The 288358-nt window shown below is 46.7% G+C and overlaps 1 protein-coding gene and 1 long non-coding RNA gene across 2 annotated transcripts; both read left to right on the top strand.

The window, feature by feature from the left end:
* Positions 1-75227: 75227 nt before the first annotated feature.
* Positions 75228-204933, top strand: LOC138265045 (serine/arginine repetitive matrix protein 5-like). The gene is made up of 2 exons (XM_069212592.1): positions 75228-75254; positions 203885-204933. Exon 2 carries the CDS (start codon positions 203920-203922, stop codon positions 204931-204933), a length of 1014 nt encoding a protein of 337 aa, XP_069068693.1. The 5' UTR covers positions 75228-75254; positions 203885-203919.
* Positions 204934-257429: 52496 nt separating this feature from the next.
* On the top strand, positions 257430-258454 carry LOC138266533 (uncharacterized). Its single transcript, XR_011199533.1, has 2 exons — positions 257430-257814; positions 258265-258454. It is a non-coding gene; the product is annotated as an uncharacterized lncRNA (long non-coding RNA).
* Positions 258455-288358: the final 29904 nt, after the last annotated feature.

Below are 288358 nucleotides of genomic sequence, written 5' to 3'. Positions count from 1 at the left end.
GAGGGTGCACCAAGGTATAGGTTGTTGACATAGTCAAGATTGGAAATTATGAGTGTTAGACTGGCCTGCAGTTTCTGTTGGTGTACTAGGCATAGGGAGAAGAGACATAGGTCTGATTTAGAAGTCGGCGGACAGGTTGCTCCGTCACGACGGTGATGGATATCCCATCCGCCGAAATATAAATCTCATTATATTCTATGGGATTTAGATTTTGGCGGACAGGATAATCTGTCACCGTCGTGATGGAGTAACCCATCCGCGGACTTCTAAATAAGGCCCATAGTGTTTGCGATGGGTAGAAGGCCTTCTGAGTAACATTGTTAGGAAGTGGTATTAAGTATAGGTCTGAATCCATGGCTACCCCTAAGGTTTTTACTTCTCTTGATATTGCTGGAGAAGTCTTGTTTTCCTTTAGCCATATGATAGTAGACTGGTATTTTTGTCTCTGTCTCCAGGTCATAATTTTTTCCTTTGCTGTATTTAGGTTCAGATAGTTATTCATCATCCATGTGTTTATGGCCTGAACTCAGTCATCAAGATTTCAATTGTAGAGATCTTCTCTTCCAGGGGATCCTCATCAATAGTCATAAACATTGAATATTCCTGCCTTTCTGCGGGGACCCCAGAGCATATATAAAATACACACATATAAAGTATGAAATATGCACGAAAAATATATGTACTATTTTTAGTAGACAAATTTTCATACTAAACTCATATATACATGTGTAAAACAGCAGTGCAGGCTATAATCATAAACAGGCAAAAATGCTTTATTTCTATGGAGTTTTTTTTTTTTTTTAACATTCATTACAAAATTACAATAAGAGAAAAAATATTTCAACCAAAGCCCCAAAACTGGGCCTAGGGAAATAAGCAGTAGTAATCATCAGAGAAAAAAGAGAAAAAACTACATTGAAAAACAATGGAGCATTCTTAGCCAATAGGCTGCATGCAGGTTAACACAGGAGAACCATAAAAACTTTGGCACCGTGCCTTTAAGACCCTGAGCACCTCCAGTATCCCACCATGCCTCAGGGGTGAAGGAGAGGGGACAGTTGGTTCACAGTTAGGTCAGTTCTTTTTTCCGGCTTCTTCTGAGAGGATTCTGGAGCTTTGAGCTCTCAGGGCCATATTTATACTTTTCGACGCACAACTGCACCAACGCAGTTGTGCGTCAAAAAATCTAACGCCGGCTAACGCCATTCTGAAGCGCCATGCGGGCGCCGTATTTATTCAATGACGTTAGCCGGCGTTAGCCGGCGGAGCTGCCTGGTGTGCGTAAAAAAAATGACGTACACCAGGCAGCGCCGGCGTAGGGGAATATGGAGCTTGGGCGCCAAAAAATGGGGCAAGTCAGGCTGAGGCAAAATTTTCGCCTCAACCCGATTTGCGCCATTTTTTTTTACTCCCAACCCCCATTGAAATGACTCCTGTCTTAGCAAAGACAGGAGTCATGCCCCCTTGCCCAATGGCCATGCCCAGGGGACTTCTGTCCCCTGGGCATGGTCATTGGGCATAGTGGCATGTAGGGGGGCACAAATCAGGCCCCCCTATGCCACTAAAAAAAAAATAATAATTACTTACCTGAACTTACCTTATGTTCCCTGGGATGGGTCCCTCCATCCTTAGGCGTCCTCCTGGGGTGGGCAAGGGTGACAGGGGGGGTCCCTGGGGGCATGGGAGGGCACCTCTGGGCTCCTTCCGAGCCCACAGGTCCCTTAACGCCTGCCCTGACAAGGCGCTAAAAAACGACGCAAAATCGGCTGGACGTCATTTTTTTTTACCCGCCCACTCCCGGGCGTCATTTTTGCCCGGGAGTGTAAATACGGCGCACATGCCTCGGAGTCAATTTTTTAGACGGGAACGCCTACCTTGCATATCATTAACGCAAAGTAGGTGTCCACGCTAAAAAATTACGCAAACTCCATGGACTTTGGCGCTAGACGCGTCTAACGCCAGAGTAAAAATATGGAGTTCGTTTTGCGTCGAATTTGGTTAAAAAAAAACGACGCTAATCCGGCGCAAACGGAGTATAAATATGGCCCTCAGTTTTTCTGAGTTTTTCTTAGAAAAATACTTTAGAACAGCGTTTTTTCCTACTTTACTTGACATCTAACATCATTGTCTGTGTCTGGAAGGTTTTTCCTGATTGAAAAATGCCTTCACTTTTTGTGAAATGCCCTTCCTGTGTGAAGAAGAAGGCCCAGTCAGATCCACACACTCTGCATTGTGTGCTTGCCTCAGAGTCACTGCCCGGACACTTGCAAACACTGCAAGAACATGTCAAAGAGGACTCTGAAGGACAGGGAGAAGATCAGGCTTCATGGGCTTCAAGAGAGGCAGAAAACATCATCCTCTTTGCTTCCCAGGCAGCCAACAAGCCACTCTCAGGAGAGACAGGCTAGATCGACGTCAGCAGGTAGGAAGATACCTGTTTGCTCCCCGTCTACGTCGTCGCTGCCACCATCACACCGCCATAGATCGCCGTCGACAGCGACCCGACCGATGTCGAAGGATACGGCGTCGAGGGAACATGGCCACCGCAGGGGTAGATCTCCATCGACGGCAACCCGCCGATCGACGTCGAGCCATCACCGGCGTGCCCATTCACCGCCGAAGGCCTCGCACCACTCGACGTCAAGAAAGACGATGTCAAAATCGCCCCAACGGCGAGAGCGAGGACATCCGCCGTCGGCTGCCCACCGCTCGACGTTGAGGCACACGACGTGAGCAGGTCGCGGTCCAGAGATCGCCGTTCGACGTCAAGACACTCAACGTCGAGACACTCAACGTCGAGACAAGAACAAACGGCGGCGCCCCCTTCAACGTCATTACCGCTGTTGACGTCGACGCAGGTTTTACCTGTCTTGCAGGGGGCAGAGCATCGGCTTCCACCAAAAGATAAGACCACTCCATCTCTAGTGGTCTCCATTAGAAGTGGTTCATCTCGGTCGAGAGCGGCATCGTCGGGGCATGTCTCGCCCATCAATCTGTCACCAAGATGGTTGGAGAGCCTCAATAGACCAAAGGCCTCCCCGGACTCGCAGTATTCAAGGATGTACTCTCCTACTGCCTCTCTCCCGAGAACACCATCACCGACAGCGCGGGCAGGACGGGCTCGTTCTGCTTCTCGCCAGCCGACCACGAGGCCTGGGCGCTCTGCTACAGCATCTCGCAGCAGGTCATGTTCCCAGCGACGATCTAGGTCACGATCAAGACACAGAAGGTCGCCCTCTTGATCTTCGTCAGGGTCATCCGTCAGACGATACTCCCCCACCTTAACAGGTTCTCCACCAGCTAGGGTTTCACCGGTGGACGACATCACTACTTTTAATGAGGTGCTTGTCAGGGGAGCACAGAAGCTAAACATAGAGGTTCCAGAACCATCAACCTCCTCATCCGTCATTTTTGAGACTCTACAACATAGAGCGGTTTCGAAAAAGCTACTGCCGCTAGTGCCTGGCCTGTTGCAACCAACCATGGACACCTTTTTAGCGCCAGCCACCCTCAAATCGGCTCCTGCTAGGATTTTGAAAAAATATAAAGCACCTGAAGAAGATCCTTTATTTCTCAGAACGGATCCGCCGCCGGACTCAGTCATATTGGCCGCAGCCCGAAAAACTCACTCAGTGGCATCATCCTCCACGGTTCCACCGGACAAGGAGAGCAGACATCTAGACTCTCTGGGGAGAAAAATGCGCGGCACAGTGGCATCTTTGATGAAGGTCTCCAGCGCGTCTGCACTCCTAGGCAGATATGACCGTTCACTGTGGGACTCTCTGAACAGGTTCACAGAAAAATTACCTAGAGAGGACAGGCAGGACTTCCAAGAGATCCTTCAAGAGGGATTTCTGGTCTCCAACCAGGTCATCAGCGGCAGATGGGGCAGACTTAGCTGCACATGGATACGCACATGGGAATGGGATTTGTGCAAGAAGGTCTTCCTGGTTGAGACTGACTGGATTAAAACAGGAAGCACAACAGTGTATCCTAAATCTTCCGTTCAATGGGAACTCGCTGTTTGGTACCCATACGGACAAAGAAATGGTGCGCATGAAGACAGAAGTGGACACCATGAGGGCAGTAGGCCTGGAGAGGAAGAAGGACTTCAGGCGAAGGTATAGGCCTTATGACAGGCGCCCTTTCCAGCAGAGGGTTCAAACCCCTCACTGGTCCCAGAGGCCACAGCAGAGGAAAGGACGCCCGCTTTTTCAGTCTTGTAAGGCCACGAGGGAACGAGGGTCAAGTAGACCACAACAGTCCACACCCAAAGCGCCGGCCAAACAATGAGGACTCACTTCCCTTAACACTCTGCACCACTCCGGTGGGGGGAAGTATCACAGACTTTATTCACGTGCTATAACAAAAGACAAATGGGTGCTCAATATTGTCGAGAATGGCTACTCTCTTCTTTTCCGGCAACCTCCACCGCACTTGCCACCAGCCAAATGCAATCCGTCTCACGTCAGCCTATTGCGCAAAGAGGCTCTCGCCCTTTTACGATAGAAGGCAATAGAAAAGGTTCCACTCGCGCACAGAGGGAAGGGGGTTTACTCCCGTTATTTGCTGGTAGCGAAAAAAGGCAGAGAGGGCGTTTTCAGACCAATTCTGGACTTGCGGCTACTGAACAAGTACATAAAAAAGCAAAAGTTCAGGATGCTGGCTCTTCACCAGATTTTCCCTCAGCTACATCTGTTACGGTTTTCAATGGGCTTACCGTCGAAGTTGAGAAGAGTTGGTGAACGACCCCGGTTCCGGCAGGTTCTGCTCTGGCCGAGGTAGGGGCGACCCCTTCCGGTAGCCACGGTGCTGTTTGACAATAGCAAGCCACTACAGTCCGTGCCCTCCAGAAGGAGTCCCAGAGGAAAAACCCCAGTAGGGTAAAAAACCTCCAACGGGAACTCCCTGAAACAAAAGGAGGACACCAAGGCGTTAGAGATGAAGATCCGGAGTGCAGGAAGACTGGAAACGAAGACAGGTCAGGAAAATACTGGATTCGCAGGAAGTAACCAGTCAGAGCGTGACTATCACCAAGGAGTGTTGCAACGCAATGAACAAGCAGCTGGATTCCCCTTATATACCTCTAGGCAGGAAGTACGAAACAGGAAGTAGAAACACCACCATCATGGATTGGGGAAAAGAGTATAATAGTGAATCAGGTACATGCGTCCAAACAAAGAAGGGAATGCCGCGCTGCGGCGACCCGAGCCCGTGGCCGCGGCTGCTGTAGGAGCCACGGCGGCCGCGGCGTGACAGTATGCCCCCCCCGAGGCCCCAGGTTTGTGAGGGAAGAGTCGAAAAAAGCGACGGACCAAAAGAGGGGCATGAACTGAAGGGGCATCCTCCCAGGAACACTCACTCATAGGGTAACCTTTCCAATGAATAAGATACTGGAGGCGCCCATGGAAAAGCCGAGAGTCACAGATTTCCTGGACCTCGTACTCGGGCACATTATCAACCAACAGAGGAGGGGGACAGGAAAATTGTCTGTGAAAAGGATCAGGAAGGTAAGGTTTAAGTTGAGAGACATGGAATACAGGGTGAATCTTCCACGTCCGAGGCAGGCGAAGACGCACAGACACTGGGTTAATCTTTTTGAGAATTAGGAAGGGACCATAAAAGCGGGGTTTGAATTTGTTCTGAGTGAGTCGGAGAGGTAGGAATCTAGAGGAGAGCCAGACTTTATCCTGGACCTGATATTGAGGAGCCGCACAGCGTCTCCTATCCGCTATCCTTTTCATGCGGGACTTAGTGGCCACAAGGTTGGACTGGATAACACGTTGGATACCTCGTAGCTGTCGGATATAGGAGGAGATGGCAGGAAGATTGGAATTCTCTCTCAGGGGAGATGGAAAGGCCTTGGGATGGAAACCGTAGGAGCCATAGAAGGGAGAGACCTTTGAGGCGCTGTGTATGGAGTTTGTTATAGGAGAATTCTGCAAGCGGTAAATAGGTAGCCCAATTACTCTGCGTAGCATTGCAGAAGCTACGTAAGTATTGTTCGAGACCTTGATTGAGTCGTTCCGTTTGTCCATTGGTTTGAGGGTGGAACCCAGATGATAAGGCCACTTTGATTCCCAATGTCTTACAGAATTGATTCCAGAATCGGGAGATATATTGAGGACCCCTATCTGATATAATGACCTGAGGTAATCCATGAAGCCGAAAGATCTCTTGTGTAAAGATTTGACCGAATTCTTTTGCCGTTGGTAACTTTCTTAAGGCCGTGAAGTGAGCCATTTTGGTGAAGGAGTCTACGGTTACCATTATTACGTGATTTCCCATTGAAGAGGGTAATGCGCACATGAAATCTGTGGAGATAGTGTGCCAGGGGCCTGGGGGAACTGATAGTGGGCGGAGTAATCCTACTGGTTTGGTACGGGGTGTCTTGCCTTGAGCACATATAGGACAAGATGATACATAGTCCTCAATATCTGTCTTGAGTGTTGGCCACCAGAAGGAGCAAAGCAGAAGTTCTTGAGTAGCTTTTATTCCTCGATGACCCGCAATAGGGGAATCATGGCACATACGTAAGGCTTCAGTCTGTACTGTTTTAGTGGGTAAGAATAGGGCCTTATCATGATAATAATAGCCTTGATCTAAATGCAGTTGCGGATGCAACTTATTCAGCTCTGTCTCTTCTAGACTGGCATATTCGGACTTGACTTGGTCTAAAAGAGTCTGTACCACCCCAATGATCTTATTATCGTCAAATAGGTTCTGTACAGTAGAATCGTTACACTCAGGGTAACGTCGGGACAAGGCATCCGCCAGGATGTTCTGAGAACCAGGGATGTAAGTGATATAGAAGTCATATTGGCTGAAAAAGAAAGCCCATCGAGCCTGTCGGCTATTTTGACACTGAAAGTTTCTTAAACACTGTAGATTTCTGTGGTCTGTCCGGGCTTCAAAAGGTTCTTTTGAGCCCATCAAAAAGTGTCTCCATTCTGTGCAAGCGGTTTTTAAGGCGAGTAATTCACGTTCTAACACGGAATAGTTCCGCTCCGAATCGGATAAAATGTGTGACAGGTAGAATACAGGGTGTTCTAAATCATCATCGTCTTGTCTTTGCAATAAGGCAGCCCCAATGGCTCTTTCTGAGGCGTCTGCGACAACAATGAACTGTTTGCTGGTGTCTGGGTGTCGTAGAATAGGGGCTTGAATAAAGGCTTTCTTTAAATCCTGAAAGGCCGACTCTGCGTCTTGTGTCCAACAAAAGCCCTTCTTTAGATGTTCTTTTTTAAGGGTTTGAGTAATGTAGCTGGTTCTCTGGGCAAAGTCTGCTATGAATTGGCGATAGAAGTTGGCTAATCCCAAAAAACACTGAGTCTCCTTGATGGAAGACGGAGATGGCCAATTCAATATAGCTTGCACCTTGTCTGAATCCATGGCTACTCCAGTTTGGTTTATGCAATACCCCAAGTATTTTACTTCCGACTGATCAAACTCGCACTTTTCAGGTTTACAGAATAAATGGTGTTGTCGGAGTCTCTCTAAAACTTGGCGAACATGCTTAGAGTGTTCCTCTGGATGCACAGAAAAGATTAAAATGTCGTCGAGATACACCACTACTGTTTGTTGCAAAAGATCAGAAAAGATAGAATCCATGAACCTTTGAAAAATGGAAGGGGCATTGGTGAGTCCGAATGGCATTAACTCTATATTCATAGTGACCAAAGGGTGTTCTAAAAGCGGTTTTCCACTCATCACCCTCTTTAATTCTTAGAAGATGGTAGGCTCCTCGAAGATCCAGTTTGGTGAATCTCTTTGCCCCTCTGACTGCTTCCAGGATGTCCTTTATGAGGGGTAGCGGGTACCGATCTTTAATAGTGATCTTGTTTAATCCTCTGAAATCAATACAGGGACGCAAATCTTTAGTTTTCTTAGGCACAAAGAGGAGAGGAGCCCCCGCAGGTGAAGAAGAAGGAATAATCAACCCGCTTTGTAGGTTCTCATCAAGGTATTCTTTAAGAATCTGCTTCTCCGGTTCTTTGAGAGAGTACATTCGCCCGAAAGGAACCACTGTATCTGGTTCTAAAGGGATGGCGCAATCGTATTCTCTATGGGGTGGCAGTTCAGGTTTTTCTGGCTTCTGGAATACATCAGCATATTCCTGATAATGCCTGGGAACTCCCTGTAGGACGCTAATAGAGCATCCCACCTTAGGGGGTGCTGCTAAGAGACTTTTTGGAGACCAATAATCCCCTGCGGGATAGCAGTGGTGTTGGCAAAAGTGAGAGGATAAGGAAATAGTTCTTGTTTCCCAGTTGATGTAAGGGTTGTGCCGTGTGAGCCATGGAATTCCCAGGATCATGACGTGGTGTGGTGATGAAATTAAATCAAACGAAAGATTTTCTTGGTGTTTCCCAAACTGTAGACAGAAGGTAGGGGTGGTATATTGTACGGGTCCTGAGGCCAAGAGTGATCCATCCACTGTGTGTACCTGTTCTGGTACTTCCTTAGGTATTTGTGCTATCTGTCGTTTCTTGGCCCAGGCTTCATCTAAATAGATGCCACTGGCTCTGCAGTCCAATAAGGCCAAGGTTCTTTCTTCCCGGCCATCAGTTAAATGAAGGATAACTGGTAAAAGAAAAAGAGCAGTTCCTTCCTCCCTGGAAGAACAAATGGAAGGTATTTCACGATATCCCGTCCTCACCCTTCTCACTGAGGACGGGAGTTGGCGTTTCCCAAGGGTTTGGTTGGACGAATGGGGCAGGTGCGAATGAGGTGACCAGCTGTACCACAATATAGACAAAGCCCCTTTCTTCGTCTATGTTCTCTTTCACTAGCTGATAAAGGTCCTCGAGCCGTGTCAATTTGCATTGGCTCTTCCTCGGTACGATGAGAGAAGGTGCGAGACGTCACTGAGTGAGATGGCAAACGACTCTTCTTTTTCTCCATTCTTCGTTCGTTCAACCGATATTCTATCGTCAGAGTCTGATCCATCAATCCTTTAAGGTTCTCTATTCTAGCAGAGTGCACCAATTCGTCCTTAATGTCCTCTCTGAGTCCTCTACGGAACAGTGTCACCAAAGTACGTTCCACCCAGGATGTTTCTGCTGCTAATTGCCTGAAACGGGTGATGTATTGTAATACATCTTGATTCCCTTGTTGGATTTCGCAAAGAGCTTCTTCTGCAGATGCCTCGAGTCCAGGGCGTTCAAACATCTGTTTAAAAGCAGTGATAAAGGTGGAATAATTAGATAGGCAAGGATCATTTCTTGTCACTAAAGGAGTGGCCCAAGCCAATGCTGGCCCCGATAAGGCGCTAATGAAATACCCCAGCTTGGTCTTGTCTTGAACGAATTGCGAGGGGCGAAAGGCAAAATAAACCGTTAAGGCATCCAGGAATTCTTTTAATCTGTTAGGATCCGGGGAGAAATGGGGTGTAGTGGCAGCTACTGAGGGTACATCTGTGGTCCTGGATGCAAAGGCTTGTCGATAGACGGCATTTTCAGTACGTAGCTGTTGGAGTTCTTGAGCCTGTTGTTATATCATCATAAGCAGGGTCTGGCTCGTAGGTTCTGTATTTGCCACTGGATTATCCATGGTTCCGGACTGCAACTGGATTTGTGGGCGTTGCAATCTGTCACGGTTTTCAATGGGCTTACCGTCGAAGTTGAGAAGAGTTGGGGAACGACCCCGGTTCCGGCAGGTTCTGCTCTGGCCGAGGTAGGGGCGACCCCTTCCGGTAGCCACGGTGCTGTTTGACAATAGCAAGCCACTACAGTCCGTGCCCTCCAGAAGGAGTCCCAGAGGAAAAACCCCAGTAGGGTAAAAAACCTCCAACGGGAACTCCCTGAAACAAAAGGAGGACACCAAGGCGTTAGAGATGAAGATCCGGAGTGCAGGAAGACTGGAAACGAAGACAGGTCAGGAAAATACTGGATTCGCAGGAAGAAACCAGTCAGAGCGTGACTACCACCAAGGAGTGTTGCAACGCAATGAACAAGCAGCTGGATTCCCCTTATATACCTCTAGGCAGGAAGTAGGAAACAGGAAGTAGAAACACCACCATCATGGATTGGGGAAAAGAGTATAATAGTGAATCAGGTACATGCGTCCAAACAAAGAAAAACAATGCATGCTGGGAAGAGAGGAAGTGGGCAGCATGCTGGGAAAGGAAAAGGCAGGCATAAAAACACCACCATGTGCAAGGGTTCGGCTTTTGCCTGGAGACATTGGTAAGTGCCCAAAGTACATGCTGTAAGAAATGTAAAGCGCATTAATGCGCTGTGCGCGACAGGATCAAGACCTAACTCGAGGTCTTTCTCCCGCCGCGTTTGTCTTTCCAATAGAGACAAAAGAAGGGGGCGTGGCGAGTGCCGCGACCCCTGAACGAACTCGCAGCTTTCCCTGCGGTCTGTACGCAAGCCGCGGCTTCTCCCGAGGCTTGCACACAGACCGCGGCATGAAGGGAATGCCGCGCTGCGGCGACCCGAGCCCGCGGCCGCGGCTGCCGTAGGAGCTGCGGCGGCCGCGGCGTGACAACATCAGGGAGACTGGATGTGCTCCATCGACCTGCAGGATGAATACTTTCACATCCTGATAGTTCCCAAGCATCGGAAATTCCTGCGATTCCAGATAGCCTCACAGCACTATCAGTTCAAGGTGCTACCATTCGGCCTGAAATCTGCCCCCAGCGTTTTCTCGAAATGCTTGGCAGTGGTAGCGGCACATCTACGAAAACAAAAAATCTTCATTTACCCATACCTAGACGACTGGCTACTGAAAGCCTCCTCTCCGGAGCAGGCGAGAACCCATAGGGACATTGTGCTCAGGGTTTTCGAGTCTTTAGGTCTTCAAGTCAACTACCAAAAGTCCACCTTGATTCCAACGCAGAACCTCCACTACCTGGGAGCAATACTAGACACAGAGCTCCAAAGAGTGTATCCTTCGGAGGAACGACTATTATCAATAAAGAAAAAGTGCCAAGACCTGTTAAAATCCGACGCACCTACGGCCCGTCAGGTGACATCTCTACTGGGCTCCATGGCATCATGCATTTTCATTGTCCCGAATGCCAGGCTACATATGAGGCCCCTCAAGAGGCGTTGGAAAACAATTGGAACCAAAGGACAGGTCGCTGGGAGGACAGAGTGCGGCTGCCGATAGCAGCACGTCAGTCATTACAATGGTGGATGCACATTCCTCACCTGTCAGTAGGAGCTCCGTTTCACTAGGTAATTCCATCCCACACTCTGGTAACGGATGCGTCTCTTCAGGGATGGGGGGCTCATCTAGGTCCTTTTCAAGCTCAGGGCCTGTGGTCCGACAATGAAAGGAAGTACCACATCAATCTGCTGGAGCCCAGAGCGGTCCATCTGGCTCTCAAGTCTTTTGCTCCATCGATTCAGGGGAAATCTCTCCTAATACAAACGGACAATACAACCACAATGTATTATTTGAACAGACAAGGGGGAACGAGATCCCTACCCCTATCTCGGGAGTCCCAAACAATCTGGCATTGGCTCCTAGCGAGAGGAATGCCGCTTACAGCGGTTCACCTACCAGATCAACAAAACGTGGAAGCAGATTTCCTGAGCAGACACCTAGAGGATGCCCACGATTGGGTCCTGAACGACGAAGTCGTCGAAGACATCTTCGCTCAATGGGGTCAGCCTCAACTGGATCTCTTCGCAGACGAGGTAAACAGGAAATGCCCAGACTTCGCGTCCAGGTTCTACCGTCCAGGATCTCGAGGGAATGCCCTGTTGATCGACTGGTCAGGGATATTTCTCGACGCTTTTCCACCGATCCCCCTCATACTGGCAGTGATCAACAAACTTTACAGATCCAGCACCAGAATGATTCTCATAGCTCCGCAATGGCTCCGTCAGTTCTGGTACACAGATCTCCTCAACCTATCGGAACAACCTCACAGGAGGCTGCCGTGCAGACCGGATCTTCTGAGCAGGATGGAGGGCAGGGTACTGCACCCCAACCTACCCTCTCTGAGCTTGACAGCATGGCTCCTGAATTCTTGCAGTATGGGCACTTAGGGCTCTCGCAAGAGTGCATGAACATCTTGAAGGAGTCCAGACGACCTTCCACGCGGCGTTCTTACGTGTTCAAGTGGAAGAGGTTCTACATATGGTGCTGTCAGCAAGGTCAGAATCCCATACGGGCTCAGGAGGAGGTCATACTGTCGTACTTACTCCATTTATCAAAATCCGGTCTACAGGTATCATCTATTAAGGTACATTTATCTGCCATTACAGCTTATCGTAAGTCACCTTCTCAGGAATCCTTCTTTACGAAACCAGTAGTCAAGGATTTCTTAGAAGGTTTGAAAAAAGTTTTTCCGCCCATTCGGAAGCCCTCCCCTCCATGGGAGCTGAACATAGTACTATCAAAACTTATGGGCCCTCCTTTCGAACCTATACACAAAGCCTCTTTGCAATACCTTACGTGGAAGACAGCTTTTTTGGTAGCCATTACTTCTGCAAGGAGGTTCAGTGAAATTCAGGCTTTGTCCTCCAAAGAACCGTACACAGTCTTCCAAGACAATAGAGTAGTTCTGCGAACTCACCCATCATTCCTACCGAAGGTGGTATCAGAATTCCACATCAATCAGACTATTTCTCTACCAACTTTTTTCCCCAATCCGGAGACTCCGGCGGAAAAAGCGTTGCACTCCCTAGATCTGAAAAGAGTGCTAAAATGTTATTTGGATAAAACTAAGCTGATTAGACATTCCAACCACTTGTTTATAAATTATGGTCATTTGAGAACAGGAGAGGCAGCATCTAAACGGACCATATCAAGATGGATAGTTTCTTGTATTGTTAATGCATACCAGTTGGCTAACAAACAACTACTTGCTAGACCTAAAGCGCATTCCACTAGAGGAAAGGCGGCTACTGCTGCCCTCCTTAATAATGTTCCAATCTCTGAAATCTGTAAGGCTGCTACATGGAAGTCTGTACATACATTTACTAGACATTACTGTTTGGACTCAGATGCAAGAGCAGACGCCCAAGTTGGGCAGGCCTCTCTGAGAAATTTGTTTGCATGATGCATATCTATTCCTGCACTTCTATTAGACAGTCCGCAGAGTCAAGGGATGGGCTTGCTAATCTATTGAATGTTTATGACTATTAATGAGGATCCCCTGGAAGAGAAGGATAAGTTACTTACCTGTAAATCCTACTTCTCTTCCAGGGGTATCCTCATCAAAGTCATAAACAACCCACCCTCCTCCCCGGACGCACGTCTCCTAGAAGTGCAGGACAGACTATCTTTTGAATCGGCTACACAGATTGTCACCATAAAAAAGTACTGACCTAACTGTGAACCAACTGTCACCTCTCCTTCACCCCTGAGGCATGGTCGGATACTGGAGGTGCTCAGGGTCTTAAAGGCACGGTGCCAAAGTTTTTATGGTTCTCCTGTGTTAACCTGCACGCAGCCTATTGGCTAAGAATGCTCCATTGTTTTTCAATGTAGTTTTTTCTCTTTTTCTCTGATGATTACTACTGCTTATTTCCCTAGGCCAAGTTGTGGGGCTTTGGTTGAAATATTTTTTATCTTATTGTAATTTTGTAATGAATTAAAAAAAAAAAAACTCCATAGAAATAAAGCATTTTAGCCTGTTTATGATTATAGCCTGCATTGCTGTTTTACACATGTATATATGAGTTTAGTATGAAAATTTGTCTACTAAAAATGCTATATATATTTGTCGTGCATATTTCATACTTTATATGTGTGTATTTTATATATGCTCCTGGGTCCCCGCACAAAGGCGGGAATATTCAATGTTTATGACTTTGATGAGGATACCCCTGGACGAGAACTAGGATTTACAGGTAAGTAACTTATCCTTCCAGAACTTTACTTTTTTTAATGATTTTTTGCATCATCTGCATGGTTATAACAGACGAGGTTGAGTGAAGTAATCAGGTTTGGTTAAGGGGGTTCGTTAGATGTTGAACAACAGAGGGAATATGATGCACCTCTGTGGGACGCTAAGGTGTTGTATGTGAGGAGCTGATATGAAAAGTGCCAACACTAGTTCCTGGTCACAGCTGAGAGGCCAAAAAGTAAATTGGCATTAGCCGAACTCCCTTCCTACCTTTTACATAAGGTATGCAAAACAAGAATTTGCTGTTAAAAGGTTGCTCAACTGTGCAGAACATTGAGTCATGTTGTTCTTAAGCAAGCAACTTTCATGACCTTCCTATTCCAGGTACACTGGCATAGCTGCAGCCTCCTCTGGTCTGTGGTGAAATATATCCTGGTGAGATAACGTATCTGCTCTAGAGGTCTTCTTTACAGGAGCCATATCATTTTCCAGGTTAATCGTCCTGCTGCAAAGGGCTCCAAATATCCTATTTAGCAGTAGTGTGAATCTGAAATGATTCAATATATCCTTCAATGTCACAAAGGGCTGCTATAACAAACTATCTATCTTTCCAAAATGACTTCCTCAATAATCTGCCAGGATCCACATGCTGAGCGTTTATCTCCTTGAACTGAGTACTGTGGAAACCGTAATCAGGGCATCTGAGTCTGAAACATTCATATTATATTTGCACTCTCTAGATATCGCCACACAACATTGACTAACATTTTCTGATTTTTATATATTGTAATCTTAGATCTGTTTAGTCCGAATCTGCCCTTTCTTAAATGTATTGAATCCTTTGAAATTCTGCTATATCTTTATCTCATTTATAGGTATCACACATAAATAAATTGCTGTTATGAGGTCTTATGTAATAATGTACTAAATGCAATAGAGTTAGTGAATATTTTGGGTGCCATTTTTATTTAGAGAAATATGGAAACACTGAGTGGTAGGATTTTATGGAGGGAAAGGGGATAGGTAGAGAAATGCATCAGCAAACAGGGGTAGCGCGGAACAGGGTTGGAGAGGCACTGGGGACCGAGATTAGGAGATGAGGGGAGAAGAAAGTGACACAGAGTCCAAGGAGCAAAATGAAAGCTAGATGCACAGGGAGAAAGGGTGAGTGGAAATTTTAAGTGGAAGTTTTGTCTAGTCCTGTTATTGCCAAAACAGCTGGCCCTATATGACTTAATTGCACAAATTTGTGCTTACTAGATACAAATTATCTTAGTTTAAGGGCTGAATCACCTAAAATTGTCATAATTAAAATTCTATTAAGGTTTACCATTGTGACTTGATCCACACTGCTTTTTACAAATTGCTTAACAATGACACCCCTTTTTTATTTGTTACTATATGCTCTTGGTGAGAATTGCTTACATTTTCCCTGTCAATGAATAGCCGCCAAGTCTACATTTGCTGGTGTAGTCGCTGGAAAGTCCAACGTATTCGCTGAGAAGTCCAAGTTCAATTATGCAGGTGATTAGGCTTTCTAGTGTACATGGAGATATGACAGTCTCTTAACTGTTTCATAATATGACGCTTGACATTTATCTGCACCTGTAGTAATATCAAGCAATCCACTGCAAGTAAATATTTTCCATTTCTAGTACACATGCCATCCCTCCAAGCTTTCTACAATTGCGATTCATAAAACTGAATGCTCATCCAAGCAATGTTAGGCACATTGAGGAGTCCACCATGAGGATTCCATGCAAGAACCCTACTGCAGGTGAAAGGGAGGAGCATGTCCATAATTCTGGAAGTGGAGAACTTTACTGGATCCAGGTGGCAGGTACCATGCAATCAGCATCAAAGAACATCCAATTAGACCAACAATAATACAAAAAAATGCATTGTGTTCTTTAAAATCTTGCATACTGTACATTTAGGAAATAGAAATGCCCTTATAGTGCACAACTTTCATGTTTGGACATAGCTGAGAGCCATGCCCCCTAAAAATATACTTCTGGCTACGTTTTACTAACTGTAGGTGTGGGGCTGAGAGCCGGGGCCCACACACCTATGCTGATTTGATGTCCAATGGTGGTTTCTAAGGGGCAGAAGTGAACAGCAACACAGACCTGATCTGACTTTAGCCTCACATGACCTCCAGTCGCGTTGTTGGGAATGTACTGGCATTGGGTGACTGCCTCTCTTCCTCCGGTGAGCGGGTGGGGCACTGACCTCACCTCCACGCGCCACATTCATGGAAAATATCCACCCGCGAGGACAGTTTATTCTGCTACAGAATGGACCTTTTCACAGAGATAATCCCGCTGGCCTCTCTATTTGCATTGTGCCAAGAGTGATGACAGCACAGTGTGGCACCCTGTACCCAGGTCAACATCAGCAGGGCAGGCAGCATGCCAACCTCAAGCGTGATGGGAGGGCCCTTCCTAATGGTGCCCTCTCCCTAGGCAGAGAAAGTAAACCATCTCACCATGTTCTCAAAACACTGGTGTTTTGCTGACTAATACTGAGATGACCTGCAGCTGTGGTAGGTAAACAGTAACAGTGAACGCGCCCTTAGTGACTGGAAGTGAAACCAGGCCTAGTCAACAAAGTAACTTTTGATCTGACAGGGCCAGGACTCTGTGCACTGAGGCATGAAATTCACCCTGCAAGGGCCAGGTTAGGACTTGGTGACTGCTTTATGGGGAATGACTTGCTAGGACCAGTCCAGGGCTTGGTGCGCCACGGCTCCAGGATCTCCCACTAAGGCTAGGCCAGGAGTCAATGCACTTCATCGTGGGGATCATCCCAGTAGAGCCAGGCCAGGGCTTGGTGCACTGAGGTATGAAATTCATCCCACTATGGTCAAGTCAGCATGAGGATCACCCCGCTAGGGCCAGACTAGGCCTTAGGACACTGCAGCTCTAGGATCGCCCACTAAGGCTAGGCTAGGCTCGACGTACTACATTGTGAGGTTCATCCCATTAGTGTCAGACCAGGACTAAGTGCATTGCAAATCAAGGATCGCGCTCTAGGGCCAGGCCAGAACTTGGTATACAGCAGCATGAGGACTGCTTGCTAGGGCCAGGGCAGGACCCGGCACACTGAAGAGTGAGGATCACCCTGCTAAGGCCTGCTTAGGTCTCTGTCCTCTGTAGCATAAGGATCAGTCAGCTAGGGTCAGGCCTGGACTTGGTGCACTGCAGCGTGAAGATTGTCTTGCTAGTGTCAGGTCTGGACTTGGTGCACTGCAGCATGTTGATCGCCCATTAAGGCTAGGACAGGAATCAATGCCCTGAAGTGTGAGAATCTCTTGCAAGGGCCAGGACATTGTGCACTCCATCATGAGGTTTATCCCACTAGGATCTGGCCAAGATGAAGTTTCATCTGGTGACTAGGGGCATGTCAATACTTGGTCCACTGGATTGTGAAGATCGCCTCACCATGGCCAGGCTAGTCTTGCTAGGGTCAGGCCTGGACTTGGTGCACTCAATTGTGAAGATTGTCTTGCTAAGGTCAGGCCATGGCTTGGTGCACTGCACTGTGTAGATTGTCTTGCTAGGGTCAGGCCTGGATGTGGTGCACTGCACTGTGAAGATTGTCTTGCTAGGGTCAGGCCATGGCTTGGTGCACTGCCTTGTGAAGATTGTGTTGCTAGGGTCAGGCCTGGACTTGGTGCACTGCATTGTGAAGATTGTCTTGCTAGTGTCAGGTCTGGACTTGGTGCACTTCAGCATGTTGATCGCCCATTAAGGCTAGGCCAGGAATCAATGCCTTGAAGTGTGAGAATCTCTTGCAAGGGCCAGGACATTGTGCACTCATTCATGAGGTTTATCCCACTAGGATCTGGCCAAGATGAAGTTTCATCTGGTGACTAGGGGCATGTCAATACTTGGTCCACTGGATTGTGAACATCGCCTCACCATGGCCAGGCTAGTCTTGCTAGGGTCAGGCCTGGACTTGGTGCACTCAATTGTGAAGATTGTCTTGCTAAGGTCAGGCCATGGCTTGGTGCACTGCACTGTGTAGATTGTCTTGCTAGGGTCAGGCCTGGATGTGGTGCACTGCACTGTGAAGATTGTCTTGCTAGGGTCAGGCCATGGCTTGGTGCACTGCCTTGTGAAGATTGTCTTGCTAGGGTCAGGCCTAGACTTGGTGCACTGCATTGTGAAGACTGTCTTGCTAGTGTCAGGTCTGGACTTGGTGCACTGCAGCATGTTGATCGCCCATTAAGGCTAGGCCAGGAATCAATGCCCTGAAGTGTGAGAATCTTGTGTAAGGGCCAGGACATTGTGCACTCCATCATAAGGTTTATCCCACTAGGATCTGGCCAAGATGAAGTTTCATCTGGTGACTAGGGGCATGTCAATACTTGGTCCACTGGATTGTGAAGATCGCCTCACCATGGCCAGGCTAGGACTCTAAAAACTGTGGCATGAGGATCATCCCACTAAGGTCAAGCCTGGACATGGTGTACTGTGGCATGAGAATCACCCCACTGAGGACTGGCCAAGACATGGTACAAAAAAGCATGAAATTCGCCATGCTAGGGCCAGGTGAGGACTAGGCACTGTGAGGTATGGAAACTCCCACTAGGGCCGTATAGCACTGGAGCGTGATGATCACCCCACGAGAGGCTCAGTGTATTAGGGCATGAAAATCAGCCCACTATGGCCAGGTAAGGAGTCTTAGAACTGAGGCAGGAGGATCGCCCCTCTAGGACTCAGTGCACTCCATCACAAAGATTGCCCCTTTATGTTCTAAACTCCATATGCAGGGGTATGGAAGTCACCCCACTAGAGTCAGGCAAGGGGTTGGCGCACTCTGGCATGAGAAGCCAGCCAGCAGGATCTGGACTCAGTACACCAAGGCATGAAACTTATTCCACTAGGGGTCATGTCAGTACTCGAGGTACTGTGTTGTAAAGTTCACCTCCCTAGGGCCAACATAGGACTTAGGGCCTAATTTGGAGTTTGGCAGAGAGGTTACTCTGTCACAAATGTGATGGATATCCCGTCCACCAAGTTACATTGTTCATAGGACATAATGGAATCGTAATATGGTGAATGTGATATCCATCATATTTCTGGCGGAGTAACCCCATCTGCCACACTCTAAATTAGGCCCGTAGTGTACTGCACCATAAGGATTGCTCTGCTGGGGACAAGAAAGAATTTGATGAACGGCTACATGAGGACCGACCTTCTAGGGAGAGGCCAGAACTCGGTGCACCTCAGGTGAGGATCACATCACCAAGCAAGGTAAGGACTCGGTGGAGTTCTTCATGAGAACTGTTCCGCTATGGCAATGCCGGGACTCGGTACACTGAGGCATGAAAATAGCCCCCCTAGCACATGCTAAGGTCTCAGTGCACTTCATGGTGTGCTTCATTCAGTGACTTCACTAGGGTTATCTCAGGATTCAATGCATCGTAACATGAGGATGGCCCTGCTAGGGCCAAAACAGGAGCCAGTTCACTGAGTGTCCTGATCTTTTCACTGATCTTTTCTGAAACTTACACGGACAGCGACACAAAGTTATTTTGGACACGGATGCACTACTGATTGAAACAAGGAACGCACAACCATAAATTAAGATATATGAAAAATGTTGGATTTGACACAAAAGAAACCCCATTTGTAACCACATCAAAGGCAAGATGTTCGGCTGTGATACTTTGGAGCACTTCAGGAATAAGTACATGATGACATTTTAGAGCCCATACTTCTTCACCAAAGAGAACGGTGTCTCACCACCGTGTCCTGAAGAAGACCCACACAAGGAAGAAGTTTCAGGTTGACCATATGGGGTCGAAACGTTGACAATGAAAACATTGATGTTGGCTGGTGCAAAAATGATGGACACTAGTACTAACAAGTTCCAGCTGAACCATATCCAGAGGTGGACAGACCCTATAAATGAATGAGACTGAGCATTACCTTTGCTATTATTTTACCTCACTAATGTATGTTATTTCATGAGTATTTTTACGCACTGCGCACAGAACACCTTGGTATGTGATATTGCCTCTTTAGTGGAATGAACTGCTAAGAGACAATATACCATCGACAAGGACTATAATTTTTTAAATGTCTAGGTGCATAATTCATTGCTCTTGTCATGAGTAGATTGCTGAGAGTATCTCAGATTTTGGACGATCTTAAATAACATTGAAGTTTTGCAACAGATCCATGCTCCTACTATAGATTATGCCACTAAGGGCAGCATAAGCTCTCGTTGTGCGCCGGAATGGCCACATGGAAATCACAAGACCGCCTGGAACCAAAAACAGTAAAATCTGGTTCTTATGGATGCTCGCATATGGGAAAGCAAGGTACAAACTGGAAATGTTGATCTGCTCATGAATTCCCACAGACTCAAAAGAACTTGAAGACCAATATCTGTTGAACACTTCTAGCTTGAAGCATAATAGTGATCACCATCTCACACTCCTAGCTCAGAATGCCTCAGTGTGATCCTGGCCAATTGTTCTGGGTGATTTTGAATTATTATAGCAATGCTGCTACTAAAGCCAAGAGTTTAACCTCTTAGCTGCTGGGCCTCCCCTGTGCTGAGCCCTTTTTGGCTATTTGGGGTGGTTCGCACTTAGGCCTTCATAACTTTTTGTCCACATAAGCTATCCACGCCAAATTTGCGTCCTTTTTTTCCAACATCCTAGGGATTCTAATGGTACCCAGAGTTTGTGGTTTCCCCTGGAGGAGACCAAGAAATTAGCCAAAATACAGTGAATATTTTATTTTTTCCAAAGGAATGGGAGAATGGGAAAAAGGGGCTGCCGAAGAAGGCTTGTGTTTTTTCCCCTGAAAATGGCATCAACAAAGGGTTTCTGGTGCTAAAATCACCATCTTCCCACCTTTCAGGAACGGGCAGACTTGAATCAGAAAACCACATTTTTCAACACAAATTTGACATTTTACTGGGACATACCCCATTTTTACTATTTTTGGTGATTTCAGCCTCCTTCCAGTTAGTGACAGGAATGGGTGTGAAACCAATGCTGGATCCTGGAAAGCTAAACATTTCTGAAAACTAGACAAAATTCAGAATTCAGCAAGGGCTCATTTGTGTAGATCCTACAAGGTTTTCCTACAGAAAATAACAGCTGAAATAAAAAAAATATTGAAATTGAGCTGAAAACAACAGCCATTTTTCTTTATGTTTTACTCTGTAACTTTTTCCTGCGATGTCAGATTTTTGAAAGCAATATACCGTTATGTCTGCTGGACTCTTCTGGTTGCGGGGATACAAAGGGCTTGTGGGTTCATCAAGAACCCTAGGTACCCAGAGCCAATAAATGAGCTGCACCCTACAGTTGGTTTTCATTCTATACTGGGTATACAGCAATTCATTTGCTGAAATATGAAGAGTGAAAAATAGGTATCAAGAAAACCTTTGCATTTCCAAAATGGGCTCAAGATAAGGTTTTGAGGAGCAGTGGTTATTTGCACATCTCTGAATTCCGGGGTGCCCATATTAGCATGTGAATTGCAGGGCATTTCTCAAATAGACATCTTTTATACACACTCTCTTATATTTGGAAGGAAAAAATGTAGAGAAAGATAAGGGGCAATAACACTTGTTTTGCTATTCTATGTTCCCCCAAGTCTCCTGATAAAAATGATACCTCACTTGTGTGGGTAGGCCTAGCGCCCGCTACAGGAAATGCCCCAAAACACAACGTGGACACATCCCATTTTTTGACAGAAAACAGAGCTGTTTTTTGCAAAGTGCCTACCTGTAGTTTTTGGCCTCTAGCTCAGCCGGCACCTAGGAAAACCTACCAACCCTGTGCATTTTTGAAAACTAGAGACCTAGGGGAATCCAAGATGGGGTGACTTGTGGGGCTCTGACCAGGTTCTGTTACCCAGAATCCTTTGCAAACCTAAAAATGTGGCTAAAAAACACGTTTTCCTCACATTTCGGTAACAGAAAGTTCTGGAATCTGAGAGGAGCCACACATTTCCTTCCACACAGTGTTCCCCCAAGTCTCCCGATAAAAATGATACCTCACTTGTGTGGGTAGGCCTAGCGCCCGTGACAGGAAATGCCCCAAAACACAACATGGACACATCCCATTTTTTGACAGAAAACAGAGCTGTTTTTTGCAAAGTGCCTACCTGTAGATTTTGGCCTCTAGCTCAGCCGGCACCTAGGGACACCTACCAACCCTGTGCATTTTTGAAAACTAGAGATCTAGGGGAATACAGGATGGGGTGACTTGTGGGGCTCTGACCAGGTTCTGTTACCCAGAATCCTTTGCATACCTACAAATGTGGCTAAAAAAACACGTTTTCTCCACATTTCGGTGACAGAAAGCTCTGGAATCTGAGAGGAGCCACACATTTCCTTCCACCCAGCGTTCCCCCAAATCTCCCGATAAAAATGATACCTCACTTGTGTGGGTAGGCCTAGCGCCCGCGACAGGAAATGCCCCAAAACACAACATGGACACATCCCATTTTTTGACAGAAAACAGAGCTGTTTTTTGCAAAGTGCCTACCTGTAGATTTTGGCCTCTAGCTCAGCCGGCACCTAGGGAAACCTACCAAACCTGTGCATTTTTGAAAACTACAGACCTAGGGGAATCCAAGATGGGGTGACTTGTGGGGCTCTGACCAGGTTCTGTTACCCAGAATCCTTTGCAAACCTCAAAATGTAGCTAAAATAACACGTTTTCCTCAAATTTCGGTGACAGAAAGTTCTGGAATCTGAGAAGAGCCACAAATGTCCTTCCACCCAGCGTTCCCCCAAGTCTCCCGATAAAAATGATACCTCACTTGTGTGGGTAGGCCTAGCGCCCGTGACAGGAAATGCCCCAAAACACAACGTGGACACATCACATTTTTTCATAGAAAACAGTGCCTACCTGTGGATTTTGGCCTCTAGCTCAGCCGGCACCTAGGGAAACCTACCAAACCTATGCATTTATGAAACCTAGAGACCTAGGGGAATCCAAGATGGAGTGACTTGTGGGGCTCTGACCAGGTTCTGTTACCCAGAATCCTTTGCAAACCTCAAAATGTGGCTAAAATAACACATTTTCCTCACATTTCGGTGACAGAAAGTTCAGGAATCTGAGAGGAGCCACAAATGTCCTTCTACCCAGCGTTCCCCCAAGTTTCCCAATAAAAATAATACCTCACTTGTGTGGGTAGGCCTAGCGCCCGCTACAGGAAATGCCCCAAAACACAACGTGGACACACCCCATTTTTTGACAGAAAACAGAGCTGTTTTTTGCAAAGTGCCTACCTGTAGATTTTGGCCTCTAGCTCAGCCGGCACCTAGGGAAACATACCAACCCTGTGCATTTTTTAAAACTAGAGACCTAGGGGAATCCAAGATGGGGTGACTTGTGGGGCTCTGACCAGGTTCTGTTACCCAGAATCGTTTGCAAACCTAAAAATGTGGCTAAAAAAACAAGTTTTCCTCACATTTCGGTAACAGAAAGTTCTGGAATCTGAGAGGAGCCACACATTTCCTTCCACCCAGCGTTCCCCCAAATCTCCCGATAAAAATGATACCTCACTTGTGTGGGTAGGCCTAGCGCCCGCGACAGGAAATGCCCCAAAACACAACATGGACACATCCCATTTTTTGACAGAAAACAGAGCTGTTTTTTGCAAAGTGCCTACCTGTAGATTTTGGCCTCTAGCTCAGCTGGCACCTAGGGAAACCTACCAAACCTGTGCATTTGTGAAAACTAGAGACCTAGGGGAATCCAAGATGGGGTGACTTGTGGAGCTCTGACCAGGTTCTGTTACCCAGAATCCTTTGCAAACCTCAAAATGTGGCTAAAATAACACATTTTCCACACATTTCGGTGACAGAAAGTTCTGGAATCTGAGAGGAGCCACAACTTTCCTTCCACCCAGCGTTCCCCCAAATCTCCCGATAAAAATGATACCTCACTTGTGTGGGTAGGCCTAGCGCCCGCGACAGGAAATGCCCCAAAACACAACATGGACACATCCCATTTTTTGACAGAAAACAGAGCTGTTTTTTGCAAAGTGCCTACCTGTAGATTTTGGCCTCTAGCTCAGCCGGCACCTAGGGAAACCTACCAAACCTGTGCATTTTTGAAAACTACAGACCTACGGGAATCCAAGATGGGGTGACTTGTGGGGCTCTGACCAGGTTCTGTTACCCAGAATCCTTTGCAAACCTCAAAATGTGGCTAAAATAACACGTTTTCCTCAAATTTCGGTGACAGAAAGTTCTGGAATCTGAGAGGAGCCACAAATGTCCTTCCACCCAGCGTTCCCCCAAGTCTCCCGATAAAAATGATACCTCACTTGTGTGGGTAGGCCTAGCGCCCATGACAGGAAATGCCCCAAAACACAACGTGGACACATCACATTTTTTCATAGAAAACAGTGCCTATCTATGGATTTTGGCCTCTATGTGAGCCGGCACCTGGGGAAACCTAGCAAACCAGCGCATTTTTTAAAACTAGAAACCCAGGGGAATCCAAGATGGGGTGACTTTTTGTGCTCTGACCAGGTTCTGTTACCCAGAATCCTTTTCAAACATCAAAATGTGGCCAAAAAAAACACTTTTTCCTCTCATTTCGGTGACAGAAAGTTTTGGAATCTGAGAGGAGCCACAAATTTCCTTCCACCCAGCATTCCCTCAAGTCTCCCAATATAAATGGTACCTCACTTGTGTGGGTAGGCCTGGTGTCCGCGAGAGGAATAGATCACACAATGGTCAACGTTGGTCCTTACATGAGGCAGTTGTTGACCCTGGGGTGATCCATTCCTGACGCAGGCACTAGGTGAAGGCACTCAAGTGGGGTAGTGTTTTTATCAGGACAGGTGAGGAATCACTGGGTGGTAGGAATTTTGTGGATCCCAGCATATTCCTGTAGTTTGTGTGACAGAAATGCGAGAAAAATAGAGTTTTTATTCAACATTTCAGCTTTGCAGGGTATTCTGGGTAAGAAAACTTTGAGGAATTCTCACAAGTCACACTTCTGTGGACTCCCCCGAATGTCTAGTTTCCAGAAATGTTTGGGTTTAGTGTGTTTCTCTATATGGCCGCCGAACCCAGGACCAAAAACACAGGTGCCTGCCTTACAAAACCAGTTTGTTTTGCGATAGATAATTTTGATGTCTCCACAATACGATTTGGGCGGTGGAATTTGGTTCTGAACTAAATTGGGGAGCTCCCAAGAGAGCACTCTCTCTCTCTCTCTGCTTGCCGCCGCATTCACCTGCTCTGTGGGTTGGGCTAACCCACTATTACCCAGTTGCACATACTGCTTGCGAAGGGACAGCAGGACTCTCCTCATCACCTCCCTCATATTGTACTGGAAGAGGAGTTATCGAATGGGACTCCTCCGACTGAAAAATCACTCCCAGAGTCTGCGCCATTGTCCTATCCCTCAGATGCTGTCTCAGTATCTGATGTCTCAGTCTCTGGTCCTATGTCAGAGCTGTCCTCTATAACCCGAGTGACGCAGCAGTCATCCATCAAGATGCCATCACTGCTATTGGCTAAACTGTTACTCTAAAACACTAGCCTACGTAGACAGTCACAAAATCGATGGTGTGTGTGAGATATGTGCAACAGTAGAGGCCACCTTACCTGCGCTTCTTCCCTCAATCAGCACATTCTTTCAAGACACTCAAAAAACACCTTGTCACATACCATTCATCACAGTCTTTTAGCACCACCTGTGCCCAGTCCAACAATCATTATTGGTGCTCCCTCCTCCTCGGATTCCCTCATTACCACCCAGCAAAAGTGCCCTTCATCTCTCCATAGCCGCCCTCCACCCCGCACATACATTTCATTTGTATTATAGCGCAGGTAATGGCTGACTTTACTAATGTACTCAGCTATTTACATAAAATACAGATTTGTTCTTTGCAGTAGGCATATAAACCTTCTGCGCTTCTTTATGGCACTAAAACTGCCACTAGACAAGTCTGACCCTTTTGTAGCAGAAACATAATCACAGTACTTACTTGACTTGTTTTATTGCTGCCTAAAAGCTACAGTTGAAAAGCGTCAGTTGAAGAATGTGCATTGCTTTGAAGACGCAAGCTGCAACTGCAAGACAACTGGTGGCAAATATATATATATATATATATATATATATATATCACTTTTATATGTGGGTCTGGTTTTCCTGGGGGCCGATCGTAGCCCCCAGGGAAACCACACACGTATTGACAAAAGTGATATATATATATATATATATATATACACATATATATATATATATAATTCTTCAACAGATGGACTGATGGCCATCAGACGGCTGCACCGATCCCATCGGATATATCCCAAAAATTCAATACGCTCGTATTCAGTTCAAAGATTTATTTGCTTCCACAGGTAACACAGAGTCCTGAAATGCAGTGTCTGTCAACGCGTTTTGGCAAAACGCCTTCTACTGGACCACACAACAACTACAAATATATATATATATATATATATATATATATATATATATATATATATATATATATATAGATCTAGATAGATATATCTATGTAGATATATCTATCTACATGGATATATCTATAGATAGATCTATAGATATATGTATATATATCTATAGATCTATCTCTATATATATATATCTATAGATCGGGCCAGGAAATACTTTCAGAAGGCCTCGTAAGAAAGGGGAGACTCTCCCCTTTCTTACGAGGCCTTTCTGAAACTGTTCGCACAGCTGCGATCGGGGGCCAGGAAACACTTGCAACAGTAAAGGCTACCTTACCTGCGCTTCTTCCCTTAATCAGCATGTTCTTTCAAGACACTCAAAAAACACCTTGTCACATACCATTCGTCACAGTCTTTTAGCACCACCTGCACCCAGTCCAACAGTCATTATTGGTGCTCCCACTCACTCCTCCTTGGATTACCTCATTACCACCCAGCAAAAGTGCCCTTCATCTCTCCATAGCCGCCCTCCACCCTGCACATACATTTCAGGTACTCTCCCCTTTCTTACGAGGCCTTCCCGAACGTGGGTAAGGCCATTTTCCCCATCGAAGCAGGAAGTGGCCGCAAGGCTGCTTCCTGCTCCGATGGGGAAATCAACATTGTTACGTCAGCGCGCCGGACGTCACAAAGGGGCGGGTCGGGGCGGGGGAGACACGGAAGAGCTTCTGTGTCTCCCAGGGACAAAAAAAAAATAATCCTCGGGTGCGACGCGAAGAAAGTGAAAAAATTGATAATTTCAGCCGCATCTTGAAACTAGTGCCAACAAGACAAAAATGGAAAAGGAACTGTAGATGGCATATTTAATTGTCAATGCACAGTTGGAGTATTACAGTACTTTTTTGCATATATTTGTCACCCACCCTGGAAAGAAGAGCTCCTGCAGTCACAAAGTGAGGTATTTGGAGCAGTCTGAACTCACTACCCCACATCTGTGGTATGAAGCATGGAGTTCCTTCTTATGCCTCACATGCCTTCTTCCCTGTGCCTGTCTCTAGCCTGCCCTGTGGCAGACCACCAGGCACAGAGGACCTGTCCCGTAACTCCCTCCAGTACTTTTGATTCCACCAGCAGGGTTCATGTTTATCATCTCTTCTGCTATATTAGTGCCGGGCAATGACAGGCGCTCTAATATTGCACTGGGGCTAAATGAACAGATACGTTTTAGAACAGTGCTTCCTAAACTTTTTAGAACCGCAAGCCCCTTCTTAGAGCAGCAAACGTTTGCAAGCCACCTACCTTTAATGGACATGAGACGGATGATTTTTTAATGTAACCAAAGCTAGAGTTTTGTCATTTACAAGCAGCACATTTCCCATTGACATGGTCGCCAAATGTTCACAAATATTCACGTTTACTGATAAAACTATACTGTGGAAATGGGGTTTGTGTGAATATTTACCATTTGTGCATCAGCAAGTACATTTCTTGATTTGTTCAGATCCTACTAAAACCTTTGGTTCCATCACACTTCAGAATTAGAAAACATGTGCTTCATTTTGGTTTCCTAACTGCTGAATGTGTCCAGTTCATTTACAGGTATTTACATTTTGTTGTGAGTTTGGAGAAAAGGACACCCTCCAGCTGTCCTTTCACGCTCCCTGTGCCCCAGCAGGATTGTCACATAATTCACTTTATTCTTTCTCTGACTGCAACCAAGGAGGAGTTGTAAACACCAGTCTCTGTTGCAAAATAATCAGCAGAAAACATAGCCTGACATTTTGACCTCTGTCATTGAAACCCAGCAAATGTGACAAGATAAATGCAGGACTTTGGCGACCCACCAACAATCGGCTCCCAACAACCACAGTTTGGGAACCACTGTTCTAAAAGATACTCTTCAGAACTGTGCAATGTGGTGGGCGCCAATCATGTCTTGTTTAAGGGTGATAGTCAGTCCACCCTAATTCTCTTCTAACTTCCGGAGGAAACACTAGATTGTTACATTGTTATATTTTACAGTGTTACAATTGTTACACAGCAGGGCTTTCCATCTACGCATCTAGGATCTGGAAAAACATCACCATATCCATAGGGACTACTCAAACGCTTCCCCGGTGTAGTAAAGAGTTGACTTGTCTGTTTAAGTAATACTACATAACATTGTAGTAATGGCCACGTTTGTTCCCAGAACCCAGCAGCTCTCCAAATGACATGTTGACTTTATGCTTGCCTGTGACCCTATACAGCGTTCCACTGGAATTTTGGGTAAGTTTGCAGTATACAAATGTCAGATACATTCATGCAGGCAGTGATATATCTCTAATCCAGACCAGACCTTAACAGATTTAGCGGCCTCTCTCCCAGATATAAGTTATAATGCATTCAGGCTAACCCCTTTCACCAGCACTCACAATGGAGATCTTGTTGCTACATTAGTACCGAACAATCAGCCAGTTTCTACGTTTCTTCCCCATCCCTGCTGCTTTTTCTAAGATACCATAGCATAGGGACAGGACAGGACAGATCTAGATCTTTGCGAATTAACCCACCATAAACCCTGTTCACCAGGATTGGTGGGTGATTTTAGGGAGAAATGACCAGCGGATGTTCCTGGGGCATTGCATATTTGCAGAAGTCACCCCTAAAGTTTCACAGTGGGATTTACGAAGATCACAGGGGCCTAGGTGGCGAGTAGCTAGAGAAGCAAAGAAAGGTTTGATGCTCGTTGATCAGTCCATTGACATTTCATGAGTTGCATCTGGAACAATGTTGGGCTGCAACCGAGTGCTGTTGTTACGGAAGAATTCTAGTTGCACATTCACCCTGGGTTTGCTTGGAGACTTGGAGCTAGAGGCTCACAGAGGAAAAAGTCATTAAAGACGGAGAAGTTTTTTTCTCGAAAATTTGTGGGGAGAATATAGTTCCTATGAGTACAGGAAGGGCATTCCAGACCTTAGCAGCCATGTAGGGTTATAATCTACATTCCATGGCAATGCTTTGTGAACCCTTAGGACTTCTAGGAAAAAACATTAGTTGATGTGAGATTTCTCAATGGCATGGAGGGGTAGATGCTCTAAATGATGCTGGTTAGCAGAATAAATTGACCTATAAAAAGCACATAAGGCTTTGAAATGGACTCTTGAAGTAATATGGAGCTGATGAGATGACTTAGCATAAGAATTAATCTTGAAAAATGGTGAGTTGAGAGGACAAACTAGATGTTGCGGGCACTGAAGGCGATGCATGTGGGGCTTGAACAAGCCGAGACAGATGTGATTTGGAATAGCCCACTCTGGAGTGAGGGCTCTGCCCTCTGCCTCTGGACCTTCTTGCGAAAGGAAGGGTACCCATTGGTGGACCTTACAGAGCTAGAAGATGCCACTTGGTATGCCGTTGCTGTGTCGTGCCCATCTTACCACCTGGCTTACCTGTTGAATTGAGGTAACATTGGCTGTGTGACAGAGATAATTTATTCATAATGCATAGACAGGGGAGGAAGATAGGCCAAGCAGGTAACTGAGTTTTAATCCTGAAATCATGTAATTCTGGGAACAACACAGAACATCCTTGTACCTCAAATTATAAATATGAATATTCAGTGACATCTTAAGGATTTGGGGAGACCTGGGGCCAAACATATTTTGGGGCCCCTGTTCGGAACATTTTTGTATTTATGATCCAATTTAATTTCTTTTATGGTCTTTTTGACCAAGCCATTGACAGGACCAACACACTGGTGCAAACTGTAAATGTGTTTACATCTAATATTCAGGGATAGTGACGTGTGTTTTCAATATTGTAACAGAGCATCAGCTCACTAATTGTACTGCAAATAATCTCTGTGACCCCCCCTCCCATTTCATATGTGAGCTCCTATTTGAATCTAGAAGAATGTTTTTATGAATATATTGCGTAACATAAACCTACCATTCCTCTGCAAATGTCTGTAAAAGACTCTCGCACATCACCCACATTAAGAATAAAATAAAATAAAGGAAAACGTTATTTAAAACAATCTGGTTAAGAATTATTCAGGGTCATCAGGGCAAGATTCTGCAGAACAGAGCTGGGTCTATTAGGGGCCCCCTAAAGGGCTGGGGCCCTTGACCAGAGCCCACTTTGCCCATGACTTAAAACGTCTTAGTGTATATTCTAAAACTCTAGGGGTGTAGCTATCCGCAGTGCAGCAGATGCAGTTGCACCAGCATCCAAATCTAGATTCTCCAAACTAGGGTTTGTGGGGGCATTTTCTTTGCAGAGCCCACACGTCCAAGGCTATGCCACTAAAATGTGTAATGCAAGGATGTAAACCCCCACATGATGTATGCGAGTTTCAATCATCTGAGATGTGTGGTGTAGTAACACAAACACATCCTTGCAGAGCTTGGAAGCCTCCAAGAAGTGGCTTCTAGGAGTGTTCGTATATGCTGGCTCTCCACAGCCGCAGTGTTTACATACCTAATGCAAAACGATGGAGCACCCTGCAGAATGCGGTGAAGGCCCCCGGGGTCTCGAATATATGAACTTATGAAGTGAAAGCTGGAGGTTTTCACCTGGCCCCTGTGGGCACAGCTGCACATTGTACACATCTGCATTTCTTGGCCATGCTGTGGGCTTTGAAGCAGAACTGGGTCCGTCTTGGTTCTCTCGGTGAAACTTGCTGTGACATTCAGCTGGCACCAGGAGGGGAAGTGAGAGTCTGCCTACAGAGAAGGGCTCCAGCATAAAAAGGTTTCCACCACCAACTCCGCTCCAGGGTTTGGTCGCAGGTATCTGGAAGAGTGTATGCCCATTGTCCACCACTGCTGGATTGTAAACCATAACACTCTTGATGGCTACACAAAGACAGACAAGAGCCAAGCTTTAAACCAGAACCACTGGGCTGGAAACTGCATGGCACACAGAAAGATTTCACAGAACTACGTTGCTGCTCTGTAGGCCTGTAATTTGTGCCCTCTCCATGCACTGCGAATCACCCCAGATATCACATCACTCATGACATCTTCTGTGACAATATTGATAATATCACTGTAACATTTGCAGCATAACTATTGATGAGAAAACTGTGCCTGGTGGGGGCTCGAGTTATAGTTACCTTAGGGCACGAGTTATAGTTACTCGAGATAACTAAAACAGCTGAACTTCTGTGTTTTTGTGTGTATAAAATCTGAACCTAACTACAACGTTCCTGTAACCTTTGTTTATATATATATATATATATATATATATATATATATATATATATATTTGTATATTGCCTTATGCTTCCTCACAAGCCTCACTTTTGCAGACAAACCACTTTTTCCCACCAGCAATAGAAAGACAACAGCACACCTTCTTGGCAAATCAATTTTGTTTATTTTTTATTATTCTTCCATCATAAGTGCAGCAGTGCAAATCAAGACCAACGCGTTTCGGCTGTACCCTTTACTAGATCATATGAGTGCAAATATATATGGATAAATATATATATCTTCCTCTCTCTCTCTCTCTCACTCTCTCTCTCTTCCCCCCTTTTTCTTTCCCCCTTCCTCTATCCTTCTCTAGAAATATGTTACTCTAATAGGCAGGGATGGGGAACTCCCAACTTTGCTGAACAGGCTAGAAGACATTCTTCACTTGAAGACCAGAATATCTGCTGATCCTGGGTCTCATCAGTGAATCATCAGAGCTGAGGTAACCTCTTTAAATAACCTCTTTAAGCCAAGATCCAATGCCATTTACTTTTGACTTGATATAAAACTAAGCAGGGATTCAGTTTTCGTTTCTGAACAGAGCTCTCTTTGTGCAGAAAAAGTTTCATGCAGATAAATGTTGTCTGATATGTGCCCAGGGCAAGGGAGACTGGCCTAGGGTAATCCCTTCTATTTCCTTCAAGCTATGTGACCTTGTACACATTTAATGCCTGTGTTAATCTCAGACTGAATCTGAAAAATAAATTGTGGGTTTAAGTGTCAAGAGAGAAGGATGCGAGTATTTAATTTGGCAAAGGTTTCCCAAACACTCTCAGCTTTGGTTACATTCCTGAGAGAAGGGATCCACATGCTTCCCCAGATGCTCAAAGCTGGTTCACACAATCTTAATAATGGTCAGACTGCCAAGGGATTGAATGGATAGTTGTATCTATCTAATTAACCATCTAACTTGCACTCATAACATAATAGCTTGTTCAGTATTAGTTTGTTTTTAAATTAAAGAACTGTGCATACATGGATGTCAAATTTATCATGGGACAACAAACAATGTGGATCAAAGGAACTGCTTGATGTATTCAGGTGTTTGCTCAAGGTGGGCACCGGCACAAGTTTCTGAGGCATACAGTTTAATTTGCCTCATCAAACTTTGCCCTGGAACAAGGGAGAGAAGGACAGAAAAGGAAAAAAAGAAGAACATAGAGAAAGATAGGAAAACAGTGACAAATAGAGAAGACTGAGTGAATAACAACCAGAAAGAGAGAGATAAAGAGACAGGGAGTGTCTGGCGGTGGAAGGAAGAGGCATGAGATGGAATCAAGACAATGCAGGCTTGGTGTTCATGGGATCAACATGCAGGAACTGTAGGATGGTGGAAGAATGAGACCTGAAATTTGGTGGACCAAAAAAAATGGTAGATTCTGGGGCAAACCAATAGGCTCATTTCTAAGACACGATTTCTGATGAAAGAAGCCTACTCCTTCACACCAACTGGCGAATGCGTTACTTTAAGGTACAATCTGAATCAGAATGTGGATTGAGAAGAGTTAAGTTGGCGTTAGATCACTTACGGCCCTGTTAAATGAAGTGGCCGAGGATAATATATGTAGAGAGGAAATGAGAGCTGGCATTTTATATCCCCAGAGGATCTATACATTTGAGATGTTTCCGAAAAATAAAACACACAACTCAAGTTTCTTTGGCATCTTACTTTAAAAAAACGTATTATAATCTATAGGCTAAAATCCTACCAAATTTAAAATAACATCTTACATTAAACTATTGAGAGACAACAAATAAAATATATTAAATCAAACAATTGAATGATAAAAAATAAAATAATACATTTAAAACATTAAACCCGAAATTTCAATGTTAAAGAAGTTTCAGAAGTGCAAACTATTACAGAGGTGGCAGTTGACTGAATGCGATCACGCATCCAAATACAGTAACATAGTTTACAAATACTAAAGACAATATATATAGAAACAAGTGACCAGGGGTTCCAGCATGAGATGGTGGGAGACACCTCAAAGCAAGGAGTAAAATTACCACTATGATGGAAGGACGCACATACATGGACAGGCACTCACCTGCATTGAACGGCCAGCGAGTGGTAGGTACTTCAAGGATGTAGTTCAGATGCGGACATTAGACGAAGTTAGAGCTGTGTATCATCCGAGCAGTGCTCGGAGGAGGTTCATCAATGTGCAGAATACATAGTGTCAGAGCCACGTGTCATCTGTACTTTAACTGGCAGTAACTCCTTGTCTGTCCAGCAGTGCACTGAGGAGGCCCTTCGGAAGTGGAGCATTAATGGAGCTAGAGCTGTGTACCATCCATGTATTAATGGACAGCAATGACGGTTTAGGACAGCAGTACACTGAGGAGGTCCAACAGATGTGGAGGATCAATGGAGCTAGAGCTGCGCATCATTTGCCCATTAATGGACATCAGTGGCTTGTTTTTCCAGCAATCCACTGAGGAGGCTCTTCAGATGCTTATAATACATATATAGAGATATATATATTAACTCTCTCGCTCTCACTCTCCCTTTCTTGTTCTCTCTCCCCCCCACCCCTCTCTCTCACTCTCTCTCTCTCTCTCTCCCTCTCTCCCTTTCTCAGGTCTGAACCTAAAATATGTTTCTCTAATAGCCAGGGATGGCACCTTGTTTGTCCAGCAGTACACAAAGGAGGTCTATCAGATGTGCAGAATGCATAGAGCTAGAGCTGCGTATCATCCGTATATAATTAAACGCCAGTGCCTTGTTTGTCCAGCAGTACACTGAGGAGGTCTGTCAGGCGTGAAGAATATATTGAGCTAGCGCTCGTATCATCCACATATTAATGGACAGCAATGCCTTTTTAGGACAGCAGTACACCGAGGAGGTCCATCAGATGTGGGGAATTAATGGAGCTAGAGCTGAGTATCATCCACACATTAATTGACAGTAATGCCTTTTTAGCACAGCAGTACACAGGGGAGGTCCATCAGATGTGGAGCATTTAATGGTGTTAGAGCTGCTTATCATCTATATAGTAATGGAGAACAATGCCTTGTTAGGACAGCAGTACACTGAGCAGGTCCATCAGATGTGGAGCATTAATGGAGCTAGAGCTGCGTATCATCTGTATATTAATGGAGAGCAATGCCTTGTTAGGACAGCAGTACAGCGAGGAGTTCCATCAGATGTGGAGCATTAATGGAGCTAGAGCTGAGAATCATCCGTATATTAATGGACAGAAGTGTCTTCTTATTTCAGCAGTACAACAAGGAGTTCCATCAGATGTGGAGCATTAATGGAGCTAGAGCTGGGTATCACCCTTATAATAATGGGCAGAAGTGTCTTCTTATGTCAGCAGTACACCAAGGAGGTACATCAGATGTGGAAAATGCATTGAGCTGGAGTTGCGTATCATCTGTATATTAGTGGACATCAGAGCACCAAGGAGCTCTATCAGGCGTGAAGAATACATTGAGCTAGAGCTCGTGTAATCTGCAAGATAATGGCAGCAATGCCTTTTTTGGACAGCAGTACACCGAGAAGGTCCATCAGATGTGGGATATTAATGGAGCGAGATTTGAGTATCATCCACACATTAATGGACAGTAATGCCTTTTTAGCACAGCAGTACAGAGGGTAGGACCATCAGATGTGGAGCATTAATGGAGCTAGAGCAGCATATATCCGTATATAAATGAACAGAAGTGTCCTCTTATGTCAGCAGTACACAGGAGAGGTCCATCAGATGTGGGGCATTAATGGAGCTAGAGCTGAGTATAATCCACACATTAATGGACAATAATGCCTTTTCAGCACAGCTGTACACAGGGGAGGCCCATCAGATGTGGAGCATTAATGGAGCTAGAGCAGCTTATCATCTGTATATTAATGAAGAGCAATGCCTTATTAGGACAGCAGTACACTGAGGAGGTCCTTTCAGATGTGGAGCATTAATGGAGCTAGAGCTGCGTATCATTCGTATAATAATGGACAGAAGTGTCTTCTTATGTCAGCAGTACACCAAAGAGGTCCATCGGATGTGGAAAATGCATTGAGCTGGAGTTGTGTATCATCTGTATATTCGTGGATGTCAGTGCCTTGTTTGTTTAGCCTTACACCAAGGAGGTCTGTCAGGAGTGAAGAATACATTGAGCTAGAGCTCGTATCATCTGCATAATAATGGAAAGCAATTACTTTTTAGGATAGCAGTACACCGAGGAGGTCCATCAGATGTGGGATATTAATGGAGTGAGACTTGAATATCATCCACCCGTTAATGGACAGTAATGCCTTTTTAGCACAGCAGTACACAGGGGAGGTCCATCAGATGTGGAGCATTAATGGAGCTAGAGCTGCGTATCATCTGTATATAAATGGACAGAAGTGTCTTCTTATGTCAGCAGCACACCGAGGAGGTCCATCAGATGTGGAGAACTAATGGAGCTAGCGCTGAGTATCATCCACACGTTAATAGACAGTAATGCCTTTTTAGCACAGCAGTACACAGGGGAGGTCCATCAGATGTGAAGCATTAATGGAGCTAGAGCTGCACATCATCCGTATATTAATGGACATAAGTGGTCTTCTTATGTCAGCAGTACACCAAGGAGGTCCATCAGAAGAGGAGCATTAATGGAGCTAGAGCTGCGTATCATCCATATATTAATGGACAGAAGTGTCTTCTTATGTCAGCAGTACACCAAGGAGGTCCATCAGATGTGGAAAATGCATCTAGAGTTGTGTATCATCTGTATATTAGTAGAAGTCAGTGCCTTGTTTGTCCAGCAGTACACCAAGGAGGTCTATCAGGCGTGAAGAATAAATTGAGCTAGAGCTCGTATCATCTGCATAATAATGGACAGCAATGCCTTTTTAGGACAGCAGTATACAGAAGAGGTCCATCAGATGTGGGGCATTAATGGAGCTAGAGCTGAGTATCATCCACACATTAATGGACACTAATGCCTTTTTAGCACAGCAGTACACACGGAGGTACATCAGATGTGGAGCATTAATGGAGCTAGAGCTGCTTATCATCTATATATTAATGAAGAGCAATGCCTTATTAGGACAGCAGCACACCAAGGAGGTTAATGAGTATCACCTGTATATTAATGGGCAGAAGTGTCTTCTTATGTCAGCAGTACACTGAGGAGGTCCATCAAATGTGGAGCATTAATGGAGCTAGAGCTGTTTATCATCTGTGTATAAATGGACAGAAGTGTCTTCTTATGTCAGCAGTACACAGGACAGGTCCATCAGATGTGGAGCATTAATGGAGTTAGAGCTGCGCATCATCCATATATTAATGGACAGAAGTGTCTTCTTATGTCAGCAGTACACTGAGGAGGTCCTTTCAGATGTGGAGCATTAATGGAGCTAGAGCTACGTATCATCCATATATTAATGGACAGAAGTGTCTTCTTTTGTCAGCAGTACACCGAGGAGGTCCATCAGATATGGGGCATTAATGTAGCTAGGGCTGTATATCATCCGTATATTAATGGACATAAGTGGTCTTCTTATGTCAGCAGTACACCGAGGAGGTCCATCAGTTGTGGAAAATGCTTCAAACTGGAGTTGTGTATCATCTGAATATTAATGGACGTCAGTGCCTTGTTTGTCCAGCAGTGCACCAAGGAGGTCTATCAGCCATGAAGAAAACATTGAGCTAGAGCTCGTATCATCTGCATAATAACGGACAGCAATGCCTTTTTAGGACAGCAGTACACCGAGGAGGTCCATCAGATGTGGGGCATTAATGGGGCGAGAGCTGCATATCATTTGTAAATTAATGGACAGCGGTGTTTTCTTCTGTCAACAGTAGACCAAGGAGGTCCATCAGATGTGGAAAATACATTAAGCTGGAGCTGCTTATCATCTGTATGTTAATGGACGGCAGGGCCTTGTTAGTACGGCAATGAACTGAGTAGGTTCATCAGTTGTAGAGAATACATAGTGCTAGCACCACATATCACCAGTAATTAATGACAAAGCCTTATTTGTCCAGCAGTACACAGATGTGGCTTGTTGTCCAGTAGTACACCAAGGAGCTCCATCAGACGTATAGAATAGATAGAGCTACAGCTGTGTATCATTCGGACAAAAATGAACATCAGTACCTTGTTTGTCCAGCAGTGCACTGAGGATGGCCACGGAAAGGTTAAGCAGCACAGGATCAAGCATGGAGTCCTGAACGATTGGTAAGAAATTATTCAGTGATTCAGGATATACTGATGTGTGTTGTCTAGGAATGAGTGGAATCAATTAAGTACACTTTTTGTGATACCTATTCCTGGTGAGAGTTTGTTGAGGACTCCTAGATTGACAGAGTTAACAGTCACTGAAAGATTGGGTAGGACCAGAAGAATATGGCTAACGTTGTCAGCAGTCTGTGGGGCATCAGCTTGCAGGGTTGCTGCTATGGTACTTCAGTGGGAGGCGGAAGCCTAATTGCATGTACATTCATTAGAGGTAGACAGGTAGCAACCACCACCTCTGAAACTCCCTTCTGTGCCACTGGATCAGCACCCCCTGGTATCCAGATATTCTGAAGGCAGAGGAAGGAGCAGAATTTAAAAGGGTCTCTTTAAGTCACATGTACTTTCTGTGGATTCCACTCTATGCCTGTCCTCTAGCCCTCAGCACCAAGTAGGAGGCTTTGTGGGGCTAAGTTTGTGAAAAGGGAATAAACATTTGATGGTGCCTTGTGGTCAAAGGTTGAGTGATGGCCATTCAGCTACCCTTGGCACTTTGGTCAATTGACCTCCATATCTGATTGGCAGGGTGTCAACAGGTTGTAAAGATCAACATAACTTCAGTCAGCTGCTCTTTTGAGTCCTTGCTGAGGACAGGGAGGTGAGTGATTGCAGATGAGTCCACTAGAGCATGGAGTCCAGGTTAGGTTTTTGGAGCAAGACAAGGATGTGGATGAGTTTGAGATAAGGTGAGTATTGGGGGCTTGTTTGGGGGATTCATTGATGATGGTGTGATGAAGCAGAGGGGTGCATTCAAACTTTGTGATTGGAGTGAAAGATGTTGCTTTGTTTTGCTAAGATGTTCCTTTGTGTTTTTCTTTACTTTTCCATCTGTTTTATAGGTATACGTTATGAGGGTTGACTGTATTTTTGTTCTTACTCACTGTGTAAAAGTACTGCATTCTTGCCTATGTTGCAAAACTGCCGAGGGCGATTGTTAATATTTGTATTGTAAATGATGTTTACGTATTTTGAGAACTCTGGCAGGTTGGCATTCTGTAGGAACATATTTGGAAGTCCAACCAAACTAAAGCTATTGTTCCTTGAGCACACCCTAATAGGGTGTAACTAAACCTGACACTACATTATATTTATAGGTGTTACTAAAACATAAATATTGCTGGCAGTTAGCTTGGGGCAATGTGTGTATAGACTAGGATTGTGTATTTATTATGTGATGTTAAATAAGGGATAAAGTACTCCCTGCCATACATTAAAAGGATATTGCAAGTCATTGAGAAGTTTCGGAACCATACAGAGGAATGAGCCTGAAGGCCGAGTTTCTTTATAAGGTTACGAGACTGCAAAGTGACTTGCAATATCCTTATCATATGTGCAACGGGGTACTTTATTTCATATAATATATAGTCATGCCATCACCTTTACCTGAAACCACTTTAAAACTTGGTGTGTAGCTCTTTCATATGAAAGAGTGAGAATGTTTGCAAACATGAAGAATAAAAAGAACACGCAGTGCAAAATTAAACATGTAAAAACAGTCTGATATTTTTGCAAGCAGCTATTAGAAACAGTTCAAAACATGTGAGTTAACACGCAGAAAGATTCTAGCTTTTCTCTATATAAGGAGTGCAAAAAATAAACATGCTGCGTCTGCTTGGCATTTTAGGCTAAAAAATTGAGCAGAAGAAAAAAAAACAAGATTCAGTTTTTAGGTCGAGCATAGCAGTGCGCTTTTAACCATCACTATCACTCGTTCATGGGCTTGCCCTACAAAAATCCTTTATTTTCATTGGTAAATGCTTTACGTTTGTCCCTCCTTAGGGCGGTTTAGTTACTGCCATGGACATTGCCCCTGTTACATGGCTAATTGCACTTTTGCCGATTCGTTTGACTCCTAGCCAACTTCTTTTTCCTTTTGTATTTCTCCTTCCCAATCACGGCAGCCATTGCGATCTGAATCGGCTCACTTGTGCCAACTGTTTTGCTTTTCATTTTCAAATTATGTGGCAAGAAAAGTCCGGTTAGGAGTTTACAACGCTAATAGCTCTAACTCAAGCAAACGCCAGACCCATTACATTGAAATGCTTGTTTAAACAGCAGCTTCATGTAGGCTCCGTGATCTGGCCTGCCTTTCAGGGTGGCTGCTGCCAGCAGGCACTGTGTCGTTAGAACTCAACTCAACCTCTTTCCTTTATAGTCGGCCACTGGGTGCATCACAATTTGATGATTATAAAGAAATAAGAGACAGGCAAATATACAGGGATTACTGGATCGCATGTATTGTATAAAGCATAAAGTCCTCCAACTACGCATTAGAAGGCTGGTACAAAGGGCCAAGGAGGTCTGCGACCATGTAGGTGTGCAAGGCTGCAGATGAGTGGTTCGTAAGGTTGTAAATCTCTGATGTGACTTTGAATAAACTTTAATACTATCCTTCAAAAATAGTATAATAATATTACAACAGTTAAATTGTGAAGGTAACTAACTATGCATAGTTATATGTTTGTTAAACACATCTGTAGGTACCTACATCGTCAATGTACATAGATGCAAAGTTAAGGATTCTACGTCTATACAGAATGTTGTGGCCCACCAGCCCTCATTCCTTTAGGACTGGCATTTAATTTTCCGCATCCAACATCTCCCAAGTGCAAGAGAGGGAAAACACACAACAGCCAAAGAATCACGAAGGTAACGATGGAAAAACCATCATGAAGGGAGAAAGCAGGAACGTGCAGGAGAGAGATGAAGGCGCAGGGAGTGTCTGGAAGTTGGGTACAGAGGCTCGAGGTTGATTCCAGAGTAGGCAGCCTTGGTTTCCATGCGTCGGTGCTAGCCGCAGGCTTCTGAGCAACCCTTTGGGGACCGGCACTTATTCTTCAGCAAATTAAGCACTGGAAATCCATAACTTGCTTCACTTTCCTCGCCCCTCTCCCTTTTCTAGAGATTTCCTGCTCAATCACCCTCCATAAAGTTGCTTTGCCTAAATCTGTGAACAATATCCTAGTCCCTCTCTTACCTCAACGCATTGATTATCCTCCACCCTGCCGTCTCTTCCCCACTATTCCCTTTTCCCAAATGCTCCCAGGGCAGTCACGCGGCACCCGTTGATGTGTGACATCTCCAGCCAGACCTGGCTTCGTAAAATGAAGGACCTTACATGCTCTTAACTCTAAGCCAAGCCACTCTGCATGGACCCTAAAACCCTTCCCGTCTTTGGGCGCCCATTGTGACTGGCACTTTTTTATTTGCCCAGCGCAGTCTTTTGCTTATTCACAGCTGTCGAAACTAAAAGAGCAGGTGCCCATGTCCTCCAAGATGGCACCGGTTCAAAAATGTACAAAGCTGGCGGAGGATGAACAGCGCCATCTCGTTTTACCTGCACGGTACAATGCGGAGCCCAACCACCTCCCAAGGCCTGTTGTCGTTCGGTGGATGCCAGCCGTGGGCACGACTGACATTTTTAATATCCTTTCAGTCATTGTTCTGGCCCCACCCTTTCTTTCTCTCTCGGTTGAATGCAAAACAAGGGGGAACTTTATACATGCTGAGAAGGCTTGAGGCGAAAAACACCTTCTGCATGGTAGTTCCTCAGCGTTAAAAGGAGAAAGCCGAATTCCCCAGGATCACATGACAGAGGTGGGATGTCCACCCCCTACAGAATGTGAGAAAGGAAGCCAGGTCCAGAGCAAAAGCAAAATCAGACCAGGAAAGCGTGTGGAGACCTGCAGGAGGGCGCGACTAGAGTGGGCATCCATGGTTGGGTGACAGTAGACTATGGGCTCTGAGGGCAGCCCCTACTAAAGTGCTCCAGAGGCAGCACAAGGACAGGTTATTCTGAGACAAGGGGCGAGTGTACATGGGTGTCCGCCTGTGCACAGGAGGCAGAGCAGGGACTTAGGGTTCACAAATCTGCCCTTAATGACAGCCTCGAATAAGAATAAGGTGACTGGAAGCATAGTGCAGAAGTGTCGCCCACCCAGAAGGCTCCAATGCAGGTCTGAACACAGCAGTAACTGAGCACATATAACTCCAGTGAAGCCGAGGCTTTCTGCCCCTTTGCTTACAAAAGACCAGGGCCACTGAAAGAACGGGAATCCATTTGGGTTTTACAAGAGGATTTGCCTGGTTTCGCGATACACACCCGATAAATAATTATTGTCAGATACTATCGCGCAGATTCTAGTTTTAGAGGGAAAAAATCTAGAACAAGCCTCCCAGTCTCCAATCCGAGAGTGTTTTCCTTTCAAAACCGTGTTTACTGCTAAAGAGAAACCTCTAAGACAAATAGGTCATGTCTTAAAAAGTTATAACATTTGTGATAGCGGAAAGCCATAAGATATGATGACCTCTGAAGGGTCACTTAAGACGAGGCACGAAGACATATGTTTACAGACCACAGCTGTGTCCTCCCTTCAGCGTCCGCAGCTACCTGAACACACAGAGGAGGACATTCACCCGAACCAGCTGAGCAAACATTGACATTTGCTCTGTTTAAAATTAAATTATTGTTTTCAAAAGTATTCCACTATTTATTCCTGTTTTATATTAAGGCTCCAAGCAATCACCGTTTTATTGGGCGGTAGCACAGACAATATAGAGTGAGTTTGTGTTATGTTCTGTACATAATTTGTTTTAAATAGACAAACCTCTACGCTCAATATACAGTAAAAAAATATATGAATTTGTGAAATGAAAGGTAGATCAAGGGCAGTTGATGCAAATTCAATAGTGTGTAGTGCATTATGGGTGAAAAGCATTGGAAGAGGAATGCAAGTGGTTGCACAGGGTGTTTATTTTACAGGGATTTGTAGGCGTTCATTGCTTCCTCAGGTTCTGAAATCTCAAGCAAGAACCAAAGTCAACCCTATGTTAAAAGACATTCTTGACCAGTTGCATATATGGCTTTTTTCTGTCAGGTTCTATAGAGGTGTTCTTTTAACCCTACAGCCTCCCCTTAGGGTGTGATCTCTTGTGCTTGCATTGGGTTTCAGTGGGATTTCACCTGTAAGCAGAAGGAACATAAATTTTTACCACTAAGATGGATTTCTGTGGGTTAGTAGGTGAGGCAACCTTGCAGGAACAACCCAAGTACTCCTATTTTAGAGCCCAATGAATGTCTTCTTTATCACTGTATATTTCCGGGGTGCGTGCAGAGCCCAGGGATTCTGGGAGTCAAACTGTGATGGCGGGGGCAACCGCACCATCCCATCTTGTGAGACCCTGAACAACAGTGCAAGGGCTGATGATTGATGCAACCTGATCTTCCCTTTGTTAGAGACATAACTCGAGGCAATGGGAATGTGATTGCAGGACGAGGCACTTGCATAACATGGTGCCCTGACAGTAGCACAGCTGCAAGAAATCCTGCATTAAATGGGACGTTGAGGAAAGCCTCATGTCCTGCTTATAGAATGAAGGTCAGAGAGATGAGTTTCCATAAGTTGGAGAATATTTAAGAAATTACTGATATCCTCATTTGATTATCTTCAGATCTGCGACTGTCCAGTTAAGGGGGGTGTGAGCGAATCTGGTCGCTTTCCCTTGGCGTGAAGCAATCAGTCTCCCTGTTACAGTTGGTTGTCTTGAGGAAGACCACGGACAGCCAAGTGACTTCAATCCTTGCCTTAAAACCCATCTATTCCATTGTGACTGGATTAGTCAATGCAATGTCCCTTACTCCATGTCAATGCGAGAGCTGTACGTCCATGGACATATGTCTTTTCCAATAATCTATAAAGTGTACACTAGTGACATACTGGGCGGAGTCTGTAACCATCTAGGAAAACACAAGGAAAATAAGCTCCTCCTTGTGCAATACTTAATAAACATTTTATCTGAACTTTGACTATTCTATCAACATTTAAACTTACACTACAGGACATGCCCATGAAGTGCTTATTTCATTTGAATACAGAGCTAATATAGTCTACCCTGAGAGGGAGCGGAGACACGTGAGACCACAGATGTTGTTTCTCCCTCTTCCCATTCTCAGCTGGAGCACTACTGGTTGGCAGGTGGACCCTAAGGTGAGAAGTGTCCTGATGACCACGTGGGCTATTTAACCTTGGCAGCAGTAGCATATTTGAGTTTGTATTCCCTGATATAACAGACAACGCGAAGGCAGAAATAAGAGAAACTGAAGAATGGCTGATCTATATGGGAGAGTGTTTACGCACTGCCACAATAATTGCATAGTCCATCAGAGTGTGATAGTAGGAAAGTACTCAGCACTCATACGTTAGTAGAAAAAACTATCACTAAAGAAGGGAGGTTGGTCACCAGAAAATAATTACTTCTGTTCGACAAGGAGGAGTTAAGCAGAGGCGTGAGGAATTACATTATAATTTTGATTATCATATTGAGGCAGTAGGCGATTATATCGCTCTACAAAGGTGTTTAGTTCCTGGTAGGGGTGAACAAAGAATTTTGCTCCACTGGTGGAGTTCGCAGAGTTTTGCCCACTCTGCACAGTGCACTGACAGCAGAGTTCTAAAAAACTCTGCGAAGTGTGGCGGAGTACAGTTTTTTTTTCTCACGCAAACAAGATTTCTGAACGGGACCAGTTGTGGAAGGCCGCGACCGCTTGCGATGAGTAAGCTGCCGCTCGCTTTGAGGAAGCTGCTGCTCGAGCAGAAAATCTACTCGAGCAGCAGAAAGAAGTTAGCACTCTGTGATGCTCTGCGTGATGATTGTTGTGCTGATTTCACAGTACGAGAGAGACTCCTGGCACTGAAAATCAGCACAAACAGCATAACTTACCCAAACTCTGTTGCTCGCAGAACTCCATGTAGCGCAGCAGAATTTCTGTGTCACTTTGTGGAGCTCCGTATAGCAGAACTCCGCTCAGGCCTAGTTCCTGTGAGAGGTAATGTATTATAAGTGCTGTAAGTTGGGTTGTTTAAATGAACAGTCATGTTTTCTGAAAATATGGGAAAAGCTTCTAAAGTGCTCAGTGTTATATTATTCCAAGAGGTAAAAAATGGTCTTGGTCAATCTGGTTTCTCATTTACCAGCACCCTAGTATGCTAGAGGCTGCAGGGATTAAATAACACAAAGAACTTAATTAGTTATCACCCACAGTTAATGAATAATGATATCCTAATAGGGATTCGCAAAATCTTTACAAACAACATATAGGGGGTCATTCCAACCCTGGCGGTCGGTGTTAAAGCGGCGGCCAACCCGCAAACAGGCAGGCGGCCAAAAAATTGAATTCCGACCCTGGCGGGAACCGCCAACACAGCCCGCCACTTTAACACTCCGACCGCCACAGCGGTACAGACAAGCAGCGCGGCGGTCACCGCCAACAGACAGGCAGCAGACAATGTACCGCCCACCCTATCACAACTCACCAATCCGCCACCTTTTCCGGGGCGGGAGCCCCGCCGATAAAAACACGGCGGAAACAGACTACGAACAGGAAAACGCTCACCTCTACACACTCCACGAGGAATCTGGACAGCATGGAACCAGAACTACACATCCTACCAGCTATTGTCTACCTGCTCCTCTACCAGGAGCACGAACGCCGGCGCAGAAGACAACGGTGAGTACTGCACCTACGACACGCGGGAGGGGAGAGGAGAAAAGATTACGGGCACACACATACGCGACCCCCACCCCCCCCAACTACCTACACACCAATGCAGAGCAACAAATCAGAGTGACACCCCCCAAACCCCCCGGAAGAATGCAAAGACAAAATAATAAGTAATTGTAATACAAATATATTGTAAGGCAAAGTAAATAAGTAAGACGAACATCCCATAACTATATACACATATGTATATTGTCCCGTCAGAATTGGCTTCCTGTCATTGTACGTGGGCCAATGGTCCTCAACACATGGGCAAAGCCCACACATGAGACCCGAATCCATTGGAGAGAACACTGCAGGGGCATCAGATAGGAAAACTACAGGCACCTCAGGGGGAAGGGGGGCCACCTCAGCCACATGAGTCCACGACGCCAGATCCACGAGGGGCCTCCACGGCCAATGTTCAATCCTGGGGAGTGCAAAGGCACAGTCTCTCAAGTCTCTACAGTGGGTGGGTTGCCCACTGTGCCATCCTGGGGAGTGCAAAGCCACAGTCTCTCAAGTCTCTACAGTGGGTGGGTTGCCCATTGTGCCATCCTGGGGAGTGCAAAGCCACAGTCTCTCAAGTCTCTACAGTGGGTTGGTTGCCGACTGTGCCATCCTGGGGAGTGCAAAGCCACAGTCTCACAAGTGGATGACAGACTCCAGCGGTACTGGAGGACTCTTGGTGCCCAGAGTGTATCGTACAGCCCTGTCCGACACTGATCCGGGCCTGCCCCTTCTGCCAATGTGTCAGCGGTGCTTGAGATGAAGGCCCCAGCGGAGCGGTGCTTGAGATGAAGGGCCATGCGGAGCGGTGCAGAGACGGCGGTGCCCAGCGGAGCGGTGCTTGAGATGAAGGGCCCAGCGGAGCAGTGCTTGAGATGAAGGGCCCAGCGGAGCGGTGCTTGAGATGAAGGGCCCAGCGGAGTGGTGCAGAGACGGCCATGCCCAGCGGAGCGGTGCAGAGACGGCGGTGCCCAGCGGAGCGGTGCTTGAGATGAAGGGCCCAGCGGAGCGGTTGTTGAGATGAAGGCCCCAGCGGAGCGGTGCTTGAGATGAAGGGCCAAGCGGAGCGGTGCAGAGACGGCGGTGACCAGCGGAGCGGTGCAGAGACGGCGGTGCCCAGCGGAGCAGTGCTTGAGATGAAGGGCCCAGCGGAGCGGTGCTTGAGATGAAGGGCCAAGCGGAGCGGTGCAGAGACGGCGGTGCCCAGCGGAGCGGTGCAGAGACGGCGGTGCCCAGCGGAGCGGTGCTTGAGATGAAGGGCCCAGCAGAGCGGTGCTTGAGATGAAGGCCCCAGCGGAGCGGTGCTTGAGATGAAGGGCCAAGCGGAGCGGTGCAGAGACGGCGGTGCCCAGCGGAGCGGTGCTTGAGATGAAGGGCCCAGCGGAGCGGTGCTTGAGATGAAGGGCCAAGCGGAGCGGTGCAGAGACGGCGGTGCCCAGCGGAGCGGTGCTTGAGATGAAGGGCCCAGCGGAGCGGTGCTTGAGATGAAGGGCCCAGCGGAGCAGTGCTTGAGATGAAGGGCCCAGCAGAGCGGTGCTTGAGATGAAGGGCCAAGCGGAGCGGTGCAGAGACGGCGGTGCCCAGCGGAGCGGTGCTTGAGATGAAGGGCCAAGCGGAGCGGTGCAGAGACGGCGGTGCCCAGGGGAGCGGTGCTTGAGATGAAGGGCCCAGCAGAGCGGTGCTTGAGATGAAGGGCCCAGCGGAGCGGTGCTTGAGATGAAGGGCCAAGCGGAGCGGTGCAGAGACGGCGGTGCCCTGTTCAGCGATGCCTGTCTTGAAGGGCCCTGTTCAGCGGTTCTTGAGACGGCGGTGCCCTGTTCAGCGGTGCCTGTCTTGAAGGGCCCTGTTCAGCGGTACTTGACACGGCGGTGCCCTGTTCAGCAGTGCTTGTCTTGAAGGGCCCTGTTCAGCGGTTCTTGACACGGCGGTGCCCTGTTCAGCGGTGCCTGTCTTGAAGGGCCCTGTTCAGCGGTGCTTGACACGGCGGTGCCCTGTTCAGCGGTGCTTGTCTTGAAGGGCCCTGTTCAGCGATGCCTGTCTTGAAGGGCCCTGTTCAGCGGTTCTTGAGACGGCGGTGCCCTGTTCAGCGGTGCCTGTCTTGAAGGGCCCTGTTCAGCGGTGCTTGACACGGCGGTGCCCTGTTCAGCGGTGCTTGTCTTGAAGGGCCCTGTTCAGCGGTGCCTGTCTTGAAGGGCCCTGTTCAGCGGTTCTTGAGACGGCAGTGCCCTGTTCAGCGGTGCCTGTCTTGAAGGGCCCTGTTCAGCGGTGCCTGTCTTGAAGGGCCCTGTTCAGCGGTTCTTGAGACGGCGGTGCCCTGTTCAGCGGTGCTTGTCTTGAAGGGCCCTGTTCAGCGGTGCTTGTCTTGAAGGGCCCTGTTCAGCGGTTCTTGACACGGCGGTGCCCTGTTCAGCGGTGCTTGTCTTGAAGGGCCCTGTTCAGCGGTGCTTCACATGTGTCTCCAGGGCACCAGATCCGGCCAATAGATGGTGTTCACTCGCCATCCGACTTCTCGCTTGCTGGGCCCTCCTGTGCTGGTGGCCCGTGCCCGTGGGTGTCCTCCTTCACCCCCGGAATGGGGCTGGTGGGGCCCTCCTGGGCAGCTCGCCTGCTGCCGGACTTGTCGGCCGTGCTGCCCTTGCCATCCTTGCCTGATCCTCTGTGGCCCTTGCCTCCCTTTGGAGATGTGCCAGGTGGCACCCCACTCCCTGACGGTGCCAGGGTGGTGCCTGTGGAGGCTGCCATCTCTGTTTTCTCGCGCCGGCCCTTGGCTTTTTTTGTTTTTTTCCCAGGGGGTGGGCTGGCTGTCCCTTTGCTGCTGGCCGATGTGGCTGCCCTCGAAGGTGGGGGACTCCAATATCCCTGGACTATGGTCCTTGTAGGTCCAGGGGTTGTGGTGGCTGAGGTGCAGATTGGACTTTTACGAGATGGAGGGGGTGGGTCAGGGGATGTAAAGAGGTTAATTTTGGAGAGGAAAAACTTTTTGGGAGCAATGGGAAGGGTAGGTGCAGTGGGTATGGGAGTGGAGGAAGAGGATGTGGTTGTAGGAGAGTCAAGTGTGCTGTCTATGGGTGCAGGTGCTTGTGACGGAGGCTGTTGTGAGGTGGATGGCTGTTGGGTGGGTGGCTGCCTGCGTTTGTGTGGTTTGGAAGAGGGGGTGACAGACACACTGGGAGAGGACACAGGGGACGTGTAAATGGCAGTGGGGGTGGTGACTGCACGTGTGCAGAGTGTTCTGGTGGGTGTGCTGGTGATGGTCGTAGTGGCTGATGAAGTGGTGCATGCAAGTGTGAGTTGGGACGTCACAGGGAGGGAGGAGGGAGACGAGGAGGAGGGGGACACAGAGGAGGCAGTGGCTGTTGGCATGTCTGCATGTGGATGTTGCTTGTGTGAATGCTTCTGTGATGTGTGGTGCTTATGTTTGGATGAGCTGACCTTGGGTGTTGAGGTGTGTGCAGGCTGGTCTGTAGGTGTGTCTGGGATAGGCAGAGGAACAGGGGAGTGGGACTGGGTGGAGGGAGTTGGAGGAGGGAGGCAGGAGACAGGGACAATGGCTGCCGTCAGTGTTGAGGCCAGAGCGTTGAACGATCGCTGATGGGCAGCCTGACCCGAATGAATGCCCTCCAGGTATGCATTGCTCTGATGCACCTCCCTTTCCACCCCCTGGATGGCATTCAAAAGGGTAGACTGCCCAACAATGAGCGTGCGGAGGAGGTCGATGACCTCCTCACTGAGGGCAGCAGGGATAACTGGGGCAGGGCCTGAGGTGCCTGGGGCGAAGGAGATGCCTGCCTTGGTGTTCGAGCGGGCACGGGGCGAACGCTGAGGGGCTGCTGGGAGGGCGGAGCTGGTGCGCTGGGTGGCGGCTGTACCTGTTGTTGCGGTGGGCACGGATGTTGCCGCCACCACAAGGGAGCTCCCTTCCGAGGACGTGTCGGTGTCGCTGATGTCTCCACGTGTCCCCGTTGTGGAGCACCCCTCGCCCTCCGTCTCACTGGTCAAATCAGAGTCCGTTGCATGGCCCTCCGGGGCCATGTGAGATGCAGCTCCCTCGTGCTCCAATGCCACTTCTCCTCCGCCAGATGATGCTAATGCACACATGAACAGGAATAGCAGACAAAAAAAGGGGGGGGGAGAATAAAGACATGTTGAGTGTATGCATTGGCAACACAGTTGGAGGAGAGGACAGACACAGAAGCCCCCTGCACTACGCTGCGCACTTGGGGTCCACTACTCAATCAGTGGGACATGGCCTACAAGCCTATGGACGACAACTGCACACATAGGTGACACAGGGCCATGGATAGCTGTACTTGGCACCCTACAGAGGTGGGGGGCAGGGGCACAGGGCCATGCCTTACGGAGGGGCCTAGCCTACAGAAATCGCCCTGGCCTAGGGATACCCACAGCCCTCCTCCCCCACCCAGACACCTCCACTGTGCGCATAGTCAGCAGAATGAGAGTGTACTCACCCCCTTGTGTCTGCTGTGATGTCCTCACGCGCTCATCCAAATCTGGGTAGGCCACCGCCAGGATCCGAGACATCAGAGGGGTCAATTGACGCGTGGCACCCCTCCTCGGTTGGGAGGCCATCCCCAGCAGAGCCTCCGCGGTCTTTCTGCTCCCGCGGCGGATGTCCTCCCACCTCTTGCGGCAGTGGGTGCCCCGTCTGTTGTGGACCCCCAGGGTCCGGACGTCCTTGGCGATGGCACACCAAATGTCGACTTTCTGATGGGCGCTGACCTATGTGACACATACAGGGAGAGAAAATACAATATCAGAATTTTCTGCATGCTCGATGTGAGTGTCCCCCCATCCCCACACTTGCCATGTGGCACATGCTCTCATCTGTCGTTTGATGCATGCCTCATACGCTCCCCTCCGCACCATCGTTCATTCACCCCACTCAACCCAGGCATTGCCCACAAAGCATGGTCCAAGTGTACTTACCTGAGTAGCGCATACTGGTGGAGGACCCCATCAACAAGTTTCTCCAATTCCTCAGATGTGAAGGCAGGGGCCCTTTCCCCAGTCGCAGCAGCCATTGTCTCTTCCAGACCGAGGTCACAGCAGCACTTGCAGTATAGGTCCTCTCCTGTGGATGATCAGGTCTCGAGTGATTAAGCAGATAGAAAATGGCAGTCACGCCCGCGGCGGTGCGTACCGCGGCGGTGCGTACCGCGACCGCCGGCGCACATCGTCATTGGCTCCTGAGACCCATAGGGTTCAATGTTAACCAATGCTGCTTTGCGCCGCGGTCTTCGACCGCCTACCGCCACGGTGTGCCACGCCAGCGCATTAACCTCACATCCCATTGTCACACTTCACAGGTCAGGCAGCCGCCATTTCAAGGGCCCACATGGCTTAATTTCTACTGCGTCACACAGGCCTAGGCGTTGCATTGCCACTCATACAAGCCATTCAATGCATAGCGAATCGTGTTCTATGCAAGCTGTGGTTACGTACCTGTGGGTTGCTTGACTCTGTGCTCCATGTTGTCCTTCCTAGGCACCGTCCGCTGGGACTTGCGAGGAGATGGAGGAATGTTCCCGTGTACAGACCGCTGGTGGACCTGTCGACAATGGAAGAAAGACATGTCATACTGACATAAAGACTTGACCGAGCCACTATACAGGAACTGTGTGCCCAGCTGGAGCCAGACCTGATGTCCCCCATTCGCCAACCCACAGGGATTCCCCCTCTGGTGCAGGTGCTGTCAGTACTCCATTTTTTGGCAAGTGGATCATTCCAAACAACAGTGGCCATATCATCAGGGATGTCTCAGCCTATGTGTTCTAAGGTTTTGTCCAGAGTGTTGTCTGCCCTGATGAAATACATGCAGAGCTACATTGTTTTCCCTGAGGTGGGCGATTTGGCTACAGTGAAGGGTGATTTCTATGCCCTTGGACATATCCCCAACATCATTGGTGCCATTGATGGGACCCATGTGGCTTTGGTTCCCCCCAGTGAAAGTGAGCAGGTGTACAGGAACAGAAAAAGTTATCATTCGATGAATGTCCAGGTGGTCTGTTTGGCTGACCAGTACATATCCCATGTAAATGCCAAGTTCCCTGGGTCAGTGCATGACGCGTACATCATGCGAAATAGCAACATCCCTTATGTGATGGAACAGCTACAGAGACACCGTGTGTGGCTAATTGGTGACTCTGGTTACCCCAACCTGTCGTGGCTACTGACCCCAGTGAGGAATCCCCGGACCAGGGCAGAGGAACGGTACAATGAGGCCCATGGGCGGACTAGGAGGGTGATCGAGCGGACCTTCGGCCTTCTGAAGGCCAGGTTTAGGTGCCTGCATATGACAGGTGGATCCCTAATGTACTCACCAAAGAAGGTGTGCCATATCATTGTGGCCTGCTGTATGCTTCACAACCTGGCTTTGCGACGCCAGGTGCCTTTCCTGCAGGAGGATGGTCCAGATGGTGGTGTTGTAGCAGCTGTGGAGCCTGTGGAGAGTGAAGAGGAGGAAGACGACGGGGACGACACAGACAACAGGGACACAGTGATACAACAGTATTTTCAGTAGCACACAGGTACGAATCAACCCTGCCATTTTACATTTACTTAAAGTCTCCTGCCTCTCTACTGTCTGTGTTTCCCCCCAGTTCCTGTTAACTGAGTTGTGACTTTCCCTTCCGTTTTCAGAGCTGTGGGCCCCACTGCGTGACCTCTGCTTTGTTTGCCCATGGACTACAGCTGTGTGACAGTGGTATGTTGTCATCACAATGTAACTGAACATTTTGGCACCGTTATGTCTAATACATTTGTTCAAAATACAAGCAGACTCCATATTTTTTAAGTGCAATAAGTGATTTTATTAAAGTGCTAAATTTAGGGACATGATTGAAAAACGGTGATGGGTGATGGTGGAGTAATGTCCATGGCAGAGTCCATTTTCAGTCTCACAGGTGCATTGTCCATATGCCTGTGGAAGGATGGAGCAGGGGCAGTTTAAGTTTGGACAGGGTGACAATGTGGGACAGTGGGATGACATCAGGGGGTATCCTTTGCTGGCGGGGGTCTTGGCATCCTACTCTGTCTTCTTCTGAGATCTCAGGTACCACTTGCGGGTGGTTCTTCTTCTGCAGGAGGTGGGGTTCTGGTGGCCTGTCGTTCTGTGGGGGCCTCCTGTCCACTAGCGCCGGCGGAGGTGGTAGCCTGGTCTGGGTCCATGCTAGTGACAGGGGCCCTTTGTAGTGCCACATGGTCCCGCAATGTGGTGACTATCTGGTTAAGAGCCACGACGATGGTCCCCATTGCGGAACTAATGTTTCTCAGTTCCTCTCTGAACCTCATGTACTGTTCCTCCTGCAGTACCTGGATCTCCTGGAACCTGGCCAGTACCATAGCCATCGTCTCCTGGGAGCGGTGGTATGCTCCCATGATGGAGGAGAGGGCCTCTTGGAGAGTCGGTTCCCTGGGCCTGTCCCCCCCGTCGCACAGCAGCCCTCCCAGTTCCCCTGTTTCCCTGGGCCTCTGTCCCCTGGACCGTGTGCCCACTACCACTGCCCCCAGGTCCCTGTTGTTGTTGGGGTGGTGGGTCAACCTGGGTGCCCTGTAGTGGTGGACACACCACTGATTGACGTGTCCTGGAGACAGAGGCATGGGCCCGCTGGGTGGGAGCTGTGCTGGTGTTCCCAGAAGGGGTTAGGTCTGCTGTAGCCTGTGGCTGTCTGTGGGGAACCGACTGTCCCGAGGTCCCCGATGGGCCGGGCTGGTCATCTGGGTCCAGGGAGACAGAGCTGCTGTCATCACTGGGGGCCTCTTCTGGTATGGTTATTGCTTCTGTGTGTGCCATTTCGTGTAATGGGTGGGTGGCTGTGTACCCCAGTGCTGGCATTCCCTTGTGGGGGCTTTTGAGACGGTGGCTTGTGGGGGAGATGGGTATGTGCAGTGGGCATGCTTTGGTGATGGGTGTCCATGCTTTGGGGACGCATGCAGGGCTAGGTTTTGGGATGGGTGGGTTGTGATGGTGAGCCATTTGCAAGGAGTTGGTGTGATGGGGGTGGGGGTATGATTTGGCATGCAGGTGGGGTGGGGGGAATGAAGTAGTGAAGATTTGACTTACCAGAGTCCATTCCTCCGCCTACTCCTGCGAGGCCCTCAGGATGCAGGATGTGCAAGACTTCCTCCTCCCATGCTGTGAATTCTGGGGGAGTAGGTGGGGGTCCGCCGCCAGTCTTCTGCACCGCGATGTTGTGCCTTGATACCATGGAACGCACCTTCCCCTGTAGGTCGTTCCACCGCTTCGTGATGTCGTCCCGATTTTGTGGATGCTGTCCCACAGCGTTGACCCTGTCCACTATTCTTTGCCATAGCTCCATCTTCCTGGCAATGGTGGTGTGCTGCACCTGTGTCCCGAAGAGCTGGGGCTCTTCCCAAACTATTTCCTCCACCATGACCCTGAGTTCTGCGTCAGAGAACCTGGGGTGTCTTTGGGGTGCCATGGGGTGGTGTGGATGAGGTGAGGGGTGGTGTATGTGTGGTGAGTGTGGTGGTGTATGGTGTTTTGTGCGTGGATATTGTGTGGGTGATGTTGTGATTTGCCTCTGTGTGATGGTCTACTCTATTCTGTGCTGTCTCTCTCTGTCCTTCAGTCGCAATTGTGGTCATAAGGGTTTGTGGGTGATGTGGGTGTGTGTTTTATATTGTATTGGGTGTGTGGGAGTGGTGTGTGTATGTGTCTCAGGTGTGTGTATTTTGAATTGTCCAATGTGGTAGTGTTTTGTAAAGGTGTGTGTATTTTGACCGCAGCGGTGTGTACCGCCAATGGAATACCGCGGTTGAAAGACCGCTGCAGGGATTTGTGGGTCGGAATGGCAGGGGCGTATTTCTGTTGGCGTGACAGTGGAGGTTTGGTCATCGACAGTTTTTCGCTGCCCGTTGCTGTGGCGGAATTTTGTTGATGTCGGGTTTTTGGCGGTTTGCCAGTTGCGGGTCAGAATGACCATGGCGGTTTACTGGGACCGCGGCGGTGTTATGGCGGTCTTCTGACCGGCGGTAAGCGCCTTTTACCGCCGAGGTCAGAATGACCCCCATAATTTTTTAGATTTCTGAAAGACCATGGTTAAAATCATGTAAAAATGGCCCAACACATTATTATAAAACAGATAAGACAACATAATTTGGCTGCTTACTCATACAGTGCCTGAAACCTACCTGATTAGGTAAAATATATACACAATTATACAATATTAGTGTACAGTCACAAAAGATTTTTAAAATATTTCGTTTACCACTGAGGGTATTTTGTGGGTCACCCTGTACTGTTTAAGTGATATCAGGGATAGCCAGATTTGTACATGAGTCCTTGGGTATGTGAGTTGTTTCTCGATGTAAAGAGTCAACCAACTCAGTAATTTAATCAGCGCCCATAAGAAATTTTATGCAATAAATTCAAATCTGTGATATAATGGCATATGGTTTTGTCTCAACCCAGCAATCACCTGAGAAAACGCCCACTATTACCAATCTAGCAGTAGAAGGAACAACTTGTTGATAAGAGTTAGTTTTGTTTTGGTTGTTTGTTTAGTGGTTGGGAGCTAGTGGTCGTTGTTGACTGTGGTGCAATGTTTTGACAGGTCTAGAACCCAGAAGGACAGCGGGGGTGCTTGACGTAGGAATCCATGTGAAGGAACACAGCTGCTCTCCACTGGAAGAAACATGAAGGTCTGTAGATTACCAATGGGAATGACATATGTAGGAAATGATGTGCAAAGCTTGGCTATGCCTGATGTCCCTAGAAGACTGTTCCCAGTGGAGCAGGACCAAGGTTGATCTGCATTGGGCAGCGAGTTATCTCAGGTGGCATGGGTGGGATAAGGAATAATGGATTGGGAGGCAAGCCTGATAGAATACCTGTGGCTGGGAATAGCTCAAGCGTTCCTCCTGTCTTTTTTCTCTTCTTCAGCGCAGCATTTCTAAGAGGAGGTATGAACTGCAAGGCCCAGAAGCAGAGATTGTGTGTGTAAAGGACAGGTGTGCACTGCTCATTACACTCCTTTCTGTTGCCAGAAAACTCAGGAACAAATTTGTAGTGTAAATTCGTTCACCTTTCACTTTCATCTATTCCCGCTGTTGTTCAACACAACCTGTCCATCGCATGGACCATTAGGCCCAGCACCTTAGTCCAAGTTGATGAGCGAGATGCTGTGTCTCTGGTTCATCTGGTGGGGTTCAGGCACTGTTCCAGCTTTCACTGTCTCCCTAAATTAGTGCAACATTCATATTAAAATGCTAAGGAGCGTTCTCACCGGCTGCCTCCTCCTCAAGGACAGGTCTGCACCGGAAACAACCTAGACATGTCATCCCTGCTCCTACAGAGGTTATAAATATGGGGCCCACTTACACTGGAGCTAGGTAAACTGGGACACATTTCTTCTCCCTACGTTAGAAGCCAGTGGCCAAAGAGTTTCAAATGAGGGCGTGACGCATCCTACGCAGCACTTATTATCTACACCAGTGCATCTTAACCTTTTTACTTCTGTGGACCCCCACTTAAGCCTTAGCAGAATCCGGGGACCCCCACTGAATAATGACTGGAATCAATGCACCCCTTCCCACCCCCTCAACTCGAGACTTAAGCTGCAGACTCTGACCTAAGCAATGTTGATGATTTTAACTCCAAAACAATACACAACAAAATCAGAAACAAGCATTCATCAAACAAATGCACGAATGATGAAATATTTGATTTAATTTACATACAAATTTAACAAAGTTGAAACATTTTAATAGGGAAGGTGGAGCTTTATTCTAAAATTCAATTGAGGCTACCCATCAGCCCTATGACATTCTGTTTTAACAGCATTTTTAGTCTATAATATCAAATTCCTTCACACTTACAGAATATTTTTAATTTTACATTTTGCTTCTCTATTTACATTTGATTCATTACTCTGTTACTATTCTTTATTTTTTAAGCAGTTCTGGAGCCCTCGAGCAGGCCTTGCAGACCCCCACGGGTCCCCTGGATCACAGGTTAAGAACAACTGATTTACACTATCCACCTATTTTCATCTACAAATATTCTTCTAGTACTCTCTACTGGACACTTTGTCCTGATGAGGAGATGCTGTGGAGGGATCTACATAGAGCGGTGTCAGTGTTAGCATCCCAAAAACAGTGTGAATCTCTGCGCCTGCCATTGGAGGGGGCTGTGTTCCACCTAGGGTAACAGCTTGTTCTTCCTTCAGGTGATGCTGTAAGACCCTGATTTAGGTTCTAGAAACTTGTGTCTGCCCTGAGGCTGTGTTGATGGTAGGCCTGCATACTACAAATCCATATGATATAACCCTACCTTCGAAAGTACTAGCAATGCTGTACTAATATCTGTCAATTACTGAACTAGTGATTTCTTGAGAACTGGGTAATGGCGCCATCAACACGGACACTTCGCACCATGCATACCTTCTGCAGGGCGTAGAGCATCTGCGCCTTTGAGTCTATCAGTAAATACAGGTGTAAAATAGGGTGAGATGAGGGGAAGCAGGTGAGAGTGTGGCTGTTATGCAAATACGTAGGTAGGCATGGATCATGAAATAACCACAATTCTTTGGTGCAAAGTAAAATTTATATTCAAGATTCTAAATTTTCTTATCAGTATTTAAAGGGATTTTTTATGTTCTCTTGAATCTTGAATAACCCATAGACTACTGAAAGATCATTGTTCTCACTTGGTACAGCAGCTAACAAGGGTTCAGTAACCCACAGATCGCTTTCTCAAAGCGCGGTTCTATAATTGTTTAGGTACATGTGACGCCAAGTGTTTAACCATGACTTTGACAGGGGCAGTTGGGCCCACACTGTTTGGACTTCTTTGGTTTACTCCGACACCCTTGCTTGACAACATGTGACATTGACATTTAGCCCTTACTTGACAACAGTTATCCTCAAGTGACATTGACATGTAACCCTTGCTTTTACTCCATCTTGTGTCAGGTATATCAACATGTTAATTAAGATATTCTAACTTCACTTTCATTGATTTTGTTAATGCAGTTGCTTCTTTATAAGCACTTGGGTTCCCTTGCATTGTATAATGTAAAGTGCTAGGATGCCTTGGGACTAGTTTTCCACCTACTGTAAAACACATCAATATATAGATCTTGAGAAGTGGAGACAACAGGGCAAGAGTTTGGCTGGGGTCAATCTGGAGTCTGCCTCTGTGCTCCTGTTACTGTTGGAAGGTGTCTTCACCACACCAACTCCCCAGACCTCACACACACTGCACCACCATATGTCATGGTAGGCCTAAATACAGAAGTAGGCCCTCTTCTGTAATTTACTGCAGGTTTGACTCTCTGTAGGGTCACCTGGGTGCCTTTCATAGCTCCTAGAAGTGTAACAGAGTACGTAATGTGTCCACATTCACTCCGATTTAGCCCTTCCCATTCTAGTAATCCTGAAGAAAGCAAAAGTACCAGGATGCAATCTTAAAAATCTAAAGTTGGTAAATACTCACTCGAGTCATGAGACAGCTTGAGACCTCTGTGTCAAGTGTTGGTGACCAGCTCTTCTGCTGTAGTCTTCTCCCTTGACCTCTGACCAACATACAAATCTGCATCTGTAGGAAACCTGAGCCATAAGCACAGAAGAGATATTAAACTATCCCTGTCTGGAAGGAGCGTCAAATCCTGCCAAATATACAAAATTGTGATTGACATTATGATTTAAACTTGGCACGGACATCTTGTGATCGGTCTGTGTGGAGGTCTGAGTATGTCCTGTTTTAGGAAGGGCTCCTTCATCCTCTGAAACATAGTGCTTAATTTTAGGAGGTTTTTGCCAGGGCTCAGAACCTGGCCTCATTTTAGAGCAGCAGAGCTTAATTGAAAAGTTTTTACTAAAGAATATACTGACTGTGCAGTTATCAAGAAAGTTGTATATTTAACACACAGGACCCAGTGGTGCTGCATCACTGCAAACTGTGAGGTCCATGCATACATATTTATTTCAAGAATGCACTGTTAACCAGGACAAAGGGTCGGTGACGCATGTGGCACACAAGGCGTTTCCTAGGTCACGCCTTACCTCCAAGCACGAAGTACCACTGGCTTGCCCTCCATTGGCTGATTAGTGCCATGTGGCCCCGGCTATCGCCAGTGTTCCTGCTTGCCGCAGGTGACCCATCAAACATTGTGGTCTGGCATCCAGCTTAAACAATTAGGAGCTTTCAGGTTGGCACATGGAAGCCATGCAACATATCAAACCGTTTTATTTTCATTGGCATCTGGTCCATTTTGGATGATAAATGCTGAAACTCAAGTATGAAAAAAGCACCAGCAAAGCTATTCATACCCAGCAGACCAGAAGCAGAATACTGCGTATTGATACCATTGGCACGAAGAAGACTGGCCATGGGTATTTGTGTAGGGTTGTGGGAATCGGTAAAGGAATGATAGTAACTTCCTCAGGTTCACCCCCATTACTTGAATACACTACGTAAAGATCAGTGGCGCTACGTCATAATTAGCAGTAATCAGGATGCCACTACATGGAATAATTTAAATGTAAGAACACTTCATTTCGAGGCAATTTAGGTAGGGTTACATTAATCCGAATTAGTGGGAATTCATTGTTATCATTTATAGAGGTGGAGGGCGATGATAGATTAAATTTTATTTAATTGAAGTAAAGAATATTGCACAATAGGATTATGGTTATCATCAGGGCTAGAGGAAGATTATTTGGTTAAATCTAAATTTGGTGCCAGTTGCTTCCGTGGTGGCCAAGTTGGATTTATTTTGACTGTCTTAAAAACCAAGGGGGCATATCTACGTGCCCTCAGCGCCTCCAGGGCATACCTTTTGTGATGCACCCGCGGCGCATAGCGCAGGCCCTTATATACGAGGTGATGCAAAGCCACTTTACGTGGCTTTTCATGGCCTCCTAGATACGGAATAAGGCAACGCAACACAACTCGCTGTGTTGCCTTAGTTTGCGCAAGGGAGGCAGTTGTGGTGGGTTTTCCCTATGGGTTTTGATGCATTCCCACATTCACAAGGCTCTGTAAGTCTGGGAATGCATCAAAACCGTACACCTCCCCTGGAGAGGTGTAACGAGGAGAAATATCTTTATTTTTCCTCTTTCCATGTGTGCTGAATTCTTCAGCAGACATAGAAAGAGAAAAACGCCTCTGGATTGTTTTTGTGCAGGAAGGTGTCCCTTTCTGTACAATAACAATCCTGCAGGCAACACAGCAGCATTGCACCATGGCGCAAGGGTGCCTCTGTTGTCGCTAGGCAGCTAAAAGGGCGCCAGTTAAGGGGGAGAGGACAGAAAGGCACTGTATTTCGTAAAGACGGTGCATTTTTGCTCTAACCCTGTGGGACAGGGCAGCGCAGCAAGGAGACTTTCTTATAAATATACCCGTAATTGTGGTGAAACAGGAGTCAGGCCATGCACTAGTCCTCATCTGGTACGCACCTGCGGATGTGATCACTAGTGCAGTAGTGATGCCTACGCTCTGACCAGAACACAAAGTAGTCCTAATTCAGACAGTAACGTTGGTGAAAGAAGGGAGGATATGAACATCTCTAATTTCAGGTTGGTGTAATCAAATAGGTATCTGGTTTTTATCAATGACTCCATTACTTCTTATGATCCATGATTTTGCAAGGTTTGGTTGTGGAATTACCCACCTCCTTCCTAACACCAAAGGTCTTAGGCTCCATAACCCGCCCCACCATGGCTTAAGGCTGACAGGGCTCAACAGAAAACCTCAGGCAGTAAGGCTGACCTAGAGTGGTTTACAGGATTTGTTGTTAGAATTACAGCAGTCTAGAGAGAGACACTGGACAATAATACCAGTGAATCACAGGGAAGGTGAAAGTAGCTTTATTCCACTTTTGTTGATTCTGTGAATTACAGACTTTAGAACCTTGGGCGTGTACACAAAACTCAATCTTTTTCAGCTGCAAAGTAGCCCAAATAAGGATAAAGACTGTGACATTAGTCTTAGCTTAGAGCTGATTTTCCTAACGTGTACTTGCCCATTCTGCAATCATTCAATCAGACCACATTTAAATAACTTCAAGTTTAATCCTTGCACAATCAAGATCCTTACAAAACGTTTTAGACGTTCTTTGTTCAGCATTGTTGCATACTATGATTGCATAGATGAAATGAAAAGTTGTTCCAGCAGGACTGAATTCTGCTCTAGTAACTCCTTAAAAAGCTTGCTTGGTCCGCATGATCCAATAAATTATTGCGTGAGTTAGCTGTGGTCATTACCAGTAAAGTCTTAAAGACAGCCACCTTTCAGATTCTTTGTGGAGTCAGGACCATTTTCACTCTGCTGACTAAGGCATTATCAGAGAAACAAGAGGTTTGTTCCTTTTCAGTGCTGGACCCAATTTTTTAGAAGTTGCTGCCGACGGGGTGTAGAGTGAACCAGTTTGTGTGCCTTTATGTAAGGTTTGAAAATGTTAATTTTCTATGTTAAATCACCTCCAGTATGTGTCCAGTGAGTCACCAATCTTCGCGTGTCCTGGTAGGTAATTTGTACCTGCCTGGATTGCAATCTGACAAAGTGCTAAAGCACATATCTTTTCGGTTCTATACATATTTATTCACAAATTAAATTCTATGGTATTAAATTCATCCTACTCAAGTTGTAAAATGAATTTCAGAAGTTTCATTCTTCTTCAGTGGTAATATCTGTACAAAAACATATCACATATAACCTTAATTACTAATACTGAACACACTAATATGTTAATAATTGTTTTATAAATCACTGCATTTTGCATTAATCATACCCATAAATGTCCAACTTTATAATTTGCAATTACTGCCTCCTTTCCTGGAGATCAATAAGACATTATCCAGACAGTTTCCAGCTGCATCTTTCACTACTTCCAGTTACCCCTGTTTTCCACAACCTGAATTTCAAGTCTTTTATTCATTTCCATTGTTAATCACATAACTACCAGCATCCATTGCAAAAGTCTGTCTTCAGTATCTACTGTAGCTCATGTTGGCAGCTTTTCAAGTATTTATGCAATGTATCCACTATCCCTGTCCTCATGTTATCTTTATGGTGAGATAGTATCCAATTTGGGCATCAATCATATTTTTCAGCTCAACAAATATTTCACTTGCCCACCTCCTTTCTGTCTATTACAGCTTGCAACGCCTGAAGTTTATCTGAGGTATAGTGTTTGTAGTTATGTAAAATCCTACAATGGGAGGTTTCGAGTTTTTATTTGTTGATTGTCATTTAAGTTCTCTGAAATGTTATTTTGTTATTTTCCTAGTCTGCTGGGGTTCCTGAAACATACCGAACCACAGGTATTTGATACAATGTATATCACTAATGCTGTCAAGTGCTGATGTGATATTGTGTCCAACTCGTGAGATTGTTGTAATGGATACAATGTAGCCAGTGAAAGGTTCCTTTTTAGTCGCTTGTAACACTTGTTGCTGCTCTGTTCACTGAAGTTTGTTTTTACTGTTATGATGCTTCGTGTGGTATCTGCTGGTTGAGAGGTACATGTTGTTTGTCTGTAAACATTCACGAGAGCCTCTTATCATCTGTAGCATTGCCCAATGTGTCATTAACATTTATCTTATCTCCACCCGTGAACACTTCCTCCCGGGTCAGGTCTCCTTCGGTTTCCTTCTATCATTTCTCACAACGGTTCACCGGCCTCATCCGCTGCCGATGAGAAAGCGTTAGAGGACTGCGGCTGTCGGATGATTTGTAATATCTGGATCCTGCCGCGAGATCTAACTGTCAGATGTTTTAATGGCAATACGATGATGATGATGAGAATAGCAGCAATAATAATAGAAGTGACAATAATAATAATAATAACAATAGTAATAATAGTCATGACAAAAGGACAACAACATTCCAACAACAATACCAATAATAACGATAATAATAACAATAATAGTCATAATAATAGTACTCATAGTAATATTCATAATAATAGTATCTTTTTTACTATTAATAATAATAATACAAATAATAATAATAATAATAATAACAACAACAAAGGGACAATAACATTCCAACAACAATAGTAATAATCAAAATAATAATAGTAATAATATCAATACTCTTACTACTAAAAATATTAATAATAATGATAATGATAACAGTAATAATTATCATAATAACAATAGGACAACATTCTAATAATAATAATAATAATAATAATAATAATAATAATAATAGTGGTAGTAATAATAATAACACTGATTATAATGAAAATAATAATGCTAATATTAATAATAGTATTACTAATAATAAAAATAATAACAGCAATGATAATAATAAAGCATCATTATTATTATTGTTATTATTATTAATAATAATAACAACAACAACAACAACAATAATAATAATAATACTGTTATTATTACGATGTGCCACCGAGAAGACAACAAAAATGATGGTACTTACCCGGTACGAGCCCGGGGAGAGCGCTTCTAGCGCTGATTTTCCAATGAACCTCTGGGTGACATAAACCTGATCAGGATCCGTTGTCTTTTGATCTGTTCCGGTGAATGTGCACTTCTCTGCTCTTTATGAATACAGTGAGACTCACAGGCAGAGACGCCGAGGTCCTCATTACGAGTCCTTAATATAAGAGTGGCAATCTTACGGCCACCACACTTGCGGTGGCGGTCTGGACAGCCGCCAATGTGACGGTCTGACCACCACATTAAAAAACCTGGCAAGTCGGACCACAAGTGAACTACCAACTCTGCCAGGATCTTGGTTCCTGGTGGTCTGGTGGTGGCAGAGGTCCTAATCCGACAGGGCAGAGCTGCAAGCAGCACTGCCATGGGGATTACGACATTGTTCTCTGCCAGTGTATTCATGCCAGTAACACCGCCATGAAAAGGCTGGCAGAGAAGAGAAGAGGTGCAGGGGGCCCCTGTAATGTGTATGCACTTGGCATGGGAAGTGCATGCCCCACCACCGCCCAGCGCCATCACAGTGTTCACTGTCTGCTTTGCATTAGAAGGGTGCTGGTTCCCCCTGCGGGTGGCAGGATTGCCACTTGCTCGAGCCGGTGGCAATGCTGTAGCATGATACCTGCTAGGCTATCAGATGGAAATCTTGGTTGCTGCCTGCCAGCCTAGCTGAAAACTCTTAATGGTGCCAGTGGGGAGATAGCCTGTGTGGCGGCAACCTTCCAGTCTGAAGTTTGGTGGACAGTGAAAACCAGCCTTCAAACTTGTAATGACTCCTGAATGTTATGTGTATAAATGTATGTGGTATTTGGGCAGCTGACCTTAGCCAAAGACACACGGCAGCACTATAAAGTATAAAAGGCAAGATTACAGTTAATGAGTGATAGGAGACAAAGCTGGGGTAAGGACAGTTACTGCAGTCTGCCGTAGTGATCTTTAAAGAGGTGAGTCTTTAACTCTGTTCTAAACTGGAGCAGAGTCAGGACGATCCGGATGGATACAGGGATGTTATGCCACATTCTGGGCGCTTAGAATGAAAAGGCCTACTTACTTGTATATTTGTTCACTCTTTATAGCCTGCAGTGTGATGCTGTCCTCACTCCAGGTGTGCCGAGCACTGCCCATCCACGTCTTGTGAATGCACTTACAATGCTGATGCACTAACAGTCAATCACGTTGGATCTGAAGCCGTATGACAGCTACGAAAACCCATAATGTCAGGAGCAGCATCCTACCTGCTGCAGCTGTCTTGTTTTAATTGCAGCTTGGTCTTAGGCAATTGTGATATTTAAAAGCCATCTATTGATGTGGGGTTTTGTTGTATAAATGTGCTATCTATACCTCTGATTGTCTGACTATCTCCAATAGCAAGTCCAAGCAATGATCAAGGGCAAATAAACAAGAGTGGGAAAGAAAGTCATAAAGTTTGCAGCCGTCACAGTGACAGCATCAGGGCCTGGATCCCAAAAGAGCTTTAAGTTTGCTGCTTTGTATGATCCACTGGCACTAAGGGCCTGACTCGACTGACCGGTTACTCCATCACAATGGTGACGGATATCCTGTCTGCCAAAATCTAAATCCCATAGAATATAATGGGATTTAGATTTCTGCGGATGGGATATCATCACTGTTTTGACGGAGTAACCCGTCTGCTGAGTTCTAGATCAGGCCCTAAATGTGAGCAGCCCGTCCATGACGGCAGATGACCATCCTCAATATCAGGTGACACTGAAGGTAGCTCTCTTTAGCAAGCAGAACACAAGAACTCAAAGGATTGTTCGCAGTTACCACATCCACTGAGTTTCATTTCGGGGTACAGAGTAGGAAGCACAGAGGGCCTGGTTCCCAAAGCTAAGCTTACATTTTTGTGAAAGTTTCCCATTTTTTTGCAAACTCCGAGTTAATAGTAAGTTATTGACTGTGGAGACTCCGCAGTCGTAGTCTTGGAGATTGTGAATAGTAAAAGAATAGTAAAAACGTACACAAGAGTGTAAGCTCACGTTCGGGAATCAGGCCCAGAGAGTGTCAACAGGTATATCACATTTATTGCTAGTTAACTTCCAAGGTCAGCACCAGAGCCTCACTCAAAGCCTTCTCTTGCTATCAGGTGTCAGCCCTCCGCAGTGCAGAGTCAGCCCAGCTGTGCCCCCAGGAAGCCAGACGTAACAGAAGTCCATCTTTCTCTTTCTTGTCCATCTTCCCTTTGGTCCAGCATTAATCTACCACCTACGGGTGACTTCGGACATTGCCTACAACTCATGGCGCAGTCACCACTTCCCACTGACGTAAAGAAGCTTGGGGGGTGTCCCTGCAAAGGACATGGAGGGCCCCCTCCGGACTCACTCAGGTGCTCTCGTGCCATCTTACTATGCTGAGAGGGCCCCCTGGGGCTCTGGAACCCCCTTGCACCGCGGGGCTGCGGGGGCCTTTGTTACACGCCTGCGAGTTCCCTGTGCGCTGTCCCTTCACCCCCAAACGCAGGGACGTTGTGCTTCATCGCATGACTGTGTCAGCGACGCCGAGCGATTAATTCACCAAAGAAAGAAAAACTGAGAACGAATCATCCCGTGTGCTTTGCACAGTGGAAACAGCAACAGACCATCCACCTTTCAGGCCCACATTGCCCTGGCTGGCACAAGGTGCAAGTCTGTGCCTCAGCACCAAACTGCTGGGACCCTACTTTACTCACTATTACCTGGGTCACAAAGTCTCTGAACGGTCTCTTAACATCATTTTCATCGTAAAATTGAAGACATAATGTTAAATAAATTCTATTTTGAGGTACAGCCACATTGTGAATGGCACTTCTGTAGCAAATTCATGCATCTGTGTTTGAATAAAAGTGCACATGTACCGAGGGTAGTTCAGGTCAAAGTGCAAAGGTCACAAGTTCACTTAATTCATGCATGAATGGATGTTGCACCAGATGACACGCATGATCAATGTAATTCAATATGTGTCTTATGGTACGTGTCATAGCGGCTGTCACCTTTGCTACTTCAGGACTGGTGTGAACTTTCTTAGGTGTTGCGACATCTAGCAAAATGCAACAGGCAGTTTCCTCCATAGCCATAGTAGTGAAAACTAGTAGAAATGTATGTGTGGGAGATCTTACGTAATCATCTTGTACTGCACCCCACGTGCCACCAATCTGGCTATGCTGACCTTTGACATAATAACCAGAACATTTATGAACTTGTTGCCAAGTCTTGACTTGCAATATGTTTGGAATAATGCTCCTTTATGCAATGCTTATTTTGAGTCGGTGCTTGCCAGTGGGGCGGGGCACTGGCACTTATTTTGGGAACCAGCACTTATATTTAGATCCTTACCAAGAACAAGAGTGGGAAAAAACACACATCAAAAAGACGAAGGATGCGAAAAATGGGAAACCATCAAAAAGGGAGACTCGGGATCGTGCAAGAGTGAAATAAGTCGCAGGGAGTGTCTGGAAGTGCAATAAAGACACATGAGGTGGATTTAAGCCTATGCAGCCTTGGTATTCTGCCTTCTGAAGTTTAATTGCTCCGGTAGGTGCTTCTGAGCAACGTTTCGGGCACCGGCACTGTTCCTTTCACAAATTAAGCACTGTCTTAATGAGTCCTCTTGGGTGATAATAATCGTGGGCTGAGGAGGGGAGGGCGTGGCATGACCGGACACTCACACATAGATCCTCTAAAGGTAACTGTCAGCAGGCAGGAGTGACAGGTGAAGGCGTTGCCTTCATAACAAACACTTCCTTCAACTCTGAATACACCCACTATGCACGTTACAAGGAAAGACCTGTATTGCATTGCGAAACAAACTAAATAATTTCTTTAATTTTCAAGTGATCATTGTAACTCGTCCCGCCTCGTCATCTGGAAAAAAGACTACTATTTTGGCCATTCCCCATGATGGCGGGGTTTCTCCACCGTTCTGTACCTGGATAAAAAGCTCGAACATCAGTGGACGTAACAATATTTTAAAAGTTTTATAGAACTCTAACGGAATCGCATCAGGGCCAGAGGCTTTACCGGTGGCCAGTTCGCTTAATGGCTTGTCTATTTCTAGACTACCGATCTGTCCCTCCAGTTGCAAATAATCCTCTTCTGAAACTTTATTAAACCTGATGGGGCTGAGAAATTCCTGCATCTCTGTCAATAAAAATCCGGCTGTATCATTATAGAGGTCAGTATAAAATCCCTGAAACACCTTCCTAATTCCATCCGTATCTGTCACTATTTGTCCCTGTTGGTCTTGAGTCTCTCTAATGACCCCGCTGCTGCTTTATGGCTTGCCCTTACCGCCAACAAGTGACCAGTTCTTTCTCCAAACTCATACCTTTCAGAACGTTGCGCATGATATTTTCCCACTACTCTTTCTGCATTAACTTCATTTATTGCTGCCCTTGCTATAGCAATCCGCTCCTGGGTATTCTTTGTGTCTTTCCCCCTTTCTATGGCTGCAATCAGCTCCATTTCTAAATCTCTGAGCTTCAAATGTGAGTCTCTTATTTTTCTTTTAGCCCTTTTTTGTTTGTTCAGGCTAAAGCTCAGAGTTCCTCCCCGCACTCCAGCCTTCAGAGTATCCCAGACTATCTCTAAAGGGGCAGACCCTACGTTAATCTCGAAGAATTCCACTATCTAATTCCTCATGTAGTCACAGTATTCAAGGTCATTGAAAAGCCCTCTTTCAAAGGTCCACCTCCTGGTTTTGTACTCGAGACCATTTAGCTCCAAGTCCAATACCAATGGGTTATGATCAGACATAATACGTGGGTATAATTCCATGCTAGCCTGTGTTAACAATTCAGGAGATGTCAAGAAGAAATCTAATCGGGTCAGTTTCACATGAGGGGCAGAGAAATAAGTGTACCCATAATCTGAATCACATAGCTTAACCCAAGCATCCACCAGTCCTAACTCTTTCTGCAGACCTACCATTGCCTTGAATACATGAGGCTTCCGCCCCTGATATTTCTTTGCTGCGGGCGCTAAGAGATCCTGCAAGCCATCCCAAGAGCCATTAAAGTTAAAGTCCCTGCATCAAATATATGGGGAGGCCAGCCAGTTAGTTCTACAGCCATAGTATCCATTACACCTGGATCATCCGTTACTGCCCCATATACAGAACACAGCGTAAAGCTACCTCCCCCATAGAAACATTCTACAATAGCCCATCTCCCATTCCTGTCAGCCTTCTGCCTGGCAAATTTCACTCTATTGCTCCAGTCCAATATTGCCACCCCTTTAGTTTTCACCTCTTGTTTTGAGCATACTATCATCCTCTTGCCAAGCGACCCTAAGATTCCACGGTTTCCATATTCCACATGAGTTTCTTGTAAGCAGTAAATATCTGCCCTGAGGGTTTTTAAATCTTCCATGACGTTCCTTCTTTTTCGGGGGTCATTTAGACCACAGATGTTAATAGAAGCTATTCGGAGTCTAGTCATTTTTATCTCTTTTTACCCCTCCCCCCCCCTTCCAAGCCTCCCAGTCTTTTTGTTTGGTTTTCATCCTGGCTATATGCAATCTTACATAGGCTTCCCTTCCTCTCTCCTTCTCTAGTCCTTATATTCTGCTCCAATCTCTTTATCCCTTCCTTCCCCATTCCCCCCCCTTCCCTCTCTTCCACCCTCCCGACCATCCCCCTCCCCACACCACACCCGTCCGCCCCCCTCCCTCCCCTCAAGGGCTGGTTGGGGTCCCTTCCTCCCAGCCAGCCCCCCCCTTCTTGTAGAGCAATCGAACCACCTTTGGCCCGAATGTTGGCGTAACATAGATATAGGGTGCCCGCCCACCACCGACATCCTTGCCATCTGAAACCACGTCATTATTTTAGCCCCGTCAAATATTCCCTTGCTTGAATCTCTGACATAAACCATCTCACTTAGACGAGCGGGGGAAATCAAATAAGCTTCTCCTCCCTTGTCAAAAAATGGTTTGGTCAGCTGTCGGAGCCGCCATCTACGCTCCACAGTTGTATGACAAAAGTCTGGTCGAGTAAAAAATGTTACCCCTTCCAAATTGCGCGGAGCGTTAGGGCGAGATTTGTCAAAAATAGCCTGGTGCAGCAGATAATTACCAAAAAACACCAGAATAGCTCTAGGATATTTTGAGACAGCTGAGTGTACCCCCTCCCTCCTGGTTGGCGGAAATCTGTGGACACGCTGAATCTCGTTATCCCAGTCCCAATGGTTCAGTTCGGGAAATGCCCTCTGTAGTAACTTAATCATGTAAGTCCGGATGTCATTCCCTTCCAGCCCTTCCTCTATGCCCAAAAAGCATAGATTATTTCTTCTCTGCCGGTTCTCAAAGTCTTCCTGCTTACACATTATGTCAGTCAGTTGACCCTCCTGCATGGCATTCTGTTGCTTCAGCGTGTCGACATCCTCTTCAACTGCTACTATCCTCTCATCCATTGTGCCTAATTTGGTTTCTATCTCGGTACATGATTTTGCAACCTTACGCACTGTTCCTTGCAGCCGCTTTGTGGCTACCCTGGCTCGACGACTTTCAATCCGGGTTTCTGTTTGGAATTCTTTAATTTAATCAAATATTGATTGTAGCTTCCCAGAGTCAGTACTTGCTGCGCATGTGTAACTCTTCATACCCCCATTGTTTTCTTCCATGTCATTGTTCACCAACTGCTGACTGCCCATGGCAGATTTATCTGTTGTGCGTGTTATATCCGTTAAACTAATGCTGGAATAATCCCATTTTAAAGTCTTACTCCCGCTTGATGCAGAAAATTCGGTGCCCTCCTGTGATCCAGACCTTGTTTTTGTGCACTTGCGCTGCCGCCTCCTCTGCCGTACTGTGGGTTCGTTACTTGATGAAGCATTTCCCCTCTCGGAGGATATGCTACTACCAGATTTGCTAGGGCTATGCTCGTCAGCACTACTGAAATCCGATTCCTCTGTCAATGAGTAGAATTTGTCCCCAGTATCTTTCGCCCAGTCCAAGATTTTCATCTCTTTTTTCATTTTCCTTATCACCCCCTCCTGGGCTCTGCAAAATATTTTGCACATCTACGATATCCCGTGTGGGTTTTATATTACATAAGTCTTCTCTTTGTGTTGCGGTTGCATGCTGCTGTGCAGGGGGACACTCCTGACTAATGGGAGGATCCTTTTCCTTCCTTCTTACCATTGCGCAACTGTCTGAGCCCACTAATCCCCCACCGCCGGGTTGGGGTGCTGCTTCCTTAAAAGTCTTTTCACTGGAGGCCCCCCCGAGTGAGCTTTCTGCGGCAGTCTGACCTTCTCCCGAAGTGGGGGTTATAAGCGTAGTTCCACTTTCTTGTGTCCCTCCTGCAAGGGAAGACGTGATGGTAGCCTGGGTTTTACTTTTCCCCCTATTTTCCGGGAGAGGGGTTATGTTATCGTCCACCTTTACATCTTTACCTTGGCTAGTTATGTTTCTCCCGGTTTGTCTACCCATTGTCGAAACAGGCCGTCTGTTTGCCCCGGCTGGGTCCCCTTTATCCTTTCCTGACCGCAGCATTTTTGCGCCGTCTGCCTGATCTCCAGAGTTCCGAGCCATTTTTGGCGCCATACTTATTTTCAAGGAATGGGGAAGTGCTCTCACAAATCCGTCTAGCCCTACTATTACTTCTATCATGTCAAGTATTACCTCATATATCACTCTTTTAATAACGCCCGTTGCAGGCCGAAAATGGGTACAAGAACGGTCAGTACTCACCTTGGTAATCAATAGCATTGGGGGCACCCAGTTCTTGTTAAGCTTGTACACCGTAAAACTTCTAATCTTCAATTTTTGTTATAATTCAAATGCTCACAAAATTCAATAGGGTAGGTGCCCTCAGGATCCACACACCTTATGTTTACATTTTTAAAGTCTATTAGGGTTTTTGCTTGAAGAGGTGAAGAAGATAAAAATCTTGCTAACATGTTCTCAAGGGTCTAAATCAGTCATTTCAAGCCCCTTTTCCCCCCTTTTCTTACTTGGGATTTCTTTTCCTCCTTTTTGCAAAGTCCAAAGTCAAAAGTGCAGAGCAGGTCAGGCGTGGGGGTAACTTTTCTTACTTAGAATTTCTTTTCCTCCTTTTTGCAGAGCCAAAAGTCGAAAGTGCAGAGCAGGTCAGGCGTGGGGGTAAATTCCAAGCTACTCCCACCTTATCTTCTCCTGCCTCATTCCAAAAATTGGAGGGAAGCATGTGCTTTCCCCCCCATGGCTATCGTTGGTACTCCGTTCGCGTTCGCGTGGCCAGAAGCGGAGCGCTCTCCAGCACCAAGTTATGCCTGTGGGGCCGCCCCCGGCGCTTCCTTGCTAGCCGCCTTGAGTCGCGGCATGGCTCCGGTAATTCGTGGAGGGGAGAGCTTCCCTCTGCTCTCACTGAGTCCGCGTCCGCTGCTGCTTTCCAGCACCGGCTGGCGTCCGAGATCCGGGGTGGGCGTGGCAGCAGAGCCTGCCCCCTCTCTACGCGTCGGCCATCTTGCTCACACGAGACCTGATTCACAAAGGTAAAGTTAGGGCAAAAATCTAACTTTACTACTTTTCGGTATTCACAAAGGTAAAGTTAGGCCAAAAGTCTAACTTAGCGCAGAAGTCTAACTATACTACTTTTCAGTATTCATAGAGGTAAAGCTGGGCTAAAAGTCTAACTTTACTACTTTTCGTTATTCACAAATGTAAAGTTAGCCCAAAAGTCTAACTTAGCCCAAAAGTTTAACTATATTACTGTTCGGTATTCACAGAGGTAAAGTTAGGCTAAAAGTCTAACTTTACTACTTTCTGGTATTCACAAAAGTAAAGTTAGACCAAAAGTCTAACTTAGCCCAAAAGTCTAACTTTACTATTTTTCGGTATTCACAAAGGTAAAGTTAGGCCAAAAGTCTAACTTAGCCCAGAAATCTCACTATACTACTTTTCAGTATTCACAAATGTAAAGTTAGCCCAAAAGTCTAACTTAGCCCAAGAGTCTAACTATACTATTTTTCAGTATTCACAGAGGTAAAGTTAGGCTAAAAGTCTAACTTTACTACTTTTCGGTATTCACAAATTAAAGTTAGACCGAAAGTCTAACTTATCCCAAAAGTCTGACTATACTACTTTTCGGTATTCACAGAGGTGAGTTACTACTAGTAAAGTTAAATTCTCTTTATAAATATCAAAAAGTAGTAAAGTTAGACTTTTGGTCTAAGTTAGACTTGTGGTCTAACTTTACCTCTGTGAATTGGGCCCACAGTGTTTCAAAGTGAAGTTTTGCTGGTATAATTGATTTATAAACAGAGATTGACATCATGTGAGAAGAATGACATACTGCACTGATACTGACAACAGTAAACTGACACAGTGGCACAGGAATAACAAACGGGCACTGACAAAGGCCACCAGCGCTGTCTCTGGTACACTGCTGTGGGGCCTCAACACTGACATGGGGACATTGATGTGGGTGCAGTGACACTTGGACACTAACGGGCACAATGGCACAGGGGTACTGGCAAATGTGCCCCTTCACTAAGATACCGACACAGGCAAATCAACACTGACACTAGGACGCGGGCACAGAGAGCACAGAAACAAGAGCATCCATACTGATATATATGTTCTGCGCCACCAAACCACGGGCATGAGCACTAGTGCCGAGGCACTGGCATGGTACAGCTTCACTGTGACACTGACACAGAAAGGCTAAAACACAAAAATAATCCACAGTGAGAGAGTGACACTAGGACAGAAACATAAACACTGAGATTTCATAGTCACTGACTATGGAATGCATGAAACAAGCTGTTCTGACATGGGTGCTGATGGGGGTAACACAAAGGCACTGACATGGAGACACAGTGGGCAATGCCACTGGGATGTGGATTCTGGAACACTGACACAGGGCTCCATCACTGGCATGGGGAGGTTCGCACAAGGACAGTAACACTAGAGCATCTCCAGGCATCAGAGAGCATTGTCAATAGGAAACTGCCATGAGACCAGAACTGACACTAGGACATAGGAGGCTGACACAGAAGCACAGGCAATCACTAACTTTTTGAGCAGTTCTATCGCTTTTTATTGGAGGGCGAATGCCAATATTTACACTCACTACTGAGCTATGTCCATGCTCTTCTGAGATCTGGGGCCACATTTACTAAACTGTCACTCAAGGCCAGGCAGTAAACAAAGTTGCTGTGCTGTGTTGGGTGCAAAGGAGGGGTCAGAAGATATTGAGCATTTGTGTTCCGTCCTTGCACCCGCACACTCTGCAGTCTAGCGCCAACACAGGCACCCTTGCCCTGTACAGTAAGGGCGCCTGCAGTACAGGCAGGATTGTTTTTGTGCTAGAAAGGACAACATCCCGCACAAAACAATCCTTAGAGGCATTTCCTCTTTCTATGTATCCTGCAGCACATGTGGAAAGAGAAAATAATGAGGAGAATTGAAGCTCTGTATCCTAGTTCCGCCTCATACAGGGAGGAGCCTCATTTAGACGCATTTCCAGGTTTCCTAGTCATTGTAAATCTGGGAATACGTCAAAGTCCATGGGTGGATGCATGGTAACACCCATGCTGCACCCATGGATTGCCTCCCAAGTTGAAGTGCAACGTAATGCAGTGCAAGTACTTGTGTTACATTTCTTTAGAAATCCATGCAACGCCCACAAATCAGGCCCTGTGCCAGTTTGTAAATATTACTCTAGCCTTTGCCCTGAGCTTACGCCGTCTTGCCTGACAGTGAAGTGTACAAGTTATGAGGAGCTGCCTATGGTTTCCTTTCTAGAATTGTACAAATCATAAAGCACACTGTGGGCAGTGCCCTACTCATGGGTGGGCTGGTGCATAGGACAGTCAAACAGTGGCTGCAGGGCTGGGCTGACAGGTCATTGCATTGGCTGCTTTTTTTGGCTGGTTGTGGGACGGTTTTATGGCCTTTTGGCCTGTTTTCAGTGCTGATTTCCCCTGATAATAAAACAAACATTGCCTGCAGCAAGCTCTAATCAATGCAGTCTTCCATACCTTTCAAAACACAGTATCTTTACAAGTTCGGAAATACTCGCCATTGAAGCCCGGAAAGTTTGTCTTTTTTTAAAATATTTAGCGTGTGCATGCGTGTGTGTGTGTGTGTGTGTGTGAATGTATGTGTATTAGTACATACTTGCTGTGAAATGTGTAAGTGCATGGGTATGTGCTTGTGAATGGTGGGTGTATGTCTGAGCGCCTGTGAATGTATGGGTGTGAGTGAGCTTGCATATAGATGAGTGATTGTGAGTATTTATGTTTGTGCGTTTCTGACCCGCTCGCCCATCCAGTTGCTCAAATTACCTGCCGCCACTGCAATTAGGTGACACATGACATGGACACAATTGTCTGTGCTGTTGCAGAAAAAGTGAGCTGTACAGTGATTGCTGTATGTATTCTCCTTCCGGGATCCTCAGCTGGTTCTACAGAAGTTCCCATGATTTGCTTTCACATAATTACACAAAATTACGCGTAATTACGTGGAATGTAAATCTGTCATTCAGAGCCATTTTATAGAATCAAATGCATCCTTGTGTCAATTTTTGACATGAGGATGTATTCCGAGTTAAGAAATACTGAAAAAAACACAATTGCCACAAACAACAACCTCTCATGGTTATTTCCACTGTTCTCATGTGCATGTGCGCTGGCGTAATGGCAGAGTTTCATATAACAAGCATATTATGAATTACGCTGACGCACCTTAAATTTTCCCTGCACCTAGTAAAAAAATGGGCAGACAACATCACAGAGGATGGCTCTGCCCTAGCCACGGGCCAGCCTACAGTGGTGTTTGAAGAGCCCGTCCCATCTGCTCCCAGAGCCAACACCTCTTCTGTCTCAGCGCCTTCCTCATCCAAGGGGCCTGAAGATGTCGGTCTGAAGTCTTGTAGCCCTCAAACATCTCAGGCCCAGCTACGTTTGCATCACTCCTTGCATCCCACGAGACACCCGTGACTCTGTGGACAATCTGTGCTGGGCACTCATCATATAAGGATGTCCTTCAGGAAGTGAGTGGACATACGGACAGAAGGAGCACTCTCTTGGTGGGCATTTGTTCTCTGAGGACTGCCCAGCACAGAGGTCTTCAGGCTGCTGGGTCTTCCCGGGATGCAGGATTCTCACCCCTAACCTCGATCCCCTTTCAATACTGTACAGCAGTGGTTCCCAGCCTGTGGTCCGGGGACCCCTGGTGGTCCAGAGGTCTCGTCAGGGAGTCCACGACGGCTTAGAAAATAAAATAAACATTAACAGATAAAGAAAGTGCATGTAAATATGGTGGATAAATGTACAATCGGAAATTGTAACATACTGTAAATATCACGGATTTCCTGGAGGCTGATGAAGAAATGTGATTCCTCAGATTGATCTGTGGTAGCAGTGCGGGTGCTTCAAACAGAATACAGTGTGATAGTATGAACAATGTGTGGCTTCAACTGACTTTAGAAAAGCTCTAGCCTTCCTAACAAAATTATTTTTAATTTATTTAATTATTACTGTTTACAAATTAAATAAAATATGTCATCACTTGTGTATGTGTTTGATAAATGCTTGTTTCTGTACCGTTTTAGGTGGAGCATAGCAGTGGGAAAGCGCTGCTTTTTCGAAGTGTTGGTATGTATCTGGGCTTTCAACCACACCCACTGCACGCCATCACTATCACTCGTTCATGGGCTTGCCGTTCAAAAATCCTTTGTTTTCATTGGTAAATGCTTTGCTTTTGTCCCTCCTTGGAATGGTTTTGTTACCGCCTTGGCCATCGACCCTGTTACATGAATAATTGCACTTTTGGCGATAACTTTCACTGCGAGCAGACTTCTTTTACCTTTTGTGTCTCTCCTTTGCACTCACGCTCATGGTGGCGGTAGCAGCGTTCTGAATCGGCTCGCCTATGTCAACTGTTTTACTTTTTATTTTCAGTTTTTGTGGCAAGAAAAGTCCAGTTATGAATTTATCACGTTAATAGCTCTAATTCGAGCAAATGCGAGACGCATTGCATTGCAAATGCTTGTTTCTGTATTGTTTTGAGGTTAAAATCATTGACAAAGTTTAGGTCGGGGTGCTTGACTTCCAGTAATGACTCACTGGGAGGGTACCCTGATTCTAATAATGATTCAGCGGGGGTCCCCAGGTCCCAGTAATTATAAAGTAGGGGTCAACAGAACTCAAAAGGTTGAGAACCACTGATCTACTGTATGGTGCACTTTCAGGGTGCACCGTGTAGCAGCTATGAAGTTATGAGATTTTCATACCTATGAGATTTTCTGTGTTGTCTCTGGTGACAACACACAAGGTCACGCAGACCATACAGCATATTTACTTTTGCTGGACTTGTAGCATTTTTTCCATATTTTACTGTACTTGGACATTACCTTTTTAAAGTGGATTTAATTTATTTTGTGTTATCTAAAAACTGTACTGTGATATGACCTCCCTACCTACCACCACATCAGATGTGTTCAACATATTTTGTGTTCTTCCTTCCCCTTCCTTCTTCATCCACCTCCCTCATCCTTCTGTTTTATTTTTTATTGATTAATTTTAAAATCATATGATGAATATGTTGTCTTATTTGAATTTAAATATGTTGCCAGTTTTATAAAATATGTGCAGTAGAAATTAATTTTTTTATCAATATGTGCTTGTGATATGTGTGTTATTACATGATTTGTGATACATTCCACTTCACGTTTGGATAACAATGGGGAGGGCATAGTCATCTCACACTTGATGCTTGATGTATGTTTTCCTTAGTTTACAAGGAGATTCATATCAATGTGGTGACCATGACCCTCTCCATGCCTTCCCTTTCTTGACAGTTATGGTGACCACCAGACTCCACAGCCTGAAGTGTGATATTTCCACCCTGTGTACTTTCATCTAACAACCTCCTGCACTCTGGGTGAAGAAGTCTTGGTTAGCTTACAAGGCTGAGATGGCGGGGCACCAGAATATTCCATTAAGGTTCTTGTCTCTCCTAAACAGCGTATCTTAAATATCACTCACAAACAAAAAGCCCAATTGGGTCTGTTGCACCCGGCCCTTTTTGCAGGGTCATCCCCGATCGTTTTGCCTCCTTCCTCCTAATTTTTCTGACCGGTTTTTGTTGGCTTTAGGACTCTGGACACTTTACCACTGCTAATCAGTGCTAAAGTGCATATGCTCTCTGTGTAAATTGTACTGTTGATTGGTTTATCCATGATTGGCATATTTGATTTACTGGTAAGTCCCTTGTAAAGTGCACTAGAGGTTCTCGGGCCTGTAAATCAAATGCTACTAGTGGGCCTGCAGCAGTGGTTGTGCCACCCACATTAGTAGCCCTGTAAACATGGCTCAGACCTGCCACTGCAGTGTCTGTGTGTACAGTTTTAAACTGCCAATTTGACTTGGCAAGTGTACCCACTTGTCAGGCCTAAACCTTCCCTTTTACTATATGTGAGGCACCCCTAAGGTAGGCCCTAGGTAGCCCCAGGTGGAGGGTGCAGTGTATGTTTAAGGTAGGATATATACTAGTGTGTTTTATATGTCCTAACAGTGAAATACTGCCAAATCGGTTTTCACTGTGCAAGGCCTATCCCTCTCATAGGTTAACATGGGGGCTGCCTTTAAATATCCTTAAACACAGATTCCCTTTGAGAGCAGATAAAAATGTGGAGTTTAGGGTCTCTGAACTTACAATTTAAAATTAGATCTTTTAGTGAAGTTGTTTTTTAGATTGTGTGTTTGAAAATGACACCATTAGAAAGTAGGCATTTTCTTGCTTAAACCATCCAGTGACTCTGCCTGTTTGTGGATTCCCCATCTGGGTCAGTTTGACAGTTGGGGGGTTCACACCTCTTCTCTAGACAGTGACACAAAAGGGGGCGGGGTGTAGCCTTCATATTCTGATGAGCCATCTGAGCTACAGGGGAGGGAGGAGTGGTCGTTCACACCTTAAAGGATTGTGCCTGCCCTCACACAATGCTGTCTCCGACCCCCTGGTGTGCGTCTGGGGCCTGGCCTGGACAAGGAAGGATCTTGCAAACACTTCAGACTGTGCTTTGAAGTTTGCCAACTTCAAAGGCAGAACAGGGTATAAGAAGAAGACCCAAAACCCCAGACTTTTAGAATCTTTCTGAAATCAAGAGGAACCTCTGCCAAGGAGAAGAGCTGAAGAGCTGGAGGAGTACTGTCCCTTTGCTGTGTCGCTTTGCTGGACTGGCTTGACGTTGCTGCTTCTGCCTGAAAAGAGTGAAAAGGGTGAACTTTGCTGTGTGTCCTGCTTCAGAAAGTTCTCCAAGGGCTTGGAGTAGAGCTTGCCTCCGGTTGGAAGTTTCAGGGACATGAAGGACTTCAGTTTCCTCGACCTGTATCACTGGAAACTGTGTTTTGGCTGTTTAAGAGGAGAAACCACTGCAATGCCGGCAACAGCGCTGTTGGCCTGCACCGTGACCTGCCGACGCCGCACGGAGTCTCATTGCCCTGTTTCGCACCACGACCCTGGTCTCACCGATGCCGTCATCAGTTGACTTCGCAGAGCCGCTGCTCGCACCACGACCTGTGGGCCTCGCTGACGCTGCTGCTCCTCCTGACACTGCCGCTGCCTGCACCGTGGCCTGTGGACACCGCTAGTGAGGAGCACGAAGCACCGTCCCATCCCGCACCTGTGGACACCACGCGTTGCACTGACCCACTTCACACCGCAGCCCTGGTCTCATCGACCCCACTGGATGCTGTCACTGAGCCGCTGCCTGCACCGTGACCTGTGGGCACTGCACCTTGCATCATCCCGCTTCGCACCGCAGCCCCGACACATCCACGCCAGCGCTCCTGACTTCATCAGCCTAGAGTTCGATCTGCAACATGTGTGACTTCAAGCGTCCAACGACTCCTGCACCGACTCTGGAACCAACACCGCGACGTCAGCGATGCCACTCTCCAGAGCTCACCGCAAGGATCACGATGCCCTATATATCCAAGGTACTGTTTGTGGGTCTTCACGACACTGTAGCTGGCCCGAGATGCCCCGGCTGACCTGAACTGTTAGTTTTGTTGATCACGATGCCATGATAGCCCTAGGGGATTTTTATCTTATTTGGTCTTGTTTTAAATAGATAAATATTGTCTATTTTTATAAAACTGGTGTGGTGCTCCTTTGTAATGTTTTCACTCTGTTACTGTGTGTTATGTGCAAATGCTTTACACAATGCTTCTGAGATAAGCCTGACTGCTCATGCCAAGCTATCAAGTGAATGAGCAGGGGTTCTCTGAGCAGGTATCTCCCTTATCCTGCCTAGAGTGAGGGTCCCTACTTGGACAGGGTGCAAACCGACTGCCAGCTAGAGATCCTGTTTCTAACAGGGGTTAATAATTAAATATCTATACCCACTGAGGCACTATTTTTGTAAACAATATGTAAGACAAATATTTATGTCTGAGAAGAGTTCTGATTAGGCTCTTCCAGCCTACAAATAACAGTGTCCTTGAATACATGGGGAAAGGTGGCCGCTATAGCTAGGAATTTTCTGGCAAGTTGTTCAAATGGATTGTTTTGTGAAAAGTGCAGACTACACGTAGTGTCTCTGTGGCTTCCTGTGTGGTGTTATTGTCTTCTGCAACAAACAGAGACTAGAAGGAATGCTTGAATAATCTTATTCACTGATAATCACTCAGGGCTTTCACCCACTGTACAGATCTAGACACAGACACACTTTAGGCAAAACAGTTTGGATCCTGTTCCAGTATGAGCAGTCCAGCCCGAAACGCCAGGCCAGGTCCTCTCCAGATGGAAACACACACACACCCACAAACACACAGTCATTGAAACACCCAAATGTGGTTCAACCTGCATAGGTCTTTTCAAGGAGGTATTGCTTTAGTCAGATAGCACAGGGACCAAGGGATCCACATCTGGGTATATCTGTCACACTTAGGGCATCCACGCCAAAAACAAGAAGGTGATAGAAGGAATGCTTAAATTAATTTAGCCCACTAGTGATCTCTTGGGGCCACATTCCAGATCATTGATTTTTGCCTATTGTACCCTTCAGGACATGGACCCAACAATATGCAAATCAGTCTTCGTCCTTCTCCAACAGGAACAGTCCAACCCAAACTGCCAGTCACCCTAAGTGCAAGAGTTATGCCTAGATATGGGCCCTATGCTCAGTGGGCCACTAGAATTGAGCTTCACCTGAATGATGTGGCCCAAATAGGTCAAAACTGATCTTAGGTTACTTCTGTTCTGGTTCAGAGAGGAACTCGGCAGGCAGTTTGGGATGGACTGTTTCCACTGAAGAAGAATGAAGACTAATTTGCGTATGGCTCTGTATAATCTGAGGTGGCCTGGTGGGCCAAAACCATGATGTACTGGAAGACGGCCCCAAATAATTACCCTGGTTGACATTAATTCAAGTATTCATCCATCACTTTTTGTACCTGTTCACTGCGATTTCCTTTGATTGTTGGCAACTGCAGTCTGGTCATCAGCTACACACCTCTGGTTAAATTTATCTTAACTGTAAATGACTCCCTGAATACCTCCTTTCAGCCTATATGTTTTGTTGATTTTTCAGGCTCTCTACAAACGGTTATAAGGGTCATCCATAAACTCTGGCACCCAAAAGGTAAATAAAAAACTGTTCTGTTCAGTCAAAGGATGGTTTCATACTCTCTGTCTTGTAGCCAATTGTAAGAGTCTAAAGTGCAAAGTAACCACTGTTTATAAATAAAATAAGAACTTTATGACCTCAACACAATGGTGCCACATTAACCAGGCATGGACAATTATCACTCACTTAAAGCTAAAGTACAAAGCAACCATAACAGAGAAGTAGAAAAGATAAATGTTTATGGGAGGCAAGAAGGGACATAAGATGTCCAAGTGGAGAAGGAGGGCAGTGGCTCTCTGTTTTTGGTCAGTTGATCATTCCCAAATCTTGGACATTGCAAGGGAGATTGCTTAGCCTGGGAGGGAGAGCAAGGTTTGTTGACTGTGCCGATCTCAATGACCACTGGCGTAAAGGCAAGCAGGCATGACTGCTTTCCAAACAAGGATGGTCCATGGTGTGTCAAGCTTCGTCAACTGTTGACTCTCGTTGACCAGGTCCTATCAAACACAGAGCGCTGAGCTTTGATAGACAACATGAAGATGATAGAGAGGTGCATGTTGCAGTCCATCAGCAAAGGTTGTTCGACTAAGTGATGATGGACCATCCTCGCCATGGTCATTCGTCTGAACTTAAAGGCATTGGACAGAATACGGATGCAGCGAACGGAGGAGATTCTGGAATTCCCCTACATCTCAAGGTCTATGAGAACGAGAAGAGCGGAAAGGCAGAGCATGACTAATAAAGGACCAGGAAGCTGGCAAGGAGTTTATTAAAACTGGATCATCAGGTCTAAAACAAGACAGGTGGCAACCCGGCCCTTTCTCCGGCTGTGTTTGAACAACAATTGTTGCTAGCAGCGGCAGCGCAGTGACTCTAACTCCGCATTCCAAGTTGACATGGTATACACCGATGAAAAAGCAGAAGGTATTCTTCTAACAAGAGAGAATGACAAAGCACGCTGGCACAAACGCGTTGTTGCAACACTTTGTTGGCACCATCCTCTTCGGAGTGATGCCAGTGGGTGGGAGCGTGATTCTCTGCAACCTATCGTTCATCGCCTAACATGGGGGTGTGGTTGGCTCATTTCTAACCTCGATACCATGCTGCCTTACGGCTGAATGGAGCAATCCTGGTTTTCACCTGCCTACTCTTGGTGATGCCAGCTTTTGTTTCCTTTAATCATTGTTTCACCCGCCATGAATGTTCACCTTACTCATCGGGCACCCTGGACCCACATTTTGTGAAAGTCATGACCTTGTTACATAACATACATGGAAACTGAAGTCAGAAAGGGATTACAGCACACAAAGAATGACTTCAATAGAAGACATGTTGAGTCACTTTTGGAAATGCACTACTCTCTGGTCTTCCCTGATTAAGTTTAGCACATCTCTGACTAATCCCACAATGAATTGCCAATCTTCTCACAAGTACCGGAAGCTTTGACCGATTCTACCTGCCCTTGAATCACTAAAGAGGGTCCCTTTCCAGTCTCCTTTAAGATAGAAAACAACCTGCCTCATGCACCAAATCTTTCCAGCATACTCCTCACCAAAAGTCGAATTTGAAAGCAAAAACAGACTCTAAGTCAGCCAATGTCTACTTCCCTTGAAGGTTCTCTCACACAGGAAAATAATGCTCTCTGGGGTTCTTTCTCAGGTGGTGAAAATATGGAATGTTCCTCCATTCAATTCCGGCTTGCACCACTCTCTATGCATTCAACAACAGTCTTAAATCATACCTGCCTCTTTAAATGTTTAAAGATTAGAGGTGTGAGCCAACATGTTCCTTTCAGTCCTGCCTGACGAGCCTGTAAGAGAAACAGGCCTCCCAGAGAACAGTCAGTGTTTCTCAAATGCAGGGCTGCCTGCTCGGGCATGCCAGGAAGTCACGAGGAGGACTCATTTGAAGCCATAAGCTCAGCAAGGACTCCAGGTGGTTGGATATATTTGCCTGAATACCCCCCTCGGTCACCCTGAGAGTGACCATCAGAGCTCTGACCCAGGGGCCAGAGAAGGCTCTTGACCACAACGAAGCAGGGGGGTGATCTTTTGGCCTGCAGAGCACCATCCTGGGCACTCTGAGACAAGGCAGCATGGTGCATGGACCCCAATTTTCGGGGGTCTCTGACCAGGTCTGTCAGAGGTCTGACCCAGGACTCGGTCAGGGAATTTCAGTCCAGTAAATCAGGAGAGCCTTCCCCAAGCCTTTGGAAGGTCGTCGTAGGCAGTCTGAGAAATCACAAGCCGGTACCTCTGCCAAAGTTCCAGAGGGCCACTGGAGCTCTGGCCTGGGTCCTGAACAGAACTATATATCTCCCACGAGAGCAGAGCTGCCGTCTAATTGCCTATAAGTGACTTCTCAAAAATCTCCACTGTCTGGTCACCCACACACTCACCCTCCTAATATGGAGCATATCCCCCAGCCATTCTTGTACTCTGTACATACCGGGGAAAGGGAGAAAATCTAGTCGATGTGTCTGACCTACCGACGTTCTGTATGGGCTTCAAGCTTTAAATAAGCCCATCCCAGACTTTATGGCAAGCCCAGCTGTTCGGTCATGACATTCACTGTTTTTGAGGGTGCCACTAGATGGCTGGAGCAGAAAGACAGCCATCAGGTCCCACTATACCTTCTGTAAAGCATTTCCATTTAAATTTGAGGCTTAGATCACAGGCCCAGCATGAGATCAAGCCAGGAAAGGGAAGCCTTCACTCACAGCCCCCTTAGATTTTTTCCCCATGGCGAAGCAGGGGAGCTCTCCCCGGGCCTGCAAAAGCCCATCCTGGACACACTGAGACATGACAGGCCAGCGCACGGACACCAGATCGTGCAGGCACTCACCCCAGGCCAGTCGGAGCCCTGACCTTAGGCCAGTCAGAGCTTCCTATCCCAACAAAGCAGGGAATCCCTCATTGGGCTTGCAAGGCCCCATCTTGAACACTTTGTGACACAGCGGGTTGTTGAATAGAGCCCAGCGCCTGGAGCTTGATCCCCTAGGCCAGCTGGAGCTCTGACCTATGGCCAGGGCAGAGCTTCTTAAACATGTGAAGCAGAGGAGCCCTCCTTGGGACTGGTGGATCCCATCCCAGGCACTTTGCAACATGGGATGCTGATAAATGGAGCACAGGGACTAGAGATTGCACCTCTGGGTGAGCTGGTGCTCTGACCATGGCCCAGGTAGAGCTTCTTAAGCCAGTGAAGGAGGAAAGTCCTTCTCAGTCCTTCAGGACTCCATTCTAGGCACTTTGCAACATTGCAAGACAGAAAATGGACCCCAAGGACCAGGGCCCTACGCCAAATGGGCCTTTCAGAACTCATCTCTGGTCAAAGCTTCTTAAGGCAGCAAAGAAGGCACTTTGCAGCACAATGGGCTAGTGAAAGGAGCCCAGGGCCAAGGGCTTGCACCCCTGGCCCAGCCAGAGCACAGACCCGTGGCCCAGTGAGAGCTCCTAAAGCTGGAGAACCAGGGGAACCCTCAAGTGCCTGCAGGACCCTGTCACCACGACTTCTTGACATGGTGGGCCAGAGAATGGAGCCCAGGGCTGGGGTCTCATATCCCATCCAGCCAGATATCTGACATTGGGCCCAGTCAGACCTTTGTATCCTGGTGAAGCAGAGGAATCCTCTCCCAGCTTGTGGGATCCTGCCTAGCGGGCTGTGACCATGCATGCACACATCTATGGATTGACAAGGGCTCCTTTACCTCTTTTTTAAATTACTATTCATAGATGTCGGACACCACTTTGACTGGAAAATTAAAACAAAAAAAAATGTTTGATCAGAAGCACACTTTGGAATGCAGAGTGGCCAGGCAGGAAACAGTAGCTGTAGGGCCCTCCAAAAAAATGTAAGTTAAAATGTTTTATTGAAAGGATTGCCAGACGTAGAGGTGCAATGAAGGAGAGGGTGAGAGGAAGGTGAATCGGATGCATCTGGGGTGGGTATTTGATAAGGAGCGGCAGCATACAAGCAAAAGCAAGCAAACACATGCACTCTCATGGAGGGCTTAATGAAAAGAAAAGTAAATATTCCTCAAATGTGAGGAGTGAAGGATACCGGTCAGCCAATTAAAAGGATGGCAAATGGTCTATGCTCCAAAGGAGGGACAAACACCAGAAGATGCAGGCAAGACATTGAATCAGAAGTATGCAGCTGAAAGTGACAATAAAGGCAAACAATAGTGAGCAGTGGGCGGGCTCTAGCTCCAGTCTATGTTTTTGGTATGATCCACAAGAGGTCTTTCGGGTAGATACTTTCTGTAGGCCAAACTAGACAGGCTAGACAGAGAACAGGAAAGGAAAGGAAACGAAACACAAAGAGAGTAGAGACTATGGGAGGAAGAAGCGAATGACAACAGAAGAGAGAAGGAGAGGACATTGAAACAAACAGGTAAAAACTAAAACAAATGAGACAGTGGAGAAAGCGGAGACCGACTGCAGTGATAGAGAATCCTCTGAGAGTTAGATCGATGATCACCCGAATAAAAAGATGCTTAAAGGTGACACCGGCTTCTTTAGAGCTCCATCCCCTCATCTGTAATCATGAAAGGTTGAATACACTGGCCACAGGTGGACACACTGCTAATGAGTGTAAACTCTGCTCCACAAGGTATTGAGTCTCTGTGGGGTTCATTGATGAACAGGCAACTTTGTGGCCATTAGATTTAGATGTAGTATATACTCAGTCACTTGAACCCTGACCATTTATGGAAAGCAAAGCAACACAGCACAGGGTGCAGTTATTCTCCCTGTAAAACATGGATGATGTTTCTGCAGTTTTAAGGACTCATATATTGAAATGTTTTTAGCTCTGTTACATCTGCACTGGCTCACTCGCTTGCATCCTCACAAAATTCTTCAATGGCGTAGAGAGAGTTTCACAGCAACCGAGTATCTTTAAAAATACTTACAAACCAAAATCACCAGCAAAAAACAAACACCTTCCTGAAGAGAAAAGTGAAATCTCTGGGAAATTAAAGATAATTGAGCTTTGATTGGTTACCAATAGTGGAATAAGGTGTCCTTTTAGAATACAGAGCTCTATTGCACTGCAAAAATATCACAGCCAGAGCATCAAATATAAAAATATTGTTAAAGTTTGTGTATGTTGGTCAGTATAGATGTAGTGCAGTCTATCCCACATATAAGAAGTGTGATATGGTATATAATTCTTCACAGTACATAGATGTGAGCTTAAGAATATGAAAGCAATCCTTACCTGCATAGACTTACCTTCACGACACATTGGTAGTTGATGTAGAAACAACTGTTTGTATCACACTACTTCTGTGCTTGATATTCAGACCTACAACCAACAACATTCCTCTCTTCATGACCATACATCAACGTGTTGAAAGAAAGTGTACCTAGCACGCAGATGTCACACACAATGTAGCAATGCACACAGCACGAAGACATCACACAGTGACACAATGTAGCGATGCACACAGCACACAGACCTCACACAATGTAGCAATGCACATAGCACACAGATGTCACCCAGTGACACAATGTAGCAATGCACACAGCACGCAGATGTCACACAGAGACACAATGTAGCAATGCACACAGCACACAGACGTCACACAGTGATATAATGTAGCAATGCACACAACATAGAGAGTTAACACAGTGACACAATGTAGCAATGCACACAGCACGCAGACGTCACCCAGTGACACAATGTAGCAATGCACACAACACAATGTAGCAATGCACACAGCTTGCAGACTTCACACAGTGACACAATGTAGCAATGCACACAACATGCAGAGTTAACACAGTGACGCAATGTAGCAATGCACACAGCACGCAGATGTCACACAGTGACACAATGTAGCAATGCACACAGCACGCAGATGTCACACAGTGGCACAATGTAGCAATGCACACAGCACACAGACCTCACCCAGTGACACAATGTAGCAATGCACACAGCAGGCAGATGTCACACAGTGATACAATGTAGCAATCCACACAGCACGCAGACGTCACACAGTGGCACAATGTAGCAATGCACACAGCATGCAGACGTCACACAGTGACACAATGTAGCAATGCACACAGCACGCAGAACTCACACAGTGATACAATGTAGCAATGCACACAGCACGCAGACCTCACACAGTGACACAATGTAGCAATGCACACAACATGCATAGTTAATACAGTGACACAATGTAGCAATACACACAGCACGCAGACCTCACACAGTGACACAATGTAGCAATGCACACAGCACACAGACCTCAAACAGTGACACAATGTAGCAATGCACAAAACATGCAGAACTCACACAGTGACACAATGTAGCAATGCACACAGCATGCAGATGTCACACAGTGATACAATGTAGCAATGCACACAGCACACAGACGTCACACACTGGCACAATGTAGCAATGCACATATTTTGCAGTTGTCACACAGTGACACAATGTAACAATGTACATAATTCGCAGTTGTCACACAGTGCTGATGCTAAAGGTCTGTTATCCTAAAACAAGCAGGGTCATGACTCAGAGGGACCATGGATTTTCAGTATACCCTGGTTCAAGAAACCACACACATAGTCCTTCCTCCATCATGGGCTTCTAGATGAGACCTGACTGCCCCCCCTTAGCACATGCTCTCCTCGGGGTGTTATTTTAGAAGACATTCCATTAGAGGCTAAACCCTATCGTTCACAGCTATGCAGAAGGCAACAGGCCAGTGTCCGCACCACAGTTGTAAGGTACCATGTTCCTTATTGGCTTTCCAGGAAGCACACAGATCTGGAAGAACTCTAAGCCATTGCTGGGTGCTTCCATCAAGCTCCTTCAGACAAGGAAGATAAAAACTGTGCACTTGTATCACTGCCTGCTGCCATCAACTGGAGACAAACTTTTGCCTAAATCTCTGCTATTTACATAACACACAGCTCCCACACCTTGTCCACTCATAGGGAGAGCGGTGTTAGCCATGTACACAGAGAGTATGATTTCCATGCAGTTCCAGAGACACAACTTCGAGGCATATGTTCCATCCGTCTCTCACTTGCTAACATTGGTTCTTCACCTGCTGGGAAGGTTTCAGAGTCAGAAATTAGCCCATCTTCATATATTTCCTCGGAACTGTGTCAGGCCTGTATGCTCCTTGAGGTCTTAGCTCACAGCACTGTGGGTAGAAAGTGTGAACTGGGAGATCATTGTAGTAAGATAAGGTTTGGGATGAGTGAAAGGAGGAATATCCCTGCAGGTAGCTTCCAAGTGGTCTCCCGCCGGCCATCATTCCAGTTCTTTTCCTGGCCTAGCTGGCTGGCTGCAGTTTGCTTATCCTCCTCTTTGTTGTGATGGTTCGCTGTTGCCCCAGCTAGCGAGAGTACAGGTTGACAGTCTTTTATACTACTACAGCTGGTAGTGTGTGTATGTATGGTACTATGAGGTGTTTCTACAGCACCAACCTGATGCAGCTGGTTTTAAAAATGGTGTAGGCTGGCATGGGGCCACAATGGAGCTCCATCAGGATGGGTGTAATAAGATCATATTTCTTCAGACTCCGGATAAGAGGTGAGTTATGGCTTGAGGGTGCCTTTAAGGGGTGCCACTGTGGAGACAGGGAGGTCATGGAGTAGGACATGGCCACCATCCACGTGCAAGTTATCAGGACTTGGACAGCTCTTCTGAAGTCGCTTTCTGGAAGAATCAATTTCACTTTCTTTAGAAGAGAGCGCTTTTTTTGGCAATCTGCTCCTTCGAGGTTAGGCTGTTGCCCATGAAAAATATATGTGTCTTGGCATTCTATAAAAGCTGAGGTTTAAAGCCAGGAAACTTCACGGCACTGAGACAGGTTTACTGTGTTTCTTGTTTGATTTAATCTTGGCAAACAAAGGTATTCCGTCCAGTTCATCTTTATCTGTTCAATATGAAGTCCCACCCTAAGGAGGCTGTTGGTCAAGGGAAGAAAGCACATTCAAGCCCCATCTCACAGGTAGTTACACATCACCAACCACAGACGCCTTTGTCATGGCCTGGTTTCCATCCACCTAAGCCCCTGATAAGATTAAAGAAGTGAGCAACTGACAACTCATGAGCCGTAGGCCTTGTGGTCATCCAACACGCCCTATTCAGCTAGCGGCCTGCGGTGGTACGAAGTGGCTATGCCGGTCGGCTGCAGTTGTGATCCGCCAGCTGGCAAACAGCAAGTGGGCATCAACCACCTCAGGGGAAGAAGATGAGCTCTGCCCTTACTCCTTGGACCCGGGCAGACCCAGTTAGTACCAGCAGTCCTTCACGGTTTGGCCTGCGAATGCTGCCACACCACCAACAATGTAGGGCTCCTCTGCCACGTTAGTAAGGCAGTATCCGCTGGGCACCATCCACTTCTGGGTGTACCAGGTGCAAACAGGTCTGTCAAGAAAGCCACCTAACTGGTTCCATCAGCTGTCTCATTGCAAACACAAGCGAAAAACAAGGGCTTAATTTTCATTGAAGGATTGTTAAAGACATTAGGGCTTTGAGCTGCAGAGACTTTATATGAGAAGCTCCTGCAAAGTATGAGTTTTACAGTTACATGAGTAACCCAAGGAGAGTTTAATGCTGCTGTGTGGCTCAGGGCCAGAGGAATTAAAGACAGGCAGTGATCAACAAGAAAGATTATATAGAAAGATAAAGTCTACAGCGTAAACTGAAAAAAATAAAATAAAAAAATCTAGTGGATTTAATGTTGCATGCAATAGTTTTATCAACATCTACATGTATTAATATTCACCGTTAATATGGCCATGCTGAAAACTCAGTCTTGTTGCTAATCACAATTGTTGATATACCTCATTGCAATGGTACTTATCTCATCATCAGGAAGAAAGACTATCGAGGGTCCCTGGTGTTATAAGTAGCCCATCCAGGGAGAAATACTTGAGTACAAGCAAAGGCAAATGAGCTAAAACTAATATTCACTGTTGTCCAAAATAATATACAGAACAACTAAAAAATAATAACAAAAATACAAAAAATGATGTTTATTATATATGTATGTACAGCAAAAACAAAACTCAATTGTCTAAATTATACAAATATATACATGTTAACATGGAAAGACAAACGCTTATTTCTCTAAATATACCTACACATATACACAAATTGATAGACAAGGTGACACACAAGACGAGACAGTGAAGATAATAAAAACATAACACTAAACAAAAATAAAGTTCAAATTTACAAAAGTACAATAAGATACACTGAATATGCACACTTTCTCTTTCTGGAGCTTTAATAATATTCACAATAATATCATATTATAATTCAAATCCTGATTATGTCTCCATCTTACTAAATCACGAAAGAAAAAGATTTATACTTTAACACCATAAATTCATAGTCCATCCAGACAACTGTAGGAACCAAGCCTACGCGCGTTTCGGCGGTAACCATCCAATTTATAAGGCCGCCTTCATCAGGGCAGTTCCTTTTCAATATTTAGTAAACAATATTGCAGGTCTTATAAGTTCTCGTCCTTCCCGTAAGTATATATCCAGGCGACGATGTTGATGAGTTTCCTCAGACACAAAGCAAAAAGGGCTCAATTCTCTATTTCCAACTTTCGGTCACAGATGGCTCCTTGTGTGGATACACAACCAAGAATGAAGAGTTACCTATCCCATTTTCAAAACAGACACCAAGATGTCTTTAAGGTAGGAAATTTCTAGGCGGATCTTTCACATAACTTCTATAAATCCTCCATCAATACACAGAAAACGAGTCATTATGTAAACTTAAAAAGGACTCGATTCTTGCTGAACGGCATCTCAATTCCCTGTCCTCTTGATAGGAACTCATCACCCTCAAGAAGGTAAATATCTGAGGACCTGATTTAGAGTTTGGTGGATGGGGTTACTCTGTAACAGATGTGACGGATATCCTATCTGCCATATTACAATCTGAATAGGCTATAACGGAATTGTAATACGGCAGAGGGGATATCTGTCATGTTTGTGACGGAGTAACCTCATCCACCAAACTCTAAATCAGGCCCGAGTCAGGCTGCCATGAAAAGACCCTATGGTTATCAACAGTGTTGTGCACCAAATGCATTGGTCCATTAGTTTATTTTAGCAGCATATGTTAGGGATTTGCACCATGGTCCAAATAGCATTCCGAAGCCAAGATAAGACTAATTAAATTATATTTATGAAGGACTGAATCTAAGGTATGTTATGAGGTTGTAATGTTTTGCATTGTTAGATAAAAAGTGCGCCAGGCAGTGCCCAGGGCCAGAATCTCTTTCACAGGTACTTTGATTTCCACCAGAGAGTGTTCATGTGGCGGGTGGCGCATCAGGAGCTTGGTGTGGGAATCATACCACTTGCAATCATCAGACACCAGTGGGACATTCCTTCGAAAGGCTAAGCTGGAAGCAGTTCTCAAAGCGGCCTTCATAGAAGCCCTGATGCACTTCCTGGAAGACATACCACAACTCTGGGTCTGTATTCTATTGTGCCTGGAAGATATCTTAAAGTTCAGAGATGTAAATAAAGTTCATTGAAGCCTTGTTTGGGTTAACCAGTTCTGAAAGACTTGTTCATAATCCTGAAAGCCATTTTACAGTTTCTGCTAGCAACGTTGTTTGATCCAAAGCTGTGATTCCTTCAATCCATGTTGCTGTTCTGGAATTAACATGAAAGTTCCTGGAAGTCATTTGGAGTGTTTTAAAGCTGTGTTGCGGTTTTCTGGAAGCCATGTCTCCGTCATGGAAGCCAAGTTGCATTTCTTTGGCACCACTTTGGAGGCCTAGGAACCAGTGTTGCATTTACTGGAAGCCTCTTGCAGGTCACCAGGAGGACATGATTGCAAGACTTGGAAGCCAGATTGTGTAGGTCACCTGGAAGACATGATTGCAAGACCTGGAAGTCAGATTGCGTAGGTCACCTGGAAGACATGATTGCAAGACCTGGAAGCCAGATTGTGTAGGTCACCTGGAAGACATGATTGCAAGACCTAGAAGTCAGATAGTGTAGGTCACCTGGAAGACATGATTGCAAGACCTGGAAGCCAGATTGTGTAGGTCACCTGGAAGACATGATTGTAGGACCTGGAAGCCAGATTGTTTAGGCACCCAGAATATATGATTGCAAGACCTAGAAGTCAGATTGTGTAGGTCACCTGGAAGACATTATTGCAAGACCTGGAAGCCATAGTTCATGTCACCTGGAAGACCACCTGCAATTTCTGGAAGCCATGTTACAGTCATGAAAGCCATGTTGCACTTCTGTGGCACCACATTGGAGGTCCAGGAACCTATGTTACAGTTACTCGAAGCCATCTTGTAGGTCACCCGGAAGACATGATTGCAAGATCTGGAAGCACCCTGCAGGTTAAATAGGAGCCATGTTGTAATTCCTGAATACCATTTCACAGTCATGGTATGTCATGATACGATGTGAGATATGATATGATGTGATAAAAAGGTATTTATAAAGGGAGCTACCACTCAAGACTGAGCATTCTGGCACTAGCTCAGAAACAAACGTAGTTCAGCAGCACCCACCTAGCCGTATGTAATATTAGGGCCAGAGACAAAGAATGTAAACATTGAAATCAGTCCGGCAGACGTCTGCAAGAATTATCAGGTAAAAGAAATAGCCAAGATTTGAAATGTTTCCTGTATCTGTTTCACTACTAATAAATTTAAGTGAAATAGGGAGCTGATTCCAGATTTTAGAGCCCAGTACAGAGAGAGCTTTGCCTTCCTTTGTTTTGCATCTGAAAATAGGAATGGCTAACAAATTGAGGTAAGAAGATTTTAAGGTTCTTGAAACTTGTAATGTTTAAAGCGATCAGAGAGATATAGGGGGCCTAAACAGCGGAAAGCTCAGAGGACAAACGTCAGAGTCTTGAAAAAAATCAGTTTCTGGACTGAAAGCCAATGCAGCTTTCTAAGTCCCTGAGAAACTGAACCATTACTTTGTTTCAGAATGAGTCGTATACCATCACGGTGGAGCAGCGATCCCAATCCTCCAACCGCACCTCCCCCTTGTCCAGATTATTTAATGATATTGTGCTCGAAACAAAAGCACCTGCTGCTCCTAAGGTACAACCAAAAAGGTCCCAGGTCCTTATAATACTGCTGGAGGAGCACCGATGAATCCTAGAATAACTTCACACGTTCAATCAAGTTGCACCAAAATATTTTTTATTTTCTTCTACTTTTTTAAAAGGAAACAGCCAACACGTTTTGTCCACCACATGTGAACTTCCTCAGGGCGTTAATATTTTCAACTATTAAGTAAAGCTGCAGTCATCAAGAGTATCTACCTACTTGAACTATACAGGTAGTGTCCTATTGCAGAATCCATGTAGCCTTAGCATTACACAAAACGGCTCCAATTCCAGTCGAGTTCAAATATATCCCGCCATGATAAGCCGCTTCCGATAATTCAATGAAACGCCATGGTAAAGCACCACTAATCTGACTGCAACATTTTGGACCATTTGAAGTCTGTCATAGGTGTTAAGGAATTGCTAAATACGAGCTGTTGCAGTGGTCCAGTCTTGAAGTAATACGTGCCTGGAGTACTGTTTTCCTTGCTGTAGAAGGTATTCAAAACATTTCTTTAGTGATTTGGTTGAAGAAAACAAGTACTGGAGACAGATACGACTTGAGAATGAAAGGCGAGTGAGCAATCAAATTTGAAACCTAGATCCTGAGCCACTTTAACTGTAGAATGAGGGGGCGGTCAGACCACTCCAGCTGAGGAGAAAATAAATGATCCTGACCAAATAAGCGTATCACATGTACGCCATGTTGCTTTTCTTTGGCACCCCTTTAGAGGCCCAGGAACCTATGTTGCATTCACTGGAAGCCATCTTGCAGGTCACCTGGAAGACATGATTGCAAGACCTGGAAGCTATCTCTATTTTGCAATGGGAAGCATGGCTGAGCCATCTGAACAGCGAGCTCTTCACTCTGGTGGAAAATTATATGTGATCCCAATGTCACCAGGGCCACTTTTGTCTCAGGTTTTTTGCAAGTTTTATTTGAGACCACTGGGATTAGGAGAAGCTGGGTCACTAGCTTGATGAGGGAAATACTTCACCTGGGCGTCAATGACCACGCCTCCGCTGGTATTGTGGTCAGACTTGTGCAAATCATGCATAAGTGCCAAGTTATCCAGGTCAATGCACGAAGCGCTGCTCCATTTCAGGTTTTTTTCCTCTGAATACTGGGACTTGAAGTCCTGTTTTATAATGGAATAAACAAAGCTACAAGTCCAAAAATTCACAGAAAACCCTGGACTGGAGCAGCACGTCACGCATGAACCTGGGAAACTTGGCAGGGCTTTTCATGGTCTCTTGTCGCATTCATTTACATCCCTTTAATTGGTTCTAATGGGCCTTCAGTTCCTCAGGGATGCCAGAATGTCTGATTCTACGCACTTCAGATATGCAGCTGCACTTGATGCATCAGGAGCACTCTGTTTGTGCAATGTTTATAGCACCAGAGAGCATTTGAAGGTGTATTACTCCTAAAATGCCTAATAAAATGTCACATAATCCCCAGCCTTGTAAAGGGCGAGTATTATACCAGAGAGACCTATAAAGAGGGAAATTGAACCACAGAGGCTTATGAGGAGGTAATAACTTGCTAGAGAGGGTGCCTTACGTGGAAGATTGCACCAGAGGCAGCAGGGAAGGACTGATTACACAGATGCAGTATTAGACATCGAAAGGAATGACAGAAGCCGAGATATCACTGCCCCTTGGACTGAAGACACCTCAGTGTCTCTTTATGTCCAGTTTGCTGACTTATAATTAAATGGATTCTAAGTACTGGGCACGAGCATCTGTGCAAGCGTCATCCAGTGGAAACACCTCGTTTCCCCCTTCTCGGTGCAATGTCCAGGCACAAAGGAGCTCTAGAGGAGATGGTAGTTCTAAGCCATAATGTACTCTACCAGAAGGTTTCTGCCAACTCTTTAGACTCCAAACCAACCAACATTAACAAAGAGGTTGTCCTTATAACCACGTTTCTGATCGAACAGAAAACTCTGCATTCAACCATATGATCCATATTCTGTAACCATCAGACCCCTGTGTTGACGCGCCAAAATTAGCAGAATCACAATGGTTTATTAACGAAGCAGCCATCTTGGAAGAGTCAACCTGCCTGTTAATCCCGTTGCTTTAGTGAGAATTAAGTGCAGCTCACTCCAGTAGAGTAGCGCATCCGTGTTCCAAACTTTGTATCTATTTACTCACACCTGCACTTCATAATTGTATTCTGCAGCTCTGGTTTTATTGACAAACACAGTCCTTCTAAATATATTTCCAAGAGATTTGAGTAGTACACATGTCAATGGAAGAGTGCGCGCCCTGATCTTTCTGTGTTAGTTGTGTGTGTTTGTGTGTCTGTGGGTGTGGACTCGCACATTCAGTTATGTGCGTTTGAATATTTGTGGGCATATTTGCATGTGTAAGTGTACCTGCTTATGCATGTGTGTTTGTCTGTGTGTGTGCATGCATGTGCATTTGAATGTGTGTTTTGCTATTTGTGTGGTTGTGTGTGTACATATGTGGCTTGGGTGTATGCCTGTGTGACTGCTTGTGTGCATGTCTCCACATGTCTGCACATGTGTGTTCGTGTTTATTTCAATGCACATGGGTGTCCCTGCTGTGACCTCTATATGATGATGATGATCTGTCCTAGGATGTGATGAGCCTGCAAGTCAGTAGAGACAGAGCAGACAAGATGTACCATCTCACTGCGTCATCCTTGGCGTGTAATCGATTAATGATGTTCCTGGCTTCTGCACTCTCTCCTCTCTGGAATATGTGCACATAATCCTCATATTAGAAACCACAAAATGTTTCTTTCCTTAGTAGTGATTTACAATGCAACCTAAGCAAATTCATTTTTGGGCTCTACCTTTTGAAATGAAGGCTGCAGCCGGCATGTAAATGTGTCCGTCTTTGAACCAGGACATAATAGGACAGGGCATGTACATAGCACACAGTAAACCTAGGGCCACCTCTAGGCACTGCTTGAAGGAGATGCTCGCTGAACTGGAATGGAGCAAGGGTCCAGAATTCATTAGTCTCAAGTATTTCTTTAAACCTATAAATTCAAGATCACAGCTCATGAACTCCGGTGGCATGGATGTTTATACACCGACCGAAGGTTCTTAGTAGGAACATACCTCAATATTATGTCCCCGTTTAGGGCAGGTAGTGCTGTAACATCTGAATAGAATACAGGGCAGCCTGAGGACACCAATGTATGGCCCTCCTTGCCTCTGCTTTTCAACTTTGATTCAGTGGGAGATCTTGGTCAAACAGATGTGATGGGGTGGGTGATAGGAAGTTGTTGCCGGGCATTGGTCGGTTCGAGGATGAGCTCATCTTTACATCTGCTCAGCTTAAGCCAACTCTGGCTCGGTCTGTACACCATGTATATCAAACAAGCTAGGATGCCCCACCAATGGCCTAATGCAGAGGGTAAACAAGCTATGTGTTAAAGGGAAACCCTGAGGGACCTTGCTTGATACTTTTGGGTAGTTGAATTGGACACGTCCAGAGTTAAGGTTTGCCCTTCACTGGTGTGGAAGAGATGTCATCTAGATAAGGCTGTGGTGTTGATAACGACCATAGACACTAAATCGTATTAAATCAATACCTGTAGCAAAAGCTCAACAAGTCAAATAAGATCAATATTGCACGGCTGCCCTCGTCAATCACCTGACACAAGTTGTCTACCACATCAGGTGGAGCAGTTTCCATCCAATGTCCTGGGCAGAACCACGATTGATTGATGTTTAACAGATAATGGATATCTCGATGGAAATTAAACGAATTAGTCGACTCTGTCTCTAATCTAGAACGTCCCAATGACCCAGGATAACAAATTTCGAAATCTGATTAATTCTGTGGAAAAATATATTATAGTGCGTGGGTCCTGTCCATATTTAAAAAAAAATAGAAAACTTCTTAAAAGTCGTAAGAATGAGGAACTGTACAAACAATTCATTGTACATTTGAAAAGAAAATGTAAAGCTCAATAGGGAGGAAGGACATCCTTGTGTTTTTAGTAGTTTGTTTTTTACATCTTGTCAGCGAGATGACCCAGAGGAGGTGCCTGGACAACTGGAGCAAAAAGTAAGAGATAAGTCAAAAACATAATGTATGGCAGGAAGGGAAACGGCTACGGGAGTTGGAATGGCAGGGGTGTAAAAAGTTGGGGCAGAGGGCAGGATTTGTCATTGTCACATAATCATGGACATAAACACAAAGTTGAAGAGGAAAGACACTGCATGATAACAAAATAATGGACACCGGGGTGCCTTACTAACTGGTGCTTTAATTACTAGTCAAGTTATGTGGTCTGAAATGTTCAGAGGAAGAGAGTAGGATCTGCGCTGCTCTAGGACTTTACTACTTCTTCGAAGGATTGAGATACTGAGTGGCATGCACCCCTTAACCTGGAGTTGGTAGCACTGGTATTGGCAAGCCTAAGAAAGCCAAGCTCCATAAAACCTACATCCCCAGGCTTGGAGAGTTTGAATATACCACTCCAAAAATATACATGTTTCTGAGATTACCTATACTGTGACTGCATGAACTCAATCATTCTGAAATTTGAAATACCTATGGAGGCCGAAATTCTCACCCAATCCAGCACAAACAGGCCTCGCTCAAATGCTGCCTTTCTACGCCCTTCTTTTAAGGGCCTAGCAGTTGAGAAATATGTCGGGTGACATGTTCATGCCTAGGACTCCCACAGAATTCTGGGAACAGGTGTTTCTGTCTTTTGTTACTGAATGTTCCATCTCTGAAGCCCCTGCAGAAGCTTTGCATCAAAGCTTGGTGGTCCACGGGTAAAAAGAAGCAGCCAAAACAATGATTAGCAATAGTCAAGATGACTTGGATTCCATATAGTGGGAGCAGCAAGAAGATCTGTGAGAGGAAACCAGGATAGAGAGGCAGACCCAAAAGCAAGGGTCCATCTTGGAAATAATTTAAATGAGGCTGCCTGACCTTGGGCGTTTTCTTCCACATTTGGGTGACATGTATATACTTTTTCTGTATATGACCTCAATGTTTGATGTGGCAGATCCGAGAAGAAGTGACGGCGACTAGAAGAATGTCCCTGGGGCTGCTCTATATAGAATGGCCCATCCATGGCCATTCCCACTGTGTCAGGTTCTGGTGAAAGGGTGTTTCCAAAGATGGATCTACCATCATCAGGCAGACAGTGGCCCCCTACACTCTAAATGAGGCGACAGGCCCAAGAATAGGAGCAGAAGAGACATGTCCCCGTTTTTGCAGGATACCGGTACCCACCCTCTTCCAGAGGATGTTCCTAATGTAAAGGCAGTGCCATTGAGGACACTGAAATGCAATTGTGCACTTTACATGCACACCACCACCGCCCCTGCTGTCAGTGGATACCTGATGTGTAACTATTTCATCAAGAGTGAGGATGCCTCCACCACTTTAGAAATAACAAGGGTACTATTGCGAGTTTAAACCCTGTACACAACACCAGCAGCAGTGTTACAGGGAGAAATGGCCTTTCTTCTTCTAACACAACTTCCTTTAAATAATGGCTGCACCTCACTGAAAGCATCCGATGCCTCCTTCTCTGCCTTGTCACACTTCGGATACTCAAGAAGTTATTTGTACTATTTTGGGGCCACCATCAAAACCCTGGCAGCCCTGAAGAGATAAAAGAAAAATAACCATGACGTGCTTGGAGAAACTCCCAGGATGCCAGGGTCCTTTGTTACTTTACTTTACAAGAACAAACTCGAGCTTTGGGACTTTGCTTTTGTCAACCAAAAAAGTTATCTGAAACGTTGTTTGAAAAATTGTGGCCACTTGTCAAACATTCAATGCCTTCGCAAGAGCTATTAGGGTAGCAAGAAGGAGGTTGCCAAATGGTGGTACATCTTGGAGGAGTGAGTGATGTCATCAGAAGGCGCACATCGAGTTGGGGGGGGGTTAAAACTCAGCTACAAAGAAATTAGAGTTTTCGGGCCAGATGTAGCAAACTGTTTGCGACTCGCAAACGGCGAAAATCGCCATTTGTGAGTCGCAAACGCGTGTTTGCTATGCAGAAATGCATTTTGCGAGTCGGAACCGACTCGCAAAATGCATTTCCGAGTCGCAAATAGGAAGGGGTGTTCCCTTCCTATTTGCGAGTCGCAGTGGTATGCAATTCCATTTGCGACCGTGTATGTGGTCGCAAATGGAGTCGCAGTTACCATCCACTTGAAGTGGATGGTAACCCACTCGCAAACGGGAAGGGGTCCCCATGGGACCCCTTCCCCTTTGTGACTGGACCCAAAATTATTTTTTCAGGGCAGGCAGTGGTCCAAGGGACCACTACCTGCCCTGAAAAAATCCGAAACTAAAGGTTTCGTTTTTTTTCCCTAAGTGCAGCTCGTTTTACTTTAAGGAAAACGGGCTACACATGGAAAAAAAAAACTGCTTTATTTAAAAGCAGTCACGGACATGGAGGTCTGCTGTTCCCAGCAGGCCTCCATCCCCGTGAGTGCCCAGAGTCGCTATGGGGGCGCAAATTGCGACCCACCTCATTAATATTAATGAGGTGGGTCTTTGCGACCCCATAACGACTCGCAGAAGGTGTCTGAGACACCTTTCTGCATATGGTTTTGCGACTCGGAAATTGCGAGTCGCTTGGAGTCGCAATTTCCGAGTCGCAAAACCTAGTTTTGCTTCATCTGGCCCCTGATTCCTTGGCCACACACTGGACAAATCCTTACGGACCCCTAGGCCAGCTGCGGGGCTTCGTTCTGGCAAAAAAACAAGTAAAGTTAGGATGTGAAGAATTTACTAGTCAGACTGGAAGACAGGATGATCATTTGAACCCCCAAGAACGTCGGTGTCAAGTCACCAAATTACCAGGTGTAGCAGAAGTGATATCACACAGCCTTTGACCCTCAGTGACAATTGCCCCAGCTTCTCAACAGCGTCCTATTTGCTGCTGATGGCAAAGGGAAAGCCAAGGAGCAGACAATAACGGAGGCCCATATCTCTGCTTAACTTCTGCTCCCTTGGTGACTGGTACCCATGGCCTTGGAGGACCAGTATCCACAGGGGGTCTTCTTGCACAGCAGTGGCAGCAGCGTAAGTGACGTTCTTCCGGGATACTCCACGCAGAAAGCCCTGGACCAGAGGAGATGATAGATCATCAGAGCTGCGGGCAGGCTCAAGTTGTGAAACAGGTTTATAAATTACACCGTCGCTGGCTGGCAAACGGGAACACAATGTTTTTCCAGAGATAATTATAAACCGAGTCTGTTCGGGCGCATCACACCTGAGAGGGTTGTAAAGAGGACACGAATGAGAAAGTGCTCTGACGGATGTCTGGGATACGACAGATGAGGGCCAGGCCTCTGCTTTCAAGAGTTATTTTTATGGCTTACTGCTGCCTTCCAGATGAGCTGGGAGTATTTGTTTCCTCAGACGTCATTTCCGTCGCTGCACAAGAGGCAGTTTTACTTCGCTTTGGCGAGCATTATTGCTGTTCTTAAATTATATGGGAGCATACAGGAAGACAATACTTCCAAATATGTCATCAGCTTGACGAATCTGCGGCTGTCCCGTAGTCAGGCTCTTTTTGTTGGCAAATCGGGCGATTCCCTAACAGGCCTCACAGGGCCAGGGTCAGGGTCAGTCACATGACAACAGCACTTCTGTCTGTATGCAGCACGAGGCACGTAAACGAACAAGCCAACACTTGGGGGTAAGATGCAATGTCGCAGTCAGGCTGCATGTGTACTTGTCAACACGAAACAGGACTTCCGGTGCACGAGTCACCTGTGAGCGGGGCCACAATGTCATGAGGGACTCAGGAGGCAGACAGGGTAAAATGTAGGCTTGTTGATGTAGGTTAAATGGGGCCATGGGGGCCCACGATCAGAGGCCAGTGACGCAGTAATCCTTGAGGGCCCCCCATTGCAAAAGTACATGAAGGCCCCCCCCTCACCTTCCCACAACCTACCACTTTTGTTGAGGGTGCCCCCAGGAGCTCTGTTAGGTCACTGCCGGAGAGTGCCATCCGCATGGAAGGTCAGCGCCGGATGACCCGTGGCACAGTTGGAGAGACAACCAAATGGACAGTTCCATGCTCCAGAACATGGAATTACATCTGTACAGAAACAAGGTGAATCAATACTGACTACAGAGCGGCTCTGAAAGCGATGCACACCAAATAAGCAAGTTAATTCAACCTCAAATAATAACAGCGAGGCAGAGACCTACAGACAGCTGCCAAGTGAGGCACAAATGCAAGCGGGCACCATGATTCAGTAGTCTGAAAGCAGTGAGCGTCCAAGGGGGCGTCATAATTCGCCACCTGGACTCTTGTTATCCGTGTGAGCATGAACCTGCTGTTGCAGGTGAGTATCCTGCATTCAATGAGAGCAATGTATGTGGGGTGACAGATAACTTCATGAATACATGCAGGTCCAGTGCATCTCAAAGTCCTCCTTACTCTGCCGGGTCCACCTCAGAGCATCAACTGGGTCGAGAGATTGCACACACAAGACACGACACAGAGCTGAGAAGCTAACAGCTGAGCAGGTAGCCACACGTGATTCTCTTGTTTTTCCTGCATTCACGACCATAAGAAATGTCAAAGTCTATTCCATCCGCAGTGGTGTAATGCTGGAAGTTGATGACATCAGTGAATTTGTACAAAACATTGACATTCTCAGCAGGAAGATTATTTTTCTGTTAGACACAAGAGATTTAATAAATGTAGGACTAGATAGGGAGTTGATCGATATGTTGAGATTTCACTTAGATTGAAAGGTGTTAGAATAGTGAAGACTTTGGACATGCATCGCATATTTGAGTGTCCCAATCTCTCAAGAAGGTCCTGGTGATGATTTTGACATTTTAAGATGAAGAGTTCTGCAGAGAATGGACTTTTGTAGAGCTTGAAATCTTTGATGATACTTAGGCTCTCATTATGACTTTGGCAGTCTTTTTCCAAGACCACCAAAGCCAAAGCCGCCACTAGACCGCCACTGCTGGCGGTCTGCAGACCACCATATTATGACTGCTGGTAGCTTTCCGCCATTCTTTAGGCGGAAAGTCGCCAGCAGTCATGCTTGCAGTCAGTGGTGCAGCGGCGGTTCCACCGCCGGCCCCTTCCCACCAAAATGACTCAGCCAGCCTTAGTACGACCTGTAATATGGCCTGGCCATGTCCTGATGGCGGGGTGCTGCTGGCGGTGGGAGCGCCAAGTCCCATCCCCTCATGGAGGAGCACCTCGTTGGACGAGTTAAGTGTCCTCCGCAAGCGGAGGGGAGTGTGGTGTGTGAATGGATGTGTGTGAGTGTGTGTATGCGCGTCAGAAATGGGGGGAGTGAGGGGGAGTGTTTGTACATGGGTGCCTGTGTGTCTGTGTGTATATGTGGTGATGGCAATTTGTGTGTAGGTGAATGTGAATGCTTGGTCGGGGTGCATGTGTGCATGCATGTGCACAGGAGTGGGGCTTTGTGTGTCTGTATGTTGAGGAAAGGAGGGGGTGGGGGGATGGAGTGTGTATGCTTGTCAGTGGGGGTGAATGTAGTGAGTGAGTGGGGGTGTTGTGCATGTGTGTGTGTATGTGTGTATGGATTTGGTGGGGTATTACATGTGTGTGTGCGTATGAGCATAAGTTTGTTGTGAGTCTGAGTGAGCGAGTGTCATGGTGCGCATGTCTGTGGGTGTGTGCGTGTATGCGGGGGGTGAGGGTTAGTACAGGGATCGGGTTGGGGAGTAAGTACGCGTATGCAGGGGGGTGGAGGGGTCACTACTGGGAGCGGGTGTAGGGGAGTTACCGGGTGGTTTGGGAAGGTGAGAGGTTAGAATGTTGTAAGGGAAGGGGGTGGGGAGCTCTTGGGTAGATGGGGGGTTGGGGGAGGTGTCTAACAGCGTAAGGAATGCAAATTCTTGCCACTGGTAGCCTTTCCGCCAAGGATTTTGTGGCAGTGCTACTGCAACAAAATCCCTGATGGAAAGAGGACTTGTAATACTGCCCACGGTCTTTGGTGGACCACCAGGTCGGAGATGCTTATCTCCAGCGCTTAGGCCGACCACCCTGGCTGTAAGCACGGAAAAGTGGTGGTTTGGCACAGGCCAAACCGCCACTCTCGTAATTTGGCGGTCCACACCGCTGACCGTTGGTGGTAAGACTGCCTTCGTGAGTCTGAAGACCACCAGACTCATAATGAGGGCCTTAGTCTGCTTCAAGTATCTTATGAAAAGGATAGAAACATCAGAAAGCGCTGCTATGCTAAAACTGCTCCTAAACTAATTCAGGTCCTTAGAAAACTGAAAACAGACAAATCCGGCATCATATTGATAAGAACGTAAAGCCTGTTGATAAATGTTTCAGAGGCATTCCTTTCAACATGCAAGAGGAGGTTGAAGCTGAGATAACCGGGTTATAACTAAGCTTGTAATAAGTGAATTCACAGGCTATCCCCAGTTGTGCTTGATGGTAAAAGAGAGTCAGATAGTCATATTTGCATGGACATATAACATCCAAATATTGCCATTCTCAGAGAATGACATTTAGCCCCAATAATTTAACATGATACGCACATGCTGAACGATGCAGAACAGTTCTCCAAACTGGATTTGATGAAGGGCATCAGCAATTAGAACCAGAAGAGCCCTCATTGTATTTCATCAGATGTGCTTATTTCAACATAAACAGCTGAATGTTTTAGTTTCATCATCATCTGAGGTCCTTCAGGAACAAATACAGAAAATATTCCAGATATTTCAAACTGCTTGAAGTACAGTGACAATAGTTTAGCCCCTGCCAAGACTCAGCAAGAACTTGCCAAAACACCTGTGTACATTTGTTAAGCCCCCACTGGCCTCAACAAAGGCACTCGTAATTTCATTAAACTGCTCTCAAGATCTATGATCACAGTTTTTCAAATTAAGGTATGAGTCCCTACCCTACTACTTCCACGCCTGTACTCACAAACCTGCCTTCATTGCTTCTTTTCATGGCCTTTTATTGGTTGAGATACATACAAAACTGTATATCCATCAGCTGCCAATGAGAGAACAATCTCCGAAAGGCTGTGAATATCACTGGTCTTTAGAGTCCTAAAGCAGCTTTGAGGCTCATACTTTCAGCAATGTGGTCCTTGCTGACCCATCACTGCCCTCTGATCATCATGGCTGCAGCCATGCAGTATTGGAGGTCATTCTTGTCCCACAAGACCATCAACCTGAGGCTGTTGCAAGCTCATCCCTTCAGGCAGGTCAGGTTTAAAGAAGCTTGAATCTGCATCCTCACAACCCAAGAAGAAGGGGTCAACATAGCGTTGGCCATAGAACACTTTCACATTGCCACCAATCATCGTTCCCTCAGACCTATGTGAACGGTTCCCAAAGAGCATGATGACAGTTAAATACGTTTCTGCATTTGTGAGGTCACGCCAGAGAATATTTGTTTTTCTAGTCAAAAAGTATAAAAGATGTATTTCTTCCTCTAAAATGTTTCTCCAATTTAAGGCAAATGAATGAGGAAATGATATAGCCCATTTTCTCCACACCCCGCTCCCCTTAGCTGCTCTCATATTTTGGCTTCTGTGGACTTAAACTGGTTACATGGACATAACGCCGCCGTTCTAATTGTGGTAACGTGTCAGAGTGTCTTACATAAAGTATTGAAATGTCACAGACCGTGCTTGATTTGAGCAGGTGGTTTTCAGTGCGGGCACCAGCACTTATTTTTGAGGCCCAGGACTTTTTTTTCTACCTCAAGCATTTACTGCGAGCAAAATACACATATGGGAAAGACGGAGCAAGAGAAAAACGTAAAAGCGTCACAAAAGGTGAAAGCAGAAAGCTGCAAGAGTGAGCTGAAAGGAATGGAGTGGCTGTAAATGCATTAAAGAGGTCTAAAATGGCTTCAGGATTACGCTGCCTCAGTATCCTATGCTCGCACATTTAATTACAGCAGCCGCGTGTTTCAGAGGAGAGCTTCGGGCACCAGCGCATTTTTATTTAAAAATGAATCCCTGGTCACAGACGAGCACACTACAACATGTTCAGTTCACATATAAGCAGTCTGAAAACATGGAAGCTATGAATTGTTTTTATAGTTAGTTCTTTACTTTTCAGGGCCGAAGCTCGTTTTTCCTTGTCTGTAGTTTGGGTATCGACCAGTGACTGTAAAAGGTTAATAAAGCATGAGTAAGGGGCATATGTCAGCCATACTCTAATGCACATACAGTAAGTCCCCTTCTTTGTGTTTAGGGCTCCATCTTGTTTGCACTTGTGTCTGGTTGGGATACAGACCTGTGACTTTAAAAGGCCAATAGTTCAAGAAACATGCTCGACATTAGCCAACTGGACTGTACATGCAATAAGTCCCCTTCTTTGTGTTTAGGGCTCCAGCTTGTATGCAGTTGTGTCTTGTTGAGGTACAGACCTGTGACATTAAAAGGCCAATGGTACAAGAGAAGTGCTGGTCACTTCTCACCCCTACTGTACATACAGTAAGTCACCTTCTTTGTGCTCTAGGGCTCCAGCTTGTTTACACATGTGGCTGGTTAGGGTACAGATCTGTGACTTTAAAAGGCCAATGGTGCAAGAGAAGTGCTGGATATTAGTCAACTGAACTGTACATGAAGTAAGTCCCCTTCTTTGTGTTTGAGGCTCCAGGTTGTTCGCCTGTGTGTCTGGTTGGGGTACAGACCTGTGACATTAAAAGGCTAATGGTGCAAGAAACGTGCTGGACATTTGTCAACAGTATTGTACATGCAGTAAGTCCCCTTCTTTATGTTTATGGAACTGTGCTTGCGCATGTCTGTGTGTGGGAGGGGAGTGGAGTGGAGACACATTGACAGCGGTGAAGGGTGGGGGATGGCCTGCATGGCCACATCTTCGCACAAACTCGTCCAGCACAGCAAGTTTATCTCCAAGGGAAGGGCTGGGTGAACACTCTAGAACAGTGGTTCCCAACCTGTGGTCCGGGCACCCCTGGGGATCCACGAAGCCTCCTTAGGGGGTCCGTGACTGATTAGAAAATTTAATAATATTAACAGATTAGGTCCCCAGCATTCATTAATGACTCTTTGGGGGAGATCCCCGGATCCCAATAATGACTTAGTGGGGATCCCCGCTTTCCAGTACTGACAAAGTGGGGGCCCACACAAGTCAAAAGTTTAGGAACTACTGTTCTAGAACGTTCCCCAGGCCACTCCGCCTTGCCATAACCTTGCCAGCTCTGAGCTGTCACTACAGACTCGCCTCCCTTATGGGATCCTGCCACATCACCTACTAAGGTGCCCACGCCTCTCCCATTGTACCTTGTCTAATCTGGAACTGAGCTGGTAACTCTAGACATACTATCTGCAAAGGTTGTGCAACGCTCCTGAATACACCTGGTGGTGCCATTTCAAGCATCTGGTCCCGTGACCTTTTGAAGGTCACCTGAGCTTGAGAGCAGTGTAATCAGCAACCTGCTTCTTGTACTGCACATGCAGCAGTGCGGAGAAGGGTTGCTGTGCCCCTCCTGCACTACTGCAAGAAGGGCATTGTCATGTTTTTGTATATTTTCCCTTGCCTTAGGGTGCTTATACACATAAATTCATTAATCCCTTTACAACACATATCACTTTGTTTGATTAACAGACGTAAAAGAATAGCACATCCATTAAATCGCTGCACAACAAATGTGAAATATAGTAAAACTGCAGATGTTTGTAGAATGCCAGTGTAAGTGCTTTGACAGTTTATCTTTGAATAAACTCAGAGAGGGGATGAGATGAGCACAGGATATTGGGGCCTGGGGGCGTCGGGGGGGGGGGAGAAAAGTACAGCACAATAACAGAACCTAGAAAGGCCACATGGGGTGGTAGAATGGGTAAAAGGCGCAGCGAGGCAGATCACAAGAGGCTAAATTTGTGGTGGACACATGTAGGGGGCTGGGCCCAGAAGAATTCATATATATATCTGAAAACAATATATAAGAAGCGGAACAGAACGCTGTGCGAGGTTAGAGACACAAGAAAGAGGATGCAATCACAATGTGTGCAGTGTAAGAGAGTCCCTCAAGAATATAGACAAGAAAGATTGGGCCTGAGAACATCGAATTCCGAATATGGACTGGACAGAATATCCTTACAGAAATATCGAGGGGCAAAATATCGAAAGGCAAGTGCGTAGAGGGTGGTACGTTTTTATACATCTACATAGCTTTAAAATATGTACATCACCAAGCTACATCCATGTGAAGTTAGTTATAGACAATGTACAGAAACTTCTCTTTTGATATTTTGTCCCGCTATATTGTTTCAATGATAATTTGTCCCATTGATGCTCAGGACTCCGTATTTCCAGTCTGCACCTGACACAAAGCAAAGAAGGAGTGCAGTTGGGTAATGTAAACACAGACAGCAACACTGGTTAGGCTAAGAGAGGACCAGCATCCGAAGATGTAGCTTAAGAGAAAACACACAAACAACAGGATACTTTTGCAGATGTTTTACAACTGGATGCCACAGACAGTATTGTGTAACCAGGGAGATCTAGGACCTGAATTAGAGTTTGGTGTATGAGGTACTCCGTCACAAATGTAACAGATATCTCATCCGCTGTATTACAAGTTCCATAGGATATTATAGAATCGTAATACGGCAGACAGATATCCGTCACCTTTGTGAAAGAGTAGCCCCTCCGCCAAACTCTAAATCAGGCCCCTAGTCATGAAAGGAGGGGACAGAGTAACCAGAATGCATTCAACAGAAGAAGACCGAGTGATGTCAGAAATAAAAATGAAAGGGATTTACTGGAATTTCCAATAGCATTCCCTTTTTTAGGACAGGTTTTTCCTATAACAGTGATCACTCTTGAGAGCAATGAAGATGTTGGCAAAGACATAGACAAGTTTAGAAGTGGAATGGGGTCCTCTTGGATGAAGTTCACGTTTGAGTCCCAGCAGTTCTGTCAAAGGCAGAGAAGAGCTTTATTAAAGAGGTGGATTTTTTACTCCATTGTGAAGTTGAGGACCGATACTTCATGTCTGTGACCGTATTGTATTCTGGATCTTATGTGCATAGGCAACTTGTCTTCTGGGCTGTTGACAGTTGCTTGTGAGGTTCAGGTTTTTATTAAAGATTTAGATTTTACAATGAGATCTACAGTATATAAAATCAATTCAATAGAAATTCATAAAAGAACTAAAACATGTTAAAAGCTGTCCACACATTAATTCATTCATCGGATAATTTAACAATTCCATAGCATCCTTTGCAGTTCTCACTCCATAACTTTTAAATAAAAGTTTGAAGAATCTTTTTTGTAATAACCTTAAAATTGAGCAAACATAAATAACATGCTCAATCATCTGTATATCTGATTGAGTGAAACTACAGGTTCTTTCCAGGCATCCGTTATAACCTTTACCGGCAAACAATTCATTCTAAAAAGCAACATACATCTTCACACCCTATGCCCAAATTCCAGTTTAAATATGCCTGTGAGGTAGCCGGCTAACATGAATGAATCACATTAACAAAACGAGGCTTAGCATTGCAGACCTTCATATCATACAACCTAGAAGAATTCTTCATAAAGCACTTTAAAAATTACTTAGGATGAACATAACTCATATTCTGAATGTCTAAGTTTGACAGTGTAAAGTGCTCCAGTGCAAATTGGACGTCAGATAAAAATGGCCCAGATTGTACATAATCAAGGAGAAATTTCACAGCTATAAAACCCCTTAAAGTATTAGCATTAGCATGTAAAATACAATGATACCATCTCAAGATAGCAGCTAAACCTCTTACATACGTATTGACCAATCCTAATTCTAATCTTAATGCTTCCACAGAGGCCATGGAATTTAAAGTGCAAATAGTAGAATCTTACCTTCCACCTTATGAATAAAGTGCCAATTTAATGGTTTCGGCAGCATAAAGAAGAGTAGATGGAACCTTCAGTTTATAAACCGTTAATTTTTTTTAAAATGCCTATAACCTGTTGCCCCATATTGTGAATTTAGTGCATTTCCGTGGTCTTATTCGAAATTTGGATAATATGATAATTATCTAGCAAACTGGCTGAGATAATTCTGCCCAAATAGGGTTATGATTTTACTACCTCTAAAGGAAAATGTTTGAAGGACCAACTATACCCCCTGTCCCTTGGGCAACCTGTTACAGAGCATCTTATGACTTTAGTCTTATTAATATTATCCTTCAGAAACTGAGCATCAGAGTAAACAGATGAAGCATCAAGATGCTTCTGAAGGCCTTTGGGAGTCAAATCCAATGAAACAATATCATCCCCATAGAGCAGAGTCTCCGAAGAGTAGTCACCTACTTTCATGGCATCCCCATCAATCAACACCAAGGGTAAATATGCAGTTGCTTGTCTGAGATTACACATTTCAGACAGGACTTCTAACTCTCATGAAGACAGTTGCCAAAAGACTCTTCAAGATTAGGAAATGCTGGCAATCAAAGACGGTTTGTGCCTGAGATGAGCTGAGTGATGGAAACAGATGCAGTCCCAGGGTTGACGCTTGAGGAACCCCATCAGTAAGAGGGAAGAGAGAAAATTAGATGAATGATGGTGTCTAGGAGAAGATAAAACAGTTAACAGACCTGGGAAGAGCCAGAGAATCTAAGAGAGTAAAGAACCTAGGGAGGTCAACAGCATTTTAAGGAGAATAGCTGGGGTGGCTTCTGTGCGTTACGATCAGAAGCATCAACTCACACCGCAGCCGACTCAGTATTGCTGCCACAGTGACGTGACAGGAGTGAAGTTATTAGTGTGAAAAAGGGTGGTGGGTGATTTTTTTTCCAGAATTTTAAATATACACAGTAAAAGAGAAAGGGGATGACAATGTTTCGGAATTGATGGATCCAGATTAGACTTTAAAGAAATGAAAAAAATAGCTAACTTTGATGGGGAAAGAATACATCTGTGGGAAGAGGATCATTTTGAGATGAGGTAAGGCAGAATATAGAGGAATGTACAGGTGATGAGTGATACTGGCAGAGAATGAGTGGAAGGTTGAGTGGGACCAACACCTGAGCTGTCGTAAGGAAATGAACAACAATCATATTATTCAGAATAAGAGAAAAGCTTAGGATAAGGGATGAATTTTGTTGGTGAAATAGTTGTCCAAGTCGTATGGGGTAAATGGGAGGGGTTACAGGAGGGGTAGGGTGGATCAGGGACAAACAGTAGATACTTCAAGATATTGAGGGGTAGTGAGGACTTGTGGTTCGTGAGGAAGTAAGTCATTTTAAAAGGTGATCTTTGACCAGAATTATAGCAAAGCTCAATTGACAATGAGTGATCCATCTCAGTTCCCTCATCTGAACCAGAAACATTTCAGGGAAGAGACAGGGACCAGACCAGGGGTTATGTTTGAGCACAGCAGCCTCTTTTTGCAAACAGAAGTTAACAATGTTCTCTGTGTGATCATATTTGGTAGAAGCAGAGAACAATGCCTTGATGAGAAATTTGAACCACATGAGAAATAGTAAATCTAAAACTGCGGATTTGTAACTTTTCTATGAATGAGGCCCATACTTTTAAAATCGAGATCTGAAGGGAAACTCATAGGCCCAAATTCATATTTTTTTACGCAAAACTGAGCAAACACAGTTTTGCGGCAAAAAGCTTAGCGCTGGCTTGTGCTATTCTACAGTGCCCACCAGGCGCCATATTTAAGGAATGACGCACGCCGGCGCTAAACCTGGGCTAATGTCAGAAAAAAAGACGTTAACCGGGTAGGGGTGGGGGTAGTAGTGAAGGGAGTTTTGCCTCAAAAAATGACGCTAGGCTGGTTAGAGGCAAAGAAATGCCGTTAACCAGCCTAGCATCATTTCCTGATGCACAGCCGTCCATAACACATGACTCCTGTCTTAGATAATTTTATAAAAATACTTAGCAATACTTACCCTACTTACCTGGGATGGGGTCTCCCATCCTCTGGTGTTCCTCTGGTGTGGGTGGGGGTGATCCTGGGGTTTGGCATGGACACCTGTGGGCCCATTCCATCGCGTTTGGCAATGGAAATGGGTCCACAGGTACTTTAGCGCCTGCTCTGACCCAGGCGTTAAATAACAGCACTAATCATGTTTAGCGCCATTATTTAGGCCTGCCTCCCACCTGTGCACCATTTTTGCATGGGGGATAAGCGATACGGGATTAGAGTCATTTTTTGGGTGAGAGCGCCTACCTTGCAGGTCATTGACACAAGGTGGGTTCACGCATCCAAAACTGACGTTAACTCCAATATTTTGACTTTAGACGGGTCTAGTGTCAAAATATAAATATGGGGTTAAGTTTGCACGGAATGTGCGCAAACAAAATGATAGAAATTTGGTGCAAACAGAGTATAAATATGCCCATAGACCCTTAAAATAATCTAATATTTGGTTCAGCATAGAGACAGGAGCAACCCATGCATATACCTACAATAATGATGTATTGCCCCTTGGGCCTGCTATCATGGAAGGATGGACTGAGTATCCAGCCATGCATCCACCCAAAGTAGCCTGTTATACGCCAGCCTACCGCGTGGGTCCCTCTGTGTCGGCTGTAGTCAGACCAACCCTGGTGATGGTGGCAAACAGGCGTACAACTGAGAACTGGGGCTTTAAGATCCAGCATAGGACTAATGATTGAAAAAGAAACTTCCATCCAATGTGACCCGCCCACCCCTCCAACCCATAGATACACCTGCCCTACCACTGCTCATCCTCCTGGTGAACACCAACCAGGACATTCTTAGAGCCCGGTAAATCCAGCAGCCAAATGTGACTCATTGAGACGAGAAATCCTTCCCACTACCACATGTAGGATCCTCTGTTCATGCTGCAGGGGATCAAAATATTACCAGTATGTATGTATGTATGTATGTATTTAAGTATTTATTTATGTATGTGTGTATGTATGTGTGTGTATGTATGTGTATGTATGTAAGTATGTATGTGTGTATGTCTGTAAGTATGTATGCATGTAAATATGTATTTATGTAGTATGTGGGTATGTATGTAAGTATGTATTTGTATGTATGTATGTGTGTATGTATGTAGCTATGTATGCATGTAAGTATGTATTTATGTATGTGTGTATGTATGTAAGTATGTATGTACGTTAGTATGTGAATGTATGTATGTATGTGTGTATGTATGTATGTAGGCATTTAGGTATATATTTATTTTTCTGTTTTTTATAGATTCACCATACCCCTTTAGGGTAGAGGGCACCTTACATAGAAAAGCGTGGTCCCATTAGATTACAGAGTATACATATGTGAGAAGTTGCAGTGGGAGAGGAAACATTACACAAACAAAGGACAGATGCAAAAGAAGCCAAATGTCACCGCAGCCTGGAAAGGAGTCCCAGTGCCAGTAGCAGGTAGAGTCAAAAGGCATAGGTAGTTTCTACCAGGCGCTTGCAGGTGGATGGCTGTATGTGTGTCAGTAAAGGTAACGGGCCTATTGCATTTGTCAGTGCAATTGAAAGAGGCGGTCCTCGGTTTCTTTTTGAAAACTCAAAAATTGGGATATGTTCAGGTGTCCAGATGGATACAGTTCCATACCCTTGGTGCACTACTGAGATTGATTTTTTTTTTTTAGGGCTGGGGTTTCAAGGAGGTGTTGGTCACTGCCAAACCCTGAGTGGGATTCACCTGAACTGTGTAGCTTGTGGCCCTGATTTTGCATGGTTCCCAACTAAAGAGGTTTCTATGCTAAGCAGCTTCTTCACATGTGGTCCTGGCTCCAGTGGTGGTTGTTTGGATGCGCTCAGCACTTGTGTGATGTGGTCAGACAGTCCAGTACCTAGGGCTAGCCTTTGGGGTTGTGGCGTGGGGTACAAGTCAGCAAGGAGGTCCCAAAGTCGGTCATAGATGGTGCTATGCAAGTAGGTAGGACCAAGTGCTCTGAGATGTCTGTGACACATGTCTCAACAGCCCCTACTCAAACTAATCATATATGTTTCTTTGCACCTTTGCAGCATTCAGCAACATGTGTAGGCGCGGTTGAAGAGTTGTAGGCTTGTACACCGTCTGGCATCCTACTGGCGGGAGGAGTAATATTAACCGGGACCGCTGAGCAGAAACAACCTTCCCTGCACTGCTGCTTGCAAGTCCTATCAACATCTGGCATCCCTGATAGAAGTCCCCAGCTACCGTCTCCATCCCTTCAGCTTGTGGCAGCCTCACCAGCAAGATCTTTATGGTCTGCTTACTAGAGTGTTCAACAAGCACTGGCTAAACAAAGTACAATGACCCGTCCTGGCGTCAAAGGACATGTGATGACTCTTCCTATTATTTTAAGGGGTTCCAAGCAGTGCTTAATTTGTGCTTGTTGTTTCCGGTGCTGAGCACCGGCACTTATTTGTGAGGGCCGGGGCTTATTCTTATGACTCAAGCATTTGCTGCGAGCAAAAGACACATCTGGGAAAGACGGAAGAAGACAAAACTAAAAAGCGTCATAAAGGGAGAAAGTAGAAAGTTGCAGGACGAGCTGAAGGGGCAGGGGTGGCAGTAAATTGATTGAAGAGGCCCGAGATGTCTTCAGGATTACGCTGCCTCAGTATTCAGTGCTGGCAGATTTAATTACAGCAGCCTCGTGTTTAAGAGAAGGGCTTTCAGCACCGGCACCTCTTTATTCACAAATTAAGCACTGGTTCCAAGCTTTGGCAGTGTTTCTTGTGCCAAACGTTCTGCTGCTATGATGGCTCCATTCAGTGGTAATTATAAATGATGTTACAAGATCACTCAGTTGGTTATCAACAAGATCATTTAGATGCAGGATTCAGTGCTCAAACTGGTGCAAGGAGAATTTGTCCCCGTTTTAGAACCTGATCATCCAAGGGCCATATTTATGGCCAACTCACCTTGCTGCGTTGCACTGCATGACAGACAAAGGGCAGGATGCGCCATGTGTAAGTCAATATGAAGTATTCCTGGCTTTTCCCCTGAGCTGGACCCCTTTTGCCAGCCTAGCACCAACACAGACTCCCTTGCACCATGGTGCAAGAGTGCCTGCGTTGAATGCAGGAATGTTTCTGTGCAGAAAGGGGCACCTTCCTGCACAAAAACAATCCCCTGAGGCATTGATTGTCCTCTTCCTATGTGTGCTGCAGAATGTAGTCCACATAGGACAAAGCAAGGAGAAATAAAGATATTTCTCCACGAACGCCTCGCCTGGGAAGGGGTATCTTTTTGACGCATTCCCAGGCTTACAAGTAGTTGTGAATCATCCAAAATGTATGGATGTTGAGTGGGAACACCCATGCAACACCCATTGAAATGCCTCCCTGGCGCAGAGTAATGCAACACAGTGATTTGCGCTGTGTTATTTTACTCGAGATTTATGAAGCCACGCAGAGCCCTGCAAGGTGGCCGTGCATGGCTCCATAAATTTAATTTTTCACTTGTGTCACTCTTGCACACGTTGCGTGGTGCAAGAGCTGCGGAAAGAGGGCTGATCAAATGCCCCTAATAGTCCGGTTCTCCTCTATGACACCAGGGAAGTCGTGGCACGCGGGGATTCCTGGGGGCGCAGTGGGGCGGCATGCGTGCAGGGGGGGGTAATAATTAATAGTTAAAATAATAAAATTTAAAAAAACTTACCTCTGCTCCCGCGCCGTGCTGCTCAAAGCATCATCAGGATTGGTTGGGAGCACCCTCCCAGGGCGCTCCCAGGCAGACTGGGATTCTGTGCCAGCTCTCTCCAGCCCAGCACCTGTGTTGCCGGGCTGGAGAGAGCCCTGTGCGCATGTGTGTTTGGCCAGACGAAAAGGCCGGCCAAACACACATCCGCTCTGAGGGGAGCGCACAGTGCACTACCCTCTGCTCGTCACCCTCATTGCCCCGCCCCTTTCACAAGGAAAGGATAATAAACACATTTTATTATCCCTTCCTTGTTAAAGGATTTGCAGCGGTTTCTGCTGGTGGGGGGGGGGGGGTGATGCTCCTCCCTTATGGAGGGGTCGCCCTGCACCAGGGACATCTCCCATCACTTGTTGAGTGTGGCTTTGCCTTTGTCTCTGTACAGTGCTTCTCTGTCTTTCAGCTAGGCTAAGAATATGCAAATACCTCTTATATACTTACAATGACCCCCAAGTGGCACTGAAAGCAACATGCACCTGCTCTGCTTTCCCGCAGGCCCTTCACCAAGCCTGTAGCTGATGGGAGTCTCGCAGTTCAAGAGATTAACATGGCCAAACGCGTGCAAAAAATATTTGCTCGCGATATTGTCATTGCGTACCACAGAGGTCGTCACTGAGTCCAAGAACATACCAATTCACAGCTAATAGTATTTGCCCCATCGATTTTTCGACAGTTATTTCCTCACAGATCTGTCCTTTGAAAATGACGCTTCACTGCTTTGAAGTTCACTTTTTGATCAGCCAAGAAACCTCTGTCAGTAGCTGGCAGGCTTTTGAAGAAGTCTCAAAAAGGGGGATTTCAGGGGAAATGATTGTGGTCATGGGGACAATTTCAAAGTCCCTGAAAAAAAAAAATTTGAGCCACAAAGGAAAAGAAATGCACTTTACTGTAAGTGTCAGGCCACTGGTTTTACAGTATTGCAATTGCAGAAGTGAACTGTCCATTTGGTTATAAGTCTTAATTTGCATGAACATATTTTAAACTTTTGGTCTGATTTAATATCTTTGAGTTTTTTTGTGGTGAGGTCTTCTCGCATATTCCGTCCACTTCCTTCCCCTTTTGTGCTCTTTTACTGTAATGACGCCATCTTTAATGCTGATGTCGTGGGTTTGAAGCCCTCAAACTGAACCCTTCTGTCTACACGCGAGTGTCTGTAGGGACCCTTCTAAAATGGAGGATTCCAAACCTGGTCCAATTGGTGACCCCAAAGGAGGCATTCATAGTACCTGCAAGTGAAGTGAGTACCTGTTTGACTGAAAGAGTGAGTAATTTCCTGCAGGAATCGATGACAGTGTAAGTGAGTGAGTTTGTGAGAGAACTGAAGAGTGACTGAGTAGTGCGCGTGTCAGTAAGTTAGGCAGTGTAGCATCAAACGTTCTAGGTGCATCAAGCCTATCCTCCTCACATCTTCTCGCCATCATTTTTGCCAGACTCAGCATGTTATTTTATTACACAGTTATGAGGTATCTGAGAGGTGCCCAACCATGATTTCAAATGTTGCTCTGCAGTTGTAAACTTGCAAAGTGGAACGTCTTTCAGCATGGTTGACTGCTGCTGTCATGCCCATCAGTGCTTAATTTTTGAAAATATAAGTACCATGGCCCTCATCAGGAGGCCACAGCAGTTTGCACCACCCATAGCCTCTGCCCACGCTGCCAATTATAGGACCAATTCAGTTACTAACATCACACTCCTTCGAGTGCGACAATTCAGACTGTTAACACATTGAACATGAGAAGTACCTGCCGCCAAGCTACTCTTACATTTTTGGGTGGCAGACATTAGTAATTTTTAATGTATATTGAATTATTAAAAAACTGCTGTGCTCATCACAAAATTAGAGAAACTGCTCCACCATGTGGCTTTGATGTCATAAGTCCTGGTGTTGAAAAGTAAGTGCTGGTGTCGAGCACAGGAAACCCCCGGCACAAATTAAGCACTGACATCCAGGTAATAAAATGGGTAGCTGTTGCTGGCAACTGATTGTCGTGAAGAGGTTCACACCAATTTGCCTGCTGCCCAGGTTTTGGAAGTGGCCTATCGACCATCTCGATAAAGTCAGTACCCTCTGTTGTAATTGGGGATCTCAGACTCCACGTCAAGGGTGAACCGTGCATTGAGCAGAAGTGTGGGGATGGGATATAGCAGCCCGGCACATCCTTGGTGAATAGCTGTGAAGTAGATGCCATGCACAGGTCTATCTTCGAAGGTTATAGTACCTCACCATTTCTAACTCGAGATAATGTATTTGGAAAGCGGGTGGGGGCGTCTGCTCTAATGATCAACCCAATAATGGTTCAATCATCAAGCACAAGGACAAGAAATGTAAGCAAATAACAGGCATGTCCACGATGACAAGTCACTGGCTATAGGCTGGACCCATCAATGCTCATTTCATTGGTATTCGTGATGGTCAGAGATTGACTGGTATCAAAATAGCCCAACAATCAGAAGCTGTCGCTTGGTAGGCACGCCAGTCATGGGGAGAGGTGGGACAATTTCCTGCAAGGCTTTTGATTTATTGGATAAAGTCAGGGTATTTGGAATTATGCGATTGTGGGGCTTGCAGATTTTTTGCATAAATATGAATTTGCTGCATGTACCACATAACCCGTAAATCGCTACATAAGCTGCAGTATATGGTTACTGTTTCTCATGTGTTGGGATGGTGGTAAGAACGGTATATGGTTACTGTTTCTCACATGTGTCTTGATGGCAGTGAGCACAGTATATGGTTACTGTTTCTCACATGTGTCTTGATGGCGGTGAGCACAGTATTGGTTACTGTTTCACACACGTCTCCTGATGGCAGTGAGCACAGTATATGGTTACTGCTTCTCACATGTGTTTTGATGGCAGTGAGCACAGTAAATGGTTACTGTTTCTCACATGTGTCCTGATGGCAGTGAGCACAGTATGTGGTTACTGTTTCTCACATGTATCCTGATGGTGGTGAGCACAGTATTGGTTACTGTTTCACACACGTGTCCTGATGGCAGTGAGCACAGTATATGGTTACTGCTTCTCACATGTGTTTTGATGGCAGTGAGCACAGTATATGCTTACTGTTTCTCACATGTGTCCTGATGGCGGTGAGCACAATCTGTTTACTGTTTCTCACATGTGTCTTGATGTCAGTGAGCACAGTATATGTTTACTGTTTCCCATATGTTGGGATGGTGGTAACAACGTTATATGGTTACTGTTTCCCACATGTGTCTTGATGGCAGTGAGCACAGTATATGGTTACTGCTTCTCACATGTGCTTTGATGGCAGTGAGCACAGTATATGGTTACTGGTCCTCACACGTGTCCTGATGGCGGTGAGCACAGTATTGGTTACTGTTTCTCATGTGTGTTTTGATGTCAGGGAGCACAGTATATGGTTACTATTTCTCACATGTGTCTTGATGGCGGTGAGCACAGTATTGGTTACTGTTTCACACACATGTCCTGATGGCAGTGAGCACAGTATATGGTTACTGCTTCTCACATGTGTTTTGATGGCAGTGAGCTCAGAATATGGTTACTGTTTCTCACATGTGTCCTGATGGCGGTGACCACAGTCTGTTTACTGTTTCTCACATGTGTCTTGATTTCAGTGATCACAGTATATGTTTACTGTTTCCCACATGTTGGGATGGTGGTAAGAACGGTATATGGTTACTGTTTCTCACATGTGTCTCGATGGCAGTGAGCAAAGTATATGGTTACTGCTTCTCACATGTGTTTTGATGGCAGTGAGCACAGTATATGGCTACTGTTCCTCACACGTGTCCTGATGGCGGTGAGCACAGTATTGGTTACTGTTTCCCACTTGTTGGGATGGTGGTAAGAACAGTATATGCTTTGTGTTTCTCATTTGTGTTTTGATGGCAGTGAGCACAGCATATGGTTACTGTTTCTCACATGTGTTTTGATGTCAGGGAGCACAGTATGTGGTAACTGTTTCTCACTTGTGTCTTGATGGCGGTGAGCACAGTATTGGTTGCTGTTTCACACACGTGTCCTGATGGCAGTGAGCACAGTATATGGTTACTGCTTCTCATATGTGTTTTGATGGCAGTGAGCACAGTAAATGGTTACTGTTTCTCACATGTGTCCTGATGGCGGTGAGCACAGTATGTTTACTGTTTCTCACATGTGTCTTGAAGTCAGTGAGCACAGTATATGTTTACTGTTTCCCACATGTTGGGATGGTGGTAAGAACAGTATATGGTTTGTGTTTCTCACCTGTGTCTTGATGGCAGTGAGCACAGTATAAGGTTACTGATTCTCACATGTGCTTTGATGGCAGTGAGCACAGTATATGGTTACTGGTCCTCACACGTGTCCTGATGGCGGTGAGCACAGTATTGGTTACTGTTTCTCACATGTGTCTTGATGTCAGTGAGCACAGTATATGGTTACTGTTTCCCACGTGTTGGGCTGGTGATGAGCACAGTATATGTTTTTTTGTTTCTTATCTGTGTCTTGATGGCAGTGAGCACAGTGTGTGGTTACTGCTTCTCACATGTGTTTTGGTGGCGATGAGCACAGTATATGGTTACTGTTTCTCACATGTGTCTTGATGGAAGTGAGTACAGTATGCAGTTACTGTTTCTCACATGTGTCTTGATGGCAGTGAGCACAGTATATGGTGACTGTTTCTCACATGTGTCTTGATGCAGTGAGCACAATATACGGTTACTGCTTCTCACATGTGTCCTGATGGCAGTGAGCACAGTATACGGTTACTGCTTCTCACATGTGTCTTGATGGCAGTGAGCACAGTATACGGTTACTGCTTCTCACATGTGTCTTGATGCAGTGAGCACAGTATATGGTTACTGCTTCTCACATGTTTTGATTGCAGTGAGCACAGTAGGTGGTTACTGCTTCTCACATGTGCCTTGATCTCAGTGAACACAGTATATGGTTACTGTTTCTCACATGTGTATTGATGGCAGTGAGCACAGTATATGGTTACTGCTTCTCACATGTTTTGATGGCAGTGAGCACAGTGTGTGGTTACTGCTTCTCAAATGTGCCTTGATCTCAGTGAGCGCAGTATATGGTTACTGTTTCTCACATGTGTCTTGATGTCAGTGAGCACAGTATATGGTTACTGTTTGGCATGTATCTTGAAGGCAGTGAGCACAGTGTGTGGTTACTGTTTCCAACGTGTGTTGTGATGGTGGTGAGCACAGTATATGGTTACTGTTTTCCACATGTTGGAATGGTGGTAAGTACAGTATATGGTTTATGTTTCTCACATGTGTCTTGATGGCAGTGAGCACAGTATATGGTTACTGTTACTCACACGTGTCCTGGTGGCAGTGAGCACAGTTCATGGTTACTGTTTCTCACATGTGTCTTGATGGTGGTGAGCACAGTTCATGGTTACTGTTTCTCACATGTGTCTTGATGGCAGTGAGCACAGTATATGGTTTCTGTTTCTCACATGTGCCTTGATGGCAGTGAGCACAGTATATGGTTTCTGTTTCTCACATGTGTTGTGATGGCAGTGAGCACAGTCTTTGGTTACTGTTTCTCACACGTGTCCTGATGGCAGTGAGCACAGTATATGGTTACTGCTTCTCACATGTTTTGATGGCAGTGAGTACAGTGTATGGTTACTGCTTCTCACATGTGTCTTGATGGCAGTGAGCACAGTGTATGGTTACTGTTTCTCACATGTGTCATGATAGCAGTGAGTACAGTATGTGTTTACTGTTTCTCACATGTGTTTTGATGGCAGTGAGCACAGTACATGGTTACTGCTTCTCACATGTTTTGATGGCAGTGAGTACAGTATATGGTTACTGCTTCTCACATGTGTTCTGATGGCAGGGAGCACAGTATGTGGTTACTGTTTCTCACATGTGTTTTGATGGCAGTCAGCACAGTATATGGTTACTACTTCCCACATGTGTCTTGATGGAAGTGAGTACAGTATGTGGTTACTGTTTCTCACATGTGTCTTGATGGCAGTGAGCACAGTATATGGTGACTGTTTCTCACATGTGTCTTGATGCAGTGAGCACAATATACAGTTACTGCTTCTCACATGTGTCTTGATGGCAGTGAGCACAGTATACGGTTACTGCTTCTCACATGTGTCTTGATGGCAGTGAGCACAGTATACGGTTACTGCTTCTCACATGTGTCTTGATGCAGTGAGCACAGTATATGGTTACTGCTTCTCACATGTGCCTTGATCTCAGTGAACACAGTATATGGTTACTGTTTCTCACATGTGTATTGATGGCAGTGAGCACAGTATATGGTTACTGTTTGGCATGTATCTTGAAGGCAGTGAGCACAGTGTGTGGTTACTGTTTCCAACGTGTGTTGTGATGGTGGTGAGCACAGTATATGGTTACTGTTTTCCACATGTTGGGATGGTGGTAAGTACAGTATATGGTTTATGTTTCTCACATGTGTCTTGATGGCAGTGAGCACAGTATATGGTTACTGTTACTCACATGTGTCCTGGTGGCAGTGAGCACAGTTCCTGGTTACTGTTTCTCACATGTGTCTTGATGGTGGTGAGCACAGTTCATGGTTACTGTTTCTCACATGTGTCTTGATGGCAGTGAGCACAGTATATGGTTTCTGTTTCTCACATGTGTTTTGATGGCAGTGAGCACAGTAAATGGTTACTGTTTCTCACATGTGTCCTGATGGCGGTGAGCACAGTATGTTTACTGTTTCTCACATGTGTCTTGAAGTCAGTGAGCACAGTATATGTTTACTGTTTCCCACATGTTGGGATGGTGGTAAGAACAGTATATGGTTTGTGTTTCTCACCTGTGTCTTGATGGCAGTGAGCACAGTATATGGTTACTGCTTCTCACATGTGCTTTGATGGCAGTGAGCACAGTATATGGTTACTGGTCCTCACACGTGTCCTGATGGCGGTGAGCACAGTATTGGTTACTGTTTCTCACATGTGTCTTGATGTCAGTGAGCACAGTATATGGTTACTGTTTCCTACGTGTTGGGCTGGTGATGAGCACAGTATATGTTTTTTTGTTTCTTATCTGTGTCTTGATGGCAGTGAGCACAGTGTGTGGTTACTGCTTCTCACATGTGTTTTGGTGGCGGTGAGCACAGTATATGGTTACTGTTTCTCACATGTGTCTTGATGGAAGTGAGTACAGTATGCAGTTACTGTTTCTCACATGTGTCTTGATGGCAGTGAGCACAGTATATGGTGACTGTTTCTCACATGTGTCTTGATGCAGTGAGCACAATATACGGTTACTGCTTCTCACATGTGTCCTGATGGCAGTGAGCACAGTATACGGTTACTGCTTCTCACATGTGTCTTGATGGCAGTGAGCACAGTATACGGTTACTGCTTCTCACATGTGTCTTGATGCAGTGAGCACAGTATATGGTTACTGCTTCTCACATGTTTTGATTGCAGTGAGCACAGTAGGTGGTTACTGCTTCTCACATGTGCCTTGATCTCAGTGAACACAGTATATGGTTACTGTTTCTCACATGTGTATTGATGGCAGTGAGCACAGTATATGGTTACTGCTTCTCACATGTTTTGATGGCAGTGAGCACAGTGTGTGGTTACTGCTTCTCAAATGTGCCTTGATCTCAGTGAGCGCAGTATATGGTTACTGTTTCTCACATGTGTCTTGATGTCAGTGAGCACAGTATATGGTTACTGTTTGGCATGTATCTTGAAGGCAGTGAGCACAGTGTGTGGTTACTGTTTCCAACGTGTGTTGTGATGGTGGTGAGCACAGTATATGGTTACTGTTTTCCACATGTTGGAATGGTGGTAAGTACAGTATATGGTTTATGTTTCTCACATGTGTCTTGATGGCAGTGAGCACAGTATATGGTTACTGTTACTCACACGTGTCCTGGTGGCAGTGAGCACAGTTCATGGTTACTGTTTCTCACATGTGTCTTGATGGTGGTGAGCACAGTTCATGGTTACTGTTTCTCACATGTGTCTTGATGGCAGTGAGCACAGTATATGGTTTCTGTTTCTCACATGTGCCTTGATGGCAGTGAGCACAGTATATGGTTTCTGTTTCTCACATGTGTTGTGATGGCAGTGAGCACAGTCTTTGGTTACTGTTTCTCACACGTGTCCTGATGGCAGTGAGCACAGTATATGGTTACTGCTTCTCACATGTTTTGATGGCAGTGAGTACAGTGTATGGTTACTGCTTCTCACATGTGTCTTGATGGCAGTGAGCACAGTGTATGGTTACTGTTTCTCACATGTGTCATGATAGCAGTGAGTACAGTATGTGTTTACTGTTTCTCACATGTGTTTTGATGGCAGTGAGCACAGTACATGGTTACTGCTTCTCACATGTTTTGATGGCAGTGAGTACAGTATATGGTTACTGCTTCTCACATGTGTTCTGATGGCAGGGAGCACAGTATGTGGTTACTGTTTCTCACATGTGTTTTGATGGCAGTCAGCACAGTATATGGTTACTACTTCCCACATGTGTCTTGATGGAAGTGAGTACAGTATGTGGTTACTGTTTCTCACATGTGTCTTGATGGCAGTGAGCACAGTATATGGTGACTGTTTCTCACATGTGTCTTGATGCAGTGAGCACAATATACAGTTACTGCTTCTCACATGTGTCTTGATGGCAGTGAGCACAGTATACGGTTACTGCTTCTCACATGTGTCTTGATGGCAGTGAGCACAGTATACGGTTACTGCTTCTCACATGTGTCTTGATGCAGTGAGCACAGTATATGGTTACTGCTTCTCACATGTGCCTTGATCTCAGTGAACACAGTATATGGTTACTGTTTCTCACATGTGTATTGATGGCAGTGAGCACAGTATATGGTTACTGTTTGGCATGTATCTTGAAGGCAGTGAGCACAGTGTGTGGTTACTGTTTCCAACGTGTGTTGTGATGGTGGTGAGCACAGTATATGGTTACTGTTTTCCACATGTTGGGATGGTGGTAAGTACAGTATATGGTTTATGTTTCTCACATGTGTCTTGATGGCAGTGAGCACAGTATATGGTTACTGTTACTCACATGTGTCCTGGTGGCAGTGAGCACAGTTCCTGGTTACTGTTTCTCACATGTGTCTTGATGGTGGTGAGCACAGTTCATGGTTACTGTTTCTCACATGTGTCTTGATGGCAGTGAGCACAGTATATGGTTTCTGTTTCTCACATGTGTCTTGATGGCAGTGAGCACAGTATATGGTTTCTGTTTCTCACATGTGTTGTGATGGCAGTGAGCACAGTCTTTGGTTACTGTTTCTCACACGTGTCCTGATGGCAGTGAGCACAGTATATGGTTACTGCTTCTCACATGTTTTGATGGCAGTGAGTACAGTGTATGGTTACTGCTTCTCACATGTGTCTTGATGGCAGTGAGCACAGTGTATGGTTACTGTTTCTCACATGTGTCTTGATAGCAGTGAGTACAGTATGTGTTTACTGTTTCTCACATGTGTTTTGATGGCAGTGAGCACAGTACATGGTTACTGCTTCTCACATGTTTTGATGGCAGTGAGTACAGTATATGGTTACTGCTTCTCACATGTGTTCTGATGGCAGGGAGCACAGTATTTGGTTACTGTTTCTCACATGTGTTTTGATGGCAGTCAGCACAGTATATGGTTACTGCTTCCCACATGTGTCTTGATGGAAGTGAGTACAGTATGTGGTTACTGTTTCTCACATGTGTCTTGATGGCAGTGAGCACAGTATATGGTGACTGTTTCTCACATGTGTCTTGATGCAGTGAGCACAATATACAGTTACTGCTTCTCACATGTGTCTTGATGGCAGTGAGCACAGTATACAGTTACTGCTTCTCACATGTGTCTTGATGGCAGTGAGCACAGTATACGGTTACTGCTTCTCACATGTGTCTTGATGCAGTGAGCACAGTATATGGTTAATGCTTCTCACATGTTTTGATTGCAGTGAGCACAGTAGGTGGTTACTGCTTCTCACATGTGCCTTGATCTCAGTGAACACAGTATATGGTTACTGTTTCTCACATGTGTATTGATGGCAGTGAGCACAGTATATGGTTACTGTTTGGCATGTATCTTGAAGGCAGTGAGCACAGTGTGTGGTTACTGTTTCCAACGTGTGTTGTGATGGTGGTGAGCACAGTATATGGTTACTGTTTTACACATGTTGGGATGGTGGTAAGTACAGTATATGGTTTATGTTTCTCACATGTGTCTTGATGGCAGTGAGCACAGTATATGGTTACTGTTACTCACACGTGTCCTGGTGGCAATGAGCACAGTTCATGGTTACTGTTTCTCACATGTGTCTTGATGGTGGTGAGCACAGTTCATGGTTACTGTTTCTCACATGTGTCTTGATGGCATTGAGCACAGTATATGGTTTCTGTTTCTCACATGTGTTGTGATGGCAGTGAGCACAGGCTTTGGTTACTGTTTCTCACACGTGTCCTGACGGCAGTGACCACAGTATATGGTTACTGCTTCTCACATGTTTTGATGGCAGTGAGTACAGTGTATGGTTACTGCTTCTCACATGTGTCTTAATGGCAGTGAGTACAGTATGTGTTTACTGTTTCTCACATGTGTTTTGATGGCAGTGAGCACAGTATATGGTTACTGCTTCTCACATGTTTTGATGGCAGTGAATACAGTATATGGTTTCTGTTTCTCACATGTGTTGTGATGGCAATGAGCACAGTCTTTGGTTACTGCTTCTCACATGTTTTCTGATGGCAGGGAGCACAGTATGTGGTTACTGTTTTTCACATGTGTTTTGATGGCAGTCAGCACAGTATATGGTTACTGCTTCTCACATGTGTTCTGATGGCAGGGAGCACAGTATGTGGTTACTGTTTCTCACATGTGTTTTGATGGCAGTCAGCACAGTATATGGTTACTGCTTCTCACATGTGTTTTGGTGGCGGTGAGCACAGTATATGGTTACTGTTTCTCACATGTGTCTTGATGGAAGTGAGTACAGTATGTGGTTACTGTTTCTCACATGTGTCTTGATGGCAGTCAGCACAGTATATGGTTACTGCTTCTCACATGTGTCTTGATGGCAGTGAGCACAGTATATGGTTACTGCTTCTCACATGTTTTGATTGCAGTGAGCACAGTATGTGGTTACTGATTCTCACATGTGCCTTGATCTCAGTGAGCACAGTATATGGTTACTGTTTCTCACATGTGTCTTGATGGCAGTGAGCACAGTATATGGTTTATGTTTCTCACATGTGTCTTGATGGCAGTGAGCACAGTATATGGTTACTGTTTCTCACACGTGTCCTGATGGCAGTGAGCACAGTTCATGGTTACTGTTTCTCACATGTGTTTTGATAGCAGTGAGCACAGTATATGGTTACTGTTTCTCACATGTGTCTTGATGGTGGTGAGCACAGTTCATGGTTACTGTTTCTCACATGTGTCTTGATCTCAGTGAGCACAGTATATGGGTACTGTTTCTCAAATGTGTTGTGATGGTAGTGAGCACAGTCTTTGGTTACTGTTTCTCACACGTGTCCTGATGGCAGTGAGCACAGTATATGGTTACTTCTTCTCACATGTTTTGATGGCAGTGAGTACAGTGTATGGTTACTGCTTCTCACATGTGTCTTGATGGCAGTGAGTACAGTATGTGGTTACTGTTTCTCACATGTGTCTTGATGGCAGTGAGCACAGTATATGGTTACTTCTTCTCACATGTTTTGATGGCAGTGAGTACAGTATATGGTTACTGTTTTCACATGTGTTCTGATGGCAGTGAGCACAGAATGTGGTTATTGCTTCTCACATGTGTTTTGATGGCAGTCAGCACAGTATGTGGTTATTGTTTCTCACATGTGTTTTGATGGCAGTCAGCACAGTATGTGGTTATTGTTTCTTACATGTGTTTTGATGGCAGTGAGCAAAGTGTGTGGTTATTGTTTCTCACATGTGTTTTGGTGGCAGTGAGCACAGTATGAGGTTACTGTTTCTCACATGTGTTTTGATGGCAGTGAGCACTGTATGTGGTTATTGTTTCTCACATGTGTTTTGATGGCAGTGAGCACAGTGTGTGGTTATTGTTTCTCACATGTGTCTTGATGGCAGTGAGCACATTGTGTGGTTACTGTTTCTCACATGTGTCTTGATGGTGGTGCGCACAGTTCATGGTTACTGTTTCTCACATGTGTCTTGATGGCAGGGAGCACAGTATATGGGTACTGCTTCTCACATGTGTTTTGATGCCAGTGACCACACTATATGGTTTCTGTTTCTCACATGTGTTGTGATGGCAGTGAGCATAGTCTTTGGTTACTGTTTCTCACACGTGTCCTGATGGCAGTGAGCACAGTATATGGTTACTGCTTCTCACATGTGTCTTGAGGGCAGTGAGCACAGTGTATGGTTACTGTTTCTCACACGTGTCTTGATGCAGTGAGCACAATATACGGTTACTGCTTCTCACATGTGTCTTGATGGCAGTGAGTACAGTATACGGTTACTGCTTCTCACATGTGTCTTGATGGCAGTGAGTACAGTGTATGGTTACTCCTTCTCACATGTTTTGATTGCAGTGAGCACAGTATGTGGTTACTGCTTCTCACATGTGCCTTGATTTCAGTGAACACAGTATATGGTTACTGTTTCTCACATGTGTCTTGATGGCAGTGAGCACAGTATGTGGTTACTGGTTCTCACATGTGTCTTGATGGCAGTGAACACAGTATATGGTTACTGTTTCTCACATGTGTCTTGATGGCAGTGAGCACAGTATATGGTTACTGCTTCTCAAATGTGCCTTGATCTCAGTGAGCACAGTATATGGTTACTGTTTCTTACATGTGTCTTGATGTCAGTGAGCACAGTATATGGTTACTGTTTGGCATGTATCTTGAAGGCAGTGAGCACAGTGTGTGGTTACTGTCTCCAACATGTGTTGTGATGGTGGTGAGCACAGTATATGGTTACTGTTTTCTACATGTTGGGATGGTGGTAAGTAGAGTATATGGATTATTTTTCTCACGTGTGTCTTGTTGGCAGTGAGCACAGTATATGGTTACTGATTCTCACATGTGTCCTGATGGCAGTGAGCACAGTTCATGGTTACTGTTTCTCACATGTGTTTTGATAGCAGTGAGCACAGTATATGGTTACTGTTTCTCACATGTGTCTTGATGGTGGTGAGCACAGTTCATGGTTACTGTTTCTCACATGTGTCTTGATGGAAGTGAGTACAGTATGCAGTTACTGTTTCTCGCATGTGTCTTGATGGCAGTGAGAACAGTATATGGTGACTGTTTCTCACATGTGTCTTGATGCAGTGAGCACAATATACGGTTACTGCTTCTCACATGTGTCTTGATGGCAGTGAGCACAGTATACGGTTACTGCTTCCCACATGTGTCTTGATGGCAGTGAGCACAGTATGTGGTTACTGCTTCTCACATGTTTTGATTGCAGTGAGCACAGTAGGTGGTTACTGCTTCTCACATGTGCCTTGATCTCAGTGAACACAGTATATGGTTACTGTTTCTCACGTGTTGGGCTGGTGGTGAGCACAGTATATGTTTTTTTTGTTTCTTATCTATGTCTTGATGGCAGTGAGCACAGTGTGTGGTTACTGCTTCTCACATGTGTTTTGGTGGCGGTGTGCACAGTATATGGTTACTGTTTCTCACATGTGTCTTGATGGAAGTGAGTACAGTATGCAGTTACTGTTTCTCGCATGTGTCTTGATGGCAGTGAGCACAGTATATGGTGACTGTTTCTCACATGTGTCTTGATGCAGTGAGCACAATATACGGTTACTGCTTCTCACATGTGTCTTGATGGCAGTGAGCACAGTATACGGTTACTGCTTCCCACATGTGTCTTGATGGCAGTGAGCACAGTATGTGGTTACTGCTTCTCACATGTTTTGATTGCAGTGAGCACAGTAGGTGGTTACTGCTTCTCACATGTGCCTTGATCTCAGTGAACACAGTATATGGTTACTGTTTCTCACATGTGTATTGATGGCAGTGAGCACAGTATATGGTTACTGCTTCTTAAATGTGCCTTGATCTCAGTGAGCGCAGTATATGGTTACTGTTTCTCACATGTGTCTTGATGTCAGTGAGCACAGTATATGGTTACTGTTTGGCATGTATCTTGAAGGCAGTGAGCACAGTGTGTGGTTACTGTTTCCAACATGTGTTGTGATGGTGGTGAGCACAGAATATGGTTACTGTTTTCCACATGTTGGGATGGTGGTAAGTACAGTATATGGTTTATGTTTCTCACATGTGTCTTGATGGCAGTGAGTACAGTATATGGTTACTGTTTCTCACATGTGTTTTGATAGCAGTGAGCACAGTATATGGTTACTGTTTCTCACATGTGTCTTGATGGTGGTGAGCACAGTTCATGGTTACTGTTTCTCACATGTGTCTTGATGACAGTGAGCACAGTATATGGGTACTGCTTCTCACATGTGTTTTGATGGCAGTGAGCATAGTATATGGTTTCTGTTTCTCACATGTGTTGTGATCGCAGTGAGCACAGTCTTTGGTTACTGTTTCTCACACGTGTCCTGATGGCAGTGAGCACAGTATATGGTTACTGCTTCTCACATGTTTTGATGGCAGTGAGTACAGTGTATGGTTACTGCTTCTCACATGTGTCTTGATGGCAGTGAGCACAGTGTATGGTTACTGTTTCTCACATGTGTCTTGATGGCAGTGAGTACAGTATGTGTTTACTGTTTCTCACATGAGTCTTGATGGCTGTGAGCACAGTATGTGGTTACTGTTTCTCACATGTGTTTTGATGGCAGTCAGCACAGTTTGTGGTTATTGTTTCTTACATGTGTTTTGGTGGTGGTGAGCACAGTATATGGTTACTGTTTCTCACATGTGTCTTGATGGAAGTGAGTACAGTATGCGGTTACTGTTTCTCACATGTGTCTTGATGGCAGTGACCACAGTATATGGTTACTGTTTCTCAAATGTGTCTTGATGCAGTGAGCACAGTATGTGGTTACTGCTTCTCACATGTGTCTTGTTGGCAGTGAGTACAGTATACGGTTACTGCTTCTCACATGTGTCTTGATGGCAGTGAGCACGGTATATGGTTACTGCTTCTCACATGTTTTGATTGCAGTGAGCACAGTGTGTGGTTACTGCTTCTCACATGTTTCTTGATGTCAGTGAGCACAGTATATGGTTACTGTTTGGCATGTATCTTGAAGGCAGTGAGCACGGTGTGTGGTTATTGTTTCCAACATGTGTTGTGATGGTGGTCAGCACAGTATATGGTTACTGATTTCCATATGTTGGGATGGTAGTAAGTACAGTATATGGTTTATGTTTCTCACATGTGTCTTGATGGCAGTGAGCACAGTAAATGGTTACTGTTTCTCACACGTGTCCTGATGGCAGTGAGCACAGTTCATGGTTACTGTTTCTCACATGTGTTTTGATAGCAGTGAGCACAGTATATGGTTACTGTTTCTCACATGTGTCTTGATGGTGGTGAGCACAGTTCATGGTTACTGTTTCTCAAATGTGTTGTGAAGGCAGTGAGCACAGTCTTTGGTTACTGTTTCTCACACGTGTCCTGATAGCAGTGAGCACAATATATGGTTACTGCTTCTCACATGTTTTGATGGCAGTGAGTACAGTGTATGGTTACTGCTTCTCACATGTGTCTTGATGGCAGTGAGTACAGTATGTGTTTACTGTTTCTCACATGTGTCTTGATGGCAGTGAGCACAGTTTATGGTTACTGCTTCTCACATGTTTTGATGGCAGTGAGTACAGTATATGGTTACTGCTTCTCACATGTGTTCTGATGGCAGTGAGCACAGAATGTAGTTATTGTTTCTCACATGTGTTTTGATGGCAGTCAACATAGTATGTGGTTATTGTTTCTCACATGTGTTTTGATGGCAGTGAGCAAAGTGTGTGGTTATTGTTTCTCACACGTGTTTTGGTGGCAGTGAGCACAGTATGCGGTTACTGCTTCTCACATGTGTTTTGATGGCAGTGAGCACAGTATATGGTTACTGTTTGTCACATGTGTCTTGATGGCAGTGAGCACGGTATGTGGTTATTGTTCCTCACATGTGTTTTGATGGTAGTGAGCACAGTGTGTGGTTATTGTTTCTCACGTGTGTCTTTATGGCAGTGAGCACAGTATCACAGTATGTGGTTATTGTTTCTCACATGTGTTTTGATGGCAGTGTGCACAGTGTGTGGTTATTGTTTCTCATGTGTTTTGGTGGCAGTAAGCACAGTATGCGGTTACTGTTTCTCACATGTGTTTTGATGGCAGTGAGCACACTATGAGGTTACTGTTTCTCACATGTGTTTTGATGGCAGTGAGCACTGTATGTGGTTACTGTTTCTCACATGTGTTTTGATGGCAGTGGGCACAGTGTGTGGTTATTGTTTCTCACATGTGTCTTGATGGCAGTGAGCACATTGTGTGGTTATTGTTTCTCACATGTGTTTTGATGGTAGTGAGCACAGTGTGTGGTTATTGTTTCTCACATGTGTCCTTGTGGCGAAAAACACAATATAAGCTTGCTATTTCTCACATATTTCCAGATGGCAGTGAGCACAGTATATGGTTACTGTTTCTCACATGTGTCTTGATGGCAGTGAGCACAGTATATGGGTACTGCTTCTCACAGGTGTTGTGATGGCAGTGAGCACAGTCTTTGGTTACTGTTTCTCACACGTGTCCTGATGGCAGTGAGCACAGTATATGGTTACTGCTTCTCACATGTTTTGATGGCAGTGAGACAGTGTATGGTTACTGCTTCTCACATGTGTCTTGATGGCAGTGAGCACAGTGTATGGTTACTGTTTCTCACATGTGTCTTGATGGCAGTGAGTACAGTATGTGTTTACTGTTTCTCACATGTGTCTTGATGGCAGTGAGCACAGTATATGGTTACTGCTTCTCACATGTTTTGATGGCAGTGAGTACAGTGTATGGTTACTGCTTCTCAAATGTTTTGATGGCAGTGAGTACAGTGTATGGTTACTGTTTCTCACATGTCTCTTGATGGCAGTGAGCACAGTCTTTGTTTACTGTTTCTCATATGTGTCCTGATGGCAGTAAGCACAGTATATGGTTACTGCTTCTCACATGTTTTGATGGCAGTGAGTACAGTGTATGGTTACTGCTTCTCACATGTTTTGATGGCAGTGAGTACAGTATATGGTTACTGTTTCTCACATGTGTCTTGATGGCAGTGAGCACAGAATGTAGTTATTGTTTCTCACATGTGTTTTGATGGCAGTCAACATAGTATGTGGTTATTGTTTCTCACATGTGTTTTGATGGCAGTGAGCAAAGTGTGTGGTTATTGTTTCTCACACGTGTTTTGGTGGCAGTGAGCACAGTATGCGGTTACTGCTTCTCACATGTGTTTTGATGGCAGTGAGCACAGTATATGGTTACTGTTTGTCACATGTGTCTTGATGGCAGTGAGCACGGTATGTGGTTATTGTTCCTCACATGTGTTTTGATGGTAGTGAGCACAGTGTGTGGTTATTGTTTCTCACGTGTGTCTTTATGGCAGTGAGCACAGTATCACAGTATGTGGTTATTGTTTCTCACATGTGTTTTGATGGCAGTGTGCACAGTGTGTGGTTATTGTTTCTCATGTGTTTTGGTGGCAGTAAGCACAGTATGCGGTTACTGTTTCTCACATGTGTTTTGATGGCAGTGAGCACACTATGAGGTTACTGTTTCTCACATGTGTTTTGATGGCAGTGAGCACTGTATGTGGTTACTGTTTCTCACATGTGTTTTGATGGCAGTGGGCACAGTGTGTGGTTATTGTTTCTCACATGTGTCTTGATGGCAGTGAGCACATTGTGTGGTTATTGTTTCTCACATGTGTTTTGATGGTAGTGAGCACAGTGTGTGGTTATTGTTTCTCACATGTGTCCTTGTGGCGAAAAACACAATACAAGCTTGCTATTTCTCACATATTTCCAGATGGCAGTGAGCACAGTATATGGTTACTGTTTCTCACATGTGTCTTGATGGCAGTGAGCACAGTATATGGGTACTGCTTCTCACAGGTGTTGTGATGGCAGTGAGCACAGTCTTTGGTTACTGTTTCTCACACGTGTCCTGATGGCAGTGAGCACAGTATATGGTTACTGCTTCTCACATGTTTTGATGGCAGTGAGACAGTGTATGGTTACTGCTTCTCACATGTGTCTTGATGGCAGTGAGCACAGTGTATGGTTACTGTTTCTCACATGTGTCTTGATGGCAGTGAGTACAGTATGTGTTTACTGTTTCTCACATGTGTCTTGATGGCAGTGAGCACAGTATATGGTTACTGCTTCTCACATGTTTTGATGGCAGTGAGTACAGTGTATGGTTACTGCTTCTCAAATGTTTTGATGGCAGTGAGTACAGTGTATGGTTACTGTTTCTCACATGTCTCTTGATGGCAGTGAGCACAGTCTTTGTTTACTGTTTCTCACATGTGTCCTGATGGCAGTAAGCACAGTATATGGTTACTGCTTCTCACATGTTTTGATGGCAGTGAGTACAGTGTATGGTTACTGCTTCTCACATGTTTTGATGGCAGTGAGTACAGTGTATGGTTACTGTTTCTCACATGTGTCTTGATGGCAGTGAGCACAGTATATGGTTACTGCTTCTCACATGTTTTGATGACAGTTAGTACAGTATATGGTTACTGCTTCTCACATGTGTTCTGATGGCAGCGAGCACAGTATGTGGTTACTGTTTCTCACATGTGTTTTGATGGCAGTCAGCACAGTAAGTGGTTATTGTTTCTTACATGTGTTTTGGTGGCGGTGAGCACAGTATATGGTTACTGTTTCTCACATGTGTCGATGGAAGTTAGTACAGTATGCGGTTACTGTTTCTCAGATGTGTCTTGATGGCAGTGAGCACAGTATACGGTTATTGTTTCTCACACGTGTCTTGATGCAGTGAGCACAATATACGGTTACTGCTTCTCACATGTTTTGATGGCAGTGAGTACAGTATATGGTTACTGCTTCTCACATGTGTTCTGATGGCATGGAGCACAGTGTATGGTTACTGTTTCTCACATTTGTCTTGATGGCAGTGAGTACAGTATGTGTTTACTGTTTCTCACATGTGTCTTGATGGCAGTGAGCACAGTATATGGTTACTGCTTCTCACATGTTTTGATGGCAGTGAGTACAGTATATGGTTACTGCTTCTCACATGTGTTCTGATGGCATGGAGCACCGTATGTGGTTACTGTTTCTCACATGTGTTTTGATGGCAGTCAGCACAGTATGTGGTTATTGTTTCTTACATGTGTTTTGGTGGCGGTGAGCACAGTATATGGTTACTGTTTCTCACATGTGTCTTGATGGAAGTGAGTACAGTATGCAGTTACTGTTTCTCACATGTGTCTTGATGGCAGTGAGCACAGTATATGGTTATTGTTTCTTATACGTGTCTTGATGGCAGTGAGCACAGTATACGGTTATTGTTTCTCACACGTGTCTTGATGCAGTGAGCACAATATACGGTTACTGCTTCTCACATGTTTTGATGGCAGTGAGTACAGTATATGGTTACTGCTTCTCACATGTGTTCTGATGGCATGGAGCACAGTGTATGGTTACTGTTTCTCACATTTGTCTTGATGGCAGTGAGTACAGTATGTGTTTACTGTTTCTCACATGTGTCTTGATGGCAGTGAGCACAGTATATGGTTACTGCTTCTCACATGTTTTGATGGCAGTGAGTACAGTATATGGTTACTGCTTCTCACATGTGTTCTGATGGCATGGAGCACAGTATGTGGTTACTGTTTCTCACATGTGTTTTGATGGCAGTCAGCACAGTATGTGGTTATTGTTTCTTACATGTGTTTTGGTGGCGGTGAGCACAGTATATGGTTATTGTTTTTCTCATGTGTCTTGATGGCAGTGAGCACAGTATACGGTTACTGTTTCTCACACGTGTCCTGATGGCCGTGAGCACAGTATGTTTACTGTTTCTCACATGTCTTGATGTCAGTGAGCACAGTATATGGTTACTGTTTCTCACATGTGTTTTGATGGCAGTGAGCACAATGTGTGGTTAATGTTCCTCACACACGTCTTGATGGCAGTGAGCACAGTATATGTTTACTGTTTTTCACATGTGTTTTTTGATGGCAGTGAGCACAGTGTGTGGTTATTGTTTTTCTCATGTGTCTTGATGGCAGTGAGCGCAGTATATGGTTACTGTTTCTCACACGTATCCTGATGGCGGTGAGCAAAGTATGTTTACTGTTTCTCACATGTGTCTTTATGTCAGTGAGCACAGTATATGTTTACTGTTTCCCATGTGTTGGGATGGTGGTAAGAACAGTATATGGTTTGCGTTTCTCACCTGTGTGTTGATGGCAGTGAGCACAGCATATGGTTACTGTTTCTCACATGTGTTTCGATGGCAGTGAGTACAATATATGGTTACTGCTTCTCACATGCGTCTTGATGGCAGTGAGTACAGTATATGGTTACTGTTTCTCACATGTGTTTTGATGGCAGTGAGCACAGTGTGTGGTTATTGTTTTTCTCATGTGTCTTGATGGCAGTGAGCACAGTATACGGTTACTGTTTCTCACACGTGTCCTGATGGCCGTGAGCACAGTATGTTTACTGTTTCTCACATGTCTTGATGTCAGTGAGCACAGTATATGGTTACTGTTTCTCACATGTGTTTCGATGGCAGTGAGTACAGTATATGGTTACTGCTTCTCACATGCGTCTTGATGGCAGTGATTACAGTATATCGTTACTGTTTCTCACATGTGTTTTGATGACAGTGAGCACAGTATTTAGTTACTGCTTCTCACATGTTTTGATGGCAGTGAGTACAGTATATGGTTACCTCTTCTCACATGTGTTTTGATGGCAGTGAGCACATTATTGGTTACTGTTTCTCACATGTGTCCTATTGGTTGTGAGCACAGTATGTGGTTACTGTTTCTCACATGTGTCTTGATGGCAGTGAGCACAGTATGTGGTTACTGTTTCACACATCTGTTTTGATGGTAGTGAGCACAGTATATGGTTACTGTTTCTCACATGTGTTTTGATGGCAGTGAGCACAGCATGTGGTTATTGTTTCTCACATGTCTCTTGATAGCAGCCAGCACAGTATGTGGTTATTGTTTCTCACATGTGTTTTGATGGTAGTGAGCACAGTGTGTGGTTATTGCTTCTCACATGCGTCTTGATGGCAGTGAGCACAGTGTGTGGTTATTGTTTCTCACATGTGTTTTGATGGTAGTGAGCTCAGTGTGTGATTATTGTTTCTCACATGTGTCCTTGTGGCGAAAAGCACAATACAAGCTTGCTATTTCTCACATGTATCCGGATGGCAGTGAGCACAGTGTATGGTTACTGTTTCTCACATGTGTCGATGGCATTGAGCACAGTATATGGTTACTGTTTTTCATGTGTCCTGGTGGCAGTGAGCACAGTGTATGGTTACAGTTTCTCACATGTGTCTTGATGGCAGTGAGCACAGTATTGGCTACTGTTTCTCACAAGTCTCTTGATGGCAGTGAGCACAGTATATATTTACTGTTTCTCACATGTTTTTTGATGCAGTGAACACAATGTGTGGTTATTGTTTCTCACATACGTCTTGATAGCAGTGAGCACAGTGTGCGGTTATTGTTTCTCACATGCGTCTTGATCGTAGTGAGCACAGTGTGCGGTTATTGTTTCTCACATGTGTCTCGTGGCGAAAAGCACAATACAAGCTTGCTATTTCTCACATGTATCCGGATGGCAGTGACCACAGTATATGGTTACTGTTTCTCACAAGTCTCTTGGTGGCAGTGAGCACAGTATTTATTTAATGTTTCACACATGTGTTTTGATGGCAGTGAGCACAATGTGTGGTTATTGTTCCTCACACACGTCTTGATGGCAGTGAGCACAGTATATGTTTACTGTTTCTCACATGTGTTTTGATGGCAGTGAGCACAGTGTGTGGTTATTGTTTTACTCATGTGTCTTGATGGCAGTGAGCACAGTATATGGTTACTGTTTCTCACACGTGTCCTGATGGCGGTGAGCAAAGTATGCTCACTGTTTCTCAAATGTGTCTTGATGTCAGTGAGCACAGTATATGTTTACTGTTTCCCACGTGTTGGGAAGGTGGTAAGAACAGTATATGGTTTGCATTTCTCACCTGTGTCTTGATGGCAGTGAGCACAGTATACGGTTACTGTTTCTCACACGTGTCCTGATTGCCGTGAGCACAGTATGTTTACTGTTTCTCACATCACTTGATGTCAGTGAGCACAGTATATGGTTACTGTTTCTCACATGTGTTTCGATGGCAGTGTGTACAGTATATGGTTACTGCTTCTCACATGCGTCTTGATGGCAGTGATTACAGTATATGGTTACTGTTTCTCACATGTGTTTTGATGACAGTGAGCACAGTATTTGGTTACTGCTTCTCACATGTTTTGATGGCAGTGAGTACAGTATATGGTTACTGCTTCTCACATGTGTTTTGATGGCAGTGAGCACATTATTGGTTACTGTTTCTCACATGTGTCCTGTTGGTGGTGAGCACAGTATGTGGTTACTGTTTCTCACATGTGTCTTGATGGCAGTGAGCACATTATTGGTTACTGTTTCACACATCTGTCTTGATGGCAGTGAGCACAGTATGCGGTTACTGTTTCTCACATGTGTTTTGATGGCAGTGAGCACAGTATGTGGTTATTGTTTCTCACATGTGTTTTGATGGTAGTGAGCACAGTGTATGGTTATTGTTTCTCACATGTGTTTTGGTGGAAGTGAGCACAGTATGCGGTTACTGTTTCTCACATGTGTTTTGATGGCAGTGAGCAAAGTATGTGGTTATTGTTTCTCACATGTCTCTTGATGGCAGTCAGCACAGTATGCGGTTACTGTTTTTCACATGTGTTTTGGTGGAAGTGAGCACAGTATGCGGTTACTGTTTCTCACATGTGTTTTGATGGCAGTGAGCAGAGTGTTTGGTTATTGTTTCTCACATGTCTCTTGATGGCAGTGAGCACAATATGCGGTTACTGCTTCTCACATGTGATTTGTTGGCAGTGAGCACAGTATATGGTTACTGTTTCTCACATGTGTCTTGATGGTAGTTAGCACAGTATGCGGTTACTGTTTCTCACATGTGTTTTGATGGCAGTGAGCACAGTATGTGGTTATTGTTTTTCACATGTGTTTTGATGGTAGTGAGCACAGTGTGTGGTTATTGCTTCTCACATGCGTCTTGATGGCAGTGAGCACAGTGTGTGGTTATTGTTTCTCACATGTGTCCTTGTGGCGAAAAGCACAATACAAGCTTGCTATTTCTCACATGTATCCGGATGGCAGTGAGCACCGTGTATGGTTACTGTTTCTCACATGTGTCGATGGCATTGAGCACAGTATATGGTTACTGTTTCTCATGTGTCCTGGTGGCAGTGAGCACAGTGTATGGTTACAGTTTCTCACAAGTCTCTTGATGGCAGTGAGCACAGTATATATTTACTGTTTCTCACATGTGTTTTGATGGCAGTGAACACAATGGGGGTCATTCCAACCCTGGCGGTCAATGACCGCCGGGTTGGAGGACCGCGGGAGCACCGCCGACAGGCCGGCGGTGCTCCCAAGGGCATTCCGACCGCGGCGGTAAAGCCGCGGTCGGACCGGCAACACTGGCGGTCTCCCGCCAGTGTACCGCCGCCCTTTGGAATCCTCCATGGCGGCGCAGCTAGCTGCGCCGCCGAGGGGATTCCGACCCCCCCTACCGCCATCCAGTTCCCGGCGGTCCGCCCGCCGGGAACCGGATGGCGGTATGGGGGGTCGCGGGGCCCCTGGGGGCCCCTGCAGTGCCCATGCCACTGGCATGGGCACTGCAGGGGCCCCCGTAAGAGGGCCCCTACAAGTATTTCACTGTCTGCTTGGCAGACAGTGAAATACGCGACGGGTGCAACAGCACCCGTCGCACCTTCCCACTCCGCCGGCTCGATTACGAGCCGGCATCCTCGTGGGAAGGGAGTTTTTCCCTGGGCTGGCGGGCGGTCTTTTGGCGACTGCCCGCCAGCCCAGGGAAAAACTTAGAATACCCTCCGCGGTCTTTCGACCGCGGAGCGGTATTTCGGAGGGGGGAACTCTGGCGGGCGGCCTCCGCCGCCCGTCAGGGTCAGAATGACCCCCAATGTGTGGTTATTGTTTCTCACATACATCTTGATAGCAGTGAGCACAGTGTGCGGTTATTGTTTCTCACATGCGTCTTGATGGTAGTGAGCACAGTGTGCGGTTATTGTTTCTCACATGTGTCTCGTGGCGAAAATCACAATACAAGCTTGCTATTTCTCACATGTATCCGGATAGCAGTGAGCACAGTATATGGTTACAGTTTCTCACATGTGTCGATGGCAGTGAGCACAGTATATGGTTACTGTTTCTCATGTGTCTTGGTGGCAGTGAGCACAGTGTATGGTTACAGTTTCTCACATGTGTCTTGATGACCGTGAGCACAGTATTGGTTACTGTTTCTCACACGTCTCTTGATGGCAGTGAGCACAGTATTTATTTACTGTTTCTCACATGTTTTGATGGCAGTGAGCACAATGTGTGGTTATTGTTTCTCACATACGTATTGATGGCAGTGATCACAGTATATGGTTACTGTTTCTCACATGTGTTTTGATGGCAGTGAGCACAGTGTGTGGTTATTGTTTATCTCATGTGTCTTGATGGCAGTGAGCACAGTATATGGTTACTTTTTCTCACACGTGTCCTGATGGCGGTAAGCACAGTATGTTTACTGTTTCTCACATTTGTCTTGATGTCAGTGAGCACAGTATATGTTTACTGTTTCCCACGTGTTGGGATGGTGGTAAGAACAGTATATGGTTTGTGTTTCTCACCTGTGTCTTGATGGCAGTGAGCACAGTATATGGTTACTGCTTCTCATATGTTTTTTGATGGCAGTGAGTACAGTATATGGTTACTGCTTCTCACATGCGTCTTGATGACAGTTAGTACATTATATGGTTACTGTTTCTCACACGTGTTTTGATGGCAGTGAGCACAGTATATGGTTACTGCTTCTCACCTGTTTTGATGGCAGTGAGCACAGTATTGGTTACTGTTTCTCACACGTCTCTTGATGGCAGTGAGCACAGTATTTATTTACTGTTTCTCACATGTTTTGATGGCAGTGAGCACAATGTGTGGTTATTGTTTCTCACATACGTATTGATGGCAGTGATCACAGTATATGGTTACTGTTTCTCACATGTGTTTTGATGGCAGTGAGCACAGTGTGTGGTTATTGTTTATCTCATGTGTCTTGATGGCAGTGAGCACAGTATATGGTTACTTTTTCTCACACGTGTCCTGATGGCGGTAAGCACAGTATGTTTACTGTTTCTCACATTTGTCTTGATGTTTACTGTTTCCCACGTGTTGGGATGGTGGTAAGAACAGTATATGGTTTGTGTTTCTCACCTGTGTCTTGATGGCAGTGAGCACAGTATATGGTTACTGCTTCTCACATGTTTTTTGATGGCAGTGAGCACAGTATATGGTTACTGCTTCTCACATGTGTTTTGATGGCAGTGAGCACATTATTGGTTACTGTTTCTCACATGTGTGCTATTGGTGGTGATCACAGTATGTGGTTACTGTTTCTCACATGTGTCTTGATGGCGGGGAGCACAGTATTGGTTACTGTTTCACACATGTCTTGATGGCAGTGAGCACAGTATATGGACACTGTTTCTCACATGTGTTTTGATGGCAGTGAGCACAGTATATGGTTACTGCTTCTCACATGTTTTGATGGCAGTGAGTACAGTATATGGTGTCTATTTCTCATGTGTGTTTTGATGGCAGTGAGCACAGTATATGGTTACTGTTTCTCACATGTGTCTTGATGGCATTGAGCACAGTAAAAGGTTACTGCTTCTCACATGTATTTTGATGGCAGTGAGCACAGTGTATGGTTATTGTTTCTCAAGTGTTTTGGTAGCAGTGAGCACAGTATATGGTTACTGTTTCTCACATGCGTCTTGATGGCAGTGAGTACAGTATATGGTTACTATTTCTCACATGTGTTTTGATGGCAGTGAGCACAGTATATGGTTACTACTTCTCGCATGTTTTGATGGCAGTGAGTACAGAATATGGTTACTGTTTCTCACATGTGTTTTGATGGCAGTGAGCACAGTAAATGTTTACTGCTTCTCACATGTGTTTTTGTGGCAGTGAGTACAGTATGGGGTTACTGTTTCTCACATGTGTCTTGATGACATTGAGCACAGTAAAAGGTTACTGCTTCTCACATGTATATTGATGGCAGTGAGCACAGTGTGTGGTTATTGTTTCTCACACGTGTCCTGATGGCAGTGAGCGCAGTATTGTTTATTGTTTCTCAGATGTGTTTTGATCGTGCTGAGCACAGTGTGTGGTTATTGTTTCTCACATGTGTTTTGATGGCAGTGAGAACATTTTTGGTTACGGTTTCTCGCATGTGTCCTATTGGTGGTGAGCACAGTATGCGGTTACTGTTTCTCACATGTGTTTTGATGGCAGTGAGCACATTATGTGGTTTTTGTTTCTCACATATGTCTTGATGGCATTGAGCACAGTAAAAGGTTACTGCTTCTCACATGTATTTTGATGGCAGTGAGCACAGTGTATGGTTATTGTTTCTCAAGTGTTTTGGTAGCAGTGAGCACAGTATATGGTTACTGTTTCTCACATGCGTCTTGATGGCAGTGAGTACAGTATATGGTTACTATTTCTCACATGTGTTTTGATGGCAGTGAGCACAGTAAATGTTTACTGCTTCTCACATGTGTTTTTGTGGCAGTGAGTACAGTATGCAGTTACTGTTTCTCACATGTGTCTTGATGACATTGAGCACAGTAAAAGGTTACTGCTTCTCACATGTATATTGATGGCAGTGAGCACAGTGTGTGGTTATTGTTTCTCACACGTGTGCTGATTGCAGTGAGCACAGTATTGTTTATTGTTTCTCAGATGTGTTTTGATCGTGCTGAGCACAGTGTGTGGTTATTGTTTCTCACATGTGTTTTGATGGCAGTGAGAACATTTTTGGTTACTGTTTCTCGCATGTGTCCTATTGGTGGTGAGCACAGTATGCGGTTACTGTTTCTCACATGTGTTTTGATGGCAGTGAGCACATTATGTGGTTTTTGTTTCTCACATATGTCTTGATGGCAGTCAGCACAGTATTGGTTACTGTTTCTCACATGTGTCTTGATCTTGCTGAGCACGGTTGTCCAGTTCTTCATCTGTTGACCTACTGAAAGCCCATGCATCCCTTTATACCGGCAGATGAGCAATGGTGGATTCACAACCTATGGTAGAAAGGTGAGGGAAAACAGGAAGGAGGAGTGAGTGAGTGAGAAACACCGGTGTGGACCCCGGCCAGCAGGTTGCATCATTTGAGGAACGGCACATCCCTATCTTGATGTTGTGGATACAGACTTCACTAAATCAGCGGCCGGAAAGACAGGAGGACAACAGGTGATTAAGGAATTTCAGCCTCACTATAAACACATTTTGTGGTGGCTGCTTGCTTCTGCAGCAGGTGTTGCTTTGACAACCCTTAAGCTGACCTGGATTCTAGCTGAAGCCAATACAAACATCGTCCAGAAGCTTAGGGCAAGCAGGAATGATGCAGACTCTATAGAGGACATGAAGCAGGGAGTCCTAAGTGGAAAAATGAAGGGGAACTGAAAAGAAGGAAAACAACAAACAGGAGGGTCTGATGAGAAGTGCAAACTGGTAGGAAGGCAAGTAGCCTCTGTGACTCTCAACACATTGCCAGGCTCGGTCGAAGAGTCATGTAAGGTGTTAAATGCAGCAATGCAGTCAGACCTAGAAGTGACCCAACTCAGGGAGTGAGTAACTGAGTCCTTGTATTGTCTGTAGTCTAGTGATTCCCAATCTGTTCAGTTTCCACTGACCCATCTTCCACCATCTCCAACCCCCTTTGTACCTTGTACATGAGTGAGTACCTGCACTTACCTGAATCCTAACAACAGTATATGGTTACTTTTTCTCATATTTGCCTTCATGATTGTAGGTGTGGTGTATATTATCTCATTACCATGTGTCTTTATGGTGCTGAGCGTAGTGTGATTTCTGTTTCTCACATGTCTAGTGATGGTAGTGACTGTGACATATGGTACTGTTTCTTTGGAACCTTAATTTGGTGATGTCCTGGACTCTGTCCAAATCTGGTTTATGTCATGCCCCCACGTCTTGAAAAAGCTACTCTTAAAAGATGCCTACCTTGCAAGATCTGCAAATATAAACTGCATTCCACACCATCCATTAAGGTCAGAAGTTTCAATCAAGTGAAGCTTGAGACTACAAAGGAGTACTTACCTGTATGAGAAATGTATGAGACTGAAGCGACCCCCCCAAACTTCACTCTACACTTTTGGATAGAGGTTCTGGTTTACACAATACTCAGGAGTGATTCAACATTCCTTTGAAAGGTGAGGACAGTCTAGTGGCCACAGATACTAAAGACATCCTGCTACTGGCTTATCTGACAGTTTTGTTCAGCTGACCATCACCTATTGAACACCCTCCTCATCATTTTTGCCTGAAGTTGTGTTTGATTGTGCCCTGAAAACTGTGCAGCATCTTGAACTGGGGTGCCTTCCTTCTCCTCACCCTGAATGGCTTCACCCTGGAAAGTCTTGTCCCTTGGTGTGGTCGCATCAAGCCTTGCACACCGTAACACCACCTACACACAACCTAAACATGGAATATCCAGCAAGACCATCAGCAAACACAAAATTGCTGACAGCGACCACCGACTGCACTTCCTTCCGATCGCATTTGCTGCTGAGGTTACTTGTGTTACCAGGTCATAATGATTCCAACTTCAAGACATTCATGGAAGGATCCTGGAGTAGCCAATCAGGCTGTTCTGCCTCTAGAAGCCAATCTGAAATGACTGATGCGTTGGAAATGGTGCAACGGGACATTCATGCAAACCCAAGCCTTTTATTTCTGGAGTGCACTTTCCCTTAGCCTCAGGTGCAAAGAATACTTGAGATTCAGCAGATAATTCTTGAGAACTGGCAGAAACCACCCCATTCATCCCACTCACACTTTACATTAGCTAGAGCTCTCCAGTGGTTAAGAGCACACACCCGCAGGACAAGTCCTCATTAACTAAAATGACCTGGTGTTAGCTGTCAAGCAACATGAGTATCTCATGAAAAGTCTTACTCAAGGAAATAACATAGAACTATATGTATGAAGCACTTGGTGCAAACAATGAAGGAATGGCCACTATTAATATTAAACTGTGTTGGACCAGGCCCTCTCTGCAGGGTCACCCACAAACCTTTTGCCTTCACCCTTGCTGTTTGCTGAGTTTGTATTTGTTTGCTTTATGAGTCTGTGTACTTTACTACTGCTTACCAGTGCTAATGTGCTTGTCATCGCCCCCTCAAACATGGAAAAATTGGACTACACCTAATTGACACATTTAATTTACTTGTAAGTGCCTAGTAAAGTGGTACTACTTGTAACCAGGGCCTGTAAGTTAAATGCTACTAGTGGGCCTGCAGCACTTATTGTGCCGCACACTAAAGTAGCCCTTTAAAACGTGTCTCAGGCCCTCCATTGCAATCTGTGTGCAGTTTTAAACTGCCTTTTCCATCAGGAAACATAAACGTTTTTGCCAGGTCTAAACCTTCCTTTTCATGGGCGAGCACAAAGTGCTCTGTCCATTCTGTAATCTCTCTTTAGGCTTCAAACCACACCCATGCCACGTCAGTTACTTACATTGGTTTGTGGGCTTGCCTTTTAAAATCCGCTTGCTTTCACTTGTGAAAGGCTTGCATACGTCATACCTTTTCCGGTGTTTAGCCCACCTACACAACACCGGTAAAGTACCAAAAACATACAAGGCTCGAAGTATCCATCCTGGAGTTCGGACTACTTTGTTTATTTTCCACGCAGCGCGATCACACTGCATTTTACATAGTGCGATCTTTTTTTTTGCTTTACAACGCTAATAGCTCTAACTCGAACAAATGTGAGACCCATTGCATTGAAAATGCTTGTTCATACTTACTTCCTACAGTAAGGGAGGACTAAAGGCTCATTGGGCACCGTGGATTCTACCGAATACTAGGGCTTCTGGTTTTATGGTATTTATTTTTTTAACATTTCCGTCTGTATTTATCCATATTTATTTCTTGGACATTTTATTGGTTTTTACCCATATTTATTTTTTGTTTTGAGACTAATTGGAGTTGTAAAATTTTAGATTTTCCCTTTTATTCAACAGAAAAACATGCACTCATGCTTTGATGCCCGTCGCATTTTAGCAGATCAAGCAGCCAAATATAAAAAACATTACACCCCCAGGTAAATATTTGCATTATAAACAAGTGTATATTCAGATATCCTTGTATTTAAGAAAATCTCATCCTGCCTTTTAACTCTTGGTGCCGCCTATCTGTTCAGCTGATGGTCTGGAATGTACGAAGGACAGCATGGAGAATCACTACAAGAATACAATTTTCGTTTCCATGCACATATGCATGCATGGAAACAGATGAAAACTTAACTTTCTGTAAGTGAGAGCTGTTTGACAGATTTCACTTGCAAAAAGTGAAGTGTTTGCTCTGACTTGGCCCAAGTGAAAGCAAACAGCTATATCCCGGGGTGGGCACACCGGGGCATAGCAGGAGCTGGCCCTGGAGGTTGGCAGTCTTAAGGGCCATTATTGGCTCCATGAGAGGGCCCCTCAATGTAAAATAGGCCTGGAGAGGTGGTCCCGGGGCTGCAGGAGACAACATGCCCCTACTTTATATTTGAATAAACCCCCAGGAGGAGGTGTGGGGGGCTCTGCAGCCCACTGCATTGTATTTTTGTAAATACCCGGGGAGGTGGTGGTCCCCAGGGCTGCAGGGAGACTGTGTGGATGGCCCACATTGTATTTCATTAAAGCACCGGGGAGGTGGTGGTCTCCAGGGCTGCAGGGAGACCACATGGCCCCCACTTTATATTTGACCAAAGCCCTGAGGAGGTGGCAGTCCCTGGGGGCTGCCGAGGAGGGGCGCCCCTCACCCCCCACTTTATCTCGGCCCCTGTGTGAAAGATCAGCCTGAAACATCCCTGGCGCTACAAGAATCACAGCATACTTTTGGGGAGAATTTCATGAAGATTCATCGAACAGTGCCAAAGATTAAGGCAACTCAAAAACACTTTTACTGTGGAAACATGGTTCTAACTACAACTATCTAGTGGTGACCACCATTCTTAAATGACATTGGCATTGTGGGACGTGAGACACTCCTGTGATGCATAATGTGCTTTTCCAAATTACATTCCCCCAATATTCTATCATTTAAAACATTGGAACAGAATAGAAATGATTCCCATAAATGTGCATTGTAAATTGTGCTACATAGCCGCTAACAAATTATCTATCTATCTATCTATCTATCTATCTATCTATCTATCTATCTATCTATCTATCTATCTTTTTGTCTCACAGTGATAAGCAACCTTGTTTCCTAAAGCTCTTCCAGACCTAGAGAAACATTTCCACTTCAATCCTTTCAGCATCCAGGCCTTCCCTTTTAAAGACAAATAGTACTTTGTTGTGCCACATATAAAGCCTACTCAATAGTTCTGGAATGTACTTAATTGCAGACAAGTATTGGCAAAACCAACGTATGAGAGAATAAATGAATAAAACAACAGAAGAAGTGCTTAAGGCTCAAAAGAGCAAACACCCTGTGGTAGACATGCTTGCATCCATGTGTAGCCTCATGAAAGAAAGAAACACATTTGTCAGGTATTCCTCTACGAGCAGTTTTCACCTGACTTTTTCTTGTTAGGTGTTTTTCCCTTTTTTTAAAACTGGTTATCAAATTTTGTTTCCCTGATACTTCTGCTCTTTATAACAGTGCAAGATAAAATAAAACATTGTGTTCCTTTTTCTTCTCTTTGAGCATCTGCTTTTTCCTGCAAGTGCGGACACTTTATAGCTTTCCTTTCATGCAGATGTTGTTTTGAGCCTCGCACGGTCAATGCTTTGAATGGTGCTTGAGTAAAGAATGACCAGTAGTGAAATTCACAAGCATACCACAGAGGACATCGCCAGAGATCAGACAAGATATTTGAGAGGGCCCCTCTCCCACAACTTATCGTGGCCAGTACCACTTCGGTGAACTCAGCCATAGAGGGTGTTCCTGAATATTTTCTTACAGGACAAATGCAGGGGTCCAGGTGAAAAGGATACAAAAAAAAAGATAAGGGTACACCCAAACGCTTTCCTTTTATTATAGAGTACCCTTGATATGTTTAAAAAAGATTTGTGTGGTTCAGTGGTAAAAAACAATGATTCACATAACCACCTATAAACATCAACATGTTTCAGCCAATATCGAAAAATGTACAGGACAACGGTCTTCTTCAGGACTATGGAACTCCGCATTCTTTAATCAAGCACCTTTTGTGACCTATATGTTACGTTAGGAGGATTTACTTGGGTTTTTGTCCTCTTTCTCTCTCATTGTGTTTGAATGCTTTGAGTGGACCAGTGCTCACCTCTGCTCTTGAGGGCAGCCCTTTTTGTAACTGCTACTCAGGGTGGGACTCTTCATAAGATTAGGAACAAAGGTCAATTTTCTAATTGCAAATAATTATGATCTTTTTTCTAAGTGGAACACTTAGCACACTGACTTTTTCCTCTTTGTCCTCTGACCCAAGAATGCTCTTAATGGAAGAAACTGGTCTTTGGGGTGCAAGAATGGGTGGCAAGGCAGAACCATCATGAAGTGCAGTTCATAGCGCCATGCTGGTGTCCTCTCTCCATAGCGATTCTTATAGTGTGCTTGGGAGCATTCAGGACTTCTGACTTTAGAGCTATCCCATCGTTCAACACAGAGGTGGACAGACTCAGTCCAGGTTACAATCTGAAGACAACTCGATGAAGAGACTGGGAAAATCCAAATACTCGGTTGAGGTATGAAACAGGAAAAGAGGCAAAGGTGGCATGGATCAAAGATGGTCATTTCACACACTGGAATCTGGTTGGCTTCAAGGAAGTACAATAGTGGCGCAACAGACGGTGTGACCAGGAGGTGGCACTGTTAGAGTTCTTGACATAGCCAGAGGGGACTCCAGTTTTAGACTCAAGGTGCTGAGCCCCTAGAGCACTGAAGCTGGCAAACATCTGAGAAACACTTGTAAGTGAAACAGTCATCACTCTCGGGGACCACCCGGACATAGTGCAGTTGGAGACAGCACACTTTTCTTCCTTTATTCAGTTCCTCACCAATGGTAAAACCATTCTGGGTTAATCAATGATGTGGAAAATAACATCAGGAAAGAAAAATAACCTGTTTAATAAATTGGGCTTCCAAAGGCCAATACTGAAATGTCTCGAAATTTGGATTATGTGTAAAAAACGTAAAAAATGGTGATAACTGACGTCTGCACGTCGACGACGGCTTCTTATTGCCTGGATGACGTCATGTGGCATCGCGTGGAGTCGGGCGATTGTGACGTCATCGTCGACGTGCAGAGCTAGAAGAAATTTCCGTCGAAGGCTGGCGCGAGGGGAGAATTCTTTTGGTGAGGAATCCACAGGTAGTTATTGTATCCACCAGAAAAAGCGTTACCGAAGGTAAGTAACTTATTCATCAGGTGTCTTGCTGTGTCCTGTGCACTCCATACCTTTTGAATTTGCGCCTATGAATCAATCTTTCTGTTTTTGGCTGGTGTGGGCTTCCAGCTGAACTCCAGACCTGAGATCCGAAAGCAGAACAAAAGTAGAGGGAAGAGGGTCAAAGTATGGATGTGGAGTGCCGTGGAAGTATCATGATCCAGTTTTTGCACTCTTCTGTGGAGAAAAAGGTCTGCATGTTTTTTTTCCAGTTTTCAGCTCATATATTAACTGTAAAAATCTTCGGGTTTGTGCATGCGCTACAGAGAACACAGCTTGGAAATATAAAAGCTCAGGGCCCTATGCACCAACGGACTTACGACTCGTAAAATTACTAGTGCGGAGTTTCCATACTTGAAGCGGACTCTCCCCAGTCGGGGTGAAATCTCTGCATTGCAGTGTAGATTTCATCTGAAGTGCAGAGATTCTGCCTCAAGTGCAGGACTCTCCTTACTCGGGCGAAATCTCTGCACTGCAGTGGTGATTCCACCTCAGGTGCAGAGATTCCACTTCAAGGGCGGAGATTCTGCCACGAGTGCAGAGATTCCACCTCGGGTGTGGAGATTCCACCTCGAGTGTAGAGATTCCACCTTGAATGCAGAGATTCCATCTCGAGTGCAGAGATTCTATCTCGAGTGCAGAGATTTCACCTCGGGTGTGGAGATTCCACCTCGATTGCGGAGATTTTGCCACGAGTGCAGAGACTCTGCAATCGTAACTTTACGAGTCGTAAGTTCCTTTGGGAATTGGGCCCATGGTAACTGCCCTTTGTTTACAAGCTCTGCAGCTTTCAGCCCAATTAATTACCTCAGAGATTTCTAATGTGTGCCCTGAACACTGGGGTAAATAACTCTAAAGCTCTTTTTTTTATTTTAAATGCTTGGTATCTCATTGACTAAGAAGTAGCATGGTGCCTTCAAGGCAGAACTTCTCGAACTTGAGAATAGTATCATGCATTGACATGGTTACGACTAGTCTTCAAAGACCAGGATGTGATAGGGGAAGTGGAAACATTAATACAACTAATGACCACACTGTGAGGTCAGTTGCTGCATGACATATGTTTATAAATTTACAACAAACATACAAGCAATTCATTTTCTCCATGGTGCAGCTAGCGAATCAGATCTCTCTGTGTTACTGGACTGCTACTGGTCCTGTGGTACCAAGAAGACTTAGGAGAGAAAAAGGTCTCTCGGTCAGTCAGAGCGTCCTATTGTTTTTATTTACAGTACCGCAGGACTGCCTCTGGACAAACCATTCGGATACATCTAACTTTTTGATTTCATCATGAACAACCGGAGCTACTTTTTGTATGAAAATTTCAACAAAAAAAATAGCTGAATTAATTTTACAGCAAATAACAAAAGCGCACTTTGAGTAACGCATTAACCTTGGGCCAAATGTGGTGTGAATCAGTTCAGTCATTTTACATGTATTATTTTCAAAATTTCCTATGGGAATTAACAATGGAATTCATCGTTTTTGGGAACCTCATTTTTCCTGTCCCCTTCTGCAGGAATCACCATTAACTTTCAAGGAGCAGACGTTGACAAACATTTTTTTTTTTTAAAGTTTCATGCAGATTCATCAAACAGGACCGAAGTTATTAGCAAAACAAAAAAACACTTTCTATAAAAACTCTGATCCAACTATATCTACACAGGTTAGAAGGGCTAAGAAATGAAATGTGGACAATTATATAAAGCGGCTTATCACCTGCAAGAGTGTCCAGGCGCTGTACATAGGCACGGGGAGACTGAGCGAAATGCCCAGAATCACAAGACTTTGCACTGATGCTGGGGCTCAAACCCAGCTCCCCAGCTCTTGAGGTAGTTGCTCTGACCACGGCGCTGTATCACTGCGAGACAGCTAACAAGCAGTTCAAGACCACCTGACCTTCTTCCTGGCACAGTTTCCCAGGTCCACAAATGTTCATTAAGCACCCCGTTTGTCAAATGTTCCTAGCTTTGTACCTTATAGTGCAATGTAAACTGCTAGTGGTAAGCTAGCTTCGGTGTCCTGGCTGAATCAGAGGAAGGGACCTCCTCAGTATCAATGATGACCACTGATCTTTTTAGCTACTGGCTCAATTCCGTGCATAATGGATTGCTTTGCCTCAACCATATCCAACATTTCATGGTCTCTGAAACATCTCACTCCAGCCAAAAGGTCAGCTGGACCCGAATGGGGCTTCACCACATTCAGCTAGAGGTCATTCTGCTTCCTGAAATGATATGTGTGTCTCAAGCAAGTTCATGTGTGCCTATGATGATCTGGATGGTCTCTTAAGCACGCATGAAGTTGGGTACCACCCACATAGATTTGGAAGACAGCTGATGCTTTGAAATAGCAATACACGGGGCCGGTACTCTTTTAGTTAAGGCAACTGAAAATTATGATTTGCCTGACCCCATCATTTGCCGATCGCTACAGAAGTAGCGGAGTTGAAACTTCAAAGGTCTGACCAAATTGTGCCTGGGACCATTCTGTACACTGGCCTCTGACTCCCTAACAAATTAGTTTCAAGTCTCTGTACATCATCCACTGGGCTGTCTTTGGGACCAGTCCAAAATTTCCAAGAAATACATTGAGAAGATATCTTCCTGATCACCTTCTGAGATCAACCTTCTAAAAACTCTACCTTGTTTATCACTTTGGGAGACCTATCATGGGTGAGCGAGCTTCAAAAGTGTCAGCAGCTTATTTCTGAGAGCCTCCTACCTTTGCCTTGCAAAGATGGGAGTTGATGTGAAAGCCTCTGGAACAAATCTATTCTAGTCGTAGATTCACTCCTGTATTCTGAGGATAACCACCCTTTTCGCCTGTACCACTTTTTCTTTGAATAACATATTTACTGGATGCGGTACCAAAATATCACTGGCAGGATCTCATCTGACATAAATACTGACTCCAGGATCATAGGGTGGCCTCCATAGTCCTGGTCATGGCACACCCGAACTCTTCATCCATGCCATTGTTTTCAGGTTTATTAGTCTAATGAGTTAAATGGAAGCAAAACCCAGAATGCATTAGATGATCAAATCAAAATTCAGGACTGGAAACTGTCCATTATAACCTGGAAGTTGGTGGTCACCCCATTATGGAATGTATTCCCTTATTTAGGATAATAGTTTAAAAAAAAAAAACTATTTTCCTAATGGGACCATATTTTTTTAATTATGTTTTCGACATAGTATTATGTTAGACACTATGGGGCATATTTATACTCTGTTTGCACTGGATTTGCGTCATTTTTTAACCCAAATCCGGCGCAAATTTAACTCCATATTTATATTTTGATGCTAGACATGTCTAGCGCCAAAATATTGGAGTTAAAGTCATTTTTTGCCTGCAGAAAACTACCTTGCGTCAATGAGATGCAAGGTAGGCGTTCCCGGGCAAAAAATGACTCAAAAGCCATAGCGTCTTATTTATCACGCACGGGAGGAGGAGGGCCTTAAATAATGGCGCTAAGCCTGATTAGCACCATTATCTAATGCCTGGGTCAGGGCAGGCGTTAGGGGACCTGTGGGCCTTTTTCCATGGTCACAAACCATGGAAACAGCCCACTGTTGCCCTTCCCTGCCTCCAGGGACACCCCTACCCACTCGCACCCACACCTGGAGGACACCTAAGGTTGGGGGGACCCATCCCTGGTAAGTCCAGGTAAGTATATATATATATTTTTTTTGCAAAGTGCCATAGGGGGGCGTAACTTGGGCCCCCCTACATGGCACTGTGCCCAGTGGCCATGGGCATGGGAATTGGGCTGGGGGGGCATGCCTTCTGTCTTTACTTAGACAGGAGTCAAGTCCACGGGGGTTGTGCATGGAAATAAGGATGCTAATCAGGTTAGAGTAAATTTTATTACACTAACCTGACTAGCGCCATTCTTTCACGCACAACCTCCAGTTTTTTTTACGCCTCCCCCTCCCTGTTAGCATCAATAATTTTTACACTAACTGGGCCTTACCTCCGGCTAGCATAATAGCTTAAATATGACGCCCGGCTGGCGTCCAGGAATGGTGCTAGCCGGAGGTGTAATTTTTTTAGCAAACCTGCGCTAACGCAGGTTTGCGTCAAAAAGTATAAATCAGGGCCTATTTGTTTAGATGATATTCTGGCATACAACCACTACATGCCGGCCGGAGTACAGGCCATTTATTACAATCACGTCAATATAGCATAACATATCCAAACCTGTATAGTGTAAAAGAGTTCCACTACACATCGAAGGTGGTCCCATATGTTCTCAATGTCCTCTGCTGTCTTTTGGGGAGTCCTTTGAAAGGATGTCTCTGCCATGATATCTTCCCCGAGCCCTGCAGGGTCTTTCGGGACACCGCATCCTAGTGCCATGACTGGTAGTGTATAGCACAGCTCTAAAAGTGTCAGCTCAGCCCTGAAATTTTCACTACTCTGGTGAATGCCTTAGTTTCAATATAGTATTGCAATTTCCGAGTAGGTGAAAATCAGGCAAGAAAACTGAGCTTATTGCAGCAAACGGTGTGTTATTGGAGTGCGTGCTTTTCACCCACCAAGGGCTTGTGATAGGCTCCTCTTGTGAGTCCTGAAACTCACAAAGTTAAAGCCAGTGATGCTTTTAATAGTGCCCAATGGGCCTCGCGGTACGAACAGACAGACTTCCCTTTCTCACAGTAGTGGAATGAGTCAGGCTTTCAGTAAAGGGTTTCTACCACCACAGACAAGAGGAAGTGCTTTGGGTTCTCCAGTGTTAGGAAGTCGAGACAGAAGCAACGATACTCTAGGAGTTTCCACTGCCATGAGTTACCACACACGGAGAGAAGATGCTTCAAACATGGACTCCACCAAGATTCCATCATTGGAGAGTCTGGGCAGGGGTAATAGGTCCAAAAAATTACAAGTACACTGAGCTGCAGTCTATAGCATCCAAAAAGTAACTTGCTGTGGGCTAACCCTTTGTACCTCGTGACCCGGCTGAAATATACCATATGGGCAGCAACGGTTCTTTCTGAACAATTTGGAGAAACATTCAATGCCTGAGGAGAGGTTGCACAGCTCTGTAGCTTACAGATATATTCTGTGAGATAGGACACCACATTTTTTAGAGATCTTAGACCCTGGACCATTACCGCTTTTTATGTGTTTGAAGAGCAAGTTCCTTACCTTCGGTAACGCTTTTTCTGGTGGATACATTAGCCACCTGTGGATTCCTCACCTAATGAATTCTCCCCTTGCGTAGCAATCAACGGAAACTTCTCTGTCTAGCTCTGCACGTCGGCGAGGACATCACAATTGCCCGACTCCACGCCGCTCCGTGTGACGTCATTGTGGCAATAAGAGGTCCTCGCCGCTGTGCTGACGTCAGTTCACGCCACTTTTGACGTGCCTTTGAAACATATAGAGAACACTGACAATTCACACCCTTCAGGATTTGACACAACCCCCTAAAAAGGAGCATACTATCATGAACAGTCTGCAAAATTTAAAATAGTCTGAAAAACAACTATATACATATATAGAAATCTTGAAATCAAAGCACTGAAGCGCACACCCAAGGAGATCCTGGCATGACCAGACAGACAACAGGGAGGTGGGAAGGACCGTGAGGAATCCACAGGTAGCTAATGTATCCACCAGAAAAAGCGTTACAGAAGGTAAGTAACTTGCTCTTCTGATGGATACAACTACCTGTGGATTCCTCACCTAATGAATAGAGAACCAAAGCAGTACCACCTCGGAGGAGGGTGTCCGTCTGGTCAAACCAGGAACTCCTGCAGCACAGACCGTGCAAATGGCCATCCCTCCGCACCTCCGCATCCAAACAATAATGCTTCACAAAGGTGTGGAGGGAAGACCAATTCGCGGCCTTAAAGATGTCCACCATCGGAACACCTCTGGCCAAAGCTGATGAGGCTGACTTGGCCCTGGTGGAATGGGCTCTCATCCCCTCAGGAGGATCCTTCTTTGCCAATGAGTAACATATTTTTATACAAAGAACGACCCACCTGGAGAGTGTCCTCTTGTGGACAGCCTTCCCCTTCCTCTTCCCCACGTATCCGATAAAGAGTTGTTCATCCAACGGGAACTCTCTTGTCCTGTCGATATAAAAGCTGAGAGCCCTCCTAGTGTCCAGACGATGGAGTCTTTCCTCCTCCTTAGATGGATGCGGAGGAGGGTAGAACGTCAAGAGAGTTATTGACTGTCTCAAGTGAAATGGAGACACCACCTTGGGGAGGAAAGCCGCCCTGGTCCTCAAAACCGCCTTTTCTTTATAAAAAGTTGTAAAAGGCAGGTGAACAGAGAGAGCCTGCAATTCACTAACACGTCTGGCCGACGTAATGGCTGTCAAAAACAAAGTTTTGAAAAATAAATACCTTAAAGGGCATGAATGAAGTAGCTCAAAGGGGGAGCCCATCAGAAAAGTCAACACCAAATTGAGATCCCACTGCGGCATAATAAAAGCCATGGGAGGACATTTATTAGTAAGGCCCCTCAAAAATCGCAAAACGAAGGGAGACTTGAATAAAGAAGGCTGATCTGGAAGATATAAAAAAGCCGAAAGGGCTGAAAGATAACCTTTAACAGTGGTCACAGCACAACCACTCTGAGCCAACGACAATGCAAACAAAAGAATATCAGAAAGATGGGCACTTAAGGGATACATTTTCTTCTCAGAAAAGGAACTCAGGTTACCCCGTTCAATCTCCAGGCATGAAGGTGCAGGCTCTGGAAGTGGGGGTGAAGAACCTGCCTCTGCGACTGCGAGAGGAGGTCTGCCCTGAGAGGGAGACAGAGCGGAGGGCAGTGAGAGTCAAAGCAGGTCTGCATACCACACCCTTCGTGGCCAATCCGGAACTATTAGAATGACTTGAGCCCGGTCTTGGCGAATCTTCCTCAAAACCCGAGGAATCAAGGGTATGGGAGGAAACGCGTAAAGCAACGGGTCGCACCAAGACATCTGCAACGCGTCCCCCAACGCTCCTTGCACTGGATACTGAAGGCTGCAGAACGATGGACAGTGCGCGTTCTCTTGAGTGGCAAACAGGTCTATACGGGGAAAACCCCACATCCGAAAGATGTAAAGAACCAGATCCGGATGCAGACGCCACTCGTGGTCGTCCGAGAAGAAGCGACTGAGTCTGTCCGCACGTACGTTTTGGACCCCGGCCAAATGGTTTGCCACTACACAAAGCCGATGGTCCTGAGCCCAGGACCAGAGTCGTAGAGCCTCTCTGCAAAGAAGGTACAACCCTACACCCCCCTATTTGTTGATATACCACATCGCGGTCGTGTTGTCTGTCAGAATCTGAACTGACTGACCGCGAAGGGAAGGGAGGAAGGCTTTGAGGGTCAAACGAATCACCCGAAGCTCTAGCAGATTGATATGAAACCTCTGCTCTACTGGGGACCAACGACCCTTGATCTCCAGATCCTCCAGATGAGCTCCCCACCCTAAGGTGAAGGCATCCGTTATCACCTTGGCCACCGGAGTTGGCTGCAAAAACGGATTCCCTTGAGAAAGGTTGCCTTCCACAGCCCACCATCGGAGATCCGCTGCAGTGTCTCTGGAGATCTTTATCGACTCCCCGAGATCTCCTCTGTGCTGAAACCACTTCTTGCGGAGGCACCACTGACCAGCCCTCATATGCCAGCATGCATGAGTGACCAACAGAATGCAAGAAGCGAACAGACCGAGCAGCCGAAGGACCTTGAGGACCGGAACTACTGCTCCTTCTTGAAACATTGGAACCAACGCCTGAATGTCCCGTATCCGCTGTGGAGGAGGAAAGGCCTGATTCAATGTCGTGTCCAGTACTGCCCCTATGAACAGGAGGCATTGAGAGGGCTCTAGGTGAGACTTGGGTACATTTATTGAAAAACCCAGACTGAACAACAACTGGGTTGTCAGCTGCAGATGATGCAACACAAGCCCCGGAGACTCGACTTTGATCAACCAATCGTCCGGGTAAGGGAATACTGCTACTCCCTTCCTCCTTAGGTATGCTGCAACAACCGCCATCACCTTCGTGAAGACCCGAGGTGCGGAAGTAAGACCAAAAGAAAGGACCGTAAACTGGTAGTGCTGCGATCCTACCACACACCGGAGATACTTCCTGTGCGACTTGAGAATGGGAATGTGAAAATAAGCATCCTGCAAGTCGACCGACACCATCCAAACCTCCTTGCTCAACGCCAAAAGCACCTGTGTTAGAGTCAGCATTTTGAATTTCCCCTGTTTGAGGAACCAATTCAAAATCATCAGGTCCAAAATAGGTCTCAGACAACCATCCTTCTTGGGGATCAGGAAGTACCTGGAATAACACTCCTGGCCCCTTTCTTGCTCTGGAACCAACTCCACTTTGCCCTTCAATAATAGGGAGATAACTTCCTGTTCTAATAGCAGGAGATGATCTTCTGAACAAAAGGAAGGACGGGGAGGGAAGGGAGGGGGAATCTCCCGAAAGGGAAGGGCGTAACCTTTTCTCACCAAACTGATGACCCAGGAATCTGTTGTTATGGACTCCCATATGGGAAGAAAAAAAGAAAGCCTCCTCCCTACCGGAGAGGTATGAGAGACAGTGGCACGAGGACTAGGGCTGCTTTCCTTGAGGTAACCCTCCAGAGGAAGAGGAAGGGTGCTGCTGTTGGGTGGCCCCTCTTGTGCGGACTCTACCCCGCCCCCTGTATGATCGATAAGGGAGGCTGGAGGACTGCTGCCCCGGCTGCTGTGACCTCCCACGAAAGGAAGCCCCTCTACCAAAAACATGCAGCCGTCTAAAAGATCAAAATGGGGTGGAAGCAGCCTGCAGACCCAAAGATCTAGCAGTGACCCTACATTCTTTAAAGCGCTCTAGCACAGAGTCCACTTTTGAACCAAATAGTTTTGCCCCATCAAAAGGCAGATTCAATAACGTAGACTGGACGTCAGATGAAAATCTGGAAGTGCGTAACCACGCATGCCGTCTGGAGGCAACGGAAGTCCCCATGGCTCTTGCAATAGAGTCAGTGGTATCCAGCCCTGTCTGAATAACTTGCATAGTCGCTGCATGAGCGTCCGAAAGAAGACCACGCAAGTCCTGGGGCATGTCTGGAAGAACAGTCCTCGTCGCATCCATTATAGCATGGATATACCTGCCCTAAATACAAGTCGCATTGGCATATTTTAGAGCCATGCTGCAAGATGAAAACACCTTCTAGGCCGATTGGTCCATCCGGTTGGATTCCCGGTCCGATGGTACTCCCGGAAATGGACCAGGGGCCGACCTCGAAGAGCAGGATGCTTGCACCACCAAGCTCTCTGGTGAAGGGTGTTTGGACTAAAACTCTGGGTCCCGAGGCGCTGATCTATAACGCCTGGCCACAGACCTACTAACAGCCGACGAGGTGACTGGCTTCTTCCAAACCTCTTCGATCGGATCCATCAGGGCCTCATTAAATGGTAGAAGAGGATCCGCCATGGCTGTAGCAGGATGCAAAACCTCAGTCAATAGGTTGGTCTTCACCTGCGCTGTCGGTAAGGGAAGATCCAGAAATGCTGCGGTCTTCCTAATTACAGAGTGGTAAGAGGCCACCTCCTCTGTATATTCACCCGGGAAGGCCAGGTCATACTCTGGAGAAGTGTCAAGACCACTTGCAGTGTCCAGCCCAGGGAAGTCACCTTGGGGATCAGTGATCTCCCCCTCTTCGAGGAATTGCTGTTGATATTCCCTCTCCTCTAGAAGCCTAAGGGCCTTTCGACGCGACCTCAACTTAGCCTCGAGCCCCGGCGTAGATATGGAGCGCAACGACGTCGGTGAATGGTGCCGGGAAGGCGTCATGATAGGTTCTCCGGATCCACCCGACGCGCAGATGGATCCATCGACGCCATGGACAAGGCACCGCATCCGACGCCAACATCCGACCTCTCGGCTCCATCCCCTCCGACACCGGTGTCGAAGGTCTCTCCCTCGACGTCGAGGGCTGCGCTGTCGGCATAGGGGCCTGACCTGGGTCTCCAGCCGAACAAAATGGCATAAACGGCATCGGCTTATATGGAGCCGGAACTCCGAGATTGAAAGACAGGGGACCAGTGGGGCCAGCCGGCACACCACCTCCCAGAGCCATATTTTGAAAATTTGAAACATGGCATTAAGAAATCCCGCCGGATCCGTACCCGGAGCCGGGAATGAAGGATAACTCTGTGGAGCCAGAGCCGGCGCCAGGCTGGACTCTTCAGCTTCTGGATGCACCGGCTAAGCCAGATGACTCTGAGGCTCCACGACTTCAAAGACTGACAGCACCGGGGACGTCTGTGGAGTCACAGGTTGAGGGGACACCGTCAGACTCACTTCCCAAGAGTTGCACGCCGGGACGATGGAGACCTCAATGACGACCGACGTTGGGAGTCATGATGACGCTGCTTCTTATGGGACGATTTTCCAGAAGAGGACCGATGGTGCCGCTTCCTCTCCTTCTTGGACCTCGCCAAGAATAGCTTTGCCTCACGTTCCTTCAACGCCTTCGGATTCATCTTCTGGCAGGATCCGCAGTCTTGGATGTCGTGATCGGAACTGAGGCACCAAAGGCAATCGTTGTGTGGATCAGTCACCGACATGCGACCTCCACATTCCCTGCAGGGCTTGAAACCCGACTTCTTTGGAGCCAACATCGTGGAAATACACAAAGTATCCCTTCCGAAGAGCTAACGATACAGATAACAGAAAAGTAACCGTTATCGAAGGCACGGAAAAAAGGGAACTGACGTCAGCACGGCGGCGAGGACCTCTTATTGCCACGATGACGTCACACGGAGCCGAGTGGAGTCCGGCAATTGTGACGTCCTCGTCGACGTGCAGAGCTAGCGAGAGAAGCTTCCGTCGATTGCTACACAAGGGGAGAATTCATTAGGTGAGGAATCCACAGGTAGTTGTATCCATCAGAATATGCTTTTTACAACTTCTTGTGTCATATATTTTCAATTGCTGGGCGGTGCATCTTTACCTCCCACCCTGATGAAGACCCTGATATATATATATAAATATATATAAAATTCACTTAAAAAACTTAAGGTTACCAGGACGTTATAGTTAGGCTCACATTTTAAACATACGAAATCATAGAAATTCACCAGTTATAGTTAGAGTTACCTTAGTGAACTATAACTTGTGCCCTAAGGTAACTATAACTTGCACCCTCGCGATGCACAGTTTTTTCGTCAAAACTTTTACTGCAAATATTGCGTTAATATTATCAAAAATGTCATGAGTGCTTTAATTTGTGGGGTAATTAGCAGGTCCCACTGTGAGGAGGCGGAGTGTTTGCTGTGACTTGGCTGCAGCTATCAGAGCTACAGCCAAGCCACAGCAAACACCTATGTCCCGGGAGTCGGCTTCCTGGGACACAGCAGGAGCCGGCCTGGGGAGTGGTGATCCCCAGGGCCATCAATGGCTCCTTGAGTGGGGCCCCTTGGCCCCCCTCCAACAAGTATAGTCCCAGGGAGCTACAAGGGGTCTGCAAAGCAGCCCCTGCACTTTATTTTTAATCTTTGCCCTGGGAAGGTGGTGGTCCCCGGGGCAGTGGGGGGACCCCGCACGGAATACTATGAAAGCCCTGGCGAGGTGGTGTTCCCTGGGTGGGGAGGCTGGGCACCCCCCCTACATAATTCATAAAGCCCCGGAAAGGTGTTTTTTGAAAAACTTTTATGCACATTTTCGAATATCATCGAATGTCCTCAAATATTCAAGGATATTCCTGAATATTCATGAAGATGACGCATAGTGAAGAAAAATAATTTTAAACCCATAATTTGACCGTCAAACACTGCAGTCCTGGTATCTCCTCTCTGGCCCCATATTCCACTTATCATTTCTATTTTCAGCACTGAGGACCCTCTCCAATAACATAAAATGTCGGCTGCAATTTTCTAGTCAGGTTGCGACCAGCCAAAAACAGCATTCCTTTTGTTGCGCACATTCATGAATTCACTGCGATCATCGCAAAAATTTACGGGTCAGAGATTTATTAATTTATTTTCACTTTAATTTCTCAAAAACTTCTGACCAGATTTACACCAAATAATCACAAGCACAGTCTGTGTACTGAAATCTAGCTTTCTGCCATATTTGGTGTAATTCCATCCAGTGGTGGGGGCTGTAGTCGTGTTCAAAGGTCTTATGGGAATTACCATGGGAAATGTAACTTTTTTGACCCCCCCTTTTCTCGGCCCCTGCTTGACGGATCACCCCAAAACTTTCTGTGCACAACAAAAATCACAGAGGCACTTTTTTTGGGGGGGGAAATTTCATGAAGATTTGTCAAACCGTGCCAAAGATAAAGGTAAGTCAAAAACTCTTTTTCTATGGAAACATGGTCCTAACTGTAACTACCTCGTGGCGACTGAAACTAGGTAACATATATACTGTGTTAAGTAGCATATCTTCCATTTGATTTGAGGGCATACGATCAAATTTATGAGTGTGTTGTGCAAAGCTACTAAGCAGGGGAGTGTTTATACAAACTTTAAGTTATCAGTACAACATTCACTATGACCACTGTCACAGCTCACAAGCACGGTGCGCTGTTTACAATGGAGCTCCCTCCCTGTTCAGTTTTTTGTTGTACATTATTTAATGAAGCTCTCCAGAAATGTCAAAACGTTGTTTGTGTAATGACAGTTCCTTGCTTAAGGACAGTTCTTACGCCTCCGCTCAGGTATTGAATGTTGCTCAACATTGTTCCATAAGAACCTTTGTTGTCCGTAAAGTTCAGCACCCACCTGGCACTGAAATCCAGCTGTGGTGGCAGAGGTGGGTGGGAGACAGATGTCTGGCTCACAGATGCATGGTTAAAAATGTATATTTTTGTAGAAGTTCCTGGCATGTTCCTCTTTAGCTGCATTAAGATACAAACTTAAAAGTTAAAATAGGGCCCGATTTAGAATTTGGTGAACAGGTTACTCCGTCACAAAAGTGATGGGCGTCGTTCTGTCCTATTTTAAGTGCAATAGCATAAAATGTACTTGTAAGAAGGTGGACTGGATAGCTATCTTGTTTGTGTTGAAGTAGCCCATCCGCGAAACTCTAAATCAGGTCTATAGTCCAATTGACTGTTTAGCAACATGGAGATGTCATTATACAACATACAGAAATGGGCTATAGTGCGAACAGTGGTGGAAAGATACAGCAGATATTTTCACCAGTTTGGTTTAATGCTGCCTTGAAGACCTCAGAAGTGGCAGGGACTGGTTCTCATGATAAAGGGTTTGAACAGCCCTAGAGAACAGAGATTGTATATTATATGTTCGATGGATACACTACCCGTGGATTCCTCACCTAATGAATACTCCCATTGCGCCAGGTCTCGACGGAAATCTTCTTCCTAGCTTCTGCACGTCGACAAGGATGTCACAATAAGAGGTTCTCGCCGACGTGCCGACGTCAGTTCCCTTTTTTCCGTGCCATTCGAAACGGTTATCTTCGAGGGAGCTACTGTTGCTGTATCGACAGTTACAGTTTGTTTTTTGGCGATTTTTACTTTCCGAGATTACAATGTCGCAAAGGAAGTCAGGATTCAAGCCCTGCCGTGAGTGTGGTGGCAAAATGTCGGTAACGGACCCACATTCTGACTGCTTGTGGTGTCTTAGTTCCGACCATGATGTTGATAAGTGCGATTGATGTCAACATATGAATCCTAAGGCCTTGAAAGAGCGTGAGGCCAAGCTTTTTCTTGCAAAGTCGAAAAAGAAGGAGAAGAAACATCATCGAAAGTCGTCGTCACCGAAGTCTCATCGGCGTCATCGGGACTCCCGGCGTCGTCGAGATTCACGGCGCCGGTCGAGTAGGGAGAGGTCTCAGTTGAGGTCTCCATCAGCTCGACGTTGGAAGACTTGGGAAGTCAGTCCCACTGTCACTCCCCAGCCGACGACGCCGTTACCAACTCCGGCTTCACGGACTTCACCCATGTCATCGGGCCATCCTCCTTCAGTGTTCGAGGTTCCGCAGCCTCAGGTGTTTTCTCCGTCTTTGCAGACGTCGAGACCAGCGTCGGTGACGCCTTCGAACCAGGCACCCCAGTACCCGGCTTTCCCGGCCCCTGGAGCTGACAGTACCGCATTCCTGAATGCGATGTTTTCCATCTTCCAACAGATGGCTCCAGGCGGTGGACCGGCTGGTCCTTTGGGCCCTTTGGCCTTCAACATGGGTGCCCCGGCTCCACTTCGACCTGCACCCTTTATGCCCTTTCTCCCCCTGGGGAACGTGGTACCGGTGCCAGTATCGGCTCCGGTGGCTTCGGCTCCTGAGGCTTCGGCTCCTACGGCTTCGGCTCCTATGGCTTTGGCTCCTGCGGCTTCGATTCTTCAGCCAGTGACGCCGTCTAGACCTCCTCCGACTCTGGGACAGTCTTCACACCTTCCGGCTCCTCGTTCGGCGCCGAAGACAACTATGGTGCCTGTAGACCCGTCGTCTGACGGATCCGACGATCAGCGTCTTTCTTCGATGTCTGCTGACGCCATGTCGACGCCGAGGATAGAGAAAAGGCTACACTCGAGGAGGCTTGCTCTCTGCCTCCTTGAAGAACAGGAATACCAGAGGCAAGCCTTGGAGGAAGGGGAGATCGAGGATTCTCGTGAGTGTCTCCATGGACTTGACACTGCTAGTGGCCTAGATACCTTCCCCGAATGGGACTTGTCATCACCTGGGGAGTACACAGAGGAGGCGGACACTTTTCATTCTGTTATCGGAAGGCAGCTGGCTTCCTGGACCTCCCTTTGCCAGTGACTGAAGCCAAGCAGAACTTATTGACAGAAGTGTTGCACCCTGCCTCTACATCAGCAGAGCCACTTTTGCCATTCAGTGAAGAGCTACTGGACCCCATAATGGAAGTCTGGAAGAAGCCAGTGTCTTCTTCAGCCGTCAATAGATCTGTGGCTAGGAGGTATTGGGTTGCACCGGCTGACCCAGGTTTTCTTACCAGGCATCCAACACCTGAAAGCTTGGTGGTCCAGGCTTCCTGCTCAGCAAGGTCTGCTCCTGGGTCCTTTCCAGCTGTACCCTCGGATAGAGACTCCAAGAAGATGGACATGTCATCCAAAAAGGTGTTCTCATCATGTAGCATGGCATTGAAGTCCACCAATGCTACATGCATTTTAGGAAGATACATTTATGCCCTGATGGACGAGATTAAATCAACGCACACAGAGGTTCCTCAGGAATTATTAAGCCTGGTATCTGACGCTCAGGCAGCTGCAACTCGGGTTATCCAATCTGGGTTGGATACAACTGACTCGGTTGCTAGGGCAATGGGCACTGCTGTAGTTACGAGGTGGCAGGCCTGGCTTTGTAACTCAGGATTTTCCTCTGATGTGCAGTCGACCCTACTGGACCTTCCTTTTGATGGTGACAAGCTGTTTGGTGCCAAGGCGGATTCAGCCTTAGAAAGGTTCAAAGAGAGTAGGGCCACGGCCAAGTCGCTGGGCCTGCAAGCCACTTCTTCTACTTCCTCCAGATTTTTTAGGAGGTTTCGAGGATTTGGTCGTGGTTCCTCCTCCTCCTCCTTTCGAGGAAAATTCCAGCAACCCACGCCTGTTCTCTCCTATAGATCTTTCAGAGGGAGGGGTAGGGTCCGTACCAGGGGAGCCACTCAGCAGCACTCTGCCTCTTCCTCTTCCTCTAGAGGGGTGCAGCAGGGGAAGCAGCCTTAGGCTTCCACCAATTCCCACTCACTCCACTCTGTTGGGGGGAGGTTACTGAATTTTCTCCACAAGTGGGAGTTCATAACATCAGACTCCTGGATTACCAGCATTGTGAGAAAGGGCTATACCCTTCCCTTTCGGGAGTTTCCGCCCCCCATCCCGCCCGCCCATCTTATTGTTCAGAAGAACACCTCCTGTTGTTAGAACAGGAGGTTCAAGTCCTCCTTTCAAAGGGCGCGGTGGAGTTGGTTCCAGAGCAGGAAAGGGGTCAAGGTTGTTACTCGAGGTACTTCCTGATTCCCAAGAAGGATGGTCGGTTGAGACCAATTCTGGACCTAAGGATCTTGAATTGGTTCCTCAAACAGGAAAAGTTCAAGATGCTGACCCTAGCTCAGGTGCTTTTGGCGTTGAACAATGGAGATTGGATGGTATTTGTAGACTTGCAGGATGCTTACTTTCATATCCTGATACTCAAGTCGCACAGGAAGTATCTCCGGTTTGTGGTGGGGTCACAGCACTATCAGTTTGCGGTCCTCCCGTTTGGTCTTACTTCAGCACCTCGAGTCTTCACGAAGGTGATGTCGGTGGTTGCAGCAGAGCTCAGAAGGAAGGGGATAGCAGTATTTCCTTATCTAGACGACTGGTTGATCAAAGCCAGGTCTCCGGAGCTCGTGTTGCATCACCTGCAGTCGACAACCCAGTTGTTGTTTGAGCTGGGCTTTTCGGTGAACGTGCCCAAATCTCACCTAGAGCCCTCTCAGCGCCTCCTGTTCATAGGGACAGTACTGGATACAACATTGAATCGAGTCTTTCCTCCGCCTCAGCGGTTTCAGGACATTCAGGCGTTGGTTCCAATGTTTCAAAGTGGAGCGGTCATTCCAGTCCTCAAGGTCCTATGTCTGCTCGGTCTGTTTGCCTCCTGCATACTGTTGGTCGCTGGCACATGAGGGCTCTTCAGTGGTGTCTCCGAAGGCAGTGGTCTCAACACAAAGGAGATCTCGAAGGCTTGGTGAGGATCTCCAGAGATGCTGCCATGGATTTGAAGTGGTGGATTGCGGGCGGCAATCTTTCCCGAGGAAGGCCATTCTCGCAAGCTCCACCAGTGGCCACAGTAATAACGGATGCTTCCACTCTAGGGTGGGGAGCTCATCTGGGGGACCTGGAGATCAAAGGGCTTTGGTCTCCAGTGGAACAGATGTTTCATATCAATCTGTTGGAGTTACGGGCTGTACATCTGGCTCTCAAGGCCTTCCTCCCATCCCTTCGCGGTCAGTCGGTTCAGGTCCTGACGGACAATACTACCGCGATGTGGTATATAAACAAGCAGGGGTAGGGTCGTACCTTCTCTGCAGAGAAGCTCTTCGGCTATGGTCCTGGGCAAAAGACCATCAGATTTGCTTGGTAGCAAATCATCTGGCCGGAGTCTTTAACGTACGTGCGGACGGTCTCAGTCGCCATCTCACGGCCGATCATGAGTGGCGTCTCCATCCAGATCAAGTCTGTCTAATCTTCCAGATGTGGGGGTTTCCTCGGATAGATCTGTTTGCCACCCGGGAAAACGTGCACTGCCCGTTATTCTGCAGCCTCCAGTATCCGGTACAGGGAGCATTGGGGGATGCGTTTCAGAGGACCTGGTGCGACCAGTTGCTTTACGCGTTTCCCCCCATACCCTTGATTCCTCGAGTATTGAGGAAAATACGCCAAGACCGGGCCCAAGTCATCTTAATAGCTCCGGATTGGCCAAGGAGGGTATGGTACATGGACCTTCTCCAACTCTCACTGTGCCCTCCGCTCCGTCTCCCTCTCAGGGCAGACCTCCTCTCGCAGTCGCAGGGGCAGGTTTTACACCCCCGCCTCCAGAGCCTGCACATTCATGCCTGGAGATTGAATGGGGCAACCTGAGTTCTTTCTCTCTCCCGCCTGATGTAGTGGATGTTATCTTAGCGGCCACTCGACACTCCACTAAATCTATCTACGCTAATAGGTGGTCTAAATTTGTGTTTTGGTGTGGAGAGAGGCAGATTGATCCCTTACGTGCTCACTTGTCGGATGTTTTATCTTTTGCATTGTCTCTAGCACAGAGGGGTTGTGCAGTGGCTACGGTTAAGGGATACTTGTCTGCTCTTTCAGCCTTTATTTGTCTTCCAGACCAGCCTTCTTTGTTTAAATCCCCTATAGTACTTAGGTTCTTGAAGGGTCTTATGAATAAATTCCCTCCTACTCCTTTCGTTATGCCTCAGTGGGATTTGAACTTGGTTCTAACTTTCCTTATGGGGTCCCCTTTTGAGCCTATGCACTCTTGCTCCTTGAGATTATTGGTCCTAAAGACGGTCTTTCTGGTTGCAATTACCTCTGCAACGAGAGTGAGTGAGTTGCAAGCTTTATCTGTAAAACTCCCTTATACATCTTTTTATGGGGATAAGGTGGTGTTGAGGACCAAGGCTGCTTTCCTTCCGAAGGTTGTTTCACCCTTTCATATGTCCCAGACGATTACTCTTTCCACGTTTTATCATCCGCCTCATCCTTCAAAGGAAGAAGAGAGACTTCATCGCTTAGATCCAAGGAGGGCGCTAAGCTTTTATATAGACAGGACGAAGGATTTCAGGCTGGAGGATCAGCTCTTCATCGGGTACGTGGGACAGAGGAGAGGAAAGGCAGTCCACAAGAGAACACTCTCCAGGTGGGTTGTTCTTTGCATTAAAATGTGTTACTCTTTAGCAAAGAAAGAACCCCCTGATGGTATAAGAGCTCATTCCACCAGAGCTAAATCGGCCTTGTCGGCCTTGGCTAGGGGTGTTCCTGTGGTTGACATCTGCAAGGCCGCAACTTGGTTGTCCCTTCACACGTTTGCAAAGCATTACTGTTTGGACTCTGAGGTCAGAAGGGACGGCCATTTTGCATGGTCGGTGCTGCAGGATTTCTTGGTTTGACCATTCAGGCACCCTCCACCGAGTGCGGTACTGCTTTGGGACTCTATTCATTAGGTGAGGAATCCACAGGTAGTGTATCCATCAGAAGAACAAGTTACTTACCTTCGGTAACGACTTTTCTGGTGGATACATTAGCTACCTGTGGATTCCTCACGGTCCCACCCGCCTCCCCGTTGCCTGTCTGGTCTAACCAAGTAATTCTTGAGTGTGCTCTTCTTGGTTTTGAGGACTTGTATATATTCTGTATATATGTTCATATGTATATATATTGCTCATATATTTATTTATTTGTTTAAAAAAAAAAAAAAAAAAAAGGAGAATTGAGTGGTTGGAATGATGTAATTATTTAGAATATCATTACATTTTGCAATTTGTTCTTTCATATCAATGGCCTATTATTCTCAGGCACGTAAAAAATGTTGGTACTGACGTCGGCACGTCGGCGAGGACCTCTTATTGCCTGTATGACGTCAGACGGCGTCGCGTGGGCAGTTGTGACGTCCTCGTCGACGTGCAGAAGCTAGGAAGAAGATTTCCGTCGAGAGCTGGCGCAATGGGAGTATTCATTAGGTGAGGAATCCACAGGTAGCTAATGTATCCACCAGAAAAGTTGTTACCGAAGGTAAGTAACTCGTTCGCCTAGCTATTTCAAGAGTGGGCAATCCTTCAGTCACTAGTCTAAAGATGGAACAATGGGGCTAGTCTGCTCTCTTTACCATTAGACACCCACCTCCTGCTTTCAGTTCCTGAAATTGGGAGTAATGAAGCAACTTGAAGTTGGTGCTGTGGAGACTTCTACAGCTGCCTGAGGATTTGAATTTATGTCTGCGATACCTGAGTCCATTCAGTTTTACACCTTCACGAATAATACAAGTTACTCTAAACATGCACTGGACTTCACGGGAGGCCTCTTGACTTGTACGAGTACATGGTGAGCATGGTCATATTTTTTTGTGTATCACAAATGAACATGACTGCCACATGTAGAATCACTTTTACAGAAATAGAAAGATTTCCGAACCTTAGTGACAAGTACTCTCTGTTCAACTGACAAACTCCTCTTTTCTTACTACCTGAGATCTCACACGGTGGTGGAAAGAGTCTACAACATTTCTAATTATTCTACTTTGTCAGTTTCTACTCAATGTTGCCCACTAAGGAAGCTTTCTTAATACATTAGATCAGTAGTTCCCAACCTTTTGACTCCTGTGGAACCCGACTTTATCTTTTTTGGAACCAGGCAACTCCCACTAAATCGATATTGGAATCAGGGGACCCCCACTGAGACATTACTGGAAGTCGGGGTCCCAGGCCTAAAAACATTGTTGATGATTTGAGCCACAAAACAATACACAAAAAATACAGAAAGTATTAATCCAACACATACACAAATTATGACACAGCTTATTTAATTTACAAACAAATAAACGTTTTAAAAAAATAAACCTTTTACTAGGAAGGTTGGAGCTTTTCTAAATTCAACTAAAGCCACACATTGTCCATACTTAGGCCCTCATTATGACATTCCACTCGCCAATGCCATACTGCCAGAAGGCCGCCTGTGAGGCCTAAACCCCACCGGCTCTATTATGGTTTCCCCGCTGGGCCGGCAGGTGGAAACAGTGTTTCCGCCCGCCGGCCCAGCAGGGAACAGGGCCTTAACATTGCAGCAGGCTCCTGAAGGAGCCGGCTGCAATGTGGCGGTGCAGTGGGTGCAGCAGCACCTGTCATGCATTCCACTGCCTGTAATTCAGGCAGTGAAATGCTCAATGGAGCTGTGCATGGGGGCCCCAGCACTGCCCATGCCTAGTGTATGGGCAGTGCAGGGACGCTCAGGGCCCCCCCCCGAGTTCCCCATTCCGCCAACCTTTCCATGGTGGTGTTTACCGCCATGGACAGGCTGGCAGATGGAGATTCATAATCCCCAGGGTAGCGCTGCTTGCAGCGCTGCCCTGACGGATTATAATCTCCAGGACTGCCAGGCTGCAGGCTGGCTGCAGCCTGGCAGTGTTGGTGGTTGGACCGTGGCTGCTCCGCCACAGTCATAATGAGGCGGTCGGACCTCCACGACCGCGGTGGTCCGACCGCCACTTTGACCCTGGTGGTCTAGTGAGCACCAGGTCATAATGACCCCCTTAATGTTTAATGCACCTGCACTGATCCCATGAATCAATCTGAGGATTCTAATATAATTTTTAGCCTCCAATTTCAAATCCCTTGACAGTTACAGTACGTTTTAAAAGATTTAATTGTACATTTAGCCACTTTATTTATATATACTTTATTAATCTGTTAATATTAGATCATTTTCTAAGCAGTCACAGACCCCCTGAGGAGGCTTCGTGTATGCCCCCAGGGGTCCAGGGACCACAGCTTTAGATTATGAAGGCCTGTATAAACCTTCCAGGGAGACTTATTTGCATTTCTAGGTCTTGCCTACAGTATGTCAAAGGACCTATTGTGTACAATACTAAAACGTAGTGTGGATTTTGGGTCAGCCATTGCTTACAATTGGTTGGCATTCTTCTTAATCTCATTTTCTTGGTTCTTATTGGATGGCTTTCCTTCCTGTTCTTGTGTTTGTTCCTTTCCTGCACTAGTTTGGTAGCATCCTTTTTCATTAGTTGACTTGTATACTTCCACAGCTACACATCAGTGAACTACTTTTTTCTTTTCTTTCAGCACTCTATGGGCCAGATTTACAAGGCCCTAGCGCCTCATTGCCCCACACTAGCATCATTTTTTTTTTACGCTAATGTGGCTCAAGGAGGCAATTTTCTCTACTGGGTATTTATAAAATGGTGCAATGCAAGCATTGTGCCACTTTGCAACCCCTTGAGCTGCATTATGCCCGCATCAGGCATAATGTATGCAAGGTGAGCGTTCTGGTGTTAGGAGACCCGCAAAAATGGTGCAGTGAAATCTGCAAGATTTCACTGCACCATTTTTGGCTGCATTTTTAACACCTGCTCAAAGTAGGCGTTAAAGTGATGCATCCATTTTAAAAAATGGACCTCCTTACACTTGGCTGCACTAGCGTGAAAAAAGAGCCACAATATAGGATAAAACATTTTGACGCTATCGGCCTGAAGTGCGCGGTGCGCCGTATTGTAAACACAGCGCACCCATGGTGTCGTTAGGTGGGGCAGGGGTGATGCAAGAAAACTGCCACATCAGCGCTGATGCTCCAGTTTCTTGTAAATATGCCCCCATGTGTTTTCTTGCTCTGTTCCTTTGAGTGTGGCTTCCCGCTCACACCCCACCCACCTATGCTCGCTATCTTGCCCCCGCCATCCCTAAGGCTCATTGGTCCCTCCATGTACCCAGAACCTACATCGGTAAACTTTTTGTTGCTTTTTTAAATCCCTCCTACAAGCTCTTCCATTGCTCCCTAGCCCCTCCTGCTCCCCGTTGCTCCCCAAAATCGGCAGCATTTACTGGCTCCATGCCCCAAGCCTGCTCTCCACTATTGTTACCCAGACCAACATTTTTTTACTGATATTTTTTTACCTAGAGGGGGGCAGCAGCTGCAGTTTGCTGCCAGGCTGCCCATTTCTAAGTAAGGCACCTACACACAGTTTGTAAACGTTTTAATTACCCTTCCAACAGCAGCATCTGTCCTCTTAGAACAAAATGGATGCACATATTTGGTGGCACATCACCATGCTGGGGCCAGCACTGCTTCATGAGTCAGAAGTAAGCATGCAAGGTAAGGTATGCATAATTGTGCTGTTGGTCTTGCCAGTGCTTGTTTACTCTAGGGGTGTACTGTAACAGCCATTGCGTCACTTCCTTATTTACAATCGCGCTCCATGGACCGAAGCAGCAGTGCCATTGCTCACCTTCCTGGCACAGGGCAGGCAATTCTACGCCTGCTCAGTCCCCCAATCTAAGTTGCAGAACATATTGTTTTTTCTTTTTCTTTAAATCATTTTTTAAAATCAATTTTATTGGTGAATATTTCCAAGACCTCAGCTAAGTACGGTTAGAAACATTTTACTTTCACGCAGCTACATTTCTTTTAATGCGAGCTCTTAACCCCTCGCAGAACATCCATGGACGAGTCATGGTTGTTTACGTGTTTGGTGGCACTCACAGTTTTAAACGCGCCACCAGGGTGACAAAGGCCCTGTTGGTGCCACTGTCACTCGCCTGAGAAGGCTGGGTCCAATCACGTAAGGTGAGCCCTGGAAGTGATGTATGTGGGCAGGTTCTGCGTCTGAGTTCACACTGAGATTTGTCGAGTGTGGTTCCTCGGTTCCAAAGTGGCACCTCTGACCATTAAACACACTTCTCCTCCAAAGTATGACAATTTAACACACCACAATAGAAAATAGAACACAAGAGAGCCACAATGCAATAAATAAAAGCAAAAAACAACAAATCCTAAATCAAAATAACACATACTCTGACCATTAAACACACTTCTCCTCCAAAGTATGACAATTTAACACACCACAATAGAAAATAGAACACAAGAGAGCCACAATGCAATAAATAAAAGCAAAAAACAACAAATCCTAAATCAAAATAACACATAGCAGCACACAATACACTTACCCCTCCCATCTTTGCAAGGACTCACCGCCCAACCAGCGATTACCATGTTTCCCCAGCACGCTGACAGTACCTTTTGTCCACAAATCACCAGTGAGCCATTGCTGGGATTAAATTGGCCGCAGTTTATTAAAGACATTCAAAGACACATTTATGGAACATCAGCATCCCATCTAATGATCATCAGATGTCCCATGCATCCCCTTTACAATCAAGAACCTCTTGCGCTACTCTGTCTGTCGTTGATCTGATCTTGGTAGTGATCAAGCACTGCCTCATTTCATGGTGGCCTTCATAGTCTGTTACACAGCGTTTGGTGGCTTCTTGGCTTCCCCCTTCTGACCTCCCAGACTACAAGTGCTATGGCCGAGGCGCTGCTGACCATTTGTGGCCTCTTTGCCTGCTCTCTCCTGTCCCTGTCATGAGGCATCCGAAGGATCATGTCTGCTTCCCCTCCTCTCGTCCCTGCTGTGAGGCATCCCAAGGACCATGTCTGCTTCCCCTCATCCCTGCTGTGAGGCATCCCAAGGACCTTGTCTGCTTCCCCTCGTCCCTGCTGTAAGGCATCCCAAAGACCTTGTCTGCTTCCCCTCGTCCCTGCTATAATGCATCCCAAAGACCTTGTCTGCTTCCCCTCATCCCTGCTGTGAGGCATCCCAAGGACCTTGTCTGCTTCCCCTAGTCCCTGCTGTAAGGCATCCCAAGGACCTTGTCTGCTTCCCCTCGTCCCTGCTATAAGGCATCCCAAAGACCTTGTCTGCTTCCCCTGTCCCTGCTGTGAGGCATCCCAAGGACCATGTCTGCTTCCCTTCGTCCCTGCTGTGAGGCCTCCCAAGGACCTTGTCTGCTTCCCCTCGTCCCTGCTGTAAGGCATCCCAGGGACCTTGTCTGCTTCCCCTCATCCCTGCTGTGAGGACCATGTCTGCTTCCCCTCGTCCCTGCTTTGAGGCATCCCAAAGACCTTGTCTGCTTCTCCTTGTCCCTGCTATAAGGCATCCCAAGGACCTTGTCTGCTTCCTTTTGTCTCTGCTGTGAGGCATCCCAAGGACCATGTCTGCTTCCCCTCATCTCTGCTGTGAGGCATCCCAAGGACCTTGTCTGCTTCCCCTCGTCCCTGCTGTGAGGACCATGTCTGCTTCCCTTTGTCCCTGCTGTGAGGCATCCCAAGGACCTTGTCTGCTTCTCCTCGTCCCTGCTGTAAGGCATCCCAAGGACCTTGTCTGCTTCTCCTTGTCCCTGCTATAAGGCATCCCAAGGACCTTGTCTGCTTCCCCTCGTCCTTGCTGTAAGGCATCCCGAGGACCTTATCTGCTTCCCCTCATCCCTGCTGTGAGGACCATGTCTGCTTCCCCTCGTCCCTGTTGTGAGGCATCCCAAGGACCTTGTCTGCTTCCCCTCGTCCCTGCTGTGAGGCATCCCAAGGACCTTGTTTGCTTCCCCTCGTCCCTGCTGTGAGGACCATGTCTGCTTCCCCTTGTCCCTGTTGTGAGGCATCCCAAGGACCATGTCTGCTTCTCCTTGTCCATGCTATAAGGCATCCCAAGGACCTTGTCTGCTTCCCCTCGTCCCTGCTGTAAGGCATCCCGAGGACCTTATCTGCTTCCCCTCATCCCTGCTGTGAGGACCATGTCTGCTTCCCCTCGTCCCTGTTGTGAGGCATCCCAAGGACCTTAGCTGCTTCCCCTCGTCCCTGCTGTGAGGCATCCCAAGGACCTTGTTTGCTTCCCCTCGTCCCTGCTGTGAGGACCATGTCTGCTTCCCCTTGTCCCTGTTGTGAGGCTTCCCAAGGACCATGTCTGCTTCCCCTACTCCCTGCTGTGAGGGCCATGTCTGCTTCCCCTCTTCCCTTCGTCCCTGCTGTGAGGACCATGTCTGCTTCCCCTGTCCCTGCTGTGAGGCATCCCAAGGATCATGTCTGCTTCCCCTTGTCCCTGCTGTGAGGCATCCAAGGACCATGTCTGCTTCCCCTCTTCCGTGCTGTGAGGACCATGTCTGCTTCCCCTCGTCCCTGCTGTGAGGCATCCCAAGGACCATGTCTGCTTCCCCTCGTCCCTGCTGTGAGGCATCCCAAGGACCATGTCTGCTTCCCCTTGTCCCTGCTGTGAGAACCATGTCTGCTTCCCCTCGTCCCTGCTGTGAGGCATCCCAAGGACCATGTCTGCTTCCCCTTGTCCCTGCTGTGAGGACCATGTCTGCTTCCCCTCGTCCCTGCTGTGAGGCATCCCAAGGACCATGTCTGCTTCCCCTCGTCCCTGCTGTGAGTCATCCCAAGGACCTTGTCTGCTTCCCCACGTCCCTGCTGTGAGGACCATGTCTACTTCTCCTTGTCCCTGCTATGAGGTATCCCAAGGACCATGTCTGCTTCCTCTCGTCCCTGCTGTGAGGCATCCCAAGCACCATGTCTGCTTCCCCTCGTCCCTGCTGTGAGGACCTCGTCTGCTTCCCCTCATCCCTGCTGTGGGGCATCCCAAGGACCTTGTCTGCTTCCCCTCGTCCCTGCTGTGAGGACAATGTCTGCTTCCCCTCGTCCCTTCGTCCCTGCTGTGAGGACCATGTCTGCTTCTCCTTGTCCCTGCTGTGAGGCATTCCAAGGACCGTGTTGGGGCCTCTTTTAGGCTTTTTGGGCTTCAGACCAACCCGAGTTTGTCTCTGCTCCACCGTCTTGTCTTGCCCGAAGTCCAGCAGCTGCGCCGCCCCGCTTTCTTGGGTGTGGGTGGGTCAACGTTCTAGGCACCCTTGCAGTTTGTGTGGGTGCCTTTCACGGCCCCCTTTTAACTAAACCTGCCGTCCCGCCCAAGGGAGGCATTGTCTGAGGGCTTCTAACCGCTCCGCCTTGCGAACTGGACCTCCCTTAAACACAACAAAAACAAAGTGACAAAAAAAAAGATCTCAACACAAGAACACTTAAGCGCAACACATCTGCATTGTGCTGTTCCACTGTGCTGCCCAGGGAGCCTTCACACCGGATGTGGTTTAATTACAAGACACCTGCCGCACAAGTAGGCCTGGCTGAAATGTGTTTCATATTCGGAACACAGAAGGAAAACATTTCCTGAAGCCAAAGAGCGAAAACATTTCTGAGAACCGCCGAACCTTCGGAAAACAAAACCAGGAACAGCAGAGACGAACCCTTCCTGAAACGGCAGGGCAGCGGGTTTTCTCAAAGCGGAATAGTTATACCACACTGACACTAAGGGCCATATGTACGAACACATTTTCCCATAGACACAAAATGGGTAGAACCCTTTGATAAATCTGGCCCTAAATCTGTTTAGTGTGCCGAAAGTCTCAAAAGTGGAATTTCATGTGATTTTGTGTTTTTGGGAAATATTCCGCTAATTTATGCCCCGATTAGGCTAGTGGTGTGGTAGCAGTGTTCTTGCACAGTCTGCACTTTGGTGCGCGCTCTCCCCTCTGCAGGGCACTGCCAGCTTCGCCTGCACCCAGGCGTGAGGTCACTGAGTGGCAAACACCCCGAGCTGCACTGGGACAGCGTGTCCTGCGAGCACCTGCCAAGCACACAAGACAGGGCTGAGGTCAGTGCACTGGTGAGGCAGGTGTGAACTCTCCAGCAAGGGCAAAGGTCAGTGCTCAGCACAGAACGACCTCCTGGCCGGGTAAGAACAGCAATCACTTGTTCTGTGTCGCCTGTGGAGGTAGCACTAACACTGATGCAAGTGTCCTACGTAGTTGGCATTAACGCTAGGGCAGTTGGTCTATGCAGGTAGCACTAATGCTGGTGCAATTGTAATAAGTAGCACTAATACTGGTGCAACTGTTCTACGTAGGGTGCACTTATGTTGGTCCAATTGTTCTACATAGCACTAATGCTGGCGCATATGTTCCATGTAGCACTAATGCTGCTGAAAGTGTACTATGGAGGTAGCATTAACACTGGTGCAAGTGTCCTACGTAGGTGGCATTAATGCTAGTGCAATTGTTCTATGGAGGTAGCACTAATGCTGGTGTAATTGTTCGACATAGACAGCACTAACGCTGGTGCAATTGTTCTATGTAGCACTAATACTGGTGCAACTGTCCTACGTAGGGTGCCCTAATGTGGGTGCAATTGTTCTACAGAGCACTAATGCTGGTGCAAATGTTCTACATAGCACTAATACTGGTGCAAATGTTCCATGTAGCACTAATGCTGGTGAAAGTGTCCTATGAAGGTAGCACTAACACTGTTGTAAGTGTCCTACATAGGTGGCATTAATGGTAGTGCAATTGTTCTATGGAGATAGCACTAATGCTGGTGTAATTGTTCTACATAGGCAGCACTAATGCTGGTGCAATTGTTCCATGTAGAACTAAAACTGATGCAACTGTTCTAAGCAGGGTGCACTAATGTTGGTGCAATTGTTCTACAAAGCACTAATGCTGGTGCAAATATCCATGTAGCACTAATACTGGTGAAAGTGTCCTATGGAGGTAGCACTAACACTGGTGCAAGTGTCCTACATAGTTGCCATTAATGCTAGTGCAATTGTTCTATGGAGATAGCACTAATGCTGGTGTAATTGTTCTACATAGGCAACAATAATGCTGGTGCAATTGTTCTACGTAGCATTAATACAGGTGCAACTGTTCTACGTAGTGTGCACTAATGTTGGTGCAATTGTTCTACAGAGCACTAATGCTGGTGCAAATGTTCCATGTAGCACTAATGCTGCTGAAAGTGTACTATGGAGGTAGCATTAACACTGGTGCAAGTGTCCTACGTAGGTGGCATTAATTCTAGTGCAATTCTTCTATGGAGATAGCACTAATGCTGGTGTAATTGTTCGACATAGGCAGCACTAATGCTGGTGCAATTGTTCTATGTAGCACTAATACTGGTGCAACTGTCCTACGTAGGGTGCCCTAATGTGGGTGCTATTGTTCTACAGAGCACTAATGCTGGTGCAAATGTTCTACAAAGCACTAATGCTGGTGCAAATGTTCCATGTAGCACTAATGCTGGTGAAAGTGTCCTATGAAGGTAGCACTAACACTGTTGTGAGTGTCCTACATAGGTGGCATTAATGTTAGTGCAATTGTTCTATGGAGATAGCACTAATGCTGGTGTAATTGTTCTACATAGGCAGCACTAATGCTGGTGCAATTGTTCTATGTAGAACTAAAACTGGGGCAACTGTTCTAAGCAGGGTGCACTAATGTTGGTGCAATTGTTCTACAAAGCACTAATGCTGGTGCAAATATCCATGTAGCACTAATGCTGGTGAAAGTGTCCTATGGAGGTAGCACTAACACTGGTGCAAGTGTCCTACATAGTTACCATTAATGCTAGTGCAATTGTTCAATGGAGATAGCACTAATGCTGGTGTAATTGTTCTACATAGGCAGCAATAATGCTGGTGCAATTGCTCTACGTAGCATTAATACAGGTGCAACTGTTCTACGTAGGGTGCACTAATGTTGGTGCAATTGTTCTACAGAGCACTAATGCTGGTGCAAATGTTCTATATAGCACTAATGCTGGTGAAGTGTCCTATGAAGGTAGCACTAACACTGGTGTAAGTGTCCTACATAGGTGGCATTAATGCTAGTGTAATTGTTCTATGGAGGTAGCACTAATGCTGGTGCAATTGTTCTACGTAGCACTAATACTGGTGCAACTGTTGTACGTAGGGTGTACTAATGTTGGTGCAATTGTTCTACACAGCACTAATGCTGGTGCAAATGTTCCATGTAGCACTAATGCTGGTGAAAGTGTCCTATGAAGGTAGCACTAACACTGGTGCGAGTGTCCTACGTAGGTGGCATTATTGCTAGTGCAAATGTTCTATGAAGGTAGCACTAATGCTGGTGCAATTGTTCTACGTAGCACTAAAACTGGTGCAACTGTTCTAAGTAGGGTGCACTAATGTTGGTGCAATTGTTCTACAGAGCACTAATGCTGGTGCAAATGTTCTATGTAGCACTAATGCTGGTGAAAGTGACCTATGGAGGTAGCACTAACACTGGTGCAAGTGTCCTACATAGGTGGCATTAATGCTAGTGCAATTGTTCTATGGAGGTAGTACTAATGCTGGTGTAATTGTTCTACATAGACAGCAATAATTGTTATATGTAGCACTAATACTGGTGCAATTGTTCTACGTAGGTAGCACTAATGCTGATGTAATTGTTCTATGTAGGTAGCAGTAATGCTGGTGCAGTTGTTCTACGGAGAATCATTAATGCTTTGTTCACAGACCAGTCTGCCCAAATGTCAGTGCAAACGGAAGTGACACTTTTGGCATCTAAGCATCAGAAAATGTATGAGCAATATGGCACCAACATCAGTGCTACCTATTAATTCTGGAAATGTACGAGCAATATTTCCCCAGGATCATTACAATCTTTATAATATGGAAATTGGAAATATAAGAGCAATATTTCACCAGTATCAGTGCAATTTATGCAGTTTGAAAATGTGAGAGCAGTACTGCACAAGTGTCCTCATCCAAAGTCAGTATGCAGGTGTTATATTGCCCCGTCACCAGTGAAATCTATGAACTCCTGAAATGGTGCAATAGTGCACTGGTAATGTTGAAATCCACAAACTGCAGAAAAATAGGTGTGATGTTGTGAACAGCATCTAGAAATGCACCAGCACATGCAAAGTCTCCGCAACCTATAAATGCAGCTGCAATTGCGCACTGCAATGGTGCAATCTGTGTAGCACTGAAATGTAGGTGTGATAGTACACAATCACCAGGGACATGGAAATGTAGAGGAAATATTCCACTGGCATCAGTGCTTTATTTGAGCCAGTGGTTGCCGGTGGTGGCCACCCACACTCATTTTTGGGGAGCGGCACTTATTTTTCCTCAAAAGACATTTCCCAAGAGCAAGAGAGGGAAAATACACAAATGGGAAAGAAGGAGAAAGGCTGAAAACTATCACAAATGTAGAAAACAGGAAACCAGAAGAGTGAGACAAAGGGGCGTTGAGTTTCTGGTGGTGGTGGTGAAAGAAGAAAGAGTTGGAACCAATGCTAAGATGCCTTGGTATTTGGCACGCCGACGTTTAATGGCACCGGCTGCAGGCTTCGGAGCAGAGCGGTGGCAATCACTCTGTTACAAATTAAGCACTGACTGGTGCTAGCATAAAGTATGTAACCCAGAAAGATATGTATGCATAAATAATTCCGGGACAAACCATGTACTAAATAATTGCAGTGAACACTTGTACTACAGCAATCTATGTAATACATTTATGTAGCCACAAGTTTTTGCTGGCAAGGGTGCAATCTACAAATTCAACAAAAGTAAGTGTCATATTGCATCAATGGAGATGGAGTCTTTACAGAGGAAAAATATATTTACAAAAATGCACTAGCAATGCACTGCTGAAGAGATCAAAATGATTGCTTAGTTGGAGTCTAGGTTTTCAATTCTTAAATCCAATTGGGTGGTATTTTTGTAAACTATATATAGGCCTCGATATTCTGGTACCACACATGCTGAAGTCTATGTATGAGGTCTGTGTAATCCAGAAATGTAGGTGTAATATTCAGCAGCACTGGTGTGGTCTGTGTAATCCAGAAATGTAGGTGTAATATTCAACAGCACCGGTGCAATCTGTCTGACACAGAAATGTAGGTGTAATATTCAGCAGCACCGGTGTGGTGTGGTCTGTGTAATCCAGAAATGTAGGTGTAATATTCAACAGCACCGGTGCAATCTGTGTGACACAGAAATGTAGGTGTAATATTCAGCAGCACCGGTGTGGTCTGTGTAATCCAGAAATGTAGGTGCAATATTCAACAGCATTGGTGCAGTCTGTTTAATCCAGAAATGTAGGTGCAATATTCAGTAGCACTGGTGTGGTCTGTGTAATCCAGAAATGAAGGTGCAATATTCAACAGCTCTTGTGCAATGTGAGTAATCCAGAATTGCAGGTGTAATATTCTACAGCACCGGTGTGGTCTGTGTAACCCCAAAATGTAGGTGCAATATTCAACAGCATTGGTGCAGTTTATGTAATCCACAAATGTAGGAGCAATATTCAACAGCTCTGGCGCGATCTGTGAAACACAGAAATGTGGGAGCAATATTCAACAGCTCTGGTGCAATCTGTGTAATCCCGAAATGTAAGTGCAATATTCAACAGCAATGGTGCAATCTGTGTAATCCAGAAATGTGGTTTAGTATTTAACAGCTCTGGTGCAATCTGTGCAATCCCGAAATGTAGGTGTAATATTCAATAGCAATGGTGCAATCTGTGTAATCTAGAAATGTAGGTGTAATATTCAACAGCATTAGCGCAATCTGTGTAATCCAGAAATTGAGGTACAATATTCAACAGTACAGCTGCAGTCTATGAAATCCAGAAATGTAGGTGAACTATTGCAATGCTACATACACAATCTATATCATGCAGAAATATTGGTGCAGTATTGCATCGGCATAAATTAAGTAATGTAATCCTGATATGTAGATGCAACAATCCATTAGACCAGCTGGAATCTCTGTAATTCATAAAAACAGCAGTAATTTGCCAGAACCAGTGAGCCTGTGTAACCCGGAGATGCCAGTGACAAGTTGCACCAGCATGGGTTTAATCTATATCGTCTGAAAATGATAGTTCACTGGTTCAATCTACATAATCCATTATTTTCACTGAAACATTGTGCCAGTGCAATATATAAAATCCAGAAATGTAAGCGCCAGGTGTAATATTTACAGTTTTGAATTATAAATGCAGCTATACACTTTCAATTAATATAATCTTTGGGATGTGTTCTCATAATTTACTTTAGTGTAATGGCACGAAACTCTTTATAACTAACACAAAAGTACAAGAGTAGTGGGCAGTACGTGTCCAGCTCTATTCTGTACACGAGGATGCCTATTGGACTAACAAATAGCACAAAAAACACAAGAGCTGTGAAAAGTAGTTGTTTGCGTTCTGGTTGTTTGCGTAGTCCCCATCATCCTGTGCTACCATTTTTCATAGCATGCAAACTAGTTAAACCATGGCATAAAGGCGTAATTTCAAAAATTTCGCGTTACATGCGTAATGTGAAATTCACGAAATTACACTAGATTACATCACTGTAAAAGAAATAGTGCAGGGGCCTAGTGATCCGGCCCAGATATTTTACTAGCTTTATAGCGCTGTGATATACGCAGCACGGCGGGTTTATGTGTTACGTTTCTGTGATTTTCACAGCACCAGCATCTCCTTTCTTGGGCAATTCGGAAAATTCGACAGCCAGGAGAGTGAAGACAACGAAGAGGAGGAGGAGGATACATGGATGATGTGTTGAGTAGAAGAGGACCGATAAGCTAGTGGGGGGCAGGGTGTAAGCAGTGCTTAATTTGTAAATAAGAAGGTGCTGGTCCCCAAAGCCCTCCTCTTAAACACGAAGCTGCTGCATTTAAATGTGCTAGGACGGAATACTGAGGCGGCGTAATCCTGAAGCCATCTCGGGCCTCTTCAATCCATTTAATGCCACTCCCTGCCCCTTCAGCTCACTCTAACAGCTTTCTGCTTTCTACCTTTGTGAGGCTTTTTGATTTTTCTCTTCCTCCGTCTTTCCCATATGTGGCTTTTGCTCGCAGCAAATGCTTGAGGCAGAAGAATAAGCCCCGGCCCTCAAAGATAAGTGCCGGTGCTCAGCACCGGAAACAACAAGCACAAATTAAGCACTGGGTGTAGATGAGGGTGGACTAAACCACATGAGAACAGCAGGACAAGAGAAAAGGGGTACGAGAGGATATGGGGGTCAACGGGGGAATGTAACGGTGTGAAATGTTAGGTGAAGGTGTTTACGCTCCACTGTATTATTTTCTTGGTACAGCCACGCACTGAGGTCAGAAAGCGCTGTAATAAGAAATTTAGACACCTAGGGCCAGATGTATCAAAGGGTTTTTCCCATTCTGTGTCAATGGGAAAATGTTGGTTGGTTGTAACATATTATTACAGGCGAATAGTCACGCAAGTCGGGGGGTACACGCGGGTACATGGCGTCCACCCAGTAAAGTGGGCCCCACTGAAATATGCTGAACTTGTCCTCGTGTCATTTTTGAAACACTGGGAATCATTCAGCAACCCCTGCACCTTGTCTGCTTTGGTTTCAAGCAGCAAGGTGCAGGCGGGAGGGGTCTTTCACGTTTCACACTCCTGCTGGGTCCATTGCAAACGCTGAATTTAAGGAGCCACCCAGCTATCTGAGCATCACGCCTAGGTGCAAATGCAGGGGGGCGAACAAAGGCACACAGCTGGATAGCACTTCACAAATACTTGAGAGGCTTGTTTTTTACATCCTTAAATCCCAGTTTAAATAAGAGATTTTCCTGCACTGTAACGATGTCAGATGTGTTGGTCTGTTCTAGTATTTGTATAAATAACAATTTAAATTAGACAATTTTGTTTTATTTCTTTTGTAATGCTAGACTTCCTAGCGCAAGGTATCAGAGCTCTTTACATCACACTTACACATTATACATTGTCAATAAATCCTATAAACGTGTAAGTCAATGTACAAAATGTGTTACATAAGACAGTGAGAGTTACAAGTTATAGGAGTCACATGCCCTTCATACCTTGATATATTAGAAAAATTACCATTTAGGAACTGCAAATAACAAAAGAATCTCTGTGTTAAAATCAGTAACTCACCTAGTGAAATATAATAAAAATCTGTAATTTGTTGTCAGATGCGCTTTGAAGCAGGCACATTAACCCTCTATGCTACTTTGATTCAAAACTGGGACTAGAGACAAAATAGGTTACTCTACTCCAGCTAATGCATTACCCTCCAAAGTTATTTTACCATTATTAATATTCCCTGAGGTTTGCTGGGCACACAAAGATCTCTGCAACAGCTGCCTTAACCCCATAAGATATTTTAAACTGTAGACTTTGCAACCCATTAAGCAAAACAGATTTATTGCCACATTTCTCCTTGTTTCCAATTTCTTTGTGGCAGGGTTAAAAAAAAAAAAGAAAACGCTTATGTTGAGGCCTAGATTTTGTATTGGGTTGTGTCACTTTTTTGGCAGAAGCCCGATGCAAATTCTCATTTGTTAAATATTGTAATGAGCTCAAATGGAATCATGGTAGACCTGTTAAACCTGTGTGAGGTCTTAAGATTTGATGTCACTTCATGTAGTGTCACTTCTTGTAAGGTCATAGGTTGGGATGCCACTTCCTGTGATGCTACATGCAATACCATGCGCCGTGATGGCACGCATTGTGACGTTGCGCACCATAATGTCACGTGCATACTGCCTAACTTGGTTAGTCCCCCACTTATTTTTTTAGGACTTGTGCCCTGTCGGTCTTCCTCTTTAAGGCTTCAGTGAACACACATCTCAGGGCGTTGCAGAGGCTCTCCTTGAAGGATGGACTAGTGTTTCTGCCTCTTTGACGGAAGTGGAAACCTGGATGGGACATGGCTCTCCTGAGCTGCAAAGGTAGATGTTGGATAAAGCCTTAGTGATCTCTCCTGCACAGATTAACAGAGATTAACCCCATTATTCACTTGCTGTCCTATGAGATCTGTTGAGATCTAGGGGCGACAAACATTACTCCAGTATTGGAACTTTCATAGATTGACATGCTTGAATCATTCCCCGTCGTCGAGATGGGAGTCCCCGGTATAATTTACACAAGTAATGTCAAGACATATTAACAAAGAAAAAAGGCCCTAGGCCTCTTCAATTTAACAGTCTATCAGAGTCATTTTGTGAAAAGGACCAAACTTGAGCATCTACCAATCAGGCAACAGCACCCTCTAGAATCCTCCTGAGAGAAGCTCCAGCACCTCAGATTATCTACCGCACGTCGTGCTAGGGAGTCTCCTCAGAGCTTTGCTCTTTCTTCACACCTTTTTTCAACATTTTTCTCTCAGAGAAACTTATCTAACTTGATTTGTCAACTATTTTCCAACTATGTCTGACAAGGAGAAGAAGGGTTTGTTCAGAGACTGCAAGACTTGTGGAAAGAAAAGGCTTCATTCTGAAGACCCTCACCAAGACTACATTTACTGCCTTTACCCAGATCATTCAGCTAAAGACTGTAAGATCTGTCATACTTTTTCTTCTAAAACCTTAAAAGACAGGGAAGGCAGATTATTGATATGGCTGCAGAAACTAAAACATAGAAAAGACCCAGTTTCTGACTCTTAAGGAGTGATGAATCATCAACATCCAAAAAATCATCAAAGAGGGCGAGATCAGCCTCCAGATCTCCCTCACAACTCTCAAGAAAAGCCCTCAAAAAGACTACTTCAGGGTCTTATAAGGGCCGCAGCCCATCTTCTTCCCCAAAGAAAGTTTCCAGGAAAGAGGGGAAAGGCCATTCTTCCAGTTCAGAGAGGCACAGGAAGTCTTCCTCTGTACCACTATCTGTGCCTTTTAAGAAGCCATCCTCTGTGACTGGGAAAAAAGCATCGTCGACGGATTCATCGTCGACGGTACCGTCGGTGAGTGCTTTTCCGGCGACAACATCTACTTCTGGGTTTCCACCGTTGACGGCTCCGCCGGCGACATCGTCGACGAGGACAGGTACCCCACCGTCGACGAGAACTGCAGCTACGACATCAGCGTCAACGAACGTCTATACATCATCATCGTCGACGGCGCTGATGTCAGTGTCAGCCCTACCGTCGTCGACGTCTTTATCGACGGTAGACTCGTCGGCAGGGCTTTCTTCTATTAAAATCGCTGTGCATCCAGCATCTACGACACCGTCCACGACGAAGTCTATTTATACGTCGTCGACGACATTGTCGACGACACCGTCGGCCAGAGAAAAACATCTAAAAAGTGTGGAAAAGCTGACGCCAACTCATACATCACCTAGTAAGGTGTCCTCCCTTGTTCCAGTACACCTTTTGGAGAGAGACGAAGACTCAGATGATGAGGGGCCATTTGGAACAGCCCACAGTCCATCCCAACTGAACGTAAAGTACCAGGAAGAGGAGGACTATGAAGAGGCCTATGACCTCCAACTTTATTCAGAACACCAGCAATACCAACAGGGAACATTTATTCCTTCCTCCCTATTAACTGACCTCAGAGCGATGTTGGTGGATTACAACAGGAGGTTTCCCCCTCAAGGAGAACAACCTCCTGCATCGCCAGTCTATGGGGTTTCCACTCCACACCAGAGGCCAATGTCCTTACATCTCACGAATGTGGCCACTCTGGATATGACACTTCCTCATGACACCGACATCTCAGAAGGGGATCAGGAAGAAGGGGAGCTCCTGGACACTCACTCAGAGTGGGACGAGTACATCATCCCTGCTCCTCCTTCTCCTTCTCAATCGAAGGTGGAATCCCCACCAGAAGACATTGGAGGGTTTCACAATCTTCTAGAGAGAGCGGCCAAACGTTTTACTTTACCAATGCCTACCAAGCAAACAGACTGTTTTCTTTACGACTTTAAGGAGCCTTTTCAGAAATCCGTGCGCTCTATCCTGATGGTAAACTACCTGTGGGAAGAGGATCTTAAGGTCATGAATAATCCGGCTACAGTTACGGCAGTAGTGCCTCGTCTGGATAAGAAATACAAAGCACCTGATGATGCACCAACATGCTTAACGGGACACCCTCCTCCGGATTCAGTGGTAGCTCAGGCAGCACAAAGAAGATCTAAGAATCCTTCTGCCCCGATTTCCGCACCCCCAGAAAAAGAGGGTAGGCGGCTAGATAACATAGGTAAAAGGTTTTCTTCTATGGCTAGCCTAGTAGTTAGAGCTGCCAACTCTTTGGCAATTCTGGCTAGGTACGACAGACAGCTTTGGGTGGACATTGCACCTTATATTAGCCAGCTGCCGGAAGATGCAAGATCAGAGGCAAATAAAACAGTACAGGAGGCTCAACGCACATCTGCAGAGCTTATAGACTGTGCAATGGATATAGCAACCATTGCTTTTCAAAAACTCGCCGGTGCAGCGGTGCTAAGAAGGCAAGGTTGGCTTAAAGCCACCTCTTTCCGTCCAGAAGTACAAAATAAAATCTTGGACTTACCTTTTGATGGCCAGGCGTTATTTGGGAAACACATTGATGACTCCTTACAATCCATCAAATCGGACACGGCAAGGTCACTAGGGACCCTGCAATATCGAAAGTCTTCCTTTCGACCTAGAGGGCGTGGCCAACCCTCATACAGAGGAGGATATCAACAACACAGGTATTCCGCCTATCCTTCCTCTTCCCAGCAATATCGCCAATACTACTCACAAAGGCAGCCGCCGCAACCGGCCTATGGTAGACCTGGCGGCCGTGGACGCTCAACCCGCCCGGCCAAAGATTCGGCTCGTAGAACCTGATGCTTCCGAGGCTCCGGCTACGTCCAGTTCTCCTCCTTTCATTCTGGGCGGGAGGATATCTCTATTCCTCAAACAATGGCAAACCATTACTTCAGACAAGTGGGTCCTACAATTAGTGAAACGGGGCCATACTTTAGAATTTATCCAGATACCTCCCTCCAACTCCCCCCCCCCCTCAGGACTCCTTCAAGATACCCTCAACAACTCAAAAAGGAGATCGAAAAAATGCTTCTCAAAGGAGCTATAGAGAAGGTCCCTCGAGCCCAACGAGGACTAGGATTTTATTCCAGATTCTTCCTCATTCGGAAAAAGTGGAAGGATTGGAAGCCGATCCTCGATTTAAGGGAACTAAATGTCTACTTAAAAAAGCAATCTTTCCGTATGATCAGCCTGCAAGATGTCCTCCTGCGTCTCAATCAGGGAGATTTCATGTCTTCACTAGACCTGAAAGACGCATACTTCCACATACCCATCCACCCTACCCACAGAAAATACTTGAGATTCACCGTAGCCGGCAGCCATTTTCAATACCGTGTCCTTCCTTTCGGACTGAAATCAGCTCCCAGAATATTTACCAAATGTCTAGCACCAGTCGCAGCCTTTCTCAGAAGGAGAAAACACCAAGGGGGTGATTCTGACCCCGGCGGTCTTAGACCGCCGGGGCCAGGGTCGGCGGGAGCACCGCCGACAGGCCGGCGGTGCCCCGCAGGGCATTCTGACCGCGGCGGTAAAGCCGCGGTCAGACCGGCAACACTGGCGGTCTCCCGCCAGTGTACCGCCGCCCTATTGAATCCTCCAAGGCGGCGCAGCTAGCTGCGCCGCCGAGGGGATTCCGACCCCCCCTACCGCCATCCAGTTCCCAGCGGTCCGCCCGCCGGGAACCGGATGGCGGTAGGGGGAGTCGCGGGGCCCCTGGGGGCCCCTGCAGTGCCCATGCCACTGGCATGGGCACTGCAGGGGCCCCCGTAAGAGGGCCCCTACAAGTATTTCACTGTCTGCTTGGCAGACAGTGAAATACGCGACGGGTGCAACAGCACCCGTCGCACCTTCCCACTCCGCCGGCTCGATTACGAGCCGTCATCCTTGTGGGAAGGGAGTTTTTCCCTGGGCTGGCGGGCGGTCTTTTGGCGACCGCCCGCCAGCCCAGGGAAAAACTTAGAATACCCTCCGCGGTCTTTGGACCGCGGAGCGGTATTTCGGAGGGGGAAGTCTGGCGGGCGGCCTCCGCCGCCCGCCAGACTTAGAATGACCCCCCAAGTTTTTCCATACTTAGACGATTGGTTGATAAAGGCAAAGACCTACGCAGGAGCGCACAAGTCAACAAAAAAGTGTGTTTCCTTACTAACCAACCTCGGACTCACCATCAACTGGGAGAAATCCAAGCCTCTACCAGCACGCAATATTACCTTTCTAGGATCAAGACTGGACACAGAATCCACCATGGCATGTCCCACGTCAGAGAGGCAACAAAGGTTACTGACTCTAGCAAGTTCCATACAGAAAAGAAGAAAGGTTACTGTCTGTCTGTTCAAGTCTCTGTTGGGCATGATGTCTTCATGCATACCTCTGGTTCCTCTATGCCGTCTAAAGATGCGCCCCTTAGAAGAGCAACTAAATTATCAATGGCTCCAAGTGTCAGGCACTTTCGAGGACCAGATACAAATAACTCTGATAATGCTCAGAGCTCTGAGATGGTGGTCTCAAAGGCATCATCTATCAATCGTCCTTTTGTTTTCTACAGCAGCCAGCCCCGTGGACCATAACGACAGATGCATCACTGGAAGGCTGGGGAGCTGTGTTACAGGATCAGCAAATAGGTGGCAAATGGCCACCGCATCTGGCATCAATGCATATCAATTGGCTGGAGCGCAGAGCAGTGTACCTGGCCTTACAGGCGTTTTTTCCCAAGATCTCAGGGTCGCAAGTGTTAATAAGGACGGACAACACCACTACGATGCATTACCTCAACAAACAAGGAGGCACAAGAGCTCTCACTCTCTTCAGAGAAGCCCAAGCAATCTGGAACTGGGCCTCGCAGCAAGGCATCACACTATCAGCGGTACACTTGCCTGGAATAAACAACAAGACAGCAGATGCACTCAGCAGGCAGAAATCGGACTGCCATGAGTGGGAGCTAGACCAGACAGTAGTGAACCATATTTTTTCCCTGCGGGGAACACCAACGGTAGACCTGTTTGCAAACAAATTCAACGCCAAATGCCAGTTTTTCACAAGTTGGCATCACCAGAAGGGATCTTGGGGGAATGCGTTTTTGATAGTCTGGTCAGACATCTTTGCTTACGCCTTTCCTCCAATTCCGTTGATCCCACGGGTCCTCACGAAGATGAAAACAGAGCTGTGCACTCTGATACTGATAGCTCCGTACTGGCTGCGTCAACATTGGTTCGCAGAACTTCTCCTTCTATCAATCAAACCTCACATTCCGCTGGAGCCGTTACCTCAATTGCTAACAATGATCAAGGGACAGGTTTGGCACCCCTATCCGAAGTCAATGCGTTTATCAGCCTGGCTCCTCACCACAGAGAGTTTGCGCATTTGAATATCCTGCAGGACTGTAGGGATATTTTGCCAAAAGCCAGAGCGGATAGCACCAACAAAACGTATTATTGTAAATGGAAAAGATTCTATGTCTGGTGTCATCAACGACAGATTGACCCATTAGTCTCACCACCAGAGGAAATATTACTGTATCTGTTGCAGCTACCTCAATCTGGCCTAGCACACTCGTCCATTAGAGTTCACCTAGCAGCTATAGATGCATAAAGGCGTTCAGATGCTACACCCTCACTCTACTCTTCTCGGCTGATTAAGAGATTCTTGAAGGGGCTTTTCAGAGTTTTCCCTCCTTTCAGACCACCACCTCCTTCGTGGAAACCTGAATATTGTCTTAGCACAACTGATGAAGCATCCGTTTGAGCCGATCCATCATGCTTCTCTCAAGTTCCTGTCATGGAAAGTTGCCTTATTGGTAGCTCTCATATCAGCTAGGCGAGTAAGCAAGGTGCAAGCTCTTTCCATCCAAGAGCCATTCCTACAGCTTAAACACGACAGACTGCTAATGCGCACTAACCCGCATTTTATTCCAAAGGTTCCTTCAGACTTTCACATCAACGAACCTTTAGTCTTTAAATCTTTTTTTCCTCATCCATCTACTCCGGATGAGAGGGCATTACACTCCTTAGACGTTAAAAGATGTGTTCAATTTTATTTGGACAGGACTAAGGCGGTCATTCTGACCGCGGCGGGCGGCGGTAGCCGCCCGCCATGCGGTCACTGCCATTTGGCCGCTCCGCGGTCAAAAGACCGCGGCGGCCATTCTGGCTTTCCCGCTGGGCCGGCGGGCGCCCGCCAAAGGAGCGCCCGCCGGCCCAGCGGGAAAGCCCCTGCAACATAGAAGCCGGCTCCGAATGGAGCCGGCGGTGTTGCAGGGGTGCGACGGGTGCAGTTGCTCCCGTCGCGATTTTCACTGTCTGCTAAGCAGACAGTGAAAATTATGCTGGGGCCCTGTTAGGGGGCCCCTGCACTGCCCATGCCAATGGCATGGGCAGTGCAGGGGCCCCAAGGGCCCCACGACACCGGTTCCCGCCATCCTGTTCCTGGCGGTAAAAACCGCCAGAAACAGGGTGGTGGGAAGGGGGTCGGAATCCCCATGGAGGTTCAGCCCTGCCAGGGACATTCCGGTGGGAAACCGCCGGATCCCCTTTTCTGACCGCGGCGGTGAATGGGCACTGAAGCACCGCCAGCCTGTTGGCGGTGCTTCCGTTGCCCGCGGCCCTGGCGGTTTAGGACCGCCAGGGTCAGAATGAGGCCCTAAATCTTTTTGATGCTCTAATCAGCTATTCGTAGCATACAGTGCTCCTAGGAAAGGTCATCCACTCTCCGAGCAGAGTATTTCCAGATGGATCGCCTCAGCCATTCGCTTCTGCCATCAAGTAGCGGGCAAACCTCTGCACTCACCTGTACATGCTCACTCTACGAGAGCAGTCTCATCGTCAGCGGCACTGTTCGCCGGAGTTTCACTACACGATATTTGTAGGGCAGCAACATGGAAGAGCTGTCATACATTCACGAAACACTACTGCTTGGAATCTCTATCTCAGGGAGAGGTAGCAGTGGGTCAAGCGGTTCTCAGGAATCTCTTCAGGTGAAGGTGAGCCATCTCTTCTACATCCCTCCATCCTAGAACAGTTATGCACATTGTTTATATCTCTTATATTTGCACAAAAAAAAAAGAAGGAAAGTATACAATGGTAAAAGAACATTTTAACAAACACAAAGTGGTCGTTTTTAATGATGGTATTCATGTTACATAAGTGTCTTAGAATAATTTTTGCTCTGTCTCTTGGCATTTCTTTATGTATGTGTATATGTGTATATATATATATATATATATATATATATATATATATATATATATATATATATGTGTGTGTGTGTGTATGTATATATATATATATATATATGTATATATATGTGTATAGACATGGTTATATATATAGGTGAATACCTTTATAGTTGCATATATATTTATATATACAGGTATATAATGAGGTTTCGTGTATCAGAGTGTTTTCGATCAAATATGTGATCATATTACATGTGCATAGCTACTGCTCTCTATTCTGATTGAAGCATGTGAATCTATGAAAGTGCCAATACTGGAGTAAGAAAATAAGTTACTTACCTGTAACTGTAGTTCTCCAGTATTGGAATCTTTCATAGATTCACATGCGACCCACCCTCCTCCCCGGAGAAGCTCACTTCTCCCTTTTTTTGTCTCTCTTTTTCCTATATTGTACGCACTTGTGCTTGGAAAATCTGAGGTGCTGGAGCTTCTCTCAGGAGGATTCTAGAGGGTGCTGTCGCCTGATTGGTGGATGCTCAAGTTTGGTCCTTTTCACAAAATGACTCTGATAGACTGTTAAATTGAAGAGGCCTAGGGCCTTTTTTCTTTGTTAATATGTCTTGACATTACTTGTGTAAATTATACCGGGGACTCCCATCTCGACGACGGGGAATCATTCAAGCATGTGAATCTATGAAAGATTCCAATACTGGAGAACTACAGTTACAGTTAAGTAACTTATTTTCATTCTCTTCCTGCTTCTATATCTGAAAGAGGTGCAGCGCCTCCCTCTTACCACAGCGGCTTGTGATAATAATTAGTTTACACAGCGCATTGCACTTCTAAGCACTATAAATGATAGATGCCGATATTATCTAAATTTATGGTACCCCACTCACAGACTTTAGAAGGATGGAAATCTCTCTTGGCCTTGCTGGCATTCAGAGCCATGATCTACGGGTTACAGAGTCAGCAGCAAGCATTAAACCTGCTGAGCTAGCTCACCGAAATAAAGTGGTTACTAAAAGTGACACTCTGGAGGTTTGAATCTTTTACTTGTCCAAGGTAGGACCAACTCTGGCCCTTAGCACAATGGAAGGAACTGGCCCTTGTTCTAATCCAAGAAAGGATCCCTTCCGCCAGATGCCCACAGATGGAAGATGAAGCCATGCTCCAGTGTGCGTAGACAGTGGCATCAGGTGGCATCTCTAGGAGGTATCTCACATTCAGCCCTGGCCTGCCAACAGGTCCATATGTCACCATGAATAGTCATCCAGGATCTTTTCTACCTTTGAATGAGGCTGTCAGTTCCATGTCCAACAACAGAGGGAACAGGAAGACACAGGAACAACAAACTGTGCCATAAAGCAAGGTCCAGCATGACCCCTAGGTGCCACATCAGCACACTAGACAGCAGCTTGACAGGGGCCATTTAAAGACAGCCCACCCCTCGGGCCAGTGCACTGCTCCAAGACAAGGGACACCGACCTGGCACCTGAGCCCTCTGGGGCGCTGTGGTCACATGGCGCACCCCAGCCCAGCTTGGCTTCAGGGGCAGAACTTTAAATGAGGGGGGGTTGGGGTGTTACACCCCTCTAATAAATGTAATTTGTGATAAATAGTTGGGTTCTAGTGCTTTCAGTCAGGTACGCTTGCGGTGTCTGTCGGATTTCACCAGGAACTTGTTGGCTTATTTCACAAAAGAATGTGTTTTCTCTCACTTAGTAGCCCTGCCAATCTGCATTCCACTCCCTTTCCATTGCCTCTTCGTCTACTCTCATGGCCTGCTTGTATATGGTATATTCTAACATTATATGGCCCGGTGATTGTTGGAAAATCTGAAGCTCACTGCCCCCCAATGCTACTGACCACGCACGCCCAGCTTGGCTTCTGTGCTTATTAATTCACATGGTGAGTGTCACCCTGGCTGATCACACCCTGGTCACTCAGAGTCCGAGGGACTCAGCGGCCAGTGACCCTACAGATGCCCGACCCCAAACAAAGGTCAAGTTAAGAGGGGGCTCATAATTACCCACAGTGAAAATACAAGCATTGGTATTCTTGGACCACTCTTTGTAGGAAGTCACTGAATAAGGCAGTAAATTACTGGCCATGGGTGTCTGGTTCTGCAAAGCAAGAGTGTGAGCCAGGGTTCTGGCTTCTAGCTGGCCAAACAAGCATTTTCAATGCAACGGGTCTCGCATTTGTTCGAGTTCGAGCTATTAGCGTTGTAAAGCAGAGAAAAAAAACGCAGCGCGATCGCGCTATGTAAAATGCAGCGCGATCGCGCTGCGTGGAAAATAAACAGATAAAGTAGTCCGGACTCCAGGCTGAAAACATCGAGCCTTGTATGTTTTTGGTACTTTACCAGTGCTTTGTAGGCGGGCTAAACACCGGAAAAGGCATGACGTATGCATGCCTTTCACAAATGAAAGCAAGCGGATTTTAAAAGGCAAGCCCATGAACCAATGTAACTGACTGACGTGGCATGGGCGTGGTTTGAAGCCCAAAGAGAGATTACAGAATGGACGGAGCGCTTTGCGCTCACCCATAAAAAGTGCCCAGTGGGTCTGCTGAGCAGGAGGTATCAAGACTCCTAAACAAACCATTCATTCAACCTGTGGATTATAATACCTCTGTATCTCCCAGCTGCTGCAGACACTTGTAAGGTTTTGATATCAGTTGAGACAATGGCGCTCTTTGTTGCTCATATTAGTGTCTTACGCTACCTTATGCTGCCTTACACCTCTTTACGCTGCCTTGCACTACGTTACACCTCCTCATGCTGCCTTACGCTACCTTACATTACCTTACACTGCCTTACACTTCCTTACGCTGCCTTACGCTACCTTACACCTCTTTACGCTGCCTTAGGCTGCCTTACACTACCTTACACCACCTTACGCTGCCTTACACCACCTTATACTGCCTTGCACTACGTTACACCTCCTCATGCTGCCTTACACTACCTTGCGCTGCCTTACGCTACCTAACACTGCCCTACACCTCCTTACGCTGCCTTACGCTACCTTACATCTCTTTACGCTGCCTTACGCTGCCTTACATCACCTTACGTTGCCTTGCGCTACCTTACAACTCCTCATGCTGCCTTACACCTCCTTAAGCTGCCTTACACCACCTTACACTGCCTTGCACTACCTTACACCTCCTTACGCTGCCTTACACTACTTTACACCTCCTTGCGCTGCCTTACACCTCCTTACGCTGCCTTACACTACCTTACACCTCCTCATGCTACCTTACGCTGCCTTACACTACCTCACACTGCCGTACACTACCTTACACCTCCTTACACTGCCTTACACCTCCTTACGCTATGTTACGCGACCTTACACTGCCCTACATTACCTTACACTGCCTTACACCACTTTACGCTGCCTTGCGCTACCTTACACCTCCTCATGCTGCCTTACGCTGCCTTACACCTGCTTACGCTGCCGTACACTACCTTACACCTCCTTACGCTGCCTTACGCTATCTTACGCTGCCCTACACTACCTTACACTGCCTTACACCACCTTACGCTGCCTTGCGCTGTCTTATGCTATCTTACACTGCCTTAGATTTCCTTTTGCTATTTTCTGCTGCCTTAAGTTAACTTACACTGCCTTACACCTTCTTACAATGTCTTACGCTGCATTACACCTTCTAACACTGCCTCACGCTACCTTATGCTGCCTTACCTACCTCATGCTGCCTTACACCTCTGCCTTATGCTACCTTACTCTGCCTTACACCTCCTTACGCTGCCTTATTCTACCTTACACTGGCTTACACTACTTTGCCCCTGCTACGCTGCCTTGCACCTTCTTACACCTACCGTACAGCTCTTTACGCTGCCTTAACCACCTTATGCTACCTTATGCTACTTTACGCTGCCTTACGCTACCTTATACAGCCTTGAACCAAACACTGTGCGCTGAGCTTGGTTGTTTTCAGCTGGGTCCTGATTGGCATGCTGGGCTGTGACTGGACGTTTAGTCTGCGATTCTATGTGATGTCTGATTTGCCAAAAAGCACAGAGAAAAGATCACAGGTGGTCTGAAAATAAACAATTTCTGATGGATACAACTACCTGTGGAGTCCTCACTCATTGAATTTTCCCCTGCGCCAGCTTTCGACGGAAATTTTCTTCCTAGCTTCTGCACGTCGACGAGGACGTAACAATTGCCCACGAAATGCCGTCTGACGTCAGACAGGCAATAAGAGGTCCTCGCAGACGTGCCGACGTCAGTTCCCTTTTTTCCGTGCATTCTAACGACGGTTATTCTTCGAGGGAGCTACTGTTTCTACTCTGCGTAGTTACAGTTACTGTTACTGTTTCTTTCTTCGAAAAGAAAGCATGTCTCAACTAAAGTCGGGTTTTAAGCCCTGCAGGGAGTGCAGAGGCAAAATGTCGGTGACATACCCACATGTAGACTGCTTGTGGTGTCTCAGCTCCGACCACGACATGGAGAAATGTGACTCCTGTCAACGGATGAACCCGAAGGCGTTGAAGGAGCGTGAGGTGAAACTCTTTTTGGCGAAATCCAAGAAGAGGGAGACGCAGCATCAGCGCAAGTCATCTTCTCCTATGTCCCATCGGCGTCATCGTGACTCACGGCGTCGTCGCGAATCTCGACGCCGGTCGAGAAGGGAGCGGTCGCGCTCGAGGTCGCCTTCTGTTCGACGCCGAAAGACATGGGAGGTTAGTCCCACCATCACTCAGCAGCCGCAGACGCCTCCTGCATCACCGGCTTCGCCGACTTTGCCTTTGAATCCACCATTTGTTTTTGAGGTTCCTCAGCGTCAGGAGTTCTCACCGGCTTCTCAGACGCCGGGGCCGGCTCCGATGTCACCTCGAGCCCAGGCTCCGCAGTATCCGCCTTTCCCAGCCCCAGGTGCTGACAGTTCCGCATTTTTAAATGTGATGTTTGCCATTTTTCAACAAATGGCTCCAGGTGGTGGACCGGCTGGTCCTTTGGGGCCATTGGCCTTCAATATGGGTGCTCCGGCTCAGTTACGACCGGCACCTTTCATGCCCTTCCTTCCAATGGTAGGTGCTGGCTCGGCGCCGGTTCCTTTGGCGTCGACGTCACAGCCTGTGACACCGAGTAGATCTACTGGTCCGGCGCCGGAGAGTTCTCCTGTTCATCCTTTGCCTCATACGACACCGAAGAAGTCCACGGCGCCGATGGATCCGGCGTCAGACGGATCCGAGGATCGACGTCAGGCATCGACGTCGGCTGATGCCCTGTCGACACCAAGGATTGAAGCCAGGCTACATTCAAGAAGGCTTGCTCTTCGCCTCCTTGAGGAACAGGAGTATTGGAAGCAGGCCCTGGAGGAAGGGGAGATTGAAGAACCTCTCGGAGATCTCCAGGGTTTGGATACGGCAAGTGGCTTAGGCACCTCTCCAGAATGGGACTTTACATCTCCTGGAGAATATACAGAGGAGGCTGCTTCATTCCACTCTGTAATAAGGAAAGCAGCTGACTTTTTGGACCTTCCCTTGCCGGTGTCTGAATCTAAACCCAATATATTGACTGAGGTGTTACATCCTGCTTCGACAGTTGCGGAGCCACTTCTGCCATTTAATGAGGCTCTGTTAGAACCAATTTTAGAGATCTGGAAGAAGCCGTGTCATCTTCGGCCATTAATAGATCAGTGGCACGCAGGTATCGTGTGGCTCCTGCGGATCCAGGCTTTTTGTCTAGGCACCCGACCCCCAGAGAGCCTGGTGGTTAAGGCTTCATGTTCATCTCAGACTGCCGCAGGCTCTTTTCCGGGGGTGCCTACGGACAGAGACTCAAAGAAAATGGACCAATCTTCCAAGAAAGCTTTCTCATCATGCAGTATGGCTCTCAAGTCTACTAATGCCACATGCATTTTGGGCAGATACATCTACACCCTAATTGAAGAGATAAAGTCGTCCCATACGGAGGTGCCTCAGGAGGTGTTGAGTCTGATTTCAGATGCTCAAGCTGCGGCAACCCAAGAAATCCAGTCGGGGTTGGACACTACTGATTCTGTGGCCAGGGCTATGGGCATTGCTGTTTCTACGAGGAGACAGGCCTAGCTTCGTTCCTCTGGATTTTCATCTGATGTCCAGTCAGTCCTGCTAGATCTTCCCTTTGATGGGGATAAACTTTTTGGATCCAAGGCGGACTCTGCCCTTGAGAGATTTAAGGAGAGTAGGGCCACGGCGAAGTCATTAGGCTTGCAAGCCTCCTCTTCTGCTTCTTCAAGACTGTACAAAAGATTTGGGGGTTTGGTTGTGGCTCATCCTCCTCCTTTCGAGGCAGATTTCAACAGCAACCCGCCACTGCTCTCCCCTATAGATCATACAGGGGGAGGGGTAGGGTCTGAACCAGAGGAGCTGCCCAGCAGCATTCTGCCTCTTCCTCTTCCTCTTCCTCTGGAGGGGTGCAGCATGGGAAGCAGCCTTAGTCTTCCACCAATTCCTTCACATACCACTCCTGCAGGGGCAGGTTATTGAACTTTCTCCACAAGTGGGAGGATATAACATCAGACTCCTGTGTCACCAGCATTGTAGGGAAAGGCTATGCCCTTCCCTTTCTGGAGTTTCCTCCCCCCATCCCGCCCGCCCATCCTACTGTTCAGAAGAGCATCTCCTATTACTAGAACAGGAGGTTCTAGTCCTCCTTTCAAAGGGTGCAGTGGAGTTGGTACCAGAGCAGGAGAGGGGTCAGGGTTGTTACTCAAGATACTTCCTGATCCCCAAGAAGGATGGTCAATGAGGCCAATACTGGACCTGAGGATTTTGAATTGGTTCCTCAAACAGGAAAAGTTCAAGATGCTGACCTTGGCTCAGGTGCTTTTGGCGTTGAACGAAGGAGATTGATGGTGTCTGTCGACTTGCAGGATGCTTACTTTCATATCCCGATACTCAAGTCGCACAGGAAGTATCTCCGTTTTGTGGTGGGATCGCGGCACTATCAGTTTGCGGTTCTTCCGTTTGGTCTTACTTCAGCACCTCGAGTCTTCACAAAGGTGATGGCGGTGGTTGCAGCAGAGCTCAGAAGGAAGGGGATAGCGGTATTTCCTTACCTGGACGATTGGTTGATCAAAGCCAAGTCTCCGGAGCTCATGCTACGTCACCTGCAGTCGACAACCCAGTTGTTGTTCGACCTGGGTTTTTCGGTGTACGTGCCCAAATCTCACCTGGAGCCCTTTCAGCGCCTCCTGTTCATAGGGGCAGTACTGGATACAACATTGAATCGCGCCTTTCCTCCGCCTCAGCGGATTCAGGACATTCAGGCGTTGGTTCCAATGTTTCAAAGTGGAGCGGTCATTCCAGTCCTCAAGGTTCTACGTCAGCTCGGTCTGTTTGCTTCTTGCATTCTGTTGGTCGCTCACGCTCGCTGACACATGAGGGCTCTTCAGTGGTGCCTCCGAAAGCAGTGGTCTCAACACAAAGGAGATCTCGAGGGGTTGGTAAAGATCTCCAGGGACACTGCAGTGGATCTAAGATGGTGGGTTGCGGACGGCAATCTTTCCCAAGGAAGGCCATTCTCGCAGCCTCCGCCGGTGACCACAGTAATAACGGATGCTTCCACTCTAGGGTGGGGAGCTCATCTGGGGGACCTGGAGGTCAAAGGTAATTGGTCTCCAGTGGAACAGATGTTTCATATAAATCTGTTAGAGTTGTGGGCAATACGCCTGGCTCTCAAGGCCTTCCTCCTTTCCCTTCGCGGTCAGTCGGTTCAGGTCCTGACGGACAATACTACCGCGATGTGGTATATAAACAAACAGGGAGGAGTAGGGTCGTACCTTCTCTGCAGAGAAGCTCTGCGACTATGGTCCTGGGCAAGGGACCATCGGATTTGCTTGGTAGCAAACCATCTGGCCGGAGTCTTGAACGTGCGTGCGGACAGTCTCAGTCGGCACTTCTCGACCGATCACGAGTGGCGTCTTCATCCAGATCTAGTCCGGTAAATCTTCCAGATGTGGGGAATCCCTCGGGTAGATCTTTTTGCCACTCGGGAGAACACACACTGCCCGTTGTTCTGCAGCCTCCAGTATCCGGTGCAAGGAACATTGGGGGACACGTTTCAGATGTCCTGGTGCGACCAGTTGCTTTACGCGTTTCCCCCCATACCTTTGATTCCTCGGGTTCTGAGGAAAATTCGCCAAGACCGGGCTCAAGTCATCTTAATAGCTCCGGATTGGCCAAGGAGGGTATGGTATTCGGATCTTCTCCAACTCTCACTGTGCCCCCCGCTCCGTCTCCCTCACAGGGCAGACCTCCTCTCACAATCGCAGGGGCAGGTTTTACACCCCCACTTCCAGAGTCTGCACCTTCATGCCTGGAGATTGAATGGGGCAACCTGAGTTCCTTTTCTCTCCCACCTGAGGTAGTGGATGTTATTTTATCGGCCAGGCGACACTCCACTAAATCTATCTACGCTAGCAGGTGGGCTAAATTTGTGTGTTGGTGTGGAGAGAGGCAAATTGATCCCTTACGTGCCCACTTATCAGATGTCTTGTCTTTTGCATTGTCCCTGGCACAGAGGGGTTGTGCAGTGGCTACAATCAAGGGCTATTTGTCAGCCCTGTCAGCCTTTCTGTGTCTTCCAGACCAACCTTCTTTATTTAAATCTCCTTTAGTATTAAGATTTTTAAAAGCCCTCATAAATAAGTTTCCTCCCACTCCTTTCATTATGCCTCAGTGGGATTTAAATTTAGTCTTAACGTTTCTTATGGACTCACCGTTTGAGCCAATGCATTCTTCCCCCATAAGGTTATTGGTTTTGAAGACTGTTTTCCTTGTTGCAATTACTTAAGCTAGAAGAGTGAGTGAGTTGCAGGCTCTTTCTGTTAAACCCCCTTATACATCCTTCTATGTAGACAAGGTGGTGTTGAGGACCAAGGCTGCTTTCTTGCAGAAGGTTGTTTCACCCTTCCATTTGGGTCAGACTATTACTCTCTCCTCTTTTTATCCTCCGCCTCATCCTTCGAAAGAGGAAGAAAGGTTGCATCGTTTAGACCCGAGAAGAGCGCTAAGCTTCTATGTGGACAGAACGAAAGAGTTTAGATTGGAGGATCAACTCTTCATCGGGTATGTGGGAAAGAGGAGAGGAAGGGCAGTCCACAAGAGAACACTCTCCAGGTGGGTCATTCTTTGCATTAAGCTGTGTTATTCTCTGGCAAAGAAAGAACCCCCAGATGGAATAAGAGCTCATTCCACCAGAGCTAAGTCGACCTCTTCGGCCTTGGCTAGGGGTGTTCCTGTGGTTGACATCTGCAGGGCCGCAACTTGGTCATCCCTCTACACTTTTGCAAAGCATTACTGCTTGGATTCGGAGGTTAGGAGGGATGGCCATTTTGCACGGTCGGTGCTGCAGGATTTCTTGGTTTGACCATTCAGGCACCCTCCACCGAGTGCGGTACTGCTTTGGGACTCTATTCAATGAGTGAGGAATCCACAGGTAGTTGTATCTATCAGAAGAACGAGTTACTTACCTTCGGTAACGCCTTTTCTGGTGGATACACTAGCTACCTGTGGATTCCTCATATCAGCCCCTTGAAGCCAATAATAGATCTACACTCAGTGAATCATCCACTTGAAGCCAATAATAGATCTACACTCAGTGGATCACCCTCTTGAGGCCAATAATAGATCTACACTCAGCGAATCATCCCCTTGAAGCCAATAATAGATCTACACTCAATGAATCATCCCATTGAAGCCAATAATAGATCTACACTCAGTGGATCACCCCCTTGAGGCCAATAATAGATCTACACTCAGTGAATCATCCCTTGAAGCCAATAATAGATCTACACTCAGTGGATCACCCTCTTGAGGCCAATAATAGATCTACACTCAGTGAATCATCCCCTTGAAGCCAATAATAGATCTACACTCAATGAATCATCCCCTTGAAGCCAATAATAGATCTACACTCAGTGAATCATCCCCTTGAAGCCAATAATAGATCTACACTCCGTGCGACAATATTTTTGTAAATGATTTTTAGAGCACTATGGGGGTGGCCGGGGACCGCAGAAGCACCGCCAACAGGCTGGCGGTGCTTCCTGGGCCATTCTGACCGCGGCGGTAAAGCCGCGGTCAGAAAAGGGGAACCGACGGTTTCCCGACGGTTTTCCCCTGGCCCAGGGAATCCTCCATGGCGGCGCTGCTTGCATCGCCGCCATGGGGATTCCGACCCCCTTCGCCAGGAACAGGATGGCGGGAACGGGTGTTGTGGGGCCCCTGGGGGCCTCTGCACTGCCCATGCCACTGGCAAGGGCAGTGCAGGGGCCCCCTAACAGGGCCCCATAATGATTTTCAGTGTCTGCTTTGCAGACACTGAAAATCGCGACGGGTGCCACTGCACCCGTCGCACCCCAGCAACTCCGCCGGCTCCATTCGGAGCCGGCTTCATCGTTGCTGGGTCTTTCCCGCTGGGCCGGCGGGCGGCCTTTTGGCGGTCGCCCGCCGGCCCAGCGGGAAAGCCAGAATGGCCGCCGTGGTCTTTTGACCGCGGTGCGGTCATTCGGCGGTGCCCGCCGCGGTTGGAATGACGCCTATATTTGTATTAGGGGTGATCTGCTTGCAGCGCAGAGTTCCAACAAATCTCTGCCAATTGCTGCATAGTGGAGTTTTTTCTCACGTGCCGTTCACCAACATAAAGTTGGTGAGTGAGATTTTTTGGGTGCTAGAATGCCTAGATTTTTCGATCCAGGAGGTCACAGCAGGTCGTAACCTTTCACACTAAGAAAGCTGCAACTTGAGTGGAAAATCTACTCGAGTGGCAGAAAGAGGCAGCGCCTTCCATCGCACCGCATGGTGTCGTTCACACTGATTTTACAGCACAGAACAAACTCCCGGCACTGAAAATCAGCACAAGCAGCACAACATGCCCGAATTCCATCCACTCGTGGAAACTCCACAGAATCCTACGGAGTTTTTATATAACCCCGCAAGTTTCAACCAGGCCTAACTATCAGATCTAATTCTGTTCATGATATTCTGACACACAACCAAGATGCAAAACACAGTTTCCTTCTAAGCACATACTTGGTTTGATGCTGCAGAGAAAAACTACTCCTTGATACTGTGATAGACCATGAAGTAGTTTACTACTTCATGACTTGTAACCTATTACCCAAAAATAGTTTTAGAGTTGTCCATTGGTTGGCACAGGTGAACCCACCTTCTCAAAAAGAGCTCTTAGGGGGTCCTCCCACCTTGCCACACACCTCTCTGCAGAAGGTCGGCCTTGAATGTTGGCAGAAAAACATTTCTTGACTCAGCTCCCAGTCCACTGTTTGTCCCAAAGATGAGCACAGAGGAAGTGAAGTCACAGACCCTCCAGACCCTGCTCGTCAGTGACATCACAGTGCTGTCCCCTTTTCTTCCCGCCCCTTGCCTCTCAACAGACCAATGAGGTGCCAGGGCAATACAAAGAGGGGAAAGAGTAAATGGGTAACTCTGGTTACTTCTGTCCCAGTTACTGTCTTCAGGAATAGGCCAGGGGTGGGAAGAGCAGCTCCAGGGGCAACAAGGCTGACCCAGGGTTAACAGAGGATAGGCCATGGGTGTCAGTTGTACCCCTGGACCCACCACCCCGACACCTGAGCCAGCCAGACAGCCTTCACTTACCTTCTTGAAAAAATATCCCACCTGACTTCGCAGGCACTGGCCTCTGTATCCTATGTCATGAGACTGACTCTACCTCAGCCCTACCAACGTTACAGAGAGTGACTCTACCTCAGCCCTACTGATCTTTCAGAGAGTGACTCACCCCAGCCCTACTGACCTACCAGAAACTGACTCTATCCCCAACCCTACTGACCTCCAGATACTGACTCAACCCCAGCCCTACTGACCTCCAGAGACTGACTCATCCCCATCCCTACTGACATCCAGAGACTGACTCTACCCAAGCCCTACTGACCTCCAGAGACTGACTTTACGTAACACAACTGACCTTTTACAGGCACCGGTGTGGCGGGTAGTCTCCTGATGCCCACATATTTTCATATGCCCTCTACCCCGACACAATGCACATACTGTGCCATGCTGAAATGCTAGGATCCCCCTGTGGTACAGTCATAAGAGTGATGACGTGTGGGCAGGCCATGTCAGTAATGAGGGCACGGCCATTCAAGCAGCTTTGGTATAAAGCTTCATGTTTTATTGTGTTTTATACAAACACAAATTGGGGACTTTTTTAAATGAAAATGCTCTGTAAATAGACAGTGCAGCAGCCACGTCTGTGCTGTTTACACGTTGCTAAGACACCCCCTCTTCCCTGAGCATGCGTCTCTTGGTGCTTCAGGCCTCACCTTTGGACTGTGTCAAAAAAATAACAAGCATTGGCAAAGTCAATAGATTTCGCCTATGCTAGAGCTATTAGCTTTGCCAATGTGTTTTAGCCATGTTGTATGTCAGTGTGGCCATTGTTCAGCATGGCTAAAAGTAAGTGGCATAGAGGAGAGTAGAGTAGTGCATCATACAGTGGAGTGGCATAAAGTGTCTTTGTGTAACTTTGAATTTCTTGGATTCTCTTAAAGTGTCTTGGTGTGACGTAGAGTGTCTTGGTGTGGCATAGAGTGCCTTTGAGTGGTTTAGAGTGTCTTGGAGTGGCGTAGAGTGTCTTGGAGTGGCGTAGAGTAGAGTGGAGCAGGATAGAGTGTTATGCCGTGTCCTAGAATAAAGTGTCAAACAGTGGCATGGAGTGTCATAGAGTGGCATGGAGTGGAGTAGAGTGGAAAGGCATAGAGTGGAGGGGAGCAGAGCGGAGTAGGGTGGCATAGAGTTTTATGGAGTGGCGTAGACTGTCACAGAGTGGCATAGATTGGAGTGGAGTTGAGAGAAGTAGAGTAGCATGGAGAGTTCTGGAGTAGCGTAGAGTGCAATGGAATGTCGTAGAGTGCAGTGTCATGGAGGGAGTAGAGTGGAAGAGCATAGAATTGCGGATCACAGAGTGGAGTAGAGCGTTGTACACTAGAGTCGAGTAGAGTGTCATAGAGTGGAGTGGAGTACAGTGTTGTATAGTACACTGGAGTAGAATAGATTGCTGTGGACTGTCATGGAGTGTCTTGAAAGGAGTAGAGTGTCATAGAGTGGAAGTGCGTTGAGTGAAGAAGAGTGTTGTAGAGAAGAGTGGCATACAGTGTAGAGTGTTACAAGGTGAAGGGAATAGAGAGTTGTAGAGTAGAATAGAGTGTCAGAGCTAGGTGTCTTTAAGTGGAGTAGAGTGTTCTAGAGTGGAACAGCGTGGAACAGAGTGGAGTGGCATAGTGGAGTAGAGTGGAGTAAAATGGCATGGACTGGCAAAGAGGGAGTTGCATAGAGTGGAGCAGACTGTTGTAGAGTAGAGGGGCGAAGATTGTAGTAGAGTGTTGTGGGGTGGTATAGAATGGTGTGGTGTAGAGTGCAGTGCCGTAGAGTGAAGTGGCATAGCATAGAGTACAATAAAGTGTCATAGCGGAGTGGCATAGAATGGTGTAGAGTGCCAAAGAGTTCAGTGCAGTAGAATACAGTAAATGGGTGTGAGGCGACAAGCCCTGAACCCCTGTATTAACCCTAGGTGTGCTCCTGCAGTCAGGCAGAATGCTGCAACACCTATAAAAGAAACAAAGAAACGGTTAAGTCAAAAAAGGGAAAATGAGCTACCTATCAGAAACTGGACCCTATCTCTTTAAAAAGCTAGGCGGGACCACCGGTGAGGAGGGCCAATCGAAGCAGGAAGGAGGAGAAAGCTTGACCGCCGTCAGGTAGAAAAAGGAAGCCAGGAGGACAGAGACGCTGGAGGAAGGAAGATGGCAGAAGCCAAACGAGGAACAGTTCGAGAAGTTAGGAGCCCATGAGCATGACGTAGTTCGGGAGTTAGGTGCAGAGGAGCGAGGAGTGGTAGTCGGACCCGGAGGATGCTGTTGAGCTGCTGCACCTTAGGAGAGTTGTAGCGTAGCGGGTGAGTCCCGAAAGGAGGGAGTGGGAGAAGGGTTTTGTTGGGTAGAGGGGACAGAGTGTCACAGAAAGGGTAATTTCTTTAGGTACACTGCTTTACACTTAGCGTACACATGCACCTTTGGAAAGCATGAGGAGTGTATCTTTTTGTTTGCTGCCATTGTGATTTTTTGGGTCATCTCTTTTTACATAAAAAGAGTCTGTATCACCAGAAAGACTCAATCTAACCTCTCATTTCTTAGCAGTGAAATGATACGTTTGTAAGGTCTCTTCCCTCATTGATATGGTGGCTACAACATAACAGACCCAACTTGGTTCCTGTACGCTGACCAGGAGATGGGGCAACTTGGTCAGATCATGCCTGTAGTTTATTTTTCATTTAAGGGACGAGAACAGAGCAGGGACATGTGAACCACACCCAGTGGAGATATCCCTTCCCATCCCCTTTGACTCCAGAGCACAACAGGGTGCGGTGATAATACACATGTATTCCTGGCCCTATCACATACTTACTGCTATTTTCTTCTTTTTCCGAGACTCTGGGTCAACCTCATCCAGCAGAAGAACCCCTATGGAAGACAGACCAAACAAGAGAAGCCAGTCAACCCCTACAGGAGTCAGACAAAACGAGAGAAGCCAGTCAACCCCTACAGAAGACAGACAAAACAAGAGAAGCCTGTCAACCACTACAGAAGACAGACCAAACAAGAGAAGCCGGTCAACCCCTACAGAAGACAGACAAAACAAGAGAAGCCGGTCAACCCCTACAGAAGACAGACAAAACAAGAGAAGCCGGTCAACCGCTACAGAAGACAGACAAAACAAGAGAAACCAGTCAACTGCTTCAGAAGACAGACAAAACAAGAGAAGCCGGTCACCTGCTACAGAAGACAGACAAAACAAGAGAAGCCGGTCAACCACTACAGACGTCAGACAAAACAAGAGAAGACGGTCAACCGCTACAGAAGACAGACAAAACAAGAGAAGGCTGTCTATTCCTACAGAAGACAGACCAAACAGGAGAAGCCGGTCAACCCCTACAGAAGGCAGACAAAACAAGAGAAGCCGGTCAACTGCTACAGAAGTCAGACAAAACAAGAGAAGACGGTCAACCGCTACAGAAGACAGACAAAACAAGAGAAGCCTGTCTATTCCTACAGAAGACAGACCAAACAGGAGAAGCCGGTCAACCCCTACAGAAGTCAGACAAAACAAGAGAAGCCGGTCAAACCCCTACAGAAGACAGACAAAACAAGAGAAGCCGGTCAACCCCTACAGAAGACAGACCAAACAAGAGAAGCCGGTCACCCACTACAGAAGACAGACAAAACAAGAGAAGCCGGTCAACTGCTACAGACGTCAAACAAAACAAGAGAAGACGGTCAACCACTATGGAAGACAGACAAAACAAGAGAAGGCTATCCACTCCTACAGAAGACAGACCAAAAAAGAGAAGCTGGTCAACCGCTACAGAAGTCAGACAAAACAAGAGAAGACGGTCAACCGCTACAGACAAAACAAGAGAAGCCGGTCAACCACTACAGAAGACAGACCAAACAAGAGAAGCCGGTTGTTATCCTTTTGATGTGCCTTACTATGGGTAATTATCCTCATCATTATTTTCCTTATCACTGTCAAACTGAATAAACATCAACATTAAAAAACAAACCCAGCCTCCTCATCCATGCATCTGCCCGTCCCACCTACAAGTGGATGTGCTCCATGTTAGAGACAAACACAAGCCTGGCAGCCTAAAACACATGAAGCCAGCAAATAGAAAGCATTACATGCGAGTTACAAAAGACGAAGCCATGGTAAGCAATGGGAGAATGCATTCCCAGGGAAGCTTCCGAATGTCCCTAAGATGTCATTGCAAACCAGACAGTTGTGATATCTGGTAGACGTGGACCTAAAAATTATTACCTTTTAGCTGAATAAATTAATGGATGTGTGTTGCAAAATACAAAGTTGCCACATTAGTTTGCATTTCAGGTGAGGGGAACAACACTGGCTCTGTTGTGGACATCTGATAAAAAAAAGTTGGTTGACTCGCTTGGCAACTCCAAAACTCTTCAAAAGTCCGTCTTGAAGCCCAAAAGGTTACTCTTATTTTGACTGTGAATAACAGAGTTTTGGAATTCACAAACACTTCCGGGTGTACTCCTTGGAAGATGCAACTGTTGCTCTTGGCTGTACATTTCCATATCCGTAATGTAGCACATCAGTGTACTTGCACTAAACACTTTTTTTCCTAGACATTAAAAAGATTGTTCCCTGCAGAGAACATTCATCCTTTATGCACAGAAACATTTTGGCAGTATCCTATCTTCTTTTCCATCCTGACATCAGGTTTACTGCTACCAAATGGGTGGGGTAATATCTTCTGCAATGATGCGTAGATGTTCTGTGCTGCAAATATAATGTATTTTGCTGCTGGAGCGCTTTGTGTCCACTAATAAAAAGTAATTTGTCTGCCTTACAGATAGCATTATATTCTCCCTGTCGTTTTAATCTCTAAAATAACAGCGATTATGTTAAACCGTATACTTTTAACTTGATGGGGTGGAACAACGTAGTAGAAACCCACTTTCAGTAATGAAATCAACCTTACATTGTGTGTGATGCAACGCACCCCTTGTGGGTGAGCCAGTGGCACAAGAAGAACATTGTTCCTTTGTCTGGATGCCCTCGTGTCAGACATTCCTTCTCCAGCCAAGGACCCCGTTTCCTTGCTCATTATTTTTACTGGGGAATCTGTTTGGAGTGAGTCGCTGGCCAGGGTCGAACTGCAGCCCTCCAAGTTTCCCAGGTCCGGGGTGTTGCTCCAGTCCAGGGTTTTTATTTCAATTCTGGGACTTGTAGTCCTGCTTATTCCATTATAAAAAAAAAGACTACAAGTCCCAGAATTCAAAGGAAACCTGAGAAACGTGGCAGCTGTGGTTAACAGCCTCAGAAAACAGGTGCATCCATCAAAATAAAAGTGACCCCCCATTAGCAAACCTAATAGCAAGGAAAGGGGGCTACGTTCGCAGATGAGGCGATTTAGAAGTTGTCGGGGTGTTCTGCAGGGTATGGAGGCTCCAGGGTTTAGTGCTTGCCATATGTGATGTTTGTATTAATATCAGGGGAAGCAACAGTGAAAACTGGTGAGCGCAATCTGGCAGGGTTGGCTAGCAAGGGGAAGGGGTTGGCTGGTGGTGGATAAGGGGATGCTTCAAAAAGCACTATGAAGCGGCTAGTGCTGGCCACTTCATATCGCTTTTAGGTAGAAGAGCTAATGTGTCTGCGCTCATGTCATGTGGTCCAGTACCTTTGTAAAAGCATTGCCAAAGAAAGGCTTGCCAATGTTTTTTTTTTTTTTTTCTGGCGAGGTAGGAAATAGGAGGTCTGCAGCTAACCATGGAGGGTTTGGAGGTCTAAAAGCAACCACAACAAAACAAAACCTGATTCTGCTATAAACTCACGACAAGCATCGGGTGAGAGGGACCATGTGCAGCGTAACGTGCTCATGTAAAGTAGCCCAATACTGCAGAGCCCGCTGCCACCGCAAATGTCGGGGGCAGGGGGAACAACGGGTATGGGGGAAGCAATAAAAAAAACATTTCACTGTTCCCGCCGCCACCTTGTGCTGCCTCGCTCCTCTGCTCCTGATGGCGTCCCAGCATTCTCTGGGACACCAGCACAGGCTCTGAAGCAATCTTGGTGCTGCTGTCATGCTAAACTTAGCATGAAATAAGTTCCAGGACTGGTCTGAGCGGCTTGGACTGCCACTCAGACACATCCCTGGGGTCTGTGCAGTTTCTCCAGTCTTGCTGTGCAACACAGCTGAGTTAGAGAAAACCAAAGTGCGCATGTGTGTTTGGCCGGCCTAAGACGGTCGGCCAAACACACATGCGTACTTAGTTGAGCTCTACTCCACCTCCCCTCTCCCCCCTTCCGTGCCCAGCTCCGACCCTCCCTGCACTGCTGGCTGAGCCAGCAGATGAAAGATAAATCAATAGTAAACTATTGTTTTATTTTTCATCTCCTGGCTCTTAGCAAGGGGGGCAACACTCCTCCGCTGCAATACAGTCATATTAAAATGGGGCAATATAAAGCTGCAGTAAATAAATACATGAATAAATGCATTGCCAAATCTTTGCCCATTTTTTTTTTCTGGCAAGGTGGTTGGGTGAGGTCGGAGGTCTGCGTGCACCGACGGTAGGGTGAGAGAGAATTAAAAATGACGAAAATGTGGGGGGAGGAGATCTGAAAACTATGGAAGAGAAAGGGCAAGAACTGAAAACTACGGGAGGGTGGGGGATTGAAATCAACTTGATTGAAAACCATGATGAGAAGGTTAGGGGGGAATTAAAGCAACCATGCCAAAATAAAACCTGAGTCTGCAATAAACTTACCACAAGCCAGGTGCGTAGCTTCAAGGGAGGTGTTTGGGGTTTTACAACCCCCCCTAAAAATGTTATTCTTTAGTAAATAGTTGGGTGCAAGTCCTTTCAGTTGGCTATGTGAGGTTTCAGTTGGATTTGACCTTGGATTTTCACATACACACAGATAAAAAACACACACACTCTGATCTCTGTTTTCAAGTTCTTAAAAGAGTTGGATATTTTTAAGAATATAGGGCTTGACTACCACTTCGATGGAGGGGATTACTCCGTCCCAAATGTGATGGAAATCCCGCCCGCCAAATTACGAGTCCATTAAATCCTATGGAACTCGTAATACCGCGGGCGGGATATCTGTCACATTTGGTACGGAGTAATCCCCTCTGCTCTGCTGAAGGCCTAATCAGGCCCATAGTGTTTTATGTACTCCTAACACACTGCCTCTTATACCCCCCTCATGCCCTGCTTCTCTTATGATGTATTTTCGCCAGCATGATTGGTGAGAACAGGGGTGTACCAGAGGCCGATACAACCCCACGATGTGGCGAGGGCCAGACTTTCCGATACTGGAGTGGGCCCCCTCAGCCCCTACTGATGTGAATGTGGGGGCCTTTTCAGCATATCTCGTAATGGAGGCCCCTCACATTTTGTTGCACCACTGGTGAAGTTCAGACGCCCTGGGTTTTACTAAGCTGCGTCCCTGTCACAAGCAGCGGGTGGAAGGGAGCGTGTTCAAGTCACTGGTGATCACGTAAAGTGGGCCAATACGTTTCGATCGGAATGGCACTATATAAAGCTGCCCATAAAAATATAAGAAATTTGCTAATGCTGTATTTCTAGCGAGGTGGGAGATCAGTAATAAAGATGGGAGGCTTTTTGGAAACATGATGGGCAGTGGGGGGGGAGGAGCAAGAAACATCCATTTATGGTGGGAGAGGTACGGGCAAACAAGCACAGGAGGGAGTGGAAGGAGAGTGATTGGGCGTGGTAGAATCAAGAATGCGGAGTGGGGGAGTGCTATTACCCATGCAAGCGCTATGAACGGAGCAGCAGAAGGCAAGAGTGGGAGGATTCAAGAAATAGTACCCAGTGCTTGAAATGGAAAACTAAAAGTGCAGGTACTCTGCACCAGAGTACCTGCTTGTTTCTGAGAAGTGCCGGTACTCACCAATTAAATGTATTACGTTTTTCTTGAGAAGTGCAGGTACTCTCCCACTCCAAATAAAAAGTGCTGGTACTCAGTACCGGACAGTACCGGCCCATTTAAAGCACTGATAGTACTTCAATCATGTCAGGAGCACAAAACGAGCACTGATTAAGCTGAATCAATCTGTGCTTGGTCCCTGCTCCACGACATGCATCGGAAGTGATGTTTGCGCTGCACTGGCCAATGAAGCGGGCTGCAAAGAAGAGGGATGCCGGGGCAGACAAGCAGTAAGACACAAGCGAGCTACAAGTCCTTTGTGCATACAGCAGTGTCTGGCAGACTTGAACCTAAAAAGTTAATTAAAAGTGCTGCAGAGCTGCTCTTACAGTGCGCATCCGCCTCGAAGGGGTTCAACTGAACCAGTGTGACGCACAATGATGGGGCCTCCGCATAATGAGCTGAACGGCGGGGCTCCCCTGCTCTGCGGAGGGGGTTGTAGGGGCCTCCGTTACCCCCCCGGATTGAAGTAGCAAAAAGTATGACAGCCCTTGTCTGGGGTTGCGCTGTCCTAGCGCCGACCAGGCCCCGCCCCCCAGACTCAGGTGGGCGTGCCAAAGACTCACGCATGCGCAAGGGCCACACAAAAACAAACTTTCCCGATTTTTTCGGGTCATGAGTTAAAATAGCAAATTATCCGTTCTTTATGCATTTGTCGTAGGAGTTTCGGTGAAAAAATATTCATAGAGCTGGCTGACGGAAAGGAGGGGAGGATGGCTTAGATGGGTGAGACACTACCGATTAAATAAATCAAAATATCGATTTGAGAAGATTGTGGGATGCAATTGCAGGGATCCCCAGTTGCCGGCCGCCAGTGCAGGTCCGTTTCAACTTGACCCCCAACTGTGCACGTGATGAGCTTAGAAACACAGCAACTTCCTAGACGGGGCCTCAGTGTGAGAGCTGCCGCAATAGAGCATCGCATTCACATCTATTGAGGCAGAGGTCAGCAGAGAGCGCTCAAGTCCCCGGTCCTTATTTCCAGCACGCTGGAGCTTGCTAACGTGAAAATTGCAAATGCAGGAGCCGCTCAACAGAGTATGACCTTCAGCACAGGGTCCTGTGGGACTTTTCCTCCTCGTGGTGTTTCTGAAAGTATTTCAGAAAGTTCTGCAGTGTTCCATCTGAGCCCTATTAATCCGGCTAGAACTGGGGATGGGGCTTTCCTAACCATAATCTATGGAGACACTTCCTGTTGAAAAGCAATTTATTAGCACGAGCTGCGTCCACCGACCACACGGAAAATGACTGACCATAAATAGTAGTACGACCCAGACAGAGGTTCTAGGAAGGAGTGAGCATACATTCATGGGGCTTTGGCCAACTATGAGAGGACTGAGATCCCAGAATCTGAGTGTATCCTCCAGTCATCTGTGCATGGGCATATCAGTGCAAGGATGCTTTGCAGGGCCTGGAATGAGAAAGTAACCTGCTAGACAAGAGGGTATTACCCACATCCATGATCTTAAGGTGGTCCCACTACAGGTGGGAGGGTGCAAGGACTTTCAAGGTTGTAAGACATTGGTAGCAACCTCATCCACATTACACTGTCTGAATCCAGAGCACGTCCTCTCTCAAGGCCAAACACTAAGGTTGGGCTGCACGGTGTCTTCAAGGAACAACGGGGACCTGGCACACAAAGTGCAGCCCACCCTTGCGTCTAGCGGCCTGGATACCTACGCCATGAGTACAAACACTCCCAGGTGGTCCGGAATCTGCCACAGAACCCCCTCTTTGGATCCAACCATGGGGACACCCGCCAATCTGCTGGTGACACTCAAGGATGCAGGGCGCAGCCCTTGAAGGAACCCCGCCAGATAAAGTCCGTGTGGATTAAAGTCAGGTCCTCCTTTTCGCCTTTTCAACGCCTTCGCTTCTGGCCTAGGGCCTGGTTTAGATTTCGGCGGACGGTTTACTCCAGCACAACGTTGACGGATAACCCGGCGGCTGAAATCCAAATCAGGCCCAAAGTCCTCCTGATTACTCTCAATTCATCCCAATATTTGTCTTCACTGCTTCCTCCTCCTCTATCATGTTGTCCTTTTTTCACCAGGTTCCTAGTGTTGGGTTCTCCAGCCGCACTCAACCCTCGTTTTTCCATCGCAACTTCTTTGCCTCCAGCCCTTTGCTCCGTCTTCTCCTTTGCGTTTAGTTTGCATTTAAGACCCCCGTTTCTTCAAACGCCCGCACTACTGTCGTTTCCCCACCTTCACGCAATCAAAGCCCACCTCCTTACTTTTTTCCCCTTTACTAGGATGAGGAGATTTCCCGGTTTTGCCTGCGCAGTCACGTTTTTTTGAGGATTGTCCCGGTGTCCCGACACTTTTTGTTAAAACAAGGACATGTCCCGGTTTTTGACAGAGGGTCGGATGAACGTGCACACGAATCACAGGGTTGTGCAGGCTCACGTCCCATCCGGCCCTCTTATCATCATTCAAGCAGTACAGGAGGATTTAATGAGGGGCGAATAATGTCTTCCCCAAGCCAGGACCGGGCTCATCAACAGTCACACCAGGGTGCTTCTGACAGCAATAGGGGTGTGGGGGGGTTATCATATATCACGACACATCTTACAGCGATATATATATATATATATATATATATTTTCACCAAAATAAAAATAGCACGCTCAGGATTCAGGAAAAGTGAAAGCCATATTTAATCGAAGAACAACGCATTTCGGCTGACACTGCAGCCTTGGTCACGTGATATTCACCACCAATCAACCAATACTAAATACTATTCATTCATTGACATAAAAATAAGACTGACAGCAGATGCAAGGTACAAGATAGAAAACCCAAGAGCAAAACCTTATAATACATTGACTTACATCTAGATTATAATAACTGATAAGATCTGTACCACACATTTGTCACAATTATAAATAAATGAGTATATATAAATATATGGATAAGTATACAAATGCAAATAACCATATAAAAGCAGGTCACCATATAAAATAGACATGTAATGGGGTAAATTGTCCTGCAGAGGCGGAAGGTAAAATCATTATATCATAAATAGTTTACCGGGCAAATATATTATAATAAAATATTATCATCTATAGGCCAAACGGTGAACTAAAATCCCACAGTGTGAAGGATAATTCAAGTAAATAAACCTAAACCACATTAACTGCGATAGTAAAACCCATATATCACTGCTTGCATGGTTAATACTAGTACAACAGACCAACAGTACAACAGAAGTTCATTGAACATTTTCTTATCTTGTAACCTGCACTGACAACACCCAATAACGTGTACTATGGAGAGAGCGGTGGCAAGTAAACATCAGCATTAATTTGATCCGACCCAATAAATCTGTAAAGATATATAAATAAATAAATACATATAGTAAGTGACCATATCACAAATCTAATCGACTACTAAAAAACATTATCATAAAGAATTATACTGATTAATAGAGATAGATAAAATACTAGAAAAATAGAAAAAATAAAAAATATAAGAATAACTGAAAAATCGACTCCTATTCTATAATCTATTGACATTCAAAAAAACATTCCATACATTTTTTAATACATTTTTCATTTTTTTTAAAAAAGACTTATTATCTTTCTGTAAATTCATTAATAGTAGTTACTGAATGAATTCTACCTTGTTAAGGTTGTGTTTCAATCATCATATAGATGGGTATTGAGTTCTTCCCCACTGTTTAACCCTTTCGGTGTCTTGGTCTCCAAATCTAAAATATATTTAGACTCTTTTTTCCTCAATGTTAGTTCCCTATTACCCCCTCTATGGGATGGAGGGACATGTTCAATGCCAAAGTAGGACAACTGTGTCCAATCAGACTTCTGTTTCTCTTTAAAGTGCCTTGCTACTGGGTAGTGATCATCAACTGAGGTTATAGCACACATGTGTTCCAAAACCTGTTTCTTAACATTGTGTTTAGTGCTCCCCACGTACCATCTTTTACAGGGGCATTCCAGTATGTAAATCACAAACGGGGTACTGCATGTTATAAATTGATTGATTAACCTGTTTTTACCGGGTTTACATAATGCGTATTGTTTGCGCATAACACTATTACGGCATGCTTTAGAGTGCCCACAGGGAAAAAAGCCTTGTAAGCCATGTTCTCTAAGTTGTGATACTGTAGTGATATCATTAGATCTCAACATATCCTGTAGGCTCCGTCCTCTTCTATACGTAATCTGAGGTCTATTTAATATCGAATCCCCAATAACAGGGTCACTTTTCAATATCTTCCAATTTTTTGTAATGATATTCTTAATTTGTTTTGTATCTTCACTAAAAGTCATAATAAGTCTAGTATCATCATTTTCATCCAACTTCTGTTTGGAAGTATTATCAAATAAAATATCCGTTCTTTTTGTTCCCTTGATTTTATCAATTGCTTTTTTAATAACCCAATCAGGGTATCCCCGCTGTTTGAATCTCCTAATCATCTCTTTTTGCACCACCCCTCTCGGGCCACATGAGTTTACTTCGAGCGCTTGTTGCTTTGTATATATATATATATATGTATATATATATATAAACATCTCATTCTCTTTATATATATATATATATATATATATATATATATATATATATATATATATATATATATATATATACATATATATATATCTAGATATAGATATATATACAGATCTATATATAGATATCTCACTGAATGACGTGTCAACATTTAGTCCTACTTGTATGCTTGTGCCCTCCCCTGTTTTTGGTTGTGAAAATCTGGTCGCCCCATCCTTTACTCCTTGCTTCTCCTGTGGCCGCGCTAGCTTTGTATGTCTCCCACTTTGAATCATCAACCCTACATGTTTGTACTTCCTTATCGTTTTTTCCACTTGTCTTTTGAAAAACGTTCTCCACAAACTTACAATCCCTCATATTTTAGGAGTTTATAAGTGTTGCATCTGTTTTTTTAAACTTGTCGACGCTGGAGTTATTTTCGGTCCATGTCGATTTTCCCTTTTTTAATAATACATTACTGTTTTTTTTTGTTTTTTTTTTCAATTTTTGTTCCAGCATAAAGAGATAGTGGACTAAAAAAGACAAAAATGGCACAAAGGTGTTCCCTTTGATGGAAGCTGAGAACTGGCCTGGTTTTAGAACTTGTCATAAGGTAGCCGTCAAAGGCTGATGGACATGGAAACAGAAGAGGGCCAGAGGCAGAAACTTAAGGGTCACCATGACGTTGCAGAAGAGAGCGGTGGAAACAACTACTGTGAGAGCTCAGAAGGCTACACTCAGTGTTCAAAGCAGCAAACACTCGTCTTCAAGGCGCTGAAAAGGGCTGGGCTTGTATCAAAGCTTGTAAACATCTCATCCAGGACAGAACCATCCCTATCATTCAACCACCTCTGACACCCAACACCCCCCCCAAACGTTGATTTCTCTATGTATGGCCAAGGTTTGGCCAGATCCCTTTACTAGCAGTTCATGCTTCCTAGCAGTTGACAGGGCATTCCTAGGATGAAAAGATTCTGGAAGACCTGTTCCCTTATGAGGTGGTCAGTTTGTCCTGCAGTAGTCTGGGACACCCACGTGTATTACCTTTTAAATGAGGCAGGTAGACTATGCTCTCTGTGTAGGGGGCCAGTTTTCGAAGGACATGATTGGTAAGATGGGGTCACACCTCAGGGCACCAGGTGTGAGCCAAGAAGCAGAGTCGATAACTGCCTTAAATGGTGTAGATGGCATCTTGGCATAAGTTTTGTGAAGCTGACAAGCAACATTAAGGAGTGCTAATATATGCCCCTATGTGTTTTTTATGTTCAAATTTATACACACGTTTCCTACATAGCTGGTGTGCTCCCTTTATTCGCTGGGTGTGGGTATTCTCAGGTATTTAAGGCTCTCTCCAAGCCATCCACCCTCACGTAGAGACCTCCATCAGGCTGCTCTCCTCTGCTGCCGGTGAGTGAATGTATGTCCAAGCAGTGGTGTATCCACTGGTCTCCCAGCATAGGCACATACATACACTGGTGCAGACCACCCTCTGGTAGATCCTCTCGGAGTGTGGGCCTGTACCAGAAGTGCTCCCATGCCTGGTGCAGCTGTGTAAGGCAACGTGAGACCCCCCCCGCAACCTACACGGAGGGTCCCCCTTCAGACTCAGTCAGGAGCTCTCAGACCAGAGTACTGTGCTGAGGGCCCTGCGCCCTTGAGATCGGGGGTCCCCCCAGCACTGCAGGGGCTGCGTGGACCCATGTTAACCAACTGGCCCAGTGGTAGCAGCCATTCCAAGCACAAAGTCTCCTGTGTGTTGTGCTTCATGTTCTATTCCGTGCCTCATGCGCCACACAGGCCCCACCAGCTTCCTTAGCCCTGAGTGGCTTGCCCTCAGGGACACCAGCTCAGTGGTCTATACACCTATTCGGCACTAATCCAGCCGCAGACCAAGCTGGAGCCATGACACTAAGGCCTTCCTTACGAGTATTGCAGAATCTTGTGCCGGGTACCAGGAACTAGAATCTACGATTCCAGACGGTTTCCCTGCAACAAACTTCACTGATTACGAGTCCTCAGAATGGGGTCTAAGTGCTTGGATACAGTAACACATGCCCTTTTTCTGGGCAGTTTTCCCTAATAGAATAGTAAAAGGTGCCAACATTTTTGCCGGCTCTCAGAAGGCGGAAGGACTCGGTGCTTAATTTGTAGAAACATAACATCAAAGGTGGCAGACTGTTATAAGTGTCAGTGTTGAAAATTAAGTGCTGGGCTGAGCACAGGAAATCACTGGCTCAAATGAAGCACAGCAGAAGGTTTCATCAGGTAGGTTGGTGGGTCAGTCCTGGGCAGCTTTGTCTGCTCCCCACGTGCTTCTCCAGGATTCAGGCCAAGTGTTAGTGAGTTGCTGCTGGAAACCAGCAGCTACTGCAACAGCTAAGTAAGGACCTGTGTCTCACATCTTAGAATTACTGGATCTAGAGCTGGCAGACTCCATAATACAGATCAGGACATACATGGAATTGTGAAATGTTGAATTCCACCCGGCGGTATCAGATGTCATGACTGGCACTGAGGGTTCAAGCTTCATCTGATTATTACCTGCTGTTCTCAGCAGCCTAAGCCCTATTAAGAGTTGCACATTCATTCTTTATCTGAGGTCTGCATATTGAGAAAAAAAATCTGTTCCTCTAATGTGTGGGAGCCCGACACACCTGCGCACAGCTTCCTCATTGCTTCATCAACCTTTGCAATTAGCATCAAAGAAACTCAGCTGTCTCTCCCACAGCAACAGCTGGCTTTTCAGAAGCAAACGTACTGGTGATTTAATGTGGTCGATATGAAGAAACCTCCATCAGCAACCGCCTTCACTGGCATCCTCACCCCATCCCCATCCGACCACCGCAGCCCTTCACCAAACTATGCCTCTTAAGAATCAAGCAGCAGCTGTGGGCACAGGAGATATAGGGGGTCATTCCGACCTGCGGGAGCACCGCCAACAGGCTGGCGGTGCCCCGCAGGGCATTCTGACCGCAGCGGTTTGGCCGCGGTCAGACCAGGAAAACCAGCGGTCTCCCGCCGGTTTTCCGCTTGCTGCGCCGCCATGGGGGATTCCGACCCCCTCACCGCCATCCTGTTCCTGGCGGCTCTGACCGCCAGGAACAGGATGGCGGTGAGGGGTGTCGTGGGGCCCCTGGGGGCCCCTGCAGTGCCCATGCCAATGACATGGGCACTGCAGGGGCCCCCGTAAGAGGGCCCCACTTTGTATTTCAGTGTCTGCCTTGCAGACACTGAAATACGCGACGGGTGCCACTGCACCCGTCGCACCTACCCACTCCGCCGGCTCCATTCGGAGCCGGCTTCCTCGTGGGGAGGGGTTTCCCGCTGGGCTGGCGGGCGGCCTTCTGGCTGTCGCCCGCCAGCCCAGCGGGAAAGCCAGAATGGCCTCCGCGGTCTTTCGACCGCGGAGCGGCCATATGACGGCTCCCTCCAGGCGGGCGGCTCCCGCCGCCCGCGGGGGTCAGAATGACCCCCTTAGTGTCCTGCTGGACACATATGTGTTTTCTAACACATACCAGCTTACCAGCCACTCCCCGAGGGCTAGCCTTTACACCCACTTCACACCCATCCAACACAGGTCCACTGGTCTGGTGACCCTGCCAATAAAAGAGCCAGAGTGCACATGATTATGGTCAGTTCACAACACCATACACCTGTGTCTGTGTGGTCCTTTACTCAGCATGAGGGTCTACAGCCCACAACAGGAGCCCCTACCTCTGTTGAGTATTCACACTGGGGATGCCCCACCTTTTATGCAAATATGTCTAAGAAGTGCCCACCTGATAAGTACAAGCGCAAGTGGAATTCAATCCCCCCCTCAGCTTTCACTGCAACTGTTCATCCAGCAAGGCCGACCTTCTAGCCACTATGCATTGGGCAGGGGGCAGCTTCCATTGATATATCCAGTGAGGAGAGCCCACATTTATGCAAGTGCACCCTGGGAAGTGTCCACCCTTCATAGGGGCGTAGCTTCGGGGGGTGTTTGGGGTATTAAACTCCCCTAATCAAATTAATTTTTTATCAATAGCTGGGTACGGATGCTTTTCAGTCGTCTATTGTGAGATATCAGTCGTATTTCACCAGGAATCTTTACATGGACAGACAAAGATGCACACACACTCCATCTTTGTTTTTGAAGTCCACAGAAATATTAGTGATTTTACAAACTATTGCATTTTATCTTTTAGTACTGCTTCCCATCCACATTCCTCTCCCTTTCCACTGCCCCTTAGGCCCTCGCATGATGCACTCTGCATGTGGTATAGAGTATTTAAACATTGTATGCCAGCCCGATTGTTGAAAAATCTGAGGCTCACACACCCTCAGTCTTACTGACCAAGCTACACCTCTGCCTTTCGCTCAGTTGTTCATTGATTTGAGTGTTGAATTTCTGATGGATACAACTACCTGTGGATTCCTCACCTAATGAATACTCCCATGGCGCCAGCATTCGACGGAAATCTTCTTACTAGTCTCTGCACGTCGACGAGGACGTCACTCTAGCCCACGCGACGCCGCCTGACGTCATACAGGCAATAAGAGGTCCTCGCCGACGTGCCGATGACAGTTCCCTTTTTTCCGTGCATTCGAAACGGTTATCTTCGAGGGAGCTACTGTTACCTTCGTGGTTACAGTGTATTGTCTGCTGCGTAGTCTTCTCTGCGGTAATAATGTCTCAGAGGAAGTCGGGTTTCAAGCCCTGTCGAGAGTGTGGGGGCAAGATGTCAGTTACATATCCTCACTCCGACTGTCTATGGTGCTTGAGCTCCGACCACGACGTCTCGACTTGCGATTCATGTCAACACATGAATCCGAAGGCCCTCAAAGAGCGTGAGGCCAAGTTATTCATGGCAAAGTCAAAGAAGAAGGAGAAACATCATAAGAAGTCTTCTTCGCCAAGGTCTCACCGGCGTCATCGAGACTCCAGGCGCCGTAGAGACTCAGGACGTCATTCCAGCAAGGAGTCTCGTTCGAGGTCACCTTCGGCTCGGCGTCGGAGGACTTGTGAGGTCAGCCCCACGGTCACGCCGCATCCATCGACGCCGTTGCCCTCTCCGGCGTCACCGACTTCGCCTGGTCAGGCGTCGGTGATTGAGATGGTGCAGCCTCTTGGATTTTCTCCGGCGTCGCAGTCGCCCTCGATCCAGGCACCCCAGTATCCGGCTTTTCGCACTCCTGGAGCCGATAGTACCGCGTTTCTTAATGCGATGTATACCATCTTTCAGCAGATGGCTCCAGGAGCTGCTCCGGCTGGTCCTTCGGGGCCCTAGGCCTTTTCGTTGGGTGATCCTGCGCCTCTTCGGCCGGCACCCTTTATGCCCTTTCTCCCTTTTGGGAATGTGGGCTCGGCGCCGGTGCCGGCGTCGGTGGCCGCTCCGGTGGCTTCGGATGTTTCGGCCCCGGAGGTTGCCCTTCCGTCGAAGTCAGGATTTTGCCCTGTGACCCCGGTTGGTCCATCGGCTCCAAGACCTCGTCCTCCGGCTCCTACCTCGGCGCCGAAGCTGCCTGTGGCGCCGGACGCGGCGTCAGATGCTTCTGGAGATCGGCGCCGTTCTTCGACGTCGGCGGAGGCCATGTCGACTCCGCGTATCGAGGAGAGACTTCATTCGAGGAGGCGTGCTCTCCGTCTTTTAGAAGAGCAGGAGTACCAGCGAGTCTTAGAGGAGGGAGAGATTGAGGACTCTGGAGACGGACTACATGGTCTGGATACAGCCAGTGGGCTGGACACTTCCCCTGAGTGGGACCTTTCATCTCCAGGGGAATATACGGAGGAGGCTGCTTCCTTTCATGCTGTGGTGAGGAAGGCAGCGAGCTTTTTGGACCTGCCTTTGCCGGTGGCAGAGGCGAAGCAGAATTTGCTGACAGAGGTATTGCATCCGGCCTCTGCTGCAGCTGAGCCTCTCTTCCCATTTAATGAGGCTTTGCTGGATCCGGTGTTGGAGGTGTGGAAGAAGCCGGTGTCTTCCTCGGCCGTTCATAGGGCTGTGGCCAGGAGGTATCGAGCTGCACCATCTGACCCTGGCTTTCTCTCTAGACACCCTATGCCGGAGAGCTTGGTGGTGCAAGCCTCCTGTTCCTCAAAGTCAGCGCCTGGTTCCTTCCCGACGGTGCCTGGAGACAGAGACTCCAAGAAACTGGATGCGCAGTCCAAGAAAATATTTTCGTCATGCAGTTTGGCGTTGAAGGCCACCAACGCAACGTGCATTCTGGGGAGGTACATCCATGCTCTGATGGATGATATTTCGTCTTCATTTACGGAGCTCCCCCAGGGTCTCTTGGATGTGGTCTCGGACGCCCAGGCTGCCGCGACCCAGATTATCCAGTCTGGGCTGGACACGACCGACTCGGTGGCCAGGGCAATGGGCACGGCTGTGGTGGCAAGAAGACAGGCCTGGCTCCGAAACTCAGGGTTTTCTGCGGATGTGCAGTCGACCCTGCTGGACCTCCCGTTTGATGGGGACAGACTGTTTGGAGCCAAGGCAGATTCGGCCTTGGAACGATTTAAGGAGAGCAGAGCCACAGCCAAATCGTTAGGACTGCAAGCTCCTTCTTCCTCTGCCTCTTCTAGATTTTTCAGGAGGTTTCGGGGATTTGGGCGTGGCTCTTCTTCCTCTTCCTTTCGGGGGAGGTTCCAGCAACCCGCCTCTTCCCTCCCCTATAGGTCATTTAGAGGGAGGGGGAGGGGTGGGGCCCGTACCAGAGGAGCCTCTCAACAGCACTCTGCCTCTTCCTCGTCCTCTGGAGGGGTGCAGCAGGGGAAGCAGCCTTAGGCTTCCACCATTTCCCACTCACTCCTCTCCTGTAGGGGGAAGATTACAGCATTTTCTCCACAAGTGGAAGTCTATCACAACGGACACTTGGGTTCTCGGCATTGTGGGGAAAGGCTACGCCCTTCCCTTTCGGGAGTTCGCGCCCCTCATCCCGCCCCGCCCATCTTATTGTTCAGAAGAACACCTCCTGTTGCTAGAACAGGAGGTTCAAGTCCTCCTTTCAAAGGGCGCGGTAGAGTTGGTCCCAGAGCAGGAAAAGGGTCGAGGTTGTTCCTCAAGATACTTCCTGATTCCCAAAAAGGATGGTCAGTTGAGACCAATCCTGGATCTGAGGATCTTGAATTGGTTCCTCAAACAGGAAAAGTTCAAGATGCTGACCCTAGCACAGGTGCTTTTGACGTTGAACAAGGAAGATTGGATGGTGTCTGTCGACTTGCAGGATGCTTACTTTCATATCCCGATACTCAAGTCACACAGGAAGTATCTCCGGTTTGTGGTAGGGTCGCAGCACTATCAGTTTGCGGTCCTCCCGTTTGGTCTTACTTCAGCACCTCAAGTCTTCACAAAGGTGATGTCAGTGGTTGCGGCGGAGCTCAGAAGGAAGGGGATAGCAGTATTCCCTTACTTGGACGACTGGTTGATCAAAGCCAAGTCCCCGGAGCTTGTGTCGCATCATCTGCAGTCAACAACCCAGTTGTTGTTCGACCTGGGCTTTCCGGTGAACGTGCCCAAATCTCACCTGGAGCCCTCTCAGCGCCTCCTGTTCATAGGGGCAGTACTGGATACAACATTGAGTCGAGCCTTTCATCCGCCTCAGCGGATTCAAGATATTCAGGAATTGGTTCCAATGTTTCGAAATGGAGCGGTAGTTCCAGTCCTCAAGGTCCTTCGTCTGCTCGGTCTGTTCGCCTCCTGCATTCTGTTGGTCACGCATGCTCGCTGGCACATGAGGGCTCTTCAGTGGTGCCTCCGAAGGCAGTGGTCTCAACACAAGGGAGATTTAGAAGGTACTGTCAAGATCTCCAGAGATGCTGCTGTGGAATTGAAGTGGTGGATTGCGGGCAACAATCTTTCACAGGGAAAGCCGTTCGCGCAGTCGCCACCAGTGGCCACGGTCATAACGGATGCTTCCACCCTAGGATGGGGAGCTCATCTGGGGGATCTGGAGATCAAAGGGCTTTGGTCTCCAGAGGAACAGGTGTTTCATATCAATCTGTTGGAGTTACGGGCTGTACGTCTGGCTCTCAAGGCCTTCCTCCCATCCCTTCGTGGTCAGTCGGTACAGGTCCTGACGGACAATACTACCACGATGTGGTACATAAACAAACAGGGAGGAGTAGGGTCGTACCTTCTCTGCAGAGAAGCTCTTCGGCTATGGTCCTGGGCAAAGGACCATCAGATTTGCTTGGTGGCAAATCATCTGGCCGGGGTCTTGAATGTACGTGCGGACAGTCTCAGTCGCCAATTCTCGGCAGACCACGAGTGGCGTCTCCATCCAGATCAGGTCTGTCTAATCTTCCAGATATGGGGGTTTCCTCGGATAGATCTGTTTGCCACTCTAGAGAACGCGCATTGCCCGTTATTCTGCAGCCTCCAGTATCCGATGCAGGGAGCGTTGGGGGACGCGTTTCAGATAACCTGGTGCGACCAGTTGCTTTACGCGTTTCCCCCCATACCCTTGATTCCTCGAGTGTTGAGGAAAATTCGCCAAGACCGGGCCCAAGTCATCTTAATAGCTCCGGATTGGCCAAGGAGGGTATGGTACTCCGACCTTCTCCAACTCTCACTGTGCCCTCCGCTCCGTCTCCCTCTCAGGGCAGACCTCCTCTCGCAGTCGCAGGGGCAGGTTTTACACCCCAACCTCCAGAGTCTGCACCTACATGCTTGGAGATTGAACGGGGCAACCTGAGTTCCTTCTCTCTCCCGCCTGATGTAGTGGATGTTATCTTAGCGGCCAGGCGACACTCCACTAAATCTATCTACGCTAATAGGTGGTCTAAATTTGTTATGTGGTGTGGAGAGAGACAGATTGATCCCTTACATGCTCATCTGTCACATGTTTTGTCTTTTGCACTGTCTCTAGCGCAGAAAGGTTGTGCAGTGGCTACCATTAAGGGTTATTTGTCGGCCTTGTCAGCCTTCATTTGTCTTCCAGACCAACCATCGTTATTTAAATCCCCTATTGTTCTCAGATTCTTGAAAGGTCTTCTGAATCAATATCCTCCAAAACCATTTGTTATGCCTCAATGGGATTTGTCCTTGGTCCTGACTTTCCTTATGGGGTCCCCTTTTGAGCCTATGCATTCTTGCCCCTTAAGGTATTTGGTTATTAAAACAGTATTCCTGGTAGCTATAACATCTGCAAGGAGAGTGAGTGAGTTGCAGGCCTTATCGGTTAAACCCCCTTATATAACGTTTTGTGGGGATAAGGTGGTGTTGAGGACCAAGGCTGCTTTCCTTCCGAAGGTTGTTTCACCCTTCCATTTGGCTCAGACAATCACTTTGTCCACGTTTTATCCTCCGCCTCATCCTTCAAAGGAGGAAGAAAGACTACATCGCCTGGACCCAAAAAGGGCGTTGAGCTTCTATATTGACAGAATGAAGGATATCAGGCTGGAGGATCAGCTGTTTGTCGGATACGTGGGCAAGAGGAGAGGAAAGGCAGTCCACAAGAGAACACTCTCCAGGTGGGTTGTTCTTTGCATTAAAATCTGTTACTCTTTGGCAAAGAAGGATCCGCCTGAGGGCATTAGAGCTCACTCCACCAGAGCTAAGTCGGCCTCTTCGGCCTTGGCCAGGGGTGTTCCTGTGGTCGACATCTGCAAGGCCGCAACTTGGTCGTCCCTTCACACTTTTGTGAAACATTACTGTTTGGACTCTGAGGTCAGAAGGGACGGTCATTTTGCACGGTCAGTGCTGCAGGATTTCTTGGTTTGACCATTCAGGCACCCACCGCCGGGCGTGGTACTGCTTTGGGACTCTATTCATTAGGTGAGGAATCCACAGGTAGTTGTATCCATCAGAAGAACGAGTTACTTACCTTCGGTAACGATTTTTCTGGTGGATACATTAGCTACCTGTGGATTCCTCACGGTCCCACCCGCCTCCCCGTTGCCTTTTTGGTCTCTCCAAGCAATCCTTGAGTGTGCTCCTTTTGGTCTTCAAAGTTGCAATACATTTTGCATATATGATATTTGTATATATGTGTATATTTATATATAAATCTATATATATTGTGTATATACATGATTCGTATGTATAAATATATTTATTTGTTTAAAAAAAAAAACAAAAGAAGGTTATATTAAATCTACAGCTATTTTATTGCAATGTTGTGTGATTTACAATATTAAGAGATGTTGCTTTGCTCTTTCATTACATTGGATTATTATTATTCTCATGCACGTAAAAAATGTTGGTACTGTCATCGGCACGTCGGCGAGGACCTCTTATTGCCTGTATGATGACGTCAGGCGGCGTCGCGTGGGCTAGAGTGACGTCCTCGTTGACGTGCAGAGACTAGTAAGAAGATTTCCGTCGAATGCTGGCGCCATGGGAGTATTCATTAGGTGAGGAATCCACAGGTAGCTAATGTATCCACCAGAAAAATCGTTACCGAAGGTAAGTAACTCGTTCTTCTGAAGCACTGTCACCAATGGTGTCTTGGCGCTATATTCCTTAGGTCGGGACAACCTCTGAAGATGGAAAAAAGAAGAACTTTAAAAAGTTTATGGAACAATAGTGATCATGGGTTACGCCAAAGTGCACTGAAGGGGAATTTGAGAGCAGAGGAGTTTTAGCAGCAAAAGGTTAGGTAACAAGACAACGACTGGAGAGAAGGGTCATGAAAGAATGTTTTAAAGACTGAGAAGACATGAATGCAGGCAACCGGATGTGTAAGGATTGAGGACACAGAGCTCAGATCAATTGATGGACCAGGCAGAGACTATTAAAGATAATCTTCTTTAGGGTTGAGCGCTCAAGCGCTCTAGCCTGCTGTAATCTCTCTGTGGGCTTTTAACCACGCCCACCGCACGCGCATAGGTTGAGCTGGTTTGTGTGTTTGCCTTTAAAATTTGCTTAATTTAATTAGTGAAAGGCATGCATATGTCATGCCTTTTCCGGTGTTTAGCCCTCCTCGAGCGCATCAGCCAACTACTGAAAACATACGAGGCTCCATGTTTTCCGCATGGCTTCTGGACTACTTTTTCTTTTTATTTGCTTCGCAGCGTGATCTCACTGGGCAGTTGTTGAGCGTTTTGCATGACATTGACCCTGTAACATGGAAAATTGCACGTTTGCCGATACGTTTGACTGTGAGCGAACTTCTTTTTCCTTTTGTGTGTCTCCTTTACGCTCATGGTGGCTGTCAACTCGCTTATGTGAAACTGTATTACTTTTCATTTTCATTTTATGTGGCAATAAAAGTCCGCTTAGGACTTTACAACGCTAATACCTCTAAGTCGAGCAAATGTGAGACCCATTGCATTGCAAATGCTTGTTAGGTTTAGGTTTTGACACTAGAGCTTTCAGGAACACCTGTTGCTTACAATAGACAAGGAGTGGGCTTTGGGTCCGCCCCTTCAACCAGTGGCTTTCTTGGACCAGCTTGTTTCAGTCACTGGCTTGAAACTTTTTCAATCACGACTTGGCTCAGCTTAGTTGAGTCTTCATGTCTCTTCTAATGCTATTGACTGTTTGCGTGTATCCTTTCACCTCTAATCGAGTGCTTCACTTAAACCGATTGAAGAACTACTTTACATCTATAGCCATCTCCGTCCGCCCTGGGTGGTTCCCTCCTGCGTGTCGAGCTATAGTCTGCTAAGATATTTTGAGTAAGAAGATTCCAACGAGAATAGACATATGATAAAAACACACGTTGATATTCATGAGTGAGACAGTGGTAAAAATTACATAACAGTCATCACATAAATGTATTTCAAAGCAGCTGCACACATTGGTAGACTCTGTAACTTCAAGGCAGCAGAAAACATAGGCCCAGCCAACATGTGTTTCACCCCATAATGGGGCTCAGCCCGGGGGGGTTTCTCAAGGCTAAAGTAGTTTGCACGTCAAGGTTAGCGTTAGGGTTTGTTCCTCAGAGTTGCAAATGGCCCGTTTTACTCTGCCCTTGCGGTCCTAAGTGTTACAGCGATTGGTACTTACTAGTAGTTGCACAATATTATTAATTTAGAAAGAAGTAAGTACCTTTCGTTAGTAACGGTCTGATCAGTTTTTGCGGTCCAGTCGATAGTGTGTGGAAGTGATATCACTCCCTCTTACTAAATTAAAAATATTGTGGAGCTCAGTGCTGTAGACACTTGTGTACATTTCCCTGTTATGCAATTACTAGTACCTACCGACTGCTTAAATGTTTAGGACCTCAAGGACAGAGTATAACAGTCTGTTTGCAACTCCATGGGACGAACCATAGCACAAACCATCACACAATGACACACTTTTGTGAAGTCAAAATACGTTGGTCATAACACGGCCTCTGTGGTTTGAACACAGTTTCTGTCCTCTGGTTCTCTTCCTGGTTTCATGTTTATGCAACCTCCCTGTTATATAATTTCTAATCCTTTCACTGTGTAATAATAATAACACTTTGATGACTGTACTGACAGTAATACAAGTTTCAAAGCCAAAGCACTTTGTGTCTTAAAGAAAAGGGCACCCATTTCCTGAAAAGTTAAACTGTAATAATAAATTGAATATTTCTAAAATTGCTCACCAATACTACCTGCCCACAGCCACCACGTAGCAATATGTCATTTTCTCATAATCATCACAACAATCTTGTGTTTATAAAAATGCTGCTTTAGTCCAGGATATGTAATAGAAGAGCATTTTATCAACTCCTCTGCAACTACACCGCCCGAAGTGGTAATAACAAGCACTGTCATGTTCCATCTCTTACAACCCCCTCACAATCGCACATTGCTATAGTCTCTGAGTGGCTCTAAATAACAGAAAACACACCAGCCCATGAAGAACAAACACAGATAGCATCTGGGACCCTGGAAAACAAATAGAAATAATGACAATGTTGTGTCGGCTAGTCTGAAAACAAAGCATCAGCCATCATCAGAATATACATTAAATACAGCAATATTCAAATAGGTAACTCAAATTTCAAAAAGATAGTGACATCTTATTCCTACACAGAAAAACAGCAATATTACCAAAGAGTTTAAAATCAAGACTCAATACTTTTAGTAATTGAACCCGACATTAGTTATGACAGATGTGTACCCCAAATTCTACATGGTGTTAGAGTGTCTGCAAATGGTTCGGTTATCTTATGTCATGTTATGGTATGCTATATTATACAAATTTGTGGTCTGCACTATTACCTGGGAGGGTGTCCTGGCACTGAGAAGGTGGGAATCTAGCCAAACCTGGGGCCAGTGGGGCTACTTGAAAAGCCAGGATTTTAGCTTCTTGGGTGTTTGAGAAGTGAGGAGGAGGTGCTTTTGTGTAGCTGCAGGTCGTTCCAGGCTTTTGGAGCCATCTAGGACACGCCTTCACCACCAGATTGGGTTTTCTGTATGCACGGGGTGTGTGCAAGTAGGACTCCTGATGATTGCAGGTGTCAGGAAGTTTGAGGTATGCCGGGGTAGTGTTAGGTGGTTCCTAGAAAGTGTGAGTGAGGAGTTTGAATTGTGCTCGTGTGTATATGGGGCGCCAGTGGATCTCCATCAGGTCTAGAGGAAGAGAGTGATTCTGGTTGCCAAGTTCTGAATTGTCTGCATCCTTCTGGTGAGTAGTTTGTGGATCTTGGCATAGAGCGTGTTCCCCTAGTCAAGCTTGCTTGCGCCAAGGGCATGTGTGATGCTTCTTAGGATGCTGATTTGAAGCCATTTCAGAATCTTCCTAAGCATCTTTAGGGTATAGAAGCATGAGGCAGTGAGGGCTTTGACTTGGGTGTTCATGCAGAGTTTGCTGTTGATGACAACCCCAAGGTGCTTAGCATGGGTGGCGGGGGTGGATACCTGCCCTACCTCTGTTGAATCGCCAGCTGGAAGAAGACTGTCTGAAGTGGAACACCGACAAGACCAAAATAGTGATCTTTGCTAATTTTGTGTTTTGGAAAGCATGATAGTATGTAAAAATGTTTCGGCTCTCCTGGACTGATGTTCAGCAGTATAATATCCAATACGCTCATGACACAACACGCCACTCAAGACTTGCCCCTCACCATTCCCTCCTAAAGAAGACAACTTGAGGAGCATTGTTGTCAGAACAATCATCAAAATGTTGGATCTTTTTTGCCACCTAATTTACAAAGCACAGAAGGTCACCTGAACTGTTGTATCTTAGAATATCATTAGCAAGACTACCATCTGACAAAAATATTGAGTTCTCAATATCGTTCACCAAAAGATATTGCTCTGTTGGGAGTATATTTTCTATTAAGCCTAATAGGGAGATATTTTGTAACCATGAGTTAGGACATGATATTTATGTGGAGTGATATTCTGACAATGATTTTCTGGTGCCGCTCTAGAGAAGCCTCAGAAGTACAGACAGCTCCACCAACCAGACAATGTATATCTTCACCAACCAGACCATGTTTAAGCAATTAGAAATCCCTCTAACTTCCGCCTTTGGGCACCAAAACCATACTCCCCCTAACTGAATGATTAGGACACAGCCGCAGGGGTGGCTCCTCCCCTATGGCAGAAGAGCGTTACCCCTTCCCCCCCGCCAGCAGCAGCATCAGCTGCTGCAAACCTTTAAAAAATAAAACGATAATAAACAATGTTTATTATTGTTTTATTTTTAAAGGGGCAGGGCCATGGGGCAATGACATGCACATCATTCCCCTCAGTGCGCATGTATATTTGGCCAGCTGTCTCGGGCCGGCCAAACACACATGTACACAGGGCTCCCTGCAACCCGGCACTGTGTTGGCAGGTGGAGAGAGCATTCTGCCTTGGAGCGCCCAGCCAGGGCGCTCCAGCCAATCATAATGCTGCTCTGAGCAGAACCAGGATTGGCCGCAGGGCAGGCTGGGAAACTGCGACTGCAGCAGATAGTGGCGGTGTGGCGGTGCAGTCAAGGTAAGTTTTTTTTTTTATATATATATATATTTTTTTTTTTTTGTACTTTTGTTTTGTTCTCTCTGTCCTGCCACTTTGCCCTGTCTCCAGCCACGACTGCACAGCCCAACAGACCAAAACCCAACACCTGTAACACGTCACAAGCTGATTAAGACTCCAGTTTCTGAAGCATTGTGGAAACTTGCCCAGACTGCTGAAAAGCACCTCGAGGCCATAGCTATATACTTGGCACATCGCTACCAACTCAACGACACTCCCCACTCCAAACTCCCATATGTATTGAATTATAATTGTAATTTTATTTGTATTTATATAGTGCTTACTATCCCTGACAAGCCATCAAAGTTATGTTCAGCGAGTGGGAATAGTGGTAGAATAGTATAGGGAATTATGAGCATTGCATTAGTATTAGTTAATATAGGGAAATATGGTTTAATTTGAGTAGGGGACGTGCGTCTATTAGTTGAATTGACCAGGATAATGGAGGGATAGAAGAGGGAAGAATCTAGAAAGTGGTACTTGGGAGACCATAGCAGTAAGATGAGGTCTGGGAGGAGAACCAATCAGATGGTTGCTTAAACGTGCTCAACATTGCATGAATGCTCTTTAATGACCTTGTGATGGCTTCTAGAAACCCTCTGCCCAGGCCAGGCACAGGAAGGATGACCCCTCTGATGTGAATCAAACACGCAGGTGTAAGACCCCCTCCTCGGGCTGGCCAGCAGCCCCCACCCCTCCCTGGACATCTCCTCTGCCGCTCTCCCCTGATGCCCGTCCCCTGTGCCCTCCCAGGCCCCGGGCAGGGAGACACAGTGGAAGCCTCTTTCAGCAGAACCCCCCGGGGGCACTTTGCATCTCTTGTTTATGTTTCCAGGCTGGCTCCCTCGGCCTCCCCAGGCGCCGACACACTCGGTGTTGTCTGTGTTTACCTGTTAACCCTGCACACACCATCCCCTGTCAGCCACAGAGCAGCTTGTTCTGTCCTACAGTGCGAGACGAGCGCTTAGAAGCCTTTTCTGGGGACCGGAGCGCTTTAGGTATAGCGTAGTTCACCGATACTTTCATTGTGAATTGAAAACTGACAATTATTCAACTTGTTTATTTGTAGCATGAAAATTAAGGCCAATATTTTTTAAATGATAATTGGACGAGGGCTTCTCTTGATCAGCCAATAAACCATTTTTGATTTTTTTAAATGTTCTTTCATATTCTTTTTTATTACCTTCCCTGTTGTTTTATAATCATAATTCGTACAGTTATGCTGCAAGTGCCTGATGGGCTTGCTTGGAGGTTGGTATTGGCACAAATGTGCAGTTGTAGTAAATGTGTGGCTCAGGGAATTACTCGGCAGTATTGTTTATTTTTATTGGGATGGGAGACCTTTGGAATCTGAAAAACCGCTTAATTTGAGGGATTTCAAACCATTGTTCCCTTCCACATATTATCTGAAGTGACTTAAAGCAGTGTAAAGAGTTTTAGCAGCGCTTATAAGTAACATCTTTTGCAAAACAAAAGAGAGAGCTCCTGGTACTTCCGAGTTTAGGTGGAGAGCAGCTCCAGTAAAGAGCACCCTGCAACACCAGGGACACTCTGGATTTGATCACCTCAAGTGTCTGTTGTTCTAGCAAAGTTTTAAGCATAGGATTGGCGCAGTGCCATCCTCGCCGAGCAGGAAAATGACAGTCTTTCACTACTCCAGGCGCAGTATTACAGCTCTGGACTGGTAAAATACCATCCACGCCGACCTGGAATAAGCAAAAGCAACCCATGGCACCTGTTTCGATGTCACTACATCTCTTCAGAGAGGTTTTGCTTTGTCCAGGCACAAAGGAGCAACCAATATAAGTCAAAACAAAACCCTTTCTATGAGTCTTTGCCTTTTCCATATATATCTGTGAGCTGCCCTGTGTCATGTTTACCATTTTCAGCCAGTCCTGATTTCTAAACCAGCACTTTGCTGTGATTCTAAGCCTACTTATAAATCACAGAACTATAAGTCCCAGCGTGCTGAGTGTGGTTGGTAAAAATAAAGTCAGGTGTTTGTGGGGGTGCAGTAGGTGACCTGGGTCTATAGGACAGCTGTGAAAATAATAAACTGGGACAAAAATAATTCCTGTGATGTCACAGAGTGGTATAGATCACTATAAAGCTAATGTCAGGACCATCTCATATTAGAATACTGCCCCAACATGAGACTTACACTGAATGCATTTCGTCCAGGTTGCACATGGTAAGATGAGAAAGCTAGCACAGGGGGATAAGGCACTTGCTGTGGTTGTTAAAGACCTATAACAACTGGGGAAGCCTTTATAACCCCACTGTACTCGGGCCAAATAACATTAGAAATTATTGATATACAGTAGGGATAAATGCATGTACATTTTATATCAAAGGGAAAATATTACTTGATCACTGAACATAGATTAATCATTTAATGGCTTAACATATGTTACTCAATAATGAGTGCTCAAAAAGTCTCTTGCACTGAAAGCTTCCAAACTATATATTTTTTTTTTATAAATCTACGGGCTGCTGAACCTTTTTCAAGCGAGCAGTTTTCCAACTAGACTACCAAACTGAGGAGTGCTATAAAATTTTTGATTTATGAGACTATGATATAGGATTATACCATAAATAATTTAAGGAATAAGTGTCCAAGAGTGACGGCATTAATCACTACCTCAGTTGCAAGACTGCTCGCTTGAAAAAGATTCAGCAGCCCATAGACATATAAAAAAAAAGTTTGGAAGCTTTAAGTGCAAGAGACTTTTTGAGCACTCATTACTGAGTAATTTATGTTAAGCCATTATGTGTTGTGTGATAAGATGTGTATATATATTTTATATGTAGATGTTGTATATATTTGTTAAGTGTATGTTTTTTGTTATTTTATTGGTTGGATGTCTTTCTAATATTAGAGTGAGACAAAGGGAGACTAGCATTATTTTGCATTAAGTATGATGATGAAATGATTAATCTATGTTCAGTGATCAAGTAATATTTTCACTTTGATATAAAATGTACATGCATTTATCCCTACTGTATATCAATAATTTCTAATGTGGTGGTTTAAGACAGCATGTTCCAAACTCAATAATATAGCCTAGTGATTTCAGTATCTACTGAATGTCTCCAGATCAGAAAGATAGCTTGGTGAGTTAAGTCTGCACTAAAAGTTCCAATTTTAGTAAGCAGCTCAGCAAGTTGGGTGCCTGTAGAAAACATGTTAGTTTCCAGCAGATAACTGGTAATTTAAAGACGGAATCAAGCATTGGCAAAACCACTATGTCTCGCCTGTGGGACCTATTGACTTTGCCAGTGGTTTTTAGACATTTTGTACAGCAACCTGATGCTGTGGAGCACGGCTAGAGAAAGCAAACTGATGCCACGATGCAGAAGTTGCATCATTGTTTATGCATGTGAACCACGTATGTGCACACCTGCAAAATGAGGAGAGAGATTCTTTTTGTTTACAGAGTTGGATCAGTAAATTTAAAAAAAGTAGCAAAAATGATTTTTGTCAGAAGGGGTGGTGGGAGCAACACAGTGGGAGGAGAAGCAACACGGAGGGAATGGATGGGGGTGGTTGGGAAGCTACCTAGAGGGCACAGTTATGAGAAGGAACACAGGGAAATGTAAGCCACGCAGAGCGTGGGTGGGGGTGGAGAGAGAAGCAACGGGCAAGAGAGAGAGAGGGGCAGGTGGAAGGAAGCGACATGGAAGGCGGGGTGGGGAGGAGGAGTAACAAAGCACTGATATCAGCATGACACTTCTTTTAGCCAAAGCTTGGTGTCAAACCTGGGTCAGTCTACGCTACCAATCTGAATGATCTCACTTTCTAAGTAAAACATCCTTGGCCACTAACCATGCTCATCTAATCTCTGCACGAGAACCACCTACAAGTCCTATCCAGTTTTGACCAATGTTACTGGCCTTATGTGGTTTAACTACATTAACCCCAGTTCCTGCTGCTCAATTGCGAGCTGAGTATGGATCACTTCTGCGCAAAGCTGGAGGGAATGTTAGAATGTTACCCAACATGCATGATGCGGGAGGAAATATCTGTAGGAACATTTGCACCACTTTTTACCAGTGCAAAGTTTATGCAATCTGACCCCTCATTTTCTGACACTTGGGTAAAAGATGACATCAAAGATGTGAGCCGCGCTCTGCCTTATCACAAGGGGGCTGTTAGCGCTGCCTTGGACACACTCAATGTGCACATTGTGTCAGTGGAGTTGGAACAAGTTTCAGAGTGGGGGGTGCTGGCCAAGTGATGATACTTCACTCAGTTATCTGTTGCTGGGCAGAGACAGTGACATTACTTCCTGAGGGCAGTGCTTAATTTGAGCCATTGGATTCCGGTGCTCAGCACCAGCACTTGATTGGCAACACCACACTTACGACATCTGCCGCATGGAGGCGCTCTTTGTGTGATTTAGAGAAAAGCAGAACAACTGTTGTTTTATTAATTCCAAATCCATGAAAACCAATGGATGCCTGCCCCTCAAGCCATTCTATTAGCTTTGGAGGCCGCAAACAGCCTGGATTGTCACACTTGTAGCAGTGTGAAGGTTAGGAGTGGTGTGGGGCCTGTGAGGGCAGCGAGTGGTGCAAGGTGTGATGGCCTTCTCACGAGGACCCGGCACTTGCTTCTTTGCAAATGGAGCAGTGTCTGAGGAAGAGAGACGACCCCTGCCCCCCCTCCCCCTATTGAGTCCTTCTGTCCCTGTGACAATGTTTTAAATGATGTGATCCAGAGGGCCTTTTAGCAGATTTTTCCTCCAAACATAAACACTAACTTACTACATGACTTCTTGGTGATGTGAAATCAGCACAGCCACTGCTGGAAAGTCACGTCAAGGGTTTACTGAGATTAGGATTAGTTCATATTCATGTATTAAAGTTTGCAGAGTGATAGGTCCTTTCAAATACTGACCTTAATGTGAATTATCAAAAAATATGAGCCCAGTTGGAATCCTGGATGCACAGCACAGATTCACTCAAAACTCTGCCATTGATACCTAGACTCTGTACTAAAATCCCAAGGTCACTCAGAACTGTCCCCCTATAAAACCCAGCCTGGCTAGGCACTCTCTTCCTGATAATACCAGGCTCTTCAAATGGATGGAACTTAGTACTTCACATCCACAAGGCCTTTCACTCTTGTTAATAATCAACACATGAAGAGAGCTCTTTTAATAGCAGATTTACTCACCCATTCATTTGTTCTTGATAATGCCTATACTCGTTTGCAGATGAAATACTGACCTCATGGTCGCGTGATCTCATACTTTCCAGTCCCAGTGAGTTCAGGCGCCAGATGTATGCATGCGGTATTTGTAAATGCATCAATGGGTATTTCACATTTAGGGCCTGATTATACCCTTGGTGGATGGGATACTCCGTCACAAATGTGACAGATATCCCATCTGTCATATCACAAGTTCCATTATATCCCATCGAACTTGTAAATCAGCAGGCGGTATATCCTTCATGTTGGTGACGGACTATTCCATCTGCCAAGGTCGTAATCAGGCCCTTAATGTTGAGGGAAATCTTTTCAACATGTTTGTATGCAATGGACTGGTGAGTGTCCCATTACCTCCTCTACCACGCATGCCTTTTCCATGCAGCCTTTATCATGCATGCCTTTACCACGTAGATGCCTTCACCACACATGCTTTTATCATGCATGGTAAGTTTATTAAAATATTATTAAGTTATTATTTCTTTTGTGAGAACCCCCCCCACCATGTCCCCTTTTTCTAAAATACTCCTAAACTTCCTTCACCACCACCCACTCCTGAACCCTAAAATTACCCATACCTCCCTTTACCAATACTCATTACTAAACTCTAAAATAATTTTACCTCCCTTTACCACTTCCCACGTCTAAACTCTAAATGTACCCCTACCACCCTCCTTTACCACCACCCAACCCATCTGGGGAAAGACCAGTAGGTTCTGAACAGCCCACGTAAGCTTTTTGTCTGTCTTCAGTTTTCTTCATCGCTGTCCTCTCCACTCCCGCAAAGATGGTGCTGTTGACGCTGTCGGCGGCTCCACAGGGCCCTCCAGCGGTCACGGTTGAACTGTACCACCTGTTTAATTGAAAAGAGAATTTGAATTGATCAATATGTTACTGCTGAATGAAAAATGAAAGAACAAATTCAACATCTACTAAGAGAGACATGTACTGTAGGCAGCTACCTATGAAACGATGTGCTGATTTAACGGAACCACAAAAAGGCCCATATTTATGGGTTTTGTGGTGCAGGGTAGAGCAGCTCGTCATCTTGCTCCGCTGTCCTGCGCCATAGGGAAAGGGCAGGAAATGCAGCACATTCTTGGTCTTTCCTCCGGCGCTGGTGCCATTTCGGCAGTCTATTGCCAATGCAGGGACCCTTGCACCATGTTGCAAGAGTGCCTGTGTAGCAAGCAGGATTGTTTTTGTGCAGGAACAGGCATCTTCCTGCTGAAAAACAATCCTTAAAGGCATTTTCCTCCTTCTAAGTATGCTGCAGAATTAAGGAAAGAATGAGGAGAAATAGCTTTCCTCTGGAGGCATGTTCCCAAGTTTACTATTTTTTGTAAATTTGGGAATGCGTCAAAATCCATGGATGTTGAATGAGAACACTCAAGGAAACGCCTCCCTGGCACAGAGTGAAGCAACGTTGCGATTTGCGCTGCAGTGCATTAGTGCAGTGCATGAAGCCACGCGAGGTGGCCTTGCCTTGGTTCATAAATGTCACTTGCGGTTTGCATCGCTCTTCTATATAGTGGGCTATGTCTCCCCTTCACCCTACAAGTTCAAGACTGAGCAATTTATAAAAGAAGACATTGTATATACCGCATAACACCGAAGCTTTCATAATTCTACACAGGTTTAATATTACTTTAATAACTTCTGAAGGATGAAAGGCTGAGTTGGTCTTGTCGTGATTCAAATTTGTGATCTGCAGGTCACAGAAATTTTATGAATGTCTGCTTATCTCGTGGACCTGTGTTACCACCCGCCAGTCGGTAATATGTGTTATGAATTATTTATATGTAGGTGCTGTTTGATAGAATAGATTTAAAAACAGGTTCCTGAATTTTTCCTTCGTATAGGATGGGAAACAATTATTTGGTTCTGCTTAAGTAAAAATGTGTAGGCTTACATCGGACCTTTGTTTCCAACAGCTACTCCTAAGAGAGCCCTCTTATTACAACGGAGGGACGTGGACTGTTCCACAACCAGCAGGCGAGCACCGATCCATACTTTAACTGGTAAGGTAGGTCACTTGGGTCATGCACATGGTAATTCAGTGGGGGTCATGCACATGGTCATGCACATTGTAATTCAGTGGGGTCGTGCACATGGTAATTCAATGGGGTTATGCACGTGGTAATTCAGTGGGGTCATGCACATGGAAATTCAGTGGGACTCCTGCACATGGTAATTCTGTGGGATCACGCGCATGGTAATTCAGTGAGGTCATGTACATGGTAATTCAGTGGGGGTCATGCACATGGTAATTCAGTGGGGTGATGCACATGGTAATTCAGTGGGGGGTCATGCACATGGTAATTCAGTGGGGGTTATGCACATGGTAGGTCAGTGGGGTCATGCACATGGTAATTCAGTGGGCGTCATGCGCATGGTAATTCAGTGGGGGTCATGCACATGTAATTCAGTGGCCTCGTGCACATAGTAGTTCAGTGGTATCGTGCACATGGTAGTTCAGTGGGATCGTGCACATGGTAGTTCAGTGGGATCATGCACATGTAGTTCAGTGGGATCGTGCACATGGTAGTTCAGTGGGATCATGCACATAGTAGTTCAGTGGGATCATGCGCATGTAGTTCAGTGGGGTCCTGCACATGTAGTTCAGTGGGATCGTGCACATAGTAGTTCAGTGGGATCGTGCACATGTAGTTCAGTGGGATCATGCACATGTAGTTCAGTGGGATCATGCACGTGCGGCGCAGACTGTACCATCTCTGAAAGTCTGGTTTAATTTCATGAGAAGAACACAGGCTACAAAGGAGAAGCTCTGAAGCTTTAAAAAAAACATGCAATTCAATATATAGAATATTCCACGGGTTATATAGGCGATATTATTAAAGTCGTTTAATCTGCTACGATGCCACAAAAATACAGTTGCTGTGCAATTCTATTTTAGGCTGAGAAGAGCAGAAGCTTCCAGTATTTTAAAATTGCTTCACCCTGCAAAGCACAAGTGGCGATTGTTGTTCTTACTAAAAATATTTGTTCCCGTCATAATTAAGTATTAAGTGGAAACTGTGCGCACTGAGCGTCACTCTTTATAAATCATTTATTGTAGCAGAACGTGGTCGTTTTACCTTCTGTGCCCCAGGCCGAGCCCTGTGAGTTTGATGTGCAAAAAAACAAAAACATGCTCACATTTTGTTCTCCGATCCCTAAAAAGGGAGGACGTTTATTAAAATAGTTGTTCTAAGTTTAACGGTTTCCCTTTGACAACTTAATTTCCTTGATAAGCCTTTGAATTAAAATGAAGGAAAAGGCAGCGTAATGCCCATTTCCAGCAGACTTTCTCCCCTGTAATCATGGGGTGCCACAGATCGCCTCCACCCCCGCCGCATCTCGCGAACTCTCGCCAAAGTTCAATGCAAAAGTCACCTTTGAAAACAACAGACGATGACAAGTGTAAAACGTACACTGACTCCCCTGGATTTTTAAAAGCAGTTTGCGGAACTCACACAAGGCAGCGCGAAACAATAGGCCGACTTTTTCTATCGCTTGAACAATTGCAGGCCTACCATTCCTTAGATTCAAATGTACAGGTGTAACAATTAATGTTTACATTCTTTAAGGTTGGAGGAGTGACTTGTCCTTTGTCCCGTGAAGGTCTCAGCAGCGCGCGCTCAGGGGGTCTCAGAGTCCAAAGGAAAAGGGAACTCAGCTGCCCACTGCTGTCCTGCCTGGAGCGCGGAGACCCCTAAAGGGCCGCCTGCTGCTCGGATGAGGGGCTCGGCCACCTGCCCGAGAGTGTGGGTGCAGAGGCCCCCCTGTTTACTGCGCTCTCTTGTCTACTCTAACAATGTGCTCAGCTAACTTACAGTATTTTTGGCTTGTCCCAGAAGGTGGGGCCCCGGGAGACTGCTGCTGCTGCTGCTGAGACGTGGAAACCTTCTCGTGTTTGTCTCCACAACAGATGAATCTTTCCACCAATTAGTCCCTCAGGTAGTTTGAGGCTCCGGTGCGCCCTCAGATGCCCTGAGAATTGTCCTCAAAAGTTGTGGCGGGGCTCGCAATGCTTAAGGAGGGGGGCACTGAGTCCTCGGATCTGAACGGAAGTGACGTGCCCTTAACACCCCCCATGACGTCATAACCTTGACCCATTTTCTCAGGCACCTAGTTGATTGGATGACCAGAGGGAAGGGCAAGAAGTGGAAACCACAGGAAGTAAACAAGGCTCTTAAAATCATGGGTACGTTTTGTTCCTGTGAAATCTGGGACCAGGGTTTACAAAGACAGCACAGGGGTACCCGAGGGCAATTTGAGGGGAGAAATCTCTACCCCTACTTGCAGTGCTTCATTTGTAAAGTAATTAGTGCTGGGACCCAAAGTTTTGCTCTGAAACCTGTGGTCAGCGCTATGGAAGGCCATGGGCGCCGAATAGCAACACTGCGTAGTCTTGATTACATCTGATTCCTCTTTAATCCACTACCGAACACTCCCTGCCTTTCTAGGTTGCAACCTACTGGTATGCTAAAGACTTCTTGGGGACTTTCAGAAAGTTGACCTAGGAATGTGTTCTGCCCGTTGATTACCATTGCCTTTGTGGTTTGTAACTCACCCTCTCTGACTTTCCATTTGCTGATTTTATTTGCTTTAGTCTCTCCAGGTTCAGCTCGTCCCTCTTGTTGCCAAACTGTTTTTTCTGTATTCCTCCTCGAGCTCGCTTTCTGTAAACAGGCCTTTAAATCTGCTTTTATCTCTTCACATTTGCTGTGCATTCAAAGATCGAGGTCAAATGTCAGCCGCTGTCTTCTGAGGGTGCTTGTTTACTTTTCTTTCTCTGACATCACAGTGAGAAGATTTATGGGACAATCTTGCTGGATACTGGAGCTAGGAAAGAGTTTTATTCTAGCACATGACAACATTTAAATGAACTGTGTAACTATTTAGAATATATCAGAATTAGGAATGCACAAATCAGACACATTTTTTCTTATTTCTGAAGTCTCTTGGAAACAAATACTTTAATATGACCAAAACTATTCATTAAACTAGGTGATGCAATTTCCACACCACACCATGAATACTCCACTCTACTCTATATCACTCAACACCCCTGCACTCTGCACCACTCCACTCTACGCCACTGTACTCTGCCACTTCACACTACGCCTCTCTACTCTTCCCTCTACCTCTACTCCATGCCAATGCCCTCTTCGCCACTCTACATCACTGCACTCTACGGAAATGCATTATACTCACCTGCAATCCATGTCACTGCACTCTGTATCACTGCACTCTACTCTGCATCACTTAATTCTATGCCACTCTACACCACTGCACTCTGACACGCTACTCTGCAACACTGCACTCTCTCCCACTGAACAGTACGTGACTCTACTCTGTGCCACTCCACCCTGCGCCAACCTACTCTGCGCCACTCTACTCTGCGCCACTCGACTCTGCGCCACTTTACCCTGCGCCACTCTACCCTGCGCCACTCTACTCTGTGCCACTCTACCCTGAGCCACTCTACTCTGTGCCACTCCACACTGTGCCACTCTACCTGCGCCACTCCACTCTGCGCCACTCCCTTCTAACCCACTGCCCTCTATGCCGCTGCATTCTATGGCACTATACTCTACTCTGAACCACTCTGTGCTACTCCACGCAGTGCCGTACTATGCCACTGCACTCACCACCACTGCCCTCTAGCCATTGCAATCTACTCTGTGCCACTCTACTCTGCGCCACTCTAATCTGAGCCACCCAACTCTGTGCCTCTGTGCCACTCTACCCTGCGCCACCCTACTCTGCGCCACTCTACTCTGCGCCACTCTACTCTGCGCCACTCCACTCTGCGCCATTCTACCCTGCGCCACTCTACACTGAGCCACTCTACCGTGCGCCACTCTACTCTGAGCCACTCTACCCTGCGCCACTCCACTCTTGGCCACTCTGCGACACTCTACCCTGAGCCACTCTACTCTGCGCCACTCCACCCTGCACCACTCTACCCTGCGCCATTCCACTCTGCGCCACTCTACCCTGCGCCATTCCACTCTGCGCCACTCTACTCTGCGCCACTCTAACCTGCGCCACTCTACTCTGCGCCACTCTACTCTGCATCACTCCACTCTGCGCCACTCTACTCTGCGCCACGCTACCCTGCGCCACTCTACCCTGTGGCACTCTACCCTGAACCACTCCACTCTGCACAACTCCACTTTGCGCCACTCCACTCTGCGCCACTCAACTCTGCGCCACTCTACTCTGCGCCACTCCACTCTGTGCCACTCCATTCTGCGCCACTCTACTCTGCGCCACTCTACCCTGCCCCACTCTACCCTGCACCACTCTACCCTGCGACATTCTACTCTGCGCCACTCCATTCTGCGCCACTCTACTCTGCACCACTCCACCCTGCGCCACACCACTCTGTGCCACTCCACCCTGCGCCACTCCACTCTGCGCCACTCTACTCTGTGCAACTCCACTCTGCGCCACTCCACTCTGCGCCACTCTACTCTGCACCACTCCACCCTGGGACACTCCACCCTGTGCCACTCCACCCTGCTCCACTCCACTCTGCGCCACTCTACTTTGCGCCACTCCACTCTGTGCCACTCAACCCTGAGCCACTCCACTCTGCGCCACTCCACTCTGCGCCACTCTACCCTGCGGCACTCTACTCTGTGCCACTCTACCCTGCGCCACTCTACCCTGCGCCACTCCACTCTGCGCCACTCTACTCTGCGCCACTCCACTCTGTGCCACTCCACTCTGTGTCACTCTACCCTGTACCACCCTACCCTGCGCCACTCTACTCTGCGCCACTCTACTCTGCGCCACTCCACTCTGTGCCACTCCACTCTGTGCCACTCTACCCTGCGCCACTCCACTCTGTGCCACCCCAGTCTGCGCCACTCTACTCTGTGCCACTCCACCCTCCGCCACTCTATCCTGCGCCACTCTACCCTGCGCCACTCCACTCTGTGCTACTCTACCCTGAACCACTCCACTCTGCGCCACTCCACTCCACTCTACGCCACTCCACTCTGTGCCACTCCATCCTGTCCTGCGACACTCTACCCTGTGCCACCCTACCTTGCGCCACTCTACTCTGCGCCACTCTACTCTGTGCCACTCCACTCTGTGCCACTCCACTCTGCGCCACTCTACCCTGCGCCACTCCACTCTGCGCCACTCCACCCTGCGCCACTCTACCCACCGCCACTCCACTCTGTGCTACTCTACCCTGACCCACTCCACTCTGCGCCACTCCACTCTGCACCACTCTACCCTGCGCCACTCTCCCCTGCGCCACTCTACTCTACTATACACCCCTCTAATGCACGCCACTTCATTCTACAACGCAACAATGTATGCTTCTAAATTCAATGCCACTGCACTCAATGCCTCCTCACTCTACGCCAGTATACTTTGCAACACTCTACGCCAGTGTACTGCACACCAGTCCTCTCTACTCTATGCCACTCCAGTGTATATCACTCTACGCAACTCCACTCCACTGTCTGCCACTCTATTCTACAACTCTACTCCACTTTTCACCATTCGGCTTTATAGCGCTTCATGCCACTCTCCTTTACACCACTAACTTTTAACTTTGCTGAATAGCAGACAGGTTGGTGAACAAAACAACGAAACACATTGCAAGAACTATTGGCTTTGCCAATGTTTGTATCTCTTACAGAGTCCTGCTTTCTCCATTTGTCACTGATTGTCTGCATTTCTCTTCCTTATTCTTTTCCCCTTTTCTGTTTCTCTCTTGCTCTTGCTTTAGATAAAAAGTTGTTGAAGAAAAATAATCAGAATCCTTTAACGTGAAAGTTTAATAGTCACAAAGCATATAATTACATTTTCATTTGTGGTTGGTTGTCAATGGACTGAACACAATACATAATTGCAGACAGACACTGACTGCTATTAGAGATCTGCAGTTAACAATGGTAGACCTGCTTTAAATGGTTACACCATATTAAACAAGTACAAGCGCCCCATACGCCTGCGTAGCGAGAGGCCGACGCGCTGTCGAGACCTCAGTGCGGAATTGTAGGTCTGAGGCGCCTTGGGCCGGGTGTCCAGAGTCCACCAGTGATGAGTTACCGACCTCCGAGTTGGGTGATACATGGAGGTGCCACCTTGGGACACCTTCTGCCTTGTGAATGGTGTTGCAACCTTGGGGGTGTAGGCAATTGCCTGGTCCCTCCCACCACCATCCCCGGTGTGTTCACAAATGAGAAACCTTTTTTTTAAGCAGCAACAGCTCCTTTGAGGAACAAACACTGCTTTAGAAAAATGTTTCCCATTTGGGAATGGAACCACAGGGAGGCGGGGCTGCTTTTCTTTCTAAATCACTTACTATCCCTCTGTCTAGTGCTAATCTCAGGGGGTTGCAAATAGAGAAATACATAATTAATATTCATTAGGCAGGTCGCTCTGCTATCCCCTGAAAGTGGAGATTTTGCAATGCAATCTGTTAGTATTTAAATCGCATCACAAGATCAGAGGTAGGTCACAAAGAATGTATGCACGGTTGTTTTAGCACTGTTTAATAATCTGCCTCTTTGTGCATCTGGCCCAATGTTCTGTGGGCCTGTACTGTGGGAATAAAAATACATTCGGGGTGAATGATTCAGCTGCATTCAAAGTGCCCTTCTTCCCCTGGTATTTATATTTACCCCCTTTGCCCAAAAACGGACAATTGTAGATGTGATAACTCGTAGTATAATGAAGATGCGTCGTTAGAATTGTAAAATCAAGGGACTTGTGCAGAGATGTGGGGCCCAATTGCAGACCTTCTCAGCAACCAGCAAGAATTCAGGGACAGTGAGTGCCTTCCCTTTTTCAATCTGAAGGCAATAAGACCTGCACCTTTCTGCAGGAGTGCACCACTTTGATGGGAGAGTACTGGCACTTCAAAAAGCAAACGGGTACTCTTTGATAGTGAGTGCCTGCACCTGCACCTGCATATTTCAATTTCAAGCACAGCTGGAACCTCCCTGCTCTTCCCTAGGATAGACCTTGCCTAGGCTCCTGCAATTAAATTGGACTCATACCACATCTGGACCTTGTAAAGTGCCATGTGTGGGCAAATGTCATACGTGGCTGCTCCTTGTGTCTCCAAGGCACTTGGTGTTATAGAAGGGGCCTCTGACACTTGTGTGACCCAGGTTGTAATATGGATTGTGCAGAGTGCAATCTGCACTGCACAATCCCAGGAGTGCATTCTCATTGACATTGGTGCATTGCCACTTCTGTATCACAGAAGCGGGTGCTTAAGAAGCACGTTGTTGGGAGGGCACTCATTATGTGACACCTGGCAGATGGCCCCGTTCAGGGAGTCCCCTGAGGTACTGCTTTTAGGAAAGCACAGGGGTCCCTGGCAGAGACCCCCTTGGCTTCCATACACAGACACATCACCCAGATCAGCGATGGATCCCTGACAACATCTTGAAATTCAGACCAGGTCTGCTCCCAGTGAGAAACAAAACAACTCTTGAAAGGGATCCAGTCTCACCGCTGTGCACTTCACAGTTCGGGCACAAATCCATGAGTTTGAACTTTTATTAGGGAGTCCTTTGATCTGGTGCATGATTATGGTTGGAGCCAGGAACAGCACGTGACCGTGCACAGCATTCGTCAAGTGCATGAAAAGAGCTGTTGACACCAGAGAGAGTGTATGCTGGACCGCTCTCCCAGAGTGAGGCACCCAAGAGCCCCCAGTTTTCCATCTGCACCTGGTGAGAAACATCCGAGCCCAGTTTCAATGGTCTGCTGCATGAGATTAGGTTTGAGGCAGGGCCAGAGCAGATGACTCGTCTGAAGGTTATGCAGTTCTTTTCCCTGCTTGTAGATGTGCTTGGCTTCAGGCATCTGGGTGACTCCTCCTGCCACTGAGAACACAACTTGAGGTTATTGGGAGGGGACTTAGGTCCTGGTCTGTGTAAAGCCAGGAGAAGCACTAAAGATGTTATGGGGGGTGCTCTTCTACGCAAAGGAAACAGGCAGCACCACACACATAGTAAACATGCACTACTCCGGCTCTGCGAACACAGAGCAGCTGTGCAACGTCTACTCACACCAGCACAGGGCTCCCATAAGGTTCCTGCCTTGGAGGTGAAACACTAGGTCAGACTGTCCACAAGAAAATGTCTGAAAAATCCCCTTGTCTCTTGAGTGGGAGCATCTAGAGCACAACGTTTGCTTCTGGACCCCAAAAAATCATGGGACAATGTCTCAGTCTTGCCTACTGGGACAGATACCTACACCCTACGCTGTGGACATCACTTCACTCATGTCCACAGTAAAATCTGAGGTTACCACAAGAGTCACACACAAACCTGAAAATGTTTCAGGCCATTTACTATGCAGAGGTCAGATGGGAACAGGTCACCTGTTGGTGCATTCTGTGTCCTGGAAGTCTTGCTTCAAGCCCCCGGTCTCCAGATTTAACTTCTCTCTTTCTTCTCCCTTTTTCGTTTGCCCATTTGGTCATCCACCATAGATGTGTTATACACATTAATTCTCCTCCCCAGCAGTTCCACTCACAGGTTCTTCCACAGCGTCTGCTCTGTTCCAGCCCCAAACCCCTTCAACATGGGTCTCTCTCTCTCTCTCCATCTCAAGCCCATCTCACGTAGGACTCTCATGCCATTCCCATCTCTAGGTCGTCTCACGTTGGGTTCCTGCTCCCTTCCCATCTCAAGCCTATCCTATCCCCCACTGGGCGCCGACTCTCTCCCCATGTCACGTAGCACTGTCACTCCATTCCCACCTCAAGGCTGTCCCACGTTGTGCTCCTGCTCACTTCCCATCTCAAGCCTATCCTATACCCCATTAGGCTTCCACTCTCTCTCCATCTCACGTATCACTGTCAACTCCGTTCCCATCTCAAGGCCGTCCCACGTTGGACTCCTGTTCACTTCAACTCTGTTCCCATCTCAAGGCCGTCCCACGTTGGACTCCTGTTCACTTCAACTCCGTTCCCATCTCAAGCCTATCCCCCATTGGGCTCCCAGTCTCTCCCCATCTCACCTAGGGCTGTCACGCCCTTGCCATCTCAAGGCCGTCCCACGTTGGGGTCCCGCTGTCATGTATTCCATCTCACACTTATTCTGCTTTAACCACCCACTCTCTCCCTATTGCAATCCCATCCCAGACTGGTCACCCACTTTATTTCCATCCCAAGCCATCCCGTGTTCCCATTTAAGGCACCCAGCATCCTTTTCTGACCAATCACTCTATCCTTCAATGAGGCCGATCACACTTCCCCTCCTATCCCAAAGCCGACAGGTCCGTATTCCTTTGTCTTACAGGTCCAACATTCCCACTTCATCTCCTATCTTGATTCTTGAAGGAATAAGTGAATGCGGAACCTCAAGGCACAGAACCACTCCTAAAGGTGCTTCTTAAAAGAAGGAGTGGTGGCTCCTTAGTAACAAGGTGCAACTCTAAAAAGAAATATGGAAATCCAATGAGACTGAAAAAAGCAATGCATTTTCATCTTTTCTGCTTACTGGTTTTATTATTCGTTTTCGTCGTTCCCTGACAAAGTTTTTCCAATGTGGAAGATTCTCCTCCAATCAAATGTAATCACCCTTTTCCTCTTTCATCATTCTCTCTCTCTCTCTGTCCATGTATTTCACCCTCTCTCTTCATATTTGCACTTTGGGGGAAAAATCTCTAGGCCCTTGTGTTTTTTTTATTTTTGTATTTTTTTTTCCTTTCCAACATGGTGGAAGAATTCCGATTGTAACAATGACCAAAGTTTTTAATGCTCTGAACTTGAAGACCTTAAACAATCAGTGATTTAAAGTAAACCTTTCCTCCTACTGGGTCGTATATTTTGAAATTCATGGTAATATTGGCACTTGTAGGCTTTCAACATATATCAGAGTATGACCTTGTGTTACAGTCTCCTTTGCTTTATTTAACATTTCTGAAAACAAGTTTCTGAAATCAGGTTTTTGCCAATAACAATTTGTCTAAGGTAGTCAGCGTTTGTTTGAGAAATCTTTAATGTGGCTTAAAATATTAATTAAGCTCTTCTAGAGCTGCTTTTAGCTGGAAGAAAGGATAACACTCTCTCAACTCGTTAAGTATGACGAAGGCCCAGTGGGATAAACTCCGATCTACCCGAAAGGTCACAAATTTTCTAAGCTTATCAAACTGTGAACTTTTAAGAAGTTTGGGCTGTGAAGTTACTGATAGTTGTAGCATAGCAAAGCTTTTAATAATAAACAGATGGGCACGTCAAACCAGGACCTGCCAGCAGATGTGCATGGGAAATGGTGTCACTTTCATTTAGTATTGTTAAAGAAGTTGCATAAAATATAAGAAATGAAACTGTATGCATGAAATGTTAGCTCTTTTTTTCCAGCAGACATAACAAGTAATCCTTTGTGCAGTGAGCACAGCTCAAGGAGGTTTATGTGTAATCTGAGGGTCATAAGATCGAGTCGCTTGTAATGTACAAAGGTGGTAGAGCTTTGCTCCACATTGGTACCAATCCACTTCAGAAGGATGTGAGGATGAGTCTTCACTGCCTGGATTAGAATCACTGCCCTGAACTTTACCCACAGCTCTCTGCTGCAGGCTTAGGACCCCGGTCACCTCTCCTAATTGAATAGTAGTTATGGGGTGACCAGACCATTCAGTATCTCACTGGGATTAGACACTTTAACCGCAAGTCAGGAAACTATCTCTGCAGCTGGAGTGAACCCACTGAGCTGTTTTACAGGAATGAAACTCAGTCTCCTGCACCTCAGACAAAGAACTCTGGAGGATACTTGTTAGCCCTTGGACTTACCTCAGTGCAGCTTCTATTGTACTGAATGGCCTGTCATTTGAACCAGCTCTGCCCTCCTCCCTGGACTTCCCACACCAGGTCTCTCCATCTCTGCAGCTAGCTCAACATCTTGGCTGTGTTTCAAAAACATTTTGGTTGAATGCCTCGTACCATGAATCCAAACTTGACTTGTCAATCACTCAGCCACGTAGGAAATTCAGCAAAGACCCCTTAACCTCTATTTAATTTGTAAAAAATATTATTGCCACGGCCCTCGTCAGGAGGCCACTGCAGCTTGAGCTGCCCACTACCTTTGCCTGCATTGCCAGTGACAGCACCTACACAACCACTAACCATCACACTGCTACAAGTATGACCATTCAGATTGTTCAAGGCCCCCAAAGCTATAAGAATGACTTGGGTGGTGGGTATTAACTGTTTTAATGTATATTGAATTAATAAGCAAGTGTTGTTCTGCTCCTCTTTAAATTACAGAAACAGTGCCATCATGTGGCAGGCTGTCACAAACATCAGTATGGAAAGTAAATGCTGGTGCCAAGCACAGGAAACCACTGGCTCAAATTAAGCACTGCCCTTAGAAATTTTTTAAAGATCAAATCAGAAAAGAAAAGACCCAGAAATATTTTTTGAATCACTGAAACCTAAATTCCAATAGAACTGCAATGTGATCCTTAGTAAATCCTTATTGCATAATGATTATGAATCCTCCTCGCTGCTGCTGGCAAGCAGCTACTCCTGCAGGAGGGCAGAGAGCAGCTTCTAGATGTGAGTCATCACCCTATTTGAGCTGGATTCCCTGCTATTACTTTGGCCGATGGACCAGGTTATTTGTGGATGCCTGTTTGCCTTGTTGGCCAATCTCTTATCTGTTTGCCTTTAATTAGTCAATGACAATGATTGCTCATCTTTAGGGGCAGGCAAAGAATTTCACTCCACTGGCGGAGATCACAGGAGTTCCACCCGGGCGCTGGAGTTCCGAAAAATTCTGCAAAGTGACGCAGATTGGAGTTTTCTCTCTTGAGTGGCTCGCCAACATTAAGGGGGTCATTCTGACCTCGGCGGTAAAAGGCTCATACCGCCGCGGCCGCGGTAAACCGCCACGGTCATTCTGACCCACAACTGCCAAACCGCCAAAAACCCGACATCCACTGAAGCCCGCCTCATCAGCGGTCAGCGATAAACTGGAGATGACCAAACCTCCACCGTCACGCCAACACAAACACGCCCATGCCATTACGACCCACGAATCCACGCGGCGGTCTTTCAACCGCGGTATTCCATTGGCGGTACATGCGCTCAAAATACACACACCTTTACAAAACACAGCCACATTGGACAATTCGAAATACACACACCTGATACATATACAAACAACACACCCACACACCCATCACCATATAAAACACACACCCACATCACCCACAAACCCCCACAAATCGAAATTCAGAGACAAGGCGCAATACACAGAGAGAGAGCACAGGGAACGCAAAGCACAACACACACAGGAATCCAACATCATCACCCACACCACATCTACGCACAAAACACCACACACCACCACACTCATCACCACAAACACCACCCCACACCTCATCCACACCACCCCATGGCACCCCAAAGACACCCCAGGTTCTCGGACCAAGAACTCAGGGTCATGGTGGAGAAAATAATGAGGGTAGAGCCCCAGCTCTTCGGCACACAGGTGCAGCACACCACAATAGCCAGGAAGGCGGAGCTATGGCAAAGGATCGTCGACAGGGTCAACGCTGTGGGACAGCATCCCAGAAATCGGGAAGACATCCGAAAGCGCTGGAACGACCTACGGGGGAAGGTGCGGTCAATGGTATCAAGACACAACATCGCTGTGCAGAAGACTGGCGGCGGACCCCCACCCACTCCACCCGAATTCACAGCATGGGAGCAAGAGGTCTTGAACATCCTGCATCCTGAGGGCCTCGCTGGAGTAGGCGGAGGAATGGACTCTGGTAAGTCTAATCTCAACTACTTCACCCCCCCCAACCACCAGCATGCCAACCCACACCCCCACCCTCACCCCTAACCCCCCAGCACACATACTCCCTGTTAATGTCTCACCAGCACAACCCACCCAACCCAACCCCAACCCCTGAATGCCAACACAAACCATGGACACCCATCACCTAAGCATGACCACTGCACATACCCATCCCCCCCCCCACAAACCACCCTCACAACTCCTCCCACATGGGACTGCCAGCACTGGGGGACAAGGGCACCCACAATTTGCACGCCATGGCACACACAAAATCAATAACCATACTATTTTACCCCTGCAGGGCCCGAACGCCAACACACCGGCCAGGAGGTTCCAGATTTGTCCATCCCACCCCCAGAACAGGCCCCCAGTGATGACAGCAGCTCTGTCGACCTAGAACCTGATGAACAGCCCGGACCATCGGGGACCTCTGGACAGTCGGTTACCCTCAGTCAGCCACAGGCCACAGCAGACCTACCCCCCTCTGGAAACACCAGCACAGCACCCACCCAGCGGGCCCATGCTTCTGTCTCCAGGACAGGTGAAGCAGCGGTGTGTCTACCAGTACAGGGCACCCAGGGTAACCCACAACCCCAACAACAACAGGGACCTGGGGGCACTGGTAGTGGGCACACCGTCCAGGGGACAGAGGCCCAGGAACAAAGAGGAACTGGGAGGGCTGCTGTGCGACAGAGGGAGGACAGGCCTAGGGAACCCACTGTCCAAGAGGCCCTCACCACCATCATGGGAGCGTACCACCACTCCCAAGAGACGATGGCGACGGTCCTGGCCAGGTTGCAGGAGATCCTGCTTCTGCATGAGCAACAGAATATGGGGTTCCGGGAAGAACTGCGCAGCATCAGTTCCGCAATGGGTACAATGGTGGTTGCACTCTACCAGATTGTCACCACTTTGCGGGACCATGTGGCCCCCCAAAGGGCCCCTGCCACTAGCATGGAGGAAGAACAGCCCACCACCTCCGCCGGCGCTAGTGGTCAGGAGGCACCGACACAACAGCAACGGCCCACCCGGACCCCACCCCCTGCAGAACAAGAACCACCCCGCAAGAAAGGCCTGAGATCTAGGAAGAAGACAGAGTAGGATGTCAAGACCCCCGCCATGCACGGAAACCCCCGGATGTCATCCCACTGTCCCACTTGTTCACCCTGTCCAACCTTGAACTGCCCCTGCTCCACCTTCCACAGGCATATGGACAATGGACCTGTAGGAACGACAGTCTGGACACTGCCATGGACATGCCTCCACCATCACCCATCACCCTTTTTGAACTATACACCTATTTGAAAACTTCAATAAACACAATTATTGCACAAAAACCAACTGGATTCTGCTATCTATTTATTTAAACCAAATGTATTCGATATAACCAACAAAACATTTCTATTTACATTGTGATGACAACATACCAGTGTCACACAGCGGTAGTCCATGGGGAAAAAAAACAGAGGGCACTCCGTGGGGATCAGATCACTGAAATAGGAAGTGATATACACAACTAAGTTACCATACATTGGGGTGAAAGGTCAGACAGTAGAGAGCCACTACAGTTACAGATATAATACAATGCAGGAGTAGATTATTACCTGTGTGTCACTGGAAATACTGCAGTATCACTCTGTCCCTGTTGTCTGTGTCGTCCTCTTCGTCTTCCTCCTCTTCACTCTCCGCAGGCTCCACAGCGGCCACAACACCACCATCTGGACCATCCTCCTGCAGGAAAGGCACCTGGCGTCGCAAAGCCAGGTTGTGAAGCATGCAGCAGGCCACGATGATATGACACACCTTCCTTGGTGAGTACATTAGGGATCCACCAGTCATATGCAGGCACCTAAACCTGGCCTTCAGGAGGCCTAAGGTCCGCTCAATCACCCTCCTGGTACGCCCATGGGCCTCATTGTACCGTTCCTCTGCCCTGGTCCTGGGATTCCTCACTGGGGTCAATAGCCAAGGCAGGTTTGGGTAACCAGAGTCACCAATTAGCCACACACGGTGTCTCTGTAGCTGTTCCATCACAAAAGGGATGCTGCTATTTCGCATGATGTACGCGTCATGCACTGACCCTGGGAACTTGGCATTTAAATGGGAGATGTACTGGTCAGCCAAACAGACCACCTGGACATTCATCGAATGATAATTTTTTCGGTTCCTGTACACCTGCTCATTGTATTTTGGGGGAACCAAAGCCACATGGGTACCATCAATGGCACCAATGATATTGGGAATGTGTCCAAGGGCATAGAAATCACCCTTCACTGTAGGCAAGTCACCCACCTCAGGGAAAATGATGTAGCTCCGCATGTATTTCATCAGGGCAGACAACACTCTGGACAACACCTTTGAAAACATAGGCTGAGACATCCCAGATGAAATGGCCACGGTAGTTTGAAATGATCCACTGGCAAAAAAATGCAGTACTGACAGCACCTGCACTAGAGGCGGAATCCCTGTGGGTTGGCGGATGGGTGACATCAGGTCTGGCTCCAGCTGGGCACACAGTTCCTGTATAGTGGCACGGTTGAGTCTGTAGGTGAGTATGACGTGTCTTTCTTCCATTGTCGACAGGTCCACCAGCGGTCTGTACACGGGAAGATTCCTCCGTCTCCTCGCAAGTCCCAGCGGACGATGCCTAGGAAGGACAACATGGAGCACAGAGTCAAGCAACCCACAGGTAAGTGCCCACAGCATGCACAGTACACGAATCTCTCGGGATTGAATGGCTAGTATGATTGTCGGTGCAAGGCCTAGCCATGTGTGACGCAGTAGGAATGTGGACCCTTGAAATGGCGGCTGCCTGACCTGTGAAGTGTGACAATGTGAAGTGAGGTCATTGCGCAAGCGTGGCACACCGTGGCGGTAGGCGGTCGCAGTCCGCGGCGCAAAGCCGCATTGGACAACATTGAACCCTATGGGTTTCAGGAGCCAATGGCGGTGAGCGCCGGCGGTCGCGGTACGCACCGCCGCGGTACGCCCCGCCGCGGCCGTAACCGCCATTTTCTCTCTGCTTGATCACACGAGACCTGAGCATCCACAGGAGAGGACCTATACTGCAAGTGCTGCTGTGACCTCGGTCTGGAAGTGTCAATGGCTGCTGCGACTGGGGAAAGGGCCCCCGCCTTCAGTTCCGAGGAGTTGGAGAAGCTCGTGGATGGGGTCCTCCCCCAGTATGCGCTACTCTACGGGCCTCCAGACCAACAGGTGAGTACACGGGGGGCAATGCATAGTGCCCAATGCCTTGGTTGAGTGGGGAGGATGTACGATGGAGGGGAGGGCAGCGAATGACGAATGCATGGCACGACAGATGAGAGCATGTGCCACATGGCAAGGTTGGGGAGGGGGGGCCACTCACATCGAGCATGCAGAAAAGTGATGATGTTTCTCTTCCCCCCCTGTCCATGTCACATAGGTCAGCGCCCATCAGAAGATTGACATTTGGCGTGCCATCGCCAAGGACGTCCGGGCCCTGGGGGTCCACAACAGAAGGGGCACCCACTGCCGCAAGAGGTGGGAGGACATCCGCCGCGGGAGCAGGAAGACCGCGGAGGCTCTGCTGGGGATGGCCTCCCAACCTAGGAGGGGTGCCAGTTGTACCTTGACCCCCCTGATGTCCCGGATCCTGGCGGTGGCCTACCCCGTTTAGATGGGCGCTTGAGGACATCACAGCAGACACAAGGGGGTGAGTACCAGCACATTCAGCTATTTTGCGCGCAGTGGAGGTGCCTGGGTGGGGGAGGAGGGCTGTGGGTATCCCTAGGCCAAGGCGATTTCTGTAGGATAGGCCCGTCCGTGAGGTATGGTCCTGTGCCCCCGCCCCCCACCTCTGTAGGGTGCCTAGTAACGCAATTCATGGACCAGTGTATACTGTGTGGGCAGTTGTCGCCCATAGGCTTGTAGGGCATGTCCCAGTGAATGAGTAGTGTACCCCAAGTGCGCAGCGTAGTGCAGGGGGCTTCTGTGTCTGTCCTCTCCGCCAACGGTGTCCCCATTGCATGCACTCAACTTGTCTTTATGTTTTCCACCCCCCCCCATTTTCTTTGTTTTTCTGTGAATGTGTGCATTAGCATCATCAGGCGGAGGAGAAGTGGCATCGGCGCAAGAGGGAGCTGCATCTCACATGGCCCCAGAGGGCCATGCAACGGACTCCGACATGACAAGTGAGACGGAGGGCGAGGGGGGCTCCACCACGGGGACCCGTGGAGACGTCAGCGACACCGACACGTCCTCGGAAGGGAGCTCCCTTGCGGTGGCGGCAACATCCGTGCCCACCGATCCTACAGGTACAGCCGCCACCCAGCGCACCAGCTCCGCCCTCCCAGCAGCCACTCGGCCTTCGGCCCGTGCCCGCAAGGCCAGGAAGCCGGCCATCTCCTTCGCCCCAGGCACCTCAGGCCCTCCCCCAGTCACCCCTGCTGCCCTCAGTGAGGAGGTCATTGACCTCCTGAGGACCATCATTGTTGGGCAGTCTACCCTTTTGAATGCCATCCAGGGTGTGGAGAGGGAGGTGCATCAAAGCAATGCATACCTGGAGGGCCTTCATTCGGGTCAGGCTGCCCATCAACGATCGTTCAACGCTCTGGCCTCAGCACTGACGGCAGCGATTGTCCCTGTCTCCAGCCTCCCTTCTGACTCCCTCCACCCAGTCCCACTCCCCTGTTCCTCTGCCTATCCCATCCACACCTACAGACCAGCCTGCACACACCTCAACACCCAAGGGCAGCTCATCCAGACATAAGCACCACAGGACACACAAGCATTCACCCAAGCAACATCCAGATGCAGACATGCCAACAGTCACTACCTCCTCTGTGTCCCCCACCTCCTCGTCTCCCTCCTCCCTCCCTGTGACGTCTCCACACACACCTGCAAGCACACCACCATCAGCCATTGCACCCATCACCAGCACACCCTCCAGAACAGTCCGCACACGTGCAGTCACCACTCCCACTGCCATGTACACGTCCCCTGTGTCCTCTCCCAGTTTGTCTGTCACCCCCGCTTCCCAACCACACAAACGCAGGCAGGTACCCAAACAACAGCCATCCACCTCACGTCAGCCTCCTGCCCAAGCACCTGCACCCAAAGACAGCACACTTGACTCTCCTACAACCACATCCTCTTCCTCCACTCCCATACCCACTCCAGCTACCCTTCCCATGGCTCCAAAGAAAATTTTCCTCTCTAAAGTTGACCTCTTTTCCTCACCTGACCCACCCCCTCCATCCCGTAAGAGTTCCACAAACACCTCAGCCACCACCAGCCCAGCAACTCCCAAGAACGTCGTGCCTGGTTTTTGGAGTCCGCCCTTTCCTTGGGCTGGGACATCGTCCAGCAGCAAAGGCACAGCCAGCCCCCCCCCCTGGGAAGAGGAGCAAAAAACTGAAGGGCAGGCGCGACAGGCCTGATACGCCTGCCCCCAAGGAGGGTAGCCTTGCACCGTCACCTGCCATATCGGGTAAGGGAGCCAAGGGCCACGGACAGTCTGCCAAGGAGGGCAAGGGCAGCAAGGAGCAAAAGGCAGGGAGCAGCCGACCTGGCCATGAGGGCCCCACCAGCCCCATTCCGGGGGTATCGGAGGAGACCCAGGGTCCCAGGACTCCATCACAGGAGGGCCCCCCAACGGAAAGGTCCGATGCAGACTGAGCGGCAAGTATTGGCCAGGTGTGGTTCACTGGAAACACAAGACAGGCACCGCTGAACAGGGCCCCGCCATCTCAAGCACCGCTGAACAGGGCCCCGCCGTGAGAAGCACTGCTGAACAGGGCCCGCCGTCTCAAGCACCGCTGAACAGGGCCCCGCCGTGAGAAGCACCGCTGAACAGGGCCCCGCCGTCTCAAGCACCGCTGAACAGGGCCCCGCTGTCTCAAGCACCGCTGAACAGGGCCCCGCCGTGAGAAGCACCGCTGAACAAGGGCCAGCCAAGACAGGCACCGCTGAACAGGGCCCCACCGTGAGAAGCACCGCTGAACAGGGCCCCGCCGTGAGAAGCACCGCTGAACAGGGCCCCGCCGTCTCAAGCACCGCTGAACAGGGCCCCGCCGTGAGAAGCACCGCTGAACAGGGGCCAGCCAAGACAGGCACCGCTGAACAGGGCCCCGCCGTGAGAAGCACCGCTGAACAGGGCCCCGCCGTCTCAAGCACCGCTCCGCTGGGCCCTTCCTGTCAAGCACCGCTCCGCTGGGCCCTTCCTGTCAAGCACCGCTCCGCTGGGCACCGCCGTCTCAAGCACCGCTCCGCTGGGCCCTTCCTGTCAAGCACCGCTCCGCTGGGCCCTTCCTGTCAAGCACCGCTCCGCTGGGCACCGCCATCTCAAGCACCGCTCCGCTGGGCCCTTCCTGTCAAGCACCGCTCCGCTGGGCACCGCCGTCTCAAGCACCGCTCCGCTGGGCCCTTCCTGTCAAGCACCGCTGGCCCATTGGCAGTCCCGGTTCTGTGTCGGGCAGGCCTTCACGACGCACTCTGCCCACCATGCCTCCTCCATGACCAGTGGTCTCTGTAATCCACCTGATGGACTGTGGCTTTGCACTCCCCAGGATGTAACAGTGGGCAATCCACCCACTGTAGAGACTTGTGAGACTGTGGCTTTGCACTCCCCAGGATGGCACAGTGGGCAATCCACCCACTGTAGAGACTTGTGAGACTGTGGCTTTGCACTCCCCAGGATGGCACAGTGGGCAATCCACCCACTGTAGAGACTTGTGAGACTGTGGCTTTGCACTCCCCAGGATGGCACAGTGGGCATGGAGGGCCTTCGTGGATCTGTCGTCGTGGACTCATGTGGCTGAGGTGCCCCCCCTTCCCTTCCCCCTGAGGTGCCTGTTTTTTATTTTTGTGATGCCCCAGCAGTGTTCTCTCCAATGGACTCGATCTCGTGTGTGGGCTTTGCCCATGTGTTGCTGCACATTGACCCACGGACATTTGGACTTTGAAAGACTGGGCCGGACTTTTGCTACTTGTATGGTTATAGTTCTAGATGTGTATTAATTCTTCATATATTGCTAAGGTCGCTATACTTTATTGTTGCAATAATATAGTTCTACTTTTACATTCATTGCCTTTTGTCTTTGCTTTTTTGGGGGGGGGGGCTTGGGGGTGTCACTCTGACTTTTTTATCTGCATAGGTGTGTAGGTATTTCGGTGGGGGTGAGGGTGGGGGTGGGTGTGTGGCGTATGTGTGTGCCCGTAACCTTTCCTCCTCCCCCCTCCCCTGTGTTGTAGGTGCAGTACTCACCGTTGTCGTCTGCGGCGAGGTTCGTGATCCTGGAAGAAGAGCAGGAAGGCAATGGCTGGGAGGATGTGGAGTTCGGGTTCCATGCTGTTCCGATTCCGCGTGGAGTGTGTCAGGTAAGCGTTTTCCATTGGAGATGTCTGTTTCCGCCGTGTTTTTATCGGCGGGGCTCCCGCCCCGGAAAAGGTGGCGGATTGGTGAGTCGTGATAGGGTGGGCGGTACATTGTCTGCCGCCTGCCTGTTGGCGGTGACCGCTGCGCTGTTTGTTTGTACCGCCGTGGCGGTTGGAGTGTTAATGCGGCGGCCTGTGTTGGCGGTTCCCGCCAGGGTCAGAATTCAATTTTTTTGGCCGCCAGCCTGTTGGCGGGTTGGCCGCCGCTTTAACACTGACCGCCAGGGTCAGAATGACCCCCTAAGTGCAGAAATTGCTATGCTGTCGAGCACGAGCAAGATTTCTGAACGTGGGTGGTCACAGCAGGTTGCGTCCGCCTGTGTTGAGAAAGCCTTGCTGGCATTGAGGAACCTGCTGCTCGAGTAGTAAATCTACTATAAAGGTAGAAATAAGTTAGCGCTATCTGGTGCTCCCCGTGATGCTGTTAGCACTGATTTTATATCATGGGAGAAACTCCTGGTGCTGAAAATCAGCACGAACAGCTCAACTTACCAAAACTCTGCCTCTCGTGGAAGTCCACATAGTACAGCAGAGTTTTTTCAACACTTCACAGAGTTTTGCATAACAGAACTCTGAAAACTCCACCCAGGCCCACTCATCTTGTCTGCTCTACACTCAATCACCTGGGTGGTGATGTGATCCCAAAGCTTGGTTGCACTTGCCAACCAGACCGCTGGTAGATATTGTCTCATTCAACCAGAGGCCAAGCACCACAGTTGTTACACAACTGTGTTGCCACATATTCATTGATTCTTAAGGAACAGTATCCTGCGTGTGGAAGCCATTTGAGTTTGTCTGGTCAGCCATACAAGGTCTTGGAGTAGAAGATCATTGTGTGGATCACCTGTTTCTTGACTCCCCCCGTGTTTTCCACCCCCAGTGTGCACATTTACAACAGCCTTGACAGCTCACTGTAGGTTCACCAATTTTGTAAGAAGGGAGATGTAGGAAGCTGGGACAGAGCAGAGCAGAGCAGATCTATGTATTTCAGTCCTTACCCCTCCTTGGTGTAGGGTGCATTGTCCTTGTAGCGACACAGGTCCTGCGGTGCCCCGTAACACACAACTGATGAATCAGGGTGTCTATTGGGGCAGAAAACTTGTATGGCAGTCATTGGTGGTACATGGTCAGAATATTGATGACTGTGACCCTATCAGTAGGATTCTTGGTAGGTTTATCATGAAAGCGTCCTGGGGGTGGGATTTAAATTGAATTTTCTACTCCGTTCTAGACAATTCTTCTCATTCTGGATAAAGCGAGTGGAATTAATGTTGAACAAAGCCTCTTATGAATATGAAGTCACTGAGGGCTGATTACATAGGTACTCCTATGAGGTCCTCTTCAAGAGTTTCCTATAATTCTTATGTGCATACCTCCTATGTGGTTACATCTGCAGTAATAGGAACAGTATCCCTGGTGGTAACTCTAGTGCTTGATTTGCAAATAATTAAGTGCTAGGGCCACTGCAGTTGGTGAACCCCACATGCCAAGTAAAATTTAAGGTTTAAGTTCTACCTTTATTATTTTTTCAAATAAATTAAACATTTAAATGATGCCCTAATGAACTTTGCTTAAAAATTACACAGCACCACCTTGTGGTGAATTGTCACTTGTAGGTTCCAGTGTTTATAAATAAGTGCTGGTGCCGAGCACCAGAAAACTCCAGCATAAATTAAGCTCTGGGTAACTCACCTGTAATGGAGCCGCTTCGGCTCCGTTGCAAATGGAACCCCCGGGACATGATAGACAATCCCCCAGGGGCACGTTTCTGTGGCCGGAAGACGTGTCATCTGACGGATGTCAGATTAAACGGGTTTGAATCCAGAAATGGGCGTCCAACACCGGAACGTGGAACGGAATGCAGAAGAAAGGAGGAGTAGACGAGACGCCGAGGAGCCTAGGACCAAGAGGGATGTCGGAGCAGGAAACGGAATGTGGAGTGGAGGAAGGGAAGACCAAAACACCGACAGCCGCGACGACTTCCGAAGAAGATCCATCGCAAGAGCAGTTCATATGCCACAGTGCTAGCCACGTCCCTGGAGGGACATGGCTTTCGCAGGTACGTGTCTGCATGCTCAACCCTTCAGGGTATTATTGGTAGAGGGGCTTTGCAGCTCCTTACCACCTACACTGCTGTTTTTTAAATTGTATTTTTCTCTCTCTCTCTTTTCTTTTCTTTTGTTTCCTTCTCGTTGACACTGGGTGTGTATCCATACTTTTTATTTTACCCCTTTTCCTCCGCACACCGCTGCCAAATTGAAAGGAATTTCGAGCCCTAATACGGTGTTAACAGTTTAAGTAAAACCTAATAACCCTAGCTGGAAATCTTCAAAAGGCTTGTTTTTCTTTTCAAAATCATTAAATAAAATACTTGCTAAAACCTATCTACAGAGACACATCTATTGGGTTTTCCAGTGGTGTAAACCTCCCCCACCCCCTGTCCCAAAAAGAAGAAGGTCTGAAGTACAAGACCCTTACCTTTATTTTCTTCTCTTTCTCTTCTCTCCAGGGAAAACGCCGTTAACGCCACTCTGCTCTGGGAAACCGAAACCATACCTGAGAAATAAGAAAAAGAAAAGGAGTAAGGAAGAGACTCCGGAAAGTCAAAGAAAGACTCAAGAAGAGCAGAAACTAAAAACATAGAAAAAAGTAAACATAGAAAAATAAGAAGACATACTTAAATAAAGAAGTCAAACAAACTTTTTTTCTGTTTAAAAACATCATCCATCTTTGTGGTAAAAAGAACCCACTACATCACCTCTCTTCCCTCCAGAGGGAGGTTCAGTCGTGGCCTGAGAACGGTCTTCGCACGGTCTGTTGTGTCGCTTCATTTATTATGCCTTTCTTAGGGATGATTCAGGATAAAATCCAGGCATAAATTTCATTTCACCAAAAGGCTAAGAGAAGTGGAAGTGACATCACATGCCATTTGACCTTTACCTTCACATACACACATGCTTAACACACACAATCGCACACACACACACACACACACACTCTCTCACATAAACATACTCTCACCTGCACGCACACACAATACTTTTAAAAACATTTTACTTAGCTCTGCTGCCAGAGAGGGTCCATATTATACCTAATTGTACTCCATTATTATTACACTAATAGTGAATAAATTAGATTGGAGCCCCAGCCAATGTCCATAACGATGAGGTGCCCCTGTTTTTCTGCACTGATTTTGCTTCCTCTCAGGCCATGACCGGCACACGCAGTGTGAAATAAATCTTTATCTTTATTTTCATCACACTTTAGAATTAGGAAAAAATGTTTAATTTGTTCTTTCAGAAAATGTCAGAAGATAAAAACAAAATGTAAAGCCATCTTTGATTCTTGCTCACCCTTGAAACTCTAGCCTGGTTATTTTGGGGTGCAGCTGCACCCCTGTTTCCAGCACCTATGCTAGTAGGTACACTCTCAGGCCTCAAGGGTTGTTGGACTTGTGCCCCCTCCCTCCTCGGGGTCCTGGTGCATTGCACCGGCTGTACCACTGGTAGCTACGCCCTTAAGGAGATGGTAAGAGAATAATTGATGCATTCTGAAATCAGATAGGAAATTAGGTCCTCGTTTCAACTCTCGTGCAAATCCTGTTTGCATCCGAATCATTTAAAAGTCACAAGAGTTGCCCCTATATGACGTCCATGAATCCAGGTCTTCTCTGATTGATCTGTCTCTGGTCCACCCCATCTGACCTTGAAAGCCACTCGCTAGAACCTTGTTTGTCCTCATGGAGTGGATGCTGGGTAAGAAATTCCAGTAAAACCTCCTCCACGAAAGACGGGCAAGAAACAACCGCTGAAAGTGGGAGGGGGTGTAGTACCACTGTTGATATCAGTTGTACTATTTCCTCTTATAATTATAATCAAAAGAGGGTTAACTTACATCTTGAACGGAGTAAGTTATCTAAGGCCCGTGCCGTCTGCAGAAACGTTGGCAACATAGGTGGGGTACATTATTTACCCCATTTTTGCCTGCACAAATTATGCACTGGTCTCAACCACACTTTTAACACTCCCTAAAAGGTGCAAGAAAATATTTTTGGGTAATTCATTACATGCACCTCTTTTATATTAGTGATAAAAATGTAACTAAAACATTTGAACCTGCTGCATGTCAATGCACTCTCACAAGTGACCTTTGATAGCCAGACTCAGGAGAGAGTATGAGAGAAAGTAAGAAGCATGACCCTTGATTTCCTCAAATAATCCAGCACGCGCCCCGCCCCCACCACCAGGCACCCCTTGCTGCTGCTGACCTGCCCCACGGTTGCACCCAAACCTTAACCAGACCCAATTCACACCTGATTCCCACACCCTGGCTGCAACGCCCAGTTTGTTCATGCCTCCTGGACTCAGATATAGTAATCGACCACCCGCACATTGCACTGTCACCGCCCATAAATGCCCAGGCACACCCACATGCAGGCCACGCCCATGTGCATGCTACACCTGAATCATGTGTCCCTGATGGTCTAACTCCTGTCCCCAGCCACACAATGATCCTGAAACCAAACAAATACTTCAAATGCCCAACTACCCCTGCTTGCAGGCTCCCAGCCTCAAGCCACAGTTAGTTCAATACCATGTATTTACTCACACCCTGTCTGCACCAAAACCATGTGCCTCAAGACAGGCTACACTCCCTCTTTCACTCACCAAGTGCTCCCGGCCACATCCTCACCCAGGCAGCAACCACACACAGAACTCACCAGAATCCCACACCCTGATTGTATACAGTCCTGGGCCACACCACTCCATACAGCCCGAAAGGAACCACACACTGCACCCCCTCTTTCATCCACCACAGCTTCTTGCCACATCCTCACCCCAGCAGCACCCACACACAGGATTCACCAGAATACTACACCCAGCCCTGGGCCACATCCACTCCACGCACCCTGAAAGAAACCACAGGCTACACTCCCTCTTTCACCAACCACAGATCCCATGCACATCCTCACCCAAGCAGCACCCACACACAGGATGCACCAAAATCCTACACCCAGCCTTGTGCCACACCTACTCCATGCACCCTGGGAGAAACCACAGGCTACACTCCCTCTTTCACCTACCACAGCTCCCATCCACATCCTCACCCAGGCAGCTCCCACACACAGGATGCACCAGAAACCTACACCCTAACTACACCTAGTCCTAGCCACAGTAATCTATGCACCCCTAAAAGAAACCACAAACTGCACTCTCTCTTTCACCCAGCACAGCTCCCAGCCTCATTCTCACTCCGGCATCACCCACACACAGGATTCACCAGAATCCTACACCCTAACTACACCCGGCCTTGGGCCACACCCACTCAAGGCACCCTGAAAGAAACTACAGGCTACACTCCCTCTTTCACCAACCACAGCTCCCATCCCCATCCTCACCCAGGCAGCACCCACACACAGGATGCACCAGAATTCTACACCCTAACTACACCTCATCCTAGCCACAGTAACCCATGCACCCCTAAAAGAAACCACAGACTGCAGTCCCTCTTTCCCCATGATAGCTCCCACGAAACCCATACACAGGATGCATCCAAATTCTACACCTAGTCCTAGCCACATTACTCCACACATCCTTAAAAGAAACCGCAGACTGCACTCCCTCTTTCACCCAACACAGCTCCTGGCCACATCCTCACCCAGGCAGCACCCACACACAGGATGCACCAGAGTCCTACACTCTAACTACACCCAGTCCTGGGCCACATCCACTCCATGCACCCTGAAAGAAACCACAGACTGGACTCTCTCTTTCATCCACCACAGCTCTCCGCCACATCCTCACCCACGCAGCACCCACACGCAGGGTGCACCAGACTCTTGCATCCTAACTACACCCGGTCCTAGACCACTCCATGCTCCCTGGCAGAAGCTGCATCCACAGACTAGGTCCTGGCCTTTCCAGAATCTCAAAACATGAAGAAATGACTAGTTCTCAGCAAAGCTGATAACCCTACACCTTATCACACCTACCGTCCCTACCCTGATACAGACCACACCCACATGCTACACCCTGCTTTCACTTGCACAGGCTGCCTAGACAGTGACCGCCTGCCGACACATGGAGCACTTGAACCCCACATGCTGACGCTGCCTCAACCAGAGCACTTACAGAAAAATCACTATTCCTACTGCTGTTATTTTTTTAAGGAAAGATTGTGCATTAATGAAGACAGGTAGTTATTTTAAAGTTACCCGTGCATTTTGTAGCATAAAATGAAACAAGGAAAGCTCAAATAGTTTATTTTAATCGCTCCAGCAGTCTGTCCTGAGTATGTCTCTGTTCTTTTACTAATCACCATCATCTGCTCTCCACCCATAAAGCTGAACGCAGTGATAACTGTGATTGTCTTGTCTTCAGAAGCCACCCAGCAGCGTTGGCATACCTTCTTCTGTGACTTCTGTCGGCATCAGGCAGCCAGAGCCGAATGGCGCACTCAGCATTTACAAAAACGAGCATGCGCACTGCTCAGCCATTCAGCGTGCACGTAGCGAGGTCTTTGTAGTTCTCTGACTGGTGCTCCAGTGGATTCTGCAGATGGATGTTGCAGCAGAAGGAATCGGACAGAGGTAGCATCAAGCTCACAGTGCTGTAAGCGCTTCTGCGGCCCTAGAAGGCAGTGGTGCTGGAGTAATTTTCAGACTACTGGTGCCCCCATCAATATTACATCATTGAACTCATAAGAATTCTGAAAAATCCAAGCATGACACAAAGAACAAGCATTGCAAATGGGCGATGCTCCCTCACCGGGAGAGTGGTAAGGGCGTGGTATGTATCTGGTGCACACTGTCCCAATTACATTACTAAAGCATGGTCTGGAACCCACTGTCATTTACAGATGGCACACACAATATTGAACTGACCACAAAAGTTGCACATAGACATAGAGTTTTAGTAATAAAATAATGTAGTGGGTAAGAAATAATGGATGGAAATTGAGTTTCAGCAAATATGTGTCACCAAGTAAAGGGTCTTGATAATTTTTGTTCCTATTAACATCTTTATTTTACTCCTATTAAAATCTTTATTTTCATCACACTTAAGAATTAGGAAAAAATGCTTAATTTGTTCTATTTCAGAAGATAAAAACAAATTGTAAAGCCATCTTTGATTCTTGCTCACCCTTGAAACTGTAGCCTGGTTATTTTGGGGTGCAGCTGCACCCCTGCTTCCAGCACCTATGCTAGTAGGTACACTCTCAGGCCTCAAGGGTTGTTGGACTTGTGCCCCCTCCCTCCTCGGGGCCCTGGTGCATTCGGAAATCAGATAGGAAATGAGGTCCTCGTTTCAACTCTCGTGCAAATCCTGTTTGCATCCGAATCATTTAAAAGTGGGCGAGACAATGGATAATGTCTTCTTTACTGAATTTGAAAGTACCTTCAAATACTTGAGTTCAGAACACAAGCTGTACAAACACCTATTGTGTTTGGCTGATTAGACTGTGGCGTTGCTTGTTGTATAAGAATTTAGGCCGCAAATAGGGTGAAGAAACAACTGACTTGCCTGTTAATTTATTAATGGCATTTTCGCCAGGTTGGGGGTAGGAACGATACAAAGATCATGATTAAAAATATAAATTTTAATAAATGATCCTCATTGCAGTGATGTAATGCCCCATATCAATGTCAAAGCCTTCACATGTTGAAGAAATACACTGTTGAGAATTTTGAAGAGACTGTTGTATTTTACATGAGGTTTGTTGTATGATTTACTAGGAAACATGTTCAGGGGTCGGCTGGCGCACAGGCTCTGAGAACCAAGCCAGAGCCTTGGCTCGTCTCAAGCTCGGCTCGCCCGGTTAATTTGTTGGCTAACTCACTGCTAGAATCACGTTTATTAATTAAATGCAGTTGGCTCACAGCTGAAATTGGCAGGAAAGCCCAAGCATCAGGGGAAAGCAAACAGGCATTTGCAATGCAATGGGTCTCACGTTGCTCGGGTTAGAGCTATTAGTGTTCTAAGTTCCTAACTGGGCTATTCTTGCCACAGAAATTGAAAATGAGAAGTAAAACAGTTGACATAAGTGAGCCAGTTCAAAGTTCCATGGCTGCTATAAGCATGAGCGCGAACAAGAGACACAAAAAGAAAAAGAAGTTCGCTCACAGTCAAACGTATCGGCAAAAGTGCAATTATTCATGCAACAGAGTCAGTGTCCAAGGCGTTAACAAAACTGTCCCAAGGAGGGACACTGAAATTATGCAAATGTGCAGCTGTGGCAATGTTTGCATAATTAAAGATTTGTCGCATTTGCCACATAATCCATCATCTGCCGCATGATCTGGAGAATTTAACAAAAAAGCTAGTTTCTAGCTCAAATGGTTCAAAAGTTACAAAAAATGTAGCAACAGGTGTTAGAAAGCCCGTTTCAAAGCTGGACTGGTCACCTTTCCATTGGTTATTGCCAAATGTAGGTGTTAGCCTGGCACTAATGGGGTGCAACCAAAGCCCAGAGCGTGTTACCAAGTTTAAAAATGTCAAAATCATGAAGTAATACTATTACAAAATGTGCCACGTTATGCTGCATAATTTGCCTTTCCGTGCTGCATAATTTACTCAACAATGCCACATAATTTGGGCCTCTCCTGGCGCATAATTCCAGTAGCACTGGTTATTATCCACCCAAGAAGGGTGAGTGCCAGCAACAGGTTCCCTCACGAGTTGGCCAGGCGGTGGTCACCAATGTACAAAGGAGTCACTATGTCCAGCCAACAGACTGTTGGGGAGAGAGAGTCACCACATACTTCGGGAGCACCTAGAGTTTCTTAGCTGCGTCTGTGATCTCTCATGGGAAGAAGGGTAGGTGTCTTCACCCAAAGACATCCGCACAGATTGGGTGGGAGGGGGAGCACTGAGCTTTGAGGGCAGAGTGCTTCTGATGTGTAAGCTGTGTAGGATAAGAGTTCAAAGAAGGAAATGGCAAAGCTTTTGCCCATGTGGTTTGGTCTCTTGCCTAGTAGGGTGTGAGTGAATCTAGGCTGCCACGTGCAACAAGCAGAACAAGATCAGAGTCAAACATGGCGCAGAAAACATCTCACCCGCCTCTTCATCACCTGCCATTTTTTGGGAGAGATTGGCACCTCTTTATTCATGTATATTGTATTTTTCCTAGCCGGATGTGAGTGAAATATTTATGAAAGATGATTGGGAAACAATATTGTCTCTGGGAGGGATTTAATGACTGGCTCGGAACATGGTCACTAACTTGTTAGTATGTATATATGTTACATTTAAAGGGGCCAACAGTTACCTGCCCTACCCGGCAGAAGTGAGTGGGGTGGGTCACTGTGCAGGCTTACACAAGGGACCCCTAAGGTCCCGAGGTGGCGTCTTTGGGAATCCTAGGTGGCAGGATGGTACTTCTGGCAGAAAGGCAGTCCTGGGAGCCACACACTCTGAACCAAAACAGACATTGTCACTTAGGACTTGGGGTTCTTTTTCACTGAAACAGCTCACACTGTGTCCAAAGGCTCACACCCCTGGGCTCTGGCTCGCATCAGGTGCTTTACGGCCGATCAATGGCAGCCGATAAATTGTTATAGATAAAAGCTAGCCCTGCTTCCGGATCCTCAATGAGACTGTCCAGGTTTCTAGCAATGCCCTTTATTTATCTGCTTTCAGTCCATGTTGGCATTTGCAGCTTCATTAATTAGCATTCCTGCTGACAACATGGAAGGTAGGCCGGTAGCCGCGCAGGAAGCGTGCACGCGCGGACGGTCCTGGGGAAGACTCAGTGGACCAAATTTACAAGGCCCTAGAGCCTCCTTGCTCCACACTAGCGTCAATTTTTTTTACGCTAATGTGGCTCAAGGTGGCAATTTTCGCTGCACCATATTTACCAAGTGACGCTAAGCATGCAGTGCGCTACTTTGCTACCCCTTGCGCCACATTACGATTGCGTCAGGCATAATGTATGCAAGAGGGGGCGTTACAGTGTTAGGAGGCTCGCAAATATGGCGCAATGAAATCTACAAGATTTCACTGTGCGACGTTTTGTGTAATTTTTGACGCCTGCTCAAAGCAGGCATTAAAGTGACGCACCCATTTTACTCAATGGGCCTCCTTGCACTTTGTTTTTTTTTTAAATATATTTTTATTAACATTTTGCTATTACAACGTTACATATTTATTCATTTCACATGCACTTTTATATCTGCTTCTTATTTTGTACTTTTTCGCTTATTGCTCGATCTTTATTAACAGTCGTTTTATTTCTCTTTATTCAACCAGTTACTCTTTTACTTATTCAATCACTTTTCTTTGTTACAGCTCTTTGTTCTGCATAAGCAATAGTCAAGCAACAGGTTTAAACCCCTTCTTCCTTGTAACTTGGAATGATGATGTAGAGGGTTAGGTGCCACCCAATTGGGTGTGGGAGGAAGGAGGAAGAGGCGGGAAAAAAAAAGAACAGGCCACACAGGGCCAACCATGCGGCTATGTGCAAATAATTTTTATAGTTGTTGAACTGAAGGTGCTATGCCAGATCCATTATTTTATTTATTTTTTAATTTTAATTTTAAGCAGGGGGTGATATCGGCCCAGGGCGCAGGGACGCGCCGTGTAGACGGAGGGGCACGCACACTGCCTATCATGTTCGATGGCGAGGTGGGGGTCCACGGCCCAGCTGCCTTCAGGCCTCTACAATTAATGAAAGCCACGTGGAGGTCGGGTTTGTTCTGGGCGCCTATCTATGTGCTACAATCGCCTGGCTCCGACCTCGGCGTGGGTTGGGAGTCGCTAGTTTCTCTTGCTGGGTTCACCAATCTCCTAATTATACTCTCCCAATTCGTCACTAAGTTCTCCCACCCCGGAGCTATGGGAACCCGGCGGATACTCCTGGCTTCTTCTGCCTTTAGGACCTGTAATTCAGCTCTAGCCCACGTTAATGTATCATTCTCCCAGGCAGTCAGTAAAGGACAACCCGCAGCTTTCCAGCCCCTCGAGATTAGTCTCTTATATAGTGCCAGGGTGAGGTCCAAAAAGCGCCCCTTCACTTTTCCACGGAGTGCCATTGGTCCGAGGCCCAGCAAGCACATCTCGGGGCTGGGTCTTAACTCAATCTCAAGCAATTCAGTTAAGGTAGTCAACATTTCCTTCCAGCCAGTCTGGATCACCGGGCAAGTCCAAACCATGTGGTCGAAATTCGCCCCACCCCCCGCACCTCGGGCAGGTCGCTGGAGATCCACCGTATATACGGAACAGCCTGTGGGGTGTGAGGTATGTTCTATGCAGGTAATTATATTGAAGGTACCTTAAGCGTGTATTACGTGACACCATCCGGGGGTAAGCCAGTATCTTTTTCCACTCTGAGTCTGTGAGTTCTCGGCCAACCGTGCCCTCCCAGCTTCCTCTCAGTGAACGTAGGGGGTCTAAAGCTGCCTCAACCTGGGCCCGATATATCTTGGTGATGAGATGTGTTTCCTCACCTAATGTCATCAGTGAGTGCAAGACCCCGTGTGTGTCAGGTTCCGCATTTGCCGTGTACCAGTGAGCCCTAAGGGTATGTACCAGTCTCCCGTACAGTAGAAACTGTCCCCCGGGAACTCCCTCCTCCATCAAGTCAACAAATCCCCTCAAGACTCCCTCTTTAAAAAGTCCTCCCACTACTTCTATTCCCGCTGCTAGCCAGTGACTGAGTCCCATACTTCCCGGCCCCCTCCCCCTGGGTTCTATAGCAAGTACTGCCAGCGGCAGAGCTGGAGAATACGGGTGACCAACCCCTACTCTTTTCGTGCATCTTTTCCAACATCCCATTGCCACTTTTATCATTATGTTGTTCCCAGGGAGAGTTATCTTCCTGTTTGCCATGTTTGCCGCGATCCACGCCGTATCAATCACTCCCTGGGCCGTATATAAATCCAATTGGCCCCGACCCGTAAGCCACCCGGCTATCCACTGCAATTGGGATGCAAGGTAATATGCCTCAAAGTCAGGTGCCCCCAGGCCTCCCGCTTGAGGAGGCCTGCAGGTGGTCACGAGAGTGGTACGTCTTCGCCCACTATCCCAAATTAGTTCTCTAAGCAATGTGTTCAGATCACGGAACCATGCCCGGGGTATTAACAGCGGTAAATTGGCAAAGTAATAGAGCAGTCGGGGGAGCATGATCATTTTGGATAGCGCCACTCTAGCCATCACTGACAATTTTAAAGAGCGCCAGAACGCTACTGATGATCTCAGCGAACGAAGCGCTCCACCTAGGTTACCCTCTCTTAGGTCAGCCATACCATGGTAGATCTGGATCCCCAAGTATCTAAATGTACGCGGAGCCCATTTCAGGTCCACCGGGCACGCTATGGGGCGACCATATCCAGACGTCAGGGGGAACACGTATGTTTTATTACGGTTAAGTCTTAATCCTGATACTAAACCAAATTCCTCAGTACGTTCAGGGCCCAGGGGAGTCCACTCGCCCCGTCTCTGAGGTATAACAAAATGTCGTCTGCATATAGCGAGATAATGTGATCCACTGGTCCCCACCGAATCCCTCTGCCCGCTCCTTCACCTCGCACCCACGCCGCTAAGGGTTCCATCGCCAAAGCGAACAACAATGGAGACAGGGGGCATCCCTGTCTAGTTCCCCGATACACTGGGTAAGCAGCTGAGACTGTCCTACCCGTCTTGACCCTTGCTAATGGGGACGAATATAACAGGTCCACCCAGGCAACCCAGCCACCACCCAGGCCCATTTTTAACATTGTCGCCCTCAAGTAATCCCATCTGATCGAGTCGAAGGCCTTTTCAAAGTCCACAGCTAGCAAGGTCCCGGCTGGTGGCTTCGCCTCACCAGGCATATGCATTATAGAGAAAATCCGCCTAAGATTCAAGGAGGTGCTGCGGCCGGGAATAAAACCGTTCTGGTCAGGGTGCACCAGGGTCGGCATAAGGGGCAGTAACCGATTAGCTAGTATCTTACTCAAGATCTTAAAGTCGCTATTTAGCATTGATAGTGGTCTAAATTCTGTTACCGATGGATCACTAATATTTGTTTTTGGGAGCGGCACAACCAATGCCTCACGGAGCGTGGAAGGGAGCACCCCATTCTTTACCGCCTCCATATACATTTCCTTCAGTCTGGGGGTTAATAAGGATTTATACTTTTTATAAAAATCCATCGGAAGACCATCTGTGCCCGGGGTCTTCCCAGGAGCCAGCTGCGTGATTGCTTTGTTTATCTCTTCTGCAGTCACTGGACCCCCCAGGCCGGCCCCGTCCTCCGGGCTCAAAGCCAGCAAAGACATCCGAGTTAGGAAACCATCAAGGATCCCCACCTCCAAGTCTGTGGGCTTCCTATACAAGTACGTATAATAATCTTTGAATGCGTCGTTAATGGATTCTGGGCTAATTCTGCGTGCCCCACCCCTGTCCAATACACTTGCAATAGGACCACTATCACCATTCGGGCGCACTAGCCATGCCAAAAGTCTACCGGATCTCCCCCCCTCTGATTGCATGGATACCAAGTATCTTTGCACACTGTGGCATCTAAGACGCTCTTCTATTCGGGAGTGCTCCCTACGCGCACTCTCGTACTCTTCATCCGCTTGTCTTGTGGGGCCCTGTCTCAACTCCCCCTCGTGGATGACCTTCTCCAGTGCGTTTAATTCTCTCTCAAGTGTACGTTTTATCCCCACTGACTGTCCCAGACAATGACCCCGCGTCCCCACCTTGAGTGTCTCCCACTCTATGCCTCTGGAGGAAGTAGATCCCCGGTTATCCTCTATGTGTTCCTCTAAGTAGCTTTGTAACCCCTCCCTGTACGCCTGGTCCTCCAAGGCCGACGGAAGCATTCTCCATGCCGGTATAGGAGGTCTGTCCCGAGATACATTCAATGTCATCAATAGAGGATTATGATCAGATATTGTGCGGGCAAGGTACTCCGCGTGGGTCATATTTCGGGCCAGCCCTGCTGTGCAAACTATTCTGTCGATTCTAGTATGTACCTGGTGGAGGCCCGAGTAAAACGAATAATCCCTGGCAACAGGGTATTGTAGCCGCCAAGCATCCACCAGCCCCCAGGCGTCCAGCCACTCTGCTAGTTTTTTTGCTGCTTTAATTGATGTTGCTCCCTGCAGTGGGGGGTTAGACCTATCTAGGTCGGTATCAAGCACTGCGTTAAAGTCTCCTCCTATTAGTACTTCCCCCGTGCATTGACGAGTGAGATGCCCAGACAGGCCCGTCATGAATAATGCTTGTTCCTGGTTGGGGGCGTATATACAACTCAGGGTCAACTGGAGCCCCCGTAGTTTCCCTTCTAGAATGACAAATCTTCCCTCCCTGTCTATGTTGGAGGAATCTAGCACAAATGGAACTCCCGCTCTAATCCAAATTAGGGTTCCTCTTGCGTAAGCTGAATATTCTGTCGCAAATACCTGACCCCTCCATCTCCTCCGTAATTTCTCTCCCTCTCCGGGCGCGAGGTGAGTCTCCTGTAGCATAGCTATATGCACCCCTCTTCTTTTTAAAAAGGAAAGAATTCTATGTCGCTTACTCGGAGTGCCCATCCCCCTAACGTTCCAGGTCATAGTGTTGTAGCCCCCCATCGTATTCTTAGAACCCGTTGTACATGGAGTCTACACGCCCCCGGCCCCGGCCAAGCCCCCCAGAAGCTTGCATCTTCATTATGATCAGCCCACATCGCACATATAGCCGGTATAACTAATAACAAAAAAACCCAACTCCCCTTCCCCAGGGCGCCTCCAAAACTGTAGGCTGCCCAATAAGTCCTGCAACTCTGCAAATCACACAAACACATCAAGTCAATACTCGCCGGTCAGGGTTGACAGGCGAGAAACAGGTCCGGGGGGGCGGCCAGGTCCGGAGGGGCCACCGTACTGCTTATCTTGACTCGCCTTTCAGCGCCGGTGCGGGTTCTGTTTAGATCAGTTCATCAGCCGTTTGTGGGGTTACCTCCGGTGCACTAGTCGATCCCCCAGAGCCCTCGGGCGAGGACACCACTATGTCTTCTGATTCCTCTTCAGAGACCGCCGGCGGAGACGATTCCACTCCCATTTTGGCTGCCGCTTTTAGGGCTTCTCTCTTTCCAGTCTCCCTTTGTGCCTGCGTGGGTGCTAGCCGTCGGCCGCCCCCTGGCCTTCTCCCTCTCAGGGCCTGCCGGGACCCTCCCCCACCGCGGCCCCCCGACGCAGGCCGCCGGGCCCGACCCCGAGCTTTCAAGCCACTCCCATGCCTCCTCAGGAGTCTGGAGGAAAGTGGTCTTCCCCTCCACAATCACTCGTAGTCTTGCTGGATAGAGCAATGAGTACTGTATCCCTTCTTCTCGTAAAGTTCTTTTAACGGCCAGGAAGGAGGCACGCTTGTTTTGGACCTCCAAGGTGAAGTCAGGGAACAGTGTTGCTTCGCCATTGGCCACTTTAAACGGACCCAATTCCCTGGCTTTCTGCAGGAGGATGTCTCTGTCTCTATAGTGCAGGAGTTTAGCAATTACAGCCCGGGGCGGTCTGCCAGGAGCAAGCGGTCTAGCCGGCACCCGGTGTGCACGTTCCAATGAATAAAAGGGGGTCAGGCATCCTGGTGCCACAACCGTACTTAGCCATTTCTCCAGAAACTCCACCATGTTAGTCCCCTCGACCCCCTCAGGGAGACCCACCACGCGAATATTGTTTCTCCTGTTTCTGCCCTCTGCGTCCTCAGCTCGCCGTTCGAGCTTCGCCACTCTGTCTGCCAGAGAGGTCACCTCCGCTGATACTTCTGCTTGTTTTGGGACAACTTCCTCTAGTGTTGCTTCTGCTTCCTTTACTCTGTCGGCCAATTTGTGGTGGTCGGCTCTCAATAGCCCCACCTCTATCGCCACCTGATTAATGTCACGCTGTAGAGTGGATTTGGTGTCTTCAATGGCACCCAGTATCTTGTCCAGGGTGTCCTGAACCTTGGTTTGTGACTGGCTCTGTGTGGTCAGCTCGTTGTCCGCCATTGGTATCAGTGTCATGGGTTCCGTGGCTTTGTTCTTGTGTCTGCCCTTGGAGGGCATTGAATATGCAGAGGAGGGCGTCTCAACGAGGCCGGCGCGCTGTGCAGGTAATTATACTGCCTGCTGTTGGCCTGCCCGTTCGCCCAATCTGTTGCCGTCAAGCTCTCAGGTTCTGGTCGCTCCAGGAGGAGTCTCCGACACCATGCCAGTCATCCCCAGCTCGTTGGGCCACAGTAAGCAGGTGCGCCCAGGATCCTCGATGTCGCCGTGTAGCTCGTCTCCGCCGAGCGTCCTCACCAGCGGCGCAGTCGGAAACAAGGTGGTTTGGACCGGGCCAGGGGTGGTGCCCCCCCCAAGACCGCGTCGCCCTGCGCGGGAGGGGCAGCAGGCCCCCAAGGCCGCGCCGTCCCCAGCAGCCAGGAGGGACCCCCACCCCGGGCAACAATGGTGCGCAGTCTCAAATTTCGGGTGATAACAGCAATCAGCACGGGGCGGACCCTCACCGCCACACCCCGCGACGGGCGATCAGTGTCCAACTTGAACCGTCCTGGGTGCAGGGGGCCCCCCCGCCATCATTCAGGGGGCACCCGGGCAATGACCACCGGCACCGCAGTCGTACGGCCCCCAGGGGGCACAGGAGAAGCGGGCTCCCTATCAGTCCTCCTCGGGGCGCCTCTTGTCCCCTTGTCTCCTCACCGTCCGTGCCCCCGCAGCCGGGAAGCACCAGGCCCCGCCTCCCGGGTGGGAGGCCGGCTACACTCCGTCCGGCGTCCCCACTCGGCACTCCGATCTGCTCCTCACACCTCGGGGCGGGCCCGCGCACAGCCTCCGCGCCCTGCGCAGCACGCCGCACATCCGAGGACCGCGGCCGCAGTCCGCCAGCAGGCCCCCGGGCACGATCCCCGCCAGGCCACACGAATCCGCAGGGGGCCACCCCCGGGGCAGCGGCCCCTCGCCAGTGGCCCCACCCGCAATCGCCGCTCACCTCCTCCTTCGCACCGATCCAGCGGCACCTCAATTCAGCGCGGGGCGGCCCCACCCGTCAGCCAGGCCGCAGCCGCTCCGCAGTCCCGATCGGCTCCGGGAACCCAGGCGCTCACCCCGGGGGCCAAGCCGCGCCGCCACCGTCTCCCCACGTCTTCAGCAGTCGTTACGCTCCACTTTGAGCGCGACACCACCCGCCCCAGCGCGTCTAGGCATACGTTTGAAGTCGGCCCCTCCGGAGCCGAGCGGTTAAGCGTGCGCCATGTTCAGCTCCGTGGCCACGCCGGGCCTCCTTGCACTTTGCTGCATTAGTTTAAAAAAAAATTTACGCAAGTGCAGCGAAGCACCAGAGTAATGTCAAAAATGCTGACGCAATTGGCTTAAAGTGCGCCATATTGTTAATACCGCGCACCCATGGTGTCATTAGGTGGGGCAGGGATGACATAGGAAATCTGGTGCATCAGTGATTCACCAGTTGCTTGTAAATGTACCCCCATGTTCTATAGGCTTCATTTGCAAACCACACACCAGAGTCAACAACCACTTCGAGCTTCTTAACCCTTCCGGCTCCTGGCACGCAACCTCCCCTGGGACTGTTGCCCGTCTGTTTGTGAACATGGCAGTGCCAGAGAAGGAGGGTGTTTGTAAGCTGAGTCCCTGGGGTGGAATGTTGCACAGGAGGTGAGAATGAGCTGCCTGCACCAGTTTATTGCTGCCCTCGTCCCTTAAATCGCTTCTTGCCAGTCCTCTGCCCCTCTTCTGCAAACAGCTCCCTCACACCCAGCCTATAAATGGCTTTAAAATGAACCTCCATTAGGGCGATAGAGAGGGGCTGCACAGGTAATCACAAGGGTGCTAACTTGCAGGGAGAGCAGCTTGCCTTGGAGATCTCCCACATACTGGTAAAAGGGAGAGCCTGCTCTGTGGGTGTCTTCCATGACATGGGGTCCCCTTTAGAGGCAGTGTTGACATGGCCTGGGTGGGTGGGATAGCCACAGGCTCTTAAAGCTGTTTGATTGAAGATTCATGTAGCACACGTGGAAGGCTTGACTGCAGAGTGCACAAAGCGGCAAGGGGATGCTTGGCCAGGGGGATGGAGGGTTTACCTGAGGTCTGTCTGCCTCTGGGAGGGTCCCAACACGATTGGACAAGACATTAGGGCAAGCCAAAAGTTGCAAGAGTGAGAACTAGGCCCAACCCAAGCAGCTGGTATGTGTTACCCTGTGCATCCTGGTCCCTGGTTCACGCAGAAGGATGGAGCAGGCCCGGTCCAAAAACAGCACCTTGGGATTCAGGTGCAAGATGTGAAGTGGGAAAACATGTAGGGCCATAACAGATGTCCACTATCCGTGTGTTTGTGTCCGTGTGTGTGTGCGCGCACATGTCTGTGTGCTGGTTCCAACGTAATGGCCAGCTAGGCGACCTGCATGTACAAACGTCAGGTATCTGCTCAGTCCCATCTGATGTAGACCCCTCAGGGTGAGGCAAAAGGGGGCACCCTCTTACAGTTTTCTAACACCCCACTCTCTCCACTCACTGCAGTTCCCTGGTGCTCTACCCAGTGAAGCTGCGGTGACCAGGACCCGGCACAGTCTGTGGGACACTTGTGACCACAAAATGGGGAAGCAAGGTGTTGTGAGTCAGTGGGAAGGAATGCATGGATCCCCTATTGTCATGTTTGTATAGTATCAGTGCTTTCAATGGAAATAACCAAATCCAGGTACTCACTATTTAGAGTACCTGTTTGCACCTGAGAAGTGCTGGTACACTCCCAATAAACGTAATGCAGCAGTGCTGAGAAGCGCGGTACTCTCTGTAATCCCTCTTTAATTTGTAAAAAGTGCATGAACTCAGTACCGGGCAGTGCCCGCCTATTTAAAGAACTATGCTGTATGGTCACAGGTCGTATTCAGAAGCTCATGGTGCTTGGGTTCCTGGTAGACTTTTCTCTTTGTGAGAATATTCTTTACCAATTGATGCTGCCTCCTAAAAACGACTTTAGGAGAAGGAGGTTAGGCTGCCTTCCTGACAGCTGCTCTGTGGGAGAACCGGTCGCCATGTTTAAAGATCTCTCTCGTGTAGCCAGCAATTGTTTTGGCTTGCCATGTGTTGGTGATCGGCCATCGTTATTTTTTTATATTTGCAGAAAAAACCTCCCAAAGCATATTGTTATTTCTGCAGAATAATCAATGTCCCGGACACACATGCACTTTCTCCAAGCACGAGGGCCATTGACGACTGTCCAAGCCTAGTCTTGCCATGATTCGTATGCAACACCAAGGAGGGAAAATCTGTGTTGGGAGCACCGACCTAAACGGGCTGGGCCTTCCGATGCAGTAAAGGCAGTATTATGCCACTTGCAGCATGTGCTGAGCCGTGAGAAGGCTTACTCAGTGGCTGCAAGGCTCGCAGGGCCCCGCAAGCCTCTTGGAGCATGCACTGATCCCCTGTGAGGCTCAGTCAGCAGCTGCAAGGCTCACTGAGCCCCACATACCTCTTAGAGCATAGGCTGAGCCCCCAAGATGCTCAGTCAGCAGCTGAAAGGCTCGCTGGACTCGCTGAGCCTCAGTGAGGCTCACTTATTGGGTGCAACTCTTACAGGATTCTACATACCTCTTCCAACGTGTGGGGATCCCCAACAAGTCTCACTAAGTGGCTGCAAGGCTCACTGGGCCCTATAAACCTCTTTGGGTGTTGTCTGACCTCCAGCGAGGCACGCTCTGCAGATGCCAGGCACACAGGGCCCCACACGCCTCTTGGAGCATGAGCTGAGCCTCAGCGAGGTTCACTCAGAGGGTGAAAGGCTCACAGGGCCTTACATGCTTCTTGTAGCATGCGCTAAGCCCCAGAGTCGCTCATTCAGTGGGTGCAAGACACTCATGGGCCCACGTGTCTCTTGGAGCTTGTACTGAACTCCAGTTAGGGTTACTCAGTGGGTGCTAGACTCACAGGACTCCTTACACCTCTTAGAACATGTGCGGAATCCCTGTGAGGCTCACTTAGTGACTCCAAGGCTCGCTGGGCCCCACACAGCTCTAGGCACATGCGCTGAGCCCTGGTGAGGCTCTCTCAGTGGCTGCAAGGCTCGCTGGGCCCCGTACGCCTCTTCGAGCATGTGATAAACCCCACCGAGGCTCACTCAGTGACTGCCAGGCTCACTGGGTCCTGCACACCTCTTGAGGCATACACTGAGCCCCAGTGAGGCTCACTCAGCAGATGCAATGCTCGCAGGGCCCCATACACCTCCTGGAGAGTGGGCTGTGCTTCAGCAAGGCTCACTCAGTGGGTGCAGGGCTCGCAGGGCCCCACACTCCTCTTGAGGCTGAGCCCCAGCAATGCTCTCCCAGTTGGTGCAAAGCGCACAGGGGCCCACACTCCTCTTGCACTGTCTGCTGAGGGCCAGCACATCTCATTCAGCAGGCAGGGACCTCACATGCTTCTTGGAGTCTGTAGTGAGCCACTTCACTCAATGAGCGGACCGCTGTCCGATCCCACTCGAAGCGCCTGAGTGTGATCAAAACACCTCTCTCTGCTAGGTACCCACATAGCATCACTTCTGGAGCATGAGCCAGCTACCATTTGCAAAATATTGACAGGGAGATGAAGCCGCCTCTCATCGCTGAAGTCCCAGTGGAGACAGACCCAGCGGCGTCTCTAGAAGTGATTATTAGAGAGGCACGCAAGGGGCAACAGATAAAAAGGGACCACCTATAAATGAGCAACTATCAAGATTGTAAGCAAGTGTGTAATATATGTGTGTGTATGTGTGTATATATATATATATATATATATATATATATATATATATATATATAGATATAGATATAGATATAGTTATATATATATATTCACTGAAAAAGCCAAAGGTTTCAGGGATGTTATAGTTACATTCACATTTTACACACACAAAACCATAGAAATTCAGCAGTTATAATTATACTTATCTGAGCACTTATAGTTAAACGTATGTTAAGAAACTATAACCTGTGTGTATATGTATATATATATATATATATATATATATATATATACGTACACACTATGAATCAAACATTACGAAGATCTGTGAAAGGGGGCGTGGTCATTGAAGTTTCTCCATCACTCCACTTCTTCTCTTGACACTTTTTTCTGGAGTCTCTCTGTTGGACACTAATGTCCTTGTCACGTGGTATCTTTCAGAAATCCTCCATCTGTGTCCCACCCCTCAGTTCTTTCCTATTCAGCACCCTTTTTTCAGTCTCTCCTGCACGTACCTCTGTGCATCTCGTTATAATCACCTCCCCACGCATAAAACAAACCAACTCATGTATAATCTCTGATGGTCATTTATTCGGAAGCTCTTGGTGAGCCACTGATGGGCGCTGTGAGAAGTTTGCACTGTGTTCTTCCCGAATTCCGCAACTCTCAATCTATGTCAATTATAAACACCCGCCCACAACCTGATCTCAAACAGGCACATAGAGATGACGCGTCACAGAAGGCTTTTTACAAGAGTAACATCCTGCATGAGAAAAACTACAGAAGCACATCCTGGAAAAATCAAACAGTGTTATGGAACTGGAGAGTAAATAACATGTGAAATGCAAACAGGAACAACATCGCTGTTCCCAGGCTGAGGTGTCAGTGTCTGGTTTTGCTGGCTGCAGCTGTCACCCTAGAGTCGGGCACAAGGGGAGGTGAGGGGGCAGGACAGTTGCGCAAGAGACACAGGCACCACCAGACAGACCACCAGACTCAAGACAGGCCCCTGGCTTCAGGCACTAGACTGCTGCTTAGAGACCGTAGCCCTCGAGTAGGACACAGTCAAGAACCATGGACTGGTCCGGCTCATCCCTGGAGGGAGTGTGTAGGTGTCCCCTGTATCCTGGGTCATGCTGATCAAGCTCTTATGTCCACTGGTTGAAAGCAGCCTGGGTGTCAGATTGTCCCAGATGTAAAGTACACCCACTGCAGTTGGAGGCACCTAATCCCTCCCCAAGTGGATGAGCCAGCCTAGAGGCCAGGCTTGATACTCCTGCTACCCGAGACGGGGAAAAACACAACAGTCTGAGGACCAGCAATGAGGCTGTGAGACAGATGAGGCTGGGAAGGGCCAGGAGCACCATCCGGTCTACCACCCGCAGAGGGACAGAAAGAGAAGAGGAGCTAACGCCCAGGGTCAGAGCACTTTATCATGTTAGGACCCATCATAGCAAGAAGCCATCCTCATGGAGCTACCTGTGGCGGCACACTCTCCCACCCACCGCAGCCCTTGACCATGATGGAGAAAGGACACCAATGTCATTGGTTGACAGTGGTGGACAGGTCCATCTGCTTCAGCAAGGCAATGCTGGGTAGATGTAGAGAAATTCAATTTCTTCTCCATCATGTTATGCAGGAAGGCAAACAGCAAAAGAGATCTAGCGTGCCATGAATATTGGACCAAATGTATTGCTCCTCAACCTCTATGCAGGTTCACCGTAGGCGGTGAAAGCTGCCGTTTCAGGTCTCATGTGCATCGGCCTGTCCCATGTGCACTGGACAGGGGGCAGGCCGATGCACAACAGGCCTGGCAGCTTTTGCTGCCTACGGCCCTAGCCTGAATTCAGGCCAGGGCCGTAGGCAGCAAAATAAAGCTGCCATTTCAGGCCTCTTGGGCACCGTCCTGTCCTGTGTGCACTGCAGGCCTGAAACAGCAGCTTTCACTGCCTATGGCCCTCCTGAATGTGCTCAATCTCAGAAGCAATCTGCAGGGTCAGGCCTGGCTGACCAGGCCCGACCTTACTAAGCGCTTCCGAGATGGGCGCATTCAGGAGGACTCCGCGGGTCACAGAACTCAGGCTTTGCAGAATTCCACATAGTTTTTTTTTCAATTCTGTGGAATTCCACAGGACCAGACTCTGTTTACTCCACCCAGGCCTCACCTACACCAGTAAGCAGGATTTTTCACTACTATTCCAACCATGCCACAAATGCCCCTGCCACTCCTTATGGACCAGAAATTACCACTTATAAATATACAAGGGAATTTCTAATGCAATCCTATGAGAGGAGCAGCACTCACAGTAGCGAGGAACTAAATAGGCTGTATGTCACTACTAGGACATGTAACACATAAAAATATATGTCCTACCTTTTACATACACAACACCCTGCCCCCCCATAGGACTATCTAGGGCCTGCCTTAGCGGTGACCTAGGCAAAGTAAAAAGGGAGTTTAGACCTTGGCAAGTAGTTTGACTTGTCAAGTCAATGTGGCAGTAAACTGCGCACTCCGGCCCTGCGGTGGCCGGCCTGAGACAGGGTCGAAAGGCTACTTTTGTGAGTGGCGCAATCTGCGCTGCAGGCTCACTCATAGCATTTAATTTACAGGTCCTGGATATATGTTATACCACTTTATAAGGGACTTAGAGATAAATTAATTAATCCAAACAGTTGTAAGCCAATTGGACCAAGGTTTAGGGGAGAATGCACATGCACTTTAGCACTGATTAGCAGTGGTAAAGTGCCCAGAGTCCTAAAGCCAACAAAAAGAGGGTCAGAAATATAGGAGGAGAAAGGTGACAAGTTTGGTGATAACCCTGCAGAAAGGGCCATTGCCAACACTGACTCAACCATGAAGAGTGTCCATCAGACTGACCTTTGTTAAGCCTGACAGACACTGATCATGCTTGGAAAAAGGTGGAGGGATGAGGCCTCTCCATCTTTAATGACCAGCCACAGCTGCCTAAGAGTGACAGGGTGAATGCTTTTTGGTGCCATCCACACATCATGAGCTGGAGAAAACCTGCAGCTATTGAGATGTCAGTGCCTGGTAACATGCTTTGATAATTGCCCCTTGACTAGTCTATTAGGCAATCAGGCAGAGTTCGATGGGCTGGTCTGCCAGGTGTGTGGGCTGTGTTTTGGCTGTTTGTGTCCTGTTTTATTTTCTGCTGTCCCAGTTTTTACTTCTGATTTCTCTGATATAAAAAAAAACATTGACTACAGAAAGCTCAAATGTATGCAATATCGCACACTATGCAACACACTTATACAGCGTGTCTTTACAAGTTCAAAACTGCCCCAATTTTTAAACCAGGCTTCCTAATTCACTAATGTGGGACACTTTTATTTAGGTGCCCAGACCTATTTTCTGTCCCACTCCGACCCAGGCAACTGACCCAACCTGGCTGTTTTGTTAATCTGCACCGATGTTCCTAAGGATATCAGCCCTTTAAATGCTCTATGTCCTGACAAAAACTATAACGCTGAACAGAAAGGCATCCTACCCAAAGCACAAACCACAAAAGGGGACAGAGGGCATCTAATCCAGATTATAATCCAGATGGTAAATTCCCAAGTGGAAACAGGATTATGAGATGAACTTTCACTTGTTTACCCCAGACTCACCTGTTCTGCAGTTGATATTAGTAAACACAGGATAATCTAATGCACTAACTTTGAATGCAATAAAGCCCCACAGTAAATTCACCCAAGGACCCATAAATTGATAGGTGATTTTGACCTCATCCGTGTGATAATGGTTTTACTCCATGGACTGGCTTGTGTGGGGGGCAGAGGCACAGCTGTATATGTCGGAGGGGCAGAGGGCGTAGCCATTCCATGAGTACATGAAGGCCAATAAAATGCTGTAGCTCATTATTTGAGGACCTGTTCCAGTTACTCGTGTGTATCCTACAGGGACTAGTAAATTTGACTTCAGTACCACTACCATGCTGCCCCTCTCTCTTGTTCGGTCCTTACTTCCTTTCTTCTGTAACAGTCCAAGAGTAAGATATCTAAGGCACTTTCTGGTGTCCTTAGATGCAACGGGCATTGCTTCTCATCCCACTGTAGAAGAATCATAGAAAATATCTGAGGTTCAGTCTCCTGGCAACCATTACCAGTTCATAGAGCTACCATCTGGACTCATGTCTGATTAAGAATATCCATAAAAATGCGGTTTTCCTGTTGCCACTGACACAAACATCCAAATAAACTAATTCCTTGGACAACTAGTTGATTAAAAACCTTGGTGCATCAAACACTCAAGGATTCCCATGTGTAAGATGGTACTTGAACATTTGTTTACCATAAAATATTAAACACCACAATTGACTCTAGTACAACAACTATAATTTACAGGTGACTTTTTGTGCTATGTCCCAAACATCTCTTAAAGGACCACAAGAGCTATGCATAGACCTGTGAAGGACAGGATATGTAATGTCTAAGGACAATAAGATCCTTCAAGGTGTCATTAATTAATCAAACTAATCAATAATCCCAAATATGAGCAGCAGATCCAAACAAGTCATGTCTCCCACCTGTTCCGTAGGCTGATTCCCCAAAATTAATGTGCATACATTACAAGATACCAGCTACTCCAAGGTACGGCACACAAGCAGATCAAGTATAAACAGAAGATATAATGGTGCATCTTAGCAACATATAAATGAGTCCAAATCAAACGTTGATTATTTTGTTCCTTCTTTATTCCAAAAAGATGGTAAAAACTTCAAGGTTCAAGGTGTCACAAGAACAGATATACAGCCACACAGCCAACGTGTTTCGTTCACATCGTGAACTTCTTTAGGGCTGTAATAAAATTACATACATATACATCCATAAAAAACACATCAACAATTTTGCTTTTCCCAATCTCAAAACATGCCCTTGACCAATTAAAAATATCTTATAATCGCTTAGAAATACTTAGAAATACTCAACAAGGGAATGAGGCAGCTTCAACAAACATACTGCATATACATTTGTTTTGATATCCTTGTATATCATGTTATATCGGAGGAACTGTTTCTCACCATGGACCAATAAAGTAAAGATAAAATTCAAAATCTTAACGATTGTTACCACAATTGAAGACCACAAATGACATATATGCATAGACTATCCACTCACCTCAAGATGCAGCGATCGAATACAGCCAAGTACAGATTCATTAATTTTCAAAGTTCAATTTAACAATTTAAGCTCACTTCAATACATAAACCACAAAAATATTGAAAAGATACATACCATCAACGTTTATAGTAGGTCAAACCAATTATTCTCAGTGGAATGGTTTCCTAATTCATATATTACAACCAGTATACCAGGTCCCATTTGTTATTGCAACTCACTGCCCCTGGTTACTCCTGTTGACTCTTGAGCATACCTTCTACATTTAGGGCCTGATTACAGCCTGATTACAGCCTGATTACAGCCTTGGAGAGTAGGATACTTTGTCACACATGTGACGGAAATCCCGCCCGCCATTTTACAAGTTCCACAGGATATAATGGAACTTGTAATACGGCGGATGGGATATCCGTCACGTTTGTGACGAAGTATCCCATCTGCCAAGGTCGTAATCAGGCCCTAACTCTGGTTACCTCCATGATGGAATCCCTGGATCTATTCTACACTTTCAAACCTAGTCTATCCTGATAAAGACCTGTAAATTTCTGTTTTGGGGCCAAAACGCTGTCGACAATATCTGCTAAAAAGACTGTTGTTGAAATTACAATGACCAACAAGGAGCATTGGAAATTGTTTTAGTTGCATCCAGGTGTTTATTTGCCTGGATATTTTATATTTGTACTAATTTGTTGGCCCATATTTTGGTCTGTTGCAGTTCTCACTGATCACATTAAGGGACTTTTTCCTTTTGAATTATTGTTCTCTCTCACTTGCCACGTGTGATCCCTTATTTCACAGAGCGCTTAGATTATAGCAGGCATGTTTATGTGTATTTAATTATTGTACCAATTATGGTTTGTGTACACATATGAACACATGAAAAACGTCTATTTTAAAGTAAGGCCGCCATCAAATTGATGTGTACATTTATGTACAAAACAGATTGGAGTCATAACTATTAATGAATGGACAGATTCCATTAACTAATGCTTCCGAATTAATGCATTCTACGAATCTAGTGCTGGAAGACTTTGGGCCTACTTTAGAGTTTGCGGATGGGTTGCTCTGTAACAAACGTGACCATATCCAGTCCGCCATATTACAATTCCATTATAGCCTATGGAACTCAGGCCCTCTCGGTCCCTGTTCCTCAACAACAGGTGAAACCCCCAAAGGCAGGCACTTGGGATTATCTGTACATGTGGACTGTTGCTCCAGAAAGAAGTCTGGGCAGTGGCTCTGGAGTCACTAATGCCCGTTTACTGCGGCCTCTTCAACAAGCAGCTCACTCCTGCAATATGTGGCAGCACAGGGTGATAATGCACCTGCTGCACTTATTTTGGAAGTGAAACAGGACTCTCTGGTAGTGGTACAAGATGATAGTCATGAAGCAAAGGCTTCCATAGATTGTGAAGAGGGACCAAGTGGCAGTGTTTGACAGATCGGGCTCAATTGTCCTTTTGTGGACAGAAGGACACTTCATGTCATTAACAGCAATGCATTTGCCAAACTTACACAAATTCTGCTCATGCGCCAATCACAGTTTGAAAGGATTGATTAAGAAAATAAAAATAAATTATCTGTGTTTCATTCGACCAAAGACCTCTCATGGAAAACCTCAAGCCAACTCGACAATCAAAGGCAACACACAAATTTATGTTAGTGTACACAAGGGTTTGCATTGCATACATGGGATGGATTCGAACAAAAGGAGCGTACAGGTGTTGAAGATTGAGATGATGCGTAACGAAGAAAATGACCTTCATAATGCAACAAGTATGTAAACATTTTGGTAGGTCAAGCTGCTCAACACTTCCTCGTCTCTGGATCTAAGAATTTAAAAAGAGGCTTGAAACGTCAAAGACGGCACTCTTCTTGAGAATTTATCATGGAATGTTATCTTCATCTGTTGGTCTTCTGCCAGATGGTCAGGTCACCATACACAGACATGCTCAACACTAATGCCCCTGCCAATCTGTTGTTCCCAAGTCCACCTTTGAAAGGTTGATAAGTCGATCCCTTATTGTGCGTTCCCCCAAGACTGGTTTATACTTTTCCTGATCCCATAGTTCCACCTGGTCCTGGAGAAGACATGGAGGAACTGAGCTGCAGTTCTCCTTGTGACATCAGTTTAGCACAATTTAGATTGTTATTGGACCAAGCAATCAGATCATCCTAGGAGTTTCAAGTCCATTCATTTCCCACCCACTGTTTTCCCCTTCTGAAAGCAACACATTTCTTGCTGCTTTGCCTGTTGCTGTGGAAGATTAATGCTTAAAGTTACAACAGGAACAATGTCTAAGATAGGTGAGCCTGAAAATCCAGTTTCTCTTGAAGACCTTATAATCTGATGTTCTTACAAACCATTGAGGCACCTTTGATATGCACTGTAATGCTGGGTTGAGTCCCATATTCTAAATCTAAGATTTTCCGAGAGACAAATTCCTGTTGATGATATCTATGGAACCTCCGGATGGTGTCATTGGGCCGCCATAAGGGCATTGCACAAACGGGGAAGATCCTCAAGTACAGAACTCTGGTTTATCTTATCTTACATGAGTTTGAGAACCACGTCCCAGGCAATCTTGGGACATTTTACTAATGGTAAAGATTTGAAAGCAACCAACTTCTGGGCCTTTTTCCAGTGTCAATTACTTCAGTAGGATGAATGGAAGAATCGAAGGCATTCACTTTACTGTATATGAAATTCTTTTCAAACAAATTTCTTCTGCTGCAAAGTACTTCATTTGTTCTGAAAGCTGTTTCAAAATTTTATCAAGAGCAAGGACTTGTTCTGCCTGGTTATCTTCCTCAAGTCTTTACCTTAGGGGAGAATTTTTTATCATTACTTCGTACCCATAAGGCGCTCTGGATCTATTTTAGTCCAGAAAATCATTCTCTCTGTTGTTTCTTATGTAAGGGCTTGATCTTAAGTGACCTCTGATTGCCAATATGGCACAATGGGTCATCCTGGAGATTTCAGAGGCTTAGATCTGTAGTAAGAAGCATGGATCAAGCCATGAAGCATCAGAATCAGTTCACTAGAAACACATCCATGCTTGAGTTGAGTGATAGCATATCTGTAATTCGGAGACATGGCCAGCAGCAATCCTTTTGTATAATCGATGACAGGGATCCTGGTGGACCCTTTAACTGTCAATGTCTTTTGGTCAATTTTTGTATAAGATGACATATTGGCTTGTAAAATCAAAACCATGTGGTACTGAATTTCACAGTCTTTTTACAAAGTCTGCAGTACCGGATTTGGTATGCCCTCAGAGAAATAAAGGTTGTTAAAAAGAAGAGGGTTGAAGTGGAAATGACTCAGTTACTTACTGGTAATCTTCATCACGAACAGGCCTACTCTTCTTCATCAGGAATCTTGTGTTCCATCCTCACCACACCTAAAGTGGACTCTCGCAACCAGTTTCAAATATTGGCTTTGTTCGTATACAGTCGGGAGAGGTGATGGGGTTGGTAGAGTGTTATGATCTTTATACCATACATACGATTGCAAGTATGATGGATCCTCTAAAAACAGATTCAAAGGGTATGTTCAGCTGCCTGACTTGAATGGTTGAGCAACCATCGCAGAAAGATTGTGTGATGAGGAAGAGTGGGGTTCGGTGTAATGAAGTCTACAGGTAAAAGACAAAGGGCCTAATTTAGATATTGGTGTATGAGTTGCTCCTTCAGAACAGTGACGGATATCCTGTCTGCCAAAATCTAAATCTCATTATATCCCATGGGATTTAGATTTCGGCGAACGGGATATCTGTCACTGTTGTGATAGAGTAACTGGTCCGCCAATATCTAAATCAGGTTCTGAGATATTACCGTCCATTGAATTCAGTAGTATGGCCACACGAGAGACTAACGTGCCTCGACGCGCTGCTTTGAGACAGGAGCAGAGAGACCTCCATTCCAAGAGAGCCAAGCTGGAAAGGCTTTTAACAAACAACCATTCCTCCAGCAGAGAACACAAGGGTCCGGGTGCTCTGCCAGCTCTGTGCTCCCAGCCAGCAATGTTTTCATGTGTTTGTGTTCATCATAACAGAGTATACAAACTGAGCCACTTCGGATTTCAGCGGCATTCACTTAATAGAAACATATGGGCCGCACTGTGGCATGAAGAGTGGGCTGTTCACTGGGAAATGAGCATTAGCAGATTTATGAATAACCCATTCCCGAGCAGAGTAAGCAATTTCCCGGTTCAGACTGCTGCTCCGTCAACAAGGTGGATTTTTAGGTCTGGCATTAGCCAAGATCTTTTGATTTCACTAGAATTATGTGTATTGTATACTTACCTATAGCGACTTTCAGAAAGCCCTCTTTATTCATTGGTCAGTTGTCTCATTCACAATTTTTTGAGTGCACTGATGTCACGAAACTTGAGGGGGACCCCTACAAAATACACGGAGAGGGCCCCGGATGCTCCGGCTCAGTCAGAAGCTTGTAGGCCAGGGTTGTTGTTGCCCGTGCACAGTGCCGTGGAGGGGGCTCTGGAGCTCGGGCCCCTGCGCACCGCAGGAGGTGTGGGGGCTATTGTTACGCCACTGGTTGTGGGTCAGCCAACTTCAGCTATTGGCTAACATCAACGTGAGCGACAGCTCCCTGCACCTTCACAATGCGCACACCTACACACAAAGTAGGTCTCTTAAGTCTGAGGTAGTACTGTGGCAAAGTGTGTGCTTGAGACCAAAAAATATTTTAGTTTTTACCCTGGCAGCTTTCCCAACAATAACTTTTTGCAAAAGCCATGAAAACACAACACAGGCTTGTCAAAGCCAACACCAGACCTATTGGTTTTGCCAATGCATGCGTAAAATCACTGTTTGGGACCCAGAGTGAAGGTGAAACTGTTAGGGCAGCCCTTTTGAAAATCAAGCCAGGATCCATGTGTAATAAAATAGTCGCTGGTGGTACTCCACTGACGGCCTGTAAAGGCTGCTTATTGGGGAGTGCTCGCCTCATGACGCACCCTTCCTGCTCCTGAGCATTCCCATGGTTCCACTCGGGAACATTTACATAACATTCTAAAGCAGGTGTGCAATCCAGGGAGTTTTACTGTTCTGCAGTGGAATGGACGTTCCAAAGTGGGAGTCAGTAGTTTGCCAGAGCACAAGTTACTAACACATACAAGAAAAAGAAAAATATGAAGCATGTTATTTCCTCACACGCAGAGTGGGTGTTTTGTCCTTGCTCTAAGAGGGGAAAACTGGACACAGTGTACAAACGGGTAGCAGGAAATCCGTCGTCAAATTCGTACTTTAGACTTAAAAATACATTTTATTTATCATACTGTGTTGTGTTCATGGGGGCTCCAGGCACGTTTTCTCTTTCTCTCTTTTACAAATCTCTGGGCACACGTGCTCAGCTGCCCTGAATAAGCACAGATGTGTGGCTGCCAGATGTTGGCCCCCGCCCCCTCAGCACAGCCGCCCTTTCATAATCATGTCCTTAAGGGTCCTGTGTATCACGAGTTGCACTCATTTTTGGGCCATGACACAATATACTGTAGCATGTACTAGGTTTTGAAAACAAGGACTAACAACATATGAATCTCTGTGAAGGTCACCATAATTACTACTCACGGCCGTCTCTTTCATAACATTTGTGGTCATATTTTACGAATTCACAAGCTGGAGAGAGGTTACTTCACATGAGTGGGGCTATGAAGCAAGCACAAAAGTTGGCAAGGACTTTCTGACCAGTCAAAGCATCATGTGCTATCCAGGCGAGGTGGTTGCAAAAGGCATGAGGCGTCGCCCATGTGGCTGCTCGGCAGAGTTCAAAGATAGGGAGAGTTTCTGCTTCTGTGGCAATCCAGAGCTTCTGACTGGGTTAAGATGAGGGGGCAAGAAGCCTGCTAGAAAGAGGTGCACCAGGAAGTGTAAAACACAAATAAAAAATAAACGAGAGATACCCCCAAAGGAAATGAAACCTAGATGCCTTCTTCGTGGAGACGGGTTGACCGTAAGGTATTGTAGTGAAACAACAGGGGCTACCCTGCAAAACCAGAAATTGTGGTAATCAAACCCATTACTACCCACAATTTCAGGAGAAAAAAATCAAGAAATAAACAACAAAAATAATAAATAAATAAACGGTGCCAAAACAGAAAAATTAAGCAAAAATACAAATAATTATTCAATAATTTCATTTGTACGTATAACAGTGGCTCCACGCGTTACATATGTACAGACAATGTACAATGTGAAACAAAAAACAAGATGATGGAATGAGGATCAAACAAATACACCGCAATTGGTGGAACATGTATCACAATCAACGTTCATATCCAATCAGTCAATAGGGCGTCAATGACGTTTTGACTCTTGTTGTTCGATGGGGCATCATCAGGACATACCAGTTTGGAGCACACGCAAAACATTGATTGTGATATTTGTTCCACCAATTGTGGTTATTTGTTTAATCCTCTGTTCAATCGCCTTGTTTTTTTGTTTCACACTGAATATCGTTGGTACATATGTATTAGTGTAACGTGTGGTGCCACTGTTATACGTGCAGCTGATATTATTGAAAAATGATGTATATTTTGGCATAATTTTGTATTTTAGCACCGTTTACTTATTTCCTTATTATGCTTTTTGTTGTTTGTTTATAAATTTTTTCTCCTGGACCTTTTGTAGATAATAATAGGGTCTACCATAAGGGCTTCAACCACATAAAATTGGTGGAGTGTCTCATCAGCCGACTAATGCGAGCCATTGGATGGAAAAGGGGAGGACTGTTTCTTGAATGGACTGGAAGTCCCTATTTCTGCCCACTCT

This window comes from Pleurodeles waltl, chromosome 11, assembly GCF_031143425.1.
Source record: "Pleurodeles waltl isolate 20211129_DDA chromosome 11, aPleWal1.hap1.20221129, whole genome shotgun sequence".
NCBI classification, from domain to species: Eukaryota; Metazoa; Chordata; class Amphibia; order Caudata; family Salamandridae; genus Pleurodeles; species Pleurodeles waltl.
Note: the sequence above shows the minus strand (reverse complement) of the source record. Positions and strands in the feature narration are given on the sequence as shown.

What these genes read in the sequence shown, in the direction of transcription:
- LOC138265045 (XM_069212592.1), top strand. Translation starts at nt 203,920, where the DNA reads ATGGAAGACAGACCAAACAAGAGAAGCCAGTCAACCCCTACAGGAGTC.